We start from the raw sequence: 288,358 nt of genomic DNA, 5'->3' as shown, positions 1-288,358 counted from the left end.
GAAAAGCATGCATTGCGTTCCCCACGGCCGGATTATCACCGCGGGGAACGCAATGCAAAAATGCCCGTGGACAGGCAGCCTAATAGTCTGAATGAATGCATGGAAACTGGCTATTGATTTGTCTGTTTTTTCTTTTTTTCCCTCTCTCCATTCTCTGTTGCATTCCTTCAGTACCTAGATACCTTCTTCTAATGCTCTAGCTTTATTTTAGATTTGTTTTACAATTGTCTTTGTGCTCTGTACTTGTTTTTAGCAACATTTTTTATGTACGTATGTGCATGCGTGCACATGTGTATGCGTATATACATATATGTAAAGATTAGAGATGAGGGAGCATACTCGTTAAGTGCAGATACCCTCCGCCGGCACCCGAATCTGATTTGCAGGCAGGTACTCGAAAAAGACGATACTCGCCCGAGTATCTGCCCTTAATCAGTATGCTCGCTCATCTCTAGTTAAGATATTTAATACCATTAGCCTTATAGGCCTGGAATTGGACCCTTCCTTTGTTTATTTTCTGTACATACCTATTTTTAGTTACCCCACATGAATTTTAGATTAATTGATTGCATAATAATGTTTTTTACTTCGCATGCATTAATTAATTTTTATTTTGACATTTTCTCAAAGGTTTCCTTAGAGATTACTAGCCTATGTTTTTATCCTGTTTTTAATTAACTTTGTTTGTCCTATAGTCTCTTTATCTATCTTTTTTATTATTTTTTCAGCTCACTGTTCTTGCCTTATTTTAATTGATAGCAATTTTAACTACATGGATCTTTGCTTTTAGTTTATAGTTTACCTCATACATTTATATGTTTTGGTCCCTTGGGCTTATGTACTTTACTCACGTTTCACCTGACTGACATTTTTTTGCTTTGGGTGCTTTTATACATTTTTGGTCTTATTTTGCTCCTTGCCACTATCATGCACCGGTAATGTCACTATGTGCTGCACTGTTGTTACATGCTTGTCTGGCCCTCCTGTTGAGACTCTCCTTGCTTCATATAGGATTTAACCCTTTGCAATCCAATTTCGATTCAGGGTTTCCTAGGGGGCTTTCTCTTTCTGCCATTATACAATGTCGCCATCTGCCAATACTGCGGTAGGGGACATGCTGGAGAGGCCCCCGACAACAGAGCGGTCAGTAATCTAAAATAAGAATACCCTGCCGGACGTCTTCCGACATCGGAGCTATACAGCCTTCAATCAGAATGTCTTTAGACGTCAGACAGTGGATTGGAAAGGGTTAATTGTCTCCTGCTATCATGTGATGAGTTACATGTCCCTTGCAGTCATGTAACCTGATCACATCCCCTCTGTGACTTCACCTGCCACTTTGCCTGCAGATTTTAAATGTTCTTATTTTCTTTGCTTAACATGGGGGCATACTAAAAATTGGCATGTGGGTAAAAGGGGCTTGTAAAAAGCTATTCATTCAAATAAAAAATCTTTTATGTATTTGCAGTAGAATCCGCAGCAGAAATCTGAGGCTGATCTTGGGCCTCCCTCACATAGGCGTTTGCAGAAAAACAGAGTTTTTCAACGCTGCATTTACTGTGGTTTCAGCAGCGCTGGGATGCTTTCTGACAGCGTTTTGGCTGAAAACACAGCCAAGGAAGCTGAAAAAAAAGCAATAATCACCTAGCAGGCGCCACCCAGGTCCCTCCCACTGCTCTCTGGTGCTCTGGGCAGGCTTCTGGGCACTTGTCAGTGCCAAAACAGCATCTTTTGCTGGTAACGGGGTTTGAAGACCCCGCCTCCAGCAAGAGATTGCTGTAATTGGCTGAACCATGGGCTCAGCCAATCAGAGCCAGGGCTGGATGCACCAATCACAGCCATTCATTGAATGGCTGTGATTGCTTCATCAAGCGCTGGCTCTGATTGCCTGAGCCAGTGTTCGAGGAACCAATCAGAGCACTCTCTTGCTGGAGGCAGGGTCTTCAAACCCTGTTACCAGCAAAAGTTGGCACTGACAAGTGCCTGGAAGCCTGCCCAGAGCTCCAGAGAGCAGTGGGAGGGACCCGGACAGCGCCTGATTGAATATAGATTTGGGCAGAGATTTGAAACTATGATATAATAGTACATTGATACTTCCTATTTCCATAAACTGTTGACATTGAAAGCAATAATTTCCTAAATAATAAATTAGCATTCTATATCAACAGTAATTTGTTAAATGCCATTATTTTAACTACAGCATAATTCGAAACAAAAATTAGCATCTTACCAGGTCTCGGAATGAGTCCCTGAAATGGCCTGCAGCATAAATAAAAAATATTATTTTAAAGGTTTTTGTGGTGTAAGGTTTTTATTCACACATTGTTATGTATACTTCATAATTTAACAAATATAAAAAACAAGCATATATGTAAAGCAGTAATATCTGCCTCACTGTGTTGTAGGGATTGTAAAAATCTGAATATGAAAATAAAGAACGCGGTTTCTGCCCATATAAGATCTAGCAAAGCTTTAAAGAGATTGTCCAAGATTAGAAAAACATCTCTGCTTTATTTCAAAAACAGCACCACACCTCTCCACAGGTTGTGTGTGGTATTGCAGTCTAGTTCCATTCACTTTAAAACCAGGCAACGCCATAGACAGTTGTGGTGCTTGTTTTGGAAGAAAGCAGCCATGATTTTCTAATTCTGGACAACTCCTATAACAATATATTCATGTACACACCTTGTAACCGTGAACCTGATTTTATCTGCCACTGCCAATATCCTTTCTAGATTTTGTGATCCAAAGGTACAGGGTTTTCGAAAAGGAATCCCTGGAGGCAGGCCTTCTATTATGACTGAGCCAGGGTTACTCTTGATACGTTTGTAGGGTACTTGAACTGGGTACTTGATTCCAAGGGCTTCACCTAGAACAAATCATACAATTTTACTATAGAAATGTGCAAATTCTATAACAAATATATATTTTTTTTTTTTATTTTTTTTTTTTTATTTATTTATTTTTTAGGCAGATATAGTCCTTTCCAACCCTATTTATTTTTCATTCTGGTCAACAGCAGGCCCCAATCTAAAGGCAGGATCCATGGAAGGAATCTAAGATCTGCAGCCAAAAATATAAACATTCACTAACAGGGAGACTACTTTATATATTATTCTTAATCTTTTTGTACATCTGTGTACAGTACAGTGTGTGTGTACTTACATTTACTTACCATATTTTTTATTAAACAGGTCTTGCACTTGCTCACGTAAAGTATTGGCAATATCTATTCTGGAAAGCCTTGCATCATAATTTTCTAGAATGACAAATACATTCAAAGTCATTTTTGGTCACATGTCCCTGTGACGTGCCGTCATCACTAAAATCAGGAAGAAGGGTGCAGAAGGGAACAGGAGCCACAGGGAATCAGGTGGGATATGACTTTTTTGTTTTTATACAGCACTGAGAAAATAGCTATTTAATTTCTGCTTCCCATAACTACCCTTTTAACCATTTCCAATCCACTGTCTGACATCTAAAGACATTCTGATTGAAGGCTGTACAGCTCCGATTTTGGAAGACGTCCGTCAGGGTATTTTTACTGTATATTACTGGCCGCTCTATTGTCGGGAGCCTCTCCAGCATGTCCCATACCGCAGTACTGGCTCTAGCCAGCAGATGGCAACATTGTATAATGGCAGAAAGAGAAAGCCCCCTAGGAAACCCTGAATCCAAAATTGGATTGCAAAGGGTTAAAATGCAAAAATGTAACCTGGTAACCAAAGCAGTTCACCTTTTATGTGTCTTTCTTCACTTACAGCTTCCAGGTTCAGGACTTTATCTGCTGCAGATTTTAAATATTAAGATTGTTCCAGTCTTCATTAACGAGAACAAGTCATGGGATAAAGTCAGCAGAGCTCAATCAAATCTGATGTCTACCATTGACGGTAAACAGTGGGGACCGTCCACTTGACAAATTCAATGTCGGGGGCCACACATAAGAAGAACTTGTCCAAGAGCACAGATGAGAGTATGAGAAAAAAAAACGGGGAAAGTGTCGGTGGGGCCATGTCTGCAGCACTATGTAGGCAGCCCCGCTAACTTTGCCCCATGACAGGTCCTCGTTAAGAAGCTCACCAGTATGAATATACTTCCTATATTTGAGCAGTGTGAGTACAAGATGCGTGTGTATGGAAAGGAAGAAATCATGCCCGCAAACAGTCTTTTCACCTGACTGCAAGGCGATGAGAAACTCTTTGATAATTCTTAGCAGCAGTAATCATGGAATCAGGAGGCCTCAGCTGAAGAACTGAGAATATGCAGTTTTTGTGGTTTCCTATATGTTCATGAATACAAGTAGCACTTACCTTGAAAACCAGGTCTCTTGGAGGATTCATCCAATATGGGGTCATGACACTCTTTCTCACTGACTCCTGAAAATGTTCACCAGATATCAATTTTATCTACAAATTTGCAAGCTGTATAGCACATGGCAGAGCCAGGCCCATCAGTATGCCACAAGCATACACTCTGACTAAATATATATTTAATATGGTTATTTTTTCTACATAACTGGATGATGCAAAATGGGAAGTAATAAGATTACACATTCTCCCTTAGGAGAATTAAGTTTGCAGAAGTTATAAATACTTTACTTGTACAGAAAAGCAGATCTATTCGTAAGAAAATATTTGCTAAAAGTATAAATTATATGTAATAAGACATACCAACAGGACCAGTTGTGTCATCCATACTCTCCTTAAGTCCTTCAGAAATCAATTCTGGCCTACAAAACAAAATGCGCATGTTTACTAGTTTTACTTTAACATGTACATTGTTAAATAATTAAGGTAACCAACTAGTGATATGATACTTTTCCATAGGCCGATAGTCGCCCAAGTGATCAGTCAAAAAAAGCCATTACGAGTAACTGTCACTATGTGTAAACAGGGGATCTGACAGGGCAATTGGGCAAGAATCGCTCACTTCTTAGAGTCACCTAAAAACCAAGCAACTATATGCTCGGGTAAAAAGGCAGTTGTTCATCTATGTACAACTGTCTATTTCTCTGAATTGAGGTGGGCACCTGGTAGAGATCTCCAGCATGCTCCAACTCCACGTCCCTGTGTGTCCGCTCTCCCGTGCTGTCACACGAGAGCTAGTAGTGCTGTCTTGCTCACAGAGCAGCCAGCAGGGGGGTGGGACAGTGCAGGAGATTTCTCTCTTCTCACTCCGCCGTCCCCCTCCATTGAGATAACACAGTGGCCGTTCACTACTGAACGGCCACTATTTACACTGAACGCTGAGCGATAAGCTCATCGCTGATCTTATATGCTGCATAAACGATACGATGAGTTCACCGCTAGCAGCACGAGAGCGCGGACACACAGGGACTAGTGTCGGGCATCGTTTGTCCGACAGTCGTCCCGTGTAAATGGACCCTTAGCCAGAGCAAAAACTGCAGCAAAGAGTGTCTTCTTCTCTGGAGGACCCAGTGTGCTTATGTATTTTTGACCACTGTGAGGAAAATGTGTGAACACCACAGCTTTAGTTGATTGTGGGGTCTTTAGCTACCAGGCCTGCAGAGATCTACATTTGTAAATGGGGTTGTCTTGGTGAGACAACACCTTCAAAGGATTACCTCAGATCTGTTGCATATGAATCACAAGTTTGTTCCTCTGACTATTGTGGTGATTGATAATATAATATGATATTACACTAACAATAGTGAAAAATGTTTACATGAATCCTAAACATGGAGTGGTAGAAATAGAAAAATGGAATAAAACCTGTTCAAACACTTTGATAGATGGCATTGTGTTTAGAAATAGTTCCACTATGAGATATAATAAATGTAGTTAGGACTTATAAATCAAGACAGGTTCAATCTCACCATTACCTTTTCACTACAAACTGAATGGCACTGCTGTTCTCTAGTATTTTTCTGAGCTTTGCAATTCCAAAACAGTTGGGCCTCCGAAATGAGACCCCATCCGGTAGGCCCACAACGTACAGATCTTCTGGGTACATCAAGAATTTAGAATATGGCACCTTAACTGGGTGTGACGCACCAATTGCTTTTGCTATTCAAAAAAATAAATAAAAGTTACAAAGTGTTAAATTGCATGTGTATGCAGGAAAAAAAAATAATAAAATATATATATATATATATATATATATATATATATATATATATATATATATATATATATATATATATATATATATATGCAGGGTGTGTCAGTTAATGTTTTGAATAGTGGAAGTCTATTATTCCATCCAGGTTTTCACGTGGATCCCTTTTTCCAGACGGAAACCTTTGATGGAACCCGGAAGTGAATAGGCCCATATGTTTGCAGTTCCTCATTCTGCTTAATTAAGCCACGTCCCCTGGTAGCCCCGCCTCTTGGACCTGTCTTGGCTCCGCCTCTGTTCATAAGATGGTTGAATATGGAAGAGCATGTGACCATAAATGTCACATGCTCCTGGATATTCAGCCATCTTACAGAGGAGCAGTCAAGACCAGGCTGCGAGATGGTGTAGTTTAAGTAATAAAGCAGATGGTGGTACTGCAGAAATAAAGAGTGCATTAGTAAGTTACTAATGAACTGATTTCAGAAGTAATTCCCATTATTAGTTGTAAAGTTTTAGCCGCCTTAAGCAAAGGATAAAACCATGCAGGAGGGAACTAACAAGTAGCTCTAGGGATTGTAAACACTCAGTAATCCACAAAGCTTTTCCAAAGGTGTAGGCATAGTTTCTTGCAAACTTGCCAATAGTAGATATTAGAAATGACATTACTTACCATATTTTTTATTAAATATATTTTCGACTCGTTTTCTTAGTTGTCGGATGATATCTCCGATACCTTCTTGATGCAAGATAGAAAAAAAATTAAGGTCACAATTCTGTTCATTACTTCATTTTGTTTGCTTAATGTGTAGCACGCAAGATGGTTCCTTAGAGAAACGTATCTATAAGTAGCATGCATTTACACAGACTGAACAAGACTATCAAGCAAGTACAGTATTATTATTTATTTGTAAGTGGAGTCATTCCATGTCAAGTGGTCTAAAACAAGAAAAAGTCCCCACGTTCATATCTCAGATTTTGTTCAAAATTTGTGTATTAGACGCCCATGGTATCAAAAGAAGTTTCCCAAAGTTTCAGGTTTCTACAACTCATGGTCCCTCAGTTAGACCCCCCTGTTAGGGGGGTGTCTGTAAGTCTGCGCACAACAATGAATAAAATGGCATTTTTTAGCTATTAATAAATTTGGAACTATGCGATCATGGAAGCTAAAAACTGGAGATCCTGTACATCTTTTTATGCAAAGTTTAATGGTACCATTGTGACCTTTTCTGGTTCCAAAGCTAGCTTGAAAACTGGGCTGCCCCGGCGGGGGACAGAAGGTGAAACTCCCGTAAGTGCAGAAGCGCAGCGGAGGTTTAGCAGATGCGACGAACAACTTCCTTAAGCTGTCTTCCCGGCAGCTCTGCCGCACAAGCGCGCTCCCCCTCACCTCTCTTCATTTCGTGCAGCGGAGCAGCTGTCATGGACCACACAGACGGCGGCCATCACTGAGGTTGCAGACGTTGCCGGGACGCAGCAGAGAGCAGTCGGCCACCCGGAGCCGTCAGCTGATAACCTGCACATCAAATGGGGGATGCCAGCCCTGCTTACACTGCTATGTGCAGCGTGTGGAGGGATTTGTGGCCACCCTGGAAGCTTATGCTGAAGCTTAATTTTCTTCCAAGCCTTGCTGGCTGCCATGCTGCCATGTTAAACCTCAAACATGGCAGCATTTACTGCTCATAATGTAAGCGTAAGAAGCTAAGTATCCTTTAGCCTAAGGCAGCACAAATCAGCAGTGGTCCACACTGTGCTGCTAGGACCTTGCTGCCTTGGCCCTATCGGGAGCTAGGGGTGTGACAGGGGCATTCCTCCTGTCAAACCCCTAGCTTCCGGTGGCGTCAAGATACACTAATACCGAGCCACCTATGGTGTGGTTATAATCTGTCAAAGTATGGAGGTTTGGGGCAGAGTTTATTTTTTTTACCCCAATCCCCCTAAAAATAAATTATAAAAGGTATACAATACAGTATATGTACCCAAAAATGATGCCATTAAAAAATACAATTTGTCCCGCCAAAAAAAGCCCTCATAGGACTATGTCAATGGAAAAATTAAAAAAGGTATGGCTCTAGGAATGAAACTCTGAAAAAAGCTGCAAAACAGCATTCATCACTAAGGGGATTTTAAGCTTTGTGCCTGCATAAAAAACCCCATACTTTGACACAAATTATAAACATACCATAGGTGGCATTCTGTTTCCCCTTCCTAAAAAGTGCAATAAAAGTGATCAAAAAATCCATATGTACCCTAAAATGGTGCCAATAAAAACTACAGTTCATCACACAAAAAACAAGCCCTCACAAAGCTCCATTGATGAAAAAGTAAAAACGTAATGGGATTTAGAATGCAGAGATGCAAAGAAAAAAATTCAAACAATGTTTTTATTGTAAAAAAGTGGAAAAACCTAAAAAAAATTATTTTGTTTTGGTATTGTCGTAATTGCATCACTAACGGATAAGTAATGCGAAGATTTACCTGTTAGTAAATAGTCATAATCTCTATGTGTATATACTGAGGATAATCCAGCTCACGTCTCTGTCTATATACGGTACTTAGGAGAATCTACCTCACGTATATGTATATACTGAAGAGAATGGTAAACATATTTTACTCCTCGGTTCCTCTGAAGTAACCATGATTTCATAAAATTGTCTGAGCGAACCACCGGGTAAATGCCTGTACGAAATTAACTGGGACGAAGCTGGGTATATCAGCTTGTTTACCGTATAATGCACTGGAAATTTGTAAAATATTTTTAATTGTAATTGTTCTTTCTTAGGCCTCATGTCCGATTGCGGACATTACTTACCAGTCCGGATGCGTGCGGGTCGTCCGGCGTTTCCTTCGTACATGTGGGCGTGCCCGCAAGCCGGCACTACCCCTGCACATGCGCGGTGGAGATTTTAAAAAAATCTTCTACTCTTCCGCGGGACCCACAGCACACCCGGAGTGACAGTTCCGGGTGTGCCGCAGATCGGACGGCTTCCATTGACTTCAATGGAAGCCGTCCCAGCTGGATCCACGGCAAAACGGAGCATGCTACGATTTGTTTTCCGGAACAGGAGGTCTGCAAAACAAACCCGCATGCTTTAGTTAAGCTGCGGGCATCCATTATTGTCTATGGGTGGCTTGAACTCCGGATCATCTACGTGGGTGCCCCACGCGGATCCTGGAATTCAAAACAGCCTGTGGACTTGAGCCCTTGAAGCCGTGATGGCGAACCTATGACACGCGTGTCAGCACTGACACGCGTAGCCATGGTCGCTGACACGCGGCCGGTCACCCCATTAATGAATACCAACAGGGGCCGTGACTCCCCTGCCGGTATTCATTAACCAGCACTACTAACCAGCGCTGATCCCGGCGCACACTGTGATGTCAAGGTGCCACAGGATCCTCCTCCCCCCGTCCCCCAACGTCTCCTACCTGTTGGTACCGCGGAAGCGTCCGGGGGAGAAGGTGTCCTGCAACACACTGACGTCACAGTGTGCGCGGGAGATCATCACTGCTGGAGGGCGCTGAGAACACGAGGAGCGGAGCATCCAAGCATCCACAAGGTAAGTACATGGGTCAGGGGGGGGGGGGGTCCGCTGTGAGGGGGCAGTCACCGCTGGGGGTCCGCTGTGTGTGTGTGTGGGGGGGGGGGGCATTCACCGCTGGGGGTCCGCTGTGTGGGGGGCAGTCACCGCTGGGGGTCCGCTGTGAGGGGGCAGTCACCGCTGGGGGGCCGCTGTGAGGGGGCAGTCACCGCTGGGGGGCCGCTGTGAGGGGGCAGTCACCGCTGGGGGGCATTCACCGCTGGGGGGCCTCTGTGTGGGGGGCAGTCACCGCTGGGGGAGCGCTGTGGGGGGCAGTCACCGCTGGCGGGCCGCTGGGGGGGGCAGATAATGCCGGGGGCCTCTGTGGGGGGCAGGTAATGTTGGGGGGCGCTGTCGCTGTTGGGGGGCCACTGTGGGTGGCGCTGTCGCTGTTGGGGGGCCGCTGTCGCTGCTGGGGGGCCGCTGTGGGGTGCGCTGTCGCTGCTGGGGGCCGTTGTGGGGTGCGCTGTTGCTGCTGGGAGCCGCTGTGGAGTGCGCTGTCGCTGCTGGGGGGCGCTGTGGAGTGCGCTGTCGCTGCTGGGGGGCGCTGTGGAGTGCGCTGTCGCTGCTGGGGGCCGCTGTGGGGTGCGCTGTCGCCGCTGGGGGCTCGTCATTACTGAGATAAGTGAGGGGGAGGCTGGGAGAGGCGAGGGCCTGTGCTATGGGAGTTTGGGGTTTATTAAATACAGTTATACATTACAATTATACATATTTGTTATTTAATCTATAAATATCGCGAATTTATGGATTTTTTCTCGAAGTGACACACCACCCGAGTTATGCTTGGTTTTTTGGCGAATTTTGACACACCGAGCTCAAAAGGTTGCCTATCACTGCCTTAAAGGGATCTGCCTGTTGATTTCTTTCTTTTAACATTTAGATGGATCAAAAAGTTCAAAATAAGTCACCCATTCAATTCGATTCTCAGTCCTTTGGAATATACTAAGTCATACCACATATAGTAAAACACACAAAATCTAATTACCATCTAGATGTTTCTCGTCCACTTTGTTGAATCTTGAACCACCACTGATTCCTTTTTCAGAAACTACATAAAGTGAATTAAATTAAGACAAAAAGAAAATCAGGTCACATAAGCCATATTTTAAAGGACCAATGCTTGTATAGTTTGTTATTTTCCTATGCTTCATACAAATGTATACATGCAAAAATACGACGATATATAAAATGTAGTGTTATATATATAATCACTAATTTTCTACTATTATTCCATCATTCATAGACATTCAAGAAGCAAATTACCATCTAGTTATAAAGGCAGGCCTCTGTACAGACAGAAGTGTACGTGGCAATTAGCTCTTGTACTGAATGTGAGAACCTTGTCAAATGACATTACTTATGAGCATGCCCTTTCAAAACTCACTGCCAGTGTTTTATAATTAACAGTATGACTAAGTTCTGTTACTACCCCGTTTCTCTGAAAATAAGACATACCCTGAAAATAAGACATAGCATGATTTTCCAGAATTTTGGAAGATGCAAAATGATTTTTCAGGCTTTTTGAGGATGCTTGAAATATAAGCCCTGCTAACAGTTTGTTAAAAAAGTCAATTTAAATAGTGTCCAGGCAGCTACACATGTAAAAAAGTTAAACCTTTTTGAACAAAAATTAATATAAGACACTGTCTTATTTTCGGGGAAACATGGTAGTTAAATATTCCAGGCTATATGTGTACACATAAGTAACTACTATGTCTTCTACTACTCTGTCAGTAAATACCATATACCAATATAGAAATACACAAGTATTTACATGTGTAACGTTTAGAAAACAGTTGAAATACAAATAGAAGATGCAAAATGAAGAACATTTATTAAGGCCGCCTGCAGACGGGCGGAAATTCCGCGGAGGGATTCCCCACGGAATTTCCGCCCTTGGAAGCTGCCATAGTATTGCGTTAGCAAACGCAATCCTAGGCAGACGGCCGCGGTTTGTCCGCGTGAAATCTCGCGCGCAAACAAACCGCAGCATGTTTTATTTCTCCCCACACAGAAACGTCACTACCCGGCCGCCGGCTCCGGTCTGCGCATGCGTCGGCTGCCCGGCAAGCCGGCACATCAAACAGCCGGAGCCGCGTGTGAGTATGCGCTGCTCTCTGCAGGCGCTTGGGTCAGGTCCCACGGCGAGAATTCTCGCAGCCGGATCCGACCCGCCCGTCTGCAGGCGGCCTAAGACACACATTTTAACTGGAGATTCTATGAGTGTATGTACACAATATACCGTACTATCTGTAGATAACATTACCTGTTCCTGTGTCTAGCACATACGTGGGACTTTCTGAATTCATTTGACTCTTTAAACTGTCACCCAATTCATTGGAATTAAATGTGTTTTCTATGAAAACAAGCATTAAGATGTTAGAAGAAAGTAATTACTAAATAAACTAAATGTTATTAAAAACTGATTTTGACAAACATATACCAGGATAGACACAATCCTGTCTTTGTGCTCTACAGACAGTTCTTTCCTCCTTACATCTTGATTTTGGCTCTGATATGCATTGCGAGCTGTGAGACCTTAAGGTCCTTTTACACACAAAGATAATCGCTTAAACAGCAGAAGGACTGAAAGAACTGCCAACATTTTTGCATAAAATAAAAACGTGATTGTTCTCAGCAAGAGAAACGACGTAATCTTGTAGATATGATACCTTTTAATGGCTAACAAAAATACATGATGTAATAATAGCGAGCTTTCAAACCAACGCAGGGTTCTTCTTCAGGCTTAGCCTGAAGAAGCCTGATAAGCCTGAAGAAGAACCCTGCGTTGGTTTGGAAGCTCGCTATTATTACATCATGTATTTTTGTTAGCCATTAAAAGGTATCATATCTACAAGATTACGTCGTTTCTCTTGCTGAGAACAATCACATTTTGCTCTACTGGCTAACACGGTACCAGATCTTTGTTTTCATTATGCATAAAATAACACGTGCAGTTAATGGCTTTAATCTCCAGTATTTTCCTCAGCAAGTTGTTTGCTCAGCTGGGCACGTGTTTTATCAATTGTTATTGTATAAACACTTCGCCCAGCTGAGCAAACATCAGGCTGATATATTACATTGTTCTTCTTGTGGCTAAATAAACACTGCACTTATTAGTATGCGAAGCAAAACCAAGCCATCACTTAGCCACTGGAAACACTGCATTCAAACTGAAAGAATTTCCAGCAATCAAGCAATGAGTTTTATGCTAGCCTAAAAACCCTGGCTAACGATAACTGAATGACTAGTGCACGACTGCCGTTTGAGCAAATTTTGAGCGATAATAGTTGCGTGTAAAAGGGCCTTTATATAGACATGGGTTCGTCTTTTAAAATGATGTCCAATCAACTGAATCTACTATTGTTGACTCCAATCTAAGTATAGAAACATCTCAAAGATGATCAAGAGAAATGGGAAGCCCCCAGAGCTAAATTTCAAGGGTGTTAATACTTTTGTCAATGCAAAATGTTAATTTTTCATTCTTAGAAAACTTACAAAGATTTCTAATATTTTGTTTTGACTTTGTCATTATGGGGTATTGAGTGCAGAATGATCGGTGAAAAACTTGAATTTTTTAAAATTTGTACAACAAAACAAAATGTAAAAACATGTGAAAGGATCTGAAGACTTTCCTGGACCCACTGTACATACACAGTTATTACAGTGTAATAACTGTGTAAACTAAATGACTATTAACAGTTAACAAGGAATTCTATACGAAATAAAAGTATAAGGCAAAGGTAGTCAAACTCCAAGGTGACTCTTAATAACTGACAAAGGAAGGATATGGTATTACTTATAATACACAGTACACAATGGCATAGCTATAAGGGTTACGGAGATCGGAGTTGCACCCAAGCCCTAAGCCGCAACCATCCTTTCACCACAAGAGCAGCCAGGGCTGGTTCCTCGGTGCCACCTCCACAACTCTGCTCTTCATCAGGCCAACTTTATTTCCTATTCACTCACTACTGCCTGACAGCTGACACAGCCCAACTCCTCCCCTGCTCTGGCTCTAAATATAAGTGCTGGAGGTGGTGGACAAGTTGAGCTGCGTTATACATGCTGCAGTGCAGCGTGTACTATCAGACAGCAGTGAGTAGGAAACAGAATTTCTCCATTGCTGGCCAGAGTTGTGAGGTGGGAGCACAGGTTGGTCGTTATTAGATTGTGGAAGCGCACAAAGGGGTGGGTCGCTATTAAACTGTGGGAACACGAAGGGATAACTACTAGGCAATGGGGGCACAAAGAGGCCACTATTAAAATATGTGGGCACAGAGGGGCTGATAGTAAAATGTGGGGACAAAGAAGGACCACTATTAGAACATGGGGGCATCTGGAATCTGACCCAGTCGTGTGTAGCCGGCCTTACTGATGATGATGATCACACAGCTCCTGCCACATAGTTATAATAGAGGAGATCACAGCTCATTCTCCTGAATGTATACTTATCGTCTGTAGCTTATTTATAATAATGTAGAAGGTAATCATAATTAAACTGTCCAGCCAGCAGGAAGAAATGGTATAGCCTCTAGCTAATGCTGTGCTGATGGACCATGGGATTGATGTGAAAGTGAAAGCAATAATCTTACTTTCAAGATGGAATCTGATAAGTATCAGACAGGAGGCAGCGCTCAACCATTCATTCGCTGTGATTGGCTGAGTGCTGTGAAAAATCTGAGGCAGCGCTCAGCTGTCATTCAATGACGGCTGGACGCTGCCTCTGATTGGTCACAGCGGTTAGCCAATCAGAGGAAGCACTTTCTGGAGGCAGGGATTGAAAAATCTCTAGAAGACAGAAGACCACTGCCGTGGCGGGAGAGAGGAGTCGGACGGCTCTTCTAGGTAAGGAAATTTTTTTAAAACTTTTTTTTACAGCTAGGGTTGATTTTCAGGGAAGGGCTTATATTTCAAGCCCTTCCCCGAAAATCATCACTGCGATGGTTGCCTGCAACCCACTTCTTTCAATGGGGCTGCAGCAGCACTGATTCCAATGAAAGCAATGGGATAGCATTGCGGACCTCTGCCACAGCTGTGACAGCTGTGGCAGAGGATTCCTTGGTCCCAGCGGGGATGAAGGAATTCCCTGCCATAGCTGTGACAGCTGTGTCAGAGGAGCGCGATGTACTCCCTATGTTTTCAATGGGGCCAGTGCTGCTGCTGCTGGACCCATGGAAAACAATGGGCGATAGTGCAGGTTTTTCTTAACGCTGTGAGGCTTGAGTGCACATAACGCAAATGAGTAAATGCCATTGAAGATCATTGGTTTCATAATCATGCGTTTTCACTCACTCTCGCATTGCAAGAAAACCTATCGCTAGTGGGTTGGAGCCCTAAAGAAGACCTGCAGCAGCTGGGAAATAATACTATGCAATACAGTCTGCAGCCACTGAATAACCTCTTTTTAAATAAATAGAAATTCATGCCAAACAGTGGTTAGCACAGGAGAAGGAACTTTCTACAGAAGCAATCGGCGACAAACTGCTTTTGCTTGGAAATATCTAAAACCTCGAACAACTAGGAATGCAATAAAGCATTTTGACATGCAATGGGGCTATAAGTCGTAAATATGTCAATAAGTCCTTAGCCAGACAATCATATGTACCTGGAACAGTAACTTGCATTATTTCTTGATCTTCAGGCTCGACTTTTATTTCCTTTAATCCATTCTGTTCAATTGACGTTCCTGTTAAATAAGAATATATATATTTTTTCAACTGATTACAAGTCCATGACAGTTTACAAAACGAACCGACAAGCAAACAAATTCGGGCCCATATAGCAAAAGACTCTTACAGAGATCAAATTAATTGACATAACTACTAGGTGTGCTGCTATGAAGCTGTATCTTAGAAACAAATACTTGCATATTTATTACATGTTCACACCTGTCAAGTCACCCGATTTTCCCAGGATACACTCAGGTGTTGGGTTCTCACACAATCCCATTTTCCAGTGATTCTCTATGTAGCCCAAAATAAAAATATACTATACTCACCAATTTCGCTGCCCCGTCTGTTTCTGTGGGTGTCCCATAGGTCTCTGATCACTTCCAGGAGATGGGATCACTTGATCTGAGCATGTAACCACTAAGAGCAGTGATGGACCACAGCAGTCACATGTTCAGATCATCCAGCAATGGATGGGAGAGCAAAAGAGAGGAGTATAATACATTTTTTATTTTACTGCATTAAACTAGTAAGGAGGGGCACTTAATTAGTGTGAAGGCCACAATGGAGGGCACTACCTACTGTGGAGGCCACTATGAGAATCACTAATTACTGTGTGGGCCATAAAATAGGGCACTAATTACTGTGGAGACTAGAAAGGAGGGGGGGTATTTATTGTGGGGGCATTATTACTTTGCAGGGGGCATGGCATGTGTTAAAATTCACACTGCATTTTATGATTCATTTCTAGGGGCACATTGTATATTATAATTTATTTCTGGTAGTACATGTAAATTTCTGAGGGCACAGTGTGTGTTATAATTCATTTCTGGGGGCACAGTGAGCTCTATTTTCGGGTGACACAATTTCAGATGAGCCAAAGATGCAAATTCCACAAAGGCAAGTATTAGCTGCAGAAATCATGAAGGTCTGCACTAGATCGAGAAGAAAAGGAACGAGTTTAAGGATGTGAGTCACTCAGTATCGTTGTGTCTTCTTTCTTTGGACTGCACATCACATCAGTACTGCATTCATGTGTAAGGTCCACAGCATTCTGGTTTGTGCAGTTATCGCTTTCAGCGTTGCCTTACCTTTGTTTACGTCATACTGGGAACTGTACCCTTTCACGGTATAGACAGCATTAAAACTAAAATTTTTTGATATAGTTAAAAAATAGGGCTTAGGACACAAATGGATACCATAAAATCAATGTAGGCCTTTCTCTACTGGTATGTAGGCTAGACTCCTGTGCCTAGAGCTTGGCTACTTCTGCCTGTTCATAAAGGGACAACTGGTTTATTGGTCCTGGTAGGGCTTCAATACCCACCCTATAACTAGGGAACCTCAACCCCCCATACCCACAGACCATGAGGCATATGTGACTACCTGGGAATATATTACTAGTTTAGGGTAGGGGGGCCATACATACTTTCTTATTCTTAAATTTGTGTTTCTGTGTTGTACGTTTGTCCAGGTATTCACGTTACCTCTTCAATTATCATTTATTTTAGTCGCTGACTATCAAATACCGTGTTAACGTGGTATCTATTTGTGTCCTGAGCCCTATTTTGTAACTATATCAATAACATTTAGTTTTAATACTGTCTATACTGTGAAGGGCTATTTAATATTAATAGACTTTTTTCTGCCTCAGTGAAACATACTGGGAACTGTAGTTTCATACGGTAAAAACTTCTATAGCACATAATGGTTTGTCAATAACACTTTGGTATACTAAGTATAACAAAGCCTGATTGGCAGTCCAAGTATACAAAACAACTTGACAACACCTTCTTTCTCTCTCTCTCTCATTCTATGTCTTGCTGTAGGCTAGCCCTAGCCTAAGCCAAGCCACCAAAAAGGTCTCTCACATTTTTGCCAAGACTTCCAGCTTGAGTATCACCTTCTTATATCCTCCTGAAAGGCTCTCCTAGGTTCTCTATATGTTGTATCTTTGATAGCTTCATTTTGAGGTACATAATGTGTATTATTATTTTTTTCTTGAAGGGGGGGGGGGGGTAGGTGGAATAAAATTGAATTTCTAACATTTTTTTTACATTTTTGCCATTCACAATGTGGTATAAATAATATGACACCATTATTCTCTGGGTTAACACACTAATGCCTATACCAAGGTTATACTTTTTTTTATATTTTACTACTTTTGTACACAAGCAATACTTAAAAGAAATTGTTTTTGCATCTCAAGGGTCATAGTATTTTTATTTTCCCGTCTACAGAGTTGTATGAGGGCTTGTTATTTGTGAGAGAAGTTCTAGTTGTCATTGCTATAATTTTTGGAAAAAATATAAGATTTTGATTTCTTTTCATTCCTTTTTTAAGAGGCAAGATTAACAAGAAAACATGCACAACTTGCACAGTTTTATGGGCTTTTTTTCACAATGTTCACCATGCAGTAGAAATAACATGTTACTATGGGTCAGTACAATTAGTGCCATACCAAATGTATATATTTTTTTTATCTCTTATGACGTTTGCACAAGAGAAACACTTTAAACTAAACATATATTTTTGTCCGTATCACCATATTCAAAAACTCACAACATTTTTATTTTTCTGTTGACAGAGCTGTATGAAGGATTTTTTTTGTGAAATGAGCTATAATGATTGTATTTGCATTCCGTTCATTCCAAGGGTGGTTATGCTAACTTAGCAAATTTGGGCATGTTTTTTTCTTTTTTGCACTCTTTTCACACACATTGAGTAACTTGTTAACTTTTTATTTTGGTTGTTGTAAACATAGCAATACTTATTTTGTAGTTTAGTTTTCCTTGTACATAGTAAGGGGGAAAAGTAAGCTGTTTCAGTTTTTTTCTACAAGTCTGCTGGGCCTTGCCTCTGAAGAGGCCTAATAACTAGAGATGAGCGAGTGTACTCGCTAAAGGCAATTGCTCGAGCGAGCATTGTCTTTAGCGAGTATCTCCCCCGCTTGAGACTGCAGGTTCGCGTGCCGGCGCAGGGGAGCGGTGAGTAGCGGCTGTCAGCAGGAGGGAGCGGGGAGGGGGAGGGATCTCCCCTCCGTTCCGCCCCGCTCTCCCCCGCAGCTCCGTGCCCGCTGCCGGCACCCGAACCTGCAGTCTCGAGCGGGGAAGATACTCGCTAAAGGCAATGCTCACTCGAGCAATTGCCTTTAGCGAGTATACTCGCTCATCTATACTAATAACCCAACAAAGATTGCTGACCCACGTGCCATAGCAAACTATTGGCAACCTTAAATAAAATCATGGGGGCCGATCGGAGACAGGGGAGCCCCCTTCATCCGTCAGCCTGTTAGATGCTGCAGATTTTGGTACAGATTTTCCACTGTGGAAAGTCCACACCATTTCTGTGTGAACGTACCCTTACACGGACTTTTGTATTCTCTTTCTGTCATCCAATTCAAATATTCAAAAGGAGCCTAATGTCTTTTGGTCAATCCGATACCATAGAGTATTGGTTCTGAGGAAATCAACCATATTTCATTTTCACAATTTATTTTTTTGAAGCACTGTAATCGAACAAGCAACTCAGTCCTCTTACACTGAGGTCATACCACGCTTAGTATTTTCTGCTCATGTGCCAGGGAATGCTCATACGCCAAATAAGTCCATACTACTATACTACTCTATGATAGAGACTGGTGTAGTTTTTTTATTATTGTATAGAAAAGCATATACTGCTGCATTTTCCCATATTGTTTGGCACTGTAAAAAAAGACAGCAAAAAAAAACAGTATACCATGCGATATATGGATTTTTTTTTTAACAACTGGTGGTCTATGGACATCGTATAGAATGGTATGGTAGACTGTTGCATAAAAAGGAGCTTCATTTTCGACACGTTTCCCAGTTTATAAAGCCTTATATCCATACAGTACACCTGAACGTGTATATTCTTGAAGGGATTGGTGTATTAATTGCAGCCTTACAAATTGTTATGCCAGCAGCAATTCTGTTCCTACCTGAAGCTTAACACAATTGAAAAAGGGTCACTCCTTCTTCTATTTCAATTAGACAATAAAATAAAAATGAAGGCAATTAAAGTGATAATGTCAGCATAATAGATATCTTATATATCTTAATCTTAAATAAATAATAATTATATATAATGTAAACTCTCAGAATATTTACTAGAGAACATCGGATTGCATTGCTGACTGGCAGGACTTAATTATACAAATGGTCACACATTGAGGTCCATAACTTAGACAATCAGGGCTCAGTCAGACGGGCGTTTTTTCGCGCGATTTGCGCATGCGTCCGGCGATTTTATAAAACCATTGCTTTGCAATGGTATCGGACACATGAGCGCTTTTTATGCGCTCGTCCGATAAATTATAGGACAGAAATCGCAGATCGCACCTATCTGCGATCTGCGATTCCTGTTCTCTTCTCTATATGCGCTCAATGGGGCCGGCGGCAGCAGCGCCGACCCCATTGAGAACATATAGTAGACAAATCATTCTTCTCTGCCACAGCTGTAACAGCTGTGGCAGAGAAGAATGATGTTTGCCCATTGAATTCAATGGAGCCGGCAATACAGCCGGCTCCATTGAAAGCAATGCGCTGCGGGTGATCGCGGGATGAATTTTCGGGAAGGGCTTAAATATATAAGCACTTCCCTGAAATTCATCCAGAAATGTGTAAAAACAAAAAAAATATATATACTCACCTTGTCCCAGCAGACGGAGTTCAGCCGCGGCCGGCGGCAGTTCTCCTGAACTGCTCAGAGTAGTATTCAGCAGCCGGGGATTTAAAATCCCCGCCTGCTGAATGAGCTGCCTCTGATTGGTCACAGCCTGACCAATCAGAGGCAGCTCTCACTTACACCCATTCATGAACCAATCAGAGGCAGCTCTCACTCACACCCATTCATGAATTCATGAATGGGTGGGAGTGAGAGCTGCCTCTGATTGGTCACAGCCTGACCAATCAGAGGCAGCTCATTCAGCAGGCGGGGATTTTAAATCCCCGGCTGCTGAATACTACTCTGAGCAGTTCAGGAGAACTGCCGCCGGCCGCGGCTGAACTCTGTCTGCCGGGATAAGGTGAGTATATATTTTTTTTTTGTTTTTGCACATTTCTGGATGAATTTCAGGGAAGGGCTTATATATTTAAGCCCTTCCTGAAAATTCATCCCGCGATCGCTCGCAGCGCATTGCTTTCAATGGAGCCGGCTGTATTGCCGGCTCCATTGAATTCAATGCGCTGGACAGCTCCGGCCCGTTTCTATTGAAACGCGGCTAGGAGCAGTATTTTCGGGCGATTTTTCGGCCCCGGTCACGCGATCTGCGGATGCGCATCCGTCATGCGATCCGCAAATTGCGGGAAAAAACGCCCGTGTGACTAAGGCCTCAAGGTGCTGAATCAGCATGGACCTGGCCAACCAGAAAGGTTATTTTACCTGGCTCACATTCTTCTGATATGTTGCTTGTTTCAGACCTGAAAATATTAAAGAAATGGATAGATTATGCACATACATCTATTTAATCTATTAAAGGTCTCCCACCCCCAGGTTGTATGACTGGACTGTCACTAAAAAACTGTGATTCTTTTGTTGGTTCACACTTTGAATGGCCACACGAGTGTATTTTTATACAACAGATTTGTCGCATACATTTCTGTGACTGTCTGATTCCTATTGATGAGTCTTGCCATTAAAACAATGCAATTCAGATGGAACTAATTTTATACAAAAATCATTAAAATATACGCTAATAACTCAACAACCTGATTTTACTGATTGTGATATCTAAGTATTTAGTAGCAGGGCCGGATTAGCAATGGTGCCAATGCAGCTCTGGCTTCAGACCCTGCGTTCCCCTACGTTCAGGGGGCCCCAGCTGCCTACTCTTTAGCAGCCTGAGGAGGCCCAAACACCGGTTTGGCAGATCTAGCAAGAAGAGGTTAGACCCAATTTTGTGGTGGTGAAAAAAACCCCAGCTATATACGCATCTGTACCACAATCCCACCAAGCTGCTTCAGACTACTCTTCATTTTCCTGCTTTCTTCTAGGTTTTCTGGAGTCAGTGCAGGTACCTGACACATGACTGGTTCTGGCCAATCCTTGGGTGTGCCCTAAAAATTCGGAGCAGTGTGCTACGCATTCCGCAAGATTACACCACTAGCAGGTGTTAACATGGGGGGCGTTATATTTGACTGGTCCATAATGTGAACAGACTTAATCTGGCTCTGACTAGGAGAGAAACAGATTTCCCCACTTTACTTTTTTCCTGGACAAACCTTGTATGGAACATTATTATGTAAATTGTCTTTGTTTTTAGTATCAGGACAAAGATTATGGTTAATGCAGTTATTAATAAGGTTATTATTAAGGGTCAAGTGTATGCCAGAGTAGGGTTAGATGACTTAGATGGTGACAGTATGAAAAAGCATCGACAGCAACACTTTTCTATACCGAGACATCCCTCCCCACAAAAAAAATATACCACAAGATATACTTTTTTTTTACATTGAAGTTTATGGATAATGTAGTGGCATATGTCAGAGTCTTCAGTCAGAGGTATACATTGGGAAATCCTCCTGACTTAGGCCACTCTCACACATGTGGCCAGCAAAATGCCGCAATTTTACATTTCCTGCGTCCGACAACAGGGTTTAGCACACCCCATCATTGTGATGGGTGATGAGGTGCACTAAACGCGGTTAAATAGAGCAGACAGCGGCTGAAAATCATAGCATTAGAAAACGCCATGATCGAGCGCATGTCTGCAAGGCCCCATTGAAATCAAAAAGTGCACGTGTGAGAGTAGCCTTACTGCATACCTCTGCTAAAAGTCTTGAACGCAATTTGAACAGAGCCTTTATTACTTGACTAAGAATGATGGATTCTAATATAATGGCTCTGTGAAAATGGTCCCAATGATCAGGTCAATTGATTCCCTTATTTAGGGGAACCCCCAGGACAGTACAATCTGTACTGCCTATTTTGCCAAATAGCAAGGATTTATTGTGCTAGGAAGGAAACAATTTATCCTATTTGACATGTAGCAAAATATCTCAAGACAGTCCTTGACATCAGTCAGCCTACTAATGATTTGCCGATATAATACGTTTACACATGATGATGCTAATAAAATAATACCTGCTCCCAAGGGCCAACCCAAGCAGGTCTATAGCTGCCACCTTCTGAGGGTCTCCACACGTTTCTTCTCCTGAGCTGTTCACATCGGACTTTGACGTTTCTTTAGTAAATTTAGCACCTGGTTACAGTTAGGTGTCAATTTTATAATATATATCTCACAGTAGAACAATCTCTAACACATGAAATGTAGCTTCATACTTCATACATCAGTTTAACTAAGATGTTTGAAAGCTCTATTTCTTTCTCTGAGTACATCTTATTGTAGCAAGAAACACAATAAAAGTTTGTTGTGTTTTATGCTGACATGTCTGTTTTACTGAATACTTGTGCTATACTCAGCTGTCAATTAATTCATAAATTTCTAGGTATGGTACAATGCAAAGATCTAAGGAAAAGGCGGTTGAAAATTGATATTTCATGGCGAAAACAAATATTTACTAAAGCAGAGATGACAGGGGTTATCACACAGAAATCATCTATCACCTATTGCTTAGGGTCCAACAGCAGGGACCCCCAAGGACTTGGAGAACGGCACACCCCGAGTCCCCTGGGTGGACAGATGGGTAGTGCGCAACCGCGATTTCTGCCCATTCAATTCTTAGGGCTGGCATTCATCCAACAGACTTGGGATGCGCTGTTCTCCGAATCCCTAAAGGTTAGACCCCAGCGATCAATTACTTGTCCACTATCCTGTGGATAGGTGATAAATGATTTTTGCGAGACAATCCATTTAACGTACAATGCAGAAAAATATGCAAACAGTAGCATTACACATTTCAACTCAGAATCATTTAAAGTGGTATCCCCATCTTAGACATTTCATGTATATGGCATAAATATCTGATAGATAGGGGTCCAACCACTTCCACTCCCACCCACCAGGAGAACAGGGGTCTAGGTTCTCTTTAATATACAATAATACAGAAAAATCTTTAATATACAAACAATACAATTATACATTTCAACTCAGAATCAAAAATCAGTTTGGCTCTGCTCACATCAGCATTCGGGACTCCATTTAGAACAGTCGTTGCTGAATTCTGTTAAAACCCCAGATGAAATAGTACAGCATGCTGCACAATTTCATTTGAATCCAAACAGATGCCATTATAGTCAATAGGGTCCATTCGCCGGTGTTCGTTTCCATCACAAGACAAATTTGTTTGTGAATTTAGTCTTAAAAAGGTCTTTCCATCTCAGACCTTTCATGCACATGGTATAAGTGTCCCACCAGCTTAAATACCAGTTTACAAGCATGCAGCTAGAGGTCCGATTCTCAGGAAGAACCCACATTGCTCAACACACAGACATATCTCCGTGTGCTCTATAATGTGCACACATTGCAAGTCCTATTGTCACAAAAAAATAGGAAAAAATGCTGTGCTTTCTCAATCTTGCACTATCGGTGAGAGCAAAAAAAAAAGAAAAGAATCGCTCATTTTATACATTAACCCATTGAAAATAAAGAGTTATGATGATACGCGAGCTCCGTGTATTTGCAATCACACAAAACTTGCATTATTCTCGGCGGTGTAACTACAGCCATAGCAAAGGAACTAGAGCTTTACTTAGCTCTTTCCCAAACACCCATAGACTTTAAGACTTGAGAGAACTGCAATGCATGAATGGCCACCTCTCTAGCCTCTAGGTGGGGATCCCAAAACTGAGAACCTAACTTATCAGTCATTGATGGGCTATGAATAGGTCCTAAATATCAGAGACAGGTAAACTCGCTTATAAATAGATAATACATTTTAGCTTTCACTCATGAAGAGTAGATAAAATGAAATTTAATGGTCAACTTACCTTCAAAAATTCTCTGATCAAACATGCTGTAAGTAAGGAAAAATACATATTAATGATGCTGCCGCTTCAGTTACATTGTGTTACCGCAATGACTTTGATGCATCATGTTACCTTTTGATTTTAAAGTGTATATTGTGCCGCTCTTCCAGGATTCTCTTGAGTTTAGGTACTCCATAAGTGCATGGTCTTTTGAAAGGGATTTTATCAGGTATTCCTATAATCTCTACTGCTTCTGGGTGACAAGCAATCTTTCGATAAGGTACGGGCACCATGTGATCAAGGCCTAAAGCTTCAGCTGGAAAGGACAAACTACAATGTGAGTGATATTTCTCAACAATAGAGAAAACTATATGCATGCTACACAGCTGACCTTTGAAACTTGCATCCTAGTGATTTAAACTTACTTTATTGAAATCTACATGTTAAAACCCAAGGTAAATGGTGCAAGGTAAAGTATAATATGTGGACTATAGACTTAATGATTACAAATTACCATATATACTCGAGTATAAGCCTAGTTTTTCAGCACTTTTTTTATGCTGAAAAGGCCCACCTTGGCTTATACTCGAGTGAGGTAAAAAAACAACAACCAAAAAACCTGCAATACTCACCTTCCAGCCTGCGTGTGTGTCCCCGACGCGATGATCTCCCCGGCGGTGCGGCAAGCTGGTTAAGAATTCTCCCCGCTGTCATCTTCCTTCTCAGCTTTTTATTCCCAAACCGTCAGCGCTGTGTATGTAAGCGCTGTGATTGGATAGAGCACCAGCCAATCACAGCCGGTGCCTGATTATTCACTTCCATTCAGTGGATGACATCTCTGAATGTCTGTGATTGCTTTATTGAGCACCGGCTGTGATTGGCTGGCATTTGATCCAATCCCAGCGCTTACTTACACAGTGCTGACGGCGGGTGAATTCAAAGCCGAACAGGGAGATGACAGCGGGGAGAATTCTCCAGCAGCTTGCCGCACTGCCAGGGAGACCATCGCACTGGAGGTGCCATATAGGTTTATACTCTAGTGTTCAACAGCTTTGCAGTTTGCAAGAGTTAAATAGTCTGAGGGACAGGCAAATTTTGGGGACTGCTTTTTTTTTGCTAAAATATGCAGTCTATTCTGTGAACATACATGCATAGGTGTAGCAATTGTTAACACAACAGGCACATTGTAATATCTAGATTTACAACATTTCAGTATATCATAATTGAGTTAGAAATTTCAAATTTACGTTATCTGTACATAACTGTACATTCATCTGTATATGTAGGGCTCGTTCATTGAAAGGATCGGGTACATGGAAATATTTGCATGCCATTCATCTATAGGGTAAGGCCAGTGACACACTGCCATATTTTGGCCTCCTTTTTTCATCCGTAATACGGAAGTGCGTCCTGTCCTTACCGCAGGTCTCCTGACCCGATCTCTGAGCATCATACATTTATATGATACTTGGAGTTCAAGTCAGGAGACCAATGGTCATGCCAGGACGTACTTCTGTATTACAGATGCAAAACAGAGGCCAAAATACAGCAGTGTGTCACCAGCTGAAGTGGCATGTGTACCAGAACACACATCTCCAAATACTGCTATTCTCAAAGATCTCAGCTCAAGAACTGCAATTCTGAATATTGTATTTACTAGGCCAGTTTTAAGCTTAGCTTTCAGTAAAATAAACATTTGCGAGGGATTTATTAATTACATTTTTGTTTTTGATGATTAGTAGCATTTGTGGAATTCCACAAAAAGCATAAACTACATTAGGGGATGCAGCCGACGAAAGACTATTTTTTAGACTGGAAACAAACTTCTAAAAATCAAAAAGAATATGGCAAAACAAACCATGTACCAGAGGTAAGCCACCAATACTCACCATATCTGCTATTAAACAAGATTTGTACACACTCCCTGAGGGTATTGATATCCTCTGTTTCCTTAATGAAACTGTCCCATTTCTCTACCAAAAAGATTAAATAAAAATAAGTATTTGGTACAAGACAGGTTGTTTTCATGTGGTTTTTTTTTTGCCTGTAGAGAAGGCTAAGTAAAAAAGCCTGAAAAAAAACTAGCGCATTCAGCATTTTGAAGAAAACTTCAAAAAGAGTGAAACTCACAAGCCACCACAAAGCACACAATTTTTTTGTATGTTACATAATTCTCTAATGACTTTCAGCAAGCAGCTGATTTCAATGCTTTTTGCCTAGAAAAAAAAAGCAAAAAAGCTCTGCCTTTCCTAAAAACAGTATGTGTGAAGGCATCCTTACACACTTGCGCTTTTCTTCCGCGCTTTTTTCATGCGATATCGCTGCATTTTTTTGACGCGGTTGTCAATGGGACTTTCATTTTTAACATTAGAAAGTCCCATTCGCGCTTAAAAAACACAGTGATATCGCGTGAAAAAAACTCGCAAGAAAAATGCAAGTGTGCAGGAGACCTTATGGTTTTACTATTTGACTTTTTTTTTAGCACAGTAGAAAAAATTATTATTTTAAGTCTAAACCTGCACACAGATGTTTCTTGCATGACGCCACAGCTCGTTGAAATACACTCATGGTCAAAAAAAATCAGGCATCTAGGAGTTATCGGAATTAGATGAAACTTTCTCTGTGTGATTGTAACACTGATATAAGTAAGTGATTACAATATCAGAGCAAAAGGATATTTTATTGCGAAAAACTGAACACTTGAAGGGGAGCTCTAGTACCTTGTTGTAGCGCATTTAGCTTGGATACAAGATCAGATGCGGGTGGGCGTGGAGGCATACAGGCTCTGGTTCTCACCAGTGGCATATTGGTCCACATTTGCTGTAACTGAGCTTCTAGATTGGGCAAACTTGAAGGCTATTGAAGTTGACATCCCAGATGGTCCCATACATGTTCTATTGGCGATACATCTGGTGAACGTGCAGCCACAGAAGTGTGACAATGGTTGTAAATGTCTTTCAGTTAAGCACCTGGAAATGGTTCTGACAGACGCAGTGCCATGTAACGATGGTGCCAACTGTCTCTAGATGGCGGACAAACAAACAGTTGGAGCTGCTTACACTAGTCAGACAATCAGATGATCCTCTCCATTGGTGGTCTGTTGAGGGCATCCTAAGTCTGGTTGCCTTTTGTGCATTCCCTCACACATCTACTGGTCTCAACACTTCCGAACAGTCTAGTTAGAACAGCCCAAGTGGCGGGCAATTCATCAGTACGACCATCCAGCTCCTTGCATTCCAATAATGCGCCCCCTCCCAAACTCTGTTAACTGGGTGAAATCTTTTCGATTGCGTTGTAAAGGCGTCTAGTGATGAACAAGCTAACAAGCTGTATACAAGCAAAAAATAGCTCCACTACGCAAAAGATTCCGTTGAGAGGCTTTTTATAGGCCAAGGGTGGAACCATTCCACAACTCTAATCATTTGCATATCTGCCTAAGATGTAACTGCATGCCATGTTTTGCAGCAAGATGACAACTCCTTTGAGGTGCTTGATTTTTTTTTCTACAAAGAGTGTACATACAACAATGCAATTTACTAGCAAATGCAACACAACCGTGAGCTGCGCAAACGTTTTATTTGTGAGGTAACATTTATCCCATTGCAACACAACAAAACGTAATTTCCTACATTAAAAAAAGTTTGGGTGTATTATTATGATGCAATAAACTGGTGTGCAAACTGCTTGAACTTAAAGTAATCCTCCCGCCCCAGGGGCAAAATTTGTCCAGGGATCCTATTTGGCAATTATATTACCTACTAATATCCTTTTCCAGCTGCTTCTTTCTGGGTCCCCTCTTCAATCTTCCAACATGGGGGCAGTGCTTCTATCACTATTTAATGCACACTAGTCATCAGACACTACATGCTGCTCACATAAACTGTGCTGGCCAATCAGAGCAGCCTCTAATGTCTTAGACTACTGATGCGCCACCGGGCTCAGTGTGCATTGGGCAGTCTAAGAATTTCCAAGGACTTCTTGGAATTATGAAGAGGGGCCCCAGGAAGAAGCAGATCGGTGGCTGAACTGGGTAATACAACTCTCCCCTTCTTATCCCTGGACAAATGTTTTCCAAGGGCTGGAAGGTCACTTTAACTGTGAGCCTCTAAAGAGTGACTAACACCAGTTTTAAAAAGAGTTTTGGTATTTGTCTGTAGTATATATACAGGGTATCCCAAAAATACATACACACTTCAACATGAAAAGTATCTACATGAAAGCTTTAGTACTAGATTTATATAGAAATCAAAAAGGTAGCTGTAAGTCATGTTTGACTTCTACGATCACATAAGGTGCTCAAAGTGGTCACCATTAACATCCTGATTTTGGTGAACTATTGGTGAACAACATTGGTGCTCGAAAGTCAAGATAGCTTTACCAATTGTGTGACTATTGACATCTTTAGAACCAAAATATTACCATACATTGCAGCATATTGTATTGTGTGTTATGGGTAATTACACAGTTACCTGTTTTATCGTGAACTATTGAGAACAGCACCCGTTTTGAGGCATGGACATTCTGCCTCAGGCTGTTACTTGCTGCTGAAGATTGCTGTCCTACATTCAGAGAAAAAGGAGATTCGGGTAATATTTTTCACGGTAGATACCGCAGACTGCCTTCCTTCAGTGCTAGTTTGAACAGAAATGTACAATTATACTGTAATTGTTCATATTATATACTGACCAGCTGACAAAGCTTAGGGAGGTCAGATGTTTGGGGTAGTTATGCAGCATATAGGGCACTTGTCAAGCATCCATAAAACTCTTACAGTTTATCTCACATAACAAATGGTTGATAGATGTCAGACGTTTGCTGATTATTCAAGAATGGCGCAGACAGCAGACCCAAATTCTGGCTCTGTGTACTGTTCCAACTGCTGATAGGCATCACTAAGACGCCTGTATGTATATACATATATATACACATACATACACAGACACTATCTCATGACAATGACACATATGTACTGTGACTACTTACAGTATGTTCTGCATACTACCGTGTTTCCCCGAAAGTAAGACCGTGTCTTACTTTCTTTTTATCCCCAAAAGCCCCACTATGTCTTACTTTCGGGGTATGTCTTATATTGGCGCGGTGACGTATGGAGAGGGGGGCGGCGCGGAAGTGGGCAGGAGGCGGCGCTCATTTGGATCAAAAATGGAGCATGAAAAAATACTCACACGCTCCTGTTCTTCTCTTCGCCGCGGCGCCATCTTCTCTCAGTCGCGTCACCGACGTCATCATGCACATCCGCTGAGCCGAAGAAAGAAGATCCGGCCGCGACGAGAGAAGATGACGCCGCAGCGAAGGAAGTATCCGGAGCGTGTGAGAGGTAAGTTAATTCTGATTTAATTAATTTCCCCGTGGACATGAGGCCAAAGGCGGCAGACGCGGTGACGTATGGAGGGGGGGCGGCGCGGAAGTGGGCAGGAGGCGGCGCGCAGCTAGATGAGAGGGAGGCGGCAATACCCCCGTGTTTCCCCGAAAGTAAGACATATGTCTTACTTTCGGGGTACGGCTTACATTTGCTGACCCCCCTGAAACCCCCGATACGTCTTACAATCGGGGGTGTCTTACTATCGGGGAAACACGGTACATGTTTCAGTGATGCCATTTAAACCAGATTTACATTATAGTATTGTTTGTGCAATTTCATTTTCATTTCATCTAAAATGTATTGCTTTTTCTGCAAATGTAGACAACGGCTGCCATCATAACTGGAAATAACCTCAAAATTCACTCAAAGTCATTTTCTTTTATGGGAATTAGCCACATATAGGTATATACTAGCTCTCTTTCGAGGAAGACAGACTTTTAAAAGTTATGATTTTAGATTAAACCATGACTTGGGTATTGAGGAGCCTGTTTGACCTAACCCATACTAAAACCAACCCCAACTCAATCAAACCTGAAATAAGACACCAACACTGCTTGACAGTGGAAAATAATGGCCACAGCAGCCTGTTTATTAATATTACATATATAAAATTAACAAAATAATTTAGATAACTTCCTAAAGAGCCACAAATGGAAGTCCGGGGAGGTAGTATTCAGGCAGTAATAGAATAATCTCCCATCGCACTGCATGGACTCGGCGGGCGTTGACAAATCTGTCAAGGGTACTGCAGTCCCCGTTGACTGTCTCTTTCACACCTGTTCTGAGAGGGATGCCCATGGGAACACAACTGACCACTGCACTTTCCAAAGGGGGTGGCATGCTTCTGATGGTCCCCAAAATTACACCATAGCAATTGCCTTCTGGAACCTCCTTTATACCAGCTGCTGTGACAGCTTACAAAAACAAAGAACCCTCACCCAACAACCAGTCAACTAATAGGGTGGGCTTGAGGGTTCCTCAATGCTCCAGGGGTCAGTGCAGAATGGTGAGCACCTAAACGCTTTCTCTGCCTTGGACTTAAGGACTTATAAGCTCCACCCCTTCCCCTTCTATCTGCTAAAGCTCAACCCCTACACCCCCTGAGACGTTAACACTCAAGACCTCTCTTGCCTGGCTGGCCAAAACCCCTCAAAACCAGTCCTCCCTACACAGTGTCCAGTCCGTTCCTCTCTACTGATCACTGGTATCTAGCCGGTTTCAAATTGCAGCCAAATTCTTATCTGGCAAGCTATCAACCATGGGTATATAAAAGAGGTGCAATTAACGTGAAAATTTTAGATTTCATTGTGAACAATAGGATTATCATATATAATTTCCACCTAATATTTCAAATTAGTAGACATACAATCTTCTAAATGTTCGAATCTAGTTGTAATAGTAGACACATAGCAAACCTCACCAGAGCCATCGGAGTAGTCCTGCTTCTGTTCTACTGGTGACTTGTGGCTCAGCACATCACTCACTGTATTGTGACCAGGAATATTTGTGTGGACCTCTTGTTTTAACTCCATACATAGCTGATTGGGTAGGGAGACATTGTACATGAAGTTTGAGACATTGGATGGATTTTCATGGGCTGAAGGCTTTGGGACTTTGGCACTAGGACTTGTATCTGGAACAATCTTTGCTGTTGTAACAGGTGAGTTGAAATCATGACAAGATTTGGACTCTCTGTTGGGTTCTTCAAGAGATCTAACACAGTAAGTACAAAAAGAAAACCGATTGTAAAAATTCATATAACACATAAGATGTACACGTGTATTATAGTATAAATCCATCTGACATATTTCAAATATTCCCCAAAATTTTAACATAACGATTGAAATCACGATTGCAGTGTGAAAATGTCTATTTTATAGTTTTTTGACTGCAATGTATATCGCAGGAATTGGGTGCTAACTAGAGATGAGCGAGCATACTCGCTAAGGGCAATTGCTGGAGCGAGCATTGCCCTTAGTGAGTACCTGCCCACTCGAGAAAAAACGTTCGGGTGCCGGCGCGGGTGAGCGGTGAGTTGCGGCAGTCAGCAGGGGGGAGCGGGGGAAGAGAGGGAGAGAGAGATCTCCCCTCCATTCCTCCCCGCTCTCCCCCGCAGCTCCCTGCCCGCCGCTGGCACCCGAACCTTTTCTCTCGAGCGGGCAGGTACTCGCCAAGGGCAATGCTCGCTCGAGCAATTGCCCTTAGCGAGTATGCTCGCTCATCACTAGTGCTAACGAATAACTTTTTGTCGCTGCTCTTCACCAAAATTATTACTATTCATGAATAATAAAAAGTGGCATGAGTTTTCTTGGTCAATTAAACACAAAAATGTATTTTTTCCATTGATGAACTACTAAAGTCATATACAGTGACATTGCTTTACTCCAGCATCTGTCCTCGAAATTTGGATAGCCAGACATTTTTTTTTACATATATCTACATGATAACTTTATATCTAACAAGACTAGAAGCAAACACTAAGGCCTAATGTCCACGGGCAGATTTGAATCCGTGCAGGACACTCGCGCAGATGATTCGCAGTTCAATTCGTCCATAGGGAACCATGGGCATCCGCACTTGAATTTACACATGCGGATTTGTTTTCTGGATTCAGCATGTGGAACCCCTCCCCATCTGTGACCCCAGTAATTGTTGGCCCCCTGTGCCTATGTATGTAATAAAAGTTCTTCTATCTGCTGTGGTTTAAGGAGCAGGTGGGGGGGGGGGTGAGTGGCCCTAATCCTTTGCTGGGAGACAGGCCTGGGGAGTACATGCCTGTCTGCTCCCCCACCCAGCCCATCCCTGGCAGTATACATGCATATTAGAACAATTTTGGCATGTATATTCATGAGGTGGCAAGAGTCAGCCTTTGCATGGTCACTTCTCTACAACTATTGAGAGATTTCCCAATATTTGATGATTTAGCACTTACCAGGGTCTGTTAATAGTAGAATAAAGAATTTTTCTTTTTCAATTCAAATAACTAAAGCTGTTCCGCCCTGATCAAAAGGTGAATGAGAAAGTGGATGCTAACATACCTATGGGATCCTTTTCCCCCCTTCCCCGTTCACTTAAAATCTGTCAGCCTACTTTGAGAATTAGGTCTAAGACTGAAACAAAGACAACTGTACCTTTGATATTTAAATCGGATATGGTGACTGTGTTCTAAAATAAGCATAAGATTTTTTAAATTATATTCAGAAGGCTTTTGGAATTGGATGCCATCAGGTAACCCAAGCACTAGCAATGAACCCGGATCCTTCATTATCTTGTCATATGGCACTGGAACAACATTAGACATTCCCAAAGCCTCACCTGAAACAAATAAAATAAAAATAGGCAAGGTCAGTGGAAGTACATAAATTAATGTAATCCCATAATTCCTTCAGTGCAGTGAAATGGATTGATGTTTACAAACATTGTGTCTCCCTTCACTCCCATTAGAACAAACAGGATGCCTTTTATGCCCTACTTCAATTGGCATACCAATGTGAAATAGAAAATAAAGGTAAATTGTGGTTTATAAAAGTATTAACCCTTTCCAATCCATTTATTTTTTCTCATCCATTCTCCCCAGCTCCAAATAAATTGGAGCTGGGGAGAATGGATGAGAAAAAATACATTTTCCCTTCACCCTCCTGATCTGACAGAGTTCAGGAGGGTGCCGGTGGTCATTGCACCGTGGGGGAATGCAGAAGTAATACTTCTGCATTCTCCCTTCAGCCTGCCGGCTCGGCGATCATGTGACCGCTGGGGTCAGGTGGCACCCAGCGGTCACATGATCGTCGGGCAGAATGCGGAAGTAATACTTCCGCATTCTCCTTTTGGCCTCCCGACTCGGCATTCATGTGACCGCTGGGGGTCAGGTAACACCGGCACTCACATGATAGCCGGCCGGAATCTTCATGCATTACATAGCGTTAATTGAGCGCTATGTAATGTGTAAAGGAGAAGGCAGAAAGGGTTAAAACCCCTTTCTGCTTTCTCCTCGGGGGTCCTTGATGAGGATCAGTGCAGGAGTGCATCTGCACCCAATGTGTCTGATGATTGGGTGCAGATGCACTCCTGCACTGCAGTGTCAGGCCTCTCCCGAGATCGGAGCTGTGGAGGGAAATGATGATGTCAGGGCAGGCCTGACATTGGATTGGAAAGAGTTAAGGCCCATTTAGACACAATGATTATCACTCGAAATTTGCTCAAAAGCCATCTTTTGAGTGATAATCGTTAGGTGTAAATGTGCCCATCTTTCAGTTTTCTGCCGAATGATGGTTTTTAGTTCTGCTTGAAAACCGTCATTCGGCAGAACAGCTGATAAGCAGGACCGCACGCTGTGCTCTACCCGGGGACTGCTGATAACAGCCGATTGCATTCTCTCAGCTGTCAGCCCCGCGGCAGGACAAAGGTTATGTAATCAGGGAACAGCGGGTGGTCTGTTCCCTGAATACAGCTCACCACGGCTCACACGCTACTAATTGGTACTAATAGACATTAATACCAAGTAGTAGTTTATGCAAAATGAACGCTCAAAAGCCATCTTTTGAATGATCATCTTTGCAGTGTAAATGCACCTTTAGAGTGCAAGACATGTAATGTCCACTATTGTTTTCAGATTCATGGCTTATTCACAGGAGCGTATATCAGCCGCCATTTTCATTGGATTCCAATGCATCAGATGACACAGGCGTATTCCCGCAGCGTTAAAGCACCCGGCCGGCAAATATAGCGTCAGGCGATTTTATGCCAGGCAGCAAAGATAGTCCTGGAACTATCTTTGTGCCTGGATTATGTTGGCCGCTGCATAGGCTCCTATGGGAGCCAATGACAGCGGCCGGAGAAGGGAGGTGGGAGGGAGTTTAGCAGTGTGACTGCTAAACTCCCTCCCTCTTCTCTACCCCCCTCCATCTGTTTGCAATGGGAGAGAGCGGAGTGGGGGTGGAGCTAAGCTCTACCCCTCCCATTGCTGGCTGCAGACAAGGGCGGGGAGGGGCGGCTGCTTAGCTCTGCCCCCGTCCCGCTGACTCCCATTGCAAACAGCCAGAGGGAAGGAAAGAGGAGGTGACCTGGCGAGGAGAAGAGAAGGGGAGGCAACGGCATTGTGGCCTCGGCGTATATGCGCGGGCCTGTGCCGTCTGAACAGGTGCAAAAATCTTAGATTTGTGTACCCGTTCACGCATTTTTACGGCGCCATCGGGCGCACATAAAAACGCTTACGCTCATGGGAAAGAGCCCTCACTCTGTAAACTGGGAAAGGTGTTCTAAAAGTCATCTTTGTAGATGTAGACTTAAGGAACTATATTTGTGTCTCTAAAAGTGAGAGACAATCTGTGCATAGTTTGCTGCAACTACCGTATTTTCAGGCATATAAGACAACAGGGTGTATAAGACGACCCCCGACTTTTCGTCTTATATGCCGGAAATACAGTATGAAAAAAAAAAATCAATACTCACCTCCGGCGGCGCTGCTGCAGGCTGTCACTCCCTCGTGCACGCTGGCAGAGCATTGCTTTCTTCAAGCGGGGCTTGAATGCCCCGCCTCCAGAAAGCTAATGCTCTGATTGGCTGACGTAGTCTGGTATTAGCCAATCACAGCCATTCAATGACGTCATGAATGGCTGTGATTGGTTAATGCCAGACTAAGTTAGCCAATCAGAGCATTAGCTTTCTGGAGGCAAGGCATTCAAGCCCCGCTTGCAGAAAGCAATGCTCTGCTGGCGTGCACGAGGGAGTGACAGCTTGCAGCAGCGCCACGGGAGGTGAGTATTGATTTTTTTTGGGGGGGGGGACACTGTATACTCGGCGTATAAGATGACCTCCGACCACAGAGCAGATTTTTCGGGGTTAAAAGGTCATCTCATACGCCGGAAAATGCAGTATCAATAAGACAGCTAGCATTCTGTATGATATATGTTTAGAGATGCTAAACGGGCAAGAAAAACTATTCCTGTTCTGCTTATCATCTGCATTTTTCACGACACCTATAAAATTCCCAGATGAATCATCATAAAGTCCTGAAAGTAGCCACTAGCATAAATGAACACCAAAACTATAAAAAAAATGTCAAAAATATACTACAAAATTACATTAATACATAACTTAAAGGGTTTCTCCCACAACGTAAAATTGCTACACAACTACTCGCATTGGTTGCTGCTAACCAGAACATGTGATGGCTATAGCAGTGGCCTTCTATAGCTAATTATTAACTGCATTGGCCACATGTCCTGGTTAGCAGCAACCAGGAAGGATAGAGTGGTTGTGAAGCAATTGCAGTAGTGGAAAACTCTTTGAAAATATACATAAAAATAGGAAACTACTGTAAAGGCCCATTTGCACACAACGATTTTTGCTCAAAATTCGGTCAAATAAAATGAGCGATAATCGTTGCGTGTAAACGCAGCAATTGTGCACTTTTCGGCTGAACAATGATTTTAACATAAGCTTAAAATCCATTGTTCAGCCCCAGAGACATAACACAGACCACATGCTGTGTTCTCAGTGGGTGCCAGGAGATTACATCATTGTATTCTGCCAACAGCCCTTGCATGAGCAATGCAGCTATCTGCAGAGCCCAGTCCACATGCTGGGCTCTGCAAACAGCCCCCAGAGGCCCTTTTACACGCAAATGAAGATGATAAAGTGTTAATGGACATTAGTGTCCATTAACACTTTATGCAAAATAATCCCTTAAACTTTCAATCGTTTGAAAGATTGTCTTTGCGTGTAATTGGGCCTTAAGTCTATATAGATACAGAAGTAAAAAAAAAAAAGATAGATAGCATGTGCAAACAATAATATCATCAGTAACAAAATGCAGCGAGTATATAAGGCTGAAAAGATATGAACTACACGAGCCTAACAAAGCCCCCATAACTAAGGCATAAACATATAATGCTGACCTGCACCATCATCACTGGACAGGTGCAGTATAATAAGCCCATGGGCATGAAAGTTGTCAAGGTAACATTTAACAAAGTTGACACCACATCCTAACAATAGGCGTATTCATCATTGCACTCCGAGCATGCTTTAAGTGCAGAAAATATGGTCTACCTGTTAATCATTGCCACAAGCATTTCTGGAGCACATGCTCTGGCTGTTCATCATTACTTGCTGTTTCTGCCAAAAGCTAAGTACACATCTATATACTTTTGGCAGAAAAGGTAACTTTTGAGACGTAATAAACATGCAGAACAAGTAAAACTAACATTATATAAATAAATATATATATATATATATATATATATGTATATATATACATATATTATATGAACAGCACATCCTAAATGGCGATCTAATATAAACATGGAAAACCAATCACTAGTGGACCTTTAATACTGTCAATACAATACACAAATAAATAGTGATACATAAATATTTATTTGTATATGTGTGGTGGAACATATCATTTGAATAGGAAGTGCCAACTTTGTTGGATGTTGACATGACAACTTTCTGTGCATGTCCATTGGCTTATTATACTGTACATGTCAAGTGTGGTATGATGTCATCACATGTAATCAATTCTTACGTATGCATGGGGCTGAGCATTGTCTCTTGTACTTCGCTTTCATTGTCATGTATTGAGCCTGCCATGTTTTTGGCAGCACAATGCTATGTGTATTTTCTGTCCCTTTGCACATGTTTAGGGCTGTGTGGTTATCATTCACGAAAGGAAGGTTCTACTATATTGTCAGTTTCACATTAGTCCTCTTGTATTTAAATCCTTACCTTGACTTGCGCAGCCACCCCCAGAGTACACATTCTTTGCTCTAAGTGCATCGGCAGTGGTGGAATCCTGGTGTCACTTTTTTACTCTTTGGATAATGTGTTTTCGTATGTATGATCCTATCTGAATTGATATACTTTGTTGCATGCGCGGTGATACTCCTTAGTTATGGCAGCTTTTTAGGATCATGCACTTTGTATCTTTCTTGTCTTATATACTTATTTTAATGCAGGTGATATCGCTAGTTGCCCAAGCTGCCTACTTATCTCTTTTATTTGTCTCTGTATCTGTGTGGACCGAGTTCCCTATTTTTATGTGTATTTTTAAAATTATGTATCAATAACATTTTGGTTCATATTTTGGAAAACAAAAAACAAAAAAAACAACAACTTTGTCTCTATGCGTTCTTGTTTTGGTGTGTATTTGCATTTTTTGGTCACAAGCTATAGAAAAACGCATGGATAACCAGCACCAAAAGCAATGTGTTCTTGATTCTTACTATAGAGCACATCAAAGATCTCTTCTACCATCTTCCTGAGAGGGTAAATATCAGAACTTGGACCAGGAGACACTCTCTGGACATTCCGAATGCAATCCCTGCTTCTCCTTTGTCCATCCGTTTCCTGTTCCGTTCTATGAGCACCCGCTGCAAATCAAAGGTTAAAGACAACTGGATGAGAAACGACGTGTTGAAAGCACATGAAAAAACAGCGAAATATGTCTGCCTGGGCATAGAATAAACCCCATAGGTAGATCATGTTAATAAACATAAAATTGTCAATTACTGATAATGTAATTAAAATATTCTTATTAAATATCCTCATGCAAAAGAATGCTACATGTATTTGACTGAATAAAAAGCTGCAAACAGTGACAGTTTTATCAATAGTTTCTGAGAAGGAACTTTAAAAGTGATGAACCTATATGGAAAGTTTTAGATTTATTTAAAATTTTAGAAAATGTTCCTGGTAGCGGTTCGTAATTGCTGTCACACATGTAAAAAACAGAAATCTGATTTAATCACAAAACATGTAGTATATAGCATATGCTCTAGTAAAGGGCTTCTCCCCCCCCAAAAAATATTGTTTATAGTTAAATCCAGTTCATAATTATAAACATTTTATATTTACACATTAAAAAAAAATGCTTCTATCCCCAGATATTCCAGGACTAATGTTAATAGAAACAGTAGCTGGCGCTATTCTGTGTCCACCTCAGTAACTGTTGCGCCTACTCAAGTCTTGATTGCATAGAAACAGTAGGTGGTGCTATTCTAACATTAGTCCTGGATTATCTGGGGATAGAAATACAAAAATGTTTACAATTTATATATTGGATTTAACTAAAAAACAATATTTTCATGGGACAACTTCTTTAAGAAGAAAAAAAAAAAGAGAAACCCTCCACCTTAAATTTACCATTGTAACCTTTTAGCTATGGCCACAGATTACTCCACATTTGTGCATGCATAGATCAACAATGCATAAGCAAAGAAAAGGCATGGGTTATGACTCAAAGGCCACAAAGGATTGGATGCAATAAACTCAAATATGCCTGAGTTTACCTCCAAAAGTCCATAAGCATTATATAATTTGATTCTGGCAAATATTTGTGGGGTCCACCAACAATTATCTAATTTGCCAGCTTTATTCTAAGATATAAAGAGGAAATCGCTGCACTTTGATCTAATAAAATGTACTTGATGAGGATACAAGAATTTACTGAGAGTGTAGAAATGCTTTACCTACCTAGCATTGTGTCATTTATTGATAGGGAGTAGAGATGAGCGAGCACCCAAATGCTCGGGTCCGCGTTATTCGAGTCGAACTTTTCGTAAAATTCCAGAGCTCTACTCAAGTAACGAACCCTATTGACTACAATGGGAGACTCGAGTATTTTTGTATGTGGGACGCCAGGTGCCGAGCTTTTTTTCTTCTTTTTCTTGGTTCGTGTGCTTGTTCTCTCCCTCTCCCTCTTTTTCTCCCTGCCTGCCAGGCAAAAAATTTGCTATTGACGCACGAGCAGTGTCGCGGAGGGGCCGAAACAAGCACGTCACAGCAGGGAGGAGCCAAAAACTGGGGCGGGGTCGAACACGGCTTGATGCTCGTTCGAGTAACAAGCACCATCGAGTATGCTAATACTCAAACGAGCATCAAGCGCGGCAGAGTACGTTCGCTCAACTCTAATAGGGAGTTATCATAATGAATGAGAGTAATTAATTAAAAAGGGTTATCCCAGAAAAGCTTTTTTTGTACATACTTTTTGTGTACTATTTTTGCACACACTATTTGCTGCTTAGCAAGATCAACCACATATTCCTACAGCAACATCTCCTGAATAAAGGCCCATTTACACGCAACAATTATCGCTCAAAATTCGTTCAAATGAGCAAAAGTGAACAATAATAGTTACATGTAAACACGCAGCCATAGTGCACTATGTGTCACTTGTCGTTGGTCGCTGAGTTTCAGTCTGCATAAAAATAGTAAAAATAGTTGTTAGTTTGTTCGTTTATCGTTAGGTTTAAATGCCATTTGTTCAGTCTTTCAAATGACTTGAGGGGAGGAGTGATTGTTTGCTGTGCTAAACACAATGACTCATGCCTCAGTAGACAATGGCATTTTCTTTGCACTAATTAAAAACCTCCTGGCCAGTGATTCCACGCATAAATACATGAAAATTTTAATAGAGTCTTATAGCGTGTCCTGTTCATAACTGCAGTATAAATGAGGGTGCTGAGAATGGGGCTTGTTTCCCCAAAAGGCCTTTATAGAGGGTTTCTAAACAAAACCTTTCCATTTCCCGTAAGTTAGTGATCATCCATTTTCCTGCCCTTGAGTGATTAGAGGAAGGGTTTTCTGTAGTAAACTATGATGCATATACAACCCCAATTCCAAAAAAGTTGGGATGTTTTGTAGAATGCAAATAAATGTAAATAAAAAAGTGGAATGCAATGATTTGGAAATCTCATTTAGAAAGCCATATTTTATTCACAATAGAACACAGAACACATATCAGAAGTTGAAAGTGAGACAATTTTCCTTTCATTTAAAAAAAATGAACTCATTTAGAAACTGATGGCAGCAACACATCTCAAAAAAGTCGGGACATAAATTTCATATTACACCACATGTTTTCTATTGGTGAAAGGTCTTGACTGCAAGCAGGCCAGTTCAGCACCCAGACTTTTATTCCGTGAAGCCATGCTGTTGTGATAGATGCAGTATGTGGTTTAGCATTGTCTTGCTTAATTTGTCAGGCCTTCCCAAAAAGAGATGTTGTCTGTATGGAACATACGTTGTTCCAAAACCTCTATATAGTGCTCAGCATTGATAGTACCTTTCAAGTTGTGTAAGCTGCCCGTGCCATAGGTCCCCCCATACCATCAGAGATACTGTTTTTTAAACTGTGCATTGATAACTAGCTGGATGATAACTAGTCTCTCTCCTCTTGAGTCCGCAGGACCTGGTGTCCGCAGTTTCGAAAAAGAATTTCAAATTTTGATTCATCTGACCACAGAACAGTTTTCTATTTTGATCTTTGGCCCAGAGAAAACGTAGGCCTTTTTGGATTGTGTTAATATATGGCTGCTGAAAGTATTCCTAAGCCCATGCACTGATTTGCATTACAGAATCATGCCTGTTTTTAATGCAGTGCCACCTGAGGGTCTGTAGATCTGGAACATCCAATATTGACCATTGGCCTTGTTACTTGTGTACAAGTTTCTCCAGATTCTCTGAATCTTTTGATGATGATATGTACTATCATGTGGGATAATCAAAGTCTTTTTATGTCGAGGAACATTTTTCTGAAATTGTTTCACAGTTTTTAGATACAGTTTTTCACAAATTGGTGAACTTCTGACCATCTTTGCTTCTGGAGACTCTGCATCTGTAACATGCTCTTTTTATAATTTTTTTTCAATTAGTACAACTTACTTTTCTAGCTTTTTGTCACCTTTGTCACAACTTTTGTGATATGTGTTGCTGCCATCAATATCTATATGAGTTAATTTTTTAATGAAATGGAAAATTGTCTCACTTTCAACTTCTGATATGTGTTGTATTGTGAATAAAATATGCTTAGATGAGATTTCCAAATCATTACTTTCTTTCTTTACATTACTTTGCATTTCATACTGCGCCCCAACTTTTTTAGAATTGGGATTGTTATTTTGTTTTTAATACTTTTAAAGCAAATACGTTTTCATTGAAAAAAGGTGTAAAAAAAATCTAAGGGTAATAATAACCCGTTACATCAACTGTTGTACCCATACTTGGAGGTTGCCAATTTGGGGACATCTTTTTGTACAGGCTTAGTATACACTTCCGCTTCTGCGCTGATACTTGGCATGCTTTCTAAAGTTTGGTCTCTAGTTCTGATCATCATTGCACTAGGGCCAGAACACACACTACTGTTGCTGCGATCAAGGTTACTGTCAGTGTTGCTACAATCAAAACCATCAAAGGCGACGTCATTCTCTCAGAACATACAAGTGCATATGTCCCTCCAAAGTACATTTTACGTCCCATTTTTAATGTTTGTTGTTTGTTTGGTTTTTAAAACTTTTTTTTACACATTTTTTTATTTTATTTTATTAACTATCAAATGCTAAAGTATTAATTATTCTATTGTTGAAGTGTATTGAACCCAAACTTTAAGGGGCCCAACCTGCCTCAATGTAGAAAGGGAAGGGATAGGATGTATCAAAGCATTAGGGTTAGATGAGATAATATATTTTATACTGTGTATATGTATAATTGTTTCACAGTAAGCTGCTGCTGTAACAATCATGCTCCTTCTCTTTCCTCAGCAAAACTGCTGTGGCAGGAAAGTGAAGGAGGCTGAGAAGTTAAACAGTGGGAGAACTTTGTATTGAAAGCAAACTTCACCGTGACCATGATTGGGTGAATCAAATAAACACATATCCAAAAACTGAACCAATTGGAGCTAGTAGACAGAGCTGGAGGCAGAACACAAAGAGCTTAATATTGTGATCATGATAATGAGTTAAATCATGAGAATAACATTGGTCATAACAAAACCATCAGGTTCCGTTATGACTGTTGATGTGCAAAGGATCTCTTCTGCATAGGGGTCGGTGAAGCACCTGTCAGTGTGTGCCCTGAGGTCAGGAACGCTATATTTTCTCCTTAGGGAGAGCACCTAGAGTGAGTGAGGACACTTATAAGACCATTCATGCTTCTCTGGGTAATATGCGATATGCAGTACCTCTGCAGCGCCACCTGCACGTCAGTATTAGACTCTTTATACAAGCCTTGTAACTAGAGATGAGCGAGCATACTCGATAAGGCAAACTACTCGAGTGAGTAGTGCCTTATTCGAGTACTTGCCCGCTCGTCTCTAAAGACTCAGCTGCCAGTACGGGTGACAGGTGAGTTGCGGCGGTGAGCAGGGGGGAGCGGGGGGCGAGAGGGAGAGAGAGATCTCCCCTCCGTTCCTCCCCGCTCTCCTCCGCCTCTCCTCACCCCCTGCCGTAACCCGAATCTTTAGAGACGAGTGGGCAGGTACTTGAATAAGGCACTACTCGCTCGAGTAGTTTGCCTTATCGAGTATGCGCGCTCATCTCTACTTGTAACAATTACTGGAATTGCAAACCAAGCCAGAATCCATACACAGACAGCTGTTTCGGGGTGTTTGCCCCTCCTCTGTGTGCAGACGTTTTCTGGCTTGGCTAGCGAGAGGATGCCTTCCAATAGGTGGCACTGCAGAGGTATTGTTCCATCTGCCTTATGTGTGCACTCTAACATGCTGCTCAGTCTGCCAGGTGACTTTAATTAACATTGCTGCTGCATAAGGTATTTGCTGCAGCAAAGTTTAGAGGCAGTTTGACAACTGTCACAAACTAATTTGTCATTTACATACTACATTAAAAATGAAATAAAATAAATAATTACATGTTATTTGTTGAAATAACTCACCACAGAACCGCTTGAAATCTGTTTGCAACTCTTTTTTGGAGTTTAAAAAGAATTTCCCCCTCTCAGTTCCAACTATAAAGGAGTTGTCCTCATGAACGGCTATGCAGGCTACTTCAGCATTGAGTTTGGATAGGGCAGTGCACTAGACACAGGAAAGAAGTAGCATATTTTAGTTAAATGTTTCTATATTTTAATCTATATACAAATCGTTCAGAAACTTGACATTACATGTACAATTGTCAGCTTAGTCACATCGGATAATTAGACAAATACTAAAAGGAAAACATCCTTAAATAAACACTGTGAAGAGTAAGTGTAGCAACGGCACAACTACACAAAAAAACAGTATGGTGGGACAGGAACAGGTTTGCCAGCCACAGTATGAGTCCGGACCATATGACTCTGAAAACTGCAAATAAGGTGTAGCAGTGGCAGCAAATAAAGATGCAGGTAATTAATCCAACGAAGCTTTATTCCTCCATGCAACGTTTCGATCTGGACATCAGATCTTTGTCAAGCATAATACAAAAACATCAAATGCACAACTTATATAACCATCATCATTAAAATTAAGCACAGTACAGCTGGTAGCAAAAGGAATCACTACCTGTGAGAAGCATGCTTCCGATCACCATGGCGTCCGGAGTCCTCCGCGTCATCAGAACAGCACTGCGCATGCGCGGGAATGAAAAAAGCTCGCGAGATTACGGAGCCAAGCAGTCCAGCAATTCGTCATATCCCGGCAGTAATAGATGTCACCAGGGACGCACGTCTTAATCCCGCGAGATCGCGAGTTTACTCAAGAGCTAGTCTCGCGATGCCCGGCACCCTATATGTAAATAGCCACATCTTTATTTGCTGCCACTGCTACACCTTATCTTAAATAAACACTGAATGGCTCCTTTATTGAAGACAGGGGCGGAACTATAGAGGGTGCAGGGGATGCGGTTGCACCCGGGCCCAGGAGCCTTAGGGGGCCCATAAGGCCTCTCTTCTCCATATAAGGAGCCCAGTACTATGAATAAAGCATTATAGTTGGGGGCCCCATTACAGGTTTTGCATTGGGGACCAGAAGTTTTAAGTTATGCCTCTGTGCAGCATGGTTTAGGTATGGCTACGGATACAGATACAGATAGAGGGGGGGGGGGGGGGGCCCAGCTCACCTTTTGCATCAGGGCCCCTGAGCCTTTAGTTACGCCCCTGATTGAAAACATCCGCCCTTTCATGATTGGAACTTCACTGGATGGAAATTAAGATACATGACCCCGAAGTGCTGTATAAAATCAAGTGAGCAAATCTTCTGCTGATCAGCTTAGGTGTTAATACATATTAGACTGGGAAAATGGAGAGTGTTTTCAAACAAGGCATGGTCATCACTGCTAGACTAGCTAGGGCCAATACTTAAAAAACTGCCGAGCCTGTTGGGTTTTGTCATGTAACGGTATGGAGAGTATACTGAGAATGGTGTGATTTAGGAAAAACAGCCAGTAAAAGGCGATCTTGTGGATGCAAACAACCTATTGATAAAACGGGTCAGCAGAGGATGTCAAGAATCATTTTGATGGACAGGTAGTGCATAGTCAAGCAAATTGCAGCTAAATACAATGCTGGTGCTCCAGCATTGACCGTTAAGTGCCACACTGTTAATAGCAGATGACCGTTAAGAGCCATTGCTATCTAAGAGAAACAGAAAGGCAAGACTCCTGTCTGTGCAAAAACATTGGATCCAGATTACTGTTACACCATGTTGATGTGAGTGTCAGAATTTGGTGCAAGCAGCATTAATTGACGAACCCTTCCTGTCAGGTGTCAACAGTTCAGGCTGGTGGAGGTGGAGTACTGGTGTGGGGAATGCTTTCTAGGCACACCCTGTGTTTTCTGATTACTGTGGAAGAATGTTTGAACAGTAGGGATTACCTAAGTATTGACCAAATTTACACCTTCATGGCAGTTGTTTACCCTATGGCAGAAGGACACTTTCAACAGGACATTGCCCCTTGCCACAAGAGTTGTGTAGTCATGGATTGATTCAAAGCACATGACAGTGAGTTTTCCATGCTTCACTGCCCTGGCCAGTTCACAGATCTTAATCCTATGAAGCATTCCTATACGAGGGAGAACAGGCTGTTCAGAACATGTCAGTACCTCCATCTAATTTGCGGCAACTGCAAGAGCTACCCTGTCCGCACAATTTTAAGACCTAGTAGAATCTATGCCACAATGAATTGCTACGTTTCTAAAGGTCCAAAAAGGTGCTACTAGATTGGTAATCAAGGGGCCACTTAGTGTTTATTTATTATGCATGGTATAAATTGTAGACTTACCTTCTGCTAAAAGTATCCATGTGCCATAATAGGGCATGTGGACATTTCAGGGATTGTCTTCCTGGGATAACCCCTTTAACTACTGTGCTTTGCATCCAGAAGGCTCACCAGACTTTTAATTGTATTTTCTGTACTAACAACTGAAGAGTGTATTTTAATGTACTTAATTTGAGGGTTGTAAACCAAAAATAAGTATTCTAAATAGCAGTTTGAATACGTCTGCAACTTTCACAGATTGAGAGCTCATTCACACTTATCTCTAAATGTGCTTTTCCACACATACAATATTTCAAGCTACTGATGAATGATCGGTGGTTTCCAAAATCATGACCAGTGATGTTATGGACCTTTTCATCATAATGATCCTCAAAAGATAAGAAGCATCATTGGTGCCTAGTGATTGCTCTCCCAATAGGTGTATGTTAGGTGACAATACGGTAAGTAAACGATCATTGTACAGCAGCACAAACAATGAAGATCAACAATAACTTTTATTATTGATCCGCTTCTGCATTCGCACTGAACAATTATCATTACAAGTGCTCATAAACGTTCTGGTTTGCCTTCCATCCTTTTTTATGTTTGTTTATACTTTGGCAGTAGAGCAAATTATTATTATTTCATCCCATTATGGTGTCTTCCCTGCATTTCCCAAAATCATTAGAAAACACTACCAGACAGCTTCCGATAACTTTAGATAGTCAAAGTGACCAGTGACTGTAGTGAAATGATGACAGAGGATACAACCATGTGCAACTATGTCTATAAAGAACAAGAACAAAGCTTACATTGTACTTGGATTTCTAAATTATAAACTAATAATAAGCTTCTTACCATTGAATCTAAGGCAGATACAAGGCTTGTGATAATTTCATCTTTTCCATTAGAAAAAGTCGAAATCCACATATCTGGTCTGGAATTGTTCAAGGGTCCTTCATACTGCTTTCCTGCAAGTGCCATATTCTAGAATAGAAATGTAATATTACATAAAGACATCTGCTGTGAAATAGAATATTGTCAACATAGTCACAAAACTGGTAGACAAATGATGACTATATAAAAAGATAGAGGTGTGATAACAATGCTTTCATGATGCTGACTGATAGCACCACTAACAACACATTATACCACTATAGGGTACACAACAATGTAATTAAAAAGACTTTCAACTTTTTCTGTGGCCTTTGCATTAATCCTGCTACCAAAGTTTTATTATATCATCAACAAAGAGAAAATGACACATTTTTGCTACCTTGTATGTGTCATCAAAGTAATCCACAGTTATTAACAAAGCTACTGTTAGGTCATACAAATAAAAAAAAAGTATTTTAAAGGAAATATATACATACATAAATTAAATAAATGTAGTACATTGCATGAGACAACCTGAGAGTTAATTCAAATTAGCTCAAAATATGTCTTTCCTCTGTGGACTAATCCAATTATACTAAGTAGATAGAGGGGTGAAACTTTGAAAGTCATATACAGACTGTCTATAGGTCTCCAAAATGGCTTACTGTGATTGCAGCATCCTGCCCCAGATTTAAAAACAACTAAATAAATCATATTATGTTATGCTGTGGCCTTGTGCAAATGTAAGAAAAAAATTCACATTTTTCCTCATTAGGCCTCGGTCAGACGACCGTTTTTTGCCGCGATTTGCGGATGCGCATGCGATCTGCGCATATATAGAACCATTGCTTCGCAATGGGATCGGTCACATGTCCGCTTTTTATGCGGATGTCCGATAAATTATAGGACACGAGAAATCGCAGATCGCGCCTATCTGCGTTCTGCGATTCCTTGTGTTCTATATATGCGCTCAATAGGGCCGGCGGCAGCAGCACCGACCCCATTGAGAACATATACTATAAAGATCATTCTCCTCTGCCACAGCTGTAACAGCTGTGGCAGAGAAGAACGATGTTCGCCCATTGAATTCAATGGAGCCGGCAATACAGCTGGCTCCATTGAAAGCAATGGGCTGCCGGCGAGTGCATGATGAATTTTCGGGAAGGGCTTAAACATATAAGCCCTTCCCTGAAAACCATCCAAAAATGTGTAAAAAAAATATATATATACTCACCTTGCCCGCGAGTCGGAGTTCAGACGCGGCCGGCCGGCAGTTCTCCTGAACTGCTCTGTGTAGTATTCAGCAGGCAAGGATTTAAAATCCCCGCCTGCTGAATGGGCTGCCTCTGATTGGTCATTCAATAGCTGAGAGCTGCCCCTGATTGGCTCAGCGCAAGGACCAATCAGAGGCAGCACTCACTCACCCATTCATGAATTCATGAATGGGTGAGTGAGAGCTGCCTCTGATTGGTGAGGGCTGTGACCAATCAGAGGCAGCCCATTCAGCAGGCGGGGATTTTAGATCCCCGCCTGCTGAATACTACACAGAGCAGTTCAGGAGAACTGCTGGCCGGCCGCGGCTGAACTAAGGCTGCGGGGACAAGGTGAGCATATATTTTTTTTTAATTTTTACACATTTTTGGATGGTTTTCAGGGAAGGGCTTATATGTTTAAGCCCTTCCCGAAAATTCATCCTGCGCTCGACGGCAGCCCATTGCTTTCAATGGAGCCGGCTGTATTGCCGGCTCCATTGAATTTCAATGGGCGGACAGCGCTCCTTTGATCGGGCCCGTTTCGCCGAAAACGCTGCTAGCTGCAGATTTTTCGGCGAATCGTCGGCCCCGGTCATGCGATTTGCGGATGCGCATCCGTCATGCAATCCGCAAATCGCGGCAAAAAACGGTCGTCTGACCGAGGCCTCAATCTGCGCTCAATACCCCATAAGGACAAAATGAAAATAGAATTTTAGAAATCTTTGTAATTAAAAAAAAAAACAACAAGATATCATGTTGCATTGACATAAGTATTCAGGCCCTTTGGTATGGCACTTGAAATTTAGCTCTGGGGGCCTCCCATTTCTATTGATCATCAAGAGGTTTCTACACCTTGATTCTTTCCAAGAGCAGAGTGGCCTCAGTAATTCTTAAATAGAAGAAGTTTGGAACGGCTTCCTAGAGCTGGACATTTCTATCAAACTAAGTAATTGGGGGAGAGGGGCCTTCATAAGAGAGGTTACCAAGGGCCCAATGGTCACTCTGGCTAAGCTTCAAAGATCCTGTGTGCAGATGGGAGAAACTTCCAGGAGATCAACCATCAATGCAGCATGCCACAAATCTGGCTTTATTGCCAGAAAGAAGCCTCTCATCAGTAAAAGACACATTACAGCCCAACTGAAGTTTGCCAAAAAAGCCTAGGAACTATCAGACTGAAAAACAAGTTTTTCTGTTCTGATGAAACCAAGACTGAACTTTTTGGCCTCAATTTTAAAAGTTATGTCTGTAGGAAACCAGAGATGAGCGAACGTGTTCGTTTAGGACAATTACTCGAGCATCGCTTTTTTTGAGTAACTGCCTACTCAGGCGAAAAAATTTGGGGGGCGCCGGGGTGGAGCGGGAGGTAGCAGGAGGGAACGGGGGGGGGAGCTCTTTCTCGATCTCTCCCCCCCCCCCGCGCTCACCCCCAGCGCCCCCCGAATCTTTTCGCCTGATTAGGCAGTTACTCGAAAAAAGCGATGCTCGATTGAGTAATTGCTCTAAACGAGCACGTTCGCTCATCTCTACTCATCACCTGCCCAATACCATCCCTACAGTGAAGCATCCTGGGGGCAGCAACATACTGTGGGGGGTGTTTTCCAGTGGCTGGGGCAGGAAAACTGGTCAGGGTTGAAGAAGAGCTGAATAAAACAAAATACAGAGATATTCTTAATGAAATCCTGCTTCAGAGCACAAGGGATCTCAGACTGGGCAGAAGGTTTACCTACCAACAAGACAATGACCCTAAGTACACAGCCAAGACAACACAGGAGTGACTTAAGGTCCTTTAACACACAAAGATAATTTTTCAAATGACTAAAAGATGAAAAGATTTAGCGACCTATTTGCAGAAAGTTTTAATGACCATTAACATTTTATCATCTTCATGTGCATGTAAAAGGACCTCGGGAGTTGTTTGAAGAGCCCAGCATGTTTTTAAGTACACGCCCATCTGTGTAAACCGCTTCCTTTGTTCTCCTTGTGGCTGCCAGCAGATTACATTGTTCTCCTAGTGGCTAGTGTAAACATGCTCTGGAAGATTATATTGCAGTCTTTTAAAAGATAAGCTAAATACATTCAAATGGAATGTATTTGCTCAGTCTTTCAGCGGATGAATGATGGATTTTAAGTTTAACTAAAATTCACCTCTTAAACGGAAAGTGCGTGATGCCCACACTTACATGTAATTTTCGGTCATTTGGACGAATTTTGAGTTATAATCGCTGTGTGTAAAAGGACCTTCAGGGACATCTCTGCGAATGCCCTTGAGTGGCCCAGCCAGAACCCTTAATTAAGCCCAATCTAACATGTCTAGAGAGACCTGAAAGTGGCTGCCCGCAGACTGTTCCTATCCAACCTGACAGAGATTTAAGAGGATCTGAAGAGAAGAAAATCCCCAAAATCCAGGTGTGCTTACCTTGTGGTTTCATATCCAAGAAGACTGGAGGCTGTAATCGCTGCCAAAGGTGCTTCAACTAAGTGCTGAGTACAGGGTGTGAATACTTATGTCAATGCAAAAGTTTCGTTTTTCTTTTTTTTTTTTAATTTACAAAGATTTCAAACTTTTTAAAATCTACACAAAGTCACAACATAACAAAATGTAAAAAGAAGTGGAAGGGTCTGAAGACTTTCCAAATGCATTGTATGCTGCAAATGGTTTTTCCATGGCCGAAGGTGAGGTGCCATTTTGACATTCACTTCATCCTCATTCATTACGCAGAAGCTCCAGGAAAGAGTGGCATGAATCAGTTCCAAGACAGCAGAACCTTTCCAATATTGCTATCACCCCACCCCTCTCTTATGTGAAAAGCTGTATATAATTTTGATTAAGAGGTTTACTGGCCTACATCTGTGTAATTTACTTTGATTCATTCACATGGGTAGTATAGACCCTAGTGTGACAGGTACGGCCAATAGCCATCTCCCCAAATCCCACTATACAAATGAACACTTGAAGACAAAGAAGCATTTCATCTGAAGACATAAAAGAAATAGTTGCCAATCTATATACATGAAGGGGCTGCCATACAGCAGTCATCCATTAGCAGAAGCATGGAAATAGAGGTTTTATTACCAAACTTTAGCCAATAACAGAGGGTTATACATCCACTCCAGCACCTCAAACAGAAAGAGGGATTCTCACTTACCAACTACTGGATACAAAAACCACCAACACAATTACTTGGCAGTGATGTCTAAGACAGCCATGTGGGTTTTGCTCCATCTGAAGTGTTCATCAAGCACTGACTGTCCATTGCCTAGCTAAGGAATGAAAACAGCCTGAAAACATGATTTTCTACACAATCACTGTGGAAACCTGCTGAGGCTTAAAGATGAAATCAATGAGCGTGTTTCACTGCAGCCCTGTCAAGTAAACCTTATTAACCGCGAGATCTATATCAAAGAGGGAGTACGCAGGAGCTTCTACAATAGGGGAGAAAGGACTCGAATATTAAGCTAAATACTAGTTTTGTCTCTGAAGATTGTTATTCATCCTATAGGCAACCAATCTGAAATTAATTAATATTAATCTTTAATCACTTAGCCCTTTCCAATCCAATTTTGGATTCAGGGTTTCCAAAAAGGCTTTCTCCTTTTGCTGTTATACAACGGTGCCATCTGCTGGCTAAAGCCAGTGTGTGTGAGCCAGAGAGGCTCTGACAGCAGACTGGCTGGAAATAGATGGTAAGAATACCCTGTCGGACGTCTTCTGACATTGGAGCTGTACAAGTTTCAATCAGAATGTAGGAAGACGTCAGATAGTGGATTGGAAAGGGTTAAAGGGGTATTCTAATCCTGGCCGGAGTCTATGGAAAGAACTGTGTGCTTAGCGCAGTGCTGTTTTTGTAGCTCTCATTGAAGTGAATGGACCCATGCAAACAGCATAGCACAGTAAAACTAAACACAGGAGAAAATTTAGTAAAAGCTTATTTTGCAGCTTGCATTGGCTAAAGTCTTTTTTTCGGATTGCTCGACTAGTACTTGAGTGAGTGGGAGCATTGATTAAAAGACTTTCACGTAGATCTTTAATGCCCCAAGATGGTCTCTATGACTTGTTTACACTGACTGCTGCTATACCACAAGCCACGGCAAAGGGGGCTGAAATATTTTCATTGCCATATTCAGTTTCTTGTAGTCATAGTTATGTATATGCTGATTTTCAACCTATTTACTATGGACTTATATCAATCAAGACTAGCAGCAAGTCTGTGAAGGACCTTTCACACGGGACGGAATATTTCACAACAACATCACAGAATATGCGGTCTATGAATTTCGCACCAATTTTGCACCGCAAACTGCGGATTTTGATGTGTAATTGCCCGCAGGATTCTACTATTTTCAATTCCGTATCAAAATCCGCGTGTGGATTTTGATACGAGCAGTGTGGATTTTGGGGCTAAATATTCCTCCCGTGTGAAAGGTTCCTAAAAAGGCTGAGAACTATTTAAATGAGATATGTCCCGACTCCTATTATGCCTAATGCATGCGGATTTTTGCTGCGGATTCCGGAGCGAGCAAAAAAGATTCTTCATGCACACGAGCAGAAACAAACTGCGGTTTCCACTTGCGGATGAAAAAATGGCAGCATGCTCCATTTTCTTGCGGTTCCCACACAGACGGCTTCCTTTGAAGTCAATGGAAGCCGTCCGAACCGCGGCCCGTCCACAATGTCAATTGCAGATGGGCCACAGATTCCACGAGAAAAGCAGGAGTTTAAAAAGAAAAAGAGTACTGTGCATGTCCGACGGCAAACCGTGTGGACCATCTGCAGTATAGAGAAGCTGGAAGAAGAGAGGTCCGTGCGGATGCCGCCGCCTACACACACAAGTATGCAGGGTCACCAGCCATGGTCACAGACGGGTTCTGTGCGGGAATCCATGTGTGCCGTGTGCATGATGCCTTAGTCTGTTCTAATAAATACTTGTATAACAAATCAGGAGTACATTTCATTAGAACCTTGCATTGTGCTATTATTGCTCTATTACTCCTCTTAGGAAATGTTACCATTCCCCCTTGATGTGTCCCTACATAGTCAGCACATACAGGACAGTATCAGACTGTGCAGGGACACTTCCCAACTGGAATCACCCGGTTATCAATTTATTTGTAAATTTACAGGAGGAATAACAGAGGATTGGCACAATACGCAGTGTTAAAGAAAGATGGACAAGAAATTGTTATTTACTGGTGAATACATGTACTTACTACACTAGACATGTCAGGAGAGCTGACAGATCCTCTTTAAAAGGGTTGTCCACTAAGCATAACCTGTCCATATGCTCAGCTAGGACCCCACTATGGGGCACAGAGCAGAGTAACTGCTCTGCACTCCTTTCTATTAGTAAGCATGGAAAGTAACTACAAAGAGCATACCTGTCCTTTTAGGTAACGTTCCAGAATAAACTGTCGTGTGTGTACGTAATGAATACAACAATTTCTGACCATTAGGGCTTCTTCACATGGGCATATGTGCTACTACACTCTCCGCTAAGGAGCATAGTTGCGCATAAAAGAAATAAAAGTTTTTTCTGTTGCGCCCAAATTCGAAAAAGAATCAGGAAGACAGGTCCTGCACTATTATTTCTCGCTCGTACTGTTAAGGGCGAGAATACTGCTATTGAAAACACAACCATTGAAATCAATAGTTTTGCTTTGTCCAGTTATGCGACCCTGATTATCACCGCCGCATACGGGACTAAATCACGCCCATCTGTTTAAGCGCTTATACAAATTGCTTTCATCTCTACATGCTTTCTTTGCTATCTTTACTTGTCAGCTTTCATGAGCTGGTGGGTGGAAACTAGCTGCTCTAATGTCTCCCATACACTGCACACATAGAGAAAAGGATCCTGCTCCCCTACCACATGTTCAGAAGCATCATCAGCATAGATGACATGATATACCCGTAATGAGAACTGTAGAGAATCCAGCACTGGGGTGAGACAGTCAACACTTACTGCAGTCTTCAGCTGTAGTGGCTTATTCATATGACCATACGAGTGAAACACTGCATTGGGTCACACAACGTTTTACCGCTCTGTGTGAGGGCTTATGAGCTTGCTATCACTGCGTATGGCAGCGAGTGCACTTCGCATGACAGTGTATCTCACGCACACTATCATGCGCAGTGACTTTTTCTTTTTGATTCCCCACTATGTCTCACAGCGGGGTTGCGTATGTATTGTTGCCCTACGCAATGTATTGCATATGGACAGCGTTGCATACGCTACTCAAATAAAAGAATAAGGCTTACGCTGCTGAGAAATAGAGCATGCTGCAATTTTTTTCTTGTGTGTATCTACAGTGAATTCTGCAGTGTTTATACGCTAATGTGAATGGATCAATGAAAGTCCATTTACTTTCAATGACTCCACTCACCGTGTGTTATGCGCCCATGCATCGCGGGCATAATATGCACTGAAATCATGGTTGTGTTAATGAGCCCTTACTCTGCAGCCGCTTCCTCCTCCCCTTTCCATAAACTTCTATGGGCAGCATGTAACCTAATCCCACAGTGAGCCACTAACATATCTTGAAATAGATTTTAGCAGTATTTCAGAGTGAGTGATCAGTGCAAACGGAGTTGAAGGTGTCTAATAAGTGGAAAAAGAGAAATTTTTCTCTAATAAGATATATTACAAGTTTCGTATATTTGTTTGAACTAGAGATGAGCGAACGTACTCGTTTCGAGTAATTACTCGATCGAGCACCGCGATTTTCGAGTACTTCACTACTCGGGTGAAAAGATTCGGGGGGCGCCGGGGGGTGGCGTGGCGGAGTGGGGGGTAGCAGCGGGGAACAGGGGGAAGCCCTCTCTCTCTCCCTCTTCCCCCCCCACTCCCCACTGCAACCCCCGAATCTTTTCGCCCGAGTACGGAAGTACTCGAAAATCGCGGCGCTCGGGCAAAAAAGGGGCGTGGACGAGTAGGTTCGCTCATCTCTAGTTTGAACTATTGATGTATGCATGGTTTATTAAAACAACAGTGCCTAATTAAGTGGTCAAGTGGAAATATGGATGTGTCTGAATACGGTTATGGCTGCATTCTTCATTAAAGAATTAGCTCTATGAAATATTCCTAAATTGGTTCTACGGACAAGAATGATAGGAAACGGCCTGTAAACCCCATGATGGGGAGTTTCACATACACGACCTATGACATGCAGGACAGAGAGTGGAGCACACCCTAAAAACATACAATCTCATCATTTATTTTTGCCCTCGGTCTTTGTTGCTGTAGTATTAGCCAGAACAAAACAGCTAAATACAAAGAAGTCAGCATGTCTGTTGTGAGCAAAGCTATTAATGCTATATTCAGTTAGAAGAATTGTTTCAGTCATTTGACTGTCACCTCCACAGTGACGCGATGGCATTTATGAGACGATCAAGGCAGATGTAGTGAGGTAACTCGGCTTATTAGCAGTACTGTGGTATGGCTTTGGTTAGCTGCTATATGCGTGACTGGGTTAAAAAAAAAAAGAAAAAAAATCGCAATCCTAATTCCTGGGCCCCCGGTGCCTATGGCAACCGTCTTTGGTCTCCTTGGAAACTAATCTCGTGGTATTTGAACAATGTTAAAAAGGGACGTTTAATCTTGCAAACGTTCAAACTCTTTCTTGGGATCTGATTTAGAGAGCAGCAAAAAGAGAACAAAGAAAAAAGGGAAAGCTATGAAATAAAAATGGAGGCTTATTTCTGCACATTGTTGATTTAGTGCTACAATCCGACCTTCTATTGTGTATATTAATCTGGAACAAACACAGTTGTCTTTAGTTCCATCTGGAGAATATGGATTACAATAACTTTACTAATACAAACTCCAAAATATTGTGGATACAAGTCAGTTCTGCTGCCTTTAGCTTTTAGGGGTCTCAAAACTTCTGGCACATGCTTCTATTTCCAAAAAGATTTTTTTCCTGTACTTTCAGAATTTATTGTCTTGCACGGCAGTTTAAAACCATCTACCGAGCTTCTAGGTTTTTGAATAGAATACTAGAAGTATAGTGAAGACTGACACAAAGGCAGACCAAAAGGATTTAGGCTAAATTCACACAGGCAAGCATGATATTGGGCTGAGTTCCTCAGTCTGCTATCGCACTTGCCAACGTGTGTTTTCACATCGAGGATCACTTCTGTGAAATTGCGATCCTCAGGCGTGTTTCGCGCATGTCAGAAGATCGCAAGTGTTTATCATTGATTTCATAGGGAAGCAACACATCGCAATCGCATGTACATCACACGGCATATGAGTGCCATGCAATGTCTTTTAAGGTCCCATTGCAAACAAATGGCAAGGCGTTCCGAGGGAACGCCAAAAGATAGCACGTGCTGCAATAGAACAATCGCTCATGTGAATAAGTCCATTTAAAAGAATGGAGTTCATATTCGTGCATCTCGCAAGGCACGATTCTTGCCCATGTGAATAAGTCCTTAGGCCTCCTTCTCACGACCATATGTTTTTACATTCGCCCGTACGCACTGTATAATCCCATGAATGAAAATTTGCAGCGATCGAGTCCCGATCTTTATTTGCACATTTCATGCTATTCACACGGGGCGCTGCTGCGTGAATATTAAATAATATGCATAAGCGATGGAAACCAACGATTGCTAGAAATCCTCTAAATGATAATTAATGCATAAAGTGGTTTTCCAGGGAAGTACTACTGATGACCTATCATCAGTTGATCAATAGTTGATCGGATGGGATCCCTCGATCAGCTGAGTGTCCACTTTCTGTCAGCGTCGCAAGCGGCGACCTCTGTGTAGAGCCCGATGCTTGTAACTGCAGGTACGACTACCATTAATTTAAATGGGAGCCGTGCCTGCAGTTACAAGCGCCGCCCACTACACAAAGGTCATCGTGGAGGCTTCCGCTCTGACCTCTGTGCTATTGTGGTGCTGACAGCATGCGCCGGCGCAGCTAATCGGTTGTGGGCCCCGAGTGACGGACCCTGGCTGATCAACTATGATGACCTAATCTGATGATAGGTCATCAATAGTATTCTCACTGGAAAACACCTTTAATTAGAGCCAGCTGCCTGCTTTTCCCAGCGTTGTACGTGGCATAACTCCCTCCCCCTCCATTTCTTCCAGCTGCCATAGAAGTCTATGGGAGCTTGCTGTTTATTACATCAAAAGATAGGGCAAGACCTATCTTTTCACGTGGCGTATAAAATCGGCGACTGAAAACGGTCACATAGGTGCTATTTTTGCCGGCAAAAAATAGTTTGTCTGAATGAACTCTTTGAAATCCAGTGCTTCGCATGGTTGCGATTAGAGATGAGCGAGTATACTCGCTAAGGCACATTACTCGAGCGAGTAGTGCCTTAGTCGAATATCTGCCCGCTCGTCTCTAAAGATTCGGGTGCCGGTGGCGGGCGGGGAGCGGCAGGGGAGAGCGGCGAGGAACGGAGGGGAGATCCCTCTCTCCCCCCGCTTCCCGCCGCAACTCACCTGTCACCTGGCAGCCAAATCTTTAGAGACGAGCGGGCAGATACTCGACTAAGGCACTACTCGCTCGAGTAGTTAGCCTTAGCGAGTATGCTCGCTCATCTCTAGTTGCGATTTCTGGGTGAGATACCTACGTAAATACAGCCGTCTGGATAAGCCCTTAGACTGATAGCACGCTGCTGCTGTATTTTGGACCCTGTTTTGCCTCCATAATGCAGAAGTGCGTCCTGGCTTACCGCTGGTCTCCTGACCTCGATTCCAAGCATCATAGGACTGTATAATGCTCAGAATTTGAAGGTATCTCAGGACAAAATACGACAGTGTGTCACCAGCCTCAGGCAGATTCATATGTAGCATGTGACTCATCGGTATTTGTCAGTTTACAACCCTTATGGTAACTGTAAGAGCTGTCGTCTCACTAACTGATCCCACTGATCATGAAAGCATAAAGACTAATTTGGCTTCAGCAAGTAAAGCATATTGAAAATGCAAATCTGCTTCAGAAATCTGTGGGTCATCCTCAAATTCCTGCCGTGGATTCAGAAAGTTCCGTTATGTGAACAAGCTCTTAGGGTGGTTTCACACACAGTGTTTTTCCAAAAAAACGCTGCAGTTTTTCTGGTAGTTTTTCATAGATTTTTTTTTTAGCTAAATCCAAAAGTAGATTGAAAAGGAATCCAAAATCTAAAAGGACTTCTACTTCTCCTTGCTGCTCGATCCACTTCTGGATTTTGCTCTAAAAGCTGCATGAAAAACCTTTTCGTGAAGTCAATCTGAAGGGTTAAAGGGGTTGTACCAGAATTTGAAGTTATTCCCCATCCAAGTTGCAGATCAGTGCTGGTCTCACCCCCGAGATCCTTGCTGATCTCGAGAGTGGGACTCCCATGTCATGTTCTCCTATCACCTCTCCTCCTGCAATGATGTTCATTTCAACGGCCTGAGTGCCACTCGGGTATCTCGGCTGTCCCATTGAAAGTGAATGGAGCACTTGTGCAGTAATCCCGCAGTGAGGAGGACAAGGGACATGGGACCCCCATTCTTGAGATCAGCCGGGATCACAGCTGTGATAGGGCATAACTTCAAATTCTGGTAAACCCCTTTAAACTATTGTGCTCTAGGAACCAGAGCTTGTTTACTGTCCTGGCATCCATATGAAAAAGACATATAGGTGAGTACCCTGCTCTATAGCACATGGAGGTAAATTTCTGGGCCACAGGCTTTGTATGAGCACTGTATTTGGCATTCCTGTGACAGATCCCCAATACACCTGTGTGCATGAGGCCTCAGTAGTGGCAGTAATCCTAAATATAAACTTTGTATTCCTTTTTTTGAAGGGGTTAGGCAAGCATGGAAAGAGCTGATGATATGCACAGCCATCAGCTAGTGATCAGAGAGGGCACTTTCTCCCTAGATGTTTCCCCTGCAAATAAGACACTGTCTTAAATTAATTTCTGCCCCCAAAGAGGCACTAGGCCTTATTTTCTTCTCCTAGCAGACTTGGTCCAGGTCCCTCATGCTGCTCTCCAGTGCCACAGCACAGTTCCTGCAGTCCTCAGCCACCCCACACATCATCCCTTCCTGATTATGGGATCCATAAATCCTGCCTCCACAAAGCGATGGCTGTGATTGGTTCATCGAGCATTGCATGGATTGGCTGCGCCACGGCGCTCTAAGAACCAATCACAGTCATCACATTATGGAGGCGAGATTTAAGAATTTGCTGAGCCGCGGCTCAGCTAATTCATAATTCCCACCTCCACGATGTGATGCCTGTGATTAGTTCTTCGAGTGCTGCTCAGCCAATAAATGCAGCGCTTGATGAACCAATGGCTGTGATTGGTTCTTTGAGTGCTGCATTGATGGGCTGAGCAGCACTCGAAGAACCAATCACATCCATCAGGTCGTGGAGGTGGGATTTATGAATCAGCTGAGCTGTGTCTTATTTTCAGGAAAATACCGTAGTTGGGGGTCCCAGAAGAGGATTATCTTCACCTTTCAGACATTTATGGAATTTCCTGTACAAATGCCATAAATCTTTACAGTTTGAAACCATAGGAAGGATATAATATAATATGGTGCTTCCTATATCACTATAAACAGCATTTTTTCCTGCTGCGTCTCTGAATAGCTACAAGAATTAAAAATCAAACATAATAACGTTCACTCTTTGGCTTGTGATTCACTTTCCTTTAGTCTGTGTAATACCATAACAGGCAGCTTCTGAAAGGCAATAAATTACTCTTGTAATAGTGGGAGCACATATTCAGATTATACAAGGAAACTCCAGCCTTGCATGAAAGTAAGAAAATATATAATCATGTAGAACAAACAATTCCTTCCCCGCTCATTATAATTATATATAACCCCAAGCTAGAACTAATAGCGGGCTTACAGGCATTGGACCAGTACACCAGAGGGGTATACCGCATCTACTGCTGGACATACAGAAATTCTTACTTCAAATCATGAAGAAATACGAATACATTTGAATATGCTGAAAGATTTCATGGATCTTACCCTGCGGCGTAATCTTCTATATAAGGGCTCGTTAACATGGGTCTTTGCGGGTTTGCGTTGCGTAAATATGCAGTGTATTCATGCGAATGAAAAATCGCATTTGCCTGCATAATTCCTGCAGGTGTTAATGCTTATAAATTCACTGCGTATTTGCGCAAAAGAGGGCCTATTGATTTATTGCGCAAATACGCAGCACAAACATAGGTTTCCTGCGTATTTGCACCAGCTAATTCACTTCAAAGGCTTATACGCACAAAAATAAGACATGCTGCGTATTTTTTCACGCGATCGAACATTGCAGTTGGAATTATGCACATGTGAACGAACCCATGGAAATCAATGGGTTCTATTCACTGCGTATTATGAGCGTAATACTTGGCGCAAATAAGAACGAGCCTATAGACTGCATTATAAATTTCACACATGCCCCTTCCATGGAGTACTGCTAGTAGACTGGAGTGCTTACGTTCTCAAAAGTTACCTCTTGGAGCTGAACAGGATTCTAAAGGTAAAGACCTCCCTGGTTAAGGTCTCATTCACGCTTCCATATTATATTCCATTTTTTTCCATTTCAAAAATGGCGGCAATACATTTAGGGTATGTTTACAAGTAGCAGCATTAAAGTCCACAACAAACTCCGCAAGCCAGAGTCAAAATCCGCAGCATTTACGCTGTATGTAAACTTACGCTTAAATCGTTTTATTAGCGTATCCATTTTTATGAGAATGGTGTTTTTTATTTTTAATATGCAGCATGTTTCAAGAAATTTGTATTAATACAGTTTTTCAGGATATAGAAGTCTAGCCAGAATTGTTTGTGTGAACAAGCACGCAGAAATCACATCCGCATTCAATGCAGGATGACCTACATGCATGTCCCGTAGGTCAGTGCAGCGTGCTTTAGCTTTCATGGACTATAGGAGCAGAAGACCCACCAGAGCACCTCTAATAACACCACGATACCTAGAACCTAGCAGACTGGCAACACGTGGCATGGTCCAATGAGCCATAATACCAAAGTGTTTTAGGCTAAAAGAGTTCATGGGTGGTGCACACCAATGGACCCCAGTTGTTAACCAGGCACTGTGTAGACTGATGGTGGTTCCATACTGGTATTGGATGTGTTCTCATGGCATGGGTTGAGTCCATTAGTCCGGCTAAACACACCATTGACTGGTGCTTCCTACGTTTCACTGCTTGGTGATTATTTGAAGCCCTTTATGAATTTCATGTACGATTGTATATTCCAGCAGGATAATGTACTGTGACCAAATTATTTAGAATTGGTTCGAGGAGCATTGTGGAGAGTTCCATTGAATGGTGTGGCCTGCATGTTCACCGGACATGAGCCTAATTGAGAATTCATGGAATGTGGTAGAGATTCACACCCAAGATCCTGCACCTACAAATACCAAAAAGCTGTTGGTGGCTATCCAGACAGCAAGGCTCAACATCCCTCCAGATGTCTTCAGTCCACTTGAGTTGCTGCACTTCACCAAGCTAAATGGGATCCTACATGATATTAGTTCCTGTCCCATAACTTTTGGCATGTCAGTGTATAAAACAGAAATAAAAAATAATTTATTTTTAACCCTTGTTGGGGAAGGTTAGAGCAGAGTCAAAGTGTGGAGCAGCCATGTCTTTCATAAGTCTTCCACTCCACCCCTTTCCTACAAGCCATGTTCTGACATTCCAGCCTATATGCCAGTTCTCATTTAGAGTCTGTGTTCTCCTGATTACGCAGGCAGTGTGCCCTTATCTAGTCACCACACTAAGGACTGTGTTGCTGCACACTGAACTGACAGGCTACTAAGTCGAAGCATGCAAAATATTGTTGGTAAAAAAACTATTACTGGCACATTGCCTTCTGAGGTTAATAGTGGCTAGACCAGTAGTTTATTAGCTTGATGGCAACCCTATGTCCAATATGGAAACAAGGCCTCTTAATACGTAAGCCCACATTTGTACAAACAATTCATTTTTTACGCTGGGCTCGCCAAAGACAAGTTCATTAAAGGGGTTTTCCAAGCTTGTAACACTAATGACCTATGTCAGGATAGGCCATCAATATCTGATCACTAGAGGTCCACCACTCAGGATACACGTTGATCAGCTGATTGGAGCAACACAACCTTTTTAGCGTATACATCAGGGCATTATCATGCTTGCACTGCCGAACGCCGTATTATTAAAAGGTCCCATTCTGAGTACTACAAGCTTACCATTCACTTTAACGGGGCATGCCTGTAGTCCTCAGAATGGCCGCTATCAACAATACGGCGTTCTGCAGTAAAAGCACAATCATGCTCAGATGAACACACTGTAGAGGTACTCTTTTGAGTGCTGTGGCTCATTCAATCAGCGGATTGGTAGGGATCCTGAACTGCAGACCTCAATCGACCAAATATTGATGGACTATACTGAGGATAGGCCATCAATTTTACAAGGTTAGATAACCCCTTTAAGTTGAAAGACAGAAAATGGTACATTTTCGGGCACAAAGCTACACTTATTGTATTATTAATTTTCTGTTACAATAAAAAAAGAAGTTCTATGAGACTGGAAAATGAGTTTTTCCCACCAAAAAGAGTTCAACTCTTGCCATGTGCTGTAGTTGACTTAAAAACCTACATAGCCATTGTCACCTTGGCAGTCGTGATGGTTGCCTTAAAGCCTAGCAAATATGTTTATGTCATTTAGGAGATGGGAATAATAAGCGACTCTCAGACATTTCTGTCACTGATTATCTCCCAGAGCAACAAATGATCGGTCATCTTAAAACCCAATATGTTCAATTCTCTTTTTCCTCTTTTAGAGGAGGACAAGGGTCTAATCAGAAAACTACCGTAAACAGTCAGTGGATATCATAGCAAGTAAAATAGAGTGAAAGGCTTATAAATTAGAATGACTGATGATCCATCATAAAAAATACTATCAAAGCGAGCTAAACTTCTCATGAATGCATGTACTGGGTATACAGACATATATATAGTAAAACTGGCCAATCGTAAAGATATACAACCAAAAGAGCAAGAATGGCTCCAACCCTTGAAGAAAGCTGTTTTGGAACGGTTAAACCAGAACAGTGTAAATCAGGTAATGTTTATTGTGGCAGCCCAATTACCTTTCACTACTGCAATGCGAATTGAAGGCTTGTCCTTGAGGCTCTACAATTTGTTCAGCAGCAGCCAAATTTCTGATAAAGCTTGGCCGAGTTACTGTATGTCATCAGGGGTTACACAGCACTCTGTATATCTTCAAGTCCCTTCCATAAAGTAATACCACTAAGTGACAATTTAGTTCAGCTCCGCAGTCTCTATAATTTCATTAGAAACACCATAATAATTATTTTACTTGTAGACAAGTTTTGTACCAGCAACTAAGTACTGAGAAATAAAGCAGAGCTCCATCAGCCTCTCAAATAATAGGTATTCTGCAATCAGTGAGCACTGTTACATTTTCTGAAAACGTACCTACTTTTACAAGGACAGAGTAGCCAGTTTCACGTATTATGGCCGTATTTCCGTGTTTCAGCCTGACTGTGGAGTTTACTGACTCGAATTGTCACCATTATAAATTCCTATGATGGTAGCAGTTCAGGTTAGTAAACTGGTTTTTGGGCCAGGATAAGTGTCCTCATTACGGATACAGAGTGGTGGCCACTGGCATAACTATATGGGATGCAGGGGATGTAGCTGCACCCAGGCCCAGGAGCCTTAGGGGGCCCATAAGGCCTCTCTTCTCTATATAGAGAGCCCAGTACTATGAATAAAGCATTATAGTTGGGGGCCCTTTACAGGTTTAGCATTGGGGCCCAGGAACTTTAACTTACGCCTCTGGGTTAAAGGGTTAAGAGAAGTTGGGGGCCCCCAAGATAAACTTTTGCACCCAGGCCCATGAGCCTTCAGCTACACTACACCCCTGGATGTGGTTGTAAGAAGCTCATGTAAAACTGGGCTAACATTTACAGAAGTCTGAAAGCGCCGGCTCATACACGTAGGATCTGGATAATAAATTCATCAGTCTGTTGATGGAGCTAGGTTCAGCCTGTCATCATTGGTTTCTGTTCTTTGGTTCTGTCTTCTGAGTCAAACAGCAGAAAGACCATTAGGTCAGACCGAGTATATGCCTGACTCACTGACAATAATGGGGTTCGTTCAGCTTTCTACAGCGGGAAAAAATTTTTCCAAATGAAACAGCATAGCATGCTGCGCTATTTTGCCTAGGATTTCATGCTGGATCTGTAGCAGAGGCTTCCAATTGACACGGATGTAATACTAAATTCTATGTATGTCTGGAGCACTTCCAAAGCTAATGATAGATTGATAAATGTTTTAGCAGATTGCTGATATTTTAAGATACACTTTAACTTACTTCTAGATAGTTGAGGCAGGTACCATGTTTTCCCGAAAATAAGACCTATCCCAATAATAAACCCTACCCTGACTTTCGGTGGATAGGAGGCGCTTGAAATATAAACCATCCCCTGAAAATAAGCCCTAACTACACTACGTGAAAAAATAAAATAAAAATACCCCCCTCGCAGGCGCCTTCCCTCTCGCTGCTCTCTAGGCGCTCCGGCAGTCTTCCTTGTCATCCTCAGTGCTGAAAGAGCATTCTCTTCCTGGTAATGTGGATTGAATATCCCGCCTCCAGCAAGAGAATGCTGTGATTGGCTTAGGATCGCCCTTTGGGCGGCTTCATATGAGCGTATTTGCACAAACAAAATTGATTTAAATGGGTTTGTTCTCATGCGTGTATTTTTCCTGTGCATTTCAATTGCACAAAAAAGTAGGCAGCATGCCCTACCTTCCTACGTATTGGCACATCGAAAGTCAATGGGAGATGCTTGATACGCTACATAATTGCGCAGGAAAAGAACACATCTTGAACTCGTTAGACTAATTAGCCATTTCAATGGCTGGGAGGATAGGGGTGTTTTTATTTTTTTTGTGTGCAAAAATATGCAAAATATACACCAATGTGTGCGCAACAAAGCAACATTCATTCCGCAAATACGCGGCACTTATGTGCGAACAGATACGCATACGCTTGTCTGAAGTCAGCCTTACCCATCCATATTGTTATTAAACATTTGACATAAAGGGAATATCTAGATAAGCATCAACAACTAATACTAACCAAACCCCGCTGTCAGACTCATCCTAGCACTTGCTTAGAACTCGGCAACATTATTCTGTTTTCCACATAACGTCAATTACAAATCAAAGAAGTTTAAATGGTTTGCCCGAAGCCTCGCACAGAGGGGGCTTAGCTGTCCAGACACTGTATGCGTAATAATAACTCACCACAGCATGTAAAATAAAACGTTTCTTTTTAATCCGGTTATCGCCTGTAGGGCTTAAAATAGCAGACGTCTCAGATGACGTTTTGTTTTCCAGCTTTTTTCACCGCTGGAAGCGATGCTTGTATAGTGGCGGCATGCAGGTGCTTCCAAATAAGAGCACTGAGCTACTGACGTAACAGGACAGAGGGGGGGATACAACTTCCCGGATCGGGGACACTATGTTGGAAGAAGATTCTGCTTAAATAACGCAATGCACTTACTGGAGAACAGGTAGGAAAAAGCCTTTTAGGCCGAAGTCTATGCTGTGGTAACTGCGAAAGCCAGCTGTGACGGCAAGCGGCCGCACAATCTTGCAGGGTTATCGACAAGACTGTGCGTCCATTGGCTGCTGCAGTTTGGCCAAGATAAAAAAATTGCGGTCATGTGAAGCATTGGATTCCAATGTATTCATTCACATGGCCAATGATTAGTCACGTAAAAATGCCCAACCGGTGAAGATAGGACATCGGCAGCAAAATATCGCGGCTGATGTTTGGACATGGCCGGAAAAGATAGGTCTTGCCCTATCTTTTGTCTGTGATTAGCAAAAGGGAGGGGGAGGGAGTTTAGCAGCGGCTAAACTATATCAACTGGCGCTATTGAGCCAGTTGAAGTACTTAAGACAGTCGAAGGAATTCTTGGCTGCTGCATATATACGCCGCACCTGGCCGTGTGAATAAGCGAGAAAACTCGTCACAGCCCTTTCTCATTCATTCTTTTTCTTTTCAATGCCTATGGACGGGATCATACGTGGAGAAATAGAGCAAGCTGTGATACACAGTGCTCACACACATACGTGAATGGAAGAGTGAAAGTCCATAGACTTTCATTGACTCCATTCACCGCATGTTACAATACACCCATGTGGATGAGCCCTGAGCCACATCACAACTGCACTGTATGAATAAGGGTTTATTAAGGTGCATATTAAAATGAAGACACTAAAAGGAATGAGGAAAAGGAAAGATGTAAAAGAATGAACAATATAGCAATTTGTGAAAATATAGGGAAAGGTTAAATAATTTTCCTGTGCCTCATAGCGGCCATTCACACGGCGGAAGCTTCTGCATACTGAGACACAAGTTGCAATAGATTTCACACCAAAATCCTTTCAACTGAAGGGATGAATCTGCTGCGGATCCACAACAAAAACAGTGTCAAAATCTGCACCACGTTTGCAGTTCTGGTGCGGATTTTGGTGTAGATTTTCCACTGCAAAAAATCTGCACTATTTCCACCACGTGTGAACACACCCTGAGATAGACATGGAAGTAGATGCCTAATAATGTTCTTGTGCTTGATAGACTATAAATGAACATGATTATATATATATATATATATATATATATATATATATACACAGTTTATAGGGGAATTAACACATACTACATAAGAAGATGCCTGATATTTTCATTCCAGTATAAGCTACACATGTATCCTATTCATTCCATGCCAGTGGCATGCCATCAATGTAGGCAGACCATGCCTCACCCCCTTCTCATTGCCTGCTCATTTATCCACAGATCTATAACTCACAGTAGGGCTGAGTCCAGACAGGGTGGATTTGCTGCGGAAATTCCGTCCGGAATTACGCTGCGGCAAATCCACCTGCGACTGCTAATCCCGGTATTAGCCAGCCATGTGGACGAGATTTGTGAAAAATTTCATCCACACAGGACGGCCAATTCGTCGCGGCAAAGCCGGCAGAATCCGGCGCTGCGGTGCGGATTCCCCGGCCACAGCATGTCAATTTTTTTTTCCCATTGCAGCCGCGCTCTCCTCTATGGGAGCGCCGGCAGCAACAGAAAAGCATGCAGCCAAGCCATTCCAAAACTCGCGGCTAAGTGCCGCAGGTTGTGAAGCAGCCCTTTCCCGGCGGGATTCCGCCGTGTGAGAACCCAGCCTAGTACTGTCACAGGCCTTTGGTAGAGTACCCAAGGTTGAGAAAGACACATACTACCCATAGGGGCGAGAAAAATAATTTTTATAAAATGTGTGGCCTGCCATTTTGGAAATGTTCTGACCCTGTCGTCTACAATTACAATATGGTTCATCTCAAAGTTGCTCGGATCCTTCAGTTTTCCCATTTTTTCAGCTTCCAACAAATCACCTTCAAGAACTGATAGTTCAAGGAGGTTCCGTCACAGATCCAGCTGAAAATACCGGAAGTATGCAGTGCTTTTTCTTCTGTCCAAAAGCCAGGCAGCGCCCATTATAGTCAATGGGGTCGATCCAGCACCGTTCGGTTGCATCCAGAGATATATCCACTCTACTGCAGGGATTCCTGCTCTCCGAATGGAGCAGGAAAGCGGAATCCCCAACGCAGATGTGAAACCAACCCAATATATCCCACTTCTTGAAAGGTGCCATTGCCATGAGCTAATCAATGTTATTCACTTCATCACTTGTCAAATGCTTTAGTGTTACGACAGAACGGCATAGTTATAAAATACTTCAAAAGCAGGCACTGGTACACCAGCAGTTAATGATGCATTATTTTGTTGCGCTCACATATTAGGACTTACCTAATTGCATCGGATTCCCACCAGACATGCAAAAATCGATATTGTTTATAACCTAGAAAAGGTTTGCTCTGATCAAAGCAACAGACCTTGCATCCATGCTGCCTAGGACTCAGAATTAATTTCTTAGTACCCACAAACTGGGCTGTAAGCAATCAACTAATAGGATCCAGTCACTGATCAGTGATGTTGCCAGGATGCCGATGCGGCACAGAGAGCCCCAGGGAACTACTGAGAAGACAGGCTTGGAAAACCCTCTGCAAAGCTTCTCTGCAGAAAAGCCTCCAAGTAGGTAAACAGCGAGATACTTTGAGAACATGGAAGTAAATATTTAAAGAGCAATTTATTTAAACAGCACTTTGAGCCACTGTAATAGGGCTCTTTTACATGGGACGACCTGTCGGGCGCAGATGCCAGACAAGTCACCCCATTGATAACACTGGACAACAAAAACACCTTCACATTTTTTTTCTGTCTCAAAATAGTTAAACTAGCCTAATTTTGGGCCAAGAAACAGGAATATGACATTAGATTTTGTTTATTAGCTCTGGTTTTTAAGATCCCATATCAAAATACTAATATACTCTTTGAAGTTCTTTCTTTTCTCCAAATAACTACACCACCCTAATTTTGAAGACAATGAATGTGACATTATATTTTGTTTAGTAGGCCTAACTCTGGTTTTATTGCTACACTAACTTCAAATAAAGTGCTTGTCCTGAACTCCTAACTGGATACTGAAATATTGGCGATATGCAGTCCTTATGATTGGAGGTATTGATGTTTCAGGGCAGAGAGTGTCACCCCACCACACACGTAACAAACATTTTCAGAACTGTTTTTACAATTACGTGGCATCCTGGATTCTAACCTGAAATTACAAAAAAAAAAAAAAAACTGTTGGAGAACACTTAGGGCTCTTACCCACTGGAGATAGACTTTCCTGCCATGCAAAAGTTCTCATTAGCCCCGCCCCCTCACTTGGCTAGAGAGGGATCACAATGATAACCCCTCTAGCGTCATCCCTCTCAAGTCCTGCCTCCTCGACCCCGCCACTATCTCTCAAGATATGGGGAGATATGGCAGAGATCCCTGTAGCTTCGCCCCCTCTCTCTCCTCTCTCTGGGGTATTCCTAGCCTGCTTTGCGATCTTCTTCTCTTGATTTCAATGGGGCCAGTGCTGCTGCAGCCGGCCTCTTTGAAAACAATGGGTGATATTGCAGATTTGTCTTAGCGCTGCAAGGCTTGAGTGAAGTTATCGCAAGTGAGAATGAAACCATTGAAAATCATTGGATTCATTATCATGCATTTTCACTTACTCTCGCATCACCGGAAAGTCTATTGCCAGTGGGTAAGAGCCCTTAGGCTGCCTGTCCACAGCAATTGTTAATTGCATTACCCACTGCAATAATCCGGCCGTGGGTAACGCAGTGAACGCTTTCCATAGCGCTGCAATGGAAAGCGTAGCCGCGGCGTCCACGAATCATAGCGATTCTCTGCTCGCGGGAACTAAATCGCGGCGTGCCGCGGTTCTCCGCTGTGAGCCTATCTGTCAGATAGGCTCACCGCTGAGAACTGACAGCTTTCCCTCCTGTTCCCCCGCGGCGGAATATCACTGGCGATATTCTGCAATGGCCGTGGACAGGGGGCCTAAATTGCATTTTTTTAAAATTGTAAAATATACATATCAATTCTAAGATTTAAACATTATGGTGTCTGATTTACATTTTAGTTTTTCAACTATTTTACTATATATACTTTTGTTCATTTAATGATTTTACTCGTCTAACCTTGTGGATTTGAATAAAGGTACATATATTTAACTTAACCCATTAAGGACCAAGTAGGTAAATATACAGTGCCTGGTCCCAGGGCTTAAAGCTCCGCCGATATTAAAATTACAGCGGGGATTTAAGCCTCCTGCTCTGCAATCAATGAGAGGCAGGACGGGTTATCAGCTGTTAGTGATAGCTGATAACCTGGAGGAGAAGGCAGGAGGGGTTTTGAACCCTTTCTGTCTTTTCCCACCCCCGGTACACAGTGCTCAATGAGCACTGTGTACTGAAAAGTGAAAGTGGAAGTGTAACTTCCACTACGGGAGCCGGGGGTCATGTGAGTGCCGGGATTCCCTGCTATAGCGGAGCTGCAGGGTCGTACTAGATCCTGACCAGCTCTGCCAGTGACTAATGTCACTACAGAGGTTGCTTTCCCCTGTAACTGGGGCTCCTATGGATGCCCCAGCTACAGTGGAAAAATGTCAAATTTAAAAAAAATAAAAACATGTGAATGTCCCCCAGGAGGTCTTCTATGACGTCATGTGGGACATAGATAGTAAAAAACATAATTACATAAATAAGTAAAACAAAATTACAGAATAAAACAACAATATATACATAAGAAAGAAAATAACCCAAAGCTGACGCCAAACAAAACTGTCACCATATGCGCCCTGTAATCCAAAACCATACATGTTTTATATCAAAACATCCGAAACAAAATGAGGAACCCGTTCCCTTACTTTATTTTAGCGTAAATATACTAATTTAAAAAAAAAACTATAAATGTTTTTAAAAAAATGTTTTTTTAGCTTTTTACCCCCAATAAAACTAAAAAAACGGGGAAAAAAGTCATAAAAAGATATTTTACAAAAATCGTCCTATATGTCACAGGAAAAAAAATGCAGCAAAGGAAAAAAATAGGGCAATAAAACCACATGGATAAAATCCCTAATAAGTGTCTGGTCCTTAAGGTACAAAACAGCCTGGTGCTTAAATGGTTATAGGGGCTACATCTCAGAGCCAAGAGCTAACTCAAAAGTTTTCAATGTCATTTTTGTTTCTTCCATGATGAAATGATTAAGAAATACCTATTTTTAAATTGGAAAGATTTTCACTGTTGACCAGTGTAATTGTTCCTGCGCTCTTACACAGCTGGGTCATTATTAATATCTTCATACAGAGCATTATTTCGCCTTGTATGACTATATTCTGTAAAGCTAAAGAAAAACTCTAGGTGGAGAAAGCAAAGTTGGCAGCAAGTCCCTCCTCTGGCCTTCTCCAATATGGCATAAACGTATAGAACCTAATGCCGTCTTACTCCAGCTGGCAGCTCACTCAATTACTGCTAAAATGGGACTAGCTGTCCTGATGCCAGGGTCACTGGTGGCCGGGATTAAGGAAATAGTTGAACTGGTTGTTCCCTAATTCCCATAATAATGAATGAGAGTTATGTGTGATTGTGCTGTTTCCGTAACAGTGTAGCTCGCTGTGATGAGCTATTTATGCAATATGCAACGCCCATCCACCTTTATAGGAGTGCGTAGAACAGACAATACAGCTGTTTCCAAAATCCCACTTACCTCAGGCAGTACCAAAATTTTGGCATAAAACCTGTCATGCCAACTCAAGGCCCTTTTACACGAGACGATTATTGTTCTGGACGTCCAAAACCCAGCGCTCCTGCGGGGTTTTGAACGATATTTGTCCCATGTAACAGCATGCAGAAACTGAATGACTGGACGAGAGTCAGCCAGTCCAGGTGTAAGCATGCTTAAAATCCGAACGACTATTAAGTGTAAACAGCAGCCATTCAGTACTGAACAACCGCTGCTTACAGTGAATGGGGAGGGGCAGGGGGAGAGCGGTGGAAGAACTCTCCTCCAGCCTCCCTGGACTAGATAGTCTAAAGTTGCACCAGATTTATTATCCAGCATGAGACGCTGTGATAAATCTGTTGCATTTTCAGACTGTCCAGGTTTGCATTGTGTATCTACTACACAGTATTAGTAAATCTGCCTCATTTTATCTAAATTGTATGGCCAACTTAAAGGGATTTTATCAGCTCCTATGAGCACCATAGACTAAAGTTATAGAGGTGCAGAGTCCTGGGCTGTCAAGCTCATACGTATCTTCAAATGGGAAGACTACTTATGTGCACACTCATAATGACAGTACTAGTCCTCTTCAATACAAACACATGCACAAGTAGTCGGCTGTTTACAAGGAACAGTGATTATTTAGAGACAAGCATCATGGAATGGCGAGAAAGTTTAAGACTGAGACCACTGGACTCAGTGTCCCAGCTCCTATATGCCCACTTTAGTTTATGGGGTTTGTAGGAGCTCACAGACTACCTTTGAGTGCACACAACAATTTCAGTAGGAACATGGTGGACAGATGAAGGCATCTCATATTTCCAGGAAACAAAGGATTGGGTAGGGTTCAATTCCATCATGTAAGAGCCTTCTTTTCTCTTAACGACAGATGTCAGGCACCTTGAACATGAGATTTTCACAGAGAGTGGCGATTGGATCTTGTCTGAGCAGACTTCCAAGCATAAAGCCACTTCCACATGCCGCATACACTACACTGGCAAAGACCTGGGAAAGAGGAGTGCCTATTACACATGAAATCAATACGTAGGTCCCTGAGGATGAAGAAGGTGCCTGCCTGGAGGAAACTGGCTTCCATTGTCAATAATGGTTATAAGTGGCAAGTGTATCATCTTGAAGACACAACCTGTTATAAGACAAAAACTCAGCAATTTGCTGATACAGATAACATTTCATTGTGGTAAAGTTATACAAGGGTTACAATATTATTAAATACAGGAATGAATGGAGGCTCTATACTGTCGTTTATGTACTTTAGGGTACATGCACAGAGACGTTGTTTCTGTCCAATTTTTGGACTGAAAATCGGTACAAAAAGCGAATGAATATAGCACCCATTCAATTAAATGTGTGTATTTACATGGACGAATAGTCAGAGAAAAAAAAAATTGTAACATGTCCTATTGCTCAATTCTCAGACGAAAATAGTACATGTGAATGTGTTCCACACCTTCGGGATATCCATGTACTATCTGATCTGAGTTGTGTCTGAGGATCTCAGGTGCAACTTTTTAAATGTCTGTGTGGATGCACCCTTACAGTACTCATTTACTCTACATAGCACATAGTCCATAGCGCTATACACAGATTGTCATTACTTACATTGCATATATTGTTCCCATGTGGGCTCATAATGTAAATTCCTCTATTTTTGGGGTGTGGGAGGAAAGCCATGCAAACATATTGCTCTTGATTGGATGTCAACTGAGGACTTCAGCACTGCAAGGCAACAGTGCTAACCATTGAGCCACCATGCTCCCTGCATCCATTGGTCTGTTTGTGTGAAATTATTCACACGTACAAAGATTTTAACTCTTTCACTCCCCAGGGCATACATACATTTACATCCTGGGCATGTGGGGTTTGTACAAAACAGGATCTGGAGCCAATCCCACTCTATACACCTTAGGTGCTGGCTGTCTTTTGACAGCTGACACCTGCACACAACAGCCGCAATCAGCATTCACACTGTTCGCGGCTGATAACGCTTTAAATGCCCTAATCGGAGTTCAGGGGCCCAAATGGCCCTACCGTTATGAGATTGCAGGATACTGTTTGGTTGCCATGGCAGCCTGGGGTCTTCTGCAGTTGCCATGACTGATTGTCTATTAAGACATGCCTGTGTCCTTCAGAATGTGTTATAACGCAATACTATAGTATTGCATTATACTGTATGACCAATCAAGCGGTCACAAGTTCAGGGCTTAGTCACGCTGATGCGCCCGTTTGACTGAGCTCTTACTGCAGGAAGAAGACGGACGTACTTCAAGACGGACGACTCCCCGCAGTGCTGAAGAAAGAGCACATGACCGGCAATGAAGCCGGTCACATGTTCTTTCTCCCGACGCTGCAGAGAGACGTCGGTCTTGAAGTGCGGCCGTCTTCTTCCTGCAGTGACACGGGCGCCGATGCGCCTGTGTGACTAAGCCCTCAAGGAGTAAAAATGCGTAAAAAAAGTTTAATTATTATAAAAAAGTAATAAAAGTTTAAAACCCTACCTTTTTCCCATATTTAAAATAAAAATAACCCCCCAAAACATATTTGGTATCGCTGTGTCGGTAAAGGTCAAATCTATGAAAGAAACAACTTATTTTTCCCACAGAGTGAACATTGTCTGGAAAAGAAAAAAAACTACAGAATTGTGCTTTTTTTGGTCACCCCATCTCCAAGAAATAAAGCGATCAAAAAGTCATATGAAATCCACAATGCTACCAATAGCAACAACAGAACGTTCTGCAAAAACACCCTTGCAAAACTAGATTAATGGAAAAATAAAAAAGTTATGGCTGTCAAAAGATGATGGCAGAAAATAATTTTGTTTCAAAGATATTTTATTTTTTTAAAATAGTACAGCAAAAAAAACTATATAAATTTGGTATTGTAGTAATAATACTGACTCATAGAATGGTGGGCTTATTATTGGGTATTTATGATTTGCTTTCTTTTTTTTTTATTTCGGACGTCAGTGCCCTTGGGCACAATTTGTAGTATTGAGTAGTGAGGTGCTGATTAACACACAGAGCCAGATATTGCGCTTAACCCCTTAATGACGCGGCCATTTTTCGTTTTCCATTTTCGTTTTTTCCTCCCCCCTTTAAAAAAATCATAACTCCTTTATTTATCCATCCACGTCACTGTATGAGGGCTTGTTTTTTGCGGGATGAGTTGTATTTTTCAATGGTGCTATTTAAAGTACCATATAATGTACTGAAAAACTTTTAAAAAATTCTAAGTGGAGTAAAATGGAAAAAAAACGACATTTTGCCATCTTTTAGTATGTCTTGCTTCTACGGCGCACAAATGGCAACAAAAACGACATGATAACTTTATTCTATGGGTCGGTACGATTACTACGATGCCAAACTTGTTTAGGTTTTTTTTTACTATACTCCTCCTTTTTTTTTTTTAAAGACATAAAATTTTTTTCAATTATTTTCTGTCGTCATTTTGTGCGCGCGATAACTTTTTTATTTTTCCGTCGACGTAGTTGAGCAAGGTCTCATTTTTTGCGGGATGTCCTGTAGTTTCTGATAGTACCATTTTGGAATACATATGACTTTTTGATCGCTTTTTATTGCGTTTTTTCTTGGAGACAGGGTAACTAAAAAAGTGCATTTCTGGCGTTCTTCATTTTTTGTTTCGGACGACGTTCACCGTGTGGGAAAAATTATGTGCTACTTTGATAGATCGGACTTTTACGGACGCGGCGATATCAAATACATATTTTTAATTTATTATTTAGATTTTTTAATAATAGATATGGCAAAAGGGGGGTGATTTAAACTTTTACAACTTTTTTTTTTTTTCAATTAAAAAAAAACTTTATTGATTCTTTTTTTTACTTTACTTTGAAGTCCCCCTGGGGGACTTTAAGATGCGATGCTTTGATCGCTCCTGCAGTATGACGTAATGCTATAGCATTACGTCATACTGCTTTTTGACAGGCAGCCTATGAAGCCACCCCACGGGGACGGCTTGATAGGCAGTCTGCTAAGGCAGCCCTGGGGCCTTTCATTAGGCCCCCGGCTGCCATGATACGTGCAAGGCTCCCCCGATCTCACCGCGGGGGGGCCGCGCGGGACCCCCGAACATCGTTCGGGGGATTTAAATGCCGCTGTCAGAATTGACAGCGGCGTTTAAATGGTTAATAGCCGCGATCGGCCGCGCGGCCGCTCGCGGCTATTGCCCGCGGGTGTCAGCTGTTATAAACAGCTGATGCCCGCACTGTATGAAGAGAGGTTGCCACGCAACCTCTCTTCATACATACCCCGACGCTCCATGACGTACCAGGTACGTCATTGGTCGTGAAGGGGTTAAAGGGGTTGTCCCGCGCCGAAACGGGTTTTTTTTTTTCAATAGCCTCCCCGTTCGGCGCGAGACAAACCCGATGCAGGGGTTTAAAAAAAAACGGATAGTACTTACCCGAATCCCCGCGCTCCGGTGACTTCTTACTTACCTTGCGAAGATGGCCGCCGGGATCTTCACCCACGGTGGACCGCAGGTCTTCTCCCATGGTGCACCGTGGGCTCTGTGCATTCCATTGCCGATTCCAGCCTCCTGATTGGCTGGAATCGGCACACGTGACGGGGCGGAGCTACGAGGAGCAGCTCTCCAGCACGAGCGGCCCCATTCAGAAGGGAGAAGACCGGACTGCGCAAGCGCGTCTAATCGGGCAATTAGACGCTGAAATTAGACGGCTCCATGGAAACGAGGATGCTAGCAACGGAACAGGTAAGTGAATAACTTCTGTTTGGCTCATAATTAATGCACAATGTATATTACAAAGTGCATTAATATGGCCATACAGAAGTGCTGAACCCCACTTGCTTTTGCGGGACAACCCCTTTAACTTGTTGTAAACACGATGTTATTATTAAATAAAACGGAGATGAGGTCATTCTCTTCAACACACACAGGGAGTAACAACTGATATACAATTTGCAACAATGAAGATACTTGGGTCTAACACGTTTATCTACTGGGAGCTTGCTCTGAATTTCTTTTCTGCATCCCTCTTCATATTTACATCTCTTTATCTCCCTCTCTTCATCTCAGCTTTTTCTCTTATCTCTCCTCTGCTCACTGTCCCAGCTGACTCTCCTCTGTTTCTCTCTGTTTCACTGATTCTTCTTCTGTCTCTCTCTTTTTCTCTTGTTTCTCTCCATCTCATCTGCTTCTGCCTGGCTTCTCTCTCTGCGCTCGTTGTGTCCAGCTCTATATCGCCTCTGTCACCTGACCAGTCTGTCTGCAGCCAAGCACAACCTATTTGGTTGCTAGGCTACCTGCATCATCTGAGCCTCTAGGCATTTTTTTCTATCTTGTGCAGCTGAACAAAAACAACCTAACTGGTTGCTAGGTTACCTGCATCCCTTGTGCAAAATGACTCAGATTAAATCCCTGGGGCCGGTTATTATATTACCGGTCCCCACAGCTAAACAGCGCTATGTATTGCCCTTTTTCAGGCCACTACAATAGAATAAAGTAATCATGTCATTTCTGCAGCAGTGTGTACGCTGTAAAAATCAGACAAGCTCAATGAGGGCAAAATTGTGTTTTTTTCCATTTCACGCCACTTAGAAATTTTTAAGCTTTTCAGTACATTACATAGTACAATTGAAAATTACAACTTGTCCCACAAAAACAAGCTCTCAGAAAGCTATGTCGATGAATGTATAAAAATTATGTTTTTTTGCAAGTGCGTGTGGGGGAAGGGTCATGGGGAGAGGGAAGCCACGTCATTAAAGGGGTTTTCCAGGGAGAATACTACTGATGACTTATCCTCAAGATAGGTCATCAATAGTTGATCGGCTGGGGTCTGCCACTCGGGATACCGACCAATCAGCTGAGCGGGCGCGTACTGTCAGCACCACAAATACACACAAGTCGGAGCTGAAGCAGCGGAAGTGTCTGCGCCGACCTCTGTGTAGTGGCCGATGCTTGTAACTGCAGGCACAGCTCACATTGATTTCAATTAAACCTGTGCCTGCAGTTACAGTCGCCAGCCACTACACAGAGGTTGGAGAAGAGACTTGCGCTGCTTCCACTCTGACCTCTGTGTATTTGCGGTGCTGACAGCATGCGCCAGCTCAACTGATCAGTCAGGTTAGCGAGCGACAGACTGCGGCCAATCAACTATTGATGACCTATCCTGAGGATAGGTCATCAGTAGTATTCTCCCTGGAAAACCAATTTAAGGGGTTAAAGGGAAGGTGTCATTAGGAAATGACCCATTATACTGAACAAATTGCATTTTTGTTTTAAAGGGATTTTCCGAGTACTACAATTTCTGAAAATTCAACCCCCCAAAAAATAAGTGTTTGTATACATCCTGCATTTTATTTGATTTTATGGGAGTGTTTTCCACTATTTAAGGGTTGTCTGTGTGTTGTTTGTATAAGCTTGTCGAAACGTCGCTGAAGGACATGTTAGATATTTTCTACAATAAAAATATGGAATTTCTTTGACCTGTGCTGATCTATCCATTGGATTCCCTGGTGCTGCCTATCCTCTCTATTTGTTGATATATATATATATATATATATATATGGATTCCTGGTGTCCGGATCCAGATTTTGGCATGCACGGCAAGTACTCTCACACGGGGTTGGTGTATTGATAGTGTGGTGATCCTGACTTCTCACATTGTTGGATGTATACATCCTGCAGTCCCACCCAGTTTACACAAAGTCACAGGCACTGCAGCCAAAAAGAGAGGTCAGTGACTGAAAGCTGAGCTTTATTATTGGCTGCAATGCCTGTGATGTTATTTTACTGCATAGGGGGCTGGATTTTGAGAAACTGTAGAACTCAGAAAACCCCTTTAAATGAATATCTTAAGAACTTTTGGTGATTTTTTTTTTATCTTCAGTCACAATATATATATATATATATTTTTTTTTTTAATCCTAACATCCTGCATTTTTTACCATGATTGCAGAGCCTAGTAGTCTGTCGCTACTTGATCTGTTTGTTTGTTTTTTTACATACAGCAATTAATTGTTGGAATAAGCAAACAAGTTATTTGCTTTCGAACTACATTTACACGCACAAATATTTGTTTCAAATTTTTGTAATTTTTCCGTTCAGCTCGTTCAGTCCATTGTTAGTCTGTCATGGAGTTCTGGAAATACCTGGGAATGATTTGCAAATGACTAAACCCTCGCCTTTTACATGCAATGACTGGCAAATGACTAACAATGATTTTTATGTAAACGAACAAATTATCATTCATTGTTTATTCAATGGCCATGTCTACATTTAAAGATAATCGCTCCATTTTGTACGAATCAGCCATTATTTCAATGTAATCGCTCCAAAACTGGATATGGCATCCTGGAGGAGCAGGACTACCTGTGTAACTTGATGGGCTGCCGGGACCACCTAATCTTACAAATAGTGTAAGGCCTCATGTCCACTGGGAAATTCAGGCCGTGCAGAATCCCACAGCGGGTCCCTCCTTTCCTGTGGACATGAGGCCTGAAAATAACATTTTACTTACCAGTCCGGACGCTGTGGATCTGCCCTTTGTCGCGGCCAGATCGTCTTTCTTTGGCCTGGAGGATGTGCTCGGCACGCCGGCAGCATGCCGTGCACCGTTTTTTTCTTTTTTTGAACTCCTGCTCTCCCGCGCTCCCGCGGCAGAGCAGAAATTCAGCTGCGGGTGTGCCGCGGATCCGGACGGCTTCCATAGGCTTCAATAGAAGCCTGCGGGAGACCCGCACTAAAATGAAGCATGCTGCGGGTATTTTCCCGCTCATGCAATCCGTGCCTCAGGGGAAAATGACATCCGCAGGTATTTAATTACCTGTGGGTATCCAATGCATCCCTATGGAGCGCGGATCACGCGTGCGGGTGATCTGCTGCGGATATTTCCCCGTGTACATGAGGCCTAAAGGACACTAACAAAACTCAAAACTAGAGAAGAATCCCTTAGTAAGGGTAATGAGAGTAACTGTCTGCGGCCACCACCTGCATGTACCATTCCCTTTCTCCAGGGCTCCTCTTGTCACTTTCATTTGCATTGAAGCGGGTGACATTGGCTCACAATCACTTATGCTTCCTAGCTGGACAGATCGATATCTCAAGTTTAAGGGACTTAGGCTACATTCACACAGGCAAGCGTGATCTTGGGCAGAGAAAATCAGCCCAATATCCCACTTGCCAACATACGATTCTCACACTGATCCAGGGTTTTTTTAAGCAAAAAAGCCTCGCATTGTTTCTGTGAAATTGTGATCCTCCAGTGCGTGTTTCATGCGTGTCAGAGGATCGCAAGTGTTTCCCATTGATTTCAATGGGAGACATCACATCACTCGACTTGCGAGTGCATCCGATGTCTTTTAAGATCCCATTGAAAACAATGGGCAAGGTGTTCCACGCTAACACCCAAAGACAGAACATGCTGCAGTTTTCATCAAAATTTTTGGGTGCTCTCCTTAAGTTGACACGACACCCTTCTAGACCCTCATTACGGGCCTCTCACAAACTATGCCCGAAGCCTGCTGCACACTGATGAGGGGCAAACACCCTTAAAAAGCTGTCTGGGCATGGTTTTCTGGCTTGGTTTCCTATTCCTGATCATTATTAAGACTTGTTAGAAAGTCACATTGATTTGAAGGAATGCTGCCATCCAATACGTGGCGCTGTAGAGGTATTTTTCCATCTTCCTTATTTGCATAAATTACCCAGAGGAGCTAGCATGGCCTAATAAGTCTCCTCACTCACTTTCTAGGTGTCCCCAGCCCACTTTTGAGTGCTCTCCTTAGGGAGAGACTATGCCATCCCCTTACTTACTCATCCCCTAGGTGTCTCTACACACTTTTTGGGTGATCTCCTTAAGGAGACATGACACCCCTCTGGACCGCAGTTTTCATCCTCACAGCATTGCTGCAAGGGAAATAAAATCATACTTGTGAATAAGTGCTTTCAAAAGAATGCAGTTCATATTTGTGCGCGTTTTCTGCATTTCACAACGCACAAAACTCACGTGACATTCTCACCTGTGTGAATAAGCACTTAGGGTTATACTGTAAAACTTAAAGGGGTTGTCTGAGTTAAGAAAAGCCATCTCACTGGGTCCCCCATGAGATCAGCTGATGCTCATCTCTGTCTGCTTCTGTCTCCGCTGTGTTTGTTCACAGGGTGCCTGTGGCATCCCATAAATCGTCTGCTGCAGCCAATGACAGTGCTCAGGGATCATCATTGAGTTCTGTCATTGGCTGCTGCAGCTCGTTTGTAAATGGCTTAGGGTGACTGATGTCACCAAGGAGACTGGAGCTGGCAGAGGGGACAGAGCAGGGGAGGCGAGGAGTGGTATCAGCTGACTTATTTTACAGCATGGGGGAACTAGTGAGAGGACTTTACTTAACTTAGACAACCCCTTCAAGGGATCTCTTGACATAAGCCCCTTTTACACAGGGTTTTGAACGATAATCGTACCATGTAACAGCATGATGAAACTGAACGATAATCGTTGAGTAGCTCACTTTTAAGCAGCTTAAAATCCGAACGACACATCGTTCGGTTTAAACAGCAGCCGATTAGTGCTGACCGGCCGCTGCTTACGGTGATTGTAGAGGTGCAGGGGGGAGAGAACTCTCCTCCAGCTGCCCCGCCTTCTTGCTGACCGTGCTAGGAGCGATCCTCGATCCTATGTAGAGTGAGCATCACAGGGACGAGTGTTGGGCATCGTTTGCCCGACACTCGCTATATGTAAATAGGCCCATAAAGGAGTGGTTTCACTGCCGTAGTAGAAGAAAGCAAAATAAAGGAATTCCTTATAGTAGTATAAAGTGGTCTTTTTATAGCAGTGGAAGAAAGTTGTTTAGGCTGACATGGGTTAGTAGTATACAAATGTTTCAGCTGCGATTTTTACTGCACCCAAAACCGCCCAGGTGAATATAGCCTATTTGTCTGGGGCACCTAGGTGGGAATCATAAAAGAAGAGAAACTATAAGCTTATCGTTTTAGGATGTGGTAACTAAATGCAGCCGAAACCATACTCACGTTGGCTAATGGTCGGAAGATTTTGCCACTAGGAGGGCAAAATCTGCCATTGCCCTCCACAAGTGAGTAGGTTTTCTGCGTCGTGGGATCATAACCTTGTCTTGTGGGACAAATATTATTCTCATTTTTTGAATTCACTCCTGGTTTTGGTTTAAAAAAACGGCATTAAAAAAACTGAACTAAACCTGTATGTAGAACAGCACCCTACTGTGTAACATACCTGCAAATCCAATTACAGAGCCTATATTCTGCTCATAGCACCGCAACTTGAATTCCTCCTGCTGCTCTCATCTAGTAGGTAAACCACTTCTGTGGAGGATTAGAGCAATGCATGCTCTCTGGTATATTAGTTACAATGGCTTCAAAGGGACAATCCTACCGATAATAAACAAAAGCTTCCATTTTTTGTTATAAATGCAACATATTCCTTAAGAGCTAATGCCCACGGACGGATTTCTGTTGCGTTTCACGCGGCTGATATCCACAGTTTTATCACGCAGCTATTAGGTTCTATTGAACCTAATAGCTCAATGTTCACGCTGCGGAGTTCTACTGCGGAATTCTGCAGCATGAAAGAAATCGCGGCATGCTCTAACGCACGGCCAGCTTCTATTGTAGTAAATGGAAGCCGGAAGTATCGCGTGATTACGCGTCACCTCCCACCGCGTCATCGTCCACTCTCAGTGTGTCATGCGCTGTACTGTGCATGCGCGCCAGACGGGACTCGCGCAATGGAGAGGTGAGTATGGGGTCTTTGGGGGGCGCCGTGCCAGACTCTGCTGCGATATTCTGCTGGCAGAGTCTGACACGGCCGTGGGCATGAGGCCTAAGTGTGCACAACATGCCAAAAGTAATAACCATAAGGCTGGGTTCACACTTGGCGTATTCCCGTCGGAAATCTCGCGGTTTGGCCGCAGCAAAAACCGCGAGATTTCCGCCAGGAGAACCGGCGGCTTTGAAGCGGCCCGGCCGCTTGCTTTTCCGTTGCGGCCGGCTCTCCCATAGAGGAGAGCGCGGCCGTGACATAAACAAACAAAAAACCGAAAGTAAACAGACATGCTGCTTCTTTTGAAACCGCAGCCGCCGCAGCCGCGGTTTCAACCGGATTTACCGCAGCGGATTAGCCGTCCCGTGTGGACAAGGTTTCTCAGAAACCTCATCCACATGGCTGGCTAATCCCGAGATTAGCGGCCGCGGGCGGTTTTGCCGCGGGCGGATCTGCTGCAGCAAATCTGCCCTGTGTGAACCCAGCCTAAGGGTGCCTACCCACAACCGTTACGTTTTCACTGTGAAATTCACAGCGGTTTTTTTCTCCAAGTGTCTATGGGACTTGTTAATGTTAAAATCGCAATGCGGCAAAAAAAAATAAAATCGCAATTTACAGCGAAGTCGCGATTTTGCCACGTCACGATTTTAACATTAAAAAGTCCCATAGACACTTGGAGAAAAAAAACCCTGTGAATTTTGCAGTCAAAAAGAACTGTAGTGCGTAGGCAACCTAAGGCTGGGCTCACACGAGTTGGTTGGATTCCTCATGTGGATGATCGCTGAAGCAAATTGTGTATGGTTGTATATGTGTGTGGTTTTCCACGTGGATGTACTGCATATAACAGCATATAGTGTATACAGAAGAGCGAATACAACCAGGGAATAACATTAGAATGGATGCCCAAGCCCCTGGAAACACCCTTCAGACGACCGCCCAGGTCCCATTCTCTTGTACTGTTGAGGTGAGAGATGTTCTGAGAGCATTCAGGACGGGTTACTGCTCTCCGGGCTTGTCTGGTTTATACTACTTATTTTGGAAGTAGTATAATCCCTTTTTAAAAACCCCACTTATTCTTCTTGCGGATAAAGAGCCCGGAAGAACAAGCAGTGGTTGCAGACAGCAGGCTGGATGGTTGTGTTGGGGGTGTTGCTCCCCAGACTTCGTCCTGCATTGTCGGCCCACAGATTCCGGCTTTCTGTATACCATTTGTATCTGGTCTCCTAGCAATGTGCCTACGAATCCGCATCCATACGCAATGTAATTGTGTCTGCACTGCGAATCGAACGCATCCATAGAGATCAATGGAGCTCATATGCACAGAATCCACAATTCCTACCCACAAGTGTGAGCAAAACGTCAAAAGTCAATGCCTGCTTATTACTGCATATCATATGTGCGGACAACGATCGTGGAATCCGCAAATAAAATCCCCTCGTGCGAGATTAGCCTAGCAATGGCACAAAATAATGGGCACAATATTATTACATATGCTGCACAGTATTTGAAAAGTAATCAATTGGAGAACAATATTAAAGCCTTATGCATAAACCTTGTACTGCAGCATATGGAGTCAGTATTATTGTATCTAGTCCTGGTGAAATCAAGAGTGACAGCTGGGTGATGCCCCCTGTACCTGATTTGCTGTAGAGATGGCTCCCCTGCAGGTCCTCATACGAGGCAGCGCAGAGAGCCGACGTTTGGCACATCTCTGTGCTCCTTGCGTTCCTGCGGCTTTTGAAGCACAGTGGGAGAAGCCTGGCGAGAGACCCGGCGGTACCGACATGTCACAGCTGCTGAGCGCCGCTGGTCCACGCACAACGTTCAAACCCGCTGCATGGGGGAGGACATGTTGAGCGGCGATGGGCTGCATGGGGGAAGACATGGTGAGCAGCGGTGGGCTGCATGGGGGAGGATATGCTGAGCGGCGGTGGTGTGCCTGAAGCAGTGCCAAAGAAGCCACCAGCGAGACCCGGCGGTCCATTGCAGGGCTGCTGACCGGCGATGGCAAGAGCCGCTGCAGCCGCCGCCCACAGAGTACTGCAGGAGGAGGACATCTGGGAGCCCATACAGCGTGGGAGGACAGTCACTCAGGGCCACAGGGAGGCCACAGAGGCGGGGGACACTCAGTGACAGCTGCCGGTGGCTGACAAAAATGCATCCTAGGACCTTCCAGGACCTTGTATTCTTGCACCAATCGGGAGCTGGGGGTGTGACAGAGGCGTTCCTCCATGGTAGCCCTGTCAAACCTCTAGCTTCCGGTGGTGTCAAGATACAATAATACCTATGGAGCCCTGCAGGTTGCTAATGGTTCTCATTGATTTCAATGAGAGCTGTGGCTGCAGTCACTAGACAGGGGACAGAGCAGTAACTTCCGCTTTGCACCCTGTGTGTAGTGACTCTGACAACGGGCACCTCATCAGCTGATTAGCCGAGTGGTTGTCCACAGCCAATTAACTATTGATGATCAATCCTGACTAGAGATGAGCGAGCGTACTCGGAAAAGCACTACTCGCTCGAGTAATTTGCTTTATCCGAGTATCGCTGTGCTCGTCCCTGAAGATTCGGGTGCCGGCATGGAGCGGGGAGCTGCAGGGGAGAGCGGGGAGGAACGGAGGTAAGATCTTTCTCTTCCTCTCTCCCGCCCGCTCTCCCCTGCTCCCCGCTGCGACTCACCTGTCAGCCGCAGCGGCACCCGAATCTTCAGGGACGAGCACAGCGATACTCGGATAAAGCAAATTACTCGAGCGAGTAGTGCTTTTCCGAGTACGCTCGCTCATCTCTAATCCTGACCTAAACTGAATTTTTAAACAAATACAATACAATTTTGGCATATTTTAGGTAGATACCACTTTATGCATCAGGTCTAAATTCAGACAACTGTTCTCAATCTCAGCATTTACATACACACACACTATATATAGTGTGGTAGTAGGAATAAAACTGCACAAATACGTTTAGTATACATGACGTGATTTTCCAGAGTCCTTACTGCTGTAGCTGTAGAGGGACGTGACAAAAAACTTCCCCAATGTATATAGCGAGCCGATCTCCCTACGTGATATAGGTATGGCTCTTACTAGATACTTGGCTCTTGTCATATTCCAGCATCTAGACTACATAACTGAGGCGGTCTATGGATCCTGAGGCTCACTGAGAAAACAAATCCCATATTATAATGCAGTCCAGCACTCATCCAGTCTCCAGGGCATCTAGTTACTTTCTCCACCTACTAAATCAATTTTTATTCCAATCTGCTCTCCTAAACCTCCTATTGCATTACAAGGGTACAGGCATTCCTCCATTAAATAATCTATGAGCGAAGAAATCAGCAACAAGTAAACAACATTTCCGTCTCTCTTTGTAAACTACTATTTCTATACAGATCGTAACACCCTACATTAGGTGAAATATGAGAAGACGGCACATGTAAAGTCTTACGAGGCTGACTTCACACCAGCAGTTATCTTTATGTCAGAACTGCTTAAATGGATCCCATTCATCGCTATGTGATTCAAAGTACGACTCGGCATGAGTGCAGCCAAAAGAGGATTTTCCGGGACCTGCCTTTTATGTCTATTAGTCCTATCAAAAAACATAAATGGATGTTGGATTGGAGAAATGATGCGTACAATGGCAACAGCTGCACAAATTATTCTTCAATCTATTATCACTGCCACTCCATTCACCTCCATGGGACGGCTGAGGAGAAGCAGAGGCTGCGCTTGGCCCATAATGCTCAATGACGCGGCAGCAAGTATGCCTGACCACTGCTCAGGTCATATGAGGGGACGAGGGACAACTGATCATGTGACCTGTGAGGGTCCTTGCAGTATAATTCCCACCAATCAGACACTTTCTTGTGAAGAGGGAGTAAGTTTAGAACTTAGACAAAAATGCAGAATTTACATGAAGCATTTTGCAGCATTTTTCACTTTTTGTTTACTATGTGGCACTTTCAGCTTCCCCCGCCGCAAACTTTTTACATTTTTATTCCTCATAATCCCCAATTTTCCAGAGCCAAAACTTTTTTGATCTTTCCACTACATAACAGTATGAACACTTACTTGTCTTACGTGGGATAAGTTGTAAATGGTCCTATTTAATATATCATAAACAGTAGGGAAAAACTTTGACAACATTTCTAAGTGTGGCGAAAGGGAACAAGCCCACAATTCAGTCATTGTTTTTGGTTTTATTTTTGTGATGTTCATGGAGTGGTGAAAGTGACCTGTTGATTTTATCTTTCACTGTGCAGGATAAATAACATGATCATTTAATAGTTTGGACTTCACGACCGCGGGTACGAATTGCGTATGGGCTCTGGGTACCCGCAGGGCATCCCGCGCTTTATTTTTACGTGCGTTATGAACACATGAAGAAGATTCAGGTCTAACTGGCCCAAAATAAAGACATGGGCTTTTAGCACTGCATATTATATGTGTGTAATACGCAAGCTAAATACGCTTGTGTAAGCCCTTAGGGTAGTTCCATCTAGGGCTGGTGGTTTCTGTTTGCCCGCTCCATTTGAGGAGCAGGAAAATAGCAATCCTTGCCCGAAGGCTTCTGTTTTATGACGGAACCGAACAAAGTCCATTGACTATAATGGGGTCCGTTTAGTTTCTGTTTGGATATTCAGTATTTTACAATATGGAATAGCGCAGCCTAGTGCTTAGATTTCACAAAACCGTTGCATAAACCCATGCAGAGTTCAGACATGTGGGTCTTCAAGTCCACCGCATGCCTATTTTATTGCGCATATGTCATGGATTGCAAGCGTAAAAATAAACTGCATTTAAATATACCGTAAGGCCGCGATCAGATGGCGGATTTTGCTATGAATTGGCAGCAGAATTTGAGCTCATTTTGCACCAAATCTATCTGCGTCCTAAATGTCTTCTATTAACTTGAATCGAAATATGCGCTGTAGTCTAGTAGGTGTAGACTTGGACTCCACAAGTGGAAATAAGTAGCGTCAAATCACTTCTTGCAGGCGGATTTGCTCCACTGAAATAGGCTAAATCCGTGTGTGGATCTGCAAGAAACTCAAATCCACCTCAGAAATCCAAAAACTTGGAAATCATAAAAATCTGATCTGAAAGTAGTAATAATACTAATCATCTTTATTTGTGTAGCGCCAACTTAATCTGCAGTCTTAAATTGTCATTCACAGTATTCTATAGTGTAGACATCTGCCCAAAAATGTGTCCTTTCAGCACGCATGTTAAGGTTCAGTACAGATTCCCATACAACCCCCCGCCCCCCATAAAGCAGGCATCAAACTCCGAAGTATACACTTTTTTTTAGCAATGAAAGCCCATGGCAGACATCTCTACATAGACTAGCACAGTGTAGATGCCAGCTGCCTGCCACTACCTTCAATGGATCCCTCCAAAAAGTTTACAGTTGCTTCCTTTTTCTTTGTATGTGTCTGACATGGGGGCACAAAGTAGTTGGCACAGGTGCCCTAAACCAGTGATGCTGCTTTCCCGAAGGCTTCCATTATTAAGAAGAAGTATCTGATCGCTCTCCACTAGAAAGCCATGATTAGTTGAGCATCACTAAAAACCTTCCAAAAAAGTGTCGAGAAGCAGCAGCCCCATCCAGCAGAGAGCAGTCCCAGCAGGACGGGAGAAGTCAGACATAAATACACAAGGAGAATGAAAGTGACATGAGTGGGAGGGAGGGAGCAGGCGGTCCACTAGCAGTCACCACATAGAGCCACACACCCACATCCAGCAGTGCTGCTCACACATTCCCATCCTGCCCTCTCCTGCACAGCTCACCCCCTGCCGTGCACCCACAGCGCCCCTCCAGTCACGTGCGGCCACGGGAGACATGAATGGACACAAAGTTCCTAGTTTGGTCTTTCCCCTTACCAGGAGAGGTGCCAGTCCTCGTGCGTGAGATCCTCCAGCTCCTTCCCAGCAGAGGAGGGGAGGGCTGCTGCTGCTGCTGGACGGCAGGCAGGGGATTGTAATTCCTCCCGGCGCAGCTCCCCAATCCGCAGTGTGTTGTGTCAGCCCCCCGTCCTCCTGTCTGCAGAGAGCTCTGCCCACCCCCCGCCACAATGGAACCCCTTATTCCGTGTCTCTGTGTGCGGAGCAGCAGTCCCTTTGTTCTATAATCCCAGTAAGATTGAAAGCCATTCGCCCCGTCTCTAATCCCAGCCCTGCTCAACAACAACATCTATTGGCTGTAATTTACATACAGGATTAACAAACCAGCTTCAAGGAGGAAAGAGGAAAAAGCCAGAGAGAAGAAAGGGGATAGGTGGACGGGAGAGGCTGTCTGGGCTCCATTATTAGTAGTAACCTGCGCCAGGGCGGCTGAGGGCGACCACTGGGCTCCCTGCGGGCATAGTAATACCCTCAGGACCTGCTGGCAGGCTGGGCACATCCATGGAGGGTGTGCTGCCAGATTACAGATTAGTGGGCAGGGTTATACCAGCTGCAGCTAGTCCTGCACCCAGGGCACCGCGGATTAGACATTTTACCTCTCCACTCTCTTCCTTTTTTTAACCCTTCTGACAATTTACAACTTCATTCTTATTATTCTGCGCTGGGGCGATGAATTTATCAATAGCATGATAATTTACCCAAAGGTGAAATAATAATAGTTGGCACATTTATGGCACCTCCTGACTGCCAAATAACCACGATTTCTCAGTGACAGCAAAAACCTGGAAAAATGAGTTGTGGACAAGGGGAAATTAAGTATGAAATCACAGATCAGTGGGCGATCTTTATATCCAGGTGATATACTGGTGCATTGTACAGTGATTTTATGAATAGCAGTCCTGGAATATACAAAGTGGGACACAAAAATGAGCCCAGCACCCATTCTTATGAAAGCTGTCCAAAAGAAAAGCCATGTTGCCCCTAGCAACCAATCACAGCGCAGCTTTCATTTTATCTCAGCAGTATAAGAAATGAAAGCTGAGCTGTGATTGGTTGCTATTGGCAACAAAAAGGGGAAGTCAGTGAGTTTTCGATTTTTAATTCCGCCTGTATTCGTCGCCGGGGGCTTAAGAACACTCATGCAGAATTTCACTCAAACCGGACCAGAACTGTGGTACACAGATTTAGCATTTTATACTGATAATAAATAAATGGCTCGGCTTTACAGATCGGGTGTTCTCTGAAGGAGCATTTCCAGATTCAGTTTATGTCCATCTCTCAAGGTTCCTGGTCAAAATATGCTTGCATAATTCAACACACTGATAAAGCCGGCTGCACACGGCCGGGTCGGATTCTGCATATGGGAGCCCATAGCGGAATCCGACCCTATGCCCGGCCGGAATCCACATGTACTTGTCTTTTCTTTCTTCATTCTGTACTGCGGACGGTCCACACAGTGAGCCGTCGGACATGCGCAGTACAGTTTATTTTTTTAAACCCCGTTGATGACATGGAATCCGTAACCTTTCTGCAATGTCATTGACTTCAATGGAAGCCGCCTGTGCGGAATCTGCACAGAAATAGACCATGCCGTGATTTTTCCTCCGCAAGCAGAAAATCGCAATTGATTTCCGCTCGTGTGCAGGAAAAATCGTATTGCCATAGCATGCTATAGGCGGTATTTGCCACAGAATCTGGAGGCGGATGACCACTCTGGATTCTGCAATGCAAATCCGCCCGTGTGCAGCCTGCCTAAGGGCATGAATCTCACCATATGTGCCCCTTATCTGTTTGGTCTGGTCCAACTCTCAGACATTTTATGGATCAGCTCTCTCCACGCGGTTCTGTTTTATACGACTTTTTCAAGCTTGATCATATGCATCTTGGCTTTGATGGTATCCAGCCAGCAAGTTCTTTGGCGGCTGGGTCTTCTTTAGCCACTGCCCACTCCAAGCATTATTGATATTTCTAATGAATTAACTCACGTTATATGGCCGAAGTATGAGGGTCTCTGTTTCATAATTTTGCCCTTCAATGGACTTTGATTTGATTCGATTTAGGGCTGCTTTTTCGTGATCTTGGCGGTCTAACGAACTCATAGGAGTTGCCCCAACCACCTAATTTAGAAGGCATCACTCTTCCTCTAGCCGTAAATTGTGACTGGGAATTTCATTGACTATCCAGCATGTTCTTGCAATGTCTTTGTATTTACGCTTTGTTTCTATCCATACTTCACATCACACTTTTCTATAGTGTGATTTGTTATTTTATTTCGGGCCCTGATTCTCTTTGCCCTTTAAATAACCCTAATAAATTCCTTTATGTTTTTTCTTAAATTATGGGCAATTTCATGGACAAGGAATTAACCTTTTCCAATCCACTGTCTGACCTCTGAAGACATTATGATTTAAGGCTGTACAGCTCTAATGTTGGAAGATGCCCGTCGGGGTTCTCTTACTGTATATTGCCAGCCTCTCTGCTGTCGGAGCCAATCCAACGTGTCACCTCATGCAGTACTGGCTTTAGCCAGCATATAGCGCCGTTGTATAACAGCAAAAAAAGAGTAAGCCCCCAAGGAAAACCAGGATACAAATTGGATTGGAAAGGGTTAATAGGTTAATTGCTCTGATTATCATTGAACAATAATATACCATTTTACAGACGGAACTCAACACCGCAAGATGCGAGCCAATAATATATTTTGCCGAAACCACAACTCTATTGATTTTTTTTTTATTTTCAAATTTGTTATACATGGCACAGAACATGATTAAAAACAATGGATGTCTTCGTAAAATATGGCGCACATTACTTACACCAATTAATTACCCAATTTTTGGGATGACCCACAGAGATCCTAATTTTTTTTGGTACTTTCACATGCCATAGATTTAATGCATAAATTTCAACAACTGAAATTAGTTCCATACATCTAAATGGGGTGGATTTCTGCAAACCCCACAGAAATATTTGCTTCAAATCTGACACATGTGAATACAGTAAGGCCCCCAGCACACGGGCAGAAATTCCGCTGCGGGATTTCCCGCAGAATTTCTGCCCGTGGACGCTGCCATAGGATTGCATTAGAAAATGCAATCCTATGTACACAGCCGCGATTTGTCTGCGTGAAAACACACGCGGAAAACAAATCATGGCATGTTCTATTTCTGTGCCGGCCTTGCAGAGGCCCACACAGAAACATCAGTAGTGGCAGACCAGCCCCCTCTGCGCATGCGCCGGCTGGCTGGAAGTTGGCGCATAGCAGGGATGGGAGACGCTGGGAGCTGTTAGGCTGTAGGTCTCTGCAGGGGCACGAGACCGCATCCCGCTGCGAGAATTCTCGCAGCGGGATCCGACCCGGCCGTCTGCAGGCGGCCTAAAGAAGCAATCTACAGGTGCAGCACTGTCTTCTACATTGGGGTTTAAACACACAGGCGCATGTGCAATTACGCTCACACTATGGAGCGTGTTTGCGCATGAACGGGAATTCAGCACAATGGATAGTGTAGATGCATAGGGACTGTGGGCAGAAAGGGGTTAAGGGTAGAGCAAGGCTGGAGTTAAGGTAGAGCCGAAACAGGAAGAGGAGGAGCCTAGAGGAAGAAGAAGGAAGACGTGGGAAGAAGAGAGAGGAAGAAAGAAGGGGAAAAGAAGAGAGAAAACACGCCCGCCCAGCCCAGTTAGAAGGGAAGGGAGGAAAGGGCATTTTGTGTCAAGGAAGGTTAGGAGTTAGGAAGTCGTCACAGCTGGAATGGCGTAAAGCTTCCATGCCTGAGGTGTTTATCGAGGATGGTTGGCAAGCACGTAACGAGTACGGGGCTTTCAAACACCTCAGGATGGATTGGTTTCCCTACTAAAAGAAAGTGTTTTTCAAGCATGGAAGATTGTTGGTGATATTTAAGTTTAAAGTTGAAGTTAAAGTTTATGATAATTAATAAAGCTGTGACCTACCCACAAAATTTAGCAAAAAGGAGTAAGAGTTTTCTTGTTTAAGATAATCGAGCTCATTAGGAGGTAAGATAGTGGGTGTACACAGTCCAGTGATTTTTTTAACTATTCAAACTCCATGTTATTGTATGCAAGTTTTTTAAAAAAGCAGGAAGATAGAACGGGGCCTTTCTTTACTCACACGTATAAAACATATGTGCAAGAAACATAGGGCAAGTCCTATCTTTTCTTGCGCGTCGTGTTAACGTACAAGAATCCCTCTAGTCAGAACAAAACCATTGAAATCAATGGTTTTGCTCTGTCATGTTTTGCGACTGTGATTTTCATGGCCGCAAAAACATGGCAAAATCACGTTCTTCTGAAGCCGCCCTTAGGGCAGAAATTCACAAGACCTGTATGGAGGATCAATGTATTGTCTTCAATGCAGAAATCAATAAGACAGGCAACAGTACACGGACTACTTTTCAGGTAGGAGAAAATTCCTTCTGGTTAGTCACCACCATATGTGGTGTTCTCACAGCCAGCCTCTAATAGATCCGTAAGTGTGTAAAAACGTAATCTGATTTTCTTTTTAAGACAGTTGGTTCTCTGTAATCCAGTCTGATATGACTGATCCAAGTAGACGGGGAAAGGCAATTAATATGTTCCAGGAGCCTCAGCTCTCAGTAGTCCTGCTCTGTGACTTTCTGTGCTGTACCATTTCATGGCTAAGGACTTTTTCATATATGCATTAGAATTAAAATTGAATGAAATGTTTTCATTTTTTTTCTCCATTGATTTCAATGGCTTTTCAAAAAAACGGAATGCTTTCAGCTTGCTTCTGTTTTGTTATTATTTTGTTTCCTTAGTGAAATAGATACGCCTTTTGATCGCCTCACTAAGTGGGCTTTATTCCACATGGCCTCCCTGTGGAATAAGGCCCCGGGGTCAATGCGGGTGACAGCTTCCTGCTATCGGTTGCTGAAGGAAGCCGCTAGCGTCGAGCTGTCATTGGGGGTCGCTCACCGCAACCCCGGTCACACGATCGCGACGATCGCATAAAAGTGGAGAAAAAGAGAAAAATAAAGTTAAAATTTCAGCTCCCCTCACGGATTGGATCCGTGAGGAGAGCTGACAGTACTCACCTCTGTCCTCCGCCATGTCCCGCGATGTTCTGGTACTTTCAGGAGCTGACGCCGTCTTCTCCGCATGCACTCCAGATGGAAAATGTCGGGCGCGTGTGCAGGAGGCCGGGAGATGAGGAGATTTAAAATCTCCTTGCTTCCGGCTAGCATGAGTAGTTGAGAGCAGGGAGATGTCACCGGGGACCGCTGGATAGCGGCAATCATGTAAAGTAAACAAAAAAGTAAAAGAAAGGAAAAAAAAGTTTAAGTTTCATCTCCCCTCATGGATCATATCCGTGAGGGGAGATGGAATTATGTATCTAAGTGCCCTGGTTTATCCGTTGACTGAACCTGGCTCCTGGACTCATGCCTGTCGCCATAATGGCAGCCACATGCGCAAAAGCCACGGATTGCCGGGGAAATTTAAAATCTCCCTGCCCCTGGCTACCAAATGTAGCCGAGAGCTTGGAGATTTCACAGGGGCCCTGGTACGCGGTTCCTGGTCACATGATCGTTGTTATCCATTGGATAATGGCAATCATGAAAAAGTAAAAAAAAGTTAAAATTTCACCTCTCATTACAGATCAAATCCATAAGGGGAGGTGAAATCACTTATCTAAGGCCTCAGGTGATGTCCTCTGACGGTATCTTTATCTGCGGACCTTTCTCCAACTTCTGCACATGCACCCATCAGCAAAATGGCAGATGCAAGTACAGAGGCTGGGGGTGGCCTGGGAAATTTTACATCTTCTTGCTCCTGGCTACTAAAGGCAGCCGAGAGCCTGGAGCAGTGACCGAGGGCCGCTATATGCCGTTATTCAATTGCATAATGGTGATCACGTAAAAGTTTTTAAAAAGTTGACGTTTAATCTCCCCTCACCAATGCAATTGGTGAGAGGAGATAAAATCTCTTACCAGAGACCTCCACATTTAAACCCCGACGCGATCCCCCTCCACGGTCTTTGCCTGGCTTCTGCGCATGCGCTCGCCAGCAAAATGCGGGACACATGTGAAGGAGCCGGGGAGCGCCCGGGAAATTTAAAATCTCCTTGCTCCCGGATACCAAAGGTAGCCAAGAGCCTGGAGCAGTGACTGCTGGCCTCATTGTGTGGTCCCCAGTCACGTGATAAAAAGGTAGCAATCTACCTTAGGCCGTTCTCATATGACCGGATAGGAATTGCGGATTCTGAAAGTGTCTGATCCACAGTAATATGTAGATCAATCAAATGGATTGAATTACGCAATTCCGCTCACATTAGCGGGTCAGAATTACATAATCTGCTCACAGGAAACAGAACGCAGCAGGTTCTATTTTACCACGGATAACGCAACATAGAGCCCATTGTGCTCCGTGGTCGTGGATATACCCACAGCCCACACGCAACTACATTGCGAGAAATATAAACAAAAAAAGGTGTACTGCGCATGACTGCCTGTGTGAGAACGTACTTATGCGCAGTACATTACACGTCCGTACGCAGGGCCATGGCCGGGCTCATAGCTGGGATCCACTGCAGGCCTCTGCATTCTTATTTCACATACGGCCGTGTGTGCCCAGCATTATTCAGACCGCTACCTGTAATACGTAATTTACAAGAAGTGCCCTGGAATGCTCGCCTTCCTGCAGTTCCAGGAGCAGCTTGGTGACTGCCGCACCTCAGCAAGCTTACGAAGCCTCACGGAGCGCCACTTTTTATACCCCATCCCTGCCACTGAGGTCAAGAAATACCTGCCAAGAAGTGTTGGGTTTGCAGCAAGCATGGGAGGAGGAGGGCTAACCCTGTTTTCAGACATACCATACAGTTTACATTACTGCTTTTATCAAAGATTTAGGGAATGCCAAAGGGAAGGGGGGGGGGGGGGTTTAGGGAGTCAATTTTTTTTCTGCACAAGTTAGCAATTGGCCCTGGTATTGAATCAGTTGTGCCCTACAATCCAACGGGTGTTCCCTCCATTTTAGGCCTAGCCATGTGTCTAGAAAGCAGATTGGGGCTACAATGGGTATGTTTTTGAACAGAGGACATACAGGGGTATCCATTTTGGGGTGCAAGTCTTCAGTCATATGTGTGCTGTACAAAAAAAACTGTTTTTAAATTGCCACAATTTCCAAAAAAATGTAAATCGTAAATTTTTCCTTTTGCTTTGCTTAGATTCATTCAAAAACTGTGGGGTCAAAATATGCAATTCAAACAGAATTTTGTGTGTAGTAAGCAGACTGGGGCTACAATGGGTATGTTTCTGAACACAGGACAAACAGCGGTTTCCATTTTGGGGAGCAAATCCTCATTTTCATGTGCACTGTAGAAAAAAAACCTGCCTTTAAAATGACATGTTTGCAAAAATATGAAATTTTATTTTTTCTCCTCTAAATTGCATTCATTCCTGAAAAGAAAATGTGGGATGAAAATACTCCTGACACCCCTCAGTGAATATATAAAGATGTGTATTTTTTTTGCAATGGTGTCATTTGGGGGAGGGGTATCTATCATTTTGAGACCTATGAGCCTTTGCAATCTTGGCTTTGTGTAAGACAACAAAATGTTCCTCAAAATTCTAATAATGAATGTTAAATTTGTACGTCTCCTAAATGGTTTAAAAAACTAAAGTTTTTCCAATGTGCTTCCAGAATAAAGTAAACAGATGGAAATATATATCATTAAAAATTTGTACAGTATGTTTGCACATATTTGACATATCGCAGTTGAAAAAGTGAAAAAATGACAATTTGTTCAAAAGTTTCCCAATTTTGGCGCTTTTAATGAATATACACAAATTCTATCTGTCTATTTTTACCACCTAAATGAAGTACAACATGTGGCGAAAAAACAATGTCAGAATCACTTGGACATGCAAAACCTTTATGATGTTATTCTATAACCCCTTAGTGACGAAGCCTGTTTGCGCCTTAGTGACGGAGCCAAATTTTGGAAATCTGACATGCGTCGTTCAACGTAGCATAACTCCGTAAAGGCTTTACATATCCAAGGGATTTTAACACTGTTTTTTCGCCACATGTTGTACTTCATTTAGGTTGTAAAAAGAGACCGATATCAGTTGTGTATATTTATTAAAAGTACCAATATTGGAAAGATTTTGAAAAAATTGTCATTTTTTCACATTTTCAACCGTAATATCTCAAATATGTCCGAACATACTGTACAAATTTTTGATAAGATATGTATTTCCATCTGTTTACTTTATTCTGAATGCACACTTGAAAAACTTTTGTGTTTTTTTTAACCATTTAGAGGACGTACAAATTTAACATTACTTTTCAGCATTTTGAGGAGCACTTTGTTTTCCTGCACCAAGCCAAGTTTGCAAAGGCTCATAAGTGTCAGAATAATAGATACCCCCACAAATGACCCCATTTAAAAAACTACACCCCTTAATGTATTCACTGAGGGGTGTCATGAGTATTTTGACCCCACCAGTTTTTTTCAGGAATTAGTTCAATTTAGGGGAGAAAAAATAAAATTTCATATTTTTGCAAATAAGTCATTTTAAAGACATATTTTTTTCCTATAGAGCCCATGAAAATGAGGATTTACACCCCAAAATGGATACCCCCGTTTCTCCCGTGTTCAGAAACATACCCATTGTGGCCCTAATCTTATGTCTGGATGCACAACGGGACCCAAAATGAAAGGAGCAGTCGGTGTCTTTCAGAACATAAATTTTGCTTGGAGGCGTTTTAGGCCCCATAGCACTTTTGTAGAGCTCTTGAGTGGCCAAAACCAAAGAGAACCCCCACAAGTGACCCGATTTTGAAAACTAGACCCCTTAACGAATTTATCAAGGGGTGTACTGACCATTTTGACCCCACAGTTTTTGAATGAATTCAAGCCAAGCAAAAGGAAAAAATTGTGATTTTCGTTTTCTTGGCAATTCTGTCATTTTAAAAACTGTTTTTTTGGTACAGCACACACATGAATAAAGACTTGCACCCCAAAATGGATACCCCTGTTTCTCCCGTGTTCAGAGACATATCCATTGTGGCCCTAATCTTTTGTCTGGATGCACAACGGGGCCCAAAATGAAAGGAGTAGTCGGTGGCTTTCAGAACAGAAATTTAGCATGAAGGTGATTTAGGCCCCATTGCCCACTTGTAGAGCCCTTGAGCGGCCAAAACGACAGAGAACCCCCACAAATGATCCCATTTTGAAAACTAGACCCCCTAACGAATTTATCTAGGGGTGTACTGCATATTTTTACACTACAATTTTTGAATAAATCTAAGCAAAGCAGTAGGAAAAATTACAATTTTCATTTTTTTGGCAGTTGTATCAATTTAAAAACAGGTTTTTTTTGTACAGCACACATAGGAATGAAGACTTTCACCCCAAAATTGATACCCCTGTTTGTCCCGTGTTCAGAACCATACCCCTTGTGGCCCTAATCTACTTAAAGGACACATGACTAGGCCTATAATGGAAGGAGCACCCGTTGGATTTTAGGGTACAACGGAATAAATTCCAGGACCCATTGCCCACTTATAGAGCCATTGAGCGTACAAAACTATAAAGAACCCCCACAAATGACCCCATTTTAAAAACTAGACCCCTTAATGAATTCATCTAGGGGTGTATTGCGTATTTTGACCCCACAGTATTTGAATAAATTTAAGCAAAGCAGAAGGAAAAAATTACGATTTTCATTTTTTTGGCAATTTTGTCAATTTAAAAACTGTTTTTTTTGTACAGTGTACATAGGAATGAAGGCGTTCACCCCAAAATGGATACCCCCGTTTGTCCCGTGTTCAAAAACATACCCATTGTGGCCCTAATCTACTTACAGGAAACATGGCAAGGCCTGTAATGGAGGGAACACCCAGGGCACAACTGAATAAATTCCAGGCCCCATTGCTCATTTGTACGGAATAAAAATTGACTCCCTAAAAATATCCCCCCCCCCCCCGCCCTTTTCGGCGTTCCCCAAATCTTAGATAAAAGTAATAATGTGAACTGTGTAGTATTTCCAAAGACAGGGGTAATTACGGAGGCTGGTTGGGATGGGTACATGGGGCAATAAAACCGTGTATCTCCCCTCCTCTCATGCTTTTTGGGCGTATTTCGTGACCACAGTAGCGGGTATGGGGTGTAAAAAGTGGCGTTCCATGAGTCTCCGTAAGCTTGATGAGGTGCGGTGGTCTCACACAGAAGGCGCTCAACAAGCTGCTACTGGAACTGCAGGAAGGCGAACGTTCCCGGGGCTTCTTGTAAATTGCGTATTACAGGTAGCGGTCTGAATAACGCCGGGCTCACGCAGCCGTAGGTGGGATCCGCTTGTGGAGGCCCGCAGCGGATCCCAGCTGTGAACCCGGCTGTAACCCTGCGTACGGCCATGTAATGTACTGCGCATAACTGCCTATTCACACAGGCGGTCATTCGCAGTACACTTTTTTTTTTGTTGTTGCATATGGGCTGCGGGTATATCCGCGACCATGGAGCACAATTGGCTCTATGTTGCCGATATCCGCGGTAAAATAGAACCTGCTGCGTTCTCTTTTCTGCGAGTGGACTACGCAATTCCAACCCGCTAATGTGAGCGGAATTGTGTAATCCAATGCGATTGATCTGCGTAATACCGCGGATCAGACGCATGCCGAATCCGTAATTCCTATCCGGTCATGTGAGACCGGCCAAAGGTAGATCGCTACCTTTTTTTCACGTGACTGGGGACCGCTCAATGAGACCACCCGTCACTGCTCCAGGCTCTCGGCGACCATTGGTCGCTGGGAGAAAGGAGATTTTAAGTTTCCTGGGCTCCCCGACTCCTGCGCATGTGTCCAGTGTTTTGCCGGCGGTCGCATGCGCAGAATACAGGAAAGTTCACGGAAGAAGATTGCGTCGGGGTGCAAATACGGAGGCCTCCGGTAAAAAGCTTCATCTCCTCTCACCGATCCTATCGGTGAGGAGAGATGAACCTTCACCATTTTTTAACTTTTACGTGATCGCCATTATTCATTGGATTACGGCGAACACGTGACCAGGAACCGCTCCAGGCTCTCGGCTAAGTTTTGTAGCCAGGAGCAGGGAGATTTTAAATTACCACGGCTTTTGCGCATGCGGCTGCCATATTGGCGATGGGCGCGTGCGCAGAAGCTGGGGTAAGGTCCGCAGATAAATCTGCGGGCCTTAGGTACGTCATTTCATCCTCCCTCACGGATATGATCCGTGGGGGGAAGTGAAACGCAAGCTTTTTTTTTACTTTTTAGAACTTTTTTGCACTTTTTTTTTTACTTTTTGCACTTTTTTTTAAACTTTTTACCCCTTTTTTATTTTTATTTTTTACTTTTTGCACTTTTTGTTTTACTTTACATGATCACTGTCATCCATTGGATGACAGTGATCATGTCCCCAGTGACATCCCTCTGCTCTTGGCTACACATGGCAGCCAGGAGCAGAGGAATTTTGAATTTCCCGGGGCTCGAGCCCGTCTGTGCACGCGCCCGATGTCAATCATCGGGCGCGCATGAGCAGACGGGGATTTCGGGTCCCGGGACATCGGGACATCGCAGAGGATCGGGGGTGAGTATTTTCACCTCCCCTCATGGATCCAATCCATGAGGGGAGGTGAAACTTCACTTTTCTTTTACCTTTTCAACTTTTTCACGATCGCCGCTATCCAATGGATAGCGGCGATTGGCGATCGCGGGCCCGGGGACCACTGTGAGCTACCTTCAGGAGCCGGGAGCCAGGAGATTTTAAATTTGCTGGGGACACCCGGGCTTTTACACGTGCGCGTGACGTCATCGTCTGGCGCGCATGCGCAGAAGGCCGCCGGCGGGTCCGGGAGGACCAGATCTCCGGGGGACACTGCCAACAAGCCGTGTGAGTATTTTCAGCTGCCCTGATGGATCCGATCCATCAGAGCAGCTGAATTACTACTTTTTTACACAGTTTTGTTTACTTTTTTGCGATTGGCGCTGGATAGCGCCGATCGCAATGCCGGGGGGGTCTGCCCGCATCCTGGGATGACAGCTCCATGCTGTCGGCTACCTGCGGGCACCGACAGCATGGAGCTGTCACATCCTCAGGCAAGTGGGCATTAATCCAAAGAGGATGCATAAAACTACGTCCTCTAGGATTAAAGCCCACTTTCTGAGGACGTAGTTTCCCGATGGGGCAGTCGTTAAGAGGTTAAAGTGACACATGTCAGATTTCCAAAATTTGGCCTGGTCATTAAGGCTCAAACAGGCTTTGTCACTAAGAGGTAACTTAATAAATAATGCCTCTGCAGCTCTATATATTCATTTTAAAAAACGGAAGATGTGAACAACCTCTTAGCTGCTGTTACGCCTAGAAGTTTAAACTTTACAATAACAGTATTTACAGCTGACTCGAATAGAAAATGCTTTTTCTCATTGTAGTCAGAGCCCCATAACCTGGGTGATAGGGGCAAGTGAGGGCGAGTTGTTTGTGGTAGCGTAGTTTCTATCGTTACCATTTTTCCATACATTATTTTAAATCCCTTTTTATTCAATTTGTATTGGGAGAGGGTTTGACCAAAAAAAAAACCAATTATGGCATTATGTATTTTTTGGTTTTGACAACATTTTGAGTAGTGATGAGAATTATGTTTTCTTATCGTTTTGATCATTTTGTTGGAAAAATTGGGAAAAGTGTATCTTTTAATTTTGTCAGCTGTCAGAAGCAGTCAGCGTCTGCTGGGTATGCAGTGGGCTCAGCTCCCGAGCCCACTTCATACCTAAGCACTCCTCTATGACACACATGTATGTCACAGAGGGGGAATAGGACGATATGTAAATATATATATATATTTAATCCTTTAACAACACAGGATGTACGATTGCATCCTGCAGCTTCTGCAGGTCGATCTTGCTCCATACAATGCAGGTGAAGGCTGTTTCCTAAGCCAACAACCGCCCGCAACAGATCTGATAAGCCATGCCGTTCATCGGAGCTGCTATACCTTTAAATCTCGGCGTTAATTCTGACAGTGGCATTTAAATGCCCTGACTGATGTGTGGGGGCCCCATACGCCCCCCCCCCCCCCCCCGTGGCGTGATAGAATGGCTGTCAGGTCTCGGTATAATGTAATGCTATGGCATTGCATATGACTGCAGCAGTGATCAGAGCATCGCAAGTTCTTGTCTCCTAAGGGGACTAAAAAAAAAGTAAAAATTATGTTTTACTAATTATAATTAATAATAATTAGAAAAAAACTTCATAAAACAAGAACAAAATACCTTTTGCCATAGTTGCAATAACAGAATCTAAATAATAAAACAAAAATAAATATTTGATGTCACTACATCTGTAAAAGTCCGATCTACCAAAGTAATGTATTATGTACACCGCACTGTGAACGTCGTCAGAAAAAATATGAACTTGCACTTTTTTGGTTACCCCTGTCTCCAAAAAAAATGTAATAAAAAGCAATCAAAAAGTCATTACATTTTCAAAATGGTACCAATGGAAACTACAGGACATCCTGCAAAAAATGAACTCTTGCACAACTATAGCTGAAGGGGCGTAAGCAGAGGCGTAACTTGAAGCTCCCGGGCCCCAATGCAAAACCTGTAACGGGGCCCCCAACTATAATGCTTTACTCATAGTACTGAGCTCCCTATATGGAGAAGAGAGGCCTTATGGGCCCCCTAAGGCTCCTGGGCCTGGGTGCAACTGCATCCCCTGCATCCTTCATAGTTACGCCCCTGGCACACAGGATTATCTCCCAATCTGAAAGCTATGTGGCTCTCCCCGTGAGCTTTGGAGAGAGCCTAGGACCACTCAAATTTCTATGTTCAGGGTGAAGTTTCCACCATTATTTATTCCAAAGGTTTCTGCTTATGGCATTATTGATCAGCTGATTTCCTTTCCAGTTCTCTCAGTGGTTTATTCCCCATATGCACAGTCTGCTAAGAATGCACGGTTATGGGGGAGTAGGGAGGAAGAGCTGTTAGCCGAATGTTATTTTATTTGTATGCCAAGCTTTAGTTCCATCAGTAGCACAAAGCTCTTTCTGTCATGTTCTTAAGGCCTATTTACACGAGCAGATAATCGCTCAAAGATCACTCAAATGACAGTTTGAGTGACAGCTTTGAGCAATTATTTTGCATAAAAAATAATAGGTATTCAAGTAGCTTCTCAGCTACTTAAATGCCAATTATATATGTTAATGAATCCTTTACTGAGTGCAGCTAATAGCCCCAGGCTATTATCTGCGCTCAGATCCTTTGTTCTCCGCGGCGGGGAGGGCGGGGGGGGGGGGCGTTTTGGGGTTTTTGAGAACTAACTAGTTTTACATAGAGTTGTGCTTTCAAATTATAATGTTTTTTAGTTACTATCGTGGTCCCAGAAAAAAAAGAATATTGTGACTAGATTAGATTTTCAGATTTATACTTTAAATAGATAAATTGATATTAGAGAATGTATTGTGGAGTTCTACTGCATTTAGGATTATTGTAGTGGTTTAAACCGAAATTTCCATACAGTAAAATGTTGCATAAAATGTACTTTGGTTGCACTTTGCACAGAATAAGAAAAATAACTCTTAGCGGATGACTAGCTCTCAAGAATGCTTTTTAAGTAGTTAATTGTTTCCAGTAATTCCAGAAAATAATGCCCTTGTTATGCCACTAAATCCATGGAATTTCCTGAGTTTGATAATGCAGGAACTCTTTCAAATTTGGAGACCACTAAAGTGTAATTTGTTGCAATTGTCTAATTGTGAGAATATAGTGGGTAAGGCTAACCCAGGACGTTAATTGGCATATTCGCTAACCACAAAAGAAACAAAAATAGTAGCAATATACATGTAAAACATCTGCGGACAAGAAGTATAGAGTTGCAATAAAAAATAAGTGAACCCTTGGGATTAGCTGGATTTCTGCACTGGTTAATATCTAAGTCACAATTATAGACAATAATAGACTCAATTAATATCATTCAAACAGTTGTACTGTTCACTTCTTTTATTGAGCACAGTCAGTAATCATCTACAGTGCATGTTAATGACTTCTCCAAGAGATTACTGGAAAAAGGTGCTTCAATAAAAAAGATAATATTAGAAGTTAGGATTTCATATGTGCTTTGCCCTTTAAATAAAGGCACACAGACCCTGGTTACTGACAATTCTGTTCTTCTCAAGAAAGATTGGTTAGTGTAAGCCATGCATTGATGCAAACAGTTTTCAGAAGACTTTCTAAAGACACAATATAGACACATAGAGCTGGAAAATATTACATGATCATAGCTAAAGACCTGGGTGTACATCAGTACATGTTATGGCAATGTCATGAGTCGCACTTTAACTAGCAGTCATCAGTCTGGTCAGAGCATATGATATTAGATTTCCTTCATTCACTACTTCTTCAGTTCTGCTAGGTCATCTGGTCTTAGATTCATTGGCCCTCATGAGATAATAAAAGTTGTTGACCTAGAGGCCTTCAGAATGCAACTCCCATCGTATTTTAAAATCCCTAATGCAATTCACAAGTCTGTGTTAAAAATCTATTACTCCCTAGGTCATTTGGTCTGAACTGTCAAAAACAGTTATGTTGCTCCAGTTAAGCTCAAAGGAGACTTAGTGTTTGAAATTCTTGAAAGTCTTATATTCCCGGCAACTTAGTGGGTCTCTACAGTATTTGGTATGTTGGCACGGTTGCAGTCCAGAGGAGACATCTTGGGTGCCTGCAAACTTAATTAATGGTGACTGGCTTATTAACAAATTCTATTCTAAGAATCCTGGTAAATAAAGATCTGAGGGTCCAGAGGCCCCTTGTAGAAGAGGAAGTTCTGTCACGAGCCACACTCGAGTAGTTCTTTGCTCACCCCACATAATACTAGATTTCCTTCCAACATTACCTGTTCAGCTCTACTAGATCTGAGTTAACATACCAAATGGTTTCAGATTACGCTTAAAGGGGTTGTCCCGCGCCAAAACGGGTTTTTTTTTTCAACACCCCCCCCCCCCCCCCACGTTCGGCGCCAGACAACCCCGATGCAGGGGTTAAAAAAGAACACCGCACAGCGCTTACCTGAATCCCCGCGCTCCGGTGACTTCTTACTTACCTGCTGAAGATGGCCGCCGGGATCTTCTCCCTCGGTGGACTGCAGGGCTTCTGTGCGGTCCATTGCCAATTCCAGCCTCCTGATTGGCTGGAATCGGCACGTGACGGGGCGAAGCTACCAGGAGCCGGTCTCCGGCACGAGCGGCCCCATTGAGGAAACAAGAAGACCGGACTGCGCAAGCGCGTCTAATCCAGCGATTAGACGCTGAAAATTAGACGGCTCCATGGAAACGAGGACGCTAGCAACGGAGCAGGTAAGTGAAAAATTTCTTATAACTTCTGTATGGCTCATAATTAATGCACAATGTACATTACAAAGTGCATTAATATGGCCATACAGAAGTGTATAGACCCACTTGCTTTCGCGGGACAACCCCTTTAACTAATCTACCTGGCTATATAGCTTTGCTATTCCAGACCTCTGGTGCCAGTTAATATTGCAGCTAGTCTTTGATCTCTGGTGTGATTTATTCTGCTTCTCTTCCAGTGTTCTTTACCAGACTTGTGTTGGACTTGTCTTTGAGTTTGGATTTCTGCCACTGTGCTGTGTCTTGTTGTCTTCCCGGTTTGACCTTGCTTAGTACATGTTGTTGCCTCCTGGTGGAGGGAGCATTATGGTTGTGGCTGCTTTGCTGCTTCAGGTGTTGGATACCTTGAGATCATTGAGAAAACAATGAATTCTAAGGTGCATAAAAACATTTTACATGAAACTATAAGGACAGCAGTCTACGACCTCAAAATACAACAAGACAATGGCCCAATGCAAACAAGTACTGTAAATAAAATAAAAGATGGTTTTCGTGGTTTTTATTTTTTTTCATCCCCGCATTTGAGGAGCGACAGATTTTTTATTTTTTCATTGTCATAGCCGTATGAGTGTTTGTTTTTTGTGGAACGAGTTGTATTGAAAATGATACCACTTAATGTATCATATAATGCATTGGAAAAGTTTTAAAGAATTCTTAAGTGGGGTGTAATAGAAAAGAATGCAAATGTGCCATTTTTCAAGTAGTTTTGCTTTTGCAGTGTTCATGGTCTGGTAAAAATGACATGTTAACTTAATTCTACCAGTCAATACCATTGTGACAATACTATGTTCATAGAATTGTGTGTTTATTTCATGTGCTAAGTAAAAGAGATGAACAGTGCAACTGTATTAGTTAACTTGTGCTTGCCTATAATTGTGACTTAGATCAGTGGTTGTTAACTGGGCATTATTGCCCCCTGGGGGGCGTTTTTACTTCGCAAGGGGGGGGGGGGTGGAACAAAAAGGGGCAGCAGGGGGGCGTTGGAAGATAAAGGTGGTGGTAGGGGGGCGTTCTGTGTTTGCTTTATTTTTTTTTCGTCTAGTAACTACATTTTTCTAAAAATTAGTAGTGATACCTCGGTTTTTGTCAATAATCCAGCCGAAAACAATCTGTGAAATCTGAAACCGACGAAAACTGAGGCAATTATTTCGATATGAATCATTTACATGTAATGGGAGTTGTTTGCAGCCTGCGCGCCTCTATCATATAATGTATTACTTTTATAACTCCATGACTTCACTACAGATTAATCAGACTTCATTACTCTGGATAACCTACAGCACAACCTAACCCGCTGTTTTCCATAAGGCCACTGATTGACTGGAACTGCTTCAAACTTTCACTTGTGTGAGTCTCTGGGAGTTGTAACCTTAGTGGACGCCAAGTGTCTTTTCAGAACACTGATATAAACTACAACTCCCAGAGACACACACAATTGAAAGTTTGAGCCAATCAGCGGCATTATGAAATACAGCGGGTTAGGTTGTTCTTTAGGTTATCCAGTGTGATTGATCTGTAGCGGAGTCGTGGAATTATAAAAGGCCTACATCATTATATGATAAAGAGACATAAGCAGCGCATTCTTAAAAATAAGCATACTTTATAAAAATAAAAAAGAATACATGCTGCCAATATTCAAACGAATACTTGGAATACAGATTCATCTCTTCTCCTACAAACAGACAGCTTCCCTTGTGCCTCATTTGTAAAAAGGCATTTTCAAATGAAGCTATAAAGCCTTCAAGACTGAGTAATTACCTTACAAAAAGTATTCAGAAAAAAGTGGTTAAGCCTATTTCATTTTTCCAAGGTTTAAAGTCAAAGTTTGAGAACCGCAGCACTGTAGGCAAGCTATTTGAAAACTCTGCTCTCAATGCTGACAAAAGCCTCCTGGCTTCCTATAAAGTCTCTTTATAAATAGCTCAATGTGGCAAATCACATACTATTGGGGAAACACTTGTTTCCCCAGTAGTATATGATAGTTAAAGAGATTGTCAGTACTATGCTGAGGCCTGACGTGTGTGCCATGGTGAAATCAATTTCTTTGAGTAATGACATTGTTTCAAGAAGAATTGACAAGATGGCTGCTGATGGGGAAGAAACACTTTTGCACGTGCTAAAGACAACAGAATTAGTAATACAAATTGACGAGTCAAGGGTTAGAGACAATGAAGCATTGCTGCTAGCTTACATTCGTTTCATTAATCAGAATGAAGAAGTAGTGGAGGAACTGTTGTTTACCAGAAATTTAACCACCAACACAAAAGGCTCCTTTATATACAAAAGATTGGAAGAATTTTTCCAAGAAAAAAACATCTCTTTAACAAATGTACTTGCTTGTGTAACTGACGGAGCTGCATCCATGATAGGTCTATATCGCGGATTTATAGCCCATTTAAAATGTGCTATACCTGGCATAATGACAGTCCACTATGTTATCCATCGGCAGCACTTTGTTACTAAACATTTATGTGAGAGATTGCATGATTCTCTGTGCTATGTAATTAATTCTGTTAATGAGATAAAAGCGCACACTTTAAACAAAAGTCTTTTCTGCAAGCTCTGTCACCATGACGAAGAATTCAAAAGTCTACTCCTACACACCGGAGTGAGGCGGCCGTCAAGAGGAAAGTGCTTACGATGCTTCTACGACCTTTTTGACCCAATAGTCAAGTTTTTTCGGCCAATTGACCCACGTCTTTGTGATGCAATCGAACTACAATGTCTTGACATTGCCTATCTCTCAGACATATTTGACAAACTCAATGAGTACAACACAAAGCTACAAGGAGACAAAATGAATTTTATTAAGACTAAAGGTATAATCTCTTCCTTCATTGCCAAACTGGACCTTCATACCAATAACCTGAGTCGACAGGTACCAATAACCTGAGCTCTGTCAGTTTCTGTTTCTTCAAAAAATTGCACGTGAAGATGGAGACAAACGTCAAGATGCAGACTTAGATGTTTTTTGCTCACACCTCAAATATGCCAAAGAAGACATCTAGAGATCTATGTACCCTTGAAATACCAATGTGAGTACTCAATCCATTTTCAGCAGATGCAGGAGAATTTCATCCCAGATTACAAAAGCAGTTGAACGCCTTGAAACATGATAGTGAAGCCCAAGCACTTTTCCAGCAATGTGGCTATGGATTTTCTGGGGTGAAAGGGAAGAATTCCTATCCTATCCTGTGGCAGGACGTTAAGTTCCTCGTGTTAGCTTTTCCATCTATGTACTTAGTGGAGAAGGGCTTCAGCAACTCCTGACAAAAGTGAGAAACAGACTTCAGATATGTGTAAGGGGCAACTTGAGACTGCGGTTGACAAAGATAGAACCAGATATTGCGAAATTGGCATCCGCTTAAAAGGCCCTTGGCAGCCATTAATGACACAGATTGATTGTGGAAAGCATTATTATTATTAGTCGAATGTCATTGTTCTTGCATTTTAATTAGTCTTCTGACCATTATGGATTAAGGTGTATCTTGCATTCTTTAAATATTTTTAGAGACATCTTTTCACAATTAATGCTAATCTGTTAAACACTATCAAACTTTTCAAAAAAAGTATTTGGTATTTTATTTTGTATTTTTAACTTTGTAAACAAGGTAAACTTTGACTGGGTTGCATTGTTCTGCCAGCGGGACTACACCTGAAAGAATGATATCAGCACCGCCAACTGAGATAGCTCGCGGTGCTGATAAGGCTCATCACTAGAGATGAGCGAACGTACTCGTCCGAGCTTGATATTCGTGCGAATATTAGGGTGTTCGGGATGCTCGTTACTCGTAACGAGTACCACGCTGTGTTCCGGTTACTTTCAGTTTCCTCTCTGAGACGTTAGCGCGCTTTTCTGGCCAATTGAAAGACAGGGAAGGCATTACAACTTCCCCCTGTGACGTTCAAGCCCTATACCACCCCCCTGCTGTGAGTGGCTGGGGAGATCTGATGTCACCCGAGTATAAAAATCGGCCCCTCCCGCGGCTCGCCACACATGCCTTGTGAGTTAGCTGAGGGACAGTGCTGTTCTATTGGAGTTGCTGTAGGGAGAGTGTTTGTAGTGAGTGTAGGCTTCAAGAACCCCAACGGTCCTTCTTAGGGCCACATCTACGTATGTGCAGGCTGCTGTTAGCAGTGGAGAAATTTTTTTTTTTCTCAAAATCGGCAGTGCAGAGCATTGCACCCGGCATTAGGGACAGAAGTGGTGCTTAGGCAGGGAGAGTGTTAGGAGTGAGTGTAGCCTTCAAGAACCTCAACGGTCCTTTCTAGGGCCACATTTAACTGTGTGGAGTACTGTGCAGGCTGCTGTTAGCTGTGTTGCTTTTTTTTTCTTTTCTCAAAATCGGCGGTGCAGAGCATTGCACCCTGCATTGATACTACAGGCACAGAATTGTGTAGGCAGGGCCACAACACAGTTATTGTTCATTGAATAGGCACAGTGGGCCTTTCCTTTAAAACAAAAGGGAAAAAAGTATATTTGCCCTGCCTCTGTCAGTCCTAAGGGCTCTGGGTACGTGTGTGCTGCGTGGAGAACGTAAAAAAATCAGACGCAACCAGCTACGGTTGAGTGCAGCCTTGCGCCAATTTCTTTCCTGCCTGGGAAATACCTGCTCTGCCACAGTTAATAACTCTGCAACAGTAAAGTTCTGTGACACTTTTGCAGGGCCGCAACACAGTTATTAAACTTATTATTCATTGAATAGACGCAGTGGGCCTTCCCTTTTAAAAAAAAGGGAAAAAATTATATTTGGACTGCCTCTGACAGTCCTCAGGGCTCTGGGTACGTGTGTGCTGCGTGGAGAACGTAAAAAAATCAGACGCAACCAGCTACGGTTGAGTGCAGCCTTGCGCCAATTTCTTTCCTGCCTGGGAAATACCTGCTCTGCCACAGTTAATAACTCTGCAACAGTAAAGTTCTGTGACACTTTTGCAGGGCCGCAGCACAGTTATTAAACTTATTATTCATTGAATAGACGCAGTGGGCCTTCCCTTTTAAAAAAAAGGGAAAACATTATATTTGGCCTGCCTCTGACAGTCCTCAGGGCTCTGGGTACGTGTGTGCTGCGTGGAGAACGTAAAAAAATCAGACGCAACCAGCTACGGTTGAGTGCAGCCTTGCGCCAATTTCTTTCCTGCCTGGGAAATACCTGCTCTGCCACAGTTAATAACTCTGCAACAGTAAAGTTCTGTGACACTTTTGCAGGGCCACAACACAGTTATATTAGTCATTGAATAGGCACATTGGGCCTTTCCTTTAAAACAAAAGGGAAAAAAGTATATTTGCCCTGCCTCTGTCAGTCCTAAGGGCTCTGTGTACGTGTGTGCTGCGTGGAGAACGTAAAAAAATCAGACGCAACCAGCTACGGTTGAGTGCAGCCTTGCGCCAATTTCTTTCCTGCCTGGGAAATACCTGCTCTGCCACAGTTAATAACTCTGCAACAGTAAAGTTCTGTGACACTTTTGCAGGGCCGCAACACAGTTATTAAACTTATTATTCATTCACTAGAGGCAGTGGGCCTTTCCTTTTAAAAAAAACGTAAAAAATTATATTTGGCCTGCAGTCTTGCGCCAATTTATTTCCTGCCTGTGAAATCAAATCACTGGTAATACAGCATGCTGAGGGGTAGTGGTAGGCCTAGAGGACGTGGACACGGCCGAGGACGCGGAGGGCCAAGTGAGGGTGTGGGCACAGGCCGAGCTCCTGATCCAGGTGTGTCGCAGCCGACTGCTGCGCGATTAGGAGAGAGGCACGTTTCTGGCGTCCCCAGATTCATCGCCCAATTAATGGGTCCACGCGGGAGACCTTTATTAGAAAATGGGCAGTGTGAGCAGGTCCTGTCCTGGATGGCAGAAAGTGCTTCGAGCAACCTATCGTCCAGCCACAGTTCTGCGCCGTCCACTGCTGCAAATCCGAATCCTCTGTCTGCTGCTCCTCCTTCCTCCCAGCCTCCTCACTCCACTACAATGACACATACTCAGGAGCGGGAAGACTCCCAGGAACTGTTCTTGGGCCCCTGCTCAGATTGGGCAGCAGTGGTTCCTCTCCCACCAGAGGAGTTTATCGTCACTGATGCACAACCATTGGAAAGTTCCCGGGGTCCGGGGGATGAGGCTGGGGACTTCGGCCAACTGTCTCAAGAACTTTCTGTGGGTGAGGAGGACGATGACGATGAGACACAGTTGTCTTGCAGTGAGGTAGTAGTAAGGGCAGTAAGTCCGAGGGAGGAGCGCACAGAGGATTCGGAGGAAGAGCAGCAGGACGATGAGGTGACTGACCCCACCTGGTGTGCAACGCCTACACAGGACAGGTCTTCAGAGGGGGAGGCACGGGCAGCAGCAGGGCAGGTTGCAAGAGGCAGTGCGGTGGCCAGGGGTAGAGGCAGGGCCAGACCGAATAATCCACCAACTGTTTCCCAAAGCGCCCCCTCGCGCCATGCCACCCTGCAGAGGCCGAGGTGCTCTAAGGTCTGGCAGTTTTTCACAGAGACGCCTGACGACCAACGAACAGTGGTGTGCAACCTTTGTCGCGCCAAGATCAGCCGGGGAGCCACCACCAACAGCCTCACCACCACCAGCATGCGCAGACATATGATGGCCAAGCACCCCACAAGGTGGGACGAAGGCCGTTCACCGCCTCCGGTTTTCACCGCTGCCTCTCCCCCTGTGCCCCAACCTGCCACTGAGATCCAACCCCCCTCTCAGGACACAGGCACTACCGTCTCATGGCCTGCACCCACACCCTCACCTCCGCTGTCCTCGGCCCCATCCACCAATGTCTCGCACCGCACAGTCCAGCCGTCGCTAGCGCAAGTGTTGGAGCGCAAGCGCAAGTACGCCGCCACGCACCCGCATGCTCAATCGTTAACCGTCCACATAGCCAAATTTATCAGCCTTGAGATGCTGCCGTATAGGGTTGTGGAAACGGAGGCTTTCAAAGCTATGATGGCGGCGGCGGCGGCCCCGCGCTACTCAGTTCCCAGTCGCCACTACTTTTCCCGATGTGCCGTCCCAGCCCTGCACGACCACGTCTCCCGCAACATTGTACGCGCCCTCACCAATGCGGTTAGTGGCAAGGTCCACTTAACTACGGACACGTGGACAAGCACAGGCGGGCAGGGCCACTACATCTCCCTGACGGCACATTGGGTGAATTTAGTGGAGGCTGGGACAGAGTCAGAGCCTGGGACCGCTCACGTCCTACCCACCCCCAGAATTGCGGGCCACAGCTCGGTGGTGGTATGTTCGGCGGTGTATGCTTCCTCCACTAAAGCACCCTCCTCCTCCTCCTCAACCTCTGTCTCGCAATCTAAATGTGTCAGCAGCAGCAGGACGTCGCCAGCAGTCGGTGTCGCGCAGCGTGGCAGCACAGCGGTGGGCAAGCGTCAGCAGGCCGTGCTGAAACTACTCAGCTTAGGAGATAGGAGGCACACGGCCCACGAACTGCTGCAGGGTCTGACAGAGCAGACCGACCGCTGGCTTGCGTCGCTGAGCCTCCAACCGGGCATGGTCGTGTGTGACAACGGCCGTAACCTGGTGGCGGCTCTGCAGCTCGGCAGCCTCACGCACGTGCTATGCCTGGCCCACGTCTTTAATTTGGTGGTTCAGCGCTTTCTGAAAAGCTACCCACGCTTGTCAGACCTGCTCGTAAAGGTGCGCCGGCTCTGCGCACATTTCCGCCAGTCCCACACGGACGCTGCCATCCTGCGCACCCTGCAACATCGCTTTAATCTGCCAGTGCACCGACTGCTGTGCGACGTGCCCACACGGTGGAACTCTACCCTCCACATGTTGGCCAGGCTCTATGAGCAGCGTAGAGCTATCGTGGAATACCAACTCCAACATGGGCGGCGCAGTGGGAGTCAGCCTCCTCAATTATTTTCAGAAGAGTGGGCCTGGTTGGCAGACATCTGCCAGGTCCTTGGAAACTTTGAGCAGTCTACCCAGGTGGTGAGCGGCGATGCTGCAATCATTAGCGTCACCATTCCTCTGCTATGCATCTTGAGAAGTTCCCTGCAAACCATAAAGGCAGCCGCTTTGCGCTCGGAAACGGAGGCGGGGGAAGACAGTATGTCGCTGGATAGTCAGAGCACCCTCCTGTCTATATCTCAGCGCATTCAGGAGGAGGAGGAGGAGGAGCATGAGGAGGATGAGGAGGAGGGGGAAGAGACAGCTTGGCCCACTGCTGACGGTGCCCCTGCTGCTTGCCTGTCATCCTTTCAGCGTGTATGGCCTGAGGAGGATGAGGAGGAGGGGGAGGAGGAGGAGGATCCTGAAAGTGATCTTCCTAGTGAAGACAGCCATATGTTGCGTACGGGTACCCTGGCACACATGGCTGACTTCATGTTAGGATGCCTTTCTCGTGACCCTCGCGTTGCACGCATTCTGGCCACTACGGATTACTGGGTGTACACACTGCTCGACCCACGCTATAAGGAGAACCTTCCCACTCTCATTCCCGAAGAGGAAAGGGGTTCAAGAGTGTTGCTATACCACAGGACCCTGGCGGACAAGCTGATGGTAAAATTCCCATCCGACAGCGCTAGTGGCAGAAGGCGCAGTTCCGAGGGCCAGGTAGCAGGGGAGGTGCGGAGATTGAGCAGCATGTACAGCCCAGGCAGTGCAACAGTCTTTAAGGGCCTGGACAGCTTTATGGCTCCCCACCAAGACTGTGTCACCGCTCCCCAGTCAAGGCTGAGTCAGCGGGAGCACTGTAAAAGGATGCTGAGGGAGTACGTAGCGGATCGCACGACCGTCCTCCGTGACGCCTCTGCCACCTACAACTACTGGGTGTCGAAGCTGGACACGTGGCCTGAACTAGCGCTGTATGCCCTGGAGGTGCTTGCTTGTCCTGCGGCTAGCGTCTTGTCGGAGAGGGTGTTTAGTGCGGCTGGGGGAATCATCACAGATAAGCGTATCCGCCTGTCAACCGACAGTGCCGACAGGCTAACACTCATCAAGATGAACAAAGCCTGGATTTCCCCAGACTTCTCTTCTCCACCAGCGGACAGCAGCGATACGTAAGCAATACGTAGGCTGCACCCGCGGATGGAAGCTACGTTCTCTCTCACCATCCAAAACGGGGACATTTCTGCTTCATCAATCTGTGTCTAATATTCCTCCTCCTCCTCCTGAAACCTCACGTAATCACGCTGAACGGGCAATTTTTCTTAGAGCCACAAGGCTCACTCATCTAATTTTTCTAAACAATTTTTAGATGTTTCAATGCTCTTAAAAGCGTTGAAACTTTAACTTGAACCAATTTTTCGTTAAACTGGGCTGCCTCCAGGCCTAGTTACCACTTAAGCCACATTAACCAAAGCGATTAATGGGTTTCACCTGCCATCTTGGTTGGGCATGGTCAATTTTTACTGAGGTACATTAGTACTGTTGGTACACCAATTTTTTGGGGCCCTCACCTACAGTGTAATCATAGCAATTTGTATGTTCTTAGCCTGCACTCATGGTACAGAAGTGTGTGTGGGGTGGGCCTACACTTTAGCTACATAAATGTAACTTGGGCCTTGGCTATACTGCAGCTACTGAAATGGAACTAAGACTGCGCTCCCACTATACTGCTGCTTCGGAATTGTTACTGGGGCCTGTCTTGAGTGCTACTATTGCTGACATGGAACGAAAACTGCGCTCCCGCTATACTGCTGCTTCGGAATTGTTACTGGGGCCTGTCTTGAGTGCTACTATTACTGACATGGAACGAAGACTGCGCTCCTCCTATAATGCTGCTAGTGATATGTTAGTGGGGCCTGTCCTAATGCTACGGCTGAAATGTTACGAATTATGGGCTCTGCCTATACCGCTGCTAATGGTATGTCTCTGGGGTGTGGAAACAGAGGCTTCCCAAAGACATGATGGCGGAGAGGCCATTTCCCACCAACGCGGTTACTGTTAAGGTGCATATAACCACGGACACGTGGAGAGGACACGTAGTGCCTAAAAAACATCCCCCTCCTCCTCCAACAGGGAAAACATTCTTGGCAAATGCCTTTGCATTGGTTCGTCTGGTGGCAGTCCAAGAATTTCACCTTTACCGACACTACAAGAGAGCCCCCCCACCATCCCCGCGCCACGGCCCACTTAATCCTGGCCACATTCCGAAAACCAACAAAATAAAACCGCGCTACTAGGTCCGCAGTCACCACCACATTACCACCAACGCGGTTACTGTTAAGGTGCATATAACCACGGACACGTGGAGAGGACACGTAGTGCCTCAAAAACATCCCCCTCCTCCTCCAACAGGGAAAACATTCTTGGCAAATGCCTTTGCATTGGTTCGTCTGGTGGCAGTCCAAGAATTTCACCTTTACCGACACTACAAGAGAGCCCCCCCACCATCCCCCCGCCACGGCCCACTTAATCCTGGCCACATTCCGAAAACCAACAAAATAAAACCGCGCTACTAGGTCCGCAGTCACCACCACATTACCACCAACGCGGTTACTGTTAAGGTACATATTACCAGTCTGACTGGGGCATGCAGACACCTTTACAGAATGAATAGTGTGTGGCACATAGGTTCCCCATTGCTATGCCCACGTGTGCAGCTCCTGATGGCGGTGGCACAGGATTCTATTTCTCATTGCTTCTGTACAGCATTGTGGGCTATCGCCCCACCACTTTTAAAGAGGGTCGCTGCCTAGCCGTGCCAACCCCTCTGCAGTGTGTGCCTGCGGTTCCTCCTCATGGCAGACGCACTTATAAATAGACATGAGGGTGGTGAGGCATGAGGGCAGCTGAAGGCTGCGCAGGGACACTTTGGTGTGCGCTGTGGACACTGCGTCGTGCAGGGGGGGGGGGGGTTGGGCAGCATGTAACCCAGGAGAAGTGGCAGCGGAGTGTCATCCAGGCAGTGATTGTGCTTTGTTGTAGCTAGTGTGGTGCTTAGCAAAGGTATGCCATGCTAATGAGGGCTTTTCAGAAGTAAAAGTTTTTGGGAGGGGGGGGGCCCACTCTTGCCACTATTGTGGCTTAATAGTAGGACCTGTGAACTTGAGATGCAGCCCAACATGTAGCCCCTCGCCTGCCCTATCCGTTGCTGTGTCGTTCCCATCACTTTCTTGAATTGCCCAGATTTTCACACATGAAAACCTTAGCGCGCATCGGCGAAATACAAAAATGCTCTGGTCGCCCATTGACTTCAATGGGGTTCGTTATTCGAAACGAACCCTCGAGCATCGCGAAAAGTTCGTCCCGAGTAACGAGCACCCAAGCATTTTGGTGCTCGCTCATCTCTACTCATCACTCATTTCTGGCTGACTAGAAATAAACGATGAATGAACAGTGCATGATGGCCGCGCTTTAGATGCCACGATTATCGCTCAACAGATGGCTTTTGAGCAAATTTTGAGCGATAATCTTTCTGTCTAAATTGGACTTTATACAGCCATGCACGCTCCTCTTTATGCAAATAAGAAACATTGAACAATACCTGTGCATAGATATTTGCATAGATAACTGTCAGAGCACATATTATTAGTAATCTTTTTATTGTAACTGTACTTATATGCATTATCTCTACTCTACTTTTTCTTTTTTAAATAAAGATGTAGAGAAAAATTTCTGTCAAAAAATCCAATTTGGTAGTCTAATTTGTTGCTGTTATTCCAGCAAAATGTGTTACTTTTAAGAGAAATTATGTAGCAATTCCAATCTGTCATAGTTAAGGTTGTTATGCTACAACTGAAGATCTTTCCTGTTCTTATATTAGATATTGGAAATATTTTTGGTATGTGTGTACTTCAGAGTTTCTAATCTGATATTTGATATACTCTACAAGAGCAAATGTTCTGATCCTCTCACTCTGATCCTCTCAGACAAAAATGACACTGTTTCAAACCTAATAAAGGCCCCATCGGGGCGGTGAATGATACGTGCGTTCTCTTTATGATGTTCTAGGAATTGTACTAGGTAAGGATACATTCACATGGTCTGAGAAACTCAGATGGATATCACACTTGCAGATCTGTGATTATTGCAGCGAATATGATGCGTTTTGAGAGAAAAATGCATCACATTACATTACTGGAAGATGCAAGTTTCATGCGCGTGAAAATCACATGTTGTTTCAATAAGAAAAATTGGTAAATCACATTACGTTCATATTAAAATTGCATTTACGTGCAAGGGCCATGTGATTTTTTTGGTTGTTGCCATAGGAAATAATGGACAATTCTGAAACAAAATCACCCAAAACAAGGACATGCAGCAAATTTTCAATTCAAATCACTCATGTGAATAAACACATTGAAAGTAATGTGTGTTTTTTTCATGTATGATATGTGACTATATTGCAATAGGCCAGATATCAAACGTGAAAATTACCCATGTAAATGACCCTAACACAGTGTATCATTTTCTTGTAGGCTTCCTTCAAATCTATACATATATTGTCAGATTTAGGCTTTCTTCACATGACTGTATGCATTTTCACGTTACGCACCATATAATAGCATGAATGGAGATTTGACTCGATTGAGTCCCAATTTTTATTTGCGTATTTCAATCCATTTTAAGCTATGCGTGAGTGTTGAAAAATACGCAGAAGCGATGGAAACCAACAATTGCTATAAAATGCTCAGAATGAACAATAATGCCTAATTAGGGCAAGGTGTCTTCTTTTCCCAGCGTTGTACGCAGGATAACTCCCTCCCCCTCCCTTTTTTCCAGCTGCCATAGGAGTCTATTTGAGTATACTGCGTATCACGTCGAAACATACTGTAGGTCAAGACATATCTTTTCACTCACCGTATAAAAAAGGCGATCGAAGCCGGTCACGTAGGTCCTATTTTTTCTTGTGTGATTATTTTATGCAGCAAAAAATCAGTCATCTGAATGAACCCATTGAAATCCAATGCTTTGCATGCCTGTATAAATGCTCCAAAATGCCTGCATAAATACGGTCGTCTGAAAAAGCCATTAGGCTGGCTTCACACGGGCATAAGCGCAATTGCTCTCGCCTTAGCACAATTTTTCAGTGCTATAAACAAGGCGCACAAATATGCCCATGTGAAGGAGCGTTTACACTACTGTTTGTCTGTTTGTTGGGGGTTACATGGCGTATATACCTGCCCTCTTGTATCAGTAAATATGGTCGCTTTCTGTGATTTTTTTTTTGTCTGTATGATATTTACCTTCTTTGATTTTAACCAAGGTTGTGGGCTCACATATTTTGGTCAAAATATCAGCTAATACCGTGCATTTATCAGTATTTATCTATAACATGCAGTGCATTTTTGAATGCTGGGGTAGCCCAGGTTGCCATTGCTGTTGTGGTTTACCTTTGGGGTGCAGGGCAGCCCGTGGGTTTCAAAAAATATCGTTACTATAAGGTTGTAAGCCTGCAGGGCACACTATAAGTATGTAGCACACCCTGTATCCACTTTTCTGTGCAGAAATAAACACAAAGCAGCCACCCACCTAATTATTTAGGGGCGTTTGTGAGTGTCCGACTCATCAGTGTCCTCACAGGTGATTTTGACTCCTCCGTTTAGCATTCTGGCAGTCTACTTGTTGGGGGTTACATGGTGTATATGCCTGTCCTCTTGTATCAGTAAGTATGGCTGCTTTCTGTGATTTTTTTGTTGTTGTTTGTTCATAAAAAGTTTGGCATTTAATAGGTAATTTATGTCTATAAAAGTTTACGAATTTTATCGCTTAATGAATAATTGTATATGTTATAAAACTGACATTACTGGATTTATATGGGAATTCTAAAATAATTATTATTAACCGAGTAGATATGGATGTGTGAGGACTATTTCTTTATCCATTCTTCCATGTTAATTAATCGTATTGATTCGCATACAATGCAGCCTTTGTTGTTTGTATTGTAGATACATTTTCCCATTGTTCCGTTTTCTTATAATTGGGCCATCTTATTAAGATTCAATAGAATGTTCCTAATGTTTGCATAAATTTGGATTCATTTACATTTCAAAGGCCCATCACTTGGGGTGATGCATATGATGTTGAGTTTATTATAAAATCCTCAGAACTTCTTGACTGTTTTATTTTTTTCATTTTTGTCTGATGATCAAGACATTTCCTTTCCTGGAGTAAGATAAACTCTGACCACACAGTCCCATATAGAAGGTAATGGAGATTAGTGAAGAATGACAAGTGTTTCATTTCCATAAAAGTATTAAAGGTGTTGTGACTCATGATGATAACTCTACAGCTAGTCTTAATGTTTGAGAACCATTTTTTCTGGCCAGAGCCAAGAGCCACTAATAAAAAAAATACTGTACACCAAGCCTGGACTAGATGTTCTTCAGAGAAGGGGTTGTAAGGCACAAGCAGTAGCTTGTAATTTATATCTTCTGTGCTACAAAGAGAATACATATTTTATGGAGAACAAAAAAGCATGGCACAATTCACTATCAACAAACAACTAGCTCCATACAGCTGTCGCAGGTAGGGACAGGTGACAGAGGAACCAGAGTGTGATGCGGACATCAAGGTAACAAAGATATATACTTTATTTATTATAACGAATTTAGAGAACAAGTTGGAAATAGAAACATCTATAAATAGATAATCAGTATGCAGTTTGTTGTGGCGGTTCTGGAATTGCTGCCTTGCTAAAAGTCTGGTGCTGGTTGTGATGTGTTTCTACATCTTCTGGCTCAGTGGGTGTGGTATTAGGTGTGACGTGCTTGGTCGCACCTATGGGTAATTCTAGGGCTATTTAACTTGACCTGATACTGAGCTGAACTGCAGTTGATTTTCAGTCTCTGTCTGGCTGAGCAAGCATTCAGAGCTCTGGTCCTGGAGCATTTAGCTACTGGCTGCATCTCAAGCTAAGTACTATGCTTGTTTTCATTTCTAGTTTTGATTTTCTTGTGTTTTCCCACGCAGGGTCAACAAGGGGTCGAGATACGCGGTCAGGGCTGTCCTTATCAGGGCGATTGCCCTGCCGGCCCTTCTCTCTGTTTGGTTATATAGGGACAGTGTTTCCCATATTTTGGTTCTATCCCTGTTTTGTTATTTGTTCATTTGCATTTGTGGGAGATCTGCAAGTGACAGATCCAGTGCATCCTGGTTGGATGTAGCATAATCAACCGCAACACTTACTCAGTAGGATATAATAACTTTCGGATATGAATCCCATTGAGGTTTTGTCAAACCAGCTGAGGGCGCTGGCAATTGAAGTTGCTGAAATAAAACAGCAGCAACTGAAACTGGGGGCTTCAGGTAAGGAGCCTAAACTCGAGCTGCCGGCCCATTTTTCTGGAGATAGATAGTAATTTGTTCACTTTAGAGAGTCATGCAAGCTGTATTTCAGATTACGCCCTGTGTCTTCTGGTGACGAGTTACAGAGGGTTGACATCATCATTTCCAGGTTGCAGGAGACTCCACAGGTGTGGGCTTTTTCCTTGCCTCCCTCCTCTGAAACTTTGTCTTCTGTGAATTGTTTCTACAATGCGCTAGGATTAATCTTTGATGACACTGATAGAGTGTCGCTGGCAGACGGAAAGCTCAGAGGTATACATCAGGGAGACTCTTCCATTGAGGATTTCTGCGCCGAGCTTTGCCGTTGGGCAACTGAGACTCAATTGAATGAATCTGCTTTGTGAAGCTAGTTCTACTGTGGTCTCACTGATAAAATTAAGGACTTATTGGTGGTTTATCCAGTTCCCCAAAGCCTTGATGAGGCAATGTTTTTAGCCATCAGAGTAGGTAGACAGATTAGAGGAACCCATGCAACTGGGTTCATTAGCTGGCAAGGTCAGTAGAGAGAACAGGGGTCAGGTCAGAGGACGGTGCTTTCTCTGCAGTGAAGGCACTTTAAAGGTTATTGGGGTTCTCAAAATATTATTGAAAGTTTATCAGAGGATTTTCGGTGGTGGTTAAACCATTGATGGATATGACAAAAAAAGGTTGTTTCCTTTCTGAATGGTCAGCAAGCCTTTACAATCTTTTCATGCCTTGAAGAGATGTTTTGTGACGGCCCCATTCATGGTGGAGGTTGATGCCTCAGTAGTTGTAGTTGGGGCGGTGCTATCCCAGGCAACAGATACATTACAAGATCTTCATTCTTGTGCTTTTTTCACTTAAATTTTCTACTGCTGAGCAAAATTATGACATTGGTGATAGAAAGTTGTTGGCAATTAAGTGGACATTTGAGTAGTGGTGGCACCTCTTGGAAGGTGCTGAATTTTACAGAACACAAAAACCTTATTTACCTAGAGTCAGCCAACAGACTTAGACCGAGACATGTGTGGTGGTCACTATTTTTTTGGTGTTTCGACTTCCTGGTTACATACTGTGCTGGCAGTAGAAATGTTAAGGCCAATGCTCTTTCCAAGAGTTTTGTTTCGGTGATTTCGGATGAACCTCCCGCGCTCATTCCTTCAGAGGGAGTTGCGGTGTCTGCTATTTCACTAGATTTGGAGGAGCCAGGTCCATAAAGTGCAAGATTTAGCTCCAGCAAGTCTTCCTGTAGAAAAGCTGTTTGTCCCTGTTCATTTGAGGTCGCAAGTGCTTTCTGAAGTACATAGTTCTGTGTTGGCTGGTCATCCGGGGATTGTCTACCTGTTAGTTACTCACAAGAATTTTTTGGTGGCTGTCTTTGCAACGAGATGTATTCAGTTGTCTCGTCCTGTGAGGTTTGTGCCAGGACTAAATTGCTTCATAATTCCCCTGCCAGGAGATTGATGTCTTTACCAATACCTGTGAAACCTTGGACAGATTTGTCTATGGACTTCATTACAGATTTGCCACTTTCAGAGGGTAATACTGTTATCTGGGTAGTGGTTGATCATTTTGGCAAGATGTGTCATTTTGTGTCTCTTCCCGGTCTTCCCAATGCTAAAACCTTGTCCAGATTGTTCATTGGCATCGTCATTTCCAGGCTGCACGGGGATCCACAGGCATGGACTTTTTACTTAACTCCCTCCTCTAAAGCTTTGTTCTCCATGGATCATTTCTTCAACGCCCTAGGTTTGATCTTTGATGCCCCCGATGGGGTGTCACTGGCAGAGGGAAAGCTCAGAGTTATACATCAGGGAGATTCTTCCATTGAGGATTTCTGCGCCGAGTTCAGCCATTGCGCGACTAAGACTCAATGGAATGAACCTGCTTTGCAAAGCCAGTTCTACTTGGTCTCACTGATAAAATTAAGAACTTATTGGTGGTTTATCCAGTTCCCCAAAGTTTTTATGAGGCAATGTCTTTAGCCATTAGAGTAGGAAGACGGATTAGAGTGTATCAACACAGCAGTGGCGGTGTCCCACGCACAGTCCAAAAGTAACGAAAATGTTGTCCAAAATCTTATGTGCAACTGCAGATAAAAATACATTTCTCTGGTGTTGGCTCAAGCACATGTAATTTAACTGGCAGGCCTACCCTTTAGTGACTAACCACATGCCCACTTAGGAGTTTTTTTGATGGCCCAACTCGTGTAACTTCAGTGTATTTGGTACTATAGCATAGGAAAAGCATCTTTGGACATCTTTTGGGGTACCCTGATGCACAATGCTGCAGGACCATGTGGACTCTCTGTAGCAGTCTCTGCAGCTTTGTTTTCTCAGCGATGTCGGTTCTGATGCATTATGAGGCCGTACTTCTCAGTTACAGACTGCCTCCGTCATCGTGCCATTGGCCCACTCTAGCCTGCACAAGACCTCCAGGACTCATCTTGCGCAGCTCCCTTAGCCAGCTCTTCACTTCTCCTGTAGTTCATGCTCCCTGCAATACAGTCTCTCAAGGCTAAGCACCACTCAGATTGCTCCCTAGCTTGTCACTCTTTCATCCGGTGTCCAGCTCCTATGATTCATGCCTGGTCATACCGAGCCGTGCACTCCTCTATCCTCCCCAGACCTCCAGACATTCCACTTGATCTCTGTTTGCAATCGGAAGTAATATACAGCAGTTCATAAAGAAATACATAAAATGCAGTGATGTATAATGGCCAGTAGAAGTCGTCCTTGTACTTTCCAAGGGAAACATCACCTGAGCCCCTTACACAGCCTCTGCTGAAGTCCTGAGCACAGAAACCTTGTAGAACTGCAACGGATTAATGGTTATATAACATATATCATACTACTAAGTTTTCTCTTTAACCTGTATTATCATCTAGTTGATTCTTTATTTCAAGTGTTTGCTGCCTTGCCAATTCGTTACTCACGTTCCAATGTTTATACACTGGGTAATAAATAAATTTCATGCAGTTTACCATGCAGCATAACTGCTGTGTTACTATTATTGTATGTACTCGCTCATTATCATAAGAGACTACAGGGCCTCTCTTTACTTTATCTCATTAAATATTTTAGAGAGGCTCAAATAGCCCAACTGACTGCCATTACTGCGGGTCCCTATACGCCTCTATGGGTACAGATTTCCTCTCAAAAAAACTCTCCCCATAAACTGTTTATCTTTCTCTGGTCTGATTTACCTATTCACAGAGTAAGGTGTTAAACGTATCCTATTCCCTACCATTCCCTTATCTTGTGACGTAGTGTCCACTTCCAATACAAGCTGTTGTCTCCAATATCTCCTTTCATTCCTTTATTAATACATCTCAATTTCCTCCCAGGTTGTGATACTACTGCCTATAGCCGTCAGTCCACCATTAGGGCTGATGCTGCTATGACTTCTCTGCTCTTTTTTTTTTTCTCTATGTTTGGGGGGGATTAGGCTCCTTACCAGTGCGGGAATTCTGGGAGGATTGGACTGTAGGCCTTTAGAGCATGGTTTTGTTAGCAGACTTTATGCGCTGTACTTAGGAAGTGCCTCTTTTTAGTTGTTATCCAGATTTCAGTTGTCAGATTGACTGGTCTAAGAGATTATCCATGACTCAATTAGGTTCCTGAAGAATTGCAAAGTCCAATAGAAACACATTGAACCAAGAACCAATAGATTAACAATGCTAGAAACTGATTCTTGATTTTTTAAATATGCGATAAATCAATGTTAGAATCTCATCTTCAGTGTATATTCTTTCTTAAGATTACCTCAGTCTGAGATGTGTTTCTTCTCTTAGGCCGCCTGCAGACGAGCGGGTCGGATCCGGCAGCGAGAATTCTCGCCGCGGGACCCGACCCGAGAGCCTGCAGAGACGAGCGCGTACTCATCCGCGCCTGGCGGCCCCGGCTCTTTCATGTGCCGGCTGCCGCGCAGCCGGCGCATGCGCAGACCGGAGCCGGCGGCCGGGTGAGTGCGAGCCCTGCACAAAAATAGGACATGCCGCGGTTTGTTTGCCGCGCGAGATTTCGCGCGGCCAAACCGCAGCCGTCTGCATAGGAGTGCGTATTGTAATGCACTTCTATGCAAACTTTCAGTGGCGGAAATCCCGCGGGAAATCCCGCCGCGGGATTTACGCCCGTGTGCAGGCGGCCTTAGAGTAGGTCACTAACCAGACAGAAACCTGTCTATTTATAGGTTCATTTGCAACATAAAGGTACACTGTAAGGAGTGCGGGGATATCAGAGTTTTCTTCTACTGTTGTTTGCTCATTAATGCACGCTCATTTCTAGTAAATAACTTTTTAGCAATATTTAGAGGTGTGTTTATTCTTTTACGCTATCCTAACCTACTCATTCTTACTTGTTTTCTGTCTGTCTTTAGTCCCGTCTTTTAAATCAAGTTTAATAAAAGTTATGTTTTAGGATTCTCCTGTCAGAAGTATACTGGGTTGAGACCCCTCTGCTCTGGTGATAAAAATTTGATTACTGCCTATAAGTGGTACACAGCACAGGCACTAGGGAAGGAATCAGAGTATTATCTGATTAGAGTAGTACAGTGCTTAGACCAGAGTATTGGTGAGTTAAACAGTTGTTTGTCTTGTTGCTGCACAGCCAGAGGTTCAGGGGGATGGGGGAGGCATTACTATTAGTTGTGCGCCACTAAGGAAGGCAATATTACTAATGGGCCCACCAAGGGAAGGCACTATTACCATTGCTACCACTGTGGGGAGGCACTATTACTAGTTGGGATCACTAAGGGTGGCACTATTGCTAGTTGAGGCAACTGAAGAGGCAATATTATGGTTGGGGCACTAAGAGACACCATTACTATTAAGGCCACTAAGGAGGGCACTATTACTAGTTTGGGGTCGCTAACGGGGTACTATTACTTTTGAGGTCACTAAGGGGAGCACTAATACTATTGGGGCCACTGAACGGAGGCACTATTACTAGTTGGGGCCATTAAATGAGGCACTATTACTAACTTGAACAGAAAGGGGGAACTATTACTAACTGGGACACAGAGAGGACACTAATATAATGGGGCAATTACTGAGAGGTTCATATGTAATAGAAGTTATCTTATAGAATATATAGCTATATAACATTTCTTGGGGGAGAGAGGCCAATTCTGAGTTTTGCTGTGAGGCCCCATGAGTTCTTAGTACACCCTTGAGTATAGTAGATCACAGAGAGCCCTGAGTATAAGTGGCTTTAGAGCATAGCACCATAATATAAGAATGGTAACAGGTAGTTGTCAGTTTATTCAAAAATTTCCAGGTTGAGTAACAGAGGTACAATCCTATTTTGTGTTAAGCTATGGCTACAAACTGCACTCCTTTTTACTTTGCCTGATATTTTATGGTGACAAAAATGGAAACCCTAGTTCCAACTGATTTGGTTTCTGGCTGTTGCAGACCCACTTCCTCGTCATAGTCCTATTCCTGACCTGTCTGCTATACCACACTAAGGGCGCCCACCCACTGGCGTTTGCGATTTTCGTACGTGAAAAACGCAGCGTTTTCGGCGCGTTTTTGCCGCGTTTTCTGTGCGTTTTTCGCGGCGTTTTCGCGCCTTTTCCATTGATTTCCATTGACATTTATGGGTGCATTAGGAGAAAAATAAGGACACATATGCAACTGACAGTTCCTATGTTAAAAATCGCAACGCACCGCAAAAAAAAACGCCAGTGGACAGGAGTACATTCAATTCTAATTGCTCTTGAGAAAAAACGCAAAACGCAAAGAAAAAAAAATCGCCAGTGGGTGGGCGCCCTTATACTGGTACTCTGTGCACTTCTTGAGGGGAAGGTGTATGTAGAAAGAGCACACTCCTGATAGCGACACCAATATTGGCTAATCCTCTTAGACTGCTCTGTCACAGCTCATTGCTTTCACACATTGCTCATCAACTTGGCTGACAAAAGTAGCCCACTAGTAAATTAAAGAATTATAGAATGGTAAAGTTGCAAGGGACCTCCAGGGTCTTCGGGTCCAACCCCCTACTCAATGCAGGAATACTAAATCATCCCAGGCAGATGTCTGTCCAGCCTCTGTTTGAAGACTTCCATTGAAGGAGAACTCATGACCTCCTGTGGCTACCTGTTCCACTCAATGATCACCCTGTCAGAAAGTTTTGTCTAATATCTAATTTGTGCCATGTATTCTGAGGTGACGTGGAGCAATGTAGCTATTAAAATCACCAGCGGATACACAGCTGATTCCTGATTAAAATCCGCACTGTAGTTTCAAATTTTGACATGGGTTTTTATTGGGAATTTGATACTGTGAAGTTTTCAGCAGTGGACATTTCGCAGCATTTCCACCCTGTGTGAACACAGCCACCAATGGGGCACCACATGAGAAATCATTAAGTAGTCGCTAGTTACTTTGTTTCAGCGACTAGCGAGCGACATTCTTGCTCAGTGTGAACAGGAGTTGTTCTCAGGCAAATAACAGGAAGAGATCTCTGGACTGCTCCAGCTTCATTCACTGAACGACTATCGCTGCTGTGTAAAAGCACGAGTGATAGTCGTCTGGTCGGCTGTCAAGCACGTATGTGCCCCATAGTCGTTCCAAGTAAAAAGTTCACTTACTAGCAATTTAATAAGGCATGCCCCTGATAAAACTGGTGGCCATTATTAGGTCCCCCCAAGCTGCCATGCTCAACTGATTGGCTCACCATGATTGATTTGTAGGGGCATTAATTGGCTGGTAGAGGCATCTAAGGCATTAACCCTTTCCAATCCAATGTCGGACCTGCCCCGACATCATAATTTCCCTCCACAGCTCCAATGTCTTGGCAGGCCTGACACTGCAGTGCAGGAGTGGATCTGCACCCGATCGTCAGACACATCGGGTGCAGATACACTCCTGCACTGGTCCCCATCGAGGACCTCCGAGGAGAAGGCAGAAAGGGTTTTTAACCCTTTCTGCCTTCTCCTTTACACATTACATAGCACTCAATTAGCGCTATGCAATGCATAGATTCCGGCCGGCGATCATGTGACCGCCGGTGTTACCTGACCCCCGGCAGTCACATGAACGCCGAGCCGGGAGCCTGCACCGTGGGGGAACCGGCTTACCTGTCCGGTGTCTTCCGCATTCTCCCTTCTGTCTCCGGGCTCGGCGGTCATGTGACCGCTGGATGCCACCTGACCCCAGCGGTCACATGATCGCCGAGTCAGGAGGCAGAAGGAGAATGCAGAAGACACCGGACAGGTAAGCAGGCCCCCCCACGATGCAGTGAGCACCTGCACCCTCCTAAACTCTGTCAGTTCAGGAAGGTGCAGGGAAAATGTATTTTTTCTCACCCATTCTTCCCAGCTCCAATTTATTTGGAGCTGGGGCGAATGGGTGAGAAAAAATAAATGGATTGGAAAGGGTTAAACAGCCATCATCTAAGCTTTCTCCAATACCACCTGTTACTTTGGAAACATGGCTGTCATTCACAACCACAATTTTACCCTCAAATGTTTTCATCCGTAACGTGGGTGAATATAATCTTACATGGATATCCAATTGTCCTAACCCACATTGCACTTTCAGGTATATGTATGTCCATATGTGACAAGGGGTTAACTATGCATTTTTATTCATTTATATTAATGGAAGCCATGAGACCGTGATGGATGAGATGGGTCCGAGTCATTACCCATTTACTTTATTGGGATCTGCAGAGGTTCCATTAGTTTGAATAGAACCTTCAAACACAGATGTGAACAAAGTCATAGATGGATATGCCTTGATGCAGTTTTTCTACTATGATGTAAGAATTCTAATTACAGTAAGGTTTCTTTTCTATAACAAGAGCAAGGCCTCCTTCCCACGAACGGATTTCCGCCGCGTAATTCGCGGCGAAAATCCGCTGCGTTGCCCGCAGCTTTAGGGCCACACAGTGCGGAATTCCACTGCAGAATTCCGCACCGTGAAATCTCCCATCCTCACCCGCGGCATGCTCTATTTGCCGCGGGTGTACGCGCAGACGGCTTCCATTGCAGTCAATGGAAGCTGCCCGTTCACGCTATCTCCCGCTGTAGCACAGCGGAAGATAGCGTGAAAACGCTTCCCCGCCTACCGCCGCCGCGTCATCCCGCGGGATTTCCACCCATGTGCAGGCGGCCTATGTGTCTACATTTTTCTGCTGTAATTCACAAGTGGCCTAGGAGGATCTGGGAAAAACTATTATAAATGTCTTGTTTTTTTCTTTTGCTTTGCCTTTTAACCTAGTACAGAGCTGTTTTCTTCTGCCAAGTTAGTCATTGTGTACATTTTTAACTGTTCAGAATGTTATCTGCTGCCAAAACCTTTTTTGGTCAGAAAGGGGATATTTTAGTTCCAACAAATAGTGTATTTTTTTATTTTGAAAACGTATCCAATTTTTAAAAATATATATATGTTAGCAATTTCTTATGATTTTCAGAACCTTTGCTTACAGTCATTGAATGGGAATCGTCATTGTTTACCTATAAGTGAATGAAAACATGCAGTTTACCGTGGTGATCACACAGGTGCAGGTTCAGGACAGTTGCAGCATAGTTTTACCTGAGTACCTGTGTGACCATCACATTATCACGAAGTGACATCCTACCAAAGCAAACAATGACGTTTGCCACACAATGACTGCAAATACAGACAAGAAACAGGGATCTTAAAAGCCTTGAATAATTGATACACAAGGCATAAATGAAAATCACGTAACATTTCCTTATACTAGTACAATAAGTAAGCTTTATTTGCTAAAACTGAAACACCTATTGTATTTAATGTTGAAATTCATTTTGGAACTTTTTATTCCGAAACAGTTTTTTTTTTTTTTTAACAAAAGGAGATATTGAAAAGAAACAAGTATGTGAAGGGATTGTCCAAGCTGCAATTTAGAAAATTCAAAAACATTTAAAAAATTTGGAAATGTTAAAAACAGGATCTCCATGCCAGAAAATAATAAACCAACTTATACTCTCCTCTCCTAGCTCCTTGCATCTCCCCTGCCTTTGCTCTGTTCCCCGTCTCTGCTCTATGTTTACAAGCTGCAGTCAGCCTGTGTATGGGATTACGTGCTTAAATGCTAACGTCTGTGATTGGCTGCAGCAACCTGTGACTTCCTGTAAACAGGCTGCTGCAGCCTGTAGCTATGGGTGAAGACCTGGAGCCAGGGGGCTGAGTATAAGCTTGTTTTTTTATTTTATGACATAGGGAGTCTATTTTTAAAATAATAATTTGTCTCGGACAACCCCTCTACTTGTCAAAGGTTTCAGGAAATTAGTACTAAAACATAAATGTATTTGAAGGGATGTGTTTTTTTCATTTAAATAATTGGGCAGGTGATTGCTCTAGCTGCCCACCTCCATCAAAATTCTAACGACCACCTGTCCATCTGTGAGTGAGTTACATGCTTTGCCTCTGATCACAGGACAGTGACATCATCAAAGGTCCTTCATCCCAAGTTAGTGAGTTACATGCGCCGCCCCTGATCATATGATGGTGAGATCATCCAATGGTCAATCATCCATATGGTCCAATTCCATAGCAACTGAGGCCGCAGGGGTTTGTAGGGGATGCATAACTCACTCACTCGGGATAACCTCAGGATGAAGGACCTGTGATGACGACACCATCATGTGATTAGGGGCGGGGCATGTAACTCACTCTGGATAATATGGGGTAGGACAAGAATGAGAGAGTTACATGCTCTGTCCCTGATCACATGATGGTGACGTCATCAAAGGTCCTTCATCCCGAGTGAGTTACATGCTCTGCCCCTGGTCACATGACGGTGACGTCATCAAAGGTCTTATAAGCACACAGCTGCTGTCCGGCTAGGCGTTTGTTAGTATTCCATAGCAACTGAGACCCCGGTGGGGGTTGAAAGGGATGGAATACTAACGAACACCTACAGCAGCTGTGTGCTTATGGGATCTGTGATGATGCCACCATCATTTGATCAGTCACCTGTGTGGGAGCAGTCCGGAGTCACATGACCAGTGGGTGATCAGTGTGTGCAGGACTCTACTGTGTTGGTTTTGATCCCTGTTGTATGAAGAATGTATGTAGCAGAGCTGTATGTGATGTAGATGTTGCAGTGCTGTGTGTGTGATGTGCATGTAGCAGAGAAACACTGGTACTATATAATTTCCTAATAATTACTAGTCCACATTAAACAGGTAGTCATTCCTAGATGAACGACTGCCTGTTTACACAGGCTGATTGTCGTTTGTGTTTTATGCCTGCAGAAATTAAATGGTGAATGAATAATCATTCGGTATTTAGGTGCTGTAAGCATTTACACTGAACAATTATCGCTCAGATTCCCGCGACCCAGTGAGAATCTGAACGATTATCATTTAGTGTAAAAGGGCCCTTATTTGTAAAGAATCATTCCAATCAGCCTGTGATATGCCAACATTCACACTGAAATTGTCAAGGATTTTTCTTTTATTACTGCAGAAGGATGCTTATTTTTGCACAGTAATAGGGAGTCAATCTTTGGTGAGTATGGGTGAGCTTGCATCTTAGTAATACGTTGGACTCCTGGCTCCCAGTGCTGGCATTGCATTCATGGCACCCATTCAAATGATGAAAGTAAATATTGTGACACTCTAAGATGTTCTGCTCTATACTTTAGGAAATTTTATGCGTTGCAAGTTACATTCAATTTGGAATGATGTATTAAAAGTTATGATGTACTACGCCATGAAAGCATTATGAAGACTAGAAGCAATGGAATGAAGCTGAAAGGGAGGAGACACAGATTAGATATTAGAAAAAACTTTCTGACAGTGAGGGTGATTAATGAGTGGAACAGGTTACCACTAGAGGGGGTGAGTTCTTCTTCAATGGAAGTCTTTAAACAGAGGCTGGACAGACATCTGTCTGGGATTATTTAGTGAATCCTGCATTAAGCAGGGGGTTAGACCCGATGACCCTGGAGGTTGCTTCCAACTTACGATTCTATGATAATCACCTTCCTTGGCACTTGTGCCACTAGCACTGAGAACTGAGATGGGGAAATATAGCACAGGATTGAACTGTTCAGAAATGTTATGATAGCACTACACAAGTTGAGGGTGCAGAAAGTGTTTGCTGAGCCCCAAATACACTACAACTAGAGATGAGCGAGCACCAAAATGCTCGGGTGCTCGGTACTCGAGTCGAACTTTTCATAATGCTCGAGAGCTCGTTTCAAGTAACGAACCCCATTGAAGTCAATGGGGGACTCGAGCATTTTTGTATGGGACTGATGCTCCGCATAGGTGATGACTTGTCAAACACCAGAAAACATCAGAAAGTCATGGAAAAACCACAGAAACGGACAGGGAAGGGCAGGGGCAGCATGCATGGCTGCATCTGAGGCTCCCAGGTCCCACTATTAAGCCAAAATGGGGGCAAGAGCCTGGGGGTCACCCCTCTAACAATTTACTTGGGACAAACCCTCATTAGCAAGGCACACACACTGGCACACTTTAGCTAAGCACCACACTACCTGCAACCAAGGACAATCACTGCCTGCAGGTGACACCGCTCTCTCTTTTCCTGGGTTACATGCTGGCATTGCTGTCCAACCCCCCGCACGATCCTGCATCCACACAAAATTTTCCCTGTGCAGCGTTCAGCTGGCCTCATGCATCCGCTCGCTTCATAGCCACACCACCCTCATGTCTATTTATAATTGCGTACTGGATGAGGAGGAACCAGAAGCACACACTGCAGAGGGTTGGCAGGGCTAGGCAGCGACCCTCATTGAAAGAGTGGGCGATAGCCCACAATGCTGTTGAGAATTGATGATAAATTGACATACGATCATCATTCCAGTCCCGTGCCACCTCTGTCACAACATTGTCAGGAGCCACAAACGTGGGCATAAAGGGGTCTCAGGTGCCAGCACTTTTACACATCTCCACAATGCAGCAATACTCTGTATGGGAAGCACGTGAGCGGGCCCAGGGTCAGGCTCGGTCCCAGCCTCCACCTTGTGTGACCCAAGATGCCGCGAGTTACATAGCAATGGGAAATCCATGTGTCCCCACACAATTCATTCTGTGTAGGTGTCAGATAGCTCAACACTGCAATGGGAAGTCTTTGAGTTCCTTGGGCTCGCCTATGCTGTCGGTGCACAAAGATGGTATTACACAGGGAAGAAATCAGAGTGCCCAAAAATGGCAGAGTTTCACCCTGCCAAGGACATCGGCCTCAGCCCACATTTCTGCCCTAGTCAGTCAGTGTATTTGTGCCAGACAGGTAAAACACCGCAATGGGAAGTCTTTGTGCACCCACAGCATAGGCGAGCCTAAGGAACTCAAACATGGTATTACACATGAGGAACATAGAGTGCCCAAACATGGCAGAGTTTCACCCCACCAAGGGCCTCTGCCCACATTTCTACCCAAGTCAGTCAGTGTATTTGTGCCAGACAGGTAAAACACCGCCATGGGAAGTCTTTGGGCACCCACAGCATAGGCGAGCCCAAGGAACTCAAATATGGTATTACACATAAGGAAATCAGAGTGCCCAAACATGGCAGAGTTCCCCCCCGCCAAGGGCCTCGGCCCACATTTCTGCCCTAGTCAGTTAGTGTATTTGTGCCAGACAGGTAAAACAACGCAATGGGAAGTCTTTGTGCACCCACAGCATAGGCGAGCCCCTGGAACCCAAGGAAAGTATTACACATGAAGAAATCAGAGTGCCAAGTTTTACCCTGCCAAGGACAGGACCTCCCCCTCGGCCCACATTTCTGCCCAATTCATTCTTTGTATGTGTCAGATAGCTGAACAATGCAATGGGGAAGCCTTTGTGCACCCACAGTATAGGCGAGCCCCTGGAACCCAGGGACAAAATTAAACAGGAAGAAAAGAGAGTGCCCAAACATGGCAGAGTTTCACCCTGCCCAGGACCTGGGCCCACACTTCTGACCTAGTCATTCAGTGTATTTGTGCCAGATGGGTAAAACACCGCAATGGGAAAGCAGTCTGCACCCTAGCCAAGTCAGTCAGTGTATTTCTGCCAGACAGGTAAAACAGCGCAATGGGAAGTCTTTGTGCACCCACAGCATAGGCGAGCGCATGAAACTCAAAGACGGTATTACACATAAAGAAATCAGAATGCCCAAACAAGGCAGTGTTACCCCGCCGAGGACCTCGGTCTCGGCTCACACCCTCAGTAATCATGGGCATAAAGCGGACTCGGATGCGAGTACAGCTGTGAACGTCTCTTTAAATCAGTAACAGTTGCTTTCATCACTCCAAAGACTGGATGAGCCACAAAGAAGATGATTCTTCCCCCCCAGGACCTTGGCCTCTGCCCACACCCTCAGTAATCGTAGGCCTCAAGCGGACTCGGATGCTAGTGCAGCTGTGAACATCTCATTATTGCAGTAACGCTCCTTTTTTTTGGCCCAAACCACTGTCTCAGATAACTGTGGTAACACGAGAGAAAATACAAGTTGCCCACCGCTGATCCCCAGACCCCAAGCAGGAGGAGGAGGTGACATAATAAGGCCAAGAAACCGTCACCGAGGTAGGAGCCGCAATACTCTGTGAGGAAGGTACGTGAGCGGGCCCTGGGTCAGGCTCGGTCCCAGCCTCCACCTTGTGTGACCCAAGGTTTCGTGAGATAAATAGCTATGGGAAATCCATGTCTCCCCACACACTTCATTCTGTGCATGTGTCAGGCAGCTGAACATCGCAATGTGAAACCTTTGTGCACCCACAGTATAAGCAGACCCCAGTAACATTTCTGTAGCAAGAGTATAGGCGGACCCCTGTAACATTTCTGTAGCAAGAGTATAGGCGGACCCCTGTAACATTTCTGTAGCAAGAGTATAGGCGGACCCCAATAGTATTTATGTAGAAAGAATATAGGTGGACCCCTGTAACATTTCTGAAGCAAGAGTATAGGTGGACCCCAATAACATTTATGTAGCAAGAGTATAGGCGGACCCCTGTAACATGTCTGTAGCAAGAGTATCGGTGAACCCCTGAAACATTTCTGTAGCAAGAGTATAGGCGGATCCCTGTAACATTTCTGTACCAAGTGTATAGGCGGAGCCCTGTAACATTTCTGTAGCAAGAGTATAGGCAGACCCCAATAACATTTATGTAGCAAGAGTATAGGCGGACCCCGGTAACATTTCTGTAGCAAGAGTATAGGCGGACCCCAGTAACATTTCTGTAGCAAGAGTATAGGCGGACCCCTGTAATATTTCTGTAGCAAGAGTATAGGCAGCCCCAAGTAACATTTCTGTAGCAAGAGTATAGGCGGACCCCAGTAACATTTATGTAGCAAGAGTATAGGCGAACCCCTGTAACATTTCTGTACCAAGTGTATAGGCGAACCCCTGTAGCATTTCTGTATCAAGAGTGTAGGCGAACCCCTGAAACATTGGTTTACCAAGAGTATAGCCGAACACCTTAAAAAAGTTGGTTATCAAGAGTGTAGGCGGAGGCCAGAAAAATTAGTTAGATAACAGTATAGGCAAGGGCCTGAAAAATTGGTGTACCAAGAGTACAAGTGTACCCCTGAAAAATTGCTCAACCGCGAGGGCAGGTGAAACCTATAAACATTTTTTTAAAGATACAGCTCGCTGTTGCTTAATTTGTAACAGAGCCTGGAGGCAGCCCTGTGAAAAAAAATGGTTTCTGTTAAAGTATAAATACTTTTGAAACTTTGAAAAATTGTAAAACACTTTTAAACAGAGCCTTTTGGGCCGCAGAAAAATTGGCAGTTCAGCGTGATGACATGTTGTTTTAGGAGGAGGAGTAGGGGGAGAAGGAGAAATAATATCCAAGAGTGATTGACAAAGCTAATTCCCCCTTTTTTGTGGTAATAGAGGATGCATTATTCTCCTGTTGCAGCGAAAAGAATCATTGGGTTCCACTGCTTTCCGCCGGTGGAGAAGAGATGTCTGGGGAAATCCAGCCTTTGTTCATCTTTATGAGTGTAAGCATGTCGGCACTGGCAGTTGACAGGCGGGTACCCTCTCTGACAAGACGCTAGCGGCAGGGCAGGCCAGCACCTCCAGGGCATAAAGCGCAAGTTCATGCCACATGTCCATCTTTGACACCCAATGGTTGTATGGTGCAGAGGCATCATGGAGGACGGTGGTACGATCGGCTACGTACTCCCTCACCATCTGTTTACAGTAGTCCCTCCGACTCAGCCTTGACTGGGGAGTGGTGACACAGTCTTGCTGGGGAGCCATAAAGCTGATAAAGGCCTTGGAGAGTGTTCCCCTGCCTTCGCTGGACATGCTGCCTGATCCCCGCGCCTCCCCTGCTACTTGGCCCTCAGAACTGCGTCTTCTGCCACTAGCGCTGTCAGATAGGAACTTTAGCATCACTTTTTCCACCAGGACCCTGTGGTATTGCATCACTCTCGTACCCCTTTCCTCTTCGGGAATGAGAGTGGAAAGGTTTTCCTTATAACGTGGGTAGAGAAGGGTGTACACCCAGTAATGTTGGCCAGAATGCATCTAACGCGAGGGTCACGGGAAAGGCAGCCTAACATGAAGTCAGCCATGTGTGCCAGGGTCCCAGTATGCAACACATCGCAGGATCCTCCTCCTCCTCCTCTTCAGCCCATACACGCTGAGCAGATGAGAGGCAAGCAGCATGAGTAGCCTCTGCAGTGTGGCCAGCTGTCTCTTCCCCCTCCTCCTCTTCCTCCTTCCCTCCCCCTCCTCCTTCAAAACTCGCTGAGATATAGACATGAGGGTGGTCTGGCTATCAAGCGACATACTGTCATCCTCCAGCTCCTGTTCAAACCGCAAAGCGTCGGCCTCTATGCTTAGCAGCGAACTTTTCAGCAGGCAAAGCAGCGGGATGGTAACGCTAATGATGGCCGCATCGCTGTTCACCATCTGGGTAGACTCCTCAAAGTTTCCGAGGACCTGGCAGATATCTGCCATCCATGCCCACTCCTCAGTAAAGAATTGCGGAGGCTGACTACCACTCTGTCGCCCATGTTGCAGCTGGTATTCCACTATTGCTCTACGCTGCTCATACAGCCTGGCCAACATGTGCAGCATAGAATTCCAGCATGTGGGCACATCACACAGCAGTCGGTGCTCTGGCAATTGAAACTGACATTGCAGGCTCCTCACGGTGGCAGCGTCCGTGCTGGACTTGCGAAAATGTGCGCAGACGCGGCGCACCTTGCCGAGCAGGTCAGACAAGTGGGGGTAGTTTTTCAGAAACCGCTGAACCACCAAATTGAAGATGTGGGCTAGGCATGGCACATGTGTGAGGCTGCCAAGCTGCAGAGCCGCCACCAGGTTACGGCCATTGTCACACACGACCATGCCCGGTTAGAGCCTCAGTGTCAAAAGCCAGAGGTTGGTCTGCTCTGTCAGACCCTGCAACAGCTCGGGGGCCGTGTGCCTCTTGTCACCTAAGCTGATTAGTTTCAGCATGGCTTGCTGATGCTTGCCCACCGCTGTGCTGCCACGCGCTACCGACTGCTCACACTTCTTAATTGAGAGGTAGACGTAGCGGAGGAGGAGGGGGACAGTTTGGAGAAGGTGGCATAAAACGCAGCAAATACCAGCACCGAGGTAGGACCTGCTATTCTGGGTGTGGGTAGGACGTGAGCAGTCCCAGGCTCTGACTCAGTCCCAGCCTCCACCAAGTTCACCCAATGTGCCGTCAGGGAGATATAGTGGCCCTGCCCGCCAGTATTTGTCCACGTGTCCGTGGTTAAGTGGACCTTCCCAGTAACTCCGTTGGTGAGGGCACGATTTATGTTGCGGGAGATGTGTTGGTGTAGGGCGGGGGCGGCACACTGGGAAAAATAGTGGCGACTGGGGACCGAGTAGCGCGGGACCGCCGCTGCCATCATGTTTTTGAAAGCCTCCGTTTCCACAAGCCTGTACGGCAGCATCTCCAGGCTGATTAATTTGGCAATGTGCACTTTTAAAGCTTGTGCATGCGGGTGGGTGGCGGCATATTTCTTCTTTCGCTCCAATGCTTGTGTTAGCAACAGCTGAACTGAGATACTTTGCTGGGTGGAGTGGAGGACGGTGGAGGTGAGGGTGTGGGTGCAGGCGTGAGGCGCTCGTGGCTGCGTCCTGGGAGGGGGATTGGATCTGTGTGGCAGGTTGGGGCACAGGGGAAGAGGCAGTGGTGTGACCCAGAGGCGGTAAATGTCCTTCGTCCCACCTTGTGGGGTGCCTGGCCATCATATGCCTGCGCATGCTGGTGGTGGTGAGGCTGGTAGTGGTGGCTCCCCGGCTGATCTTGGTGTGACACAGGTTGCACACCACTTTTCGTCTGTCATCCGCGCTCTCACTAAAAAACATCCACACCTTTCAACACCTAGCCCTCTGTACATAGGCTTGCCGTGAAGGGGTGCTTTGGGAAACAGTTGGGGGATTCTTCGCTCTGGCCCTGCCTCTACCCCTGGCCACTCCACTGCCTCTTCCAACCTGTCCTGCTGCTGCACTTGCCTCCCCCTCTGAAGCCCTGTCCTCAGTAGGCGTAGCAAACCAGGTGGTGTCAGTCACCTCATCGTCCTGCTGCTCTTCCCTCCGTCTTTTTGGAGCGCATATTGCGTTCCACTGCCGGTGCTATAGACAAAGCATGGTGTATCTTAATAAGACATCATATAATGTGCATTAAACCTAATGGAGGGCATGAAGCTATCCACTTACATCAAATAAAACATTTAGTGTGCTTCCAATTCTTTAAAAAAGGGATCTAAATGGATACAATTCACAGTCTATTCAAGAAACATAAAAGCAAGGTATCTCTTATTATTAAAATGATGACAGTTCATTATTACTTAATAATCTCTATTATATTAAAACTGTGATGCCTAACCATACATATGAGACTGTAAAAGTATATCAAAGCCTTCTATCATTCTTATAGGATGCATATAGTGCGCTATTAGTAGCATGTGGGGCACTTAGTATATTATCAATTTCGTATAGTAATGTTCTGGATATCTGTTGCTGATTCAAAAGAACCCGGTTAATATCAAAATACTTAATAAATAATTAGTACATAGTACATCAATCTAAAATTTTTTTAGAAAATTAAAAAAAAAATTTAATATTTTTATTAAATATTTTATATATTATTATTATTATATTCGAATTTTTTTCCTGGGTTTCGTTTAATCCATGAGGAGTTCATGTTTGCATTTTAAATATCCAGAACATCTCTCTCCTTTTTAATAAGAAGAAAAGGCCTGATTTGACTTTTTCTAATAGTGTTATTTTTAAGTCTGCTGCATCCTTATCATGTGCTTTTTTGAAATGTCGCGAAACACTATGATTATCAAACCCCTTAATGATGTTATTTCGATGTTTATTTAAGCGTGTCCTTAATGGGTTAGTGGTGTGGCCTATATATTTAAGTCCACAAGGGCATTCTAACAAGTAGATGACTTATCTTGTACTGCAGGTCAATAAGGATCTAATTTTAAGGCTCTTTTTATTTTTAGGTATAGGGACTTCTTTTCTGCCATGCGTTATTGTAGCGCAGCATTAGCATCTTGGTAACCCGCATCTGTAGGTTCCTTGAACAGGTTTTAGAAAGTTTTTTTCTCCGTTATTTTTAGTGTTCAGGTTTCTTCTGATCGGCCCAGCCACTCACTACTGTGGTGGCGGGGGGAAGAGGGCTGGCATGTCACAGCAGGAGGTGGTAATGCCTTCCCCGCATGTTTATTGGCTAGAAAATGTCGCTAAACATGCGGGGAAGGAAATGCAATTGACTCGAGTACCGCATGGTGTTCGTCTCGAGTAACGAGCATCTCGAGTACCCTAATACTCCAAACGAGCATCAAGCTCGGACGAGTATGCTCACTCATCTCTAAATACAACCAAGAGTCAGGCCAGTCTCATGAAAGATAATGTTTTGCCACTTCAAGTACCCATAAAGAGCAAGGATGCAGGGTTCAAGGGTGGCAGCATCTTGGGTATCCCTTTGCAATAGTTTCTCTGTTCTGGGTTGAAGAGGTTGCTTTTAAGGTTCTGACGTCACAAACTGGAGTGATTTTTCTCATCGGGCCAATAACTAATGTTACCCTACAGTAAACACATGTACTATGTCTGTGTGCATAGGAAATAACCAAATAGCTATAACAATAGCACTTATACAGATCAGATTGGCTTTTAAAGCAAATAAACAGCATTTTTGTTTTCACTGGTTGAAGGGTATTCAGGTTGGATGCATGAAGCTTGTTACTTATAAAAGTTTGAAACCACAATCATGCAATCCTGATTCTACACTATGGCTGTTGTGTGTCACATTTACATCAGATTAATCCTTACTTATCAAACAGTGTCATTATGTTATTTGACCTAGTCCCATAAAGACATACTATATTCATAATGATCACATGTCTGAAAAAAAAAATGGCTATCTACAATAATTTGTTTTGTGCTTGTCCATTGTCACATAATATACACAAAATAAATAAAACATATGTGGACTTAATTACAAGTACCACTTTGGATCACCTTTTCCCAGGTAACATTTTTTAATATTTGGGACTGAGCTTTAAAGAAACACTAATGTAGAAAATGCACAATAAAAATAAAAAGACAGTTGCATTTAATGGTAAATGAACTGATTGTGTGTTATTAGTTTACTTCAATTGTGTTTATTTCTAATTGTGACTTAGTCCAGGCTCACACAAGCGTCTTTGAATTGCGTTTTACGTATGCAGTGTATACGCAAACAAAGGCTCATTCACACAAGCGTAATTTCATTGCGTATCATGTACGCAATATATGCGTGCTGTAGACATGTGCAAGGAAGAGTACTGGTGGGAGTGTACATGTCACCCAAATGTTTAACCTGGGTGAGATAAAACTCCAGTCCAGGTCTTCCTTCTAAGTCCCAGTGAGCCCAGCTGGATCCACTGAGATAATCACTGGAACATAAAAGGCTGAAAGTTCAGGCAGTCAGAGTCAGAAGTGAGCACATCTACCCTGGTGGACTTCTGCTGTTTGCTGACCATTGCTGTACGTTAGTATTAAGTGAGAGAACTACTGTTTAGTCGGAGCCTTGATGGGCAAGCTTTTGTTTTGTTTGTTGCACAAGTTGTATGTGCTGCCAGTGGCAATTGTTTTTTCTGTTATTGCTGAATATTTAAGAAAATAAAGTGATTTGGACTTTCACGTGGACTAATTGTACTGCTGTGTCATCGCTGACCCCACGCAGATGTTGCCACATATGGTGGAGCGAAGCACACATACCTGGTTGCTATGGGTATCGGCAGGACAACCTGTTGATGTTTTAGGACTACATCTGCTTATGTCTTGGGTAACACTTGCTGCTACCATGCAGACACAGTCCGCTGCTCTAGAGGAGCTAGTCAAGCAGCGCATGCAAGCAAATGCTCACTTGCACCAGGTGAACGTTTAGCAGCAACAAGCATTTGAGCGGCAAATTCAGGCACAGCAGGAACAAATTGAACTGCTGAGGGAGACTGTTGCGGGGTGCCCTGCAAGAAAGGATGAAAGGGCTCCTGCTATCATAAGTGCAAGAGAAGCTGTGAAACTGTCTATAAAAAAGATGACTGCTGAGGACGACGTAGAAGCATATCTGACTGTCTTTAAGAGTACTGCAGAAAGAGGGAAACTCCCAGAAGTGGAATGGGTGGAGGTTCTTGCATTGAAACTCACCGCTGAAGCCCAAAAAGCCTACCATGCCCTTAGCCAGCATGACGTTAAAGACTATTCAAAGCTAAAGGCTAATATACTGGCTCGTCTGGGGGTCACAGCTGATATCCGTGCCTGAAGGGTACATAAATGGAGGTACAGGGTTGACCAAATTGTAAGATCCCAGATGTTTGATCTTTTCCACCTGGTCAAGAAATGGCTGCAACCACAGGTCTGCACAGCAACCCAAATTGTGGAACGGATAGTGATTGATTGCTACATCTGCAGCCTCTCTGTGGAGTTACAATGCTGGGTAGGACATGGATATCCTAAAGATGCCAACCAGCTGGTCAACCTTGTGGACTGATTTATTGCAACAGAGGACTATCTATGTGCCCTCCCTTGAGCCTTGAGGCCCAGTCAGCCTTGAAGGGACTCTTGGCCAAAAAGACCAGGGATGTTGCGGTGTTGGAGGTGCCAGGAGTCGGAACATGTCAGAGCCAACTGCCCCTTAATTTCCAAATCCATGGAGTGTGACAGGGCTAGGTGCTGCTCCTTGTTTGCAGAACCTGCATGTGTTGCATCACTGGGACTAAAGACTGAACCGCAAGTGTGACCTGAGTGTGAACCATTGCTTTGTGGAGGCTCTTCTGAACTCTGGTAGTCTGGCTACACTGGTTCATGCTAGCCCGGTAGCAGAGAGCTATCTTCCAGGAAAACACATACGAAGTAGGCGTGGTAAAAAGTTTAATGCACAGTGTGATATTGGGATGTGATTTCCCTCTGTTTTGGGACTTGTGGGGAAAAGTATTGCCTAAATCTGAAGAACATGATGAAATTCCTAGTGATAATTTGCCTTCTCCTGACAGCAGCAAAACTGTGGACATTGAGCAGAAATGTGTAAACTTTCCATTGCAGGTTTTGGGTGGAGAGCATCTTCCTCCAGCTCAGGGTGTGCCTGAACTAGATGTTTCACAAGAAAGCTTTGGGACTGCACAGTTGAGGGATCCCACTCTCGCAAATGTGCAAGAAAGTGTTGTGGTCATAAATGGTGTGCCACAAGAACCAGGTGCTGACCAGTATTTTCCCCACTTTTCCATTAACACCGATCTTATATATAGAGTAACTAAAACTAATGAGAAAGTGGTTGAACAACTAGTCATACCCAGGTCATATAGATGTAAGATCCTGGATATAGCACATAGTCATGTTCTTGGGGATTGGTAAAACAAAGGACCGAGTCCTACAAAGGTTGTACTGGCCTGGTATACACAAAGAAATAAAGGGCTGTTGTGAATCTTGCCCAACTTTACAGATGACCGCCCCTGTCTTATACTTTCGCAGATCGTTAATTCTCCTCCCTGTTATCAAGGTGCCTTTTGAAAGACTTGGGATGGATCTAGTGGGTCCAATAGTCAAATCAGCAAGAGGACATCACTATATCCTGGTGGTGCTAGATTATGCTACACAAAATCCTGAAGCTGTCCCTTTGAAAAATACTACCACCAAAAGTATTGCACGGGAGTTGTCTTATGTTTTCCTGGACAGAATTCCTAAAGCAATCCTTACTGACCAGGGAACACCGTTTATGTCCAAGATAATGAAAGAACTGTGTCATCTCTCTAAATCAAGCACATACGTACCTCTGTGTATTACACACAGACAGATGGATTAGTGGAGAGATTTAACAAGACTCTAAAACAAATGCCAAAGATGATCATGACTGGGACCGTCTGTTACCATACCTGATGTTCTCCATTAGAAAAGCACCACAGGCGTCTACCGGGATATGGCACAGGTGCAGGAGCACATTGCTACTATAATGCCTATTGTCAGGGAACACCTGCAAGGACTCAAGAGGCCCAGAGCATTGGTCTGCAAAGGTTAGGAATTTTAACCTTAGAGGCCGAGTCCTGGTCTTGGTACCTACAGTGGAAAGCAAATTTCTCGCCAAGTGGCAAGGTCCCTATGAAATAGTAGAGTGGTTTTGGAATGAAAATTTCAAAGTACACCAACCGGGGAGAAGAAAGCCTTACCAGATCTACCATGTTAATTTAATTAAGCCCTGGAAAGATAAGGAATCGTTGTGTGCCTCTGGTGTTAGGAAGGAAAAGGTGCAGCCACCTTTTTCCGCAGCTAGAATAGGAGACTCCCTCTCAGTGCACCAACAGCAAGAGTTTCTGCAGGGAAATAAAAGGAAGTTCTCTGACCTGCCGGGTCGCAATGTAATAAAGCATAAATAATAACTGAGCCTGGGATGAAGGTAAACCTAAGACCATACAGGAAAATGGAAGTGCATAAAGAAGCAATCTCTGCCGAGATCAACCGCTTGAACTAGGAGTGTTTGAGGAGTCAAAGAGTGGGTGATCAAGCCCTATTGTTTAGATTCCCAAACCAAATGGCACTTGGAGATTCTGTAATGAATTCAGAAAGCTAAATGAAATCTCCAAGTTCAACGCTTACCCCATGCCAAGGGTAGATGAGCTGATTGAGAGAGTAGGTAATGTAAGACACATTACCACTCTTGATCTTACAAAAGGGTACTGGCAAATACCCTTGACAGATAGAACTAAAGAGAAAACCACATTCGCCACCCCAGATGGTTTGTTTCAATACAAAAACATGCCATTCAGATTGCATGGGGTACGGGCTACTTTTCAGAGGTTGATGGACCGTGACTATTCTGCTGTATACCTGGACAATGTAGTCATTTAAGGTTCAGATTGGGAAAGTCACCTCTGTAAAGTACAGGTGGTCTTAGATGTAATAATGGATGCGGGTCTGACCATAAACCCAGAAAAGTGTGCTCTAGGCTTTGAGGAAGCCAAATACCTTGGCTACATCACTGGCAGAGGTGTAATCAAACCACAGGTCAATCAGGTAGATGCCATACAGCGTTGACCTAGACCATTGACTAACTTGACTAAAGTTCAGAAGTTAGTGATGGTGACGTGGACTTCAGAGGCAGAGAAGGCTTTTCAGAGCCTCAGATGTGCTTTGTGCCAACAGCCAGTACTAATCACCCCTGACTTCACCATGGAGTTTATAGTGCAGACAGATACTTCTGACACGGGTTTCGGTGCAATATTATCCTAATCGATAAATAGTGAAGAATATTTAATAATATATTTAAGTTGGAAGCTGTCCCCTGTCAATAAAAAATTATGCCTTCGTGAAACAGGAGTGTTTAGCAGTTAAGTGGGTACTGGAGGCATCAAAATACTATTGGGTACAAAATTTTGGTTGATTTCTGATCATGCCCCCTTAACCTGGATGAAGCTAAGCAAAGAGAAAAACACAAGTGTGACAAAATGGTTCTTGTCACTACAGAACTTTAACTTTGCCTTCGAATATAGACCTGGCAAGTCTCAGGGTAATGCTGATATGCTATCTAGGGTGCACTGCATAGTGGCTAAAGTTGCCCAGCCCTCTGGTCTGGAGAAGAGGGGGGCAGGCATTTGTTGTATAAACTGCATGTGCTGCCAGTGGCGATTGTTTTCCACTGGGTTTTCTGTTACTGCTGAATATTCAAGTAAATAAAGTGATTCGGACTTTTACATGGACTAAACACTGAAGATGTGCAATTATATTGAGTATGTGCGGCGTTTATACACAACGCCGCTAAGCGACAGAGCGGGAAATGTAAAAAAAAAATGAAACCAGGAACACTGTGCATGGCAGCGTGTGTAAGATACGCTGCCATGTACAGTCCAAAATCGCTGCCATATGTGGCGATATGCCAGTTCACACTGCGATAAAACGTTGCGTTTTACCACGCGCTCGTGTGAGCCAGGCCTTGGATAACAATCAGACCACATTGTTAGTAATCAAAGCAGACATCCAGGTCAAGAGTTCTCTTTCTTTTTCATGTAACTGTTTATTCCAAACTTTTAATCTCCTCATCTCTTTCAATCCTATTCTTTCTCATATTACAATTAAAAGTGAGAAATATACTACGGGATATTTCGTGTGTATTCCAGGAGCTCAGCCATGTCCTCTATGCTGTGTCTAGCTGTAAGACAATACTAGACATAAATTGCCCCTCAGACAATAGATGCAAGGTACAACAATTTATATCGTAAATCAAAAGCCTGCATGGATATAAACACAAGGCACAACAAGCTTATTACTATCACATATTAGTAAAATATAGCTATTATTGAAAACAGTTACAATATCCCAAACACCACCCTAAATCTAGTAGCCCGATGTCTCTGTCAGGTTCAATTCTTATTGAGGTAATGAATATACTGTTGGCAACATTATCAATGATGCATAACTCTGCAGTTGAAAGTATCAATGGTGACATCTAGTGTCCATTGTACTGTATTGTGGTCAAACTATAGGATATTTAACTATTAAACATGCAAAAGAACTCAACTGTCAGAGTGCTGCGAAACCGAGATTAGCTGCAACCTAAAATAATCCTCCCAACAGGAGATTACAACACTTAGAACTTGTAATATCAGCCCCCGTATATCTTTTGCTAACATACACCGAGTCTTTAGGGGTCTGAGAAAAATGACTCCTGAAGACGCTGAGTATATCCATGAAACACGAAGAGCAGGAATTAGTAGGGGCAACTGTGGAACTCTCTGCCTGAGGATGTGGTGATGGCAAAATCCATTGAGGAGTTTAAGAGGGGACTAGATGTCTTTCTAGAGCGGAAGGATATTACAGGATATAGACATTAGGTGACCAGCGGGTTTGTAGTTCCGGGTCTAACAGTCAGGTAGGAACTATCAGAGGTTGATCAGGGATTAGTCTGATTACCATTATGGAGTCAGGAAGGAATTTTCCCCCAAATGGGCTAATTGGCCTCTGCCTCTGAGTTTTTTTCCCCCTTCCTCTGGATCAACTAGAGGGTGGAAATAGGCTGAACTAGCTGGACATTGTCTTCATTCAGCCTAACATACTATGTTACTATGCATGTCACAACCTTAGCTAAAACCATATTGTCAGAACTCAGGCACATTACCTTTGCATATCTGGGATCAATGTATCTCATGATTTGCTTATAAAATATAGGAGCTATTTGACTTTCATGGCTTTCAATTGATGTGCATGGATATACTATACATATCATTTTTAACTAAATATCACTAACGACTTTTTTTTTTTGCACCAGTGATAATTTTCTATGATGTAAGCCATTTCATGACGGTGAGAGGCTGACTGTGGTGTTAGAAAGCCCAGAGAGTGTGTTCCCCCCATAATCACTGTTATAAATCATATATCTACAGTTCTGATAACCTCCTGAAACATATACATAGATATATGAATGATATTATAATCTTCTCACGTAAGATTTACTTTGGCCCTTTAACAGTTCTAGTAAAATCCCACATAATGACGCTAATAAAAGCCCCTATATGATGTGCGATGTTAACACAGAATTTTGAAATGAACCAGTTTCATGCCAGAAAACTAAGATAACACATTAATTTGCTGTGTTAAGATAAATAAGGAATTACATTTATTTAAAAAGGCATATCTTACATTTTCATGTATTGAACTCTGACATTTATCTAACATAAAATATTCTTGGTCAAAAGTTCTATAAGCAACATAAAATCAGTAAGATTTAAACTCAAAGACATAATTTAACACAAAGTACCTTAAAAATGTCCATGATTAATCGGCAATATATTCCATATCATTAGGCATAAATCCATATCCATTCGACTAGAACCAAGTTAACTAACTGTATTTTGACTAGTTATTTCTGAATACACTTGATTATAACATACACGGGAAGCATTTTTGAGTATGGTTAGACAATGGCTATTTTAGCAATAAAATAGGATATTTACAATAAAAAAAGAAATATATGTACCTCTTTTTTAATTAAACATTGGCTTGTTCTAATAAACCATATGCATGATGAATTGTAGCCCATGTTATTTAGTAGTTCCAGGGTGGGCAGAGGGATATGCTCTTGGTTTTATTAAATAGAACCTTTATACTTTATTGGTCTTAGACAAACCAGTGGATAATTATTGTTGCCCTTAGTGTTTAAATTACAAATGCCAAGAAAAACCCTAAACAGTTCATATATTCTCAACAAGTAGAGAAAATCTTTGTGGTGGGGACATCGCTTCACGCAGAATTGGAAGTTTCCAGTCTGCACTACTAGCCGGTCTATATAAGTCATTAGCAAGATTTCGGGTAAGGAAATAATGGTTCCTGGTCTTCCAGCTTACAGCTTTTTCCAGAACACAGCAGTGACCATCAGATGATTGTCCTGGGAGGATCTATCAATACAAATCAACACTGTTCACACAGGAATACTGCACAAGACTTTCCGATATGTCAGTCCCACTACAAAGAAGATTCTTGCAAAAATGTATAAAGTCCGTATTCTTTCTTGTGGACATCAATGGTTTTCCTAAAATGAAGAACACATACAATAGAATTAAGATATATTGCATACTAATCTAGTGGCTGTGTTACCCAGTACAACCCCTATAAAATGCCTTATTATGGCAATTTGAGTAAAATAGGGAATTCCAATTGGGACACCCCTCTATGATGAAGCACAGCACAAAGTACAAAAGTCAACAAAAGTTAGCGGACACGCAATGATTTTAATTGGCTCTATGCAATACTCCAGAGAGTTTACTTCTCCTCAACAAATGAGTATTTTTGTTCTAGTTACATTAGTAAAAACCTCTTCGTCCTTCTCCTCTGGGTCCTTGGCTGTGTCTGAAAGTCCCAAGCTGCTCTGCTTGATTGCAGGAGCACGGGCTTTAATCCCACGCCATACTTCTGCTATCGCCCAGGATTAAAGCCCAGAACCAAGCGCCATATATTTACAGCGCTTGGTCCTTTAAAGGGTTAAAGGAGATGTCCCGCGCCGAAACGGGTTTTTTTTTTTTTAAACCCCCCCCCCCGTTCGGCGCGAGACAACCCCGATGCAGGGGTTAAAAAAACCACCCGCACAGCGCTTACCTGAATCCCGGCGGTCCGGTGACTTCAATACTTACCGCTGAAGATGGCCGCCGGGATCCTCTATCTTCGTGGACCGCAGCTCTTCTGTGCGGTCCACTGCCGATTCCAGCCTCCTGATTGGCTGGAATCGGCACGTGACGGGGCGGAGCTACACGGAGCTACACGGAGCCCCATAGAGAACAGCAGAAGACCCGGACTGCGCAAGCGCGGCTAATTTGGCCATCGGAGGCCAAAAATTAGTCGGCACCATGGAGACCAGGACGCTAGCAACGGAGCAGGTAAGTAAAAAACTTTTTATAACTTCTGTATGGCTCATAATTAATGCACAATGTATATTACAAAGTGCATTATTATGGCCATACAGAAGTGTATAACCCCACTTGCTGCCTCGGGACATCTCCTTTAAGCAAAATATAAACAAAGTGCAGGTTATTTTGGTGCTCACACTATACAAGATATTCCAATTCTTGTAAACTTTAAAGTTAAACTAAGAAGCAGATTTTGTTAGCTCTTGAAACTTCAATTAATTTTTACATATATTGTCATCTTAACCCCTTCATGACCAATGTTGGATATATCTTTTATTGTTCAATAAGGTAGGTATGCGTTAAGGAGTCTGTCACCTGGGAACCCCAGCTGCTATGATGGAGCTTGCAGCCAAAAGTCTCAAAACGCAGACCATTCTGCAGAGGCATGGTATGGTAGTGCAGCTCTCTCTCTCTTGGGTGAATGGCAGAAAGTTGGACTACCATACTAGGCCACTGCAAAACGGAGAGTAATTTGAGAGTTTTGGCTGACCGCAAGGTCCTTCACATTAGGGGTCCCAAGCAGTGGACCTATCTGGAGGATAAATCATCAATAGCTTTGAACTGCAAAAAAAACCTTAAAAATTTGAAATACCTCGTGTTTATGTGCTTTGTCTTGCTGATGAATACCATTGGAAGAACCTGAGTTTCCAGTCACCTAGAAATAAAAGATAACCAAATACATTAATTCAGTTAATACAGTAAATAAAAACCTTAGTGCTTAAAAAAGCTACAATGAGCATTAATGATAACATAGTAAGATTACAGTCATGTCCAAAAGTTTTGAAACTGACAAATGTTAGTTTTTACAAAGTTTGCTGTTTCAGTGTTTTTTGATCTTTTAGTCCGATGCTTCCATGGTATAGTGAAGTAGAATTACAAGCATTTCCTAAGTTTTTAAACTTTTATTGACAAATACATCAAGTTTAGACAGAGACTCAATGTTTACAGTGTTGACCCTTATTTTTCAAGACTTCTGCAATTCGCCCTGGCATACTGGATATCCACTTCTGGGCCAAATCCTGACCAATGGCAACTCATGCTTGCCTATTTAGTGCTTGCAGTTTATCACAGTTTCTGTGTTTTTGTTTGTCCACCTGCTCTTTGAGGATTGACTACAGGTTTTCTCTGGGATTGAGATCTGGGGAGTTTCCTGACCATGGGCCCAAAATGTCATTTTTTTTTTTCTTCACCGAGCCACTTAGTTATCACTTTTGTCTTGCTCCAATATACTGGAAAAAGCAATGTTCATCACCAAATTGCTTCTTGGAGAAGGTTAAGATACTATTCTTTATTCATGGCAGTGTTCTTAAGCTGTAAGTGAGCCTACTCCCTTGGATAAAAAGTAACCCCACAGATGAATGGTCTCAGGGATGTTTTGCTATTGGAATAACACAGGACTCATGGTAGCGCTCATCTTTTCTTCTCCGGACAATCATTCTTCCAGAAGTCTCAACCAGTCTAAATGGAGACTTCAGAGAAAATACCTTTACCTGAGTCCTCTTCAGTCCAATCCCTGTACATCGTGCAGATGTTTTTCTTGGAGAGCGGTGGCTTATTTGCTGCCCTTCTTGACACCAGGCCAGCTTCCGAAAGCCTTCGCCTCACTGTGTGTGCAGATGCACTGACACCTGCCTGCTGCAATTCCTGAGCAAGCTCTGCACTGGTATTGAACCACTCTGTTAGCAGATCATTTTATTGCAGGGCTGAAATTCAGTGGAGATGGGTTTTTTGTGATTAAGGAAATTTTCAGGCCAAGGAATGACTGAAATTTATTGCAATTCATCTGATCACTCTTCATAACAATCTAGAGTAAATGCAAATTGCTATCATAAAAACTGAAGCAGTAAACTTAGTGGAAACCAACTTTTGTGTCAGGCTCAAAACTTTTGGCCATGACTGTAGACATAGGTTGAACAGCAGCTTCTAACCAGCTTCATAAATTTACTCATTGGCAAATGATTAATTTAGTTTCCAAACATGCAAAGTTTACATGTTGACTGCTAAAATATGAAGTAGGTAGGAGATACGACTGCTCAGTAACTGTGATACTGATACAGTGGTGCCTTGGGCTAAGAGTTTAATTCATTCCGTGACAGAGCTCTTAACCCAAAACACTCGTAAGTCAAAACAATTTTCCCCATTTAAATGAATGGAAAAGCCATTAATCCGGTCCGGATCGCGAAGCTCTCACCCTGATTTCAATGGCGATGACGTTGCCCCATTGAAAGCAATAGGACACCGGCACCCTCGCAGTGATTTTCGGGGAAGGGCTTTAAATATAAACCCTTCCCTGAAAATCATCCCTAGCTGTAGTAGAAAAATAGAAAAAATATATACTCACCTGTCTGCTGGGGCCAGACGCATCTAGCTGCCAATTGTTCTCCCTGCACTTCTCTGAAGCTTTTCAGCAGGCAGGGATTAAAACTGCAGGGAGAACAAGCTGCGGCTAGACAGGCCTGAGTATATATTTTTTTACTACAGCTAGGGATGATTTTTCAGGGAAAGGCTTATATTTAAAGCCCTTCCCAGAAAATCACTGCAGGGGTTGCCGGCAGGCCATTGCTTTCAATGGGGCCACCGGCAGCAGTGGCTGCCCCATTGAGAGCAAGGCTTGCAACCCAAGTTTTTGCTCTTAAATCAAAGCAAAAATTTGTGAGAGAGCCTGCTCTCAAGTCAAAAAGCTTGTAAGCTGAGGCACTCTTAACCCAGGGTATCACTGTACTTGCCTCAGTTTACAAGCAGAGAGAGGGCGGGAGCTCAGTGCACTGCAGAGTGAGACAGTGTATATCAGCCGGGCGTGAAAACCTGGCCAATATACGCACGTCGGAATAAGCCCTTAAGGACATGGCCTATTTTGGGCATAAGGACGTAATGATTTTTGGCGGATTTTCATCTCCATTTTTCAAAAGCTATAACTTTTCTATTTTTCCGTTGACATGGCCATATAAGGGCTTGTTTTTTGCGTGGCGACTGTAGTTTTTATTGGTGCAATTTTTGGGTACATAGATTATATTGTAAAACTTTTATTAATTTTTTTATGACAGCAGGGAGAGAAAACGCATCAATTCTACCATAGATTTTTGGTTGTTTTTTTTTACAGCGTTAATTACGCAGCATAAATGACAATACATTTTTTCCGTTGGTTGGTACGATTACAATACAAAAATTCTTATTTTTTTTAGACTTTAGACTCCACTTTTCCGCACTAAAAACCCTTTTTTGAAAAAAACATTTTTCTATGTCGCTGCAATCAAAGTTCTATAACTCTTATTTTTCCATGGCCGGAGCTCTATGAGGGCTTATTTTTACGGGATGAGCTGTAATTTTTATTGGTACTGCGATTTCATTGCGAGAGTCCGATGACGTCACAGAGGGAGCACGTTCCCTCTGTGAATCCTTTACATGCCGCGATCTACATAGATCACAGTAGGGAAGGGGTTAACAGCAGGGGTCACTATCCCAATGCACCCCCGCTGTTGCAGTGGTAGACCGACTATCGATGACAGCCGACTCTCGCTGCCAGATAGCGCAGGATCTCTTATATTCTATCTTTTGAACTAATTTTTTCGTTCATCTTTGAGTTAAATGGGGCTTAACAAACCCATCTTTTTACCCAAAATAAAGCAGAAGTGGACCTAAATAAATGTGCAAATCTATGTAAAGTTTTTACCTGAAACCTTTCTGCGCTGCTTCTCATGGCCTCCATTAGCTTCTCCATTTGTTGACCTTGGTCAAGAGCTATTCGAAGAGCATCTTCAGTGCTGACTAAGCGATGCTGTAATCTTACCACCTCCGATTCTGTAGCTGGATCTATTAATGAGTATCGCCTCTGATCTGCCCCTGATTTCTCTTTGTCCTAATAATTAAAAATATACTAGGTTAAGACAGGTAGCTATTGAATGAAACAAAGTATATTATAGATATTCAATTAAAACATCAATGGGAACACCTATAAGGGTATTTACACATGGCGGATTTTTGTCAGGAGATCTGCATACGGATTTGCCCATTGAGAAGGGCTAAATCCATGTGTGGACCCAATGTGGATTCTGCCATTTGAATATACCATATCAGTTTCTTTACAACTCTTTCAAAAGTAAAGAAAAATAAATAAATAAATGCGGCTACAGATTCTATTCTTACTCACCAATACCATTAACTTTTCTCTAAGTGCCTTAATTTCTTCTTTTAATTTCTGTTCTTTTGATCTCCAGTCTGCTTTATGGACCTCTCGACTCAGGTCTTTCTCTGGTCCTGGTGAATGACGATTAGCTTCAAGTAGTAAGGCTCTTAGTTCGTTTAGACTCCTGGTGTGTTAAGGTAAAGTAAGAAATACAAGATGATCAAAATAATTATCATTTAATGCTTACATATATTTTGTGTCAAAAACAAAAGTCATACTACGAAATTCATTTTTATACATTCTTTGAAAAGAAAATCAAGCACTTAGAAGGAGTTGTTGTTTTGCTGCAAAACTCGACATGTAGTTGCATCTCAGGCAGATATACAAATGAGGAGTCATGATTTGAGTGGATGAACAGTCTTGTCACCTGAGGCCCTAAAACTGGTTCCAACTCTTAGCCTATGAAAAGGCTCTTAGAGACTGTTTGTGTGGAACTCAGGACACCCTCGACAGATCACTAGTAGAGAGGATCATCTGATCATCTGACAAGCACGAGAAGCGCCAACTGTTTCGTTGTCCGCCATCCCGAGACAGGTGGCACCATCGTTACACACCTGTGTCTGTCAGAACCATTTCCAGGTGCTTGGATGAAGGACATTTGGTCTCACACTGGCCATTATGTGTACTGCCTTTGACACCCACCCACCAATGCCTCCGTCTGCAGTGGTGTTATGAATGATGAAACTGGACTGCTACGGAGTGGAACCTGGTTATTTTCAGCTACGAATCCAGGTTTAGTTTGGGCACTGCTGCTGGTTATGTCTGTGTCTGGAGTCTAAGGAGTGGGTGCCTCAATCCTGCCTTTGTTGTGGAGGGGCACACTGCCCCCCACTATTGGTGTGATGGTCTGGGGGAACATTGCATATGACAGTTGGTCACACCTAGTAGTGGTAAGAAGGACACTGACAGTTCAGCAATATGTTCCGGACATCCTGCAGCTACATGTGTTGCCTCTCATGGCGGAACGTCCAAGAGGAATTTTCCAGCAAGGGATGCCTTCATAACTTTGCCACATTTCCGCGGCCTGCCCTGTTGCCAGATTTATCATCAATGGAATATTTTGCACAATCTAGATGCTCAGTTACAGCAGATATGGACCGATATGCCGCAGGATACCATACAGAACCTGTATGCCTCCGTATCCGCCTGTATAACATCTTGTAACCTGTTAGGCCACCTCTAGCTTGGATGCAAGAACCTCCTGCTAGTGTTCAGTTTTCTGCAATAAATTATCCTTTTGCTCTGATATTGTAATCACTTACTTATATCAATGTTACAATGACACATAGAAAGTTTCATTCGATTCCGACAACTCCTTCTAGGGGCTTGATTTATTTTTTTAAAATAATGAGTGTATTTCTCGAACCTGGTTCAATATACAAGGCTGCCACCAGGGGCTAAATATAACAATAATAATAATCTTTATTTATATAGCGCCAACATATTCCGCAGCGCTTACAATGCAGGGGAAATAACAACGGTTACATGAAGTAATCAATTGATGGAAACAGTAGGGGTGAGGGTCCTGCTCCACCGAGCTTACATACTACAAATAATGGGGTGATACAGAAGGTAAAGAGGCTGGAGATGTGCACGGTATGGCGAGGTGGAGTGTGAGGGATGCTATACACACAGAGAATGGTCAGGCCGTATAGTGGCGGAATCAGGATGACTGCAGGTGCCGGTTAATTACGGCTAGCAGGGATTGCAGTTTGTGGGACAGGTAGCATATTATCAGGCGAAGTACCGAGGGGTTTGGTTTAGGGATATGGTATGCCTCCCTGAAGAGGTGCGTTTTTAGAGCACGTCTGAAGTTTAGTGTGTCAGTGATTGTCTGGATATCTTTTGGTAGCGCATTCCAGAAGACAAGTGCTGCTCTGGAGAAGTCTTGGAGGCGGGAATGTGAGGTTTGAATTAAAGGGGTGCTCAGTCTGATTTCATTAGCAGAGCGGAGGGCGCGGGCTGGGTGGTGAATTGAGATGAGGGAAGCAATGTAGGGCGGGGCAGTGCTGTGGAGCGCTTTGTGGATGAAGGTAGTGAATTTAAATTGTATTCTGTATTTGACGGGCAGCCAGTGCAGTGACTTGCACAGGGAAGAGGTGTAGCAGCTGGACAGGAAGATGAGCCTGGCTGCCGCATTCAGGATGGATTGGAGGGGGTACAGTGAGTTGCAATAATGGAGCCGAGAGTGGATGAGGGCAACGGTGACTATTTTTAGCATGTCCACAGTGAGAAAAGGACGTATTCTAGCGATGTTCTTGAGGTGCAGCTGACAGGTTCGGGAGAGAGATTGGATGTAGGGGGTGAAGGAGAGATCAGAGTCGAATATGACCCCAAGGCAGTGGGAGTGCTGTCTGTGAGTTATGGTGGTGCCACACACTGAGATGGAGATGTCAGGATGAGGTCGGTCAGTAGAGGGCGGAAAAAGCTGTAGGTCAGTTTTTGAGAGGTTCAGTTTTAGGTAGAGAGAGGACATAGTGTTAGAGACAGCAGACAGACAGTCGGTGGCATTCTGGAGGAATGTTGCTGTGGTGTCCTGGGAGGAGGTGTATAGCTGGGTATCATCAGCATAGAGATGGTACTGGAAACCAAATCTCCTGATGGTCTGTCCAATGGGGCTGTGTAGATGGAGAAGAGGAGGGGGCGGAGAACCGAGCCCTGGGGGACCCTAACAGCAAGGGAAGGAGGAGGGGAGGTGGAGCCAGCAAAGCAGACACTGAAGGAGCGGTCGGATAGGTAGGAGGAGAACCAGGAGAGGGCAGTGTCCTTTAGTCCAATGGAGCGAAGCATAGTGAGAAGAAGTTTGTGGTCGACAGTGTCAAATTCTGCAGAGAGATCGGAGAGGATCAGTAGGGAGTAGCTGCCCCTCGATTTCGCAGTCAGGAGGTTGCTTGACACTTTAGTCAGGGCAGTTTCTGTCGAGTGTAGGGGGCGGAAGCCGGACTGTAAAGGGTCAAGAAGAGAGTTTTCTGAGAGATAGTTTATAAGGCGAGAGTAAACCAGGCGTTCTAGTAGTTTGGAGATGAAGGGGAGGTTTGAGATGGCAGCATCAGTCAAGTCAAGTCAAGAGTCGGTTTCTTTAGCAGCATGGAAATGATAGCGTGTTTGAATGAGATGGGGAAAATACCAGGGGTCACAGAAAGATTGAATATAGTGGTGAGATGGGAGATGACCACCGGGGAGAGGGAATGCAGGAGGTGTGAGGGAAGAGGGTCGCTAGCGCAGGTGGTGGGGCGAGCGGAGGAGAGCAGTCTGGAGACTTCTTCCTCTGTCGTTGGTCTAAGTACAGAGAGTGAACAGGAGCTAGATGCAGTACTGACGAGACTAGGGTCGGGGCTAGTCTGGGATTTGGAGGTCATTTCCTGCCGGATGTCAGCAATTTTCTTTTTGAAGTAAGCAGCCAGCTCTTCAGCACTGAGATCTGTCACGAGGGGCTGCAGTTTTGGGCTGAGAAGGCAGTGGAAAGTGTCAAAGAGTCATTTAGGGTTATGGGATAGTGAGGAGACGAGAGAGGTGAAGTAGACTTGTTTGGCGTAGTGGAGGGCAAGGTTGTATGTTCTAAGAATGAACTTAAAGTGGAGAAAGTCTGCGGGCTTTTGAGACTTTCTCTGCAGCCATTCAGCACACCTAGAGCACCGCTGAATGAATCGCGTTTGAGGCGTGAGCCAGGGTAGCCGCGGTCTATATTGGATGGCTTGGGTTACGGGGGGGGGGGGGGGGGGGCTTCATCCAATGCATGTTTGAGAGTGGTGTTGTAATGTGCGGCAGCTAGGTTGGGGCAGGAGAGGAGAGAGATAGGGGACAGAGAAGACTGTAGAGGCTCGGCAAAATTTTTGGTGTGAACGGCCTGAGGCTGGGTTCCCACGGGGCGGATTCCCGACCGAAATCCCTCGGTTTGGCCGCAGCGAAAAACCGCGAGATCTCCACCGGGAGAACCGCTGCTTCAAAACGCACGGTGGTTTTAAAGCGGCCCGACCGCTCGCCCTTCCACTGCGGCCGGCGCTCCCAAAGAGGAGAGCGCGTCCGCAGCGGAAAAAAAAAATAGACATGCTGCAGTCGGCAAATCTGCGCCGCAGCAGCGGCTTCTGCCGGCTTAGCCGCAATGGATTTGCCCTCCCGTGTGGGCGAGATTTCTAAGAAATCTCGTCCACATGGCTGGCTAATCCCGGAATTAGCGGCCGAATGCAGATTTGCCGTGGCGAAATTCCGCACGGAATTTACGCGGCAAATCCACCCCATGTGAACCCAGCCTTAAGGTTCCTGTACGTACGGGCAGTCACTATCACTATCTAGTCGAAAAATAAAAATCTTCCTGTCTATAGTTGCCAAATTTACACAGCTATTATTTATTTACAAGCTAACTGTTTGAACTTATATGCCGTGCACTTCCCTCTAGCGGGGACTAGAATATGATTACTGCTCTATGGTTGTGTGCAGGGAAGCAAGTGATTTGAAGCTGTGTATCAGAAATGAAGCTCAGATACCTACAAAGATATAACATTGATTAACAAAGAACTTTAAACATATTTGGAAAATAAATAAATTGAAACTATAGACTGAAGACTGAAATTGTATATATTATTAACTCCTTTACCATTTCAAGCCACTTTGAATTGTAGAAATGTATCAGTGCAATTATAGTGGTGTCCTATAGTCATTGCGTGTCTGTTGGCCATCATTAGCACGTATCTTTTTTTCAATTTTTATTTCTAACACGTCATAATGACAAACAAATAGCACTACAACATATCGGCTAAAACATACTGGATAATGTATCTCATACTGTAAATGATAAAAGCACATAAACCACATAAAAGCTCAAGGCTGAAGGGAGAGTACATTTGAACTGGTCACAGAACTTCAAGGTGACTTCTAATTTTTTTAAATCAATTATAGTAGTGAGCAACATATGAGGTGTATATGAATTTTCTGCACCTCAGTAGATCACTCAGGACCCTCCTACAGATAATATGCCTGTACGAAGCAGCGATCAACAATATAGCATGTCGATTGCTAAATTTCTCTTTAAGTGCGTCAATCACACTGTATGGGGCTGAATCAGTAATACGATCATTTGCCCCTGTACAGTTTGCATTTTGCAATGTGCTGCTGACAAATGATTACTTTTATACCCACATAAAAGGTACACTCAGGATTATGTCCATGGGCCCACATGGTTTTGCCGTGCAGAATCATGCAGCGGATTCCACCCGGCCCGCAGACATGAGGCCAGAAAATACAATATACTTACCTGTGCGGACGCTCCGGGGCTCTCCTCCGTGCGGGCTGGATCTTCTTTCTTCTGCACGGCAGATGTCCTCAGGACGCCAACGTCGTGCTGGGCACATGCGCCGCGCCATCCTTTTTTTTTTTTCAAACTCCTGCTTTCCCGCGCCACAGATGCAGTGACAGCTGCGTCTGTACCGCGGATCCAGACGGCTTCCATGGAAGCCGTGTGATCCATCCGTGCTGGAAAACCGCACAAAAATGAAGGGGGAAAATGACATCTGCAGGTATTTAATTACCTGTGGGTGCCCAATGATTCCCTATGGGTGCGGATCACACACGGGGGAGACCCGTGCGGTTTTTAAAATTCCATTTTTGCTGTGGACATGAGGCCACAAAGGCAAACAAGGGTTTGCGAATTTGCTGGCTGAGCGTTGGGCATTTTTACATGGGCCAATAATTTGGAAAGATTTAACCAGTCATTGACCTGTGTAAGCGGACCATAGGGGGAAGGAACTTCCTGCCAAAAATGATGTTTGACAGACTTCTTCTGGTGGAAACAATAATCAGCGTCTCTGTGGTGCCACTCATGTCTGTATAATTGTTAGGTTCTGAGATTGGGATGTGATGTTTTATATGCATATTGTTTATTTACATGTGAGGGGGAAGATTCTACTGATGTCTCATAAATGGATAAAGTAACCTATAAGAGCCATACTGTACTCAGTGTTTAAGTACAAGAAACTGCTGTCAAAGCTTAGTTTCACTCACCTCTCTTTCTTCAGCAATTCTTGGCTGATCAAGACAAATTGGCCTGTTGCATCATGAGACTTCCTAGAAAAGGCCTCTAATTCCACTTCCAATTTTTTATTATCCTTTACTAATGAATCCACCTTCTTGTCCCCCGATTTACATTTGCTCTCAAGCGCTGTTGAATACATGAAAAGATTACTATATAATAAAATATGTTAGCATTTAAGGATATAATGTGCTATTTTAAATACATGTAAAGTGGTTATATGCATAGTCAAATTTGCAGCTTATATATAGCGCAATGTAGTGTAAGGCTTCGTTCACACTAGAGTTTTTCGACTATTCCAGTTTTATTAAAAAGAGAAATGAAATAGAAAGCATCTGTAAAGTTTTACACGTGCATCCATTTTTCAGTGTGGTGGTGACTCTTCAATGAATGTGGTTCAGTGGTTATCAAGGTTTTTGCAATGTTGGGGTCCTAGGTTCAAATTTCATTAAGGGCAACATCAACTTTGAAAAAGTCCATACAGCCATTACCCTTGAACTAACTTGAAACTACAATTCCAGCACCGCAAGGCAGCAGATAATGACTGAGCTACCCTTCTTGGGAGAAAGCCAAGAATCAACACAAAGAAAACATATAACCCATGCAGATGTTGTCCATAGTCAGACATGAATCTAGAACCACAGTGTTACAAGGTGTGGTGGATTCGTTGTTAGCACTGCTGGAATTGTAGGTTCAAATCTGACCAAGGGTGACGGCTGTATGGAGTTTTTCAAAGTTGATGTTGGTTTTGATGGGATTTGAAACTAGGACCCCAGCATTGCAAAGCAACAGTACTAACCACTGAGCCACATTCATTGAAGAACCACCACCACCTACTCCAAGCAGGAAACAGACGAAACTGGAAATGTAATGCAGATTGTCCTCAAGTTCCAAGAGTAAGAAACTGAGTGAAACTGAATACCTTACGTTTCAATACATTTCTACGGGCTTTAAAATAAAAACATTTTTTTCCCATTTTGATGCTCCCACGATGGATCAACAAAGCGGAAAGCAGAACGCTAGTGTGAAAACGCCCTAACTCTATTCATTATTTGTACAGCGCCATAGAAGTATTAGCGCTTTAAAAATAATAATAATAATGTATGACTATAAACACTGCTGGTAGTCTTACAGTATATGATGGCATAGCATTATAGGTCACTGCAAAATGGAACCTAATGCTGTTTACAAATAACTAGAACCAGTTTAAAGTGAGATTCTCCACCCCTAAGCCTAACTTACCTCTTCATCAGCTATATGGAGTTTATTGAATTAAAAATGTATTTCCTTCCCAGACAGGCCATGCCAACCGCCATACAGGGAAAGTTTGTCAGGCTTGTTAGTTAAACCATTTTTGGAGACCTTCTAAGTACAATTATTTAAAGCTCAACTGTCTCATGGAAAGAAAATCCATGATCTTACTGTTACTGAGACTCTAACTCGGGGGATAGCTATAGGGGTGCAGAGGTACTGGGACCAGGAGCCCATGAGCACCTTTACAATAACCAAAGACGTCAGAATTATAAATGGGGAATTATTAATGGCACATGATAGATGGGTGGATCTGTTACGAATTTAGTGTTGGTGAAGCTTCAAGTTACGCCTTTGATCTAATATAACATTCTAAACAAACTGTTATTGATTTACAGGCAAGCTCAGACTACTGAAACTTACCTAAATGTAATGCTAAGTATTAAACTACGATGCTTTACTCATAGTACTGGGCTCATTTTATGGAGAAGAGAGGCCTTATGGGTTCCCTAAGGCTCCTGGGCCTAGGTGCAACCGCATCCCTTGTAGTTACCCCAGTGTTCTGGGCTACCCAGCTTTGAAAAAAATTGCAGCTGGACACATGGCTATGCTGCACTTCCCTGCATAGTGCATGGTCCGGGCACAACTGTGCAGGGAAAGACAGTGAAGGGAATGCCGCACTGTGCTAGCACTGTGTCCCCTGAATTCTCAGGATCAAATCCAGAGGTTGCACCACCCCCCATCAATAACAAATTGATGAGGTGGGACCGCTAAGACTTGGTAAATTGATAACATGGGAATACTACTTTAAGAAAATACTCAAAACTGCAATGTTTCTTTAAGTGAGGAACTACCAAATATGTAAACTTACCATTTATTTGAGCTCTGAGAGATTCAATATGAGTAGACATGGATGATACCTCTTTGTCTCTTTTACTAAGTTTGAGCTGCAGATCTAAACCCAAAAGGAGAAAATTAAAATTGTGGTAACTCCTGGTTTACAAGTTGTCATAAATGACTAATAAGAAGGCTTACTTATAAGAATGTGAAGTAATATTACCTTAAAGATTATAAATGTTAACCCATGTGCCTGGAAAATAAAAGACTACATAGGTCTTGGCTGAATGAATACTATACACTGCACTGCCTGACTTCACATCTCAGACAGGCTCCCCAACACAGCAGCTGTCAAGTCCAGACTGTTACTTGATATTAGTGTCTGCATATACCATGTTCCAAATTATTATACGAGTTAAATGTTAATAGGGTTTCAGTAAAATGAGCATTTAGGTTTTAGTCTTTAAAAGAAAGTGTTTATTTCTCATCTCCATTGAAGAGGTATAGTATCAATCTAAACACGGGAGAATTCTCTGGTGCATAAGCATACAACAGCCATCCCACCAACTATTGCTCAACTATCACTCCTGTGCTTCCTGTGAATGGAGGTGGAGCGGCTTGGGGATCGCTCCGGACCACCTTCTTAAACGACTGTCTATTTACACTGGCCGACAGTTGCTTGGTTTTTAGTTCAGCTAAAAACCAAGTGACTCCAACAATTGAATGATTTCTTGCTCCGTGCCATAACAGTGGCCATGTGTATACGGGACAATTATCAGCTGAATTCAATGTTTCCAGTGATAATCTGGGTACTAATCGTGCCTTTAAAGAGAATGTTCCACAATAATAAATAATAAAGTATACAAAAAGTGCCTCACAGTGTACCCCAGGCCTATTAACAATAATTAACACCAAAATTGCCCAAAGGACAAGAAACACCCATACACCCATTAAAATCGGACTTTTATTGAACTAAATCAAAAAACTAAAAGGCATAGGAATTTAAAAAAAACCTGGGTGCGCTAAGCCACCTATAATATATATCATTGAATGCTGCTGCGGTACGCTATATACTGTGCTTTATAGAGCTCTCCTAAATAGCTATTAGTTATATAAGGTATCAGGTCACTGCTGCAGACTAATGACTAAATAATATCGCCAGGTCTGTGTGTTTAGGCTAAAAGAAACATAGAAACCCCTCCAACATGTTTCGCTAATGTAGTGGCATCTTCAAGGGTCTGGGGTTACTAGAGGTGTGCCCACTTAAATGACAGCCGTTATATAACATGAGGTTGTGATTCTCCCATTTGACTGAGCAGTGAGAGACACTGCATGCTGAGCAGCCAATGGAGAGAAACCTAATGATGCACGACAGGTCCTTAAAGGAGATGTCCCGAGGCAGCAAGTGGGTCTATACACTTCTGTATGGCCATAATAATGCACTTTGTAATGTACATTGTGCATTAATTATGAGCCATACAGAAGTTATAAAAAGTTTTATACTTACCTGCTCCGTTGCTAGCGTCCTCGTCTCCATGGAGCCGACTAATTTTTGGCCTCCGATGGCCAAATTAGCCGCGCTTGCGCAGTCCGGGTCTTCAGCAGTCTTCTATGGAGCCGCTCGTGCCAGAGAGCGGCTCCGTGTAGCTCCGCCCCGTCACGTGCCGATTCCAGCCAATCAGGAGGCTGGAATCGGCAGTGGACCGCACAGAAGAGCTGCGGTCCACGAAGGTAGAAGATCCCGGCGGCCATCTTCAGCAGGTGAGTATGAAGACGCCGGACCGCCGGGATTCAGGTAAGTGCTGTGCGGGTGGTTTTTTTAACCCCTGCATCGGGGTTGTCTCGCGCCGAACGGGGGGGGGGTTAAAAAAAAAAAAAAACCGTTTCGGCGCGGGACATCTCCTTTAAGCCAATCATACAGAGTGCCTCCCTCTTACATTGCCAATCCCAATGTATGATAATGTAATCAGCTCAGCCAATGGCAGTTTGACCTTTCTGAGCATGCCCAGTGTGCCCCTTTAGGACTTTGATATTTTTTCATTTCATTTTGTGGTGCATGCTCATTACATGAAAAATCAGACTTAGGGTGCATTCACACGAACGTATATTGGCTCGGTTTTCACGCCGAGCCGATAAACGTCGTCCTCATCTGCAGGGGGGGGGGGGGAGGATGCAGGAGCCAGGGGCAGGAACTGAGCTCCCGCCCCCTCTCTGCCTCCTCTCCGCCCCTCTGCACTATTTGCAATGAAAGGAGGCGGGACGGAGGCAGGGCTAAGTTCAGAGAATTAGCCCTGCCCCTGTCCCGCCTTTCCCCATTGCAAATAGTGCAGAGGGGCGGAGAGGAGGCAGAGAGGGGGCGGGAGCTCAGAGCACTGCTCCTGGCTCTTACATTCCCCCCCCCCCTCGCAGATGAGGACAACGTTTTCACACCGAGCCGATATACGTTCGTGTGAATCCAGCCATAGACTTATTTGTCCAGGGCTGCAATTCAGCAAGATACTACGATTTATAAAGCAAGCCAAGTTTGCAGAAGTCCACACTTTAAAAAAAACTTTCTTGTGGCCTAGGTGCTCTGAAAAGGGATCCTACAATGCTCACTATCTAAGGAGTGCCGTAGGTTATTGATTGGATATTCAAGGTGTTGAATAAATAGATGAAGTTCTTATATTAAGGGAGTGAGGCATGTTACACTAATACATCTTTTTTTCCAAATGTCCGTACACAAGTTATACAATTCACAGAAGTGGCTAAATAGTATTTCCAAAAGCTAGTTTCAAGTGAATGCTGAATAACAAAATCCCTCATTTAGGCCTAAAGGGCTCTTACTGCTAAGGCAGAAGATCCAGTGCGCCTCCTCACGTAGCAATTTTTTGTCCAGTTCTAAATGTGAGGATGTAAGAAAAGAAGTAAATGTCAGTCCTTCTTTGAGGACTGATACTAGAGTCTCACTTAATGTATGGAAGGGTAGGTTGCATATTTGCAATTCCTCCTCATTGCTGTTACATACAACCTCATCATCATCTGCTTCAATCCTCTTAGGGAGTTTTTCCGGTCTCTCATTGGAAGACTAGACTGTTCTGAAAAATGGATGCAATTAATGGTACACTGGTATTAACCCTTTCCAATCCACTGTCTGACGTCTGAAGACATTATGATTGCAGCCTGTACAGCTTCAATGTCAGAAGACGTCTGGCAGGGTATTCTTACTGTATATTACTGGCCGCTCTGTTGTCGGGGGCCTCTCCGGCATGTCACGTACTGCAGTACTGGCTTTAGCCAGCAGATGGTGCCATTGTAAAATGGCAGAAAGAGAAAGCCCCCTAGGAAACCCTGAATTCAAAATTGGATGAAGAGGCAATGGGAGCCTGCTGTATAGTAGGTATATGTGATGTGGTAAGAGATAAGACGATTAAGGATGAACATATGGGAAAACTGGATTGAGAATGTATAGGTATATACCCCCAAAATGGAGACCTGGCGATATTATTTAGGCAGAGTCTACAGCAGTGACCTGCTTGATATATTATATAGCTACTAGCTATTTAGGAGAGCTCTATAAAGCACAGTATACAGCATATTGGAGCAGCATTCACTGATTCATATTATAGGTGGCTTAGCGCTCCCAGGTTTTCTAGGCGGGGGTTGTACTTTTAATTCCTATGCATTTTAATATTTTAATCTAATTCAATAAAAGTTAGATTTTAATGAGTATAAAAACGCATGCGCACAGACTGAAACACACCCTGAGTTCCATATTACAGCCACAAACGGCTTTGATAGTACCACATCCCTGTCTGTGCATGCACAGTTTTTTTAAACACACGTTGCGTTCCATATGGCAGCCATGTTGGCCAGACCTACGTCACACTGCTGAGATGCTACAGTGATGCTCTCCCTGCGCCCGGCGTCCCACTGCTCCACCATGTACGGTCACAATTGCTTCCAGGTAATTTGTAACTTGTTTTACTATTTATTTGGGCTCTATCACAGTGTCCATTATGCTTGGGAAAGGCACCTTGTGCGCAGAACCGCTTTGTATTCTATTTCCCTGACTGTCAGAGCAGCGGATGGGGGTTGCATCTCTCTATCCATGCTCTTGGTATATTTTCTTTTTTCAGATTTATTTATATTTGGATTAAGACTAAATACTTTATCAATAACAGTCGAGAGCCGCGGAGGATTTTTATACTGCTATGTGCAGTTTTATCTTTTTTCTAGATTTTAATGAGGGTATTCAGACGTGATGTTTCTTGCCCTTTGAGTAATTTTGATATTATTAAACAAGTCACGGTTCTCATGCAATAAGGGAAGGAAGACCTTTCTGAAGATGAAAAGTGTGAAATAGTCCAATGTCTTGCAAAAGGCAGGCAAACAATCGATATTTCATGAAGAGAAATCATCGAACTGTGAAAAGATATGTGGGTAATTCACAAAACTAGAAAATATGATCTCATAAAGGCTTAATGAGAAAAGTTTGTGCCAGACAAATTAATCTTATTAAAAGGGCAGTTGTAAAAATGCCACTGATGAGCAGCAAACAAGTATTTGAAGGTGCTGATGTCTCCAGAGTGTCATGAACATCTTGATGCACGATCCTTCTGCATAGCACTGTAGTTCCACCACCCCTAACTATGGCTCACAAAGAGAAGCGTTTACCGTGGGCTCAGAAATACATGGACTAATTTTCAAAAAGTTTTATTTGCTGATGAATGCCGTGCTATGTGGATGTTCCTGATTGCTGGAGTTCTGGATAGCTGGTGAATAGCCACCCTGTTCCTACAAGACTGAGATATCATCAAGGAGGCAGCAGTGTGATGTTTTGGGCTTAAAGGGGTTGTCCCGCGCCGAAACGGGGTTTTTTTTTTTTAAACCCCCCCCCCGTTTGGCGCGAGACAACCCCGATGCAGGGGTTAAAAAAACCACCCGCACAGCGCTTACCTGAATCCCGGCGGTCCGGCGTCTTCATACTCACCTGCTGAAGATGGCCGCCGGGATCCTCTGTCTTCATGGACCGCAGGGCTTCTGTGCGGTCCATTGCCGATTCCAGCCTCCTGATTGGCTGGAATCGGCACGTGACGGGGCGGAGCTACACGGAGCCCCATTCAGAAAAGAAGAAGACCCGGACTGCGCAAGCGCGGCTAATTTGGCCATCGGAGGCCGAAAATTAGTCGGCACCATGGAGACGAGGACGCCAGCAACGGAGCAGGTAAGTATAAAACTTTTTATAACTTCTGTATGGCTCATAATTAATGCACAATGTACATTACAAAGTGCATTATTATGGCCATGCAGAAGTGTACAGACCCACTTGCTGCCTCGGGACAACCCCTTTAAGTATCGGGAAGTGAGATGGTAGGTCCTTTAGGTTCCCTGAGGGTATCAAAATAAACTCTGAATGATATGTAGAGTTTCTAACCCAGCATTTTCTGTGTATAAAAAGAAGAATCATGTTTTCCAAAGTGAAATAATTTTCATGAAAAACAATGTGGCATCCCAATGCTGCCAGAAAAACTTGATTCCTTGGCTGCTATGGGCACGAAAGGAAATAACATCATGGTTTGGCTACCTTCATCTGACCTCAATCCTACTGAGAACCTTTGAGGCAACCTTAAAAGGAAGATGTATGAGAGTGAGTGTCAGTATACCTCAACACAGAAGCTGTGGGAGGCAATACTGACATCCTCTAATGAAATACAAGCAGAAAATATACATGGACTTACAAGTTCAATGGATTGTTAAGGTCATAGCAAAGAAGGGCTCATATATCAATATGTAACTTAATTTGGAAATCTTTGTTTTTTTATGTGTTTATTTTTTGTAAAAGTATGAGTGCATGTATAACATAGCAGATTTATGGTGGAAATTATAGGAATTTCATTATGTGTTCAAAAACTGAATTCTGCATAGCAATTTGGAACAACATATTTAGTATTCATTTCAAATGATAAATAAAGCCATCACCATTATCAGTACTACCACTTGTAATAACATCCACATTGTAATATAACTGTTGAGAAAAAAAAATTCCTTACACATACTGCCTGTTTTGGAAAACCAAGGAAAAATGGCATGTGTATAATAATTTGAAACAGTGTACAAGTGCAGTGTCAATTTGCTCACCACCTTGTGCTTCACCTTGATGCCTGAAGAGAGCGGGTAAGCCCGCAGAAACGCGTAGCAAAGGAACTAATAAATCATTTAAAGTTATTTATGGACATTGTGTCCTCTATCTCTGCTGGAACCCACGAGCGCGGGGGAAATTTTTCTATTTGATAAAAATGCAATATATCGTATATACTCGAGTATTAGCCGAGTCAATATGTTTTACCACAACAAATTGGTAAAACGTATTGACTCGAGTATAAGCCTAGCTATATTCGAGTATATACTAGGTAAAGAAAAAATGCAATACTCACCTCCCAGCCGGTGTCTGTGTCCCCGGCATGATGGTCTCCCCGGCGGTGCGGCAAGCTGCTTGAGAATTCTCCCCGCTGTCATCTTTCTGCTTGGCTTTGAATTCCCCCGCCGTCAGCACTGTGTAAGTAAGCGCTGTGATTTAATTGAGCGCCAGCCAATTACAGCTGGCGCTTGATAAACCAATCACAGCCATTCAGTGATGGCTGGCGCTCGATACAATTGCAGCGCTTACCTACACAGATCTGACGGCGGGGTATTCAAAGCTGAGCAGTGAGATGACAGCGGGGAGAATTCTCAAGCAGCTTGCCGCACTGCCAGGGAGACCATTGTGCCTGGGACACTGACGCAGGCTGTGAGTTGAGTATTGCGGGATTTTTGTTGTTCGTTTTTTTTTTTACCTCACTCGAGTATAAGCTGAGGGGGGCTTTTTCAGCATTAAAAATGTGCTGAAAAACTAGGCTTATACTCGAGTATATATGGTAATAAAGTGTTTTCTGTCCTTTTACCAAACTCAATAAAATAATCATTCTAGCAAGTGTCAAATGTTCTATCTTTCCAAGTTCCCTGATAAATGTACAATAAAACAAAACATGTATGTAATAGTGGCCGAGCAATGGATCGCAATCTACAGGTAAATCTCAGAACAGGCCAGTTAATCTTAATATTGAAGGTTGTCAAGATGAACATAAGATGCCTCTGTAGGATCAGTTTTAGGTGTCATATACAGGGGGTGCTGATATATCCTTGTGTTTTTGATTTTCATTTCTTTTCACATCAATGACAGTTATATCATTCCAGAGCTCAATTTTTGCAATACTTTGTGAGCAAATATTGGCATGATACTATATGCCATTCTTATGTAATGTAAGTTTGAAGACAACGTGAATTCTACAGAAGATTTCACTTTAGAGGAGAACAGAGCAGTAATGAAGTTCATGATGACATGGTATAAACATTAGGTGACAAGTGCCCTTCATACTCCACAGTGAAAAATTAGGTTGCAAAGTTTAAAACCATCCACTTCAACACCAAAGCTGAAGACCACTCTGGGAATTCTCCCATGGTACAGAAGCCATAGACGCTATCCCGGCGATGATTTTGGAAGATTGGAGAATTGCCGCTAAGACAATAGCTGAGGCTCTGTACATTTCCAGTTAAGTCTATAATTCATGATCATCTAAACATAAAGAAAGTATCTTCTAAGTGGGTACTGAAATGTTTGTTAGCAGATCAAAAGTGCATGCCTCCTGGGGAAATATGAGGGATTTTTGTCAGGCTGCCGATACTTTCCTCTATTGACTGGAGGCAATGGATGAGACATGGATTTTTATGTATGATCCTGAGTCAAAAGAATGAAGAAACAGTGGTTCCCCATATCCAAAGAAGTTCAGAGTGCAGAAGTTGTCATCCAAGGTAACGGAGTCTGTCTTCTGAGATAAAGATGGAATATGGCTTGTGAACTCCCTTCAAAAGGGGTCTACTATCACGGCTGTGTATTACACAACACTTCTGGATAAAATGAAGAAAGTCTTAATGGCGCAGAAAGTCGACCCAAAATGTTGTGTTCCTGCATAACAATGTCTTGTTCCACACAGGGTCAATCACCAAGAGCACATTGGCTGACCTGGGCTTCGAGGTGCTGGATTGTTCTTCTTATTCACCTGATCTGGCACCTTTAGACTATTATCTGTTTTCTAATTTGAAGTAGCATCTCAAGGGAACCACATTTGCCTCCACTTCTCTGCAATTGCAGTAGCTGATGCCTTGTTTGCTGCCCAACCAAATGAATGCTTTTTGAATGGACTGAAGTCGCAACACTGCATTCAGAAGTGCATTGAGGGGTAGCAGACTTTTACTATAATGGACAACTGCTATCATTCTCTTCAATTCAGGAACAATATAAAATTCCCTCTTCTAAATTTTATATATTCCTCCAAATAAGAAAACATCTTCGCATGCACCCATCCATGCAAATCAAAATTCCAATGATCTTAGAAGACCAAATATCTAATACCCCTAACCAGTACAAGAATTGTACTAAACAAGTCTACAAATTTTTTTCTTATGACATGTTTCCAAAGAAAATGGGAAACAGACCTCAATTCTCCCTACAAGAATGGCAAACCGCCCTAAAATGGGCAGTAAAATCTACAGCATGTGCATCCCACCACGAACAGTACTATTATTGGTCAGATGGTACTATATTCCATTAAAACTCTCATACATTTATAGCATGGCATCCCCTAAATGTTGGATAAACTGTGGACATATAGGATCACTGCTTCATATTTTCTAGAGTTGCCCCCTAATCTCCACCCTATGGAAAAAGGTGTTTAAAATGATAAAAACACTCCACCCCTACGCAACTAAAAACAAACCTGGTTTGGCGCTTCTACAGCTAGGGAGAGATAATTTCCTATTGGAATGAAGAACAATTATCTGCCATATACTACACGCAACCCGTCTTACAATCTCACGCAACTGGAAAAGCTCCGAAGTTTCTACCATAAAAGAAATAGTATCTATTGTCTCATTCAACTGCACCTATGAAAAAATGCTGGCAGTCCAAAATGGAACATTCGATCCCTTTATATCCAAATGGAACATTTGCCTGACAAATCATCCCTCAACTAACTAGTATACAAATCCCTCCACATACCACCCTTCCAAGTATCTCCATGTCTTAAACCCCTTCCTTTCCCTAATAGACCCTTTTGCCATAACGTAAAAGTATTCAAGTAGTACACACAAGTTTCTAGTTTCTGGTTCATAGTTGATATCTAGTCCTCAAGTGGCGCACTGCATTAACCTGGCAACTATTTTCTGTCATTTTCTAAGAAGGAACATCAGTTACATTACTATTCAGCAACGCATTGCATGTTTGGAATATGTATGTCACAGTACAGAAATTGTATTCTAACGCAACAAATCTGTCAACTTTCTGTTATTTTCTGTTTATTATAAAACCCAATAAAAATTATGCACTGTGTAGAATAACTGTGAAATTTCATTGTTCTATGTCAAATTTTTGTGGTCAAAGCCAAGGACTTATCAGCACCTGCTTGTAGTTGCCATGGCAACTGGGCTGCTCTGTCATTCTTAGATTCTGTATACACTGGTGCTGCCTTACCATTGGCTTTTGATGGCAAGAGTAGTTTCCATCCTTTTTATTGCCACTGGAAACCTGACGGACACCTGACAGATCCATTATAAGTTAATGAAGTCCACCAGGATTAGTTATGCTGTTTGAAAATGGATCTATCATATCTGCCATGGATCTGTAAAGAGTAGAGATGAGCGAGCATACCCGCTAAGGGCAATTGCTCGAGCGAGCATTGCCCTTAGGGAGTACCTGCCTGCTCGAGAGAAAAGGTTTGGGTGCTGGCACGGGGGAGCGGTGAGTTGCGGCAGTCAGCAGGGGAGAGCGGGGGGGAGAGAGGGAGAGAGAGATCTCCCCTCCGTTCCTGCCCGCTCTCCCCTGCAGCTCCCTGCCCGCCGCTGGCACACGATGCCGCTGATTTTTTTTTGCGCTGAGGTTTCGCACAGGAAACCCACCCGTGTGAACATGGCCTTCGAGTAATTTTAACACACAGGATTTTATAGCATTTTTTAAGCAGTTTTTTGAGCCAAAAGCAGAAGTTGTATCAAAAGATATAAGAAATATAAACAAAGAACTTATACTTTTCCTTCCTGTTGAATTCACTTCATGGCTTTGACTCGAAAAACGTATGAAAAACTGCCACAAAAACCTGTGGTGAAATGGCCTTTACACTAGAATTATGTGGGACAACATGGCTAAGCAAAGTGTAACAGAGTGAAATGTCTAAAGCAAAAACAAAAACAGAAGAGGAGGCAACATGAAGTGCAAAATTCAGATAAAAATATACCTTCCACTGTCTTTTTCATTTTATTTTTTTCTTCTGAAATATCATTTGTTTCAATCATCTGGAAGACACCAAAAAATGTAATTATGTTCAATTCAACTATACATTTTTCCCCCTAGGATTAATTTTAAGATTTCAAAGTCACCTTCCATTGCAGATGTTCCCAAATAGAGCTCTAGCTTAATCTGCTATATCAGTGGCCGCTCAGATGTGATGTTACAGATACACAGAATGAAAGAGTATTAGTTCAAATTCAAGGTTATATTAATGAGGCATGTACGTCTAATTAGAAACATCATTTTGTTGTAAGGTCCAGTATTCTCTACTGATTAATTCCAGAATTTAGAATACAGCACTGAAAATCCCATGCTTCCCTTCACTTTGTTATAGGGTTAGTGATACAGTTAGGGATATAAAGCTGCCAACAATTGCCACTAGTGGGAAATCACTAAGGAATTGAGCCCCAATACATAAAAAGATATATTGTGAAATTTAACTCTTTCCAATCCAATTTGTATTCTGGTTTAGCTAGGGGGGTTAATCTTTTTCTACCATTATACAACGGCGCTATCTGCTGGCTAAAGCCAGTACTGCATAAGGTGACACGTTGGATAGGCTTCGACAGCAGACAGGCTGGCAATATACAGTAAGAGAAACCCGACGGACGTCTTCCAACAACGGAGCTGTACAGCCTTAAATCATAATGTCTTCAGAGGTCAGACAGTGGATTGGAAAGGGTTAACAGAACAAATTTTTGGACCCAAAAACCAAGCAATTTTAAGGTACCTATTAAGTAGTTCATTAGTGGTAGTTCTTGTACTGGATTTTAGGGAGACACAAGAGCGCATGTACAGCCTCCTCTCAATGGAAATTGAAGTTACAAAAAAGTCTCCTCAACCATTCTTAATCTTTTGCTATACTTGATTAAAAGTGCACCTAACTTTTCATACAACTTTAATAGCCTGTGTATCTCATTAATCTTGTAATATACTTTCAATGTTCTTTTTTGCTTTACCACTGTAAATCAAGGCTGAAGAGCAGCACTTCTGCAATCCACTGCTTGTCATTAGGCATTTAGCTTTCGTAGCAACTGGGACTTTTTCTTAGCTGTCGGGAACAGGCTCCTCACTGTACTCACACTGCTCCCAGATCTGCAGTCAGTGTGTACACAATCTCTGCCTCTCCTGATCTTATATCTAACCTGCTATGTGCACTTATGTTTATGTTGTAGGCATCATATGTCTCTCTATTTTGCTGAGGGCAAAGCAGCATCATTCTTATTGGATTGTTCTCTATTAGCTGTTTTATTGGGTCGTGTGTTTGCATGGTCACAGCATATGCAGTTCAGTCCAGTAAGAATTATGCTGCTTTGTCCGCAGTAAACTGGAGAAACATAAAAGGGGAAATTTATTGACTTCCAGTTTAAATGCCGGTCTTATTATTTATGCCAATCAGTGTAGAGTGCACCCAATACATGATGAGACGCATGGCTCTTCACTGCTTAGGTGCATTTCGACTCCTTCATGCACCTAAGCAGAAATGTACGGCGACCTGAAAGTCGCAGGTTCAATTCCCGCTTGGTTCAGGTAGCTGGTTGATTCATCCTTCCAAGGTCGGTAAAACGAGTACCCAGCTTGCTGGGGGGTAAAAGATGACTGGAGAAGGCAATGGCAAAAACAGTCTGCCAAGAAAACGTCATGATGTGACGTTCCCCTAGGAGTCAGTCATGAATCGTTGTTTGCTGAGATTATGCACAATCTGACTGCAGAGCAGAGGTATGCTTTAAAATGTATACAGTCTGCACAAATATACACATTATCTGCACTGGGTAGATGTCTTGAGAATGGTTGTTAGCTAGGCCTTAGTGTTTTTATGTGTGTTTCCTGATACACTTATGAATACAAGTTTCCTGTACCGATGTAATAACTTAGTTAAAGTAAGAACAGGAGAAAATGATAGTATCCTACATTAGTAATTTGTGAAGAGTGAAGCGCCTCCATTGACTGCAGTTTGTTTTCCAAGACCAAAATTGTCTCCTGTAGTCTTTGGATCTCCTGGCTGTTTCTGGCATCTGCTTTCTGGAGCATGTCGTAATCCTGCATCTTCTTTTCAGCAGATGAAATCTGTTCTTTTAAGAAGGCAATGGCTTGTGTCTGGTCATTATATTCACCCTGCAGCTTCTGTAGGTCACTCAACTGCTGCTCTGCCTCTCGATATTTGTCTTTAATATCCTGGAGTTCTTTGAGGTGTTGGTTGGTTTTTGATTCTAGCTGTGTCTTCCAGTTGTTATTTCCTTCTTCCAGTTCATCCCTAATCTCCTGAACTTTAGTTTTGAGAGTTTCTCTCTCTTTGATATGGACTGCTATTTCAATCTCATTTTTAGCTTTCAGGTTTTCAATCTCTAGTTGATGCTCCATTTTTAGGCTTTCCACACTAGCTTTAAGCTCTACCATTTCTTTGTGCTGAGAGTCAGGACTGATAATCAAGGAACCTTTCAAGTCTTCTAGAGATCTCTGGTGGTCAGAAACTAAACTGTCCAATTTAGACTTCCAACTGTCCATCATTCCAATATTCTCTTTTGTAGCCTGCTCTACCTTTTTCTTCAACTCTCCAATCTCCTGTACATGCTTCTCATTTACAGTCTTCAGTTTTTCAATTTCTTGCTGATACCTCTTCATCTTTTCTTCATATTTATCTCTTTGCTGACTGCTCTCCTTCTGATGCTCCTTGCTAGCAGACAGAAGTTGATCCCGTAAACGCAAGGCCTCAGTTTGAAGCCCAATTTTAAGTTCTGGTAAATCTGACTGACTAGAGTTCATTAAACAATGCTGAAGGTCTTCAATCTCATTGCGTCGAAGGTTAAGCTCCTCTTCCAACTCCTGAATCCTTGTCTGCTCGGCTACTGTTGTCTGCTGCAAAAAAAAAATTGAATAAATTGTTTGTGGAAGATATTTAAATATCCAAATGCTACAATGACATATGCTCTAAATCAGTACATTTTAGTGATTTTATTTTACACCAAGGTTTGAGGTTTTAGTCAGGGTTTATTATAAATATGCCAATTACTTTTACTAGGTTTTGTTTTACTTATATTCTTATTTCATCAAAATTTGCAGACTATTAGATAAAATCAATTGTATTCACAAAGAAATAAGCCCTGATGTCAAAAGAGTTCAACATGGCGTAAATCTTGGATGTTAAAAGGTGTTTGTTAAAAATGAAGAATATAATAACTGAACTGAAGTGAATATGAGAATTTAGATTTTAGCTAGTTCTTAAAAATACAAAGTCCTGAAAGTCTTATAAAGTTTTCTCATAAAGTTTAGCTTCATCGACCAAGACATTCCATAAAATGGATGCCGTAAGTGCCTGGGTATTTAAGTTGTATTGCACTGTTTCACTGCAGTTTATTTCATGTAACATTACAAAATATGTACATTAAGAATTTAGGTCTATATATACTGACATGCCAAAAGTCATGGGATAGCGGCAAAGCAGCATGTAAACTGATTATTAAGCAGGTGATGGCTTGGGAATGCCCACACCTGTATAAATTGTGAGGTGTTATCTTGTTAGGGAGGTTTAACACTAGCCATTGTGCTCATGACAAGGTGATGTGACTTATCAGCATTCGAACGAGGCATGATAGTGGGGGCCAGATGGATGGGGCATTTTATTTCCAAAATTGTGTGGGCATTTCACATTCCTCAATCTACAAAGTCATGTGTGTACTGGGAATATATCATTGAAGTCATTACCACTCACAGTGGAAAGCGCAGTGGCCGCCCATGGGTGCTTAACCATTTGAGGATCACCTATAGACTATAAACATCCAAGCAATCCTTATCAATCTCTGCAGAGGTCTTTTAACATGTCCTTGCAGAGAATCCCCTTAGAGCCCTCTGATGTGCAGGAGTTCTGTGACTTGAGAGTCTAATGACAGCTCAGATCACAGAGCTTTGCCAGGAACCAATCAGCATGGTCTCCAGGCACATGATGGCTGTGCTCCAGGCACTATCTGTATTACATGCAGAAACTGTCAAATTTTGTAAAATTGCTAATTTTTCCAAATTTTCTTTAAATTTTGAATTTGTTTCTAAATAAACACAAAATATATCAACCAAAATTTACCATGGATATAAAGTAAAACGTGTCATCAAAAACAAACTCAGAATCACTTGAATAAGTAATAGCCTTCCAAAGTTGTTACCCCATAAAGTGAAACATGTCTGATTTGAAAAATTGGGCTTGGCCACATAGACCAAAAATGGCTTGGGTGGCAAGTGGTTAATGATCACACCTGGCAGTGTTTTGCTGGAATTCTCTGTGTGAACATACAATGGTCAATATTCTATGCGGGGGGTCATAGATGCTTATCCCACGTGTCAGTACAGTGTTATTCAGCTTCCATGGGATGTGGGACCAGAAGACCCACCAGAGTACCTCTGTTAACACCACAACATAAGGTACAGTATCTCAAATAGAATTGTAAGGTTGCTAACTGGAGCCTAGAGGATTGTCAACATTTGGCATAGTCTAATGAGTCATAGTACCAATTGTATGGGCTGATGTTAGCGTTCGTGTGTGGCATGCACCCCATTAAGGCATGGGCCCCAATTGTTAAGAAGACACTGAGCAGGCTAGTGGCTGGTCCATACTAGCGTGGGATTTGGTCTTATGGCATGGGTTGGGTCCACTAGTCTGCTTAAACACATCATTGACCAGTGCCCACTATATTTCAAGTTTTGCTATGCTTTAACATAAAACTAATGTTAATAAACTTGTGGAATAATTACACTTTCAGTTCAGAGGATCAGAATATAAATTGTCACGAAACATTCTTTCTATATGTACATCTCATTGTCTCTCTCTCTCTATAAGTAACATTTGTGGCTGCATGAACTGTGTTATAATGTGTAACTAAAATGTATACAAACCATAAATGTAGATATTTACATATCAGATACAAAGCCAAGTCATGAGAATATACACAAAAGCATGAAATAATGGTATCCTGTCCTGCTTTTATGATGCGATACTGAAACTCTACTACTTATTACAAATTAGGGGTCAGAAATTCTAAAAAATAATCTTTAATTAAAGTCAAAAGGTTTTTTTTCAATTCAAGTAACTGAATACAAATAAAGACACTAAAAAGGACTTGCTAATTTACCAAGTGTCTCTAATATCCATATTGAATTATTAGAATTTTCCAAAGGGTTTGAACGTATTTGTGAACCCATAAAGATTTTAGTGGATTTTATCTTGTGATCTTATAATCTTAGGCACTAAACATGTGCTACTGCATCTGACCTGTTATAAATCCTCTATCTCCAAAATGTCAATCATTCAGTAATTTATAATTAAAAACATGATAATAGAAGTGCGATAAATTAAATTATTTCAGCTTCAAAGATGCTGGCTGGTTTTAGAAAATAGTTAGAAAACTTTTGTGACGTGCCTACTTCTGTTGATTTGCTCTTAACTATCAGGGCTCATTCACATGGAAGAGTCATGTACGCTGCCTGTACAACAGTGTAGAGAGGTCATATGGCTCTCTTATACAGAGCAGCATGACATACATGTGTTCCCATACAGGCTCTGTTCGTGGACCGAACTGCTACATATTTTGGATTTCCCATCTAATAAAACCTTCACATCTACAATTGTATATTGGAGTGCAGAGTTCTTTCTTATATTCAGCAGAATATGAATCAGGTTCCTATTATATAGTCTTTTAATCCATCCGTAAATTTTGATCTCATAGAATAGTTTGATATGTTGCTTTATTCTATGCAGTGAAAATGGAAACCTGATGAACCCATTATAAACATTGAGAAAGGACTGATCAAAACAGATTACAATGGCTCCTTCAATTGGATCACTGCATATCTGTCATGGGTCTTCAAAAAACCCAAAAGCATTGACCAGTGTGAACACAGCATAGTGTGACTGGCCCAGGAAAAGTACCGTATTTCCACCAGGGCCTAAAAACTTCAAACACTTCTTCAACCATGTTCATTTAGGAACTTTTTATTTAACCGTGATTACATTTATACTGAATTGAACTGGGTTACATGAAAATATGTTACTGTTGTTACTGTAAATTATGATGATAATCAGGATGAGCAAGACAAAATTCCTAAAAAATACCTATGTAACTTAGTTGTTGTTAATGCAGTAATGAAAAAAATGTAAAAATGCTGATGCAAAAACCCAATGAATCCGTGTGCTTTGCAACAAACTGAAAGCAGTAGTACTATGTATAACAGCCTGTACCTTTACTTAAACTATATGCAGTATTATGTATTGCACCAAATGTATATGCTTGTAGTTTATGCTACTTGTAATATTACTTTGTATAAAGTAAGAGTTTATGACAGATAAAAAGTTTCAAAAAACTAGATAGAAATGAAAAAGTTAAAATACTACTGCTTTAAGTCTGGAAAAGGTCAGCAAATAATAGTTTATTTAGGGTGCAAAAAGTGAATGCAAAATTAAAATGCTTCTAAGCCAAATATGGGCAGAAACAATGTGAAGCAAAAAAATAAATAAATGAAGCTGGCAAGCACACTGGACTTCAGGCAGGGGTCACTGGTTCCATTTTACTGTACCCTCTTGTCCTCTAATTCTTTGAGAAGCTTTGCAGTTTTTGCCTTCTCAAACAGTAGATTCTGCTCGAGCTCCCGAATTCGGGCATGCTCCAACTGCGTCTGTGTCTGCACACATGGGATAGGAGAGAGAGAGAGCAGGAGTGAAAAGTTGCAGCATCATCCAACATCTACAAGAGAGGATACTGTTGACAGGCTAAAGACTGCTGAATGTTATAAGATAATTGCTGGCAACTTACATTGGTAGAAAACCAGATGCAATTATTGCTCACTTCTGTGCAAGCAGTGCTGTTTTTGAAGATTCTTTGTACATCAGTTACTGTGCTACCTTGTGTCCTACTCCTCAAGGATTGAATAGCAAAAACTATTTATATGTAGGAATATTAGGAAACAAGTGAGTGATAATTCTTAAAGGGATTTTCTGGGATATGGTCCTGTAGCTCAGCCATTTTAAGTGCACAGTCACATTCGTATGGACATCACTGTGCCAGGTGCTGCTTCTTAATTCCACTGACCAGTAACAATCCTGGGATTGGATCCCAACTGATCGTACATAGATGAGCTATCCCAGAAAACCCGTTTAATCACCGACACCCTAAGGTAGTAATGTACTGATAATCACATACTTATTAAAGGACTTTTAATGGCCTATCCACGGGATCGGCCATCAATAGCAGAGCAGCCAGGGTCTGCTATCCGGTACCCCTGCCAATCAGCTCTTTACCAGACTGATTCACTCATGCAAGGAGCTGATGTTTGCAAGAAGCAGACAGCTCCATTCCCACTGCAGTGGCTTGTCTTGGTATTACAAGCAAAGTTCCCACTGAAGTGAATAGCCTGTAATACCAAGCCTAGCAACTGTAGTAGAAACAGAGATGTCAGCTTCCTTTGGAAATCAGCTCAGTGCATTAGTACACTGGTCTTGCAAACAGCTGATTGGTGGGCTTCCCAGATGTGAACCACTGCCATTCTTCTATTGATAGCCTATCCTAAGGATAGAACATCACAAGTTTACAGCTGGACAACCCCTTTAAGCAGAAACTGTAGCTAGATTAAAATTTTCTATACATTTATTTATAGAACATAAAATAAAACAAAAAACAAATCACCACTATAGTTATTATTGAAATGTCCGATTCCTTCAGGTTTTTTGGCAATATCTATTTCTTAAAACTCTTAACATGAACTAACATGACCTCCATTATATTCTTCATATGGTAATACTATATGGAGAAAAATTCAAGGCACCAGAGGTATCCAAAATAAAATGCAGTCTTTGATTATCTAATCCTTTAAATTGCAAAGCCATGCATATTTCAGCCACACAGGACCTTTGTCAAGCAGACATAAGGCAAATACAAGGAGATATTTAAAGTAGGAGATCAATAAAGACCACATTTTATTTTGCATACTTCTGTTGCCTTGAATGTTTCTCCAAATATTATTACAAGTAGTGCTTTGGTGGAAAGACCATGCCAAACAGCACAGAGGACTGGGTGGTGTATGAGGAACTACTCTACATTTCACATACAGTAGTCACTTGACTCTCTTAGAGTCTTGAACAGGAAATCTGCCTAGTTATGCTTTGATGGGGGTAAAAGATGTATCTGTGCATAAATAGGCAGATTCCGGGTGATAATCCAAGTGAGAGGTGAAATGATCGGCATTTTGGTTGAGACTTAAAAAAAATAATAATAGAATAGATTATAAGTTTCTAGGGTTTGGGTTTTAACGTTCAGAGGAGCATGCTCAAGTGGTGAATCCCTGGAAAATAATGCAGGCGAGCATATAAATGGCTTAAAGGATTCTGGGAAGGTGTTGTCAGATTAGATTATCAAGATTAAAAATAAAAGCAGATCCTTTATTACCAATAATTTCACTCCAGTGTACAAGCATAACTGCTAGTAACCTTGGAATGATCCCTCGGTCCTGGCATTGGCACAAACTTACCTTCCTGTTCAACCACCAGCCTAAACATGCTGATACTGGTACATCTAAAGATTTCTCTTTTTGCAGAGTTGTTTTATGCTTCCAAACTGCAAGAATAGCAAATTCCCTTACGTCCCACAGCAGCACAACCAAGGGGTTAACTCTAACCCTGTGTACTATTCGGACAGATGGAATTAAACTCTAATTAAATAGAGCCCCCTGACCCTATAAGAAGGATGTCTAGCCCCTACCAGCCTACATCAAGGACAAAACCTATATGCTGCTTCTGACACATAACCTTGATGAGTTGTGAGTAAGAATTCAGAAAATCGCAGACACTGTGAAACCAAACATGTTAGGCAGAGACTGGCAGGATTTCGATTACTGCATTGCTGTTTGTCGCCTCACCCACGGGGCTCACATTGAATCAATCAAATGTGGATAAAACCTGGAATCCTTGTCCAAATTTCTTCTGAGCTGACAAAGTTTGATTGCAAATTCCTAGGTTGTATATATCACGCTGTAATTTGTGCCATCCTGGAAACTCCAGTCTACAATTTCCAGAAATGAAGATCCTAGAGGCGCTCCCTACTCCAGAGAGAGGAAAAGGAGTTTACTCTCCATCATTCAGGAATTTTAAAGGTCAAGTATTGTCTTTAGATTACTTAACTACTTCTGCAAGAAGATGAAATTCGGAAGGGAGTCAGTCAGATGCATGAGCTTTCTAAGCAAAGTATATTTGACCTCGCTGACCTGGAAGTATGATTATCCATTTTCCTGCTTCACAGGAAATCACTAAGAACAGCTGTGCAGCTAAAACACAGCATCAAGTACCTGCAATTCACAGCTCATCTTTTCAGGATCTTCTTAGCATCCCATGTCTTTACATAAGGCGATATCCGCTATAGCTGCCTCTTTAAGAGAACTGGGAACATCTGTGGTATCATACCTGGGCGATGAGCTAGCAGACGCCATCTTCACACTACTGTCCAGGTACTCTAACACTTGGGTGAAAATCAGACTGGAGAAAGTCTGATATCAGGCCATCAAAAACAAAGACGTTCTTAAGCTTTGTCAAGAATTCCCAGGAGATATTTTGCTGCCTTACTCCTGTTGGTAGGAAAATATCTTGGCGCTAGTATCTTATTTCTCATGTAAGCAGCTGCAGGGGCAGCTCCTTGAATGTATGGTACTTATGCTCTCTACAGTAAGAGATACTGAGCCTATAGAAGTACAACCCTGAGGAGTTTAACACGTGGTAGACCCTGCCATCTTTGGTATCTCTCAGACTACTAATACTGTACGTGTCAACTAGCTTGAGTAGTAGACCTGGAGGACTAGACAGTCCAGGCTTCATGGAGTCTCTGGAGAATTCTAGATCACCAGACCATAGAAAACCTAGAGCCTATAATATGCTCTCTTCACCCACTCAGCAGAGAGAACAGTAGTCCATGTAAAGCACACAACAAAAACAAGCAGGGTAGCAACTGATCAGAACCTCTTCAAGGAACTCAACTCTGCCAAAACCTGTAGAGATTCAACTTGACAGCTTGAAGGCTGGCCATCCATTTTAAGGACATAGTGTTGAAGACCTTGTCACAGTCCAGGTTTCAATCCATCAGCACTTATGACCTATACAATAAGAGGTGTTGTACATCTGGAATCTTCCCTGTCACTGAAAGCCCATTGTTCATTCAAATGGCAGAGGCAGCTGGAAGGGATAGTCCAAAGTCAAGCCTCACTGGATCCAGTTGACTGCTGATACATCCCAACAAATTTCGGAGTACTTTTAGACAAATTTCCAATGTGAGACACTCAAACTATGGAGGAGAGCTCTTTGACATCCATTCTGAGAAAACTCTGAGCTATTTACAGAGCACACTACACTTTGTTCCCCAGATTACAGGGAGAGCTTTCAAAGTAAAAATGGACACATGACATTTGTCCTACATATCATCAAACAGGCATCCAATCACAACTCCTTCTAAATGAAGTGGGAATAATCTGGTTGAGGAAGAGAAGAGGGAATAGTTTGCGAGAATAAGACTTGCCATCTTCAGACTCGTAGCTAAATGGGTCTTGGCCCTAGAGGCTTTGATGAGAAGCAGTATAAAAGTTTCTGCAAGAATGAGACCTACCATCTTCAGATCTTTGCCTAAATGGGTTTAAGCCCTAGAAGTAGGATGGAAACTTCCATCTTTAACATAAGTCTTGGGTTTAGTCCTAACATTTTTTATATTAATCTCCCTCTAAATCTCTGGTGAAGGTTTCACATAGATAATTATCCTCAAAGTATTACATCCTCTTGGGCACAACATAAGGGAGATCAAAGCTTTGTCATCTGTAAATCTTACTATGGACTCCTCTTTGACAGGGTCTTGCTGAGGTTACTGCCAAAGTTCCCTCACTGTACTCAGGTCATATGCTTCCAGTGCTCTTTCTGAGGCTTCCCCTCCATTCCCTAGATATCTCCAATTGTCAAAATATATTTAGCAGATAGTAAAGATCAGGAAGTTGAGAACTTATTAATTACAGTTAGGGCCAGAAATATTTGGACAGTAACACAATTTTCGCGAGTTGGGCTCTGCATGCCACCGCATTGGATTTGAAATGAAGCCTCTACAACAGAATTCAAGTGCAGATTGTAACGTTTAATTTAAAGGGTTGAACAAAAATATCTGATAGAAAATGTAGGAATTGTACACATTTCTTTACAAACACTCCACATTTTAGGAGCTCAAAAGTAATTGGACAAATAAACATAACCCAAACAAAATATTTTTTTTTCAATATTTTGTTGCGAATCCTTTGGAGGCAATCACTGCCTTAAGTCTGGAACCCATGGACATCACCAAACGCTGGGTTTCCTCCTTCTTAATGCTTTGCCAGGCCTTTACAGCCGCAGCCTTCAGGTCTTGCTTGTTTGTGGGTCTTTCCGTCTAAAGTCTGGATTTGAGCAAGTGAAATGCATGCTCAATTGGGTTAAGATCTGGTGATTGACTTGGCCATTGCAGAATGTTCCACTTTTTTGCACTCATGAACTCCTGGGTAGCTTTGGCTGTATGCTTGGGGTCATTGTCCATCTGTACTGTGAAGCGCCGTCCGATCAACTTTGCAGCATTTGGCTGAATCTGGGCTGAAAGTATATCCCGGTACACTTCAGAATTCATCCGGCTACTCTTGTCTGTTGTTATGTCATCAATAAACACAAGTGACCCAGTGCCATTGAAAGCCATGCATGCCCATGCCATCACGTTGCCTCCACCATGTTTTACAGAGGATGTGGTGTGCCTTGGATCATGTGCCGTTCCCTTTCTTCTCCAAACTTTTTTCTTCCCATCATTCTGGTACAGGTTGATCTTTGTCTCATCTGTCCATAGAATACTTTTCCAGAACTGGGCTGGCTTCTTGAGGTGTTTTTCGGCAAATTTAACTCTGGCCTGTCTATTTTTGGAATTGATGAATGGTTTGCATCTAGATGTGAACCCTTTGTATTTACTTTCATGGAGTCTTCTCTTTACTGTTGACTTAGAGACAGATACACCTACTTCCCTGAGAGTGTTCTGGACTTCAGTTGATGTTGTGAACGGGTTCTTCTTCACCAAAGAAAGTATGCGGCGATCATCCACCACCGTTGTCTTCCGTGTACGCCCAGGCCTTTTTGAGTTCCCAAGCTCACCAGTGAATTCCTTTTTTCTCAGAATGTACCCGACTGTTGATTTTGCTACTCCAAGCATGTCTGCTATCTCTCTGATGGATTTTTTCTTTTTTTTCAGCCTCAGGATGTTCTGCTTCACCTCAATTGAGAGTTCCTTTGACCGCATGTTGTCTGGTCACAGCAACAGCTTCCAAATCCAAAACCACACACCTGGAATCAACCCCAGACCTTTTAACTACTTAATTGATTACAGGTTAACGAGGGAGACGCCTTCTGAGTTAATTGCAGCCCTTAGAGTCCATTGTCCAATTACTTTTGGTCCCTTGAAAAAGAGGAGGCTATGCATTACAGAGCTATGATTCCTAAACCCTTTCTCCGATTTGGATGTGGAAACTCTCATATTGCAGCTGGGAGTGTGCACTTTCAGCCCATATTATATATATAATTGTATTTCTGAACATGTTTTTGTAAACAGCTAAAATAACAAAACTTGTGTCACTGTCCAAATATTTCTGGCCCTAACTGTATTTTTGTGAGATAAAATAAGGTTTAAAAACCGCCTTACCTAACGTTAATAGATGAAGCACAAGGGCTTTTAATCTGGTTTACTTTTAGCCACCTAATTTTGTTAAAGCCCAGGATAGTAGAGCAGTGTCTGCCTCTTGGGTTGAGTCAAGTCTGATCCAGTTGGAATCCGGTTTGCTGTGCAGCTTGGAGCTTGCACTATAAATTTATCAACTATTATTGATTGAAATTTTGGTTCTCAGAGAAGACTGCTGTTGGGCAGTCAATTTCAAGTTCCACCATGCATGAGGGCCCTCCTTATAGGGTGATTACTTGCTAGATTCCCTTGGTTGTGCTGCTGTGGGTTGCAAGGGAAGCATTGATTATTATTGTTATTCTGTTTTCCCCCAGGGTGGCTTCAGACGAGCGTGTAATAAACTTACCTGTCCGCCACTGCCATGTCTCCCGCGGGGATGAAGAACACATCTGCCGCATGTGGCAGATGTTTCCTTCATCCCCGCTAGTTAGTAAAGAGAATTCCCTGCTGATAAATCTGCCACATCTGTGACAGATGCAGCAGAGGAATTCTTTAATTCTGCTGCCGTCACCACGTCAATTGATTTCAGGGAAGGGCTTTAAATATAAGCCCTTCCCTGAAAATCCAGTAAAAGTGGTGTAAAAAACAAAAAAAATACATACTCACCTCCCTTCAGCTGCCAGGGCTCAGCCGCATCTTCTCCTGCTGTCGCCGGCTCTGTAGTGCTGATCTATCAGCAGGCGGGGATTTAAAATCTGAAAGAGCTCATGGGGATTGGCTGAGGTGCTCAGCCAATCACAGGCAGCTCTCGCCCGTCATTCATTCAGGCGAGAGCTGCCAGTGATTGGCTGAGTACCTGAAATCAATTGACGGGGTGCCGGCAGTAGAATCCTCTACCGCAGCTGTCATGTGTGACATCTGCGGCTGAGAATTGAAGAATTCCTCTGCTGCATCTGTCACAGATGTGGCAGGTGCAGCAGCAGGGAATTCTTTTTACTAGCAGGGATGAAGGAAACATCTGCCACAGCAGCGGCTGACAGGTAAGTTTATTTATTTATTTTTACACAAAAATTTTTGTTTTTAGAGAAGGGCTTATATGTAAAGCCCTTCCCTGAAAAACAATGCAGGGGTGCTGGCAGACCATTGTCTTCAATGGAGCCGCTGGCAGCAGCCGCGGCTCCATTGAAAACAATGCACAGACCTGCATTCACACGTGTTTTTGTACGTACATGGGTGCGCACTTATGTATTCACAAAAACACGCTTGTGTGAAGCCACCCTCAGTCTTAACACCAGCACAAGCTTCCTGCCCTAATTATTTACTATTACTTTATAATACACAGAGGGTGGGAGGGGCTAGACACTCTTCTTATAGGACCAAGGGGCTTTAGTTCATTAGAAGTTAATTTGATTAATTAAAAATTCCATCAGTCCTAATAGTACACATGGATGGAATTAACCCCTTGGTCATGCTGCTGCTAAGACTAAGAGAAAACAGACTAACAATCATAATCAAAGCTTCTCAATGGCTGACTATCAACGATCTCTACACAGTACAGCAGATCAGTGCCACCTCCATCAAACACTGGTGGGACTATTATTTGTCACGGGTAAAATGCCTCTCATACAATGCGTCTGTGATTTTCTTTTTTACTTTGTGATTTTGGAATTACCAAAATAAAAATATCATATTCAGTGAGGTATCTTACTACTTCAATTAGAAACATGATCGTGCAGCCCGGAAGCTTTCCCCAGAAAGGCACTTGAATGTCATTCCACAATGTGTTTCTATTCAAGTGAATGTCAATGGAAGGGGCCATCGGGGAGGATGAACTACACAGAATGGAGACATTGTGACAAAGAGCCAATGTGCCAGAATTTTGTGGCTGGAAGAACATGAGGATAATTATAAAACATGTACAGATAACAGAATTCCCAATTGCATGATTATGTCTCAAGTATACATGTATATTCAGAATATGGAGACTTTTTATCTATATTAACATGTTTTTACACACCACCAGGAGCAGTTCTGTAAAATTGTGCATTATGATGTATTGCATGTTTACAATATAAAATAAGGGAAATACCAGATGAAATAACTTGATTTATTAGCATGTGCATCCTTGTATTTCCTTGTTAGAGAAACACAGACAAGAATGAACTAAGTGAGCACATCCTATAGTATAGTATAGCTTAATATACTGTTATAATGTACTGCTGATTTCCGCTGTCGGCACTCCCCAGTAGACCCCATGATGGATGTAATTGTCCAAGCAGGAGATAGACATTTTATATTGTTAAACATGCTGTTAAGCTTCTTCCACTGTAATCATTCTTTTCACACAAATGGGAAGCTAATGCCTACACTGAATGAGTACGGATCATCAATGTTATGACCCTGAGTAATAAAGAAGATCTAGTATCCAAACAATACACATAATGTGGGATAAGCAGGATCAATCCAAACAGAGAGTAGATACATTTCCTTTGTACAGTGTGATTCTCTCACTAGGAAACATTTCTCAATAAGTTTTCAATTTCTATATGGTTCCCTTTGAAAATTGATATGTATTTACCTTGTATGTTGCAAAACAAGGTCCGCCTTGAGTACATACTGAAAATGGCCTCCTCCGCCATCCAAGTACTTTTGTATGTGAGTCTACACATTGGCGAAGATATCAGCTAACATGCCATCGGTAATGCCAGCAACCTTCCACCATAATGCATCTTCGAAGGTGTCAATTATTTGCGGCTTATTGATGTATATTATTATATTACTGCAGCCCTTCAGTCGTCCCCACAAGAAGAAATCAGATGACGTCAGGTCTGCTGATCTTAGCGGCCACAGATTTTCCTAATTTAATTGATCACCCAACTAACTTTTGATTTCCCTCATACTCGCATTAGGTGTGTAGCGCATTGCACCATCTTGCTAAAAGTGCAGTTCCATTAATTTGTGTCAGATTTTTTCTCCAGTTTGTGACTACAGATTTTGCTGCTACAATTCATTAACTGTCCTTATTCTGAAATGCCCTTTGACATTGCTTAAATGAAACTATTCACCAGCATTCACGAACAATAAATACGCTATTCGACTGAGTACATGTTTGTAGCACACTGTGTCAAACGCTTGTTTGGAGGTCATATTTTGACATCATGGGTACAGTCCACTTGGTTCAATAGAGGGGAGATTTATGAAACTTTTTTTAAAAAAACTTGTCTTTTTGCCTATAGCAAACAATTAGAGCTCAAATGTCATGCCTCATAGTGCTCTTGAAAAATGAAAGCTGCTCTGTGATTGGTTGCTATGAGCAAAAAACAGCTTTTCTTTTAGGCAGTTTTATGAATCTGCTCCATAATCTTCATTCATGTCAATTTTCATAGGGAACCATAGTCAAAAATAAAAAATAGGAAAATCCTAATATACATACAAGAACAAAGATCACCACTATTATTGTCACTAGAATTTAATAAACTGAAATTTTAACCCTTTGCAATCCAATTTTGGATTCAGGGTTTCCTAGGGGGCTTTCTCTTTCTGCCATTATACAAGGGCGCCATCTGCTGGCTAGAGCCAGTACTGTGGTATGGGACATGCTGGAGAGGCCCCCGACAACAGAGCGGCCAGTAATATACAGTAAGAATACCCTGCCGGATGTCTTTGGACATCGGAACTGTACAGGCTTCAATCAGAATGTCTTTAGACGTCAGACAGTGGATTGGAAAGGGGTAAAGGAGTTGTCCAAGATTAGAAAAGCATGGCTGCTTTATTCCAAAAATAGCACCACATCTGCCTATAGGCTGTGTGCGGTATCGCAGTTTGCCCCAATTCATTTCCATAAAACTGAGCCTCAATATGAATCTATAGACAGGTGCGCCACTTTTTTGGAAGACGGCAATTGTGGACAAACCCTTTAAAATAAAATTAAATGATTTTACTAGAGATGAGCGAACGTACTCGTCCGAGCTTGATACTCGTTCGAGTATTAGCGTGTTCGAGATGCTCGTTACTAGAGGCGAGTACCACGCGATGTTCGAGTTACTTTCACTTTCATCTCTGAGACGTTAGCGCGCTTTTCTGGCCAATAGAAAGACAGGGAAGGCATTACAACTTCCCCCTGCGACGTTCAAGCCCTATACCACCCCCCTGCAGTGAGTGGCTGGCGAGATCAGCTGTCACCCGAGTATATAAATCGGCCCCCCCGCGGCTCGCCACAGATGCATTCTGACAGAGATCAGGGAAAGTGCTGCTGGTGCCGGAGCTGCTATAGGGAGAGCGTTAGGAGTTATTTTAGGCTTCAAGAACCCCAACGGTCCTTCTTAGGGCCACATCTGACCGTGTGCAGTACTGTTGAGGCTGCTTTTAGCAGTGTTGCACAATTATTTTTTTTTGTATATCGACCGTGCAGAGCATTGCGTCCGCAGTCTGCAGTCATTGTACAGAGTATAGAGCCAGTACTGGTGAGGCAGGGAAAGAGATATTCAGGCTATATAGGCAGTGGGCTTTTTCCAAAAAATTGGGGAAAAATACTATATTTGGGCTGCCTGTGACCATCCTCAGTTTACTGCGTGTCTGCTGGGGGTAGTAGTCCTAATTAATACGCAGCTAAGCGTTACAGCAGGCTTGCGCAAAATTGTTTCCTGGATCTGCTGTCTCTGTTACATGATCGCCGTCATCCCGCCAGAGGGAAACAGTATACATAATATTATACGCTGCCTACAGTATCTATCTGCTGGGGGTAGTAGTCCTAATTAATACGCAGCTAAGCGTTACAGCAGGCTTGCGCAAAATTGTTTCCTGGATCTGCTGTCTCTGTTACATCAGCGCTGTCATCCCGCCAGAGGGAAAGAGTATACATAATATTATATGCTGCCTACAGTATCTATCTGCTGGGGGTAGTAGTCCTAATTAATACGCAGCTAAGCGTTACAGCAGGCTTGCGCAAAATTGTTTCCTGGATCTGCTGTCTCTGTTACATGATCGCCATCATCCCGCCAGAGGGAAACAGCATACATAATATTATACGCTGCCTACAGTATCTATCTGCTGGGGGTAGTAGTCCTAATTAATACGCAGCTAAGCGTTACAGCAGGCTTGCGCAAAATTGTTTCCTGGATCTGCTGTCTCTGTTACATGATCGCCGTCATCCCGCCAGAGGGAAACAGTATACATAATATTATACGCTGCCTACAGTATCTATCTGCTGGGGGTAGTAGTCCTAATTAATACGCAGCTAAGCGTTACAGCAGGCTTGCGCAAAATTGTTTCCTGGATCTGCTGTCTCTGTTACATGATCACCGTCATCCCGCCAAAGGGAAAGAGTATACATAATATTATACGCTGCCTACAGTATCTATCTGCTGGGGGTAGTAGTCCTAATTAATACGCAGCTAAGCGTTACAGCAGGCTTGCGTAAAATTGTTTCCTGGATCTGCTGTCTCTGTTACATGATCGCTGTCATCCCGCCAGAGGGAAAGAGTATACATAATATTATATGCTGCCTACAGTATCTATCTGCTGGGGGTAGTAGTCGTAATTAATACTCAGCTAAGCGTTACAGCAGGCTTGCGCAAAATTGTTTCCTGGATCTGCTGTCTCTGTTACATGATCGCCGTCATCCCGCCAGAGGGAAACAGTATACATAATATTATACGCTGCCTACAGTATCTGTCTGCTGTATCAGCTCAGCATTTTAAAAAAATAGAAGCAAAATACTTAAGGCCTACTACTGGCCTTTGGCCACTTGACTGCTTCTGCGCTGTGAATTCCACTAGCTCAGTCATACGCACCTACGTCTCACTACAGGCATGCGCAAAATTGTTTCCTGGCTCTGCTGTGCGTTCCGTAAGGGAAGTCAGCCTCCAACCACAGGCCAATAAGCGGCACATTTAATTACAGCGTTCTGTTTCTGCACTACTGGTAATACAGCATGCTGAGGGGTAGGGGTAGGCCTAGAGGACGTGGACGCAGGCGAGGACGCGGAGGCCCAAGTCAGGGTGTGGGCACAGGCTGAGCTCCTGATCCAGGTGTATCGCAGCCGACTGCTGCGGGATTAGGAGAGAGGCACGTTTCTGGCGTCCCCACATTCATCTCACAATTAATGGGTCCACGCGGTAGACCTTTATTAGAAAATGAGCAGTGTGAGCAGGTCCTGTCGTGGATGGCAGAAAGCGCATCCAGCAATCTATCGACCACCCAGAGTTCTATGCCGTCCACTGCTGCAACTCTGAATCCTCTGGCTGCTGCTCCTCCTTCCTCCCAGCCTCCTCACTCCAGAATGGGCAGCAAAGGTTCCGAATCCTCTCCCACTGGAGGAGTTTGTCGCGACTGATGCCCAACCTTTGGAAAGTTCCCGGGGTCCGGGGGATGAGGCTGGGGACTTCCGGCAACTGTCTCAAGAGCTTTCAGTGGGTGAGGAGGACGATGACGATGAGACACAGTTGTCTATCACTCAGGTAGTAGTAATTGGAATAAGTACGAGGGAGGAGCGCACAGAGGATTCGGAGGAAGAGCAGCAGGACGATGAGGTGACTGACCCCACCTGGTTTGCTACGCCTACTGAGGACAGGTCTTCAGAGGGGGAGGCAAGTGCAGCAGCAGGGCAGGTTGGAAGAGGCAGTGCGGTGTCCAGGGGTAGAGGCAGGGCCAGACCGAATAATCCACCAACTTTTTCCCAAAGCGCCCGCTCGCGCCATGCCACCCTGCAGAGGCCGAGGTGCTCTAAGGTCTGGCAGTTTTTCACTGAGAGTGCAGACGACCGACGAACAGTGGTGAGCAACCTTTGTCGCGCCAAGATCAGCCGGGGAGCCACCACCACCAGCCTCACCACCACCAGCATGCGCAGACATATGATGGCCAAGCACCCCACAAGGTGGGACGAAGGCCGTTCACCGCCTCCGGTTTGCACCGCTGCCTCTCCCCCTGTGCCCCAACTTGCCACTGAGATCCAACCCCCCTCTCAGGACACAGGCACTACCGTCTCCAGGCCTGCACCCACACCCTCACCTCCGCTGTGCTCGGCCCCATCCACCAATGTCTCTGAGCGCACCGTTCAGCCGTCGCTAGCGCAAGTGTTGGAGCGCAAGCGCAAGTACGCCGCCACGCACCCGCACGCTCAAGCGTTAAACGTGCACATAGCCAAATTTATCAGCCTGGAGATGCTGCCCTATAGGGTTGTGGAAACGGAGGCTTTCAAAGGTATGATGGCAGCGGCGGCGGCCCCGCGCTACTCAGTTCCCAGTCGCCACTACTTTTCCTGATGTGCCGTCCCAGCTCTGCACGACCACGTCTCCCGCAACATTGTACACGCTCTCACCAACGCGGTTACTGCCAAGGTCCACTTAACAACGGACACGTGGACAAGCACAGGCGGGCAGGGCCACTATATCTCCCTGACGGCACATTGGGTGAATTTAGTGGAGGCTGGGACAGAGTCAGAGCCTGGGACCGCTCACGTCCTACCCACCCCCAGAATTGCGGGCCCCAGCTCGGTGGTGGTATCTGCGGCGGTGTATGCTTCCTCCACTAAACCACCCTCCTCCTCCTCCTCCTCCTACGCAACCTCTGTCTCGCAATCAAGATGTGTCAGCAGCAGCAGCACGTCGCCAGCAGTCGGTGTTGCTCGGCGTGGCAGCACAGCGGTAGGCAAGCGTCAGCAGGCCGTGCTGAAACTACTCAGCTTAGGAGAGAAGAGGCACACGGCCCACGAACTGCTGCAGGGTCTGACAGAGCAGACCGACCGCTGGCTTGCGCCGCTGAGCCTCCAACCGGGCATGGTCGTGTGTGACAACGGCCGTAACCTGGTGGCGGCTCTGCAGCTCGGCAGCCTCACGCACGTGCCATGCCTGGCCCACGTCTTTAATTTGGTGGTTCAGCACTTTCTGGAAAGCTACCCACGCTTGTCAGACCTGCTCGGAAAGGTGCGCCGTCTCTGCGCACATTTTCGCAAGTCCCACACGGACGCTGCCACCCTGTGCACCCTGCAACATCGGTTTCATCTGCCAGTGCACCGACTGCTGTGCGACGTGCCCACACGGTGGAACTCTACGCTCCACATGTTGGCCAGGCTCTATGAGCAGCGTAGAGCTATAGTGGAATACCAACTCCAACATGGGCGGCGCAGAGGGAGTCAGCCTCCTCAATTCTTTACAGAAGAATGGGCCTGGTTGGCAGACATCTGCCAGGTCCTTGGAAACTTTGAGGAGTCTACCCAGATGGTGAGCGGCGATGCTGCAATCATTAGCGTCACCATTCCTCTGCTATGCCTCTTGAGAAGTTCCCTGCAAAGCATAAAGGCAGACGCTTTGCGCTCGGAAACAGAGGCGGGGGAAGACAGTATGTCGCTGGATAGTCAGAGCACCCTCCTGTCTATATCTCAGCGTGTTGAGGAGGAGGAGCATGAGGAGGATGAGGAGGAGGGGGAAGAGACAGCTTGGCCCACTGCTGAGGGTACCCATGCTGCTTGCCTGTCATCCTTTCAGCGTGTATAGCCTGAGGAGGAGGAGGAGGAGGATCCTGAAAGTGATCTTCCTAGTGAGGACAGCCATGTGTTGCGTAAAGGTACCCTGGCACACATGGCTGACTTCATGTTAGGATGTCTTTCTCGTGACCCTCGCGTTACATGCATTCTGGCCACTACGGATTACTGGGTGTACACACTGCTCGACCCACGGTATAAGGAGAACCTTTCCACTCTCATACCCGAAGAGGAAAGGGGTTCGAGAGTGATGCTATACCACAGGACCCTGGCGGACAAACTGATGGTAAAATTCCCATCCGACAGCGCTAGTGGCCGAAGGCGCAGTTCCGAGGGCCAGGTAGCAGGGGAGGTGCAGAGATCAGGCAACATGTACAGCACAGGCACAGGAACACTCTCTAAGGCCTTTGACAGCTTTCTGGCTCCCCAGCAAGACTGTGTCACCGCTCCCCAGTCAAGGCTGAGTCGGCGGGAGCACTGTAAAAGGATGGTGAGGGAGTACGTAGCCGATCGCACGACCGTCCTCCGTGACGCCTCTGCCCCCTACAACTATTCTTCTCCACCAGCGGACAGCAGCGATACCTAAACAATACGTAGGCTGCACCCGCGGATGGATTGTTCTCTATCACCATCAAAAACGTGGACCTTTTAGCTTCATCAATCTGTGTATAATATTCATCCTCCTCCTCCTGAAACCTGACGTAATCACGCCGAACGGGCAATTTTTCTTAGACCCACAAGGCTCAGTCATATAATTTTTGTAAACAATTTTTATACGTTTCAATGCTCATTAAAGCGTTGAAACTTTCACCTGAACCAATTTTTATTTTAACTGGGCTGCCTCCAGGCCTAGTTACAAATTAAGCCACATTAATCAAAGCGATTAATGGGTTTCACCTGCCCTCTTGGTTGGGCATGGGCAATTTTTCTGAGGTACATTAGTACTGTTGGTACACCAATTTTTTTGGGCCCTCACCTACAGTGTAATCCAATTAATTTTTTGCCCACCTGCATTTAAGCTGACGTTACATCAGCTGTGCTGGGCACTGCAATGGGATATATTTATGTACCGCCGGTGGGTTCCAGGGAGCCACCCATGCTGTGGGTCCACAGGGAGTTGTAACTGCATGTGTCCACTTCTAAAGAACCCCAGTCTGACTGGGGCATGCAGTGTGGGCCGAAGCCCACCTGCATTTAATCGGACGTTACCTCAGCTGTGATGGGCACTGCAATGGGATACATTTATGTACAGCCGGTGGGTTCCAGGGAGCCACCCATGCTGTGGGTCCACAGGGAGTTGTAACTGCATGTGTCCACTTCTAAAGAACCCCAGTCTGACTGGGCCATGCAGTGTGGGCCGAAGCCCACCTGCATTAAACATGACATTACCTCAGCTGTGATGGGCAATGCAATGGCATATATTTATGTACCGCCGGTGGCTTCTTGGCACCCACCCATGCTGTGGGTCCACATGGACTTCACAATAGGGAGTTGTACCTGCCTGTGTCTATGAATTAAAAACCCCGGTCAGGTTGGGGCATGCAGTGTGGGCCGAAGCCCACCTGCATTTAATCGGACGTTACCTCAGCTGTGATGGGCACTGCAATGGGATACATTAATGTACAGCCGGTGGGTTCCAGGGAGCCACCCATGCTGTGGGTGCACACGGAATTCCCATTGCGGAGTTGTACCTGCCTGTGACTATTTATAAAAAACCCCAGTCTGACTGGGCCATGCAGTGTGGGCCGAAGCCCACCTGCATTAAACATGACATTACCTCAGCTGTGATGGGCAATGCAATGGCATATATTTATGTACCGCCGGTGGCTTCTTGGCACCCACCCATGCTGTGGGTCCACATGGACTTCACAATAGGGAGTTGTACCTGCCTGTGTCTATGAATTAAAAACCCCGGTCAGGTTGGGGCATGCAGTGTGGGCCGAAGCCCACCTGCATTTAATCGGACGTTACCTCAGCTGTGATGGGCACTGCAATGGGATACATTAATGTACAGCCGGTGGGTTCCAGGGAGCCACCCATGCTGTGGGTGCACACGGAATTCCCATTGCGGAGTTGTACCTGCCTGTGACTATTTATAAAAAACCGCAGTCTGACTGGGGCATGCAGACACCTTGACAGAATGACTAGTGTGTGGCACATAGGTTCCCCATTGCTATGCCCACGTGTGCAGCTCCTGATGGCGGTGGCACAGGATTATATTTCTCATTGCTTCTGTACAGCATTGTGGGCTATCGCCACGCCCCTTTTAAAGAGGGTCGCTGCCTAGCCGTGCCAACCCTCTGCAGTGTGTGCCTGCGGTTCCTCCTCATGGCAGACGCACTTATAAATAGACATGAGGGTGGTGTGGCATGAGTGCAGTTGAAGGCTGTGCAGGGACACTTTGGTGTGCGCTGTGGACACTGCGTCGTGCGGGGGGGGGGGTTGGGCAGCATGTAACCCAGGAGAAGTGGCATCGGAGTGTCATGCAGGCAGCGATTGTGCTTTGTTGGAGGTAGTGTGGTGCTTAGCTAAGGTATGCATTGCTAATGAGGGCTTTTCAGAAGTAAAAGTTGTTGGGAGGGGGGGGGGCCCACTCTTGCCGCTATTGTGGCTTAATAGTGGGACCTGGGAACTTGAGATGCAGCCCAACATGTAGCCCCTCGCCTGCCCTATCCGTTGCTGTGTCATTCCCATCACTTTCTTGAATTGCCCAGATTTTCACAAATGGAAACCTTAGCGAGCATCGGCGATATACAAAAATGCTCGGGTCGCCCATTGACTTCAATGGGGTTCGTTACTCGAAACGAACCCTCGAGCATCGCGATAATTTCGTCCCGAGTAACGAGCACCCGAGCACTTTGGTGCTCGCTCATCTCTAGATTTTACCCAACAACCTAAAAAAAAACAAAAAAAAACCCTCATTTAACTCTAAAATACACCAATCATTTTTATGCTCTTCGGAAAGGCTTTTCCTAATGTATGTATGGGAATTTACTCAATTACAAGAAAGCAATATGTCTGTCCAGTAACAGAACATAATTGGAGTTCAATCAAAAACCTTTTAAGAAATTCTAGCCTATGTACTCACTGAGAGAATGACAGTTCTGAAATACCATTACCAGAAGCCTTGAGCAGTGTAAAGTGTATAGAATAAGCAATTGTCTATGTAATGGCAGGCCATGAATGTTTTACTCCTGTTTAATGTTAATGCGATAAAATAGCTGCAGAATTTTTTTAGTTGTACACTTGGACACTCTTAAAGCAGACTATACCCAAGTAACATGTCAGTATCCTAACCCTTTCAACACGTCCATGAAACTATAGACACTGGAATACAAGTTACAAACAGTACCTCTAGATCTCCTTTTGTGATAGATTCTTCTTCCACCCTGAACTGAAGGTCTTCAACTTTCCTAAATTTAAAAAAATATAGTTATTTCTCCTAATAAGTAATAAAACTCAAAGTCACTTCTTCTTACCTAGATTACTGAGTTATTGCTACCAATGTGCAAAATACCAATATTTAAGTCCATATTTTAATCTATACATCAAGCAATGCAACTGGTTCCTATGCAGAAGTTTAATTAGTAGAGATGAGCGAGCGTACTCGGATAAGCGGTACTCGCTCAAGTAATTGGCTTTATCCGAGTACCGCTGTGCTCGGGGCTAAAGATTCGGGTGCCGGCACGGAGCGGGGAGCTGCAGGGGAGAGCGGGGAGGAACGGAGGTAAGATCTTTCTCTCCTTCTCTCCCGCCCGCTCTCCCCTGCTCCCCGCTGCGACTCACCTGTCAGCCGCAGCGGCACCCGAATCTTTAGCCCCGAGCACAGCGATACTCGGATAAAGCCAATTACTCGAGCGAGTACCGCTTATCCGAGTACGCTCGCTCATCTCTATTAATTAGGTATTTATGAGATCTATGAATTGTTCCCTACATAAACAACTATTATATTCATCGGTGGCAACCAATTCTAGCTTCTTAAAAAAAGCCAGAAGAAAAGTTTTTGCCAAAGTGAACAACCTCTTTTAAGGATAATTGCATGCAAACAATATGTGTAATCATTTTTAATAGCACTATGGTTTGCACTGAGTTGGCTTAAGAACCAAAAAGGAAAATGGCACTATATTGGTGGTGCTTGGATAGGGTCCCAAATCTTATCTAATATCAATGAAGAAAAATCCGGCACTTATTAGTGTTGCAAAAATATTGTTTAGATTTTTATTTCATATATGTAACCCATAGTCAAGATTCATTTGAAGTTTTGATCATTTCAAGACCTTCATCAAATAATCAAGATTGCTTAAGTTAATATCTCACTGATATGGACAAGCAGCAAAGAGAAGCAAAGGCCAGGCAGACGTGTGCTGATCTTGCTGACTGCCGCTTGTCACTGCTGTGAGATCTTTTAAAGGGGTTATATCAAAATGAGATATAACTTTCTGATTGGTTGGAGTCCAACAGCTGGGCTGTCCAAAGATTCCAAGAACGAGGGTCCTAAAGCACCCTACATTAATGAAGTGGCAGCATGCATGCCCAACCTCCACTCCACTCAATACAGGACATTCAGGACCCTGTCCTCGGGATCAATCAGATGAACATTGGCTGCTCCAGCTGATGTGAGTGGGATCAACCAATCCATCTAATGTGTATAAAAGTGTCGCAAATTTCTCCCAAAGGTAGATTTTGGTAGAAAGAAGGAACAAAGACATTGAATTTCAACACGCCTGATCTTTTGTCCTCATAACAGAAAGGCCACTGCCAAGCGAGTTTGGTAGCAACTTATTCCCCTCTCCACATTGAGAACACATGCACTCTTCGCCAGACAAATTTTTAGGGTGTCCTTTTGTGTCCCTCTTAGAAAAGTAGTGTCAATAGCCACCTCTCGCTTTATTTATGTGTATGGCAAATCACGGGTGATAGCAGTCAGCAATCTAGTGTCTACTATCATCAGCCCACAACACACATATAGAATTCATCTAAGAGATGTAAAAATGTGTCAATTTATTTATTTTGTACTTCACTTACATATATCATTGTGCTCAAGGGCAAACATATCATTTAAATTTTTGTTTCAGCTAGTAGGCTACTAGAAATAGAGAACAAATCTGAATTTACCTTCTTTCCTCTTCAAGCTGATTAAGTAGCTCGATTTTCTCTTTCTGTGTGCTTTCAACCATACCACGAGCCCTCTGAAGATTGCCGTCTGCCTCGGCAATATACTAGAAAACAAAAATAAAAGAATAAGCTGGGCATACACATTAGGCAAAATTCAGCTAAACCTGCCAATGATCTAATGCATATGAGAGCTTCCAAACTGTCCCCTAAGGCAGATGTTAGGGGAAAGAATATTTTGGATTTGACCATGCCTTACTCTTTGTTCCACTGGCAGTGGTATCCATACACTGTAACTGAAAACACATGTACACTCAGCTGAGGCAGGGGTACATAGTTATGGTTGAGTCAGGATCAATAGCTGTTCAGCTAATGGCTTTCTTATGTGTGTGACTGGCTTTAACTTTCAAAGGATAACTGAGTATTTATTTAAAAAAAAACTTACAAGAAAAGCGAACAGTTAACAAAATAAGTAAAACACGCCAATACTCTGATAAATACTGTATCATAGATTGATATGGGGTTTGAATTGAACAACCCTTATAGACTAAGAGTAACAATATCTGGTGACATGGACTAATGTGATTAAAAACAGCTGTTACAGTGGCCTGAAAAAAGTCACCAAGATCTACAAAAAGAACATCTGGTGTAGGATATAAGCATCAAAAGCTTATAGAAAACCTCATGTGGCCATTTATAGAAACATTTGCATGGCACAATGCTGGTGGAAGTAGCTCATCTACAACACAGTATTGTGTGAGCAGTGAATGTATCCTTGTAGTAACTGCATTTTATGAAAGTCTTACAGCTAGATCTTCAGTCTGCCCAAATGTCTTCAAATGTTCTACTAAACTTATTATGACTGTGTATTTCAATATAAAATATTTATGTCGTGATTTGGTCCACATAAAACTGTAAAATCTGGAGGAGGGGCAGATAAAATGGATGTGTCCTAAGTAGAGATGAGCGAGCATACTCGCTAAGGACAATTACTCGATCGAGCATTGCCCTTAGCGAGTATCTCCCCGCTCGGAAGAAAAGGTTCGGCTGCCGGCGCGGGTGAGAGGTGAGTTGCGGCAGTGAGCAGGGGAAGAGAGGGAGAGAGAGATCTCCCCTCCGTTCCTCCCCGCTCTCCCCGCCCGCCGCCGGCAGCCAAATCTTTTCTTCTGAGCGGGCAGGTACTCGCTAAGGGCAATGCTCGATCGAGTAATTGCCCTTAGCGAATATGCTCGCTCATCTCTAGTCCTAAGTATTCTAAATTATACTTGGCATCTTATTTCTGTTTTGGGATATGTCCCAATAAAAATAGCACCAGAAATATTTCCACGCCTAAAAAATATATGAAACTGATCTGCAGTATTGCACCTCCTACATACTACCTGTATTGATCACAGTAGTAGGTCTGACACGATGACTTCAGCAAGTGAGAAGAGATGCTTTTGGAGTTCTATATACCTTCTCATGTTGGGCTTTCAAGTGTGTCAGCTCCTTTTCCACTTCACAGATATGACTGGTGGCTTTTGCTACCTCCGCTCGCTCCAGATCTCTTTCAGCCAATAACTGCTCAATATGTTGCTGTTTCTCTTTTAGAGCCTCCTGTAAGGCGGTTGTACCAGAGATTTTCCGTGCATAACGTGAAGATGTTTCTGTAAGCTAAGGGGAATTCCAAAGCATTCATCATTATGTACTTCAAGGTAATGACTAGCCTGTTTACATAGAACAGTAAGGTATGGCAACATCTCTGCTTCTCTGAGCTGTGATTTTTAGTAAAGCAGGAGATTTACTGGTAGCCTATTTCCTTATTTACATATAGCAATTTTCTTATACTATTGATTAGAGATAGCTAATTACTACTACTATTATTATACCATGACAATTATCTTACATCCTAGGAAGAATGTTGTTCCCATATTTGATTATTCATTACTAGCAATGTGGTAAAGTAGGGACAAGTTAGAGGAAGATCAGGTTCTTACCAAGCCACTCCTGCTGGGTCTGCCTCCTACAGACGATGCGACTGAGCTCACCGAACTGATAGAAGAACTGCTAGGACTGTGAGTTAGAGCTGACACTCCCATGGCCATTCTCTTGCTTTTCTTAGCTTTGGCAGGACTAGTTGATGGGAAACCAATGCGGATCACCTTGTGGATGGGAGCAAAAAGGCCAAATTTTGGAGGGCACTGGAAATATCTAAAATAAAAAGTAAACATAAGCTATACTATATGTTATAATTTATAACACATGATCAATCACATCAACAAATAGAGGCTGGGGCGCAACAAATACTGACATAGTGTTATTTATTGATTTCTATAGCATCATCATGTTCCATATCTCTATAAAAAAAGAGCATTTAGGGTGGTTTCATATCTGCGTTGGAACACCGGCCAAAAGTTCCATCACAGATGCGGCTACAAATACAGAAAGAAAACGCACTGCATGCGGAGCTTTTTCTTCTATCCAAAAGCTGGCCAGCTAGGCGGAAAGCAGGTGGACCCTTTTATAGTCATTGGATCCACCTGGAGCTGTTCGTTTCCATCTAGAAATGGAACCCTTCCGCCACGGGTATTCTCCTTTCCCGTCGGAGCAGAAAAGCAGAATCCCCAGCGCAGATATGAAAGCACCCTCACTTATAGTAGTGCTGTAACTGTCCATAGTACGGCTCAGAATCTTACATCTATATTTCAGAGGAAGGAAGACAATTGTGTTAGCCAGTAGATAGAAAAGATAAAAACTGAGAGTTCTCAGTAGTTTATATCTTTTAATAGCTAAATGGAATATCATGACAAAGAAAAAATACAACTAGTCAAACCACATTTATTTTAATATGGCAGTTTGGGGGAATTATAAAACAAGGAGCCCACATGGAATAACGTAGAAGCTTACTTAAGATGGAATTATTATTGAGTTTAGTCAATCTTGTATAAATCTGTCTTTAGAACGTTCCTAAGCCTCCCAATTCCCCCCTTCTAGAGCCATTATTTTATCATGTGTTTATAGCTCTGTGAAGGAAAGCAGTAAATGTAAAGCTCTGTGACAGAAAGACTCAGTTCCAACCCTAATAATTAGATATGGGAAATTAATCAGCAAGAGAAAAGATACACGTATTGAAAGAACACCAAAAATTGGAACCCTGTAACATGCACAAACCCCTGACTCTGCAGTAAGCTTAGAGGGGCTGTAACAAAATATACGTTGAATAGGTGATAAAAGTATGATCAATAGAGGTCTCACAGGTTGAGACCCCATCAATCCCAAGAACATGTGGGGTTATGGTGAGGCCACAGAAGTGACACCCTCATCAATCAGACTTTAATCACTTAACAAATTATAATATGATGTCCAATATACTGCATATTAGGTTATGTTCACATAATCCCTGGCGTATCGGTTCATTGTATCCATAGGGCTTTAATAGCCTGCCAGAAGCCAAAAGAGTCTTCTTTTAGCCTCCTTTGGACCGAAATATATTGGTGTACTGGAAGAAAAGAAACCAATAAAGAAAGGATACTGCATGGTATACATTTAAATATGGAAGCCTATGGATGATGAATATGACGATATACATCAGGAACTTTCCTGGCATATACATCAAATGCAGGCAATTCATTATAAACAAATTTGCATTCTTTTTTTATAAGATATACATGAAGTCGGTTACATATCTGCATCAGATGGGGTCTGTCTGTTGTTGTTTGGTCCCATCCAGAGATGGAACTGTTCGGCCGTGGGGATTCCCCTTTCCTGCTCCCCAAACAGAGTAGGTCTAACCTGCTGATTAGTAGGTGTCCAACAATTCATAAAAATGGGGAGTGGTGTTTGCACCTGCAAATTGTTGCTCAATTCATTGGAGACAGTTGATTTCAAATGCTTGGCTATCTCTGGTGGTCCAACTGAAATAAATGGAATGGTAGTGCACATGTGTGACCACCACTCTTTTCATTTGGGCATTCCCCAGCATGCCCGTTCTTGGGATCGATGGGTGTTTCAGCAGTCAGTGAGTTATCCACTGTCTTGTGCATAAGAGATAACTTGCTTTCATGGTAAAACGTCTTTAAGGCTGAGTGATGGCTTCTTCTGTGTTATTGTGTATACAGAGGCTAGAGACTCTCATGAACATAAAAGACTAATCTAGCTCTGCTTCTGAGCTATTAAGGTGATAAAGCCACTTTAAAATATTATTAATTCGCATTTTAAAAGGAAAGGTGTCATCAGAAAATGACTTATTATACAAATCACATTTTTATGTGGAACATATTTTTAAAGTATTTTTAGTGGGGGGTTTTTTGTTGTTGTTTTTTTCAATTTGTCACAATCTGTATTTTTTTTCTAATCCTAAAATCCCACATTTTTCACATTGACACAGAACCTGATAATAGGCTGATACTTCCTAATCTGTAGAGAAAACTTTGCAGCAGTCATCTCAATAACATCACAGGCAGGATTACACTGAAAGGTAGACACTTCTATGTAGATAACACAGTAGCCACCATTCACAAGAGGTGATAATCTGTGACTATCTACTCCCCTTTCCTGCAAAATCACATCTGCACAGGTCACAGAGCATGTCTAGTAAGTCTCCCATACAAGTTAATGGGTCAGCTCCTATTTATTGTGTGAGTGGCCCATGAAGCTGCTGTAACGCATATTTCTAAATGGCTGTTAAATGCAGCTCAGGCAAGATAGCAGCCCCCATAATCATGTATAGACAACAGAATAAAAACTTCTACAATCAAAAAATAAAAACAGATTCGCTCCAACCCCCGTGTAATTGTGGTGCTGTCAGCACGCGCATATCAGCTGATCAGTCGGGGGCCCGAGCGATGGACCCCAGCCGATCAACTATTGATGACCTATAAGCAGTTGTACAGTTAAGACTAATGGTGATATTTACTTGTTAGTATGCTCTTCATATGCGCCTAAGCTATGTGTATCCAGTCAATGTTCCACGGCCTGTAAACGGCCTTTGATATACTATTAAGACTTTCTAAACCTTAAATAAAATGAAATATTCTGATTTCAATTTTTGCATGAACTTGCCAGAATAAACTTTATCACGTGCGGACGTAGTGCAGCCAAGTCTTCTAGGCAGCTGTATCACTGAACATCTGCACATTACAGCATTCACTTTCCATTCACCCTGACCATGCCTGCCCTGTGAAATCTACCAGTAGAAAACAAGTCAAGGATGTCTTTTGGTAATAGGACTGTAACATACTGTTTACAAACAAAAGCACCATTATCTCAATCAGTATTTAGTTTAATCCCATCTGCACTGGCTTGCTCCCAGATGCAACTGTATTTTGTCCTATTTTTTCTCCACTATTTCACTGGCTTTAACTAATACTGTGAAAATAAGCCAAATAGCTGAGCACAAATGTTCCATTCCTTATTCTGTTTCCAGACTTCAGGAATGTATGCTGGACAAGAATACTACAAGAAAGTCTTGGATGATCTCAACATAGGCTGCAGGTGTTTGACCACATCCTATACACTGCATATAAAATACATAAATAGAAACCATAATATTTAAAGAATATCACCTCTCCTCATATGTCATAGTACATAAGTACATTCCCCATAAAATAACAATTCTGCAGCATTTTTTTTAGAACTCTGAATTGTGTTGATTCACCATTGTTCCTCCTGGAAACGTATAAATAAATTAATAGTTGGTAATTACCATTCCTCTTTCATGACAAAGGCAATGGGAACACCTTTCCAGGAGGAATAATAGAGCATACTGTAAAGGTCTGATCGACTGTTCTCTGGGCTGGTGCGCTCATGCACTGAGCTGTTTTCTGCAAGAAGCAGACAGCCCTGTTCCCACTGCAGTGGCCAGGTTTGATAATGCAGGCAAAGTTCCCATTCACTTTGATGCCTGCAATATCAAGCCAAGCCACTGCAGTGGGAACGGAGCTGTCTGCCTCCTGCATAAATTAGCTCAATGTTGAAGAGCACTGGCCCAGTAAGTACAAGCTCTTTGATATGTTTGGCCGTATAGGAGCCGTTTTTAGAGAAAAATGTTATCTCGGCCAACCACTTTAAACTAATTGTTGGAACTTTTGAGCTATTGATACTCCAAAGAAATTATACTTAAAATTAATATTAGCTAATGAGCAGATGTTACCTCACCATCTAAATACTGTAAAGCCTTCTCTGATATATTGGAAATTTGGAGCAACTGTAAGTTTGCCACAACATTTGTACATCCTAAAGAATCTATTCATTCTAGTTCCACGCTACAAATTATTATGATAAACTCCATCATACCGGTATTAAGTCAGCACTATTTAATTTGATTATTAGTCATATGTGATATATAGGTCTATATGATTGGAAGCAGGATTTATGACTAAAGAAAATAGTGACCTCTAGAAAAGACAGCAAGAGTCCTGCTTACCTCACCCACATATAGTTACTGACACCTTTCCCTTCATCAGTGTGTCACTCAATCACTTTGTCATTCATCCCCTGAGATATTGGCATTGCATGGGTAGCATATCACATTGTTTTTCTACATACTCCCTCAGGGTGCGTTCACACGAGCATTTTTTTGTGCGTACCTAGGTACAAGCAAAAACACACGTGAACAGAGCTGCGTGCTTGTTGTCAATGGAACCGCGGCTGCTGCCGGCGGCTCCATTTAAAACAATGCTCTGCCGGCTCCCTGCATTCTTTTTCAAGGAAGGGCTTTACATATAAGCCCTTCCCTGAAAAAGAAACATTTTAGTGCAAAAAAAAACAACTTACCTCTCCGCCACTTCCGTTACCCCCTCGGGCATGAATAACAGATCTGCCGCATGCGGCAGATGTTTCCTTTCCCCCCGCTAGTTAAAAAAATTCCCTGCTGCTACATCTGCCACATCTGTGGCAGATGCAGCAGAGGAATTCTTCAATTCTCTACCGAAGCTGTCACATATGACAGCTGCGGTAGAGAATCCTGTTGCCGGCATTCCCGTCAATGGCTTTTCAGGGAAGGGCTTCATAAGCCCTTCCCTGAAAAGCCATTTTAAAAGTGTATATATATAAAAAAATACTCACCTCCATTCAGCTCCCGGGGCTCAGCCGCGACTTCTGGTGCTGCCCCCGGCTCTGTAGTTTTGAGCTATCAGCAGCTGGGGATTTAAAATGCCCGCCTGCTGGTAGCTCTGATTGTGTTTGGCTGAAGCACTTCAGCCAATCACAATCAGAGCTACCAGCAGGCGGGGATTTTAAATCTCCGGCTGATGATAGCTCAAAACAGCAGTGTTTCATAAGCCCTTCCCTGAAAAGCCTGTTAAATAGTGGGGGGGGGGAAATACTCACCTGCCGGGGCTCAGTCGCGACTTCTGGCGCTGTCCCGGGCTCTGTAGCTCTCAGCAGCCTGGGATTTAAAATCCCCGCCTGCTGGTACCTCTGATTGTGATTGGCTGAAGCGCTCAGCCAATCACAATCAGAGCTACCAGCAGGCGGGGATTTTAAATCTCCGGCTGATGATAGCTCAAAACAGCAGTGTTTCATAAGCCCTTCCCTGAAAAGCCTGTTAAATAGTGGGGGGGGGAAAATACTCACCTGCCGGGGCTCAGTCGCGACTTCTGGCGCTGTCCCGGGCTCTGTAGCTCTCAGCAGCCTGGGATTTAAAATCCCCGCCTGCTGGTACCTCTGATTGTGATTGGCTGAAGCGCTCAGCCAATCACAATCAGAGCTACCAGCAGGCGGGGATTTTAAATCCCCGGCTGCTGATAGTTCAGAACTACAGGGCCAGGGACAGCTGCAGAAGCCACGGCTGAGCCCCAGCAGGTGAGTTTTTTTTTTATTTTTGGAAACTATTCTAACAGGCTTTTCAGGGAAGCGCTTATAAAGCCCTTCCCTGAAAAGCCTTTGACTGCTGTCAGGGCTCAGCGGCGACTTCTGCCGCTGTCCCCGTTCTGCACTGCTGTTTTGAGCTATCAGCAGCCGGGGATTTAAAATCCCCGCCTGCTGGTAGCTCTGTTTGTCATTGGCTGAAGCGCTTGAGCCAATCACAATCAGAGCTACTAACAGGCGGGGTTTTTAAATCCCCGGCTGCTGATTGTCAGAACCGGCAACTCTCGGGGCCGCCGTGCCCGCACCACCGGTCCGGCCACCCGGGGTACAGGAGCACGGCGCAGAGGTACCCCGGTTCTTGTGATCTCCCCGGGCCGCTGTAAGACTGGTCGCCGCCGGGTTGCTAGGGAGGCAGCTGGTGCTTCTAGTCGCTTGACTACCAGGCTGGCTTCCCTGGTAACTGTCTGTGCAGTGAGACTGGGGGCGTGCCCCCAGCACCGCCCTGATTAGCCCTGCTGCTGTCAGGCTCCCCGCCCCAATCAGCTTCTGGGGCGGGAGCGCTGACAGCATTTAAATAGGTGTGTTTTCCTCTCAGGCCTTGCCAGTGTTAGTTTGGTTCTCCAGCTGCACCCGCGTTTATCCTGACTGCTCTTGTGACCTCGGCTTTTCTGACACCTGCTTTTGGACTTGACTACGTTTTTGCCTGACCCCTCCGTACTGCGTACCCTCTTGTTGCCTACCCGGATTGTCTGACCATTCTACCGTTGCTTGTCTCAGTGTCTGTTTGTCTCCCGTGTCCCGCTTCCCTAGTGAGGGTAGGGACCGTCGCCCAGTTGTCGCCCTGGGGGTTAGCCCAGGGGGGCAAGTAGGCAGGGACAGGGGTTGCGGGATATCTCAGGGACCCCCATATCCCGGACACTGTCCTGACAGTAACACTGGCCGAACTAAGGTCAGACCCTTGCATCCGCCCGGCAACTTTGAGCCCCTCGATGGAGGCCGTGGCGGCTTTAGCGAACCAGGTCCAGGTCCTTACGACCCTTGCCCAGGACCTAACAGCCCGCTTGCAGCCACGGGAACAAGTGGCAGCTGCAGGTCCCATGCAGCCCTCGTCCGCTCCAGGAACGATGTCAGAACCTCGAGCCACGCTTCCGGATTGCTTCTCCGGAGAGAGAGATCAGTTTTTTGCATTTAGAGAGAGCTGCAAGCTCTACTTTGATCTCCGCCCCCACTCCTCTGGTACTGAATACCAGAAAGTGGGAATCGTAATTACCCGCCTGAGGGGAGAGCCCCAGAATTGGGCTTTCTCGCTACCAGCTGGCTCTCCAGCCCGACTATCCCTTGACGCCTTTTTTTTCGCCCTGGGTCAAAGTTATGACGAACCCGACCGGGCGGGCTACGCAGTCTCCAAACTTCTGGCCCTGCGCCAGGGTTGTAAGATGGCGGAGGACTACTGTTCCCAATTCCGTCAACATTGTACGGAATCCCGGTGGAACGATGCCGCCCTAAAAGACTTATTTTTGACCGGTCTGTCTGAGGGTCTCAAGGACCTACTTGTGGCCCACCCAGAGCCTAAAACCCTGGAGCAAGCCATGTCGCTGGCTATTCGAGCCGACCGACGTTTGAGGGCCAGACACGCCGCTCGGACCACCCCACTCCCCACGTCTACTTCTTCGACTGACCCGACCGTTTACCCTCCCACCACCGAGGCCATGGAGCTGGGAGCCGTGAACCCCGAGCAACGACGGGAACACCGCCTGAAGAAGAACCTCTGCTTCTACTGTGGGGAGCCGGGTCACCGCATTGCTACCTGCGCTAAGAAGCCACGGCAGGAAGAACTCCCGCTCCTAGGCAGTTATCGGGGGGACTGTCTAGGAGCCAAGGTACTCCCTGTGTTGTCCAAAATGTTAGTGCCTTGCACCCTAGAATTTCATGCTTTCCACCGTACTGGGCAAGCCTTTGTTGATTCGGGGGCTGCGGCTAATTTCGTTAACTTTAATTTCGTTGCTCAACTGTCCGGGGTTTTGTTACGTTTAGAAACTCCGATTCTGGTTTCAGGAGTGGACTCCACTCCTTTGCAAGCAGGGGTGGTTAATCTGGTAACCCCTGAAGTAAGGTTTACTATAGGAGCCTTACACGTGGAAACCTGCACCTTTCTAGTGATGAGAGATTTGTCTGTGGACGTCGTCCTAGGCCTCCCCTGGCTCCGGGAGCACAACCCGGTAGTAAATTGGGACACGTTGGAACTGGTAAAGTGGGGTCCCCGCTGTGCCAACCACCTTTGTGCGGTGAAGGTGGGAATCTCCACCTGCGAGGGGAGCCCCCTACCAGAATACCTCTCCGAGTTTTCTGACGTGTTCTCCAAACAATTATCTGAAGCTCTGCCCCCTCATAGGGAATGGGACTGTAAAATAGACTTGATTCCTGGGGCCAAACTTCCTAAGGGCCGCATTTATAACGTTACGGTTCCAGAGAGAGAATCCATGAGGGACTACATCCAGGACAGCCTGGCCAAGGGGCACATCCGGCCCTCAGAATCCCCGGTGGGTGCCGGGTTTTTCTTCGTTGAGAAGAAGGATGGGGGTCTCCGGCCCTGTATTGACTATAGAGAGCTAAATAAAATCACAGTCCGAAACCAGTATGCTCTTCCACTCATTCCTGACCTCCTCAACCAGGTCGCTGGTGCCCGATGGTTTTCTAAACTTGATCTCAGGGGAGCATACAACCTCATCCGCATTCGGGAGGGGGATGAGTGGAAAACCGCCTTCAATACGCCCCTCGGGCATTTTGAATACCTAGTTATGCCTTTTGGATTGTGTAACGCCCCCGCCATTTTTCAGGGGTACATGAACTCAGTGTTTCAGGATATCATGGGGGTGTTCGTGGTTGTATATCTAGACGACATTTTGATTTTTTCCTCCGACTTGCCGAGTCACCATACTCACGTTCAGACTGTGCTAGCTCGACTCAGACATAACAAGCTGTTTGCTAAACTCGAGAAATGTGTTTTCGGGGTACAAAAGATATCATTTTTGGGGTATATCATCACGCCATGCGACTTCCAGATGGATCCTGAAAAGGTGAAGGCCATCACGGAGTGGGCTCAGCCAGGGTCGTTGAAAGCCCTTCAACGCTTCCTCGGCTTCGCCAACTACTATCGCAAATTCATTAAAGACTTCTCCGTGGTGGCTAAACCTCTAACGGACCTCACCAGAAAGGGGGCAGATGTGAGGACCTGGTCTTCTGAGGCTCTGAGGGCCTTCAATACCCTAAAGGCGGCGTTCTCGTCTGCACCTGTCCTAGTACAACCGGATCTGTCCAGTCCTTTTGTGGTGGAGGTAGATGCCTCTGAGTTTGGTGTGGGAGCGGTACTGTCCCAAGGTCCCTCCACTCTCACCAACCTTAGACCGTGTGCCTATTTTTCTAGGAAGTTTTCGTCCACCGAACGGAACTATGATATAGGCAACCGGGAATTGCTGGCGATTAAGTGGGCTTTCGAAGAGTGGAGGCATTTTTTGGAAGGAGCCCATCACCAGATTACGGTACTCACTGACCATAAAAACCTCACTTATCTAGATTCCGCTAAGAGGTTAAATGCTCGGCAAGCCCGCTGGGCCTTGTTTTTCTCTCGGTTCAATTTTGTTGTTACCTATAGACCCGGTTCTAAGAATGTCAAGGCTGATGCCCTGTCTAGGAGTTTTGGTTCTCCGGAACCTTCCGAGCCGGAGCCTGAGAGCATTCTCTCCCCCGGGGTGGTCCTCGCTGCTGTCTCCTCCGACCTTTCACCTCTCATTCACGCCGCTCAACAATCTGCTCCTGAAGCCCTTCCGGAAGGCAAATTATTTGTCCCGTTGTCACTGAGATTGAAAGTGTTAGAGGAGACACATGCTTCAGTCCTAGCTGGACACCCCGGTATCAGGGGTACTCTGGAGTTAGCGGCCAGACTCTATTGGTGGCCGCACATGGCCAAGGATGTACGGGTATTTGTGTCCGCGTGCCCGGTTTGCGCAAGGGGGAAGAACCTCAGGAGACGTCCTGAGGGGCCTCTTCTGCCCTTGCCCATTCCGTCCAGGCCATGGTCCCATTTGTCCATGGATTTTATTACTGATCTGCCATCCTCGCTGGGGAATACGGTCATTTGGGTAATAGTTGACCGTTTCTCCAAAATGTCTCATTTTGTTCCACTTGGCAAGTTGCCTAACGCCAAACTTTTGTCTGAGATGTTCATCAAGGAGATTGTTCGGTTACATGGCATCCCCGAGGATATTGTGTCTGATAGAGGGGTTCAGTTCGTCGCTCGCTTCTGGCGAGCCTTCTGTAAAAATCTAAACGTTAATTTGTCCTTTTCCTCCGCTTTCCATCCCGAGAGTAACGGACAAACGGAACGGATGAACCAAGAACTTATCCAGTATCTGCGACTGTTTGTCTCTGATAACCAGCATCAGTGGGCCAACTACTTACCTCTCGCCGAATTTGCTATTAACAACCATGGTAACTCGTCGACCCAACTGTCACCTTTTTTTTGTAACTATGGGTTCCATCCCCGGTTCTCGCTTTCTACTCCTTTGGTCTCGAACAATCCGGCCGCCGACATATCCGCCGAAGAACTGTGCACAGTTTGGGCCCAGGTTCGTAAGAACCTTCAGGGTTCCCAAGAGAAACTGCGTAAATACGCAAATAAAAGACGTACTATCTCTGCACCTTTTGTGGTCGGGGAGCAGGTTTTATTATCATCTAAGAATCTGAGACTTAAGGTTCCCTCCCTGAAACTTGCTCCTCGGTTCATTGGCCCATTTACTGTTTCTCAGGTCATCAACCCGGTGTCATATAAGTTGGCACTTCCTGACCCCTGGAAGGTCCACAAGGTTTTTCACAAAAGCTTACTTAAGAAGTATGTGACTCCAGTTCTACCCACCCAGAACCCGCCTCCTCCTTCTCTGGTACAGGGGGAACTGGAGTATGAAGTAGAAAGGCTGGTGGATGCCCGACGGGTTAGAGGTGTGCTGCAGTACCTGGTCCACTGGAGAGGATTTGGCCCTGAGGATAGGACGTGGGTCCCTGCCAGGGACGTTCATGCGCCACGCCTAGTCCAGGCATTCCACAGGGCTTTCCCGCTTAAGCCCGCACCTGGCCATGGGGGTCCGGTGTCCCCCCGTAGAAGGGGGGGTACTGTCAGAACCGGCAACTCTCGGGGCCGCCGTGCCCGCACCACCGGTCCGGCCACCCGGGGTACAGGAGCACGGCGCAGAGGTACCCCGGTTCTTGTGATCTCCCCGGGCCGCTGTAAGACTGGTCGCCGCCGGGTTGCTAGGGAGGCAGCTGGTGCTTCTAGTCGCTTGACTACCAGGCTGGCTTCCCTGGTAACTGTCTGTGCAGTGAGACTGGGGGCGTGCCCCCAGCACCGCCCTGATTAGCCCTGCTGCTGTCAGGCTCCCCGCCCCAATCAGCTTCTGGGGCGGGAGCGCTGACAGCATTTAAATAGGTGTGTTTTCCTCTCAGGCCTTGCCAGTGTTAGTTTGGTTCTCCAGCTGCACCCGCGTTTATCCTGACTGCTCTTGTGACCTCGGCTTTTCTGACACCTGCTTTTGGACTTGACTACGTTTTTGCCTGACCCCTCCGTACTGCGTACCCTCTTGTTGCCTACCCGGATTGTCTGACCATTCTACCGTTGCTTGTCTCAGTGTCTGTTTGTCTCCCGTGTCCCGCTTCCCTAGTGAGGGTAGGGACCGTCGCCCAGTTGTCGCCCTGGGGGTTAGCCCAGGGGGGCAAGTAGGCAGGGACAGGGGTTGCGGGATATCTCAGGGACCCCCATATCCCGGACACTGTCCTGACACTGATAGTTCAGAACTACAGAGCCGGGGACAGCTGCAGAAGCCGCGGCTGAGCCCCGGCAGGTGAGTTTTTTTCTTTTTTGGACACTATTCTAACAGGCTTCAGACAATCACAATCAGAGCTACCAGCAGGCGGAGATTTTAATTTCCCAGCTGCTGATAGTTCAGAACTACAGAGCCGGGGACAGCGCCAGAAGTCGCTGCTGAGCCCCAGGAGCTGAAGGGAGGTGAGTAATGTTTTTTTTATTTTTATATACACTTTTTTAAATGGCTTTTCAGGGAAGGGTTTATGAAGCCCTTCCCTGAAATGCCATTGACGGGGATGCCGGCAGCAGGATTCTCTACTGTCACACATGACGGTTGAGAATTGAAGAATTCCTCTGCTGCAGGAAATTCTTTTAAGTAGCAGGGGTGAAGGAAACATCTGCCGCATGCAGCAGATGTGTTCTTCATGCCCGCGGGGGTCACGGCAGCGGCGAAGAGGTAAGGTTGTTTTTTTTTTTACACAAAAATGTTTCTTCTTCAGGGAAGGGCTTATATGTAAAGCCCTTCCCTAAAAAAGAATGCAGGGGTCCCGGCAGACCATTGTTTTCAATAGAGCTGCCGGCTGCCAGGGTCTGACCGTTCAGACTCTCAGCGATCTCCAGAACAGGGTTCCCACGTCCTAGCACATGAATAGAGTGGTGGTCGAGCATGCACACCTCTGCTGTTCCATTTGACTCTATGGAACTGCTGAAGAGAAGCTGAGTACAGCACTCAGCTATCTCTGGCAGTCTCAAAGAGTTTCAATTGGGTATACAAGACTCTTATTAACTGGTAGCGGTCTCAGTGGTCAGACATGATTTATCAAAACACTTATGTCACCTACCCGGTGGATAGGTGATAAGGTGTTATTCTTGGAAAAACCCTTTAAAAATGGAAATACACTTTTTAAGACATAAAAATAGTTCCACTATTAGACCTGATTCATGCGACCGTATATACGCTGCTATTTCGTTGCATCCAAAAATCGGGCAACAATGACGACCATCTGAAGCACTGGATTCCAATGTATTTATTCAGAAGAGAGATTTTTAGCCATGTTAAAAAAAATTGTGCTGGCAAAAATAGAACATCCGTGGGCATTTTTGGTTGCGGATTTTATATGCTGCGTCCAAAGATAGGTCTTGCCCTCTCTTTGGGCGAGATACGCTGGAAGCTCCTATAGACTCCTATGGGAGCTAAAAAAAATAGGGGAGGGAGTGGGGGAGTTTAGCTGTGCCCAATGCTGGACATTCCGAGGGTTTCTACCGATCGGGGGATTTCCGCCCTGCAGCATATTTTTTTGCCGAAATGCAGCAGCCTCCCATGAAAACGGCAGAAAATACGCGGCTAAAGATCGAGACTTGATCGCAGCTATTCTTCATACATGTGATTTTTCAGTGCATACGACTGAGTGTAAAACAGTATACGGTTGTGTGAAAGAGCCCTTAGAGTGAAGCTAAAAACTAAATTTTTGGGCTACTTAAAATTAAGAAGTAGAGGTGCTTGCATGTGCCAATACAGTTCAGTTCAGTATTTAGCATATATTTGCCCCAAGCTTCCTCCATGCCCAATAATAATCGCTTCAAGATGGAATTATCATCAAAATATAACTTGCAGCAACCCTTACACCTCTTTGTTTCCCCTGACTGCTCAGCCAGATTAAAATGGAGCTTAGAGAAAAGGTCTGCAACACATTAGATTTGCCTAACTTTATTCATTGCCTATAGGCCTTTATCCATAGGTGAGTGAAAGGCTGAAAATGTTGTTCATTAGAATTCTGCAAAAAGGCAGATTACATTTTATAGAGCCGTCATTGGCACTTATAGGACGATGGAAGCTTCCACTGTCTCATATGTGATATACACAGTATCCGTAAAAGGAAATTACAACCTGATTTTAATTATTTAAGAGGGAGATACAGGCTCGGACTCGCCGACAGGGGAGCAGGTGAAGTCCTGGCAGGCTTTGAGCCAGGATTGGGCTCCCACACCCCTATCCCACTCATGAATGCCACAGGGCACAGTAAACTGGCTGTCTCATGCAGGTCTACCGCTGTGGATATCCACTAATTGAATCCAACTCGTTTGTGCGAGTCCACTTTTACACAATCAAATGTTGTTATATTCTAAACACTGCATTTAGCAGCAGAAAATGATGAAAGGTATTGGTTGCAATGGAATATGCCAAAAATCGGGTGAAAAGGAACAGATGTGCAATAAAAATATACCGGGCAATTTCAATAATGTATGAGCTATAAATAAGGAAGTATACATTAACAATATCTTTGTCTACTGCAAATGACAGCCATGATTATTTTATGAGATCAGCTTCATTTTTGATGAAGATGGCCTATTACATTTTTATATACCTCAGCTACAAAGCTGTTTCTGTACTTCAGTAAACCCAGGTGCACATAGAAGGCAATTTCCCTCTGATATACGATCTAGATTTTTACTGGAAGCAAGGATTAACAGAGGAACAAAATTAGGTTAAAGACAGCTAAAGCTTTCCTTATTTAAATTCAAGATTTACTAACTTTTAAAAGGGTTATCAAGAGTATAAAAAAAATAATTAAATGGCGGACGTGACATAAAATAACAAAAGGAAGCAGTACTTACCTCTCTTCTCCTTCTGTAAAACAGCGGAGGGGCTCCGGTGAAGATCTCACTGTCGACACAGACCAGAAGTCGGGTGACCGCTGCAGCCAATCAGAGACCACAGCATCACAACCTGTTCTCCTGGCATCAGTGGTCATATTCTGGGTGCCATGATGCCAGGAGTTTGGAACATATTTGGAATGTATTTTTGAGTGGTGTTGCCATGTGTTTCTGCTTGTACAGTTAGTCGCAGCCATGGTGTATACCTGTAGACTTTTATTTGGGAAGTGCTGATTTATTTATTTTATGATTGTATGGTGGTAGAGTTGTGACTGCCTCCGTCTTGTTGTGCACTCCCGCCCATCTACCTCCTGTCCCTTTAATAGGACCCTACAAATTGGTTGACTACTTTCCTTGGTTTTATGTGGAGGCTTAGGCCCAAGTGAGACGTGTGCTAAAAGGTAGGTACCCATCTTTCCCAAGTTCTAATTAAAACCGCCTGGTGTTAGAACCCATCCAAAAGCATGATCACCTAGATGTTGCTAGATAAGCCAATATACTTTGATCAAACTATATACTAAGAACCTTGCATTTTTTAATGGGGCTAGTATATACATTATGGTTATGTATTTTCAGATTTAAAAAAAATTATTTTGGAGTGCTGTTGCCATGTGTTTCGTCCAGGAATGTGATGCTGGGGCCTCTTATTGGCTGAAGTGGACATCTGACTTACAGTCTGTCCCAAAAGTCAGTACTGCTTCTTTTGTTTTTTTAGATCATGGCCAGCTACTACATTTTTTTTATACTCAGACAACCCCTTCAATGCATTATTATTCAAACATTATGTGTACTCTAAGGATGCTGAGGACCTCAGAATGTGGCTCTATAGATGCTGACATCTCCAGTAACATTATCTGGAAGTATAATGTTTACATACAGCTGTTCCAGGGGTACTGGTTCTCATTTTAGAGATCTAGTAGGAGTTGGGAGAACTTATTTTCAGGCAATGCTCTATGGGAAAAAGTATGCAAATTAGCCTGAATCAACAAAACCAAAGACTCGTTTAAAACAAAGAATGACCAAACTGTAGACAGCTGTTTCTAGGCTCTTGCCCATCATCAGTACACAGGAAAGTACAGTGATAAGTTGGCTTGCGAGTAGGCTCTCTCCTGAATTTTTGCTCTGATTTAATTCAATGAATGGCCGAGCACTGCCTGTGATTGGCTGGGCGCTGTGACCAATCACAGGCAGCGCTCAGCTGTTATTCATTGAATGACTGAGTGCTCAGCCATTCAGATAAAGCTCTTTCAGCAGCCGGGGATTTTAAATCCCCGCCTGATGAAAGAGCTTCAGAGCAGTGCAGAGAGAAGACATGGCTACACGCAGCTGAGCCCCGGCAGTGGCAGAGAGGTGAGTATATATATATATATATATATATATAATTTTTTTTAAACTTTTTTTTATACATGCTATGGATGATTTTCAGGGAAAGGCTTATATTTAAAGCCCTTCCCCCAAATCACTGCGGGGTTGCTGGCAGCTCATTGCATTCAATGGGGCCGCCGGCAGAAGCGGCAGCCCCATTGAAAGGAATGGCAAAACGGATTAATGTCGTTTCCATTCATTTCAATTGGGAAACTAGTTTTGACATACGAGTGTTTTGGGTTAAGAGTTTCTCCACGGAACAAATTAAACTCTTAACCCAAGGCACCATTGTACCTGCTTCTGGAAGAGTCTCTGGTTTGGTTGATCAATTTACATACAACTGTGAAGGTCCTTTTACACACAATGATTATCGCTCACAATTAGTTCAAAAGAGTGAAAGTGAGCAATAATCATTCATTGTGAAGCAAAAAAAACCTTGTTAGCACTCGCTGGCTTCTCATCTGTGTGATAGCTCCCCGCTCAGCGCTTCCCATAGGAAGAGCTTAGCTGGGAGGGAGAAGCGGACAAGAAGCCAGCGAGCCGGAGGCAGGACTCTCAGTTTGAAAGCTCTGCACGAGTGCCAACGACCTTAGCGGTGACATCAGTGCTTGTGCAGTCGCTTAACAAACTGCCGGCCTGTGTATGATAGTACCTTGATGCCATCTATCCAACAATAGCAGAATTACTTAAAGGGATTGTCTCATGGCCCTTTTAAATAGTTGTTGGCCCAGTGATAAACTGGTATCATTAGGAGAACTCATGTCTGGTCATGGTAGTGTTACATGCTGACCATTCCAATAAATGAATGACCATGCAATACACAGATAGTGCAAGTCAACCGGAGACACTCTTTGTGAGCAGCTCTCCTGCCTAGCTCCAGATAACCTATATAATGATATGGGCTCAGCAATTACATAAAATACTGTATTATCCAGTGTAGGCCTAAATACATAGGTACAATCCTCATACTCAGACACCATTATAACTATATGCTAAGTACCAGTCTGCTGCCTGTTTCGGTCACATGCAGATCTCCATTGCTCCTGTGACATTCTCAATGTGTCATCGACATTCACTGACAGCATTGGTAGAGCATGCTGATAACCTGGATGACCACCACTTCCAAGTACTGAAATAAGGATATCCTAGTTGGAATACTTACTAATACAATTCTGGAAATGTTATTTGTTTATATTCATATAAGGAGGAAACACGTTCATACCTGGTGCCAGCCACAGCTCCGTCATTTTTCCCCAGGGGTTCATCCAGCTCCACTCCACACCACTCGCCTTTTGCAAAATCTGTCTCTCCAACATAGCGAACTACGCCTGTCTTCGTGCCTCCAACCTGTAAAACAATACATAGTGCATGTTTTTTTCAGAAATATAATAGCTTTAAATAAATTATGTCATAACCAACACAACCACTATATCTTGGAAGAGGGAAATATAAAGCGGAGATGTAATAAAAGGAACCATAAAATGAATCAAAAACAATAATAAAGAGAATCAGCCCATATTCAATCTTAGGTATTACAACATATAGTATGTATCAAATACTATTATGGCAGGGATGGAGGAGTAAAACGAATCTGAGTCATTAATAGCTTCATGTATGTGACTGTTCTATTGTGCTCCATAACCTCAGATTGAAAAAGATTGGAATAGGGCATCCATAGCCTTGTACAGGGCTGTGCTGTACCTTTGTGTACCTCAGATTTTATGGGAGTTTGTGTGTTGGATTCTGGATTCCAGTACTGCCTTGGATCTCTCTAGGCGAAAATATCACAGAGCATCATAGAAAACCACAAAAAGACAGTCAGAGCGCAGGGATTTGTATGCTGCCATGTAGCCTCCAGCTGACTCCTCTGTCATATGCATGTGGCTCATCGTCTTCGTAAAAACTTGTGATTTATTCTTTAAATGGAAGAGAGCTATTACTCTTTTACATGGGCAATATGAATGTTAAAGTAAAGTACACTATGCACCATTTTGTGATTGGCCAGTACTGATCACAAGTAAGTATAGTGCATTAATGGTCCAAACACTACCAATGCACTATGGACAATTAGGTAGTTTAAAGTTGACAGTGGCCTTCTTGGCTCTTGAAAATGGGACCCTGAACTGGTAGAGCTAATCAACAGATGACAAAATCAACTGCAGGTAATGTACTCCTCTACCCTTCAGCCCTAGGATAGAATTTGTTCGGAAACTGGAGGGTCGCTTGAAAAGGGGTTCTGCCATCTAATACAGTGATGGCATATGTCTATATGCCATTACTTTATGATCAAGGTGGGTCCAACCTCTGGGACCTAGCATACCCTGTAAGCTGCACGGCCAAGTAGCTTTGAAACTCATGGCACTCAGCTAGTTAAAGCAACAAGCTTTAGGCTCCAAAGCACACTTAAGGCCCATTTACACGAAACGATGATCGCTCAAAATTCGCTCAAACAGCAGTTTGAGTGACAGTTTTGAGCGATCACTTTGCATAACCTCTTAAGGAGCTAATTATCTACTTAAGAGGTTATTACTGTGTAAATGTAGGTGGAGTGGGGTACTGCTAATAGCTCCGAGAACAGCAGGAGCGCTGACAGCTGCTTTGTTCTCGGAGCTATCAGCTGGTATCCTGCTGAGAGCTCCTAGTGGGATACCAGCTGAAAGAATACTATCAGCAGTATCCTGCTGAGAACTCAGCGCACGGAACTGATAAGAATCATCGACGACTTTTAGCTTGCTTAAAGTCAGCGATGAACGAATAGTGCACGAAAAGTGCCTGATGGCAACGCGTTTAGACACGGCGATTATCGCTCAAAAGATGGTTTTGAGCGAATTTTGAGTGATAATCGCTGTGTCTAAATGAGCCAATACTTGCTGCTGCAGAAGAGAAGGGTCGTTCCTACTCTATTTGGTCCTTGTATAGCTGTCTTGTTCCTCTAAGGGCATGTTCACGTGGTGATTTATCTGTCAGCTCGACATCAGATTTTTTCCTAGGAATTCTGGCACGGATTTCCATGCAGATTCGCATACAGATTTAGTCCAGGTCAAAGGGACAAATCTGCATGCAGCTGCCTGACGTGGATGCTGTGTGGAAACTGCGCCAAGCCTTGACACTTTTTTCCTTCAGTTTTCAAAGTTCAAAAATCTGTGCCATATGAACTACAGCACAGATGTGCATAGCATTCATTGGAATGGTAAAATGGTGCAGATTTCGCCATGGATTTGGGCATAGAATCTGCAACAAAATGCCGCCATAGGAACGAGGTCTAATGGTGGTTTCACACACAAGTTTTTGTGGCAGTATTCATGCATTTTTTGGAGCCAAAGCCAGAAGTGGATACAGCGAGAAATATAAATCCTTTCTTTATATTTCTGGGAGGTTTTGAACCCACATCTGGCTAAAAGGAACACAAAATACACAAATCGTGTCCACAATAGGTTCACCCAAAATGAATATATATATATATATATGGTATTATTCCATAATCAGGGTTGGTGGTGCTGCTACTTTTTTGTTTTATATGTTATGTTCTTTAGTTTAAGGGGATTGGACTCTAAATTTAGAATATAATCCAGGGGTGATTGTGCCTTTGGTGATCCTAGAGTAGACCCTTAGGGATTTAGGGTTAGTCTTTCTATCGTGCTGATTATTATATCACTTGAATTTATCTTCAGCATATACTTCATTAAAACCTGTAGGGTTCCTAATAAGTTGTGAGGTCCAACTGAAACGCATCGAACCGTCTGAACCTTCCATATTATATTCCTCTCTATATAATCTTGAACCAACTGAACTTTCTATATGTTTCATCTCTATATAATCTTTGGAGAATCATACTATTTCCCTTATAGTTAGGGCATAGCTCTTTTTCTGTCATTTATTCAATAGGCAGAAATAGGATTTGTTACTGACTGATATCTAACTCCAATTACTCATGTACTAGAGATCCTAGAAATCTATTATTAAGCAGTTTTAGGAGTGTTACACCGGATATTCTTTTTTTCTGCCCGGCGGATGTGGTCCGTATGCCGGCAGTGTGCCAAGCGCATGCGCCGTGCACTCTTTTTTTTTTAACTCCTGCTCTCCCGCGGCAGAGCAGAAATTCAGCTGCGGGTATGCCTCGTATCCGGACGGCCTCCATAGGCTTCCTGCAGGAGCCGTCCGTGCAGGAAACCCGCAGAAAATGGAGCATCCTGCAGGTGATTTCCCGCATGTGCGATGCGCGGGGCAGAGAGAAATGACATCCACAGGTATTTACTTACCTGCGGGTGTCCAATGCATCCCTATGGGCGCGGATCACACGTGTGGGACACCTGCAGGGATTTGAATAGAAATAGAATTGTCCAGTGGACATGAGGCCTTAGTCATTTATGAACAGACCAGGAGTTAACAGACAGGTATCCCTAGCCCTGATCCCCTGTTTTGGAATTTGTGCTACCGGGGAGGAACACCATATCTATCTATCTAATCTATCTAATCTATCTATCTATCTGGTGATCCTATCCTGGACACGATTTGTGTATTTTCTGTTCCTTTTCTGTTGGTCTGTAGCCCTCAGTCTTTAGACTATTACAATATAGGTTAAGTTTTAGGGATCTCTTCTGTAAAGGGCTTATAATTAAATACTGAGACCCTCTGCTCCAGTGAATCACTTCTGGCTAAAAAAATTGTATGACAAACTGCCATAAAAATGTATGCACAAAATCACTCCAAAAACTCTAAAAACCTAATCTGGCAACTAGGTTCCTTAGTGTTGGAGCAGGGAAGGCTAAACAAGAACACATGTACATTTTCAAAAATGACAGGTGTTTTTACATGCACCTTTTATATGCAATTTTAATGCGTGTTTAACCCCTCAATGCGATACGAAGTCTAAAATCTGCCTGTTTAAGTCAACAGCTTGATGACTGCTACTTTTAATAGAACACTGAAATTCTCCAAATTAGGGCTCACTCACACGGGCGTATGTTGTTTGTGTATAAAACGCATATTTTTTACGCGCGTCATACACATTGCTAAAAGTTCATTGATTTACATTACACCATTCAGACCAGCATTTATGCAGGTGAAAAAAATTGTAGAATGTCCTATTTTGGTGCATAATACACCCATTATAATTACGCTGTAAATATGCATGTCACATGCGTACTTCCTGCATACTGTGTATTACACGCGTAAAAAATAATTAGGCGCCTATTACCAAAATTGCAAAAATGGTGCCAAGTCTAAGTGCCAGATTCCCAAAATCTGTGATCATTTTTCCTGCTCCTAGCATGCCCAGTACATGGGTATTAAAACAATCTCCCCCTTCTCCCCTACTGTTACCCTGCCCCCTCAGTGTTATTGTGGCTAAAAATTAATAAAAAGTCATAGTCACCCATGCTAACCCAGAAGTCCTCCACACATCTTCTTCTCTCACTTTTGAGTCCAATGGTCACAGGCCTCAATAGAACAAAGACTGGTGATTGATTGTAGTAGTCACGTTCTTAGATAGGCAAATGACCGCTGGACCCAGAAGTGAGTGGGGACTGTTGGACTAAAGTGTGTGTGTGGGAAGAGGGTGCGGCACATAAGAGCTGAGTATATAGTGCTGCTACCAGGAGGTGCAGGCTAATGCATCACTTTTCCTGTGGTTAAATAAGCCCTGTGTCCACATAATGCAGAAAGGCAGCTTCCCAAAGCCACACATTGTAATCCTTGTTCTCTACTGATGCAGTTATCGCCTTTATATCTGTCTGTAAACTAACAACATTTCCAACCAATTACTTTACCACCGTGTGTAAGAGAGACAGGCTGTAATAGCCCGATTTAGCTCTTTTTTAAGCAGTAAAGGCTGGACCAGTCAGCAATGTGCACATATCTGGTATCTTTATACTTGGGAGAATTAGATGATTATTTGACTGATAACATTTAGGCCCCAATCACACCTGTATTGGAGACTCCATTCAGCGCCTCCGGTACAGATCCAACACAGAATCCTGAATAAAATAGAGCAGCACACTATGCTATTTCTTCTGAAAAACTGCCAGTAAGAATACTAGAAGACCACTGCTATGCCTAAAGTGAATTCAAAGTGGCCTCCTTGTGTTACTCCAATAAAATGCAACATACTCTATTTTACCAGGGAATCACAACATGGAACCCATTGTTCTCTATAGTTGTGGATATACCCATAGCCCATGTGCAATTACATTGTGAATGGGCTGTGGGTATCTGCGTCACCGTTAAGGGACGGCACGGAAAATATAAACAAACCAAAAAAAGTACTACGCATGACAGTACATGGTCAAATGCAGTACATTATGTAGCCATACACTGGGCCATGGCTGGGATTAGAGATGGAATCCGCTGCGGGCCTCTACAAATGGATTCCGCATATGGCTGTGTAAGCCCAGCCTATGATAGATAGGGTCCAACTGCTAGCACTCCTGCCAATTAGGAGATTGGGAGTCCCAAAAGTCCCTGCATGAATGGAGTGAATGTCACGCATGCGCTCAGTAGAAGTGCTCAGCAATTGCAGACACTCCCATTGAAATGAATAGTGTGGCAGCAAGTATAAGCAACCTCTATTCCAATCAGGTGTGGACTTTTGGGAACCTCGTTCTCTTGATTAGTGAGGTTCACAGCAGTAGGATGCAGGATAACTTTATATCTTGGTACACCCTCTTTAAGCTCACTATGTAACATAATGCAGTAAGATCCAAAGCTTCCGCTAGTGGTGGCTGAGGAAACGAAGAAAGCTTTTACAAAAAAAAGAAAAAAAAATTATATATATATATATATATATATATATATATATATATATATATATATATATGGCAAGTTGGGGTCTGCTTGCTTGCCACGGGATCGCCCCCACTTTGGGATACCGGAATGGCCATCTGGCACGAATTATGCCCCAGAAACAGACTTTTTTCTTTAAATCTGGCTCCTGCAAGCCTTTAGTTCTCTTCCTCCTTCAGACCGGGTGACAGACCCAACTGGTCCACACTGGACCTCCGCTTGCAGCCTGTCCTGCACTGCCAAGCTGTAACTTCCACCTTGCTTCTGGCAGGAACTGGCTTAAATGCAACCATTTGCTGCTACACCCATCAGGTATCAGGTGTTAACCTTATCTCTTACTTTTTTGGTATCAAACTGCCTGACTAGCACACTCTGCAGGTCATTCCGATACTGCACCACTACAATAACATAATATATATATATATATATATATATATATATATATATATATATATATATATATATGCGCAGTAGATCTAGAGCTCAGTTCCAGAAAGAATACTGTATGACTCTGACCTCTTGAACAATTTCTTAAGAAATTAAACAGAACAGTATGTTGGCGATAAAAAGAGATGACCTCAGGTGTAATGATTATTGTCAATGATCCAAGGACTACAAAATTTGTTATGTGTATAGCACTAAAAACTAGCTGACTGGAGAAAATCTGCTTCATTGCAAAACTTAATTAGTGCTTAATTTTTCCTTGCTCATTTGTGGTAAATGTAATCATTGCATTTAATTTACTGCAATCCAATAAAAAAAGAGTCATATCTAGACTTTTCATTGAGAGACACAGTATAACGTGTTATTGAACCTCTGACATAGTTAAACCTCAAGGACATTTCCTGTCTGATTCGCTGCAGGGCAAAGTGACCGCCAAAATTTCCCCCCAGCCCCTCTGCTCCACATAAGCAATAAATATGTGTAATCTCTTTAGTGAACTTTGCAGAACTGACATCTTTTTCTATTTTAATTTTCCTTTTTAAGTATTTTTTGTATCCCCATCTCATACATTTATGGATATGCCAGAGAGGTCTAATAGGTGCAGGTCCACCTACAATCTTGTTCCACCTTCATGTCCATCAGTGGCTGGGATGACGGAAGTAGCCTCACTGGCTGTTTTATCTCCCGTAGAAATGAATGTTAGTTCAGGAAACACTGCAGCACACGGTTTCTGCAGTTTACAATCCATGGAAACAACACAACTCGCTGTACTATACTGTTTCCATACTTCTTATTCTCTTCTATGGGAGTTTGCCAAGCAGCTTAAAATAGCCACTTCAGCCGTTTCCCTGATCTATGCCACCAGTGGCTGTGGCAATGGGGCTGCTATTCCCATCTTAGTCATGATTTGTTGAGAAAGAAATGCCCCCTTACCTTGATAGTGTAAGAGAGGTGAGCGGTGCCCTGCTTACTGCACTGACTCACAGCTGCTCTGACAAGCAGCCCTGGTGGTCATGCCAAGCCCCGCCCCTGCAAACAGGGGAAGAGGGAAGCCCTGCCCCATAAGTTACTGCCCAAACCTTCTATACGCTGATAGCGCCCTATAAAAGCTAGGAACCCTGCCACAGGCAGCAGCACAGTGTGTGGAGTAGTCAGGAGACACGGGACAAGGAGTAAGCTACCAGCCACGTGAGACCAGTCTCTAATGGACTAAGCGTGCACACTGTAGACAAGTTGACGGATGTGGACTGGGGATGTATCTCCCCAAAGGGGACTGTGGTTAATTGGTTATGAGAGAGTCGACTACTGATAAATGATGTGAAGTGTAAACCTGTTGTAACGGGACGACAAGGCACTTAGTTCTGAGCCAAGTTACGTTAGATGAGAGTATTATTCTGCATTCCGTGTGGTCAAGGAGGTGTACTGTTGCACCTATGGTGAGTGAGTCGTGATGTTGTGGGTCTCCGAAATTATAGTATGAGAGTGATGGTTAGTTACAAGTGAGGTCTGAAGTGCCTTGCCGTTCTGATATATAGAAATGTCTTCTTATGGCCTGCTTAGTAAAGTTTATTTGTTCGGAAAAAAAAGTTCTACCTCCGTCTCCGCTTGTCAGCTGCTGCGCCATCATGTATCTGTAAACTTGGGCACCTAACCCATGACCTGTTTCAGAAGTGCTTTTATGAGCCCAAGCCATTTAATATGCAGATAAGTGGGTATCAAGACTTCATGCACATGACGATATTATAGCTTCATAAAACCTCTAAGTTATAGGGCATAAATACTTATGGGACGCCACTGTATGCCTTCCATTGTTCTAAAAAGGCATTTGGAGCTTTTTTGTTGAATTCTATCTGAAACATTGGGGGAAATTTACTAAGATCCTCATTTCCTATGCCGATTTTAATATAATTTCCCCAGGTGCACAATGCACCTAATACCTGAAGAGACTCGCGCATCTCAGAACTTCTATATGCCTACACCAGCAAAAGTTGTGTTTTCTTTCACGCCAGAATTTTGGTGTAAAAGTTTTAATAAATGTCCCCCATTGTACCATCTTTCATCAGAAGCTGTATTATGGAGGTGATCTTCCCTAAAAGTATTTTTTCTAGGGAAGAATATCTCTGTCATACAGCCCCATAGAGTGGCATGCAAAGCCCTGTGCATAATTGTGCTTGAAAATCCAGATAAACTGCTGTGACTTAGAGAATAGGGCATAGTAATGGCTTATTAAACACTATATACCGTATATACTTGAGTATCAGTCGACCCGAGTATAAGCCGAGACAATAAGTTTCACCACAACAAACTGGGAAAACTTATTGACTCGAGCATAAGCCGAGCTATACTCAAGTATATACTGGGTAAAAAAAAACCTCCATACTCACCTCCCAGCCAGCGTCTGTGTCTGTGCGACAAGCTGCTTGAATTCTCCCCGTTGTCATCCCCCGCCGTCCTCTCTGCTTGGCTCTGTCAGTGCTGTGTAAGTAAGCACTGTGATTGGATTGAGCGCCAGCCAATTACAGCTGGCGCTCGATCCAATCACAGCGCTTACTTACACAGCACTGATGAGAGGGGATTTGAAAGCCGAGCAGGGAGATGACAGCGGGGAGAATTCTAAAGCAGCTTGATTGGCAGTGAATGATCGAGCGTCAGTTGTGATTGGCTGACGCTCGATCCAATCACAGCTCTTACTTATACCGCGCTGACGGCGGGGGATGACAGAGCCGAGCAAAGAGGACGGCGGGGGATGACAGGGGAGAGAATTCAAGCAGCCTGCCGCAACGCCACCGGAGACACAGACGCCGGCTGGGAGGTGAGTATGGAGGGTATTTTTTTTTAAGCCTTCCCAGACCCGAGTATAAGCCGAGGGGGGCTTTTTCAGCACAAAAAAATGTGCTACAAAGCTAGGCTTATACTCGAGTATATACAGTATGTATTAGTAGTTGCTAATTTGTATTGACACATACATTTGCTCTTCTTTTAGATCAGGTTATACATCGTTGAATATACCTTTAAGGCCTTATTCACACGAGCATTTTTACGTGGCTATTTATGCACGTTTATACGTCGGCCAAAAATCGCAACCGGAAAAAATAGGCCATATGCAACTGAAATGGGCAACCAAATTTATATGCTACCAGCAAAGAAAGGTCTTGCCCTATCTTTCGGCCGATATATGCCGACGTCTCCCATAGCTTCCTATAGAAGCTGCAAACAAAGGGAGGGTGAGGCAGTATAGCAGCTTCTATGAGCACTGTGAAAAGCTTACAGGTGCCTCTAGGCATTAGAAGTCATTCTGAGGATTTATGTCGACCAAAGGATTTCCGGGCTGTGGCATATTTTTTCGCTAATACATCACACTCGGTCGTGTAAATGTATGCGAAAACACTAATTTTGGCTGTGACTCGATCACAGCTTTTCTTCATTCACGCGATTTTACAGTACATGCGAGCGACCGTAAAAACACATACGCTTGTGTGAATAGGGCATAACAGACATTAGCAGCTGCAGGAGGTAAGTGGCCACTGGTGAAGCCTGGCTGACATAACCGCATTATAAAATCAACCAGTTTAATGCAAAAGAAACAAGAAAGCGATAGGAGGACACAGGTTAATTTGATGTCATTGTAATTCCTATGTAAATTACAGCAATCAAGCCCTTCCCATGCAGGCCTGGAACAAGACCCGGCACTGAACTACTTAAGATGCTTAACTTTATTTTTCTATGTGTTAATCAAATGGCTAAAAGAGCCCAGAGCATTGACACGAACGCACTACAGTCTGTAGGGCAATACCAGCTTTGTAGGCTTCACCGTGTAACTCACGTGCTTATTCTAGCAGATTATTTCTCAAGGCCTTATTTTATCCATTTAATAAGGTTGTACCAAGAAGAACATTTATACAGCGCCAGAAGTAGGATGTATTAAATATAAGCAGCTCATTGTGTGTTAGCTCAGCTAACGGGATTCTAAACCCAAAAATGAATGACAATAGAGCCAGGAAAAAAACACGCACACTTGTGCCAGAGTTTCTTACTTAACAGAGGTTAGCTGAGGCAATGTTCACACCATGTTTGGTGTATGTTCCCTGGCATCTGCAGAACGCATCCATAGGCTATAATGAAATACACGTATGCGGAAAGAGTGCCTCTTTGCACGTATCTGGCGAGTACATTTTGGCAGACAACATGGTATACATATGAAAGTCATCATTGACAGACATGCAATTCTATGGCTGCATTGGCCTGGCCATGTTTATACGCTGGGAGTACAAACCAGAATATGGTATGAAGTAAAGCTTTAGCAGTTAGGGGTGTGATGTAGCTGTAAAATAGTTCCTGTAGCATCTAGCAGCATTTCTGTTGTCACCAGAGCTTATATGTTTGCATATAGAAGTTAGTGAGGACAACACAATAGTTATCAATCCCCTGATAAATAATTAGATTACATTGAAAAACAGAGTACTTGCATTACGTTTAAATGGGAAAATATGAAAACTGTAATAATCAGTATATACCCATTGCAACTCAAACTTTTTATAATGAACATAAAGTGTAACTTCACTTTCAACAAACGTTCGATACGTCCCAGGGACATGTCAAAAATTTTGATCAATGGCTGTCTAGGTGCAGAAACCCCCACTGAATGCTAGAACGAGGCATCAGGAGCGCTCGGCTGAGTGCTGTCTCAGCTCATTAGATGAGGATGTACTCATAGATTCTCTATTGATCCTGTCTTCAGCTAGTGAGCAGACAGCACTCAGCCTAGTGCATCCACGGCTTCATTCTAGCAATCGATTTTGGTCTGAGCACCCGGACCCTACTGATCAAAAGTTTTGACAAGTTCCTCTAACAAGTCAAAAGTTTGTTAAAAGTACAAATAAAAGAGAGAAAAAACCACACTGATAGCTGCTTTAATCATTCCCTGGATGTACATAAAATATCTGAATTAACAGTCGATTTTGGAAAAGAAAGTGTTCAATAAATTTGTTGTTGTTAGCCGTTTAGTAGCTCGCGAGCCTAAAGGTGAGCTCCCTCCCTGTTTTTCGGTTTTGCACGGCTTCTTTCATTGTGTGATATCCATGCCAATATCAGCTTTGACAGTATTAGCCATCGTGTTCTTTTGCGGTCGGGCCTTCTTTTGCCACTGATCAAGCAAAGGCTGGACTAATATCAGTCTGGGATGATTTAGTGAATCCTGCACTGAGCAGGGGGTTGGACCCGATGACCCTGGAGGTCCCTTCCAACTCTACCATTCTATGATCTGTCCAAGCATTATAGTTGGATGACTCCGACATGCCTGGGTTTCAATAAATTCCCTTCCTGTATTATACTGAATGCCTACATGTAAAGTACAAAGCTTATAGTATTATTTTGCTGCATAAGTGAGAAATATATTTATTCATATTGAGTCATTTATCCCATAAGCAATCTGCTGGGTTTTATAGAGTTGTAGAGCTTGACATCATTAGATGATGTGCATCATTTCCTCTCAATGACTACCCTCTCTCCCTTTACAGTATTGAATGCCACATGGCAATATAGTGCTCCTAAGTACAAACATCTGCAGTCCACGTTAGCTTCTCAAGAATTTCAAGACTGCAAGTACACTGTCTGAATCAACTGCAGGCATCATATATACAACCAATTTATAGGGGGTTTATGATTTTATGCCAAGGATAAACCATTCGCTACAAATCTATCTCGTATACATGTACAAGGGCAAATACTGGCCCCTCTGTAGCTACAGGTCCTGAAATCAACTATTTGAACTGATCTAAAACTGTGAATATATAGTCATGAGAGTACACCCCTTTAAATTCTATGGTTTCACTTATCAGGACATAATAAAAAAAGCACCTGGTACGTAGAAGGTCTTGAAATTAAGTATATACAACCTCAGATAAATAAAACATGAGAAATTACACTGTGCCATTACTTATTTAAAGGGGTTGTCCCAGTTGTAACATCTCAGAACAGCCGAGTTTTGTCATTGGCTGCAGCAGCCTGTGATGTCCCGTAAAGAGGGGGGACTGCAGCCTGTAAATAAACAGCGGGAGTGGTGGACTAAGCAGTAGCGCTGGACAAAGAAGGGCGTGGGAAAAAGTGAGTATATGCTGGTTAGTTATGTTACTGCAATGGGGAACAGAGTTGTAACATAAAATAACCACTTGGAGAAGCTCTTAAACTCAATGTCAAGCAGGAAAAACATCAGCAGTGATCTTAACCCCTTAAGGACATGGCCATCCCCCCCCCCCCCCCTTTAGAAAAATCGTAACTCCTTTATTTATCCATCGAAGTACCTGTATGAAGGCTTGTTTTTTGTGAGACGAGTTGTATTTTTCAATGATACTACTGTGTTTCCCCTGAAAATAAGACACTGTCTTATATTAAGTTTTGCCCCTAAAGAGGCACAGTGTCTTATTTTCGGAAAGGGGGGTGAACAGTCATCTCGAAGCTGGCGTCTGTGTCCACTGCTATGGTCTCCCCGGCGCTAGCGGCAGGCTGCTGTGTAATCCTCTCTGCTGGGGAGGATTCTCTCTCTGCTACACAGGGCTTTAAATTCCCTCAGCTCCAGCAAGTGAGCGCTGTGACTAGATAGAGTGCCAGCCAATCACAGCCAGCGTTCGATGAACCAATCACAGCCATTCAGTGATGCCATTGCCCTGCTTTCTGCAGGGCAATGTATGCCACATCACTAGTGATGTAGCGTTCACTGCCTAGCAGGGAATGCCAAAAGCTCGGCAGCCTGCTTTAGCGCGACTGCACCTGCGTGAAGTCTTCCTGCTAGTGTTTCATATACTATATGAAACAGCGGCAAGATATCGCGCGTTCGTGCTAAAGCAGGCTGCCGATTTTTCGCTATTCCCTGCTAGGCAGTGAACACTACGTCACTCGTAACGTTCACTGTTCTGCAGGAAGTGAACTGCAGCTAATGGACGCTCCAAAACAGGAAGAAGAAGATCCAGACGACTGGAGGTGAGGTGACCGGGGGGACTGGAGGAGGCAGAAGAAGATAGGTGAGTAGAAGATGTGGTAAGAAGACTGTCTGGGGAGAAATAGGTAAGTATTGATTTTTTTCTCTAATGACAAAACCCATTCAAATTCCTCTCTATACCATAACATTCTAGAGTCAAATGTGAGGCCATGTATCCCAAAGCTGAAGGTTGGCTGAACTTGGGTCATATAACAGGACAATGATCCCAAGCACAGCAGCAAATCTACAGCAGAATGGTTGAAAAAGAAAAGAATCAAGGTGTTGCAATGACCCAGTCAAAGTCAGACCTCAAACCAACTGAAATGCTGCGGTGGGACCTTAGAGCTGTGAAATAAACGAATGTCCACAAACTTCAATGAACTGAAGCAATGTTTTAAAGCAGACTGGGCCAAAATTCCTCCAGAACAACACAAGAAACTAATAAAGTCATACAGAAAATGATTACTTCAAGTTATTGCTGCTAAAGGTGGTTCTACAAGCTAATGATTTATAGGGTGTACTTAATTTTTCACACAGTGCTTCTGCATTTTGGCCGAGTTTTTGTAACATAAATAATGACGCAATGTAAAATTGTCCTGTGTCGTTATTCATCGGAGGTTGTATTTATCTAATTTTATGACCTTCTGTTTTATTATGTCCTGATATGTAAAACCAGAGAATTCAAAGAGGTTGCATTTAGTTTTTCTCATGTTTATCCAGCATTTTCCTTTTTGCCACAAGCTGCCGTATAGTTGATCTAACAAATTCTGAGGTGTAATGCCATGTTATCAGCTCCATCCTGAGAAGTGGGTTAACAGGATGTACAGTGCAGTATCATGTAAAACATCAAAAGAAAACAAAATCTCACTTCCAGACAAAATCTGGATTTAGGCGCACCGACACATCATCATGAGGTTATTAAGTGATAAGACAGATAAGGTAAAGGTGCCTCTCAAAGAGGTCCATTTCCTTTCAATGCTTCTTACAGACAGAAGAAGATGGGTATTACAGACACTAAAATCCTTTGCTATGAACTTCATAAATTACTTTTACAGAGGTCATCTCTAGAAAACGATTTTAAATCCCTATTAAAAAAGTGCATTCCAAAAGACAGTCTGCTACACCTACCATGCCGTGATCTTACTATTCAACACAGATGTTACTTCTGGATTTAAAAACCTATCACACAATAATTTAGTAACCTTCCAATGCTGATACTTTATTTATATATGTGCATACTGAATGCATACCTGCTGGCAGGACTTTCTAAACGCATATAAATTACAATTTTGAATGAACTTTTTTTGATACTTGGAAGAAAAAAAAATAGAAAAGTGACTGACCAGAACACGGTCTCCAATGCGTAGATCCTTGTCCCCCTTCTTCACTGACCCACTGTCTGAAAGATTAGATCCTGACTCATTTCCTGTTTTTATGGTGCTGTTTAACACGCTCTCCCGCAGTGGCACAATTCGAGTGGTCAGAGGCGGCGTGGCAGTGCCAGAATGCAAAGACAAGTTCTGAGTTGTCAAAGACTCCACTGAATGCGAATCACTCCCTGTACCGTCAGGTTGTCGGGTCAGCTTAGAAGGCCTGGTAAATATTCCCTGTAGTGGTTGACACTCAAAATAACGGACTCCACCGACAGATCCATCATTTTTACCAACAGGGTCATCCAAAACAACACCTGCCCATTGGCCTGGAGCAAATTGGGTTTCTCCAAGATATTGTACCACTCCGGACTTTACTCCATTGACCCACACACGTTCACCAACTACAAAGTCTCCTAAGAACTCATCCCCAACTTCAGTGATCTTGGAACTTGATTTTTCAGCACCAGTTGAAGACGTTGAACCCTGTTTGTGCAAAGGTGAACCTATGAAAAAGAAATTAATGAGAGAAAGTTTAAATAGCAGATGCAATACATTGTATTTATTTTCTGTAGAGCAAGCCTATGAATCCTTTTAATAGTGAACACATTCAGTTATCAATTTTTCAGAAACTGGAAGAGATTATAGTATAAACTGGACTGTGAGGGTTGTACACTAGGCATATTATTTTCCATATCACAGTTTAACCCCTTCCATCATAAAATGCAAAGCATTAGACAATCAATAGAAGAAAACACAGAGTAGTGAAAAGCCAACTGCTGTTTGTAGACAATGCCATTATCAGTGCTCAGTCCCAGGTTATACTTTCTTCTGACCGGTTCCAACTTTTGGATTTTAAAATATAAATTGCTGTCATGCCAACACCTATTAAATGGACAATCTGTGTTGAGCAATATAACAATTGTGTTCATGAGCCAGTCAGACGCACTGTTACTGTAGCATCTACATGGGTTGGGTATTAAAATAACCCAAGTTGTAGTATTGGTGTATAACAGACTAGTCCTCCAATATTGAGGACCGGTGTGACACTTGGATACCACCACTGGATAGGAATGGTATATCCATGACAGAGGTTTTCAAACCTATGGATCTCACCAATTTTTTGATATGCTACATGTTTCTGTGGGAGGAAAACCCCTTTTAATAACCATAGCTGAATCTGCTAAAAGTTGGTCATGATCCTTGTCTGTTATATATATATATATGTATTTATTTATATATCTCATTGGCACGCCATTTATGAACTGGTTTTAACTGGCAATAACAGGGAAACAATGGAATTTCATCCACTGCAATGTTGAATGCAATGTTAGTGATCATCGTATACTGGTAAAGATGACACAGGAGAATCTTCAAAACTCCTTGAGTCTAAAAAGAGGTAGAATGTGTCTTTCCATTACATATTAACATGCTAGAACACCAACTGAGGTGCCAATCAAAGCTGTGCCAATATTAAACATGTCAGAAAGTTCACAACATGAGGTTCACACACTGATCCTAATGCTTATTTTTATGATTGATGTCTCCTTAAATAGGACTTAGTAAAAAATACTGTATTAAAGATTAACTGCACTTTTGTAAAACATTTGATATGTCATAGAAACATGTCTAAGGTTTTGGTCAGGGGGGGGTCTGGGTGCTAAGACCCCCATTAATTGCTAAAAAGAAGGGGCTGTAGCGCTGTGCCACATCGACTGTGTTCATTACTCTTCATCTGTTCTCGGCTGTTGAAGACTTCTATGAGCCCATGTGCGGCTGTGAAGAAAAATCAAAGGGTAAAGAACGCATTCGAACACAGCGTTGGATGAGCACTGCAGTCCCTTCATTTCAGCATTCAGTAGGGAACTTGGCACCAGACCAGCTCTATAATATGTCAAAGGTTTCACAAAAGTGTGGTTACTCTTTAATGTACACGTGGACCTGGCAATAAGTATGAGATCTTGGGCTAGCCAAATAATCATTTTATTTAACCTGAACAAACCCTGATACTGTAGAGAATTTGAGGGCCTGTTAAGAGGTCTTGGTTCTCTTTTATAGTTTAATCCCTTTTATATTTGTTTTCATACTGAAGTCGGACCATCAATCAGTTGATTGCCACTTGTTAGGCTTTAGAAACCCCAATCGATCAGCTGCTGTCTCCAGCTCTGGCTAGTCATACATTTATATTACATCAGTCACTCAACTTCTCGACTGACCAGGTTTCCCAGAGGGAAAGTCACTGTTGGTAGTGGCTCTATAGGTTAGAGGTGGGTCCCAAGTTAAGAACCCCTTCCAATGAGGTCCATAGAGTGTATAGACAGAGGTTGTCGTCATTAAAAAAAATCTAGTATTATACAGTGTAGTATGCTCATAACTGCCTTCTAATACCAAACAATGATTTACCATGTGCCCGCAGTACATGATATATGCTTCCATAGCTCAGTCTACTTGAAGGACACCTATTGTAACAGAATACGAGATACAAATAACTCAGAAATGTGTGCTGCTAATACAGACTGCGTTTCTGTGGCTTTGTTGCCATGACAACTGAAAGAATTTAATCTAAGATCTATACCAAAAAAGGTATCCATTACAAGCACGGGTTCTATAGTGCAAAGACTAGAGCAAGAAAAAAGGTTCACTCTCTAGGAATGAAAAATACATTTAGAAATCTGTATGTGAAAGGGCCAAATGGCAATGGAAGCAGAAATACTAATATAAGCTGGATGGCAGATTTTCGTTTTAATATGTGTTCAGTCATTGATGTTTATTCATAAATCCAATAATCTACATCCACCATAATGGAGATACTAATATCAAGGCTGAGAGGCAGTCCTTGGTTATCAAGGAAGCTGCTCCTACACGGCTCTCCATTTCCCATGAACACATATGAAATAAGTCACATAATGAGAAAGCCAGAATATATGATTCTAAGGCTTTGTTCACATCTGCTACATCCAGAGCCTCCAGTGTAGATCCAGCATGAAATAGAATTATTTCTTCCAGTAAAATGCCAAGTAGCATGACAGAAGCCCAACAGACCCCATTATAGTCAATAGGGTCCATAGAGCACCGTCAATATCCATCATAGGTCTGATCAGTTCTTCGCTGGCTTTCTGCTTTCCTGTTCCCATGATGGAACAGGAAAATGGAATTCCTGAGCGTAGATGTGAACAAAGCCGTCTCACATGTTTATATATGTTAGCTGGTAGAGACTGAAAAGAGGCATAAAGAACTATTCCTTTTACAGGCCTTAGTGTTTAGAGGTAATGATAGTGGCTTTACATACTAGCAAGTCTTCATAAACACTCTTATATTATTAAATAGTACAATTATTTTAATCACTGATAAAAGTAAGGTCTATTTATTTCAATGTGACCACTTTTACTGAGTACTTAAAGGTGCTGTATGACCACAACGCTCCCTATATGTTAGAAGAGCCCTCCGGCAATAACCTGGTCACAGGTTGTCCACTGCCGGGACCCACAGTGAAAACATACATTTTGCTGAAAAACCTGGAGCAAGTGTTCAATTTACTAGAACACCATCGTGAGGAAAATGAAGCATTATACATTTCCTATCACAATCAATGGGCTGTCTATATACTCCATGGACATACATGGTGAGTGCTTCAGACAGATGCTTTTTGCAACCACTCTCTGTTCTGGATACTAGATAAAGGGTCCTGAATATTGGATGCTCCTCTGTTAATTCAGAATTCCCCAACAGGGCATATGAATAGGGTTTTCTAAGCCAGACAACTCATTAAAGTACCCACAGACCCCATGAAGGTAATATACATAGGCCAGCAGACAATACATCCATAGTGGTGTTTGATGTGGTTGAGATCATCTAGTCAAATCTTTGCCACATTGAAAGAAACTGGTCAGCACGACTCTTTCCACTTCTATGTAGATTACATGACTCTATGTCTGATTTTAGGAATTCATTAGCAAACAACATGACTGTATTTTGAGAAGTATACACTATGGATATAAATCTAGCATCAAATTTAGGTCTAGGTAATAAAATAGTTGTACCCTTGCTTCTATTGTAAGAAGCCTTCTATTGTAAGAATGTATTATAGTCTACCCACTCCTGGTCTCCAGCAGAGTTAATGCCATACAAAGTACTACTTATACGAGTAAACAGTAGTACAAGATTCAAGCCCGAAATCCTCAACCAGAACCTAATGACCAAGTTCTGCCGGGGACATTAAATTTCAGCAGAGAACAAAAAGAAGCTGCACCATTCATTGTGAGCGTTTGCTGCGGAGCCAAATGCTGGCCTCAGCTCTGGTCCTGTTCAGCAATGCAATGCACTCCACAAACAAAACCCTGCCATCAGCAATGATTCTGCTGTATTTCAGACCGTAGTTTGCATGCACAAACACATTACTGTCCGCCTTTATACTATAACAATGGTTAGCCCTAGTAATTCCTTGCATTGTATGATAATGCTCATAAGTCATAACACATAAGTTCCAATTATCACATTAGCTCCCAAATACTCCATGACCGGTTACTGAGCTTAGAGCCAGGCTAAGAACATTTTTACCCAGAATCCACTAAATTTGTTGAATAGAGTATGAGAACTGGGGACGGTTCTGCTTGTGGGAATTCCACATCTGAATGTCACCTCCAAACCACAATGTTTACGCTTCCCTTCTCTCAGCTCATTCTGGTATTTTTATTGGCTGGCACTCTATTCCCTTTTTTCTAGTCGATGCTCCCCTAAGTATTAATTTCCTAATGTCAACCAAATTATTCTGAGAGCCATAGACATTCTGTACAGATATTGGCTCACATTTATGAAGTCAGATATTTTGTTTTCTACTGCAGCACTAAAATGTTGCTAATGAAAGGTATTAACCCTTTCCAATCCAGTTTGTATTCTGGTTTTCCTAGGGGGCTTACTCTTTTTCTGCTGTTATACAATGGCGCTATATGCTGGCTAAAGCCAGTACTGCATGAGGTGACACATTGGATAGGCTCCGACAACAGAGAGGCTGGCAATATACAGTAAGAGGCCCTGACGGACGTCTTCCAACATCGGAGCTGTACAGCTTTAAATCATAATGTCTTCAGAGGTCAGACAGTGTATTGGAAAGGGTTAAAAGTATGAGAACTACACGATTGTTTCTCTCACTGACAGCAGTAACATTTTGTTGTTAATGATGATATGCAACGTTTTCACGGTAAGCTATGAACTTTTCTTGCTTACTAATACTAAATGTGGAGCCTGACGAGTAAACTGGAGTCATAATTTAGACCGCGTCCAGGCTTTATTCATACGAGCGTTTTTACGCGGCTATTGTGTCGTGATAAAACGCTAGCTGAAAATCGCGACCATGTAAAGCATTAGATTCCAATGCATTCATTCACATGAGTGATTTTCAGGCACGTGAATAAAATGTCAAAATGCAGATTTTTCACACTGCGTCAAAAGATAGGTCTTGACCTATCTTTTGATGAAAAACACTGGAGGCTCCCATAGACTCCTATGGGAGCTTTAAAAAAAAAGGAGGGGAAGGGAGTTTACCTGCGTCCGGTACTCTGAAAAGAAGACAGCTGGCTCTATTTAAACATTAAAAGTCATTACGAGGATTTCTGTCGACCGATGGAATTCTGCGCTACAGCATTTTGTTCCCACGATACACCCATGTGAATAGACAAGAAAACGCTAATCAATCGCTGCTATTCTCCAGCAATGCTGCCGGTGTAAAATTGCAACGCTCCTATGCATGAGGCCTTATTATTTAGAATAGAAGGAAATGGTGCAAATACTGACACAAATTTATGGCTGCCATAGATTCTATTTCCCAAATGTTAGACAGGCAAATATGTGCCAATTTATTGTATTTGCAACTGACCCATTACAGTCAATGAGGCTATAGAGACTGTAAAGAAGTCACAGCATGTCACCTTCTTAGTCCAAATAGATAGAAGGTAGTCAAGCAGCACAAACTGTATACCAGTGACTGAGAAGTGGATTACTGATGCACACTCCAGGTAAGGATCCTGGCTCTGGATCCAAGGATAACTGGTAACTGTAGAAACTCCAGGAACAGCATATATGGTGCAAATTAAGATGTCATCGTCTTGTCCAACTTCCTGGGATGACAAGTAAAAAAAAAAAACTTAAGCGCTCATGGACGACATCCATGTCTGCTTTGTTTTTCACTGATCATCACTAAGCAGTGCTAAAACAAAAGTGCCAAAGGATGACACATGAAAGTAAAAAAAGACGCACGCAATGTACAGCAATGCAACACGGACACACATACTGTAATATTGGTCAGACGCTTGTCTCAATAAACCTTTACCTAGATTCACATAAAAATAACAATGTAGACCACTGTGTCCAATATTTTATCTGTCTGTTCTCAGTAATACTCAGGAGACATATGGTAACAGAATAACTCATTCCAATCAAATAAAATCACTAGATTGTTACAAGTAAATGACAACTGACAATCATTTACAATTTGGGTTATTAAAGTGTGTCAATCAGAAATCACTGATTTAGCTTAAGGCCTCTTTCACATGGGTGATGCATTCTTATGCTGGCCACATCCCGGCCAAAAATCGCATGAATGGGAAAAAGCTATGATCGAGTTGCGACTCAAATTAGCAATTTTTTGTTCATTCAGACGGCCGCGTGCGGCGTAATAGCAAAAAAATTCCCCGCAGCCCGGAATTCCCTCGATTGGCAAAATCCTCGCAGTTACTTTGAATGCCTAAATACAGGCACCTGTCAAATTTTTTGCAGCGTTGGACGCTATTAAACTCGCTCTTCCTCCCTTTTCTTTTTATAGACTCCTATGGGAGCTGCCAGCATATATCAGCCAAAAGATAGGGCAAGATCTATCTTTTCCAGCCATTTATAAATTGGCCGCCGTATTCGGTCACCGATGTCCTATCTTTCTCGGCGCTACGTTTAAAAAAAAAAAAAAATATCCGCCATCTGAATGAATAAATTGGAAACGCTTGTGTGAATAAGGCCTTAAATAGTGATTGTTAAAGTATGCTCAAGTTCCCAACTGCCGCTCTGAAAATCGGTTCGGACACTTTTACATGAGCCGATACTCACTTGAGTACTTACTCAAAATAGACTGTCAGCCCCTATAAGGCTGTGTTCACATTTGCGTTGAAGGCTCCATTCGGAGGCTCCGGCACAGATCTGGCAAGACCTACCGGATAAAAAGTCCTGCATGCATGACAAGAACCAAATTGACCCTACTATGGTCAATGGGGTCTCATTAGTGCTGTTCGGTTTCGTTATAAAAAACGATGCATTTGGACAGGTAATTCCTCTTTCCATAATGGAGTAGGAAAACAGGATCTCCTAATGCAGATGTGAACATAGTCTAAACATGGGACTAGAAATGAGCGAGCCTACTCGGAAAAGCACTACTGTGCTCGTCCCTGAAGATTCGGGTGCCGCTGCGGCTGACAGGTGAGTCGCAGCGGGGAGCAGGGGAGAGCGGGCGGGAGAGAAGGAGAGAAAGATCTCCCCTCCGTTCCTCCCCACTCCCCCCTGCAGCTCCCCGCTCTGTGCCGGCACCCGAATCTTCAGGGACGAGCACAGCGATACTCGGATAAAGCAAATTACTCGAGCGAGTAGTGCTTTTCCGAGTACGCTCGCTCATCTCTACATGGGACCCAATAGGACAAGTGAGCCAGAATTGCTCCCTTTGAGTTACTTGATTTTTAGCTTGCCTAAAAATCCAACAACTATCGGTCCATTTACATACACAGTCGTTTATCTATGCCGGAAGAGATCTCCTGTATGCTCAGCCTTCATGCAGTGTGAAAGCACAGGAACAATGATCACTAGGACGGCTGTTGAACACTTAAGTCTTCCTAAGTAAAAGTACTCTTAGCAGAGTGCAAGTTACTATTTTAGCAGCCTGCATTCTGTCTATTAACTAGAAGGCACACCCTGTTATAATACTGATGATCTTACATAGAAGCAAGGAAGAATATGACTTGGCTTCAACTTGTTACAGAAACAATTCCAATAAGGGCTCATGTATGTCCATGACTGTGTTTTCACTGCGTATTACATACGCGGTAATGGGGTCAATGAAAGTCAATGGACTTCATTGATCCATGCACACCAATGTGTAGAAACTACGTATCGATACGCAAGAGGAATGAATCTCAGCATGCTCTATTTCTCTGTGTACCACGCAGCGTGAGCCCTATACATCTGTGATACGCCTTGCATGATACGCTGTCCATATGCAATACATTGTATAAGGGCAGCCTTTTCATATGAATTGTGCATGTGATACACGGACATGCGCAGTGCCGTACGCGGTCTCTGCCCCGCAGCGTTTTACGCATGAGCCCTAAGATGTTCAAATGTTAGAGTAACTTATCATAGGAGAGGCTATATTTTCAAAAACGGGTAAAATATTTCACTTATACATTTTAACCCCTTTACTCCCTAGGACGTATATTTACGTCATGGGGTGTGGACTTCATATAGAGCGGCATCGGGGACCGATTCTGCTCCATGCATGGCAGGTGCTGGCTATTTTTGACAGCTGACACCCGCCTGTGACAGCCACGATCAACGTGAATGGCGATTATGGCTATTAACCCTTTAAATGTCCTGATTGGTATTCATGAGACTGCAAGGTGCCGTTCAATTGCCATGGCAGCCTGGGGCTTTCTGAAGACCCTCAGGGCTGCTATGGCTATTCGTCTGTGGCGTGGCTTCATAGACTACCTGTCAGAATGTGGTATAATGCAATACAATTGTTATAGAAAAGCTATAAAAAAAGTATTAATTAGAAAAAAATTAAAAACGTTTCCCCATATTCATAATAAAAAAATAAAAAACAAGCCCCCTATACCTCTCCTGGAACGGCCGGGTAAACGCAATTAAAATGGACGTTCTGCCCAAATTCCTTTACCTATGCCAAACTATCCCGATAGGGCTCCCAAGAACCTTCCTGAAAAAAATCAGATCCCTGATTACCGACTTCGTTTGGAGGGGACGTAAACCACGCATGCGATACTCTCTGCTGACGAGGGGAAAGGAAAGGGGAGGCCTAGGCCTACCGGACTTCTCCCTCTACCACAAGGCTACCATCGCAAACTGCGTCTACGATAGCCTCAAAAGTAGGAGATCTAGACTTTGGGTGGATATTGAACACGCGGGAGAAATAGATGGCCTATACAGAGCCCCATGGATCTCGCCTAAAGGGACAAAACTCATCCCCAACATCTCTCCCTTCGGCCTACTCTTCAAAACATGGGCGGGCTTCGAATATATGGGTTGGTCACTGTACCAGGCCCTTTAACCCCACTCCTAGCAAACCCCTCATTCGAAGCAACCTTATACCAGAAGGGCCTGCTGGCCACTTCAGTAACTTCAGTAGACCCAATCCCTAGAGTGAGGGATGTAGTAACCCAGACAGGTCTGAAATCCATGTCAGAGATTTTAAATCAGAACCCACCCCAGCCAGGATACTGGCTTCAGTACCTGCAGCTGAGAGGATTTGTGAGCTCGCTGACACTGAAAGAAGACCTGACAGCGCCCCTAACGGCGTTTGAACAACTCTGTATGTCGGATCTAAGCTAGAGGCATATGATTTCCACACTTTTTAAGTTGCTACTGGATCGGGAGGCGGAGGAGGAGACTCCGAACTACAGAGGGGCCTGGGAATGGGAACTAGAGGAGAACCTTACTGACGAGGATTGGGGCAAAATTTGGGCCCTAACCCACAAGCTCTCCACAGCAGGTAAAATTCAAGATCTCAACTACAAGATAGTCTCAAGGTGGTATAGGACCCCCGACCACCTCCAGGGGATCTTTCCCCAGGTCTCTCCCTTGTGCTGGAGATGTAGTGGGAGCAGAGGCACAATGACCCACATATGATGGGAATGCCATCCAGTGGCAGACCTCTGGGAAAAGGTAACCATACTCTACAACCATATCAACGACTCAGAGGTAATTATGTCACCAAAAATGGCCCTGCTCTCACTGTTCCCAGGCAACATAAGAGCCGCTAAGTCAAGTATCCTAAAACACTTCATACTAGCAGTGAGAAGACTTATTCCAAGGTTTTGGCGATCCCCAACCATCCCAACCAGGGGCATGTGGGTCGAGGAACTCCACACCCTCATGAGATTTGACGAGCTGGGTGCTGACGACCCGAAATCCTGGGAAACATACTACAGGACGTGGCAACCATGGGTCGCGATTAGAGACTCAGATGACCTCTAACGCTGGATAGACCATGGATCAGTTGATCAAACCTCCATCCGGGCCAGCGACTAGATGTAACTCCTCCCGGGAATATCTCTCGACCCTGGCCCCACCCACCCCCCTCATCCTCCCCCTATACCCTTACCTCCCTTCCCCTAATGTATAGTGTCCTCCCCCCTCCCCAAATGTCTACGTGTATGTTTTTAAATAAGTTGAGTCAAGTTTACCTGATTGGAAAGGAGGACCCTCCTCTACAACTCTAAATGAGTTCGAGACTAATAGCTAGACCCGAACTCCACACAAAGATGGAGGTGAGGAGGAGACGACGCTTGTTGAAATGCCTACCGTTTCACTCCCGCTAGTTAACTGAACATCTCAGGATAGACTCGTTCTACTCCCAGAACCCTCCCCCCCCTCTTTTCCTACTCTCGTTCTCACAGATCTCTCTTAAGTTTATTTTCACTTTATGCAACGATTGAAGTAATACGAATACATGTCAGATTTGTACTCAATAAAAGTTTATTTGAACCTAAAAAAAATCAAAAACAAAAAGCCACCCAATACAAAAAAAATACACAATGCTGGAACTGCACTTTTTTGATCACCCCGTCGCCAAGAAAAATCATAATAAAAGCGATCAAAAAAGTCATATGTTCTCCAAAATTATACCAATAGAAACTACAGGACATCCCGCAAAAAACAAACCTCACACAGCTATGTCAACGGAAAAATTAAAAAAAGGCTGTCACAAAATGGCAGCAGATCATTTTTTTCCCCCAAAATATTTTATTCCTTAAAAGTAGTGCAGGAAAAAATATATTTGGTATTGTCTTAATTGTACTGACCCATAGAATAAAGTTATCATGTCATTTTTGCTACAGTATGTACACCGTAGAAACAAGACCCACAAAGATTGTGAAATTGTGTTTTTTTTTCCCATTTCACTCCATTTAGAAATGTTTAAGTTTTTCACTATATTATATGGTACATTATAAAGTATAATTGACAAAGACAACTCAGGGCTCATGCCCACGGACGGAGTAAGATACGCCCGCGGTTTTACGTTGCGGGAATCCCGCGGGGATAAACTAAAAAGTCCCTGCTGGCGATCGTGGAAAAATGCGCTTTCTACCGTGGAAAATTTTTTTCCATGGTCTCTATTAATACTATATTAATGGAGACCTCCAGTCGCTGAAAAACGTAGTAAAATAGAACATGCCGCGATTTTTTTTCCCGCAGCGTAAATCCGCGGCAGAATCTGGCATGTGAGGACTGAGCTATTAGGTTCAATAGAACCTAATAGCTGCATAATTCCGCCGTGGATTTATGACGCGGGGAATGCGGCATAAATCCGCCCGTGGGCATTAGCCCTCAGTCTGCAAAAAGCAAGCCCTCCGATTGCTCTGTCAATGCATAAATAAAAGAATTATGTTTTTTTGAAAGTGGGGTGGAAAAAACGAAAAAAAAAAGCACCACGTCCTTAAGAGGTTAATATGTTCAGGCCCATAACATGTATTAAATATCAATCATGTATTATACATGATATTGCTTGTCTCAGATCCCCTGTACACTACATTATGGTTCTGTGCCAGAGTTGTATATTTGCTGCCAAAAACAAGGTCATATCTCTCCCTGTCAGATCTGGGAAATCTTCCCCAAAGCTCGCTGAAATATCCCATCTATCTGAATCTAAAAAAAAAAAAAAAATCAAATCCCGGTTGAATAAAAAAATGACACACAACTAAGGGCTCCTACCCACTAGCGTTTTTTTTACTGCGAAATTCGCAGCGTTTTTTTTTTTCTGCAGGGGTCTTTGGGCTATGGGAGTTGTAAAGCTAAAATCGCGATTTCGCGGTAAATCGCGATTCTGCGCGATCGCGATTTTAGCATTACAAGTCCCATAGGCCCCTGCAGAAAAAAAAAACCTGCGGATTTCGCAGTGAAAAAAAACGCTAGTGGGTAGGAGACCTTATTGTATTCCTAAAGACTACAGTTCTGTGTAGCTGTAGCGGAGATGTAAGAACCTCTACATCAACGATCATACAAACATATTGGTGTAAGCTGTAACTTAACACTAGTGCAAGTCATGGAGAACCTGGTGCAATACATTCACATACAGTTGGGCATGTACCTTCTTTAGAGCTGGTGCTGCCAGTAACACCGGATCCGGCTGAAGATCTCCCCACTGGACTGGAGTGCTTTGCCCCCCTTCCTGGGATTTTTAGTCCACTTGGCTTCAGCATACTTGTAGCAATAGTTTCAACCTCTCTGTAGTTTCACGTTTTCTGTGAGAATCCTTTCACCTTGAACGGTTAGGCTTCCGTGTAATGGATACTGCGTTCCATGTTTAGTTACCTAAAATAAGAAAGTGAGATTATTTTTACATTGCAGTGTATTCTCAGGTCAGATGAAGACGGTATTTAATGAAACTGCTATATTGTTGCACTTTGATTTCATCTTAGCAGTAAAAACTTCAATCTATTAACCTGAATGTTAAAAGGCGTTTTTTGACATATTCTGTTTTGAAAACAGTGGTGCAGCATGAGACCTGTGGTGGGCTGCAGTCCGTCTGTGACAGTCTGTATACAGGCGGTCCGTAAACTGAGCAGTGGAGAGGAGAATGGAGGTGCAGCGCTGGACCTGCTGAGGACCAGCGACTACAGGCTATGTTATTTTTAGGGAAAGTCAGCTTGTTTTTAAAACAAATTCAAATGTCAGAAAACTCCTTTATTTTGGATTGTAGAGTGGAAGTCATTTCTATTTTTTTCCTCACTGAGACACTGAGTAAGTGCTACTGAAAAGTGGTCCATGCAGAACTGGAAATATTAGTCGATGGCTTCATTCACACGAGCGTATATCGTCCGCGCTTTCGCTGCCCATCTGATGCATTGGTTTACAAAGCATCAGTTCAGATGGGTGTATTCCCGTGGTGTAAGAGCGCCCGGCCGGCCAACTTAGCGCATAGTAGTTGAGCTAAAATGTCTCCCCCCACCTAATGGCCATCCGGGCTCAGCGTATATGCGCTGGACTGGGGCATGTGAACGGACGTCAAACGGCAGATTAGTCCGTCCATTTACGCGATTTTTGGTCGTGCCGACCGAATATCGCTACGCTCATGTGAAAGAGCCGTATTACTGTATATGGTTCAGTGAAAACTGCAAGGTATTTGGAATACATATACATAGACAAATAGATAGATTAGATAGATAGATAGATAGAGAGATAGATATGAGATAGATATGAAATAGATAGATAGATAGGAGATAGATAGATAGATAGATAGATAGATAGATAGATAGATAGATAGATAGATAGATAGATAGATAGATAGATAGATAGATAGATAGATAGATAGATAGATGTCCCTACTTAGGCCTCGTTCACACGGGTTACAAAATCTTGCTTCAAAATCAGCGCTATGTTTTGTAGCCTGAAAGAACCTATTGGAAACCATGAGCTTCACATACATGCGTTTTGTAGCGATGATTTTGTAGCGATGATTTTATGTGAACGAGACCTATTAGGGCTCACTCACATGGGCATATGTGGCTTGCGTCTTACATGTGTATTTTCACGTGCATAATATGCAGTGCTAAAGATCATTGATGTCTATTGGGCCACTCATATCAGCGTTTTTTTCACACGTGAAAAAAAAAACAGCGTGTTTTATTTTTCTGAGCACTTCGGCAGGGAATGAGAACATTTAGAACTCAGGAAACCAACTGGCCTTTTCAGTGCCTAAAAGCATCGGTGTGTGTGTGGGGGGGGGGGGGGGGTTCTGCGCGCAATTGTGCACAACTTGCATGAGCAAAAAGTACAGTAAAATACGCTGATGCGCACAAACACGCAACACACATTCCGCAAAAACTGAGCACAAATACACACGTAGAAATGCATACAATCGTGTGAATTTCAGCCTTATGGCTTATTCACATGGACGTATATCGGCTGGGTTTTCACTCCTGGCCAATATACGCTGCCCCTCTCTGCGAGGGTAAGAGGTGGGATGGGGTGGGAGCTAGTGCACTGAGCTCCTGCGCCCTGCCACTGTTTGCAATGGGAGGAGAGGCGCGGTGCTAAGCTTTGCCCCTTCCTGCCCCTCCCATAGCAAAGAGTGGCAGGGGGCGTGAGTTCCGCACACTAGCTCCTGCCCTGTCTCGCCTCTTTCCCTTGCAGAGAGGGGCAGCGTATATCGGCCGGGCGTGAAAACCCAGCCGATATACGGCCATGTGAATAAGCTCTTAGGGTACATTGACACATGGCAGAAATGCTGCAGATTTTCCACAGTGAAAATTCCGCTGCAAAATCTGCAACATTTCAACCAAAGAGACAGTCAAAATCCGCATCATCGGTACAGCACTGTAAATTGTTGTAACCAGAGCTTTATTTTATACCTTACTCATCCAAAAGTCAAAGTCACCTGAGCCCACAACTCAGGCTGTAATCACACAGGTGAGCGCAATTTTGGTCAGTAAAACTGACAGTTTTCATGCAATTTTCATGCTATATTCCTGTGCTGTCCTTCGATTTTCATACGCATTTTTGCTGTGCGGGTAGTTCTCTGCTCTATTCTTCCTGGGTTTTCATATGGTCCCCATAGTAACCTGTGTTAAATAAGAACGCATCGCACTTGTATGAAAACTACATGCAAATCGCATGGAAAGTGATTTTTTTCAAAGTTCCCGTTGGAAATAATGGGCAATTCTTGATGAAGAGTAAATTAAATTATTCAAATGTTTTTTTTTCTCTGCACGTTCTGTCCATCTTGGGTTCAGACAGAACTTGCATGGCAATATGGTAGTGACAGCCATCATTGTCATGAGGAGTGCAGTGAAAGATCGGTTATTCGGCTTCCATATAAAGCCGACCTGCAACAATTGAACCTGGTAAATCCAGTAGTCACAGCTGCACATTCAGTGTGAAAAGCATTTTATTGGGTTATTTTATGGAAAGTGTTACAGCAGATGTCTAAGTATATTGTAATAGGCATGAATGGTCAAGAAATATGATACTATGAGATGTTTGCTCCTGTTCTACATCAGTCCCCACAAATTGGCAGTGGTATTTGCTGACTCAACTATTTCGCTTGCCTCAAACCATTTAAATGGTCTCTGCACTTTGAGATGATTTGAGCTTATACGATAGCCAATGTGAGAACTAGCAAAAGTGTAAATCACTTTATTTACTAAAATGACATTTCTGTCCAGAAAAATCACTCTGAGGCCTCATTTACATGACCGTATGCACTTTTACGTTCCCCCGCATGTACCGTATAATCGAATGAATGAAGATTTAACACTGTTGAGTCACGATCTTTATTTGTATTCACAATGGGCGCTGCTGCGTAAATATTTAAAAATACGTAGAAGCGATGGCCAGCAACAATCCGGCAAAATGCTCTGAATGACCAATAATGCTTAAAGCTGAGTGTCCACGGGCGGGACGGAAAATTGTGAGCAATATTCTGCCACGGGGGAGCACTAATGTCACTGAGATGAACCTAGATAATGATAGGTTAATCGCGGTGAATCACGTCAAATCCGCTCGTGTACATTGGGCTGTGCTTTCCATAGTTATCCAATGGAAAGCGTGTCATGTGTGCGCCGCGTTCGATTTATTGCCGCAGATCACGCTATGACAAATCGCCTGTGGACAGCCAGCCTTAATAGGGCAAGCAGTCTTCTTTTCCCAGCGATGTACACCAGGTAACTCCTGCTGCCATAGAAATCTATGGGGACTTGTTTCAAATCATGTCGAATGATCTATATTTTCAAGTGGCGTATAAAAAACAGGCAATTGAAAACAGTTACATAGGTGCTACTTTTCTCGGCACGATTATTTTACGCAACAACAAAAAAAAAAGGTCATCTGAGTGAAATAGCCAGGGCCGTGGGAGCAGGTGAGTGTCACGCTGATCTCTGCAGACGCTCTGGTCGGGTCCCGCTGCGAGAATTCTCGCAGCCGGATTCGACCCGGCCGTCTGCAGGCAGCCTTAAGGGTTGGTCACTAGGAGTCTCCCTTCCTTCTACTTTGCTGTCCACTCTTGTTGTCATGTGCAATCCACTTCTAGAAAAACAGTTAAGATGGAACACAGGAAGTGAAAGAATGCGATGGTATATGCTGCCCATAGACATCTATAGACAGAGCGGGGAGGGGAAGAGGAGGAGAAGGGGATAAGAAGGGGGAGAGGAGGACGCTCATACGTATGTGCTACTGGAGCGAACTTAAAATTATAGATACAGTCTGTAGAGGGGAAAATGGGTGAAAAAAATGCAGGATACAAATCATATTCGAAAACATCATCTGAAAGTGCAGGTACGCTTTAAAACTTTACTGAAACACTTGACTAGTAGCATGCTAGTACATAAGTGTTAAAGTCTTCTAAGTGTATAACCAAACACAGCAGATTCAATGCTGCTGGAACTCCCATAGAAATTGAAATCACAGAAACAGCGCAGTACAGTGAGAGTGACTTTTTCCGTTATCCCAGCCACTCTATCCTATCGATTCAATCACCACCTGGACAGAGCAGGCAGCGGCCACCTCACCAGCTGATTGGAACCTCATTTCTGAGACGGGGACAGGTCCCAGATGTATGACATTCATGGGATTGGAGATAACCCTTTAAATCTGGGGCTTTGTCACTGACCAAAAAAAGACAATCTCTGAAGCAGAAGACCATGTAGCTGCTAATAAGCCAAGCTACTACTAGCTTTACCGTCAGGCTCATCATCTATATTAAACTTCGAGTCAAGCTAATAGTATCATTAGGGACTTTATGAACTATAAAAAACACTATATAATACAAAATGTCTAGATACTAATTTGATGGGTTCTATCATAGAATTATGTACTCCTTTTCACATAAAAGTAAGCATACAAATGAGCTATAAAAAGGTAATAAGCATCCACTGCTTGTTTGCACAGAGATGATTTGCACATGCTGGCTGAACTGACATAACTTGACAACACCGCATGTGTGTTATTTCATGCTTGCAAAAATATGAAAACTACATTTTATGGGAAAATCAGGCTAACGTATTCAGTTCCAAATTCTGTGTCGCATGTGGCAGACAGATGACAGTCACATAATGAAAGACTTAGTATGGCAGACAGCATGACAACGAAGTTGCCAGGAAAGAAATACTAGAACTTAGCAAGGAGGAAAAAGACAATTCTGTCCGGCCAGTGGCAAATAAAGTGCCACATACACTAAACCCCATATATGCATTAATGTTAGCCAATTTTAATAGTCTCATAGCAAAACAGACAGAGTTACCAATATGGTAAAACTCCATTAGGTCCCAATCACATGCAGTATTTTTGGTGCAGCCTCTGCGCCATTTTAACATTCAATTGAGTGTTATAGAAATTTGCGTCTAGTTCATTTTTTCATCTGCGTTGTTGAAAAAAAATTTCTATGTGGTTTCCACATGGAAAACTTATTGGGTCGGATGCACATAGATTTACCCTGTTGACTGGGGTAAATCGTTGTGTGAATCAGCATACAAGTTCAGATTTGGATTTCTGCCACAGATAAAGTGTCAGATAGACGTCAAAAAAATCCAACACCTAATTAAAACCTTATGAATAAGCAGCATGACAGTAGTAATAGTGACACCCCACAATGGCCCCCAGTAATAATAGTGACACCCCACAGCAGCCCCCAGTATAACAGTGACACCCTACAGCGGCCCCCAGTAGTAATAGTGACACACCACAGCATCCCCTAGTGTAATAGTGACACCTCACAGTGGCCCACAGTAGTAAGGGTGACTACCCACTAGCTTTTTTTTCCGCTGCGAATTTGCTGCGTTTTTTTCCAGATGCCTATGGGACTTCCTAATGTTAAAACCACAAAGCGACGCAACGCAACTTTGCATTTTGAACATTAGAAAGTCCCATTGACAATTGGAAGAAAAAAAAGCAGCAGAAAAAAAACGCTAGTGGGTAGTCACCCTTAAAGCGACATCCCACAATGCTACCAGTGTAATAGTGACATCCCACAGTGGCCCCACATTTCCCCCGAGACCCACATACTTACCCCCTCCTCCTCGTGGAAGCACCGCTTCTCCTCTGCCTGGTGCGCCGCCAGCAGCGCTGATCACAGGTGCACACTGATGTCAGTGTGCTGCTGGACGCCTCCTCCCCTGCTCTCACAGAACCAAGTAGGAGACGTCGGGGAAGGGGGGAGGAGGATCCCGGATGCACACTGACGTCACAGTGTGCACCAGGATCAGCGCAGATAGCAGCGCTGCTGAGTGAATGCCAGCAGGGGTGCCATGGCCCTTGCCGGTATTCACTATCGTGGTGAGTGGCTGACGGCGACACGTGCCAACAGGGATGGCTCTGCGTGCCGCAGGTTCGCAACCACTGCTCTAGGGGCATTCAGAGGACTCCTGTGTGCCACCACAACCAAATGGCTCTGATCACAGAATTTAAAAGGTTAACATGAATAAAGTAGGTAGAAATGTGCAAGGCTTGGTCTCCTCTACTCCATAGCATAGGGGGGCAGTTTCCCTGGCAATGAGCAGTAAACAATCAAAGGGCAGAGGAATCAATATCTGAAGAATGGAGCATTTTGGAAGTAAACATCTTATGGGTCAATGCATTGTTTTGCGATTTCAAACACAATAAAATAGAATTCCTGAGATGGGAATAGCCTTTTAAAATTAATATTACTTTTATTCAGAATTAATGGAGACTAGAAATTAAGCATGTGTCCTGTATATCTGGACTGTTGTTGCCACATGTGTTCTATGAATATAACTTGGTAATAAATTGAACATATGGAGTATACTGATTAGCCTGCAGCACCATTTCTATAAAGGTCTTCAAATCTTACAAGATTTTGCTGAGTTCAGCATATAACATCCAACAAGATGTCCATTTGGGTCACCTTGCAGGGTAAAACATAGAGAAGGGCCATTTTTATTACTGTAAGATGCAACATACAGGTTTTGCCATTCAGAATATAGGAGTTGCAGAAACAACTTATAAACTCGTAAGTGACAGTGGAGACAGCTGTGTGCATAGATGGTCACCTTGGCACCTCAACTACACCTTTTTGGAGTACTAAGCAGGGGTCAAGGGACCTCCTCTTTTTATATGGCCACACATGGGACCATTAGAACTCAAACATCCTAGTTCCCATGCTGTGGGCTGTTACACTTCTCTCTAACATGCAAACTACATGTAACCACACACATGTAGGTATGTCTGTCTGCAGATGTCTGGGGATCACACAGAATGGGATCGAGCACTGCATGTGGTCCCTGGGCCTCAGGCTGTGCACCCCTGCTTTAGGCCGGCTGTACATGGGCATATTTGCATTGCGGAATCCGGAGCGGGAATCCGCCTCCAGAATCCGCAGCAAATACCGCCCATAACATGCTATGGAAAAACACTTTTTCCTGCACACAAGCGGAAATCAACTGCGATATTCCGCTTGCGGAGGAAAAGTTGCAGCATGTTCTATTTTTGTGCAAGCTCCGCACAGAGGGCATTGAAGTCGATGGAAGCCGTCCGACCCGTGGCCCTTCCGCAATTGACATTCTGCATCATCACTACAATGATACGGAAAAAGCAGCGGTTTAAAAAAAAAATGGTGCTGCGCATGTCCAACGGCGCGCCGTGCGGATCATCCGCAGTACAGAAAAGCGGAAGATATAAGAGGTACATGTGGATGCCGGCCAGGCACAGGATCGAATTCGGTCGTATGCAGCTGGCTTTAAGCTATATAATGTACATAAATACATCAACTATTTATAACAGCAAGTAAAGAAGTAAAAATTGCCCTTCTTTATGTTTGACCCTTGAAGGTGACCCAAAGGAACATCTTGTTAGATGCTGTATACTGAAGTCAGCAATATCTAGTAAGAGCTGAAGACCTGTGTACAAATGGTGCTTCAGGGTAATCAGTATACTCCATATGTTCAGTTTATTAGAAAGTTATATTGATAGAAATGTGGCAACAACAGGATACGTACGCAGGACACATGCTTAAAATTTCTAGTTCAAAAAAACGTGTCATATGGTAATACCCTCTTTAAATTTTATTGCTGCCTTTCGGAGTAATTCTGACAATTGAGCCTTCGGACAATGTGACCAAAGATGGCTTAAATTATGGTAAAACTCAACATGTGGCATCTGTAGACACTTGCTGAACAACTCATTTAAAAACTAGAGGCACTAATATAGTAAGTCCTCTCTTCTCTACTATGACAACCTCAATCTATAGGACACTGATAGCTAGAGCTAAACCCTGGTTGACATTCAGATTTTCTGCTCATCAAAAATATGTTTGATGGGTTTGAGGTTTGGGCTGTGTGAAGACCAGTAAAGAATCTCCAAATTTTGCCAAAATTTGATAACTCATTTATTTAGACCTACTTGTATCAGAGCTTTGTCATTAGGATTGTTTCACCAAACTTAACAGTTAACACTATGCTTTCTAGAATCAAACATCAGGACGCACAGTAACATGTCATTCATCACTCCAGAGAAGGGAAATTAATGGAAAGTTTGTATCCTACGAAGATGCCACTCTGAACAGTAGACTCATTCTACTGATGATAGTACATGGGCTGACATCCTCCAATATCAATTATGCTAATTGACTCTCCATACCAAAGGTCCTATAGTATGCAAATATTTTCAATTGCCATGTTACTTGGAGATGGGGGACGCTGCTCGGGATTTGGCAGCTGTGCACAGAGTATCTGACACATGCATGTTTGGGAGAATGGAATACCGAGATTGTCCGCCGTGTATATTAATAAGTTTCCTATGTGTTTATCATTGAATTTATTATGTATGGAAGTTAAATGCTATAAGATGCTAGATATATTGGGACTGGCAATAGGAAATGTTTGTGTACTATTGGCCCTTTTGTATAGAGTCAATTAGCATAATTAATTATTGGATGATGTTCATATATTCAGTGTGTTGTCATGTGTAGCTATTCACTGCTTGAAATAGATTCAGTAAAGTCGAAAGCTCACTGCTATGTCCCGTGAGTAGAAAACGTCTTTGAAATAGGAGTCAATAGATGTGCTGTAGTTGTTCTGAATACGAGTATATATCTTCCTGGGTGCTCTACAGCATTAGAATTACACATGGGTTAACTACTGCAATGGACAAATACAACAAGAAATGGAATAATGAAATGTAATAATATTTTTGTGTCTGTTTTTTAATATACAGTAAACCCTTGAATAGCATTGCTCTTAAATAAAGCTGTTTTCAACTAAAGTCGATGTGTCAGGGCAGCGGCGGTCCCTCAAATAAAGTTGCATTCCTCAGATAAGGGCGCTGACCGCTCCATGACCCCGGGTGCCACTCAGTGAGCTGGCGCAGCTGATGCCGGTCACTTCCTGCTTCTCCTGTATCAGCGCGTGCCTACTCCTCCCCCTCCCCTCTCCACAGTGCACAGTGCCGGCTGAACGTTGCTGTGTCTGCCTGCCTCCTGACACAGTACAGCAGCTGAATCCTTAAAGTGCCGGCTGAACGCTGCCTGCCTCCTGAATCCCCACTGTACTGCAAAATGTAAGTACTGTACAGATGAGTACAGTACAGTAAAGAAGCGTTTTCAAATAAATACTGCAGTCCTATGTCAAAGCACAGATAACAGAGTGATACATACTGCTAATGATGTCCCTGAAGTCCTAGGTCAAACCACAGATAACAGTGATACGTACTGCTATAATGATGTCCCCACAGTCCTATGTCAAACCACAGATAACACAGTGATAGCTACTGCTATCATGATGTTCCTGCAGTCCTATGTCAAACCACAGATAACACAGTGATACATACTGCTATAATGATGTCCCTGCAATGTTAATTTAATCTTTACAGTTGTGTTTTATATTCATTAAGTATTGTTATTCGTATTAAAGACCAGAGTTATTCTCTATTAAATGGGGTTTGGTGTGTTTTTTGGAATGTCTAGAACCAATTAATTGGATGTACATTAATTCCTATGGAAATAATGTCCTCAATTAGCATTGATTTCTACTAAAGGCCATTGCTTCCAGACGGATTAATGACGTTAGTTGAGATTCTACTGTATAAATGTATTTTTGCCAAATATTCTGCATACGATTTCCAGGTTTTAATAATATTATCAAACTAATCTATCACATCTGCTTTGACTGGGTAGATAAGGAAAGAGGAACAAATATGGGCTGTACAAAGGGAATGTCATATTTGATTTATTATGCTAGTCGTACAGACTGTTGCAGAGCTTCGAGCTACACTAGGTCTATCACTTTATCAAGGTGACCCATTACAGCCATTACTATTCTGCAATTCAGAATATTCAGTTGTTTTTAGAAGTGTCAGGTGAAGAAAAACAATAATTTTGCAGTAAAATAAAGTCTGTAATATGTGTAACTAAAGATTTCAAGTGTATATTGACTTTGGGTGTGCCTACACTAAATGGTCACACTACATTAGGAACATCTACTCAATAACAGGTTGGTCCACCTTTTTGGGCGATCATGGCTTTCAGATGCCAGACAATTGATACCACAAGGTGAAGAACATCTTCCATATTCAAGTTGACCCATGCCCACTGCAGCAGCCCTGTCACTTGGTGTATATTTTGCGGATAAGTGAAAGCAGATCTCACAGTCCTTTCCAGCATACTCTAAACATGTTCAATTGAGTTACAGTCTGTTGACTTTGGGGGCAAAGGTAGTGTGGAGAATTCATTGTCATGTTGCTACAAATCAATCATTAGTGATCCAAGCTTGAAGACACGGAGTGTTGTCCTGTTGAAAGATGGCCCTGTGGTCAGGGAATACTTCCTGAAGATATGGGTAGAAATTGGTCACCTAACAGGTTCTTGTAGCATTCACCATTCAAGGATTGTGGTATGTAACAACGGTCCTAAGTCATGGCAGTAAAACTCTCTCCAGATCATAACACCACCACCATTGGCCTGTTGAACTCAAAAGGTACATCCATACGAAACGGCTGCATGATGTTTACGCCAGATGTCAACCCGGCCATCTGTATGGTTCAGCAGGAAACAGTAGTAGTCACTCCAGATGACCTTCTGCCATGTGTCCATTGTCCACTTACATCTTTCCTGTGTCCATATGAGGCGTTGTTTGAAATGATGCAGGGTCACCAGGAGCAACCTTTTCAGTCTTCAGCTATTGAAACCCAGTCGACGCAAGGTGCACCACATGGTCATTGTGGAAATTTGTCTAAACTCCCTGCTGTTTCACTATTCTGTCAGTTAGTTCACTGTGGTACATCGTTGCTGATGCCACACGTGCCACATGATGCTTGCCTCTAGGATCAACAACATATATCCTGCTGATGTGTGATCTTCTGTTGGATGTATGTACATAGTCCAACCAGTCTTGGTACACTCTTGATACCATAGTTCAGGAACAGCCGAAAGTGCGACTGTTTCAGAAAAACCTCCAGGCACCAACAATCTGCCTGCGGTCAAAATCACCCTAATCACTATGTTTACCCTTTAGTGCCAAATGTTGCCTCCTGCTGTGCAGAAGAGAGGTCGGCACATCATCTGAGTGCAGATCTTGAAGCAACGATCACATGGTACTACTAATCACAAGATCTCATATAACTGCTTTTTCTAAAGCAATTGAAATATTATAATAATTCCCTTTATGTATAGGAGTGATTAGTGAAAAAAAGACTAAAGGAATTCATATCCTTCTAGTCTCCCCTGTTTATTTAACAACCTGTGTCTGATAGTCATAGGTAGACTACAGATTTCCTGAACACACAGGAACTCTTTCCATCCCTCATACTCATTTAGGATGCATTCAAATGTAGCTGTTTGCTGCGGATTATCTGTAGCTAATGGGAGCAATAAGATGAATGGTCTTGTCACCTGAAGCCCTAACAGTGGGTCTACCCTTGGCCTAAAAAAAGGATCTCAAAGGCTACTTGTGTGCAGTGGACATTTTTCTCTGCTTGTATAGAGCTTGTTGACCAATAGACGCCTTTACAATGCAATCAATGAGATTTCGCCCAGTTAATAGCGCTTGAGAGGCAGCGCATTATTGGAATGCAAGAAGCAGGATGGTCGTATCATGAAGTGCCCACCACCTGGGCTGTTCTGACCAGACTGTTAGGAGGTATTGGGACCAGAGGATGCATGAGGGCACGCACCCAAGGCGACCGGGTTTGGGACACCCTCGACAGACCACCAGTAGAGAGGATCATCTTCCCATCCAATAAGCACGAGCAGCTCCAACTGTTTTGTTGTCTGACATCCAGAGACAGGTGGTACCATCGTTACAGGCCCCTGTGTCTGTCAGAACCATTTCCAAGTGCTTTGCTGAAGGATATTTGGTCTCATGGCGCCCATTACATGTACTACCTTTGACACCCTCCCACCGTCACCTCTGTTTGCAGTGGTGTCGTGAACGATGAAACTGGACTGCTATCGAGTGGAACCAGGTTGAGTTCAGCGATGAATCCAGGATTAGTTCGGGCAATAAAGATGGCCGTATTCAATCCTGGAAATCTAGGGGTCAGCACCTCAATCCTGCCTTTGCTGTGGAGTGGTATGCTGTCCCCACTGCTGGTGTGATGGTCTGGGGAGACATCGCATACAACAGTTGTTCACCTCTAGTAGTGGCACGAGGGACAATGACAGCTCAGCGATATGTTCAGGACATCCTGCAGCCACATGTGTTCCTCTCATGGCAGGGCTTCTAAGAGGCATTTTACAGCAGAATAATGATAGGCTGCGCACACAAGGGGGTCACAGGAATGCCTATGAGCTTGCGCGATCTAGAAGCTCAGTTACAGCAAATGTGGACTGATAAGCCGCAGGATACTATACAGAACCTGTATGCCTCAATACTGTCCGTATTACATCTTGCACCCAAGCCAGAGGCAATACAACAGGGTACTAGAGCCTCTCTTTGAGTGTTCAGTTTTCTGCAATAAATGATCCTTTTGCTCTGAAATTGTAATCACTTACTTATGTCAACGTTACAATCACACAGAGAAAGTTTTATTCGATTCTGACAACTCATTCTAGAGGGTTGATTTTTTTTTACGATGAGTGTATATAAGTGATTAGTAACAAACCAGCTATTATGTGAGTATGAATGCTGCTATTGTTATGAAGATGTATGACAGCTGAGACAGTTGTATTAATCTGTCGTATTATGAAACCCCTTTATTAAGCTTTCATGCCCCTACAGGGCTGCTTTACACCGTCATTCTACCTTTAATATTGCCCAGACTCTAAACAGTAGAACTTGCAAAGGCTAGAGGGGTGATTTACAAGTTCAAAACTATAATATATACGTGCAATGCTCAAACCATTCACTTTCGAAACTGTTTTATGCTAACACACACAACTAATTTATTTTTGCAAAATTAAAGGGGTCTTCCCACTACCTAAAATTGCTTTGCTATCAATCTATCCTTCCTAGTTGCTGCTGACCAGGACATGTGACTGCTGCAGCCAATTACTGCCTATAGAAGGTCACTGCTGTGGGCAGTGATTGCCCGCAGCAGTCACAGGTCCTGATCAATGGCAAATTTAGGTTGTAGCAAAACTCCTTTAAATATATGAGGGTAAGTCAAAATTGTCTGCACTGCAATTATATTACGACAGTGAGGCCAACAGAAGTCTTATCAACGCTTTCCATTGTAGGTCACAGTCTCCCCAATTACTGCTGTGCAGATTTGAAGGGGTTACATAAGTTAATTTGTGACCGTAGTGCAATGAAAAATGGCTGCCGCACTTGTGATTTGCACGAAAGAACAGCAGTATGCAGTGACTTGTCTTGTAAATGGTTGACGTTTGAACTGTTTCTTGTTGGAGATGTTTCCATTCCTTGCTCTACCATTTGCCATCAACCTGAAAATTTGATGATTAGTTTTCTGGAATTCTCAAGGGCCAGTATTGGAACATTATCAGGAAAAAGGTTCAATCAACAGTGCTTGTTACAGTGAGATGCTCACTGAAGAGCTGAAGCCTAAAAATCAAAGAATATGCACAGGATTGCTATCCAAGGGTGTTGTGTTGTTACATAACAATGTTCATTTGCACACCGCTATCCATACTGTCAATACTATCCAAAAACTTCATTTTGACGTGTTAAAGCGTTCTCCCTATAGTCTTGATCTTTCCTGTTTGCTTCCTTGAAAGAAGCTTTAAGAAGACAAAGATTCACGTCTGATGAAGAGGTGAAGACAGCGTGCATTCGTGGTTCACAGTTCAGCCTAAAACATTTTTTAATGAGGGAATATAAAAGCATGTTGACAGATAGACAAAGTGTATTGAAAAACAGGGAGATTATGGCAAAAATCCATGCATGTTATCTCCATGCAAGCCATGGGAACAATGACCTACACGAATGCAACCCAATTTTATGACTGGAGAGGAAAATTAGAAATATAGGACATGCATACACGACTGCACACCAACAGCAAACAAACATAAACCAGACATGCAAACAAGCACCCACGGGAAAATAGGGACATCAGCTCCAACAACACATTGAATGGCCTTATACTTAACAATGTACTAAACAAACAGACAGATGAAAATATATATAAGCAAGTATGAGATATTGGTTTGTATTTTGTCCAATACACGCAAGCTCACAAGCCCACGTCAAGGGTCCTTGTTGTCTTGCGAGTCCCTACACTAACAAGATAACTACAAAGGAGAGGAGGATCCTGCCTACATGGGAATCGATCATCCCGACAGGGACAGCCCCAAGCTGGAATCTAGGAGCTGTCTAGCCCAAGATGGTAATGAGCAGGAACAGCAGACAATGGAAATACAACATAATACACACTGAACTGGACAGTTCACACCTAGTGTAGTCAACACCTAGAAACATACACAGATCAGGACACTGTTTACACCAAGTGACTGCAACATAAAGTGAACACCATACAGAATAAAATATTGTTCACACCAAATCTAGTCCACACCTTTAGACATACACTGAACAAGTCAGTGTTCACACCTAAAGTCTGCTCAGCTCACAGATAGAAGGAAACCGCACTCAGAACCTCATGCATATAGGACATTCGATGGCTGTCAGCCGCACCTGATAAAAGGGGGGAAGAAGGGGCCGCAGAACATGCAGACAGGGAGATTAGGTGTCCAGACCATCTTCAGGGAAGAAGGGATGGGAGCAACTCATACAAGCAGCATGCATAACACAAAAACACCAAGTACTGAGAGGAAAAGGAATAATGGATAAATGCCCAGCACCCACTAGCAAAAGGGTCTGGAACTTATCTGCACAGACCAGTGGTGATTGGGTGGCTGGAGCAAGACAGATGCAGCCAGCTCAATCATCTGTTGCCGATTTGGCACAAAAAGAAGAAGTCTTGTATGCAAAACTTTTTTGTCTGATAAATTACCGGTCAGCTGAACAGAAACTGAACGGACCCCTTTATACTCCATGGAGTCCATTCGGCACTGTCCAGTTCTTTCATAAGATGAATCCGTTCAGCCAAAGGATTACCCTTTCCTGCTTCCATAATGAAGTTGGAAAATGAAACCCCCGACGCAGATGTGAAAGCAGTCTTAACTATGGAATTAACAGATGAGTGGATTTCTCCTCTGGTTATGACTTATAATAAGACATTCTGAATTATAGGTTGTTTTATAAGAAAGGACAAACAGCTGCTTCCAAGGTTAAGTGTTTTAAGCAGGGCACACATTCTATATATGACGAATAGGCAGAGAGACAAAAATGTAATAGAATGGATTAGCTGAGTACAGGCTGCAGAGTTGTGTCATCTGGCAGTAGTGTCTGCTCTCCACCTCTAATGTCACTTACTTAGCCAGAAGTCTGTTTTCCTCATCTCCACTGCTAGAATTTCCTGTCTCACATTTGTGTTTTTCCATATTTGTTTTGATGTACCAGTATAACATAGTGATGGCTTACCAAAGAGTGTTATTGCAGATCTTTATCCTATACTTTGGATCTAGACAATGGCGGGGAATAGTGGTTGTGTGGAGATGGGGGGAGGGTTAGTAATAAGGTGCACACCTGCTGTTCTTTCTTTTTTCTCCTCTCTTTTTTGCTTAAAGGGCATTTGTTATAAGCCAGATGGACTTCAAATAAAAGAATGAGTTATATTAGTGTGTGCCAAGTTCTTGCCATTCACTATACATTCTGCGGTTGCATACTGCCAGGGGTGCTAGTACTTTGTATGGTACGGTACATGTAGAATATATAGGGAAGCAAGCCTGATCTAATAGTAGATGTCTAACCAATACTCTGCAAGCCTTCAAGTTGCACTACACGTAACCCATGTGACTGGCATCTTATAGAGACCTCTCTTTGGTCCAGAAAGCCTCCAAATGAAAGGGAAAGTAGGATACCTGGCTATATACACTCATTAAAGCACCTGGGACAGATGGGTGAACATGAGAAAAGTGTAGACAGCCACTCCCACACCAATGTTACAGATAAAAATCAAAGTCAGCACTTCCAATAAGTAAATTAAATGCGATAGTGCATGTAAACATGGCTGCAACAAATGCAGTAACAGAAACACCCATCTGTCCCAGGTGCTTCAATGACAGTATATAATGCCGGAGAAATGTACCTTATGGGACTGGTCCACCCACCAGACTGTTCGCCTTCATTTACATGTGGCGCTGGAAATTTTTGTAAACATCTATTACTCAGGTATGCCTTTATCAGTATTGATGGGAAAAGCAGTGTGGGAATGAGAGATACTGCACAATAGTAGCGCTGCTATTGGTTAACTGGCCTAAAAAATCGTGTCAGGTTCCTTTTAATGCTACGAACCCATCCAATGAAGTTTGCCTGGACGTGGCGGATGGGCCCCCATGTTTGATCAAGAACCTTGCATTTCTATGCAGTTGGTATAAACAACAATTATGCTGTTTTATTTAGATAATTAATGTGTTTGAGTGGTGACGCACATGTTTCTGTTAATATATTTGTCGCAGTCATGGCTTACGTGTACTTCCAAATTTAACTTATTTGTTTTTTATGTTTTATTGAGCATAAATGATGTCACAAATAATACCATGCAAAGTAGCATAAATGTATACAGTAGAACAGGGGTGCACAACATACGGCCCAAGAGCCACATGTGGCCCACTATGCCATGCTGTGCAGCCCCAATCATCTGGACAAAGAAATCTATATGAGTGGCTGCTTACATGTAGTTTGCATGTCAGGGTGAAGAGGAATGGCACATAGCAGGGCAACAGAAACAGACAAGTACTAAGGCTGCACTGTGTAGCGATGTCTGGGTCCCCTATATATTAGCAGAATAAAGGCTCTTGACCCTGAGATAGAGGCATTGTGTATGCATGCAGCTCTCTCCAATCTGACATCCATCATCTACAATGGAGAGAGACACATGCATTTTTTCTTCCTCTCTGGAGTGCTGATTGGGGGTGGGGGAGATAGGTGACCCCCATTCTCCCAATAGGTGGGGGTCCTGGAAGTGGAAATTTGATTTATTATGGTGTATACTTAGGATATACCATAAATCTCTCAGATGGGAATACCATTTCGGCCCTTGGAATTGATTCAGAATGGCAGTGTGGCCCTCAGATTAGAAAAACATGTGCATCCCTGCAGTAGAATATAGTTGGAGTATAAAAGTACATCTTCCTCAAGTATAATGATGCATGGCACCTTTGTTCACGTATACTAGCCATCCACCCATCTAAGGAATATTCAGTGTGTGGCTGTTCATCACTATTTTGTACCGTGTAACCTCCCCCTATAGCATTTTACCTCTTTTTGCACAGTCCAGGGAACTGATGTTAGTACTTGCTCTTGTACCCTCGAATTATGAAGTATGGCCGTTTTGAGTGATTTTAAGTAGATTCAATCCAATTTTCTGTGATTTGTACAGGGATTTCTCCTACAAACTGCACTGATCAGTTTATAAAAAAACTCTCTATCTGCAGACTCTCAGTGAATGAACATCGCAAGAAAGGTTTATAGTGATACCTGGAGAAAGTGGTTTAGTCCAAGGGCCTGTCTGAGACATAATAAATATCTTACCATTTCCAGGCTTCTGTAATATTTTATTTTATCTTCAAGGTCTTTTTAGGTAAATAATGCAAATAGCAGTTCACACTGGCTATCATATAAGTACAAGTTGTTTAAAAAGCTAGGGACTAGTGATGAGCGAGCATACTCGCTAAGGGCAATTGCTGAGCGAGCATTGCCCTTAGCGAGTACCTGCCCGCTTGAGAGAAAAGGTTCGGCTGCCGGCGGCGGGGGAGAGCGGGGAGGAACGGAGGGGAGATCTCCCCCCCCGCTCCCCCTGCTCACTGCCGCAACTCACCTGTCACCCGCGCCGGGAGCCAAACCTTTCCTTCGAGCGGGCAGGTACTCGCTAAGGGCAATGCTCGCTCGAGCAATTGTCCTTAGCGAGTATTCTCGCTCATCACTACTAGGGACCATTCAACTCTTGTTCTTGTAAGTTGTGAAGAGGGGCTTCCCAAATGAGTTTCCATCATTGCTGATAGGTACAAATAGTTTACAACCTCCTCCCCTAGGGTGCTTCACACATAGCGGAATTGGTGGAAAATCTGCACCAAAATCCATGTCAATTTCCAGAACAAAAAATGTGCAAGAAATAGTAGTATTGGCGTGGATTTTGACATGGTTTCTGCAGCAAATCCACAGCAGACTTCACCCCGAGTGTAATAGAAAGTGTCACCTAGAAAGAGCTCCTAGGTGCAATAGTGAAGGGGAAACACCGGCACCAGAAAACTCCAGGTACATAAGGCAGGGAGAAGGTTGCTGTCCTGCTGTGTGCAGGGAAGGGATGGACACCAAGGAAGAATTGGAAGAGGAAGCCAGCGAGCAGCATCAATACAATAGGCTTGTTTGTGGATGTGAGCGCCAGCTGCTGGGAAGCTGTGGGGATGGATAACGAGCGTCTGTGGTCTGCTTGGTGGCCAGATTGTCTCTGCTCTGGGCATAGCGGCTCTGCCATGTGTGGAGGCAACCTTCAGGCCACACTGAAGGCCACTTTATGAAACACACCCACGTAGTAGCGTGTTGGACCTCTTTTGGCCTTTCAGGACCTAATTCCTCATGGCGTTCATCTACAGGCATCTGAGGACTCAGGGTGTCGCAAGAAAACATTCCACACACTAGAGGCGTAACTTGAAGCTTCTGGGCCCCAATGCAACATCTGTAACGGGGCCCCCAACTAGAATGCTTTATTCATAGTACTGGGCTCCCTATATGGAAAAGAGAGGCCTTATGGGCCCCCAAAGGCTCCTGGTGCAACCGCATCCCCTATAGTTACGCCCCTACCACACACCATTACTCCACCTATAATAGTCGTAACTGTAGACAACTGAAAAAAGGGCTTATCAATTCATGCTACTTGCACCAAACTGTGACCCTCCTTTAAATGGTCAACAGAAAACAGCTTACAAAGCCCCGTATGTAGCAAATTGCAATGCATTGTGTTCTGATAAGTTTTTATCATAGTCGGTATTAATTGTTTTCAGCAATTTTTGACATGGCATATTGGAAACACCCCACAAGACCTGCTGTTTAGAAAATGTTCAGACCCAGTCAGTTATCCACCACAGTTTGCCTCATATCAAGGTGCTTAGATCCTTATGTGTGCCCATTTTTTTCTGATTCCAGCTTTGAAGGCTGACTGATAAGCCAAACTTTTCTACCACTACTTATAAACTCCTATACACAACATTATCTGTGAACTACATAACTATACCATAAAATTATCTACATATATAAGAAACATATCAGATGTTACTGAAAGCTGATATCAGAACCTCTTTACTATGAACTGTAGTCATAACACAACAAATGGGATCTATCATACATTTGAATCATGTCCACCCCAGCCAATTCTTAGGGTGTTTCCCTGAAATAAAAACACTAAGCCGTCCAATATACTGATAAAACATTTCCCAACAGAACTATGAAGTATATTCTAAAAGGCGGGTTAAAAATGTCAACTTTCAAAACAACATGAATTGGTTGTATATAACAGTTATCTGCAGTGCACAATTGTTGCTCCTCAAGCTCAAGCAGTTTGGAACACTTTCAAACATTTTCAGGTCAAAAGCTCATATTCAACTTTTTTGGGTGAAATTAATAGAATGAATGGTCAAATCTGTGGTACCTCCATGAGGCTAGTACAGACCTAAGTTCTTCTCTGATCACCTGCTGCACCTCCTACGTTCCTAAGAAGAATGGGGGTGGAAATCTAATTAAACGGAGGCCAAAATTGTCTCTGTTTGACACATTTAACCCCTAGGGTTTGGTACAGGTTTGAGCTGCTATGCAGTTTTCTGTATAGATGACAGAAACCAGAGACAGATAGGGGTGGAGCAAAAAATGTAATAGGAAAAGCCCCTTGCTGATATCTTCCATATGGGCATTATCATTCATTTTTTCTTCTCTCAGAGCATTATGAAAATAGAAGGGGCCACAGAATTTCTGTGACCCTGCATGTTATTACTGGAATGCTCCTGTAGTTTACAAGAAACATTCCTATCAGAATATTATAATATGTAACTGATGTTTATAGGAGTCTCTGGGAAGAAATAAAGTTGGCCCTACATATTACATCACAGCGATTTCGAAGGGATCGGCCAATGGTTTAATGTAATAAGGAGGCTGTTATCTGGGGCAGGCAGGTCACATATCCACAAACCTTCCTGTTCGGCTCCTTCATGAATGCCAAACAGCAATGCAGAAATATTGGGTCCAGTAAGGGAATGGCAGAACGTTTAGTTTTCGGGCAGTCATCATTCATAAGGGCGGAGTTTGCAGAGTCTCTGAGAAGTGAACAGCTCTAATTTCAGTGTTTGGTACAGTAATTACCATTTGAACTATTTGAACTATTGCAAATTCTTAAAGCCCATTTACACGGAGCGATGATCACTCAAAGATCGCTAAAACGACAGTTTGAGGGACAGCTTTGAGTGATCATTTTGTATAAACTTTTAAGTAGCTACTCAGCTACTTAAGAGCAATTAAGTGTGCAAATGAAGCCTTAGCTGAAAGCAGTTGAAAGCCCGAGGGCTCTTATCTGCATTCAGTTCCTTTGTTCTCCAGGGAAAAAACAATGCTATCAGCACTTCCCATGGAGAACTGCTGATAAGGCTGAAGGACGATTTTTAGGTTGGACTGAATTTAACGATCAGCTAGCAGTGCACGAAAAGTGCATGATGGCCACGCATTTAGACACAACAATTATCGCTCAAACGATCGCTTTTTAGCGATTTTTGAGTGATCATCGCTCCGTGTAAATGGGCCTTTAGTTAAATAGTTATCAGCTGCTGGATCAACATTAGCTGCACAACTTCAACAATATTAAGACCAGATTCACACGAGTATATACATATTTGCATGCACATTTGCGCCTCCGGCATTGCGTATTTGCATGCGCAACAGCGGTTTTTACTGTTCTTTTTGCCCGCAATTCTTGCACAATTATGCATGCAAAAAAAACCACACAACGATGCCCGCAGCTATTGAAATGGCCAATTAGTTTAATGAGTTCAAGATGTGTTCTTTCCCTACGCAAAATTCACAGTAGAATAGAGTATGCTGTATATTTTTTGTGCGACAGAATTGCACATGCCAAATGCACACATGTGAACAAACCCATTAAAATCAATGGGTTCTATTTTCTGCATATTGTGTATGCAAATTTTTAGTGCACAAAAATGTCTGTGTGAGTCCGGCCATACTACAAAGCTACATTTTACTGATATAATATGGTGTAAAAAAGGAAATGGCTATGATGTGTGACTGAAGGTTAGGCTTCGCTCATATCTGCAGGTTCTCTTTGGACCCTCTGTCACAGATGCCTTCCAAAATACTGGAAAAATTGGGGCAGCACCAGGTGCTATTCTTTTTTGTAATATGCCAGATACTATGATGGAAATCTGACAGACCCCATTATAGTAAGATGGGTCCATTAGGGTCTGTAGTATGATGGCTTCAACACCACCATTAATTTCCTCGTTTCTGCTCCCATAATGGCACATAACAATAAAAAGTTGTTATGAAGTGCCAACACTGATACGGACATGGCCTTTAGCTGTGTTGTCTAACAACAGTCCAGGGTAGTCTATAATCCACTTTGTTATCAGCTTGAGTTTATTAGGCTACACATGGGCAAGCACGATATCGAACTGAGAAATCCGGCCTGATATCGCGCTTGTCAACTTACGCTTTACCTGTGGATGCAAGGTGTTTTTCATGCTGAAACTCCTCGCATCACTTCTTTGAAATTCCAACCCTTCAGCAATTGTTTCATGTGTGTCGGAGGTTTGGCAAGTGTTTCTCATTGATTTCATTGGAAAACATCCCATAGCACTCACGTGCCCATTGCACAGCATGCGATGTGGTTGACTGTCCCATTAAAAACAATGGGTGATGCATTCCAAGGGACATGAAAATATAGGACATGCAGAGTTTTTTGTTACCTCTCAGCATTGCTGTTGCGACACAAAAAAACTTGCGCGAGATTAACACTTGAGTGAATGTAGCCTTACCATGTCCCTCTTCTATTCTTTACACTACAGCTCTGCTTATTTAGGCCAGATTCACACGAGCTAGCACGCATTTGCACCGTGTTTTTACGCATCAGGCGTTGCATATTTGTGCATGCAACTGCATTTTTTACTGTACTTTTTGCATGTGCAAATTGTGTGCAAAAAGAAAAAGCATGTACCAGTGCTATCAGCCATTGAAATAGTCATTTAGTTTAATGAGTTCAAAATGTGTTCTTTCCCTGCAAAAATGCATAGAAAAATAGAGCATGCTGCATTTTTTTTTTGTGCAACGGAATTGTGAACGTCAAATGTGCATCTGCGAATGAACTCACTGGGTTCCATTTTCTGCATATTGCGCGCAAAAATTTTTTTGCGCACAAATCAGCTCGCAAATACGTCCATGGTTTATGAATCCCTTGGTGCACATCGTTACGTTTTCTTGGCAGCTGTTTTTGCTGGGTGGTTTGCCATTGCCTTCCCCCATCTTTACCCCCCACCAAGCTGGGTACTCATTTAACTGAACACAGAAGGATGGAAGACTGAGCCAACCTTAGGCCGGTTACCTTAACCAAGCAGGGATTGAACCCGCAACCTTCAGGTTGTAAGTGAGAGCTTAGGACTGCATTCTGCGGCTCTAACACTGCGCCTCATGAGGCTCTTTTAGATTAGCACAAACTCATGTGACATTAATGCATAGAGTACAGATCTCCATTACTGCCAGAACACAATGACTTCAAGCTATGGGCAACTAAACCAACAGTGAGAAACACAAGATAATGAGTTGACTGTCACACAACTAATGGACCTAATTAACACGGATACTGGAGATCGGCATTCATTACCAAATTGTGGAACACCACATACAGTGGCTATAGGACATACGTACACATTGCCAATGAATCCCGTTTTCCTGCCACAGTACTGTACAACACCCTTACAGTCCTGCTGTCACATACAGATTTGGTTCACAAACTAAATTTAGAGTGGGCTAAGCATCCGAGGAAAACATGCCTTGGCTTTCCTTCAACAGGAAATAATAGTTTATATTATTGCTTCTTGCCATGTGCTATTATACCCTACATGTGCCATACACTGTCATTTCTCGAAGGCAAATTAGAACTGAGTGGGTCTTGTCATCTCTTGCTAGGATAAATAGTGAGACACATGCATGTGATTAAAGTAGTGGTAGCACTAACAGGAAGTCAGAGAACCCAAACTCTTCTGAATTACTGTAAGAATGAGTCACAAATGTGATGCAATCCTGTGAAAATTATAGCAGGATGTCATATCTAGTCATTTTCTTTGGCTCGGGATGTAAACTAATATAAGCTATTAAAAGAATATATTTGATGGAGTTAACAGGAAGGGGAAACAAAACAAGGAACGGGCGAGTTGTCCTCAAAATATGCCTTTTAATCGAAATATACAAATATAAATCGACTCCCCAATTCCATCTACTAGAGAAAAAGGCTCATTGATACTGAATATTGCTCAACACATGACATCCAGTATCAATCCCATTGTCAATGAAATTGTGAAATGATTGAGGAACGGAATAGAGGAGGTCTACAGAGTAACTGGCAGCTGTGACTATGTAGTGCAGACTGCATCCACACAGAATACAAATGAGGCATTCCAGAACTGCGCTCGTTTGTATCAAAGCTCATTCAGAGGAAAACACATTCTCTCATGGACAGACATCAATGCTCCATGTCTATCAGCTTGGATTCAGTTCTGCCAGTAACAAAGAGCTGTATTCTCCATTACAAGTCCACTACAACAGACCAATTTATTTCCTTTATTTTACCCATCTACATAGTGCACACATACCGCGCAGCGCTGTACGTAGATGATCATTTACTATGCTGAGGGTTCTAAGTCGCAGATTACATTAAAAAATGGCAGACAAATTAGTGCAGAAGGCTGCAATGTTCTGTAAAACAACAATACCATGACGGACCCTGTTATACTCAATGGGGTCCGTCAGGAGTGGTGGTCTCCGTTCTGTGACAGATCCCGTCATTTTTGTTGCTTTGCCGTTATGGGCAGAACAAGAGAAATGATTAGCACAGATGTGAACAAAGCCTAAAATATGGAAAGCAGTGACCTTCACCACGCAATGTCATACTCCTCTTCCAATTAAGACCGATAAATATCATGCTCATACTTCTGAAAACCTACCAAACTGGACAAGGGAACCTACAGACTGTTCTAGGGGGCACTGAACTTTGTTGCTCAAACACAGGTGCACCACTTCCTAATCTGGTGAGGTTATAAACTGTAAAGATAACATATCATTTTACGCATTGTACTAGCAGTTATCCCATTCCCATCAGATTTGCTTCTCCCTCTGATAGTACTGCGGAAACATAACTAGGTGATAATGCATGACATGAGCCTCAATCAGGTGCAGATAAGTGGAAATGTATCCATTCCAGATTCATGGCCAATCCTGCTGCTAAAATATGATGGGGGTCTGACTGCTGTGACACTAGCACCACTTTCCTACAGCACAGTGCAGCCACCGACTAGTGATAGCTGTATGGGGATGAATGACAGTAATTATGGGAACTCATCTCCATAATGCAAATCATCTGCTCATGTAAATAATATTAATAAGTGCTAACCAACATGCTCAATATCAGTCGGAGCTCACTACCCTGGGCGCATCTGCTTGTGTAAAAGGACCCTTAGGCTAGGTTCACACACGGCGGATTTGCCACGGAATTTTGCTGTGGCAAATCCGCCTGCGGCCGTTAATCCCAGTCTTAGCCAGCCATGTGGACGAGATTTGTCAAAAGTCTTGTCCACATGGGGCGGACAATCCGTCACAGCAAAGCCAGTATTAGCCAGCGCTGCGGCGCGGATTCCCGGGACGCAGCATGTCATTTGTTTTTTTTCCATTGCAGCCTTGCTCCTCTCTATGGGAGAGCCGGTCGCAACGGAAAATCATGCGGCGAAGCAGGTGCAAAACTTAACCTGCGCAAATCTTGCTGTTTTTTGCTGCGGCAAAACTCTATAATTTCCGCAGTGAAAGTGTCCCATGTGACCCCAGCATTAGGGTGGTTTCACATTTGCAATGGGAATTTCGCTTTCCTGCTCCGTTTGGGGAGCAAGAAACGGGAATTCCCGCTGCCGAATGGTTCCGTCTCTGGACGAAACCAAACAGCGCTGAGCAGATCCCATTGACTATAATGGGGTCCTTCCACTTTCCGCCAGCTGCCTAATTTTGGGACGGAAGCAAAAGCGCCTCATGCAGCGCTGTTTCTTCTGGTATTTGCATATGTACAACCTTATCTGCTAAGAATATTGTGATGTAGTGCATGAAGCATACTGAGTGCAAAAGAGTAGCTTAGTGCAGCTGCCAGGGTGTCAGGAGAATGGCGTTTCTCACACCCGGACAACAAGATTAAATGCAAGACTGATATAATATCTGCTAAAAAGTTTGCTTTTGAATAGCTTCAGGTCAAAAGCAACAACTGAACATGCCAAATAAGAAGCGACACCTGTGTGTACACATGATATCCCAGCATCAGGGGATCTATTGGTAATAAGATGTGATTCCAGACAACTACTGTAATTCCCAAGTTCACTAATAACAACAACATGACCCCTCGATTCCTTATAATCGACTTGTCTTTCAAATATCTTTGCAATGGACACAATATAAAGCAAGGTGATAATACTGGCTGATGTACCAATATTTTCAAGGGGGACAGATAACGTTTCTAGTAGAAAAAACAAATTTCAGTCAAATCAATAGACCATTTTTTACTGTTATGACACATGAATTAGACAAGTCATAAATGAAGTGGGTGCAACCTTTGTGCCCATTCTGTTGCCAAGAATACTGGGTTCCAAATTTCTGTCCTTGACCAGAGAGCAGGAGGAGTATGAGCTGTCCCTCTCCATAGTGATGAATGAGTGTTGGAAACAGCCACATGCACTTACCGTCCCTAAGAGGAGAATGTGAGTGCTTGGTTGCTGCAGATGTTCTCAGAGACAGTGCATGCTTATCATGCTCTCCAACACAAACAGGGTTATGGAGCCCCTATTTCAGAAATGGCAGGCTTCACAGAGGTCAGCATTCACTCCCATTGTTTAATCATTCACCCTCTGGTGTTCTATTCCTGATAGCCCAGAGATTCAGGATACTGGAGAATTTCATTATTTATGGCAGTACAACACATTCCCTAGTCATCACTCACATTGCTTCATGCTCCTGTCCAATGGCCCAACTGCTGTGAGCCATCTGATGCCTTATGGTTCCTGATACTTTTCTTGATTGTCATGTTAGGCCAATATATTACCTACCAAAACATTACCTGTCATAATCAAGATCACAGTTGCCCAATAAGAAAAGAGTAATTGCCCAATCCTAACAAAAGTAATTGGACACCTGAGCAAGAATCAAAAGTCATATTTATTTCACTATGTTAATACTTATAATAGTGGAGCTCTTTTGGTCCTGATGACATCAAATACTTTTCATGACATACTTTCTACTAATGTCTGATAAACGTCAGCTGGTATTTCCCTCTATTTATTCTGCAAACTTCTGGAAAGTTCTCTCAAAAAAGATGGACGATGTTCATATTCCCTGACCCGAAGTTCCAGTTTGTCCCAAAGATGTTCAGTGGGGTTCAGATTGGGACTCTGTGCAGGCCAGTCCAATCGTGAAATATCCATATTCTCAAACCAATGTAAAACAGCATTGGATTGCCACATTGCCACCCTTACTCAGGTTGGTCTAATTTATCCCAGTCTGAAAATGCTGTCAAGCCATTAGCAATTTGCATTATTTACAGGGAAGTGGCAGTTCTTTTTAGATCAGCAAATAAATTACTAGATTGTTTGGCGATGACATTAGTCACAATTATTTATGCACTTTCCTAGTATGTTAGTACACGTCTACCAATTATGAGTCTACACCAGTGTTTCCCAACTCCAGTCCTCATGGACCCCCAACAGGTCATGTTTTCAGGATATCCTATGGTAAGAACACCTGTGGCAATGTCTATAATTACATGACCTGTACAATACTGAGGAAATCCTGAAAACATGATCTGTTGGGGTCCCCAAGGACTGGAGTTGGATAACCCCTTGAGAGCTCTTTCACACGGGGAGCTAGGCGCGCAAAAAACACGAGCGTAAATTAGAACCCATGGTTTCCTATGGGAACATTTAGATGAAGGAATCTGAACATTCCCATAGGAAACAATTGGTTCTAATAGCCGCGTGTTTTTTAAGCGCATGATTTTTGCGTGCCTATCTTCCCGTGTGAAAGAGCCCTCAAGGTGTAGACCTGTGTTTCCCAATAACACGAACAGAGAAAGTAAAACAGAGCATTCAATGAAATCCTTAGCAGATCACTTGTAGGATCGTAAAGCACAATGCACTCAGTTTCCACAGGCACTTTTGGGTCAGCTGAACCTTCTATCTAAGGTTATATAATAGGAAACACTGTACAATTATCCTATTTATCCTGCATCTACTGAAAACACTTTACGATAATACACCAGACGTTAATAAACTAAAGAATGCAGCATTATGCTAAACAAAAGTTGAATTTCCTTGATTGGATTTGGCACTTGAGACGACGTACGGAGAGGCAGGAAGTAATTACACCATTTACTGTGGATTGTGGAGCTTGGCCTGTTTTCCCAATCTATGAAATTAGCTGTTTAGAATTTACCATCCCCCATCAGAATTACAGCATAGCCTTCCATTCCTATAACTGCAACTAGTAACTTAAAGAGGCACTAACTTTTCAGACAACTTCTGCTCATCTATGAGCTTGCAATAGTCTCATTATGTCTGTAATATACTTGTATTCAAATGTTGTTTCTTTACCACTGTAACATAGTAACATAACATAGTAACATGAATTCATATTAGAAATAGCTGCCACTAGGGGCTCTCCTCTCGAGCTCCTCTGTAATCCACTGTCTATTAAGTACAGAGCTTCTGTAGTAACACAGGGATATTTCCTTGGAAATAGAGGAACTATCTTCACAGTGGCGCTTGCACATATTCAGAGGCTGCAGACTGAGGGTGACTACCCACTAGCAGTTTTTTTCTGCTGCAAATTTGCTGCGTTTTTTTTTTTCCAATTGTCAATGGGACTTTCTAACGTTAAAAATGCAATGCACCAAAAACGTAAGTTGCATTGCGTAGCGTTTGTAACATTAGAAAGTCCCATTGACAATTGGAAAAAAAAACGCAGCGAATTTGCAGCAAACAAAAAAAAAATAGGTTAGTGGGTAGTCACCCTGACAGATCTTCAGACACTGTGATAATGATGTTCACAATCTCAGCCTTTCCTGGGGGCAAATGGGGGTCTGTGTGTACACACATTATATTGCGTTTATTCACCATTTTGCCAGAAATGTCCTGTGAGAATAGAGGGGTGGGTATTCAGACACTGCCCCCCCTTGCTGATTGGACCACAGACAGTGTAATACAGCATGGGAAGTCAGGGAAAGGAAGTGTGGGACAGTAAACTACTGGCAAATGCTAGCCTTGCTACATGCCCCCTACATGAAAGTGAATTGCAAACAGCAGAGCAACAGAAAATAATGGGGAAAACCACCTAAAAAATCTGAACTTAAAGACATGAAAAAGGCTGCATACAGTAGTGAATGAGTGAGTAAAGAGAACCTATCATATGTTAGAAAACTTGTTGAAAACTTGGTAAGGCCTCATGTCCACGGGAAAAATCAGATCCGCTGCAGATTCTCCATGGAGAATCTGCAGCGGGTCCCTCCTGCCCCGCGGACATGAGCGCTGAAAATAACAATAAATCAGAATTAACTCACCTCCCATCCACTCCGTTTCTTCTCTTCGCTGCGGCGTCATCTTCTCTGCGTCGCGGCCGGATCTTCTTTCTTCGGCTCGGCGGATGTGCAGGATGACGTCGGTGACGTGCCCCGCGCATGCGCCGGCCCGAAGCAAAATGATCCGGCCGCGACAGAGAGAAGATGGCGCCGCGGAGAAGAGAAGAACCGGAGCGTGTGAGTAAACTCTGATTTTTGTCTCCCGCGGATCCGGACGGCTTCCATAGGCTTCAATAGAAGCCCGCGGGAGCCGTCCCCGCGGGAGACCCGCATGAAAATGGAGCATGGTCCAGATTTTTCCATGCTCCATTTTTAAAAAAATCCCTTTTATTGACCATCCGCGGGTATTTATCTACCCCGCGGGTGGTCAATGCATCCCTATGGGGTGCGGATCCGCGGGCAGAAGAAGAGTTAAAATCCGCTGCGGATTTTAATTCTTATTTTGCCCGTGGACATGAGCCCTAAGCTTTAAGCCCAGAAGTTATGATGTGTATTTCAACTGAATAAAAGTTTATGTTTTATCACTACTATCATCCAGGTTTCCCACATTATAGAGATGGTAGTTCTAGATCCATGGCATGGCACAATGAGGTAGTAATATGTGTTATACGTTTGCTATTTAATGGAAGTCCATACTTAAAGGAAGACATTTTTATGTTCAAATAATTTACTTTTATCAACAAATGCAGTATTGGCATTAGTAAGCAATCTGTGAATCGGGCTGCACATCAGCTTATGAAGAATGGGTAATCAAACTGTAGACTATGGTACTTATATCCTATATGCCAGACAAAATATACACATTAAGTGGCTCTGATACTACATTCCTTGGTTTTGTGAAAGTATGTCTGCAGAGTCATCCTGATATTAGGATATTCTGAGCAATACATCCTCCTTAATGAGATGGACCAGTAGCTTTCAGTCTAGGTAGCTTCCTCATCTAAGTGGCCCTAGAATTTGGCACTGACATATGTGCTTACTCATGGATAGAATAAACAGAGCAGGGGAGCTTTGCCTCCTTGTCAATTGGGTGGTTATCCACTCACCCGAGTGGTTCTCCAGCTAGCACACCATACTCAATATAGTGGGATACGATGTCAGACATTTCACTAGGTGTTTGCACAAGGTACCAAAAGGTTTGGAAAAGAAATAATGAAAATAAATAGTGAAGATATTCAAGAACCATGCAGCTACCAAAAAAGAGTACTGCTGCAATACAAGCCAGTAGACAGTCATGTGACTGACCAATTTTCCCACAGGGCTTTAAAAGATCCCTATGTGATAGGTTAAATGTCTTTGAAGACGTTATAAACACATTTAAGGCTAAAGAAAATCTCAAAACAGATAAAACCAAAATGTTCATATGGCTACATTACAAGATCAGAAAAGAATAGAGAGAATTGCCAGTCCCCATAAGAGAAGAGCCGCACACCGCCTATATGATACAAGGCACACTGGAACATAATATCCCCACATGGACAATGTTAGGGCAAAGAAGTGATATAAATGGTCACTAATACAGTAGTCTGCAGTACTGAAACAATGTATCCATAAGCACATCTACCTTCTATCATCCCTTGCAAATAGTAGCTACAATCTAAGTACATGTCTACCTATTATGGGAGCAGCACATATTATAAACCTCCCTATCTATCCATCCAGTGTTCTCATTATCAATCCATCTGCCATCCGTATGATCTCCTCTCCTTCCTTCTTTATGTACAGCTATTGATTGTCATAAATTGCACAGTCTTCCTGCGTGTGACAATCATTACAGAGGCATTGTCTGCTATTCCAGCACAACTACAACATATCACTCTGATGCTTCTAGAGCAGAACAAAATCAGCTTTTCAGCTGCAGCACATCCTAATATGTTACTAAACCCCATTAAGACCCCCTGATCCTCCACAGCCGGCCAGCATCATGCCCAGTTTATATGCCAGGCAGCATGGAGCAGAGCACCGGTGCCACGCCGGCTGCATTCTACCTCCTTTGTTGCAGAGGGTTGCTGGTAACTCCCTTTCACACCCTTGCCATGCCCACCCCACTACCCGAGCAATGCCCGCAGATCATGCCCTTACCTCTTGACATGTCAGCATCCACTGAAGCCTGGGTATCAGATGTTGGGAGTCCCAGCCCAGCCCTGCAGTCAGCCCCCTGCTCGCTCAGCCCAGCCACTCCCTGCAGGCAAAGGACTCAACGTGGGGGAGGAAGCAGTGACCAGAGCGGGCACAGCGGTGACAGCAGCAGCTCTCGGTGGGCACAAGGCTCAGATCATACCTTGTCCTTCCTGGGGTTCATGAAGGGCACGTCCAGAACCCATGCAGCAGGCACTGTGTGGCATGCCATGTAGTGTGCCCTGTGCCTGCTCACTGGTCCTTACCATGAACTGTGATGCCCTCCCAGCCTGTCTCCCATGCACTCAGTCTGCATTACTGAATGGATGAAACAAAAGAGGAAGCAGAGGGGAGATCGCCAGTCACAGGAGGAGGAGGGGAAATCCAGCTGTTTTTATGAGGCAGCACAGAATGGAGACTTCTGTTTCCCAGACCGGCAATTTTTTTAAACGCCAAGAGGGAGGGCAGATTTCTTTGAGGCTCAGATTTCCTCCCTCAGCTACAAGGGAGTAATGCTGCTCCTCCTGTGTGCCAGGCAATGTGGTGCTACACAGCAAACACTGCCATTGTGAGCCATGGCCATAGGAGGCAGGGTAGAATACTATCACTTATACAAACAGCCTAATCATGGAGAGATAATGTGTGCAATGTATAAATAATAATGTGTACAATGCAAAATATAACATGTACAACGTATGTAATAACATGTACAATGTATAATATATATTATGTATAATGTGTGTAATAACATACAATGTATAAATAATAATGTCTACAATTCATAATATATATGATGTATAATGTGTAATAAATCACGTACAATATATAAATAATAATGTGTACAATGTATAATATGTATAATGTGTGTAATAATGTGTACAAGGTATAAATAACATGTACAATCTATAAATAATAATGTGTACAATGTATAATATATATATATAATGTGTGTAATAATGTGTACAAGGTATAAATAACATGTACAATGTATACATAATAATGTGTACAATGCATAATATATTATGTACAATGTGTGTAATAACATGTACAATGTATAATATATATTATGTATAATGTGTGTAATAACGTACAATTTATAAATAATAATGTCTACAATTCATAATATATTATGTATAATGTGTAATAAATCACGTACAATCTATAAATAATAATGTGTACAATGTATAATATGTATAATGTGTGTAATAATGTGTACAAGGTATAAATAACATGTACAATCTATAAATAATAATGTGTACAATGTATAATATATATTATGTAGATTGTGTGTAATAATGTGTACAAGGTATAAATAACATACAATGTATAATATATATTATTTATAATGGGTGTAATAACATGTACAATGTATAAATAATAATGTCTACAATTCATAATATATATTATGTACAATGTGTGTAATAATGCGTACAGGCTATAAATAACATTTACAATGTATAAATAATGTGTACAATGTATAATATATATTGTGTGTACAATGTGTGTAATAATATGTACAAGGTATAAATAACATATACAATGCATAAATAATAATATGTACAATGCATAAATAATAATGTCTACAATACATAGTATATATTATGTGTACAATGTGTGTAACACTGGTGTAACACTAGGGGATGTGGTTGCACTCAGGCCCTGGAGCTTTAGGGGGCCAACAAGGCTCTCTATATAGGAAGCCCAGTACTATGGATAAAGCATTATAGTTGGGGGCCCTGTTACAGGTTTTGCATTGGGGCCCAGGAGATTCAAGTTATGCCTCTGTGTAATAATGTGTACAAGGTATAAATAACATGTTCAATGTATAAATATTGTGTACAATGTGTAAAAGGTATAATATGTATAATAAAATGTACAATGCATAAACACTATAAATAGAGATGAGCGAACCTACTCGGCCACGCCCCTTTTTCACCAGAGCGCCGCGATTTTCGAGTACTTCCGTACTCGGGTGAAAAGATTTGGGGGGCGCCGTGGGTGAGTGGGGGGTTGCAGCAGGGAGTGGGGGGGGGGGGAGGGAGAGAGAGAGGGCTCCCCCCTGTTCCCTGCTGCTACCCCCCGCTCCGCCACGCCGCCCCCTGGCGCCCCCCAAACTTTTCACCCGAGTACGGAAGTACTCGAAAATTGCGGTGCTCGATCGAGTAATTACTCGAAACGAGTGTATTCGCTCATCTCTAACTATAAACAATGCATAATATATATAATAATGTGTGTAATAATGTCTACAATGTATAATGCATAAATAATAATATGTATAATGTATATTATGAATGATGTTTAGCATGTGCAATGTATAAATAATGTGTATATTGTGTAAATAATAACATGTACAATGTATATAATGTGTACAATCTATAATGTGTAATCATGTGTACAATGTATAATTTATAGAATGCATTTAATAATGTGCATAATGTACAATGTATAAATAATGTGTACAATATATGTGTGTAATAATGTGTACAATGTATTTTTATAATAATGTATAATATTGTGTAGTCTATAAAGTGTTTGTAATAATGCGTACAATGTATAATGCATATGATAAATAATACTGTGTATAATGCATCATGTGTATAATAATGTGAAGATACTCCACATTGTGCAGATTACGCTAGTATTTATTAGTACAGGCAGGCTTAATACACAACTAGACTAGCTTTGAACGCAGCATTTCTAATGCCATGATTTTCAAGCGCTGTCTTCTTTATTTTCGTGCGTTTTAGTGCTTCTTAACGCACTTCGTTACCCATCATAATGATAAGGTACGTTAAAAACGCTGTCAAACGCTGTAGAATGCTATTCAAAACGCTGCAAACTCACGTGTGAGAGCGGCCTAAAGCCTCCTTCACACAGTCGACAGCGATATCACCACTACAAAATCACAACAATATCGCTGCTTTGTATCTTCGATTTTGTAGCGACAGTGATGCGTTTTCTTGTGATCACTGCTGCCCACGATAAAAATCGCATGATTTTATTGTGAGGGGGTTAAGCCCTACCAAAAAAATAAGCCCTAGCTGCATTCCCTGAAAAAAAGGAATACTTCCCTAGCAGACTCGGTCTTAGTCCTCCTGCTGCTGTCTGGAGCTCAGTAGTACGTGCCGCAGTTCTCCTTTGCCCAAAGAACTCCAGGAAGCTATGACTCTGATTGGTTCATCTAGTGCTGCATTGATTGGCTGAGCAGCACTAGTTGAACCAATCGGAGCCATCGCTTCCCGCAACCAGAAAGTGATGCTCTGTGAGCTAATGAGGACTACAGGACGCACAGGTGAGCTCCGGACAGCAGCAGAAGGACCCGGACTGCGCCTGCTAGGTAAGTATTCCCTTTTTTTCAAAATAAAGATGAACTTACTGCGCTCAAGCAAGAATGGACGGGAGTATACTCACTCGAGAGAGTGGAGAAAATAAACCCAGCGGTCCCAGGGTAGATATCTCCCCTCTAGATCCAGGAGACCTTTTGTATGAATGTGATTTAGAGTCCAGCGTCCTATGCCAGCTCCATAGAGATCCACAATCACTCCGTATAGCAAGAAGGTCCAATTTATTGTAGACAACAACTAGAGACTCAACAAACAAACATACAACGCATTTCAGCTATAAAGCCCTTTTCAAGTATAAAAAACATGTCTAGTCTCTAACTTATATATTAGTCTAACACACATCCCATCACAAGTGCCATACAGTGCGGGGCGACGTCAGAACAATGGCATGAGGAATGTTAAAAACGTATCACATCGCATGAAAATCGCTACTTCGTGTGATGCGATAGACGAGGCTCCATAGGGAAACATGGGCTACAAAAAAATATCATCCAGGCCAACTTGAGCTTAATTTCACATTTAGAAGTACACGTCCTTTCTGTGAAGGGCTCTAATTTCACATGGACGAGTGCGATATTGTGCTGTAAAACTTGGCCCCATATCGTGCTTGCCAACTTGTAATGTCCCCGCGGACACGACGCGTTTTAGTGTTGAAATCGCCTCACATCACTTCGGGAAAGTAGCGATCCTCCGCTGTGGCTTATAGCTGCGGCAGAGGATCATGGACTATTTACCATTGTTTTCAATGGGTAAACCTTGTATTCTACTTGCGTGCACCTCGCACGCATGTGTCCGGTGTTTTGCCGGCGGTCGCATGTGCCGAATCCGGGAAAGTTCACGGAGGAAGATCGCGGCGGGGTGCAAATATGGAGGCCTCCGGTAAAAAGTTTAATTGGGGAGATGAACCTTCAGGTTTTTTTTACTTTTACGTGATCGCCATTACCCATTGGATAACTGCGACCACGTGATCAGGAACCGCTCAAAGCGGCCCCCCGTGAAATCTCCAGGCTCTCGGCTAAGTTTTGTAGCCAGGAGCAGGGAGATTTTAAATTATCCTGGCAATCCACGGCTTTTGCGCTGTGCCTGCCACTATGGCGACGGGCGCGTGCGCAGAAGCTGGGGTAAGGTCCACGGATAAATCCGCGGGCCTTACGTATGTCATTTTATCCTCCCTCATGGATATGATCCATGGGGGCTGATGAGACGTAAGCTTTTTTATCTTTTTTTTTTTACATTTTAAAACTTTTTTTTTAACTTTTTACACTTTTTTTTTACTTGAAATGATCACTGTTATCCATTGGATAACAGTGATCATTAAGAGACGGTGACCGGCAAGGAGCTGGAGGGCAGGTATGTGTCGCCTAGGATGCTCTCCTATGCTGCCTTGGGGAGCGCTTGAGCAGATACGTGCCACCGAGCAGCCTGGGCTCGGTGGAGGAAGCCGGCAGTATAGTGTTAGTAACATTAAGCTACTAACACGCTGTAGTGTGTAAGTGGCTCCAAGCCACATAATCCGGGCCGGCTTTTCCTGGAGTGACCAAAGTGAAGGGTGGGATGGTCACTCCCACGTACCAGGCGGGGCTGGTATCAGGCCTTATAAAGCCTGGGCCTACAGGGCCTAGAGAGAGAGCTGAGACCTTTGCAGGTCTGAGAGTCCTGGCTGGCTGTGTGCAGGAGCCATTTGTTTACCAGTACGTAGACAGGGACGCTACATGTATAGTAAGTGCTCAGACGAGCAGGATTTACGTTATGTTTGCCTGATGTTAAGACCTGTATTTTGCTTTTGTTTACTTGGAAATAAACCCAGGCAAAGCCTGGACTAAAGACTTTATCGCAAGTGTCACTGTCTCTGACTGCTTATGCCCAGGTTGCTACTGATCCTAAACGCTAATCCCTCACATATTGTTCCCGGTGAAATCTCTCTGCTCCTGGCTACACATGGCAGCCAGGAGCAGAGGGGAGGTGAAACTTGTACTTTTTAAAAACTTCAGCAGCCGGGAGCCAGGAGATTTTAAATTTGCCCGGGGCTCCCGGGCTTCTGAGCATGCGCATGACATCATCGTCTGGCGCGCATACGCAGAAGACCCGCGGCGGGTCTGGGAGGACCAGATCTTCGGGTGACACCACGGACAAGGCGGGTGAGTATTTTCAGCTGCCCTGATGCCCGCAGCCCGGGATGACAGCTCCATGCTGTCGGCTACGTGCGGGCACCGACAGCATGGAGCTGTCACGTCCTCAGGCAAGTGGGCATTAATCCTAAGAGGACGCATAATACTACGTCCTCTAGGATTAAAGCCCACTTACTGAGGACGTCGTTTCCTGATGGAGTCGTCACTAAGGGGTTAACCTTATGGCTTCCGCAGACAAGCGCGAAAATATAGCACAAAAACGCTGAATGTCAGTGAACCCATTGAAATCAACGGGTTTTACTCTGTTGCTACAAATCGCATGCATGAGAAGCCCACGCTTTCCTATGGGTTCCTTTACACATGCGATGTGTTGTAGCATGCAACACAAAAACCTCGTGGGTCCGGCGATATGCACGCGACACACGAGGTTTTGTAGCCCATGTTTCCCTACGGAGCCTTCCTCCGTGTTGCATTGCATCGCACGAAAACGCAAGTTTTGTGCGGTGCGATGCAACTTTGACAGTAGGAAATCCTAGTGTCAAAGCTTAATCTAAGCCCCAGCTGCAGAAAACAATAAATAAACCACATACATCACCTTAGAAGCGCTCTCCGAGGCCACCACAGCTTCTCTCCGAGTCCCAGCATTGCTTCTTTTCTTCATTTTCTGGCCGTGGATTGGAAAATCCCCGCCTCCTGGAAGCGCTGGGTGTGATTGGCTGACGCTTAGCCAATCACAGCAAGTGCTCGATGAATGACAGTGACTGAAACAACCATAGCCATTCATCGAGCACTGCTGTGATTGGCTAAGCGTCGGCCAATCACAGCCAGCGCTTCCAGCAGCGGCCAGAAGTTGAAGAAGATGATCAGTGGCGGGACCCAGGGAGAAGCTGCTGCGGCGCTCCAGACAGCGTGGGAGAGGTGATGCATGGTTATTTTTTTTTCTTCAGTTACAGCTTATTTTCAGGGTAGGGCTTATATTTCAAGCCCCCCCAAAAATCCTCGCATGTGATGCTACAAAATCGCGGTATTTCTGCGAGAAGACACAGTTATATCGCACGGTGCAGCGATACGGTATTGCTGCGACTTTCTCGCGGTGATGCCGTGTCACCCGTGTGAAGGAGGCCTAAGGGCTTCTGCAGATGGGCGATTCAGCGCATACAAGGCGCAGAGAATAGAGCCATTGATTCCAATTGGTTCTCTCACATTCTGTGCTTTTGCGCTCAATCTTCACGCACGCGAAAATATACACAAAATGCTGCATTTTTGTGCGCATAGGAATCCATGCGAGTGCGTAAATGTGCACCCGTACACACAGAATCGCGCAATGAACTGCGCAATTTTGCGGTGTTAATAACACTGGGAACTAATTAGGCTGCACAGTTGGTTCAATCACAGCACACTTATGGTACACGCCAATATCAACGGGGCCAGCAGCGCAGAAAAGTAGGATAAAATGCACGGATATGCGTAGGATACTCTCCCTTCACAGAGCTATTACGTCACGCCATCGCGAGCGCATGTACGTCTGCAAGAGGCCCAATGAGCAATTTCAGCCTAATAATGTGGACCAAAATAGCTCATGTTTCGATTTTGTTTTCACGCACGTAAAATAGACGTGTAAAAACCGCAGGTCTGAATACCCCAAAGGCAATCATTAGTGTCCAATGTATCCGTATTAGGCGTGTAATAAATACACGTAAGGCCGTATGTAAATTGCGTTGTACGCGCGTATAGTCCCCTGTTACACCCACACTGGCGTTTATTCATTGAGTACAATACGTGTATAAAAAAATAACGCAGCATGTTCTATTTTACATGAAAAAAACCTACTCTCTACGGGCGCGTACAACCCCCTGTACATGCTCTACGGGCGCGTACAACCCCCTGTACATGCTCTACGGGCGCGTACAACCCCCTGTACATGCTCTACGGGCGCGTACAACCCCCTGTACATGCTCTACGGGCGCGTACAACCCCCTGTATATGCTCTACGGGCGCGTACAACCCCCTGTATATGCTCTACGGGCGCGTACAACCCCCTGTACATGCTCTACGGGCGCGTACAACCCCCTGTACATGCTCTACGAGCACGTACAACCCCCTGTACATGCTCTACGGGCGCGTACAACCCCCTGTACATGCTCTACGGGCGCGTACAACCCCCTAAACATGCTCTACGGGCGCGTCCAACCCCCTGTATATGCTCTACGGGCGCGTACAACCCCCTGTACATGCTCTACGGGCGCGTACAACCCCCTGTATATGCTCTACGGGCGCGTACAACCCCCTGTACATGCTCTACGGGCGCGTCCAACCCCCTGTATATGCTCTACGGGCGCGTACAACCCCCTGTACATGCTCTACGGGCGCGTACAACCCCCTAAACATGCTCTACGGGCGCGTACAACCCCCTGTATATGCTCTACGGGCGCGTACAACCCCCTGTATATGCTCTACGGGCGCGTACAACCCCCTGTACATGCTCTACGGGCGCGTACAACCCCCTGTACATGCTCTACGGGCGCGTACAACCCCCTGTACATGCTCTACGGGCGCGTACAACCCCCTGTACATGCTCAATTACATTACATACGAGCGGCGTTTATACGCAGAGATAGAAACGTAAAAGAATAACACCAGGCAGCCAGTGTGTGCCGGCGGGCAGGGGGGTATGTGTCGCATGCGGGCAACAGTCACTGAAATACGAGGCGATACTCCTGGCCAACGCTGCTTTTACCACACGTTTGTGTGAGCCAGCCTAATATAGGGGGCAAATACACCCGTGTAGATGAGCCCAAGTTTGAAGGCCACCATAAGGCTGATGTGGCCCTCGGTAACATGAGTTGGCCCCCTGCTGCAGCGAGCAGGGACTTCCGGTTATTTCGCCTCACACTATCTGGGCTCACATCGTGCTACTGCCGCTAGAGGGCGCGCTAGTCGTCCCTAGAATACAATGTACAGCGGCAGCTGCAGCCTATGGAGGCGGCGCTGTGCTGACGTGCTGATGACGCCGCAGGCCCGTGTGGCGGGAAATAAACATGGAGGTGGAGGACGCGCAGCCCGCGAGTAAGGAGCCGCAGCACAATGTGCCGGGAAGTAAGGGGCCGGCCGCAGCGTACGAGCTGCCCTGGTGAGTGTGAGCGTCCCCGTCAGGCAGGATGGCGGTGTCCCGGCCAGTCACTAGGGGGCAGTAGAGGAGGCGGCTGTGCTATGGGGAGACCACTTCTTTGGCGGCCGTATCCTCTGCAGCAGGTCCCTCCATTAACCCCTCGGTTCCCGGGGGCTCCATTTATTCGAACACTTTTTAAATGTGGAGCTGAATGACATATAAAACCAGTGATGCTTTTCTGTCCGTGCGACTGGTGCCCAGCCCCCCTCTGGTGCACAGCCCCCCTCTGGTGTGTAGCCAGCGGCAGCCTGGTCAGCACTACATGGCCACCAGCGGAGGCGTCACCGCACCCCCTCCTGGCAGCTGTGCCCACCTCTTGGGCGCTAGGAGTTTGGCGCTGTGGCACTGCAGTCTCTGATTGGCAGGCAGCAGTCACCTAATTCCTGCGGGGCTGCGGACGGCGAAGTAATACTTGTATTATTATTACGTTATTTGGCTCTAATTTTCAAAAGTGAATCTATAACTGAATAACTGCGCAAATCTACGTGTTGGGCCACCTTCCCACGGGCGAGCGCGATGCCTGGTCAGAAACAGTCTGATGCCGCGCTCGCCAACATGCGTGCTTCCTTCAAAACGCCTCCTCACCTCTGTGAAGCTGCGATGCTCAGGTGAGTTTCACACGCATCAGAAGATCGCAAGTGTTTCCCACCGACTTCCTTAGGAGGCATCACATCACGCGGCATACGATGACTCTAAGGTCCCGTCGAGAACAATGGCGTTCCGAGAAAACGTCCAGAGATAGAACACGCTGCGGTTCTTAGGCTGCCTGTCCGCGGACATTTTTTACATTGCGTTCCCCCGGCGATATACCGGCCACGGGGTACGCAGTGAGCGCTCTCCATAGTGTTGCTATGGAACGCGCAGCCACCCTGTCAATGAGCGGAGAATCCTAGAATGCTCATTCGCCTGACAGTCAGTTGTGTAAAGGGAGCAGGCAGCTGACCGTTCAGTTCCAGCAAGTATAGAAATGCTGACTAGGGAGACGTCCCGCTGACCGATTGTAGTAGTGATCCCCCATGAGCCCGTTCTCAGCTGGCGTGGAAGAAAATGAAACAAGCGCCAATCGCTGTGTGTGAATTCGCACTTCTTATGTCGGGCCAAGAGCCTGGCTGGTCTGAAAAGACCATTGGGCAGCAGTAGGCGCACAATGTAGGTGAAGAGGAGGAGCTTGCGAAATGCCAACCTGTGTAGGGGTATCTGTAGTATTGGGCATGTTCTACTACATCTCCACCGCCGTGTTACTATCAGTATGGGAGACCTATGGACAGACAGAAGAGCACATAGTAGACTATTGCACCAACCTGACGTATACTTTCTTCTTTTACCCAGGGTTGAAAAATACAGACCAGTCAAACTAAATGAAATTGTTGGCAATGAAGAAACAGTGAGCCGACTGGAGGTAAATTATTTACTTTTTTTTAATATAGATCCAAGTCTGCAGTCTCCCAGGGTACTTTGAATTAACGCCGTACAACATCATGTAATTACTAGATTTTTTTTTTCCCCCAGCTTGAGCATTTATGGCATAGCCACAGGACGTGCCACAAATGTCTGATCAATGTGGGTCCCACCTCTGGGAGCTGTACGGTGTTTTTTTTTTATGGAACAAATGGCACCGCCGACTCCACTTTGTTCTGTTAACCCATTAAGGACCAAGCACAGTGAATCTACGGTGCTTGATCCTGGGCCTTAATCCCAGTCAATAGTTAAAATACAGCGGGGGGGGGATTAAAGCGTCTACTTCTGCAATCAACCAGAAGCAGGAGAGGTTGTCAGTTGTTAGTCACAGCTGATAACCCATAGGAGAGAGAAGTGGTTTTTAACCGCTTCTGCCTCCTCCTTTCTTTAGTACACAGCGCTCAATAAGTGCTATGTGCTAAAGAGTGAAAGCTTCTTTCACTACGCAAGCCAGCAGTCACATGACCGCTGGGATCCCCTGGCACAGCAGAGCTGCAGGGTCCTGATCAGCTCTTTCGTTGACTTTCATTGACATTCCCTGTAAATAAGGCTCCTATGGATGTTCCAGCTACAGTGGAAAAATGTGAAACTTAAAAAAAAAAAAAACAATTTACCCCAGAGGTCTTATATGATGTCATGGGGGACATAGATAGTAAAAAACATAATTGCGTAAAAAAAGTAAAACTAAAATAAAAATGCATACGTAAGAAAGAAAATAACCCAAAAGCGACGCCAACTAAAGCCGTTGCTGTAATCCAAAACCATAGATACATATCAAAACGTCCAAAACAAAATGAGGAATTTATTCCCATACTTTATTTTAGTGTAAATATGCTAATTAAAAAAAAACTATAAATGTTAAATTATTTTTTTAGTCCCCCCCCCCCCCACAAAATGAAAAAAGTTAGTGAAAAAGATATTAAAAATCAGCCTATATGTCACAGAAAAAAACGCTGCAAAAATAATTTTGAAAGCTGAATGAAAAAAACAGGGCAGTTAAACCACCATATGGGTAAAATCCCTAAAAAGCATCTGGTCCTAATAGTTAAAGAAAGGAAACCTGAAGGAACAGAAGCAAACTGTGACCTGTCCTCTACTTTTTTTTTTGAAAATTAATTGAAATCCATGGGTGGAAAAAAGGGAAATGTTTGTTTCCGATTTAATTCTGTTTCTCCTCTCCAAAAATGGAAGCGAGCCAGAAAGCCCTAATACTGGTGTGAATGCGGCCTGATTGTGTGTGACGTACGTGTAGACAACCTTAGCAGATAATTCACTCATGTTCAGGTGGATTTCTCTTCAGCTTGACTCTTAACATGACGTGACATCGTGCTTTATTTTCACTTTGACTTACTTTACAATGGGTTTCACAATAGTTTTTTAGTGGGTTTAGAGAACTCTGTGCCGCGCTATCACAAGCTAGGTAACATTTGTCCCATCAGCCACTCATATAGCATCTCATTTGCTAGGTGTTCGCAAGAGAAGGAAATGTTCCAAATATCATCATCGCCGTAAGTATCCACATTTCATTTCCAGATTGAAGCAATACAAACGTTTTCCTCTAGAGTAATCCGCTTTGTCCCGCCTGCAGGGGCCTCCAGGAACGGGTAAAACAACAAGTATTTTATGCTTGGCACGTGCACTTTTGGGCCCTGCACTAAAAGAAGCTGTTCTGGAGCTCAACGCCTCAAATGATCGGTAAGTTAAATATCTGCACAGTCTGTCCATAGAACAGAATTAGGAGATATATAAACAATTCAGATAGGCAGTTATGGGGTTAATCTGGTTATCGCTGTTTTTTGACGGCAGACAGTGCAGGTCCCGAGTCTGCAGCAACACCTTTTGGCATTGCTGCTTTAGGGCTCATGTCCACGGGCAAAATAAGAATTAAAATCCGCAGCGGATTTTAACTCTTCTCCTGCCCGCGGATCCGCACCCCATAGGGATGCATTGACCACCCGCGGGGTAGATAAATACCCGCGGATCGTCAATAAAAGGGATTTTTTTTAAAAATGGAGCATGAAAAAATCTGGACCATGCTCCATTTTCGTGCGGGGGCTCCCGCGGGGACGGCTCCCGCGGGCTTCTATTGAAGCCTATGGAAGCCGTCCGGATCCGCGGGAGACCTAAAATAGAAATTTAAAAGTATTTACCCATCCGGAGCGGACCGGGAAGGTCTTCTATTCCTCACGGCCGGATCTTTCTTGCTTCGGCTCGGCGGATGTGCCCGGCGCATGCGCGCGGCACGCCGGCGACGTGCCGAGTTCATCCGCCGGCCGAAAAAGAAGATCCGGCCGTGAGGAAGAGAAGACTTTCCCCGCCCGCTCCGGATGGGTAAATTCTTTTAAATTCCTATTTTCAGCGCTCATGTCCGCGGGGCAGGAGGGACCCGCAGCAGATTCTCCATGGAGAATCCGTAGCGGGCCTGATTTTCCCCGTGGACATGAGGCCTTAGGGCTCTCACACTGGTGGAATATTTCTGCAGTACGCACTGTAATCTGCCGCTGTGGAATTTTGCTTCAAACCTGCAGATTTTGGTGCAGAATTAGGCTATTTTCATTTTCACGTCAAAATCGACACAGAGGCTGTAGAATTTAATTACTTTTGTGGTGCAAAATGCAGAAATATTCCACTCATGTGAAAGCACCCTTAAAGATCCTCCAAGAGCAGGTTGGATCCTGAAGGGAAGCATTTATAATTACTTCTGACTCCCCTCCACCCCCTTTAGGCCTCATGTCCACGGGGAAAATCGGGCCAGCTGCGGATATGTAAAGCAGATTTCTGCTGCGGATGAGCTTAAAATTGTATTTTATTGCATGCGGATGCTGCACAAATAGGGATCAATAGGGGCCATCCGGTGCGTGATCCGCACTTAAATGGAGCATGTCACGTTTTTTTGGGTTTTTTTGCGCACATGAAATTTTTAAATCCCTTTAAAATATCATCTGCGGCTATTTATATAACCGCTGGTGGTCAATGCGTTCCTATGAGAAATTTTACATGCGTATCATAAAATATATTTTCCCTGAGGACATGAGGCCTAAAGTCTACATTTATGTATGCTCTGCAGTGAATAGACAATGTTGCAGCCTCTATTGGACACTACACTACCATGGCTGAAATGCTGGCTCTTGGAGTACCTGGATCAGCTCTGCCAGTAAATATTGTCATGACGGATGCTGTAACTCCTGTAACTGGGCCTCATATGGTACCATAGTTACAATGGAAAACTGTGCAAAAAAAAAAGCACCAAAACGTTTTTTAATCTCCAAGCATCAGCTCTCCAGAGTGCCCTGCATTCTTTGCATTCTGTTACTGCTGATGGGGAAAGTTTGGTAATCTAATATATGGGCAGTTAAAGTGCTGTACAAAGGTTTTAGGCAGGTGTGGGGAAAAATGCTGCAAAGTAAGAATGCTTTCAAACATAGAAGTGTTAAGTTTTTTTGGCAATTAATAAAATGCAAAGTGAATGCACAAAGGAGAAATCTATCTAAACTAAATCAATATTTAGTGTGACCACCCTTCGCGTTAAACTGCATCATTTATTCTAAGTGCACTTGCATAACGTTCATGATCATCATTTTCATATGTAGGTTGAATAAGTCACTAACGTAAACAGTGATGCCTGTGTAGGAGGCTTAAAGGGGTTGTCCCGCGCCGAAACGTTTTTTTTTTTTTTTTTTCAAACCCCCCCCCCCGTTCGGCGCGAGACAACCCCGATGCAGGGGTTAAAAAAGAACACCAGACAGCGCTTACCTTAATCCCCGCGCTCCGGTGACTTCTTACTTACCCGGTGAAGATGGCCGCCGGGATCTTCTACCTCCGTGGACCACAGCTCTTCTGTGCGGTCCATTGCCGATTCCAGCCTCCTGATTGGCTGGAATCGGCACGTGACGGGGCGGAGCTACACCGAGCCCCATTGAGAAGAGAAGACCCGGACTGCGCAAGCGCGTCTAATTTGGCCATTAGACGGCGAAAATTAGACGGCAACCATGGAGACGAGGACGCTAGCAACGGAACAGGTAAGTGAATAACTTCTGTATGGCTCATAATTAATGCACAATGTACATTACAAAGTGCATTAATATGGCCATACAGAAGTGTATAGACCCACTTGCTGCCGCGGGACAACCCCTTTAAAACTGGGTGGGGAACCGCTAAAACTCTGCTACACAGCTGAGGTTGTGGAAGACAGTTTGTCCCAGATCATACACTGTGGCAAGACTGAGCACAGCAGCAGAACGAGCAGCGGGTGCTCCGAAATGATGAGTCATAAGGTGAAATATATAACGTAAGGCAGTTTGTTCTCTGAAGCGCTGGAGAGCGGTACAATGATGAGTGCCTGCTGCCAACAGTGAAGCTGCAAATGGAGTTAGAGATTTGCCCAGGATTAATGGTGTCAATGCTGGGGAATACAGGCAGATGCTTATCCATCAGGGAAGCATCTGATTGGCTCTAAATTTATTCTGCAGCAGGACAAACTGACCCCAAATATTCAGCCAATGTCATTCCAGCATACTTGCGTTTTCAAAGTTTTCTAAAATATAACAGGTTTCTCCCTCTCGTTTGCTGCTGTTTGCAACCTGTTTCATGACTAGAAGGTACAAATCACCCTGTCTCCAGCTTTGTCTGTTTCAATCCATTTACATGCAGGGGGATGTAGCAAGCCTAGTGTTGTGCCAGTAGTTCACTTTCCTGCACTTGGCATGACTTCCCTTGTTGCATTGTTCTATCTCTGGTCCAATCAGGGAGGCCATATCTGAATGTCCACCGCTCTGCTCTCCCAGAATGAGTCGGGCATTTTAGCCAAATGGTTAGTAAACCATGTGTGTGTACACACTCCCAGGATAAGCAGATCCTGGGGACATTGTTATCACACTGTCTGCAGATCTGTCAGCCTGCAACCTCCTGAGTGCATGGCAGTTCCCCTGTGAAGATGGCTTCTCCCCCATTGCTAAGGAAATTGTTGTTGCTACATAAACGCTGTACCAAATGACACAGTGGATTACAGAGGAGCTGGAAGGGAGACCCCCAGTGCTAGTCACTTCAAACATGATTTATTGTGGTAAAGCAACATTTTTAATCCAAGTATATTAAAGAAATTATGAGATGAATGCAAGGCTGTCGATTAGCATATGTTGTCTAAAAAGTTTGTGCCCATTTTAAGAACTATAGTGTAAAGAACAAGGGGTCCTGGAGGTGATGATATGACTCCCACAGAGCCATACATCATCAAGTCTGTCTGGGATCACATGGAGAGACAGAAGGATTTGAGCACGCCTGAATATCTGTGGTTAGTTCTCCAAGATGTTTGAAACAACCTCCCTGCCGAGT

The 288,358-nt window shown here is 43.4% G+C and overlaps 3 protein-coding genes across 9 annotated transcripts in view; 1 reads left to right on the top strand and 2 right to left on the bottom strand.

The window, feature by feature from the left end:
• GTF2IRD1 (GTF2I repeat domain containing 1) overlaps positions 1 to 87,885 on the bottom strand; it is a 108,759-nt gene extending 20,874 nt beyond the window's left edge. The window contains exons 1-22 of one of the 3 annotated variants that reach the window (XM_066576818.1): positions 87,575 to 87,885; positions 46,424 to 46,552; positions 43,266 to 43,407; positions 37,823 to 37,969; positions 32,729 to 32,912; positions 31,018 to 31,310; positions 28,687 to 28,776; positions 26,107 to 26,190; positions 24,350 to 24,533; positions 24,239 to 24,264; positions 22,433 to 22,550; positions 20,732 to 20,769; positions 15,265 to 15,345; positions 11,923 to 12,012; positions 10,642 to 10,704; positions 6,749 to 6,814; positions 5,843 to 6,026; positions 4,671 to 4,729; positions 4,311 to 4,376; positions 3,176 to 3,259; positions 2,686 to 2,869; positions 2,231 to 2,259 (exon numbers count right to left, since the gene is read on the bottom strand). In XM_066576818.1, coding sequence (XP_066432915.1) covers positions 2,231 to 2,259; positions 2,686 to 2,869; positions 3,176 to 3,259; positions 4,311 to 4,376; positions 4,671 to 4,729; positions 5,843 to 6,026; positions 6,749 to 6,814; positions 10,642 to 10,704; positions 11,923 to 12,012; positions 15,265 to 15,345; positions 20,732 to 20,769; positions 22,433 to 22,550; positions 24,239 to 24,264; positions 24,350 to 24,533; positions 26,107 to 26,190; positions 28,687 to 28,776; positions 31,018 to 31,310; positions 32,729 to 32,912; positions 37,823 to 37,969; positions 43,266 to 43,407; positions 46,424 to 46,549 — 2,338 coding nt within the window. In that variant the 5' untranslated portion in view covers positions 46,550 to 46,552; positions 87,575 to 87,885. The remainder of the gene's footprint in view (positions 1 to 2,230; positions 2,260 to 2,685; positions 2,870 to 3,175; positions 3,260 to 4,310; positions 4,377 to 4,670; positions 4,730 to 5,842; positions 6,027 to 6,748; positions 6,815 to 10,641; positions 10,705 to 11,922; positions 12,013 to 15,264; positions 15,346 to 20,731; positions 20,770 to 22,432; positions 22,551 to 24,238; positions 24,265 to 24,349; positions 24,534 to 26,106; positions 26,191 to 28,686; positions 28,777 to 31,017; positions 31,311 to 32,728; positions 32,913 to 37,822; positions 37,970 to 43,265; positions 43,408 to 46,423; positions 46,553 to 87,574) is intronic. The other 2 variants (XM_066576826.1, XM_066576832.1) reach the window with 2 other exon arrangements.
• Positions 87,886 to 145,236: 57,351 nt separating this feature from the next.
• On the bottom strand, positions 145,237 to 273,295 carry CLIP2 (CAP-Gly domain containing linker protein 2). Of its 5 annotated transcripts, none has more exons than XM_066576778.1 (17): positions 272,892 to 273,295; positions 241,573 to 241,796; positions 229,191 to 229,723; positions 214,873 to 214,997; positions 197,965 to 198,178; positions 197,444 to 197,641; positions 195,992 to 196,095; positions 194,229 to 194,289; positions 176,273 to 176,377; positions 171,626 to 172,570; positions 169,662 to 169,719; positions 159,392 to 159,475; positions 157,242 to 157,398; positions 151,209 to 151,368; positions 150,732 to 150,917; positions 147,654 to 147,716; positions 145,237 to 146,190 (listed from the first exon to the last, which is right to left on the bottom strand). In XM_066576778.1, exons 2-17 carry the CDS (start codon positions 241,682 to 241,684, stop codon positions 146,179 to 146,181), a joined length of 3,117 nt encoding a protein of 1,038 aa, XP_066432875.1. In that variant the 5' UTR covers positions 241,685 to 241,796; positions 272,892 to 273,295; the 3' UTR covers positions 145,237 to 146,178. The 5 variants fall into 5 exon arrangements, with proteins under 5 accessions (XP_066432875.1, XP_066432890.1, XP_066432884.1 ...); XM_066576793.1 differs by having other exon boundaries at positions 171,626 to 172,567; XM_066576787.1 differs by lacking the exon at positions 272,892 to 273,295 and adding an exon at positions 268,182 to 268,222.
• An 8,101-nt stretch (positions 273,296 to 281,396) lies between these two features.
• Positions 281,397 to 288,358, top strand: part of RFC2 (replication factor C subunit 2) — an 18,062-nt gene continuing 11,100 nt past the window's right edge. Inside the window, exons 1-4 of the mRNA XM_066576765.1 lie at positions 281,397 to 281,530; positions 282,899 to 282,968; positions 284,494 to 284,535; positions 284,616 to 284,722. Of these exons, the coding sequence (XP_066432862.1) occupies positions 281,439 to 281,530; positions 282,899 to 282,968; positions 284,494 to 284,535; positions 284,616 to 284,722 (311 nt within the window). The 5' untranslated portion in view covers positions 281,397 to 281,438. The remainder of the gene's footprint in view (positions 281,531 to 282,898; positions 282,969 to 284,493; positions 284,536 to 284,615; positions 284,723 to 288,358) is intronic.

This window comes from Eleutherodactylus coqui, chromosome 1, assembly GCF_035609145.1.
Source record: "Eleutherodactylus coqui strain aEleCoq1 chromosome 1, aEleCoq1.hap1, whole genome shotgun sequence".
In the NCBI taxonomy this organism is placed as follows: Eukaryota; Metazoa; Chordata; class Amphibia; order Anura; family Eleutherodactylidae; genus Eleutherodactylus; species Eleutherodactylus coqui.
This window is presented reverse-complemented; position numbering and strand designations above follow the sequence as displayed.

What these genes read in the sequence shown, in the direction of transcription:
- CLIP2 (XM_066576778.1), bottom strand. Translation starts at nt 241,684, where the DNA reads ATGCTGAAGCCAAGTGGACTAAAAATCCCAGGAAGGGGGGCAAAGCAC. An exon ending in GACCCAGCAGGAGTGGCTTG is followed by an intron (nt 197,642 to 197,964) that starts GTAAGAACCTGA and finishes AATTCCCCTTAG; the next exon opens with CTTACAGAAACATCTTCACG. An exon ending in TGAAAGCCCAACATGAGAAG is followed by an intron (nt 196,096 to 197,443) that starts GTATATAGAACT and finishes TTTGTTTTCTAG; the next exon opens with TATATTGCCGAGGCAGACGG.